Source organism: Arvicola amphibius, chromosome 15, assembly GCF_903992535.2.
Source record: "Arvicola amphibius chromosome 15, mArvAmp1.2, whole genome shotgun sequence".
Lineage (NCBI taxonomy): Eukaryota > Metazoa > Chordata > Mammalia > Rodentia > Cricetidae > Arvicola > Arvicola amphibius.
The window spans coordinates 16,825,531-17,113,888 of record NC_052061.1 but is presented as its reverse complement, the minus strand read 5'-3'; the positions used below and the strand labels follow the sequence as shown (position 1 = coordinate 17,113,888).

The 288,358-nt window shown below is 43.3% G+C and overlaps 2 protein-coding genes across 2 annotated transcripts; one reads left to right on the top strand and one right to left on the bottom strand.

The window, feature by feature from the left end:
- Nucleotides 1-44,726: 44,726 nt before the first annotated feature.
- On the top strand, nucleotides 44,727-45,695 carry Pou4f2 (POU class 4 homeobox 2). The gene has a single exon (XM_038313263.2). It carries the CDS (start codon nucleotides 44,727-44,729, stop codon nucleotides 45,693-45,695), a length of 969 nt encoding a protein of 322 aa, XP_038169191.2.
- Nucleotides 45,696-80,316: 34,621 nt separating this feature from the next.
- On the bottom strand, nucleotides 80,317-276,710 carry Ttc29 (tetratricopeptide repeat domain 29). The gene is made up of 11 exons (XM_038313010.1): nucleotides 276,619-276,710; nucleotides 274,616-274,699; nucleotides 247,704-247,927; nucleotides 241,814-241,999; nucleotides 206,628-206,840; nucleotides 205,320-205,405; nucleotides 174,862-174,953; nucleotides 158,231-158,354; nucleotides 148,613-148,841; nucleotides 81,197-81,263; nucleotides 80,317-80,413 (listed from the first exon to the last, which is right to left on the bottom strand). The coding sequence occupies exons 1-11, from the start codon at nucleotides 276,708-276,710 to the stop codon at nucleotides 80,395-80,397; spliced, it is 1,416 nt and encodes a 471-aa protein (XP_038168938.1). The 3' UTR covers nucleotides 80,317-80,394.
- Between the last annotated feature and the right edge of the window lie 11,648 nt (nucleotides 276,711-288,358).

Below are 288,358 nucleotides of genomic sequence, written 5' to 3'. Positions count from 1 at the left end.
GGTCCGAAAAGCACCATAGAGTGCCCCCCTTGTCTGAAGCTTAAGTTCCAAAGGACAAGATTTCTTTTTCCAAGGATGTTTTGTGTCTAACATCTGCCCCTGATATTGTGACTAAGAGAAGCTCTCATACTGTGCCAACTGATGACACATGACCTTCTGGTTTGTTCTTTGTTTGAATACTATATAATGAAAACATGAATTCAGTAAAATTGCAGCAGCATATTCAACTTTATTGAGTGTGTCTGTCTGTCATTTTCTCGCCGATTCCTGATTTCTCCTAGCCTTCACCCCTGTTCTCCCGCGGTCGGTGGTCTCCACGAGGGGCGGTCCGTGGCATAGGAGTTCCCTGGTAAAGTTTTTGTGGTCACTTATATATACTATTATATCATCTGCAAATAATGAAGTTTGATTTCTTCCTTTCCAAATTGATTTCCCTTGCTCTCCTTTTGTTGTCTTATTGAAAGCCAGAACTTTCAAGAACTATGTTGAAGAGATATGGAGAGAGTGGACAGCCTTGTTTTGCTCCTGATTTTAGTGGAATAGTTTTGAGTTTCTCTCCATTTAATTTTATGTTGACTGTCAACTTGCTGTATATTGCTTATATTGTGCTTAGGTATGTTTCTTGTATCCCTGATATCTCCAAGACCTTTATCATGAAGGGATTTTGGATTTTGTCGAATGCTTTTTCAGCATCTAATGAGATGATAATATGGTTTTTTTTTTCAGATTATTTATATGATGGATTACATTGATGTATTTTCGTATGTTGAGCCATCCCTGCATCTCTGGGATGAAGCTATCTTGGTCATGGTGAATGATTTTTTTAATGTGTTCTTGGATTCGGTTTGCCAGTATTTTACTGAGTATTTTTGCATCTATGTTCATGAGTGAGATTGGTTTGTAATTCTCTTTCTTGGTTGAGTCTTTGTGTGGTTTTGGTATTAGGGTAACTTCAGCCTCATAAAAAAGAGTGTGGCAATGTTCCTTTTGTTTCTATTATGCGGAACACTTTAAGGAATATAGGTATTAGCTTTTCTTGGAAGTTCTGTAGAATTCTGCACTAAAACCATCTGATCCTGGACCTTTTTTGGTTGGGAGATTTCTGATAACAGCTTCTATTTCCTTGCAGTGTATAGGTCTATAGGTTTATAAGTCTATCAAGACCAGGTGTATTTGGTTTTTGGTATATGTTTCTATCTAGAAAGTTGTCCATTTCTTTTACATTTTCCAATTTTGCAGAGTATAGGTTTTTGTTGTATGACCTAATGGATCTCTGAATTTCCTCAGTACATGTTGTTATGTCCCCCTTTTCATTTCTGATTTTGTTAATTTGGATGTTCTCTCTCTGCCTTTTGATTAGTTTGGATAAGCTAGATAAGAAAATCTCATTGATTTTCTTAAAGAACAAACTCTTTGTCTCATTGATTTTTTGTATTGTTTTCTTTGCTTCTATTTTTGTTAATTTCAGCCCTCAATTTGATTATTCCCTGTCTTCTACTCTTCCTGGGTTTATTTGCTTCTTTTTGTTCTAGAGCTTTCAGGTGTGCTGTTAAGTCACTGGTGTGAGCTTTCTCCACTTTCTTTATGTAGACAGTGTTTTGAACTTTCCTCTTAGCACTGCTTTCTTAGTGTCCCATAGGTTTGGATACATTGTGCCTTCATTTTTGTTGAATTCTAGGAAGTCTTTAATTTTTTTATTTCCATCCAGGTGTGGTTCAATAGTTCACTTTTCAATTTCCATGAAGTTTTAGGCTTCCTGTGATTAGTGTTGTTAAATTCTAACTTTAAACCATAATGATCCGATGAGATACAGGGGGTTACTCCAATTTTTTGTATCTGTAGGTTTACTTTGTTACTGAGTATGTGGTCAGTTTTAGAGATGGTTCCATGAGGTGCTGAGAAGAAAGTATATTCTTCTATGTTTGGGTGGAATGTTGTATAGATTTCTGTTAAGTCCATTTAATTCATGACATCTGTTAGTTCCTTATTTCTCTGTTAAGTTTCTGTCTGGTTGACCTGTCCATTGGCAAGAGTGGAGTGTTTAAGGCTCCTACTATTAGTGTGTGGGGTTTTATGTGCGATTTAAGCTTTAGTAATGTTTCTTTTACATATGTGGGTGCTCTTGTATTAGGGGCATAGATGTTCAGGATTGACACTTCATCTTGACGAATTGTTCCTGTTATGAGTATAAAGTGTCCTTCTCCATCTCTTCTGATTGATTTTAGTTTGAAATCTATTTTGTTAGATATTAGGATAACTACACCTGCTGTTTCTTAGGTCCATTTAATTAGAAAACCTTTTCCCACCCCTTTACTCTGAGGTAATGTCTGTCTTTGAGGTTAAGGTTTGTTTCTTGTATACAGCAAAAGGCTGGATCCTATTTTTGTATACATTCTCTTAGCCTGTGTCTTTTTATAGGTGAATTGAGTCTAGAGATATTAATGACCAATGGTTGTTAATTCCTGCTATTTTTTTGGTAGTAGTGTTTGTGTGTTTCCCTTCTTTGGGTTTTACTGGTGGGAGGTTATCGGTTGCTTGTGTTTTTGTGAATGCAGCTTCCTTGGGTTGCAGTTTTCCTTCTAGTACTTTCTGTAGGGCTGGGTTTATGGATACATATTGTTTAAATCTTGTTTTGTCATGGAATATCTTGTTTTCTCCATCAATGGTGATTGAAAGCTTTGCTGGGTACAGTAGTCTGGGCTTGCATCCGTGGTCTCTTAGTGTCTGCAGCACATCTGTCCAGGACCTCTGGCTTTCATGGTTTCCATTGAGAAGTCAGTGTAATTCTGATAAGTCTACCTTTATATGTTACTTAATCTTTTTCCTTTGCAGCTCTTAATATTCTTTTTTTATTCTGTATGTTTTGCATTTTGATTATATGGTGAGGGGACTTTTTTATCCACCATATTTGGTGTTCTGGTGTTACCATGTTGCTTTTTAGGTTGTTGGATGAATTCTTGCATTGGCGCTTACCCATCTCTTCCTTCAAATGAGGCCGGCAGTGTCTTTGCATCTTGGTCCAATCCTTGCAGCAGCTGTCTGAGTCTTTGGGAACTGTTCTTGGTCTGCTCTGTACTGTGTCTCAAGGAGCCACTGAGGTCTCTCTAAGCCTGCTATCTTGGTCTTCTTTTCTGGTTTGCTCGCTTTGTCCTCTTTCTTGGTCCCCTCAGTGTTGTAGCAAGCTTTTGGTCCCCTTAGTATTTTAGCAAGCTATCTTTCAGAGTTCCACCAAGGTTGCAGGAAGATAGGCAAGTTTGGGGTGGGACGGGGCTAGTATCTTACCGGGTCTGGTGGATGAGGGTGGGTCTCAGAGATCCTTAAATACATTCTTGTATGTCAAAAAAAGTCACTAATCCAGCAGTAACAACTAACATGACTTCATGAAAGCACCTCAGAGTGACTCTCCAGCACACACTGCTCCTTGCAGGGAACAAAGGCTGTGAAGTCACTGCTTAGCTACTACAAAGAAAAGGATCTAGATCAACCTCACCATTAAAATAACCTGTTCAACTTTAAAAAGCCAGGCAGTCATATGCCGTGCACCACACAATAGATAAAGTCCAGAGTTGAGTAGTCCTCCCACAATTTAGGGCATAATCCACCTAAAAATATCTCACAGATCCCTTGTGCCATTGCTTTAGCTTCTGACTATATGGTAGATATTTAGGAGAACATCAACAGCAATGAATTCCAGTGCTTTCAAAAGTACTTTTGCTGTCCTTTGTAGGAAATGGTGGAGCCAGGCGGTGTTGATTCCTCACGGTACAAGACACTACCGGTAAGTTATCAGTACCAAAGCACAACTCTCAAGTCGACTTCTTGAGGAAGTGGATTATATTCTGTCTGCTGAAATTCCATAATGTCCACTGGGACTCAGGCGATAACTCAGTCACTAAAGGACTTGCCATTTAAGAATGAGGACCTGAGTTCAGATCCCTGTCACCCATGTAAACGTGGTATTTTGTCTGTAACCTCAGCATTTCAGGGACAGAGATAGGAGGACCACTGGGGCTCTGTGGACAGTTGGTCTAACTGAATCTGTGAGCTCCAGGCCCCATTAGAGACCCTGATTCAAAAATAACATGGGAGAGGGAAATGATATCTGATGTCAATTTCTGGCCTCCGCATGTACATGCACATACATGAACATGCATCTGCATGCACATGGGCGTGTACACACACATATGCCATGCACACATACATATGCATTTGCAGGCACATGCACACAAACATGGGCATGTATACACACATATGCCATGCACACAAACACATGCATGAGAAAGAGAGAAATGTGCTATGGCATTGGCAACAGCCTCAGACTTTTTCTTAGAAAACTAAGAATGTTTCTTGTTTGTGTTCTGTGACCTAACCATGCCACCATTGCCTACTCAGTACTTATGCCTAGTACTCAAGCAATGAGTTTTGAAAACAGTGCATGTGCTAGACAAATCACGCAGAGACAAGTACAAGCCTCAACCTCACCTCACCAAATCAGGACTAAGGGTGTTTATGGGATAAGAAGACAGGGACGTGCAGTAGAGGAGAGTGATTGCAGGTGAGGGAAAATGAACCAAGCCGTGTTGTGTGCCTGCAGAGTCAGACTTCATGGCTTTCCCCAGAACGAATGTTCAGAAAATGGTGACGGACACAGATTCCATTCCCAGCACCCACGTGGCAGCTCACAGCTTCTGTAACTCCAGTTTTAGGGGAGCTGACACCCTCACACAGGCATACATGCAGACAAAGCACCAATGATCATAAAATTTGAAAAAATTAATAGATAAAATAGCAAAGATCTCTGAGAGACATCTTCTCTGGGTCTTATAGGTTAATATTTTAATCTAAAACATTTGACTTAAATTTTCTCTAGAGACAAACATTGTTTCCTCACGTTAAGAATATTTTCCTAATATAGACCCAGAAAGTTGTACTGGCGGTCACAGTGGTAAGCAATGTTTGGCTCATTTATTTCCCTTCTAAAACATATATTTATTTTCTATGTCTTTCAAAGTTCAGGAGTGTGAACAAATTAGCATGCTTTATGAGCTCTGGACACAGGTTTTAGCAAAAACGCTTTATCAGTAGAAAGAGTGACAGAGATTTAAGAACTAAAGAATAGGCTAGTCTCAAAAAGAAAATTGCCCTAACATGAGGGTAAAGTTTAATTAGGGAAGCTCAGCAGTGCCCTGGTTCATAAAACTCATTTTATTAAATTTATGTCCATGTCTTCACCACAGCATATTGCTTTCTGCACTTAAGTCCAGGCATGAGGATATGAAATCATTTTCTGCTTTGCCATTGGCTTCAGGGACAGGGTCCTGATGCCATCAGGGTCTTTGGTCTTCCTGCCCTTTTGTGCCTTATTCAAAAGTTTCAGCAAATTTGACCTCTCAGAAGAGACAATTTCCTGTTAGCCTTATAGTGTGATTTTTCTGTTTGCATGTCAGGGCTCCGTTCAGAGGTAGGATGGTGCAGAACAGGGCGTAGGTGCCAAAGCAATATCAAGCAGAATTTTGCTGCTTGCATATTTTACAACGGGACAATTTCCTCGTTTGAGCATCCAAGTCTTATTTGGGGGTTGAAGTTCCACTTTGAAGTGACTTTCTTATAAAGCACTATCTATGAGTCTACTGTCTGGTTAAGTCTATAAAATGCCTTGGTCTCCTCCATAAAATCATGGTATTGAAGGGGGTGAAGAATGAAATAACAGAAAGAAACAGCGTATTTCAGAAGTCTTAATTACCTTGCAGGCAGGGCAGCTGTCCACACTGATAGCATCCAGGTATATGCTTGCTTCTCCTCCCTTCTATTTGTAGTGGCTCAGCCAGACAGGAAAATAATTATGTCATTCAAATTTATCCTGCTTGAGAATGTTCTCATTTAGGATCTCACCATGGAGTCCTAACTTTTCTGGAACTCACTTTGTAGACCAGGCTGGCCCAGAACCCACAGAGATCCACCTGCCTCTGTTGGGATAAAAGCCTGTGCACCCATGCTGGGCCCCCTCCCACCCTTGTCATCCACCCCCACAAATCCTGTCCCTACAGTCTCTTCTGGTTTGCTTGCTTTGCTTTATTATACATACACGAGACCATCTATATGACCGTGAATTTGAAACTATTCATGGGAGCCTGGTGGGCTCACCAACGGGTATCCAACTACAGACAATGGTAGCTGCACCCTCAATCTATCAGTTCAGGGGAGGGTAGAAACATATAAGGCCTCCAGGTTCATGGCTGTTGACTGGGTCAGTCTTGTGCGAGCCCACTGTGGGTAACCAGAGTGGCCGTGAGTTCGTGATCGTGATGGCTCTGCCATGTCCAGAAGATGGTACTTTTCAGCCCTCCCGCCATCGTCAGGCTCTTAACGTTCTTTCCAACTCTTCTTCCTTGGTGATGTTCCCTGAGCCTTAAAGAGAACTGATGAGAGCCTGTCTTTAGAAGAAGAAGAAAGCCAGGTGGTGGTGGTGCACGCCTTTAATCCCAGGACTTGGGAGGCAGAGGCAGGTGGATCTCTGTGAGTTCGAGGCCAACCTGATCTACAAGAGTTAGTTTCAGGAGAGGCTCCAAAGCTACAGAGAAACCCTGTCTCGAAACCCCACCCCCCAAAAAACGAAGGATATAAATAATCCCCCAGGGATGTGGCGGTATATGGCTTCAATCCCAGAACTAGGGAGGCAGAGGCAGGCGGGTCTCTGAATTTGAGTTCAGTGTGTCTACAAAATGAGTTCCAGCGCTACACAGAGAAACCCTGTCTTGAAACAAAAGAGAAAAGAAGATGGAAAACAAAGGAGATTAGGCTCCAAACACAGGGGATGTAAAAGATGCTTGTGTGTACAGCAGTGTTGGCGGGGTTTGTTGGCAGGGCACAGCTTTAGACAATGCGAAGAGATGCACTGGTTCATTTGCTGTTGACTTGACACGAGCTGGAATGATTGGGATGGGGAGCCTTGACTGGGAACGTACCTCTGTGCCTCCGTGCTTCCATAAGAAGGAAAGCCGGTAAGGAATTTTTTTAATTTGTGATTGATGGGGGAGGGTCTGGCCAATTGTGGGTGGTTCAATTTCTGTTTTGGTGGTCCTAGATTCAATAAAAAAGCAGGCTGAGGAAGCCATGAGGAGCAAACTAGTAAGCGACACAACCTCCATGGCCTCTGCATCAGTTCCTGCCTCCAGGTTCCAGCTCTGCTTGAATTCCTGTCCTGACTTCCTTTGGTAACAAATTGTGATGTTGGAAGTATAAGCCAAATAAACACTTTTCTCCCCGACTTTTTAGCCTTGGTGTGTCATCTCAGCAATAGAAACCCTAACTAAGATAGCATTCCTGTATGGAGTGGGTGGGAGGGCCCTGGAGCCAGAGCACAGTCAGTCAGTGGAGAAGAAAGGAGTCCAGGCTATCGTAGGGACTGTGGGGTGACTCTGAGCCAGGTGAAGCCACAGTGACAGGCTCTTTTGTTGAGACAGGCATGGGCAGGAAATGTAGGAGCGTTATGAGGCTTTGGGATGGTTCGGTCAAGAAACCTAATGGCTTGAAGAAGGTAATAATGGCAGGCTGCTGAGAAGTGGTCTGTACATTTTTTTGGAGTAAGAATAAGCACTATTCACAGATGAACTAGATGTGGTTCTCAGACAAAAGGATCAGAGGGTGATATCCTCTACTTTCACAAACACTCAGGAATGTCAAATTATAAATGACAGGAGTGGGGAACTCAGGAAGCTGGGACGGGGGAGCTACGTGCACACGGATGAGCAAGAATGGGGCAAAGCACATGCACGAAGGGTCATATGTCTGGCATATGACTCACATGAGATGCCCATCATTCCTACGTATGGTGTTAAAGAAGGAAGTTGATCATATGTGTTTAGAGTTCTAAATGGAGGTGTGGAATGTAGATCAACATTTGGAGAATTCACAGGTAGATGGCATTTAAGGTCAAAAATAGAATTAGTTTATCCAGCCGGGTGGTGGTGATGCAAGCCTTTAATCTGAGCACTCAGGAGGCAGAGGCAGGTGGATCTCAGTGAGTTTGAGGCCAGTCTGTTCTACAAAGTGAGTTCCAGGATAACCAGTTATGTAGAGAAACCCTGTCTCAAAAACAAAACAAAACAAACAAAAAAGAATTAGATTATCCATAGAATAAACATATAAAGGAGAGGCCTGAGTACTGAATATGTAAAGGCTGTGGAGTGTGGACATCTGGTATTTTAGGAGGAACTAGCAAGGATACGACAGGATGAAGCCAGGGAGACCGAAAGGAGTCAAGAAAAGGAAGTGTTGCCGGGCGGTGGTGGCGCACGCCTTTAATCCCAGCACTTGGGAGGCAGAGGCAGGCGGATCTCTGTGAGTTCGAGACCAGCCTGGTCTACAAGAGCTAGTTCCAGGACAGGCTCCAAAGCCACAGAGAAACCCTGTCTCGAAAAACCAAAAAAAAAAAAAAAAAATCCCAGCACTCGGGAGGCAGAGGCAGGCGGATCTCTGTGAGTTCGAGGCCAGCCTGGTCTACAAGAGCTAGTTCCAGGACAGGCTCTAAAAAAGCTGCAGAGAAACCCTGTCTCGAAAAACCAAAAAAAAGAAAAAAAAGGAAAAAAGAAAAAAAAAAAAGAAAAGGAAGTGTTTTAAGAAGGTGGGAGTGACCAGTTGAGACCCATGCTGCTGGTAATGGAGGAGATAAGACGTGGATGGTCACCATTAGTGTCCACAGAGGACACAAGCTTCACTGGAACTGATTCTGGTACGCTTGGGGGCAAGGAGTGCAACCCACAACTCTGAAGGTTTTTGTTATGAAAGAAAGCAGAGAAATGGTACAGCACTTAGAAAGTATATGCGGCCAAGTATAGACAGAATGCTCTTGAGTAGATGGGGAGAGGGGAAGACAGGGCTGCTGTATACGTGGAACATCATAGCAAGATTCCATGTCTCCTCAAAGGAGCAGAGAGTTTGTTCAGTGTAACAGTGGAGAAGGAAAGACAAGCGGCAGACCGGGGACTGACTGCATGTTTGCTCAGGGAGGGTGTGGGGGCGCTCTGTCTAAGTGCTTCTGTCTGAGTGAACCCAAGAGTTAGGTCCTTGTGGTGAGACTGAAATGAATTAGAGAGAAGACAAGGACACAGGAGAAGAGGAGCAGGAGGAGGAACAGCAAGAAGAGGAGGAGAAAGAAAGAGAGGGGGGAGAGAGAGGGAGGGAGGGAGGGAGAAAAAGAGGGGGGAGAGGGAGAGAGAGAGGGAGAGAGGGAGGGAGAGAAAAAGAGAGAGGAAGGGAGAGAGAGAGTGAGAGAGAGAGAGAGGGAGAGAGAGAGAGAGAGAGAGAGAGAGAGAGGGAGAGAGAGAGAGAGGAGAGAGAGGTAGAAAATACTTCTGGAAGAGAAGAGAGGAGGAGAGTACCCAGCATAGCACAATCCCCTTTCCATAACCAGGCTCTACTTGTCAGTAAACAAGGGTAGATTTTCTTTCAGCAAATTTCAACAATTCAGGTGCAGATGGGGAGGGATGGGAGTTTTGAAGTAACTGGAAACAACTAAGTTTCAGGGTGGGAGAGAAAGAAATGAGTTGGGAGACATTGCAGTGATCATTGTATCGATCTGCTGAGATTGGATTGCAGAACCTTAACTGTGGGCAGGGGCGGAGGACAGGTTGGTAGGTAAGTGCTCCTCCTATGTGATTAGAGCGAGCTCGAGCCATGGGAGGCAGTGGGAGTGTATGGACCTGAAATTGAAATTATGAAGAAGGTGTGACCATGAATAATGACAAGGCCTAAGGTGTGACTGTAAGAACACGTTAGGATGTCGTGATAAGCAAGATCACAAGAGGAGAGGACATCAGCAGCCTGAGAAGTGAGATTACTGCGAGGATCCTCTCGGTATGCTGAAACCACCAATCATCATCAGCACTGGAGAGACTGACTGCAGACAGGGCTTGGCCATGCAAGGAGTGAGAGGTGACTATGACGTCAGTAGACGGTTGACAGTGGAGGGCAAGCGCCGTGGACAAGCGAGCAAGCACGCTTAGGGAAGAAGGAGCGAGGTGGTGACTGGCAGCGAATAGCACAGCTGTATGTCTGAGTCTCCTTCAGAGAGAAATGGGGCTTGTGAGGATAGGAGAGAGTTCGGGAGTTCACAGTGCGGCATCTGCATGGTGCGGAAAGGTTTGAGACTGGATCAGGTAAAGGACGCAAGATCTGTGTGGGGATGTGACTTAACAGCAAGAGCGGGGACCGCAGCTCCTCTTGGCGTCTGAGATGGAGTAGGAATCTTTTCACTGAGGAGAAATTCCCGAGACAGATTAGTGAATTTTGAGCCTGGAGTGAGAGAACATGGCTTGTGCACAGGCTAAAGCAGCTTTCATGACTTAAAAGAACATGAACAATAGGTGGCGGTATTGACCCAGCACAATTTGGTTGCTGTTTGCTGTTCCAAAGGGGCCAGAGGAGGTCCCAGATTGAGTGGGAGCCAGGGGAGGCCTTCCTCTTGGTAAAAGGGAAATAATAGTGGTAGATTTAAGAGGTATATCTTCTGTTTTTAAAAAAGATTTATTTGGGGACTGGAGAGATGGCTCCGTGGTTAAGAGCACCGCTGCTCTTCCTGAGGTCCTGAGTTCAATTCCCAGCAACCACACGGTGGCTCACAACTATCTGTAGTGAGATCTGGTGCCCTCGTCTGGCGTGCAGACATACGTGCAGGGTGATCACTATATTTAATTTTGTTTTTTTGTGTATGTGTAAGTGACTGTATGTATATATGCCTCATTTATAATCCTGGAGCCCATGAAAGCCAGGTGAGGGCATCCTGTCCCCTGGAACTGGAGTTATAGGCGGTTGTCAGCTGCCGCTTGGGTGGTGAGAACCAAACTTACGTCCTTTACAAGAGCAACAAGTGCTCTCAACCATTGCACTGCCTCTTCAGCACCCCGCCCTTTAGTAAATCTTTTTTAGAATAGCAATCACACAATCTCAGAAAGTTCTGTGATATTTTGAAACAGGGCTTTCCTTTTTATTTTCTTCTTTCTTTCTTTCTTTCTTTCTTTCTTTCTTTCTTTCTTTCTTCCTTCCTTCCTTCCTTCCTTTCTTCTCTCTCGCTCTCTCTCTCTCTCTCTCTCTCTCTCTCTCTCTCTCTCTCTCTCTTTCTTTCTTTCTTTCGTGTATTTTTAAAAGCAGAGACAAGGAGGAAACTATAAGAGAGGACCTGCAGGCTGCTTGGGATGGTCCAGATGCTGAGCTGGTGAAACTGGTTTTATTTGGGTTCGGAAACCACCCTGGGTACAACAGATGAAGACATCAGAGTGAGTGACATGAGCTGGGGAGATGGCTCAGCAGGTAATGGCACCAGGTGCTCTGCAGAAGACCTGGGGCCATCTCCTCAAAATATTTGTTTCTTTATAAACTCCCCTTCAAGTATTATTTTGAGAAATCCTGTATATTCAGGTGTATTTACAGAGGTGAAGAATATTTCAGTACATTTCTAAGAGACAAATGCCTCACTGGGCATGGGTGTCACCATGTTCCAATCAAATAAAAATATCTATCTTACTTGGAAAAGAAATCTTTCATTTCCCAGCATGCTCATGGTGGCTCATAGTCACAACTCTGGTCCAGGGGACCCAGTACCTCTTCAGGCCTTCACGGCACTAGACACATACACATAGGCAGGCAGACACTCATCCACAAATAATAAATGGATCCTTTTAAAGTCACTGACTATATTCTCATCTGAAGGAGCAAACTCTGAAAAGCACGCTTCATTCTGTTTCCTATAAAAACGTGTGAATAAGAGTAAACCTCTCTCTTTTCTGCTGTTTGCTTTAGGATTTGCAAGGCTGAGCTTAAGTGGCTGAAGTCACAGTGGCTTCTTTTCTGGGAGAACCCGATGAAGGATGCGGAGACCTCTTAGACTCCATGAGCTCTGAGCTGTCCATCATCAGAAAAGCAAAGGCAAGGGCATGGGGAAAAACCCAGATAAATGGCTCAACATTTCAATTCTATGTTCTTTACATAGAGCTACCGAGATGATGGATTCCCCTTCACCTCTCAGCAGGAGCATCTCTGGCTCACTGATATTTTAAGTCAAGCTGGTGAATTCCCCTTCACCTCTTGCCGGCTAACATTTTAAGCATCACCCACAAGATTCCAAAGGACTTGTCAGAGAACTGTCATGAGCTCTAGCCACACATAAGAGTGTTTCAGGTGCCATCTTTCTCTCTCTATTCTGTGGGATTAATTGAACTGATTTGCAGCAGTTGTTAAGTGGTTGCTAGTAACAAGTTTAACAAGCAGAATTTTTCATTTTTAAAAGAACCATATACATTCTGACATGCTGGTTTTATTTAGGTGGTTGAAACTTTTCTTTAATATTAGCATAGTTATGCTTTGATTAAACTATCCCGGAGAGATCCCCTGACAACGAAATTGGTTGTATGAAGAAAACACCCTGCACTATCACATGATGTAGACCTGCTTGGTATCGATTTAAACACTTGAAGTAACACACAGTGCTGGACTTGGAGGCACCTGTGTTCACCTCCTTGGAGGATGAAGCAGGAAGAGAGTGAGTTCAAGGACTGTCTGGCATTCAGGGCTAGTTCAAGTCAGCTTGTGGAACTGTGGAAGATCTGTTCACAGAGGAAAGAACACTGGGTCGGATGGCTACAAGACGGACAAAGCCATTGGCTTGGTCACTGTGGTGGACCCTGGAGAGGCATGACTGGAAGCCTGCCCTGGGGAAGCTGCTGAGGGACTCCAAGACTTTGATGTTCTATCTCCTGGGAGGTCTTGGGCAGAGGCTGAAGAGGCTTTGTGTGTGTTAAGTAAGGAAATCAGGGTTCATGCCCCAAACAAGACGAGCATGGTAGGCTCATAGGGCAGTTATTCTTTGGTGGCCTTGAAGCACTTGCCACTTTGGTGCCACTGAGTGTTGGGGATCACTGACCACCAGTTTAGTCAAAACCCAGAAAGCTGTAGGTTCACTGAGAGAACCCATCTTAAGAGAAGCTCGGAGAATGTTAGAGGAGGACCCAATGTCTGGGGAGCACTCTACAAACACACGAGTACACCAGCATGGCAGGGGCACACCGGACTGATGGTGGGGTGACAAACACACAAGACACCAGCATGGCAGGGGCACACGGGACTGACGGTGGGGTGACAAACACGCGAGACACCAGCATGGCAGGGGCACACGGGACTGACGGTGGGGTGACAAAATAGTTGTTGCTTTTTCCTCCAGGAAAACTAAGAACGGAAGTGTCATATCAGCCAGCAGAATTCTGGATATATCCACGGAAAAAGTAAAGCAAGGTCTCAGATATTTGAATATTTATAGATATTCAAGTGTAATAGCATCAACCCAAGTACTTGTCAACAAACGAACAAACAGGATGAAGGATTTATACATCGTGGGGTACAATTAAATACACAATACAGTCTTAAAAAGCAGTGCCATTTGATGCCTGTTACAATATAGCTAAGCCTTAGTGACAGTGTCTAAGTGAAGCATCTATCCAGAGGCACGGGCCACACGCAGTATAATTCCACCCTTAGGAAGTGCTTAGAATTCTGAGACAGAAAATAGAATGGTGCTTACCAAGGGATCAGAGGAGGGGAGAGTGTGAACTTAGCATTCAGCGGGTAGTGGGCATAGAATTTCAGTTCACATGACAAAAACCTTCTAGGTGTAGTCTATGGTAATGACTGAACAGTAGCGTGAAGATGCTTAGTACCACTGAGCTAAGTACCACCAAGCTTAGTACTGCTTCAAAATAATTAAGGTGGAAAGTTGTGTTATATAAATCTTGCCACTAGGGCTGGAGAGATGGCTCAGTGGTTAAGAGCACTGGCTGCTCTTCCAGAGGTCCTGAGTTCAATTCCCAGTAACCACATGGTGGCTCACAATCATCTGTAATGAGATCTGGCGCCCTCCTCTGGCGTGCAGGCATACATGGAGGCAGAATGTTGTATACATAATAAATAAATCTTTTAAAAAAAATCTTGCCACTACATACATACAAACAAACCAACATATAAACATGCACACACACACACACACAGAGAGAGAGAGAGAGAAAGAGAGGGAGAGAGAGAGAGAGAGAGAGAGAGAGAGAGAGAGAGAGAGAGGGAGAGAGAGAGAGAGAGAGAGAGAGAGAGAGAGAGAGAGAGAGAGAGAGAATGACGGTGTCAGTTTTGGTTACTGTAACAAATATCTGAGGCGATCATTCCCTGTGGGCCTGTGGTGACCAGACATCATGATAGGAAGCATAAAACGATGACTTTCTAAATTTCCAGTTTGTATATAATATTGAACTACTCATTTACGCCATAGAACGAGAGATTTGCTAAATAGTTAAACTACAGATTGAAGACAGACTATCATAATTATCATTTGTGAGACAATGGAATTGATGCAGAATTTACTATCCTAGGACAGCAGAAACAGAAAGCAAGAGCTGACACAATAGGAATGTTCGTGACAAGGGTCATCTTCGGGTGCGCAAATTTCCTGGCAGAAAAGAAGGAATAGTAGTGTCAGGAAGGAAAATATAGAAGCAGAACTTTTAGCCACAGGTAGAGATATCCAGGAGGCAGGTGACTAATCTAGACCTTTCGTAAAGCCTTCATCTCTAAACAAACAACTGAGATCTAGGACTTTTCCTTTGCTTTCTTTGTGTATGCAAATGTGTGCATGTTAGTGTGGGTGGAGGCTAATGCGCATGCGTGTGTGTGTGTGTGTGTGTGTGTGTGTGTGTGTGTGTGTAAGCCAGGAGATAACTTAGTGGTATTTCTTAGGGGCTGTCCACCTTGTTTTTAGAGACTGAGCCTTTCATTAGCTACTAGCCAATTTGGTTAGACCAATGGGCCGGTGAGACTAAGGTTCTACCTGTTCAAGTGTCCTGTGCTTTTGAAAATGAATTCTAAGGGTCAAACTTGGGTCCACAGGCTTCAACAGAAAGACCTTTACTACTGAGTGATCCCTGCACCCCAGATCTAGGCCTTTCAGAGAGAGAAACTTCAAGTGTGTTGAATTGCTGACACCTCAAATTTCTGGGGCCATCTCCTCAAAATATTTGTTTCTTTATAAACTCCCCTTCAAGTATTATTTTGAGAAATCCTGTATATTCAGGTGTATTTACAGAGGTGAAGAATATTTCAGTGCATTTCTAAGAGACAAATGTGTGGCCTCTGGCCTCACTGGGCATGGGTGTCACCATGTTCCAATCAAATAAAAATATCTATCTTACTTGGAAAAGAAATCTTTCATTTTAGGCTCTCTGGAAAAGTTTAAAACAGAGAAATATTATTTCCTTAGAAGGACTAATAAATAATTCAGATCAGCTATGAATTGTGATGAAAAAACTTTTTCTTTGTTGGAGAACTGCAGTTCTCTTTCTGTCATGGAATATAGTGGCTCTTTGGCTATTCCACACCTAACCACAGCGCTTTCTGGAAGTGGTCCCAGATCCCCCCTCCCCTCCCTCCCTTTTCCTTCCTTCTCTTCCTTTCCCCACCTCCCTTCTCCTTCTCTTTTCTTCTTTTTCATTTCCCCCCTGATTTCTCTAGACAGGGTTTCTCTGTGTAGCCCTGCCTGTCATAGAACTTGCTCTGTAGACCAGGCTGGCCTTGAACTCAGAGATCCACCTGTCTCTGTCTGCTGAGCACTGGGATTAAAGGTGTGTGCCACCATACCCAGCTCTTCTTTTTCATTTTTAAATCTTTGTAGTGCTGCTTAAATTTAGTCTGCTCTTGGCTCCTAGGGTTAATATGTGACCTAAGTTTGCCCATCGAAAGCATAAAGAATAATGGTTGGGCATATGATCCAAATGAGATGGATTAGATACATTCTCCCCCATACCCTTGTGTGTGTGTGTGTCGGGGGGGTGTATTTCTCTGACTCTCCTTGTACTGGAATTAAATCTAGGGCCTCATATAATTTTTAAGCAAATATTCTACCAGTGAGCTATATCCCTGTATTTTCAAATAAGTTGTCATTATAGGTCCTGGGGTCTAATTCTGCTTTGAAATCCTGGGGAAAAAAAACATAAGACATTCACCTTTGTGTGATCCCACCCGAGGCATGAGGGAACTGACTATATCCTAAGTCACGGAAGGTGACTCACAGGGACAAAGAAATACACTTGGAAGTTGGTCTTGGGTGGAGCCATTGACAACATGAGCTAATCAATGCTGGCCTTAGGGGTCTGAAGAGATGGCACAGCAGTTAACAGCACTGAATGCTCTTCCAGAGGACCCAGGTTCGATTCCCAGCACCAATATGATTATATTTCCAATGGGTCTGACACCCTCTTCTGTCCTCTGTAGGAATCAGGGAAGCATGTATATGGTCTATAAACAAAACACTCATAACACATAAAATAATAAATAATAGTTTTAGTACAGTGTATCTCATTTCATTTTGTAATTGACACTTCAGTTAACACTTGTTACTTATAACATTCGTTCCACAAATGTCCACTATACCATGGACTGTCCTCCTCACTGTGCCAGGTGATGGAAATAGAACAATGCAGAGCTAATTCCATTAGTCAAGGAGCTGACATGAGCAGTCAGGCAGACGTTGTGTGCTGAGGACGGGGGGAGTATTGGCTTCTGAGGTAACGTGAGAGAAATCTAACTCAGAATATGTTTCCCAAGCTCCCGCCTCTGTAGCTTCTTCTTCAGCAGCAGCCAAAGCACGAATGCCAACAATAATAAAGATGATGACAGAGGAGGAAAAGACACGAGATTTTGCACACACACTCTTACGTATTACTAGGCCATACTGTATGCATGCACTATTACATACAAATACATAACTTTCAGCCTGAAAAAAAAAAATAGTTCAGTAGGATGTGCAAGGCTGCGGGTTCAACCCCACCGGCCCAAATAATAGCAATTTTTAAAAATTTATTATGTAGGGGCTGGAGAGATGGCTCAGTGGTTAAGAGCATTGCCTGCTCTTCCAAAGGTCCTGAGTTCAATTCCCAGCAACCACATGGTGGCTCACAACCATCTGTAATGAGGTCTGGTGACCTCTTCTGGCCTGCAGACATACACACAGAGTATTGTATACATAATAAATAAATAAATATTTAAAAAAAATTTATTATGTATACAACATTCTGCCTCCATGTATGCCCACATGCCAGAAGAGGGCACCAGATCTCATTACAGATGGTTGTGAGCCACCACGTGGTTGCTGGGAATTGAACTCAGGACCTCTGGAAGAGCAGCCAGTGCTCTTAACCACGGAGCCATCTCTCCAGCCTGCATTTTTTTTAATTAGGTACCAGACAGTGAGTAGCATTACCAGCTGTTAAGAATGGATATAAAGTGCCTCCCCCCCAAAGACTCATGTGTTGAGAACTTGATCCCCAGTTGGCAGTGCTATCTTGAGACATTCTAGACAGTTTAGTTGGAGACTAGCTGGAGAAAGAACATTGCTGGGAGCATGGCCTTGAGGCCCGCATTACCCCCCACCTCCATCTTTGCTTCATCAGTAGCTGAACAGCTCCCTCTGCTATACCTTCCATAATGTTCTTCTCAAGTCCATGGTCCACACAGCCATGGGTCAGCCTGCGGAACCCGAGCATCAAAGCAAATCCTACTCAAAGGTACCCTCTCAAGTCTTCTCCTGAAGCCACTGCTGTTACACCAAACCACAGTAGATATCTTTGCCCCTGTGAAGTATGGCTAAGCAGACCTGGGACTCAAGTACAGTCAGAGCCAGGAGTGTGTTGGCCATCCACAGGTACCCCACCCTAGCATGCTGGTTTCAGGAGTGTTGCCACCTTCAGGTTTGTAGAAGTGGAAACCCCAGGAGCATGGTTAGGGGCTAAATGTGTCATAGAGTACCAGAAAACAGGGACTATGGCTGCACAGGTCCCCAGCTCCACGGAACTTGCCAAATTTAATTAATTATAGTGAGAGGGATACAGTCACCTGTCATAAGTCAGTAGCACTGACTGATAGGAATTTTCACTAGGTTACCCTTGTAATCTGATTAACTGAACAAGTTAACGTGCATATTAATCTGGTTTTCCTCTTGGAAAGCCTCACAGAGCAGAGCAGTCTCCCTTGGTGAGCTCTCAGGCCTCTGAGGGCCATTTCTTTCTTGGATGACTGCGCTGACTCCTGTCTGCTCGGTCACGTGGTCACGTGCCTCGGGGACCCCTGAGCCCGATTGTTTCCTTAGGGCCAGCAGAGGAAAATTATGCCTCGGGACTTAGAGAGGCAAACAGGACCTAAGTCCACCGGACCCACCGTGAGAAGCATCTGCGAGGCCCTAAATCACATCTCCATTTTATTTTGCTCTAACTGCAAACACATAACCCGTGCAGGTGCGCGCTGCCGCAATGACGTATGGCCGTCAAGCCAACTCAGGGCCGTCTCACTGCTCCTGTCGGAGGCTGCTGTTCACACAGGAGAGCCACGTGCCCACCTCAGGATGTCAGGAATGCTAGCATTTCATGCTATTTGCTTCAGACATTTGTTTTTTTTTTTCTTTCAGATACTGTTCTGTGGAGGTCTTTGTACTTTTCCACAATGGTCCCCTTCTTTTCCCCTTCAAGTTACATTATCTGGTCAACTGTGCTTTAAAAAGAAAAAAAAAAAAAACCAGTTACATTTTTAGGTTTAATATATGATTTTTCACCCATGTTTTTATATTTTGATTATATATTTTTGAATTTTTAAACAACGTAGGATGGTGTCTTAGCGACTGTGCTATTGATGTGGAGAGACACCATGACCAAGGCAACTCTTACAAGAGAAAGCATGTAACCATGGACTTGCTTACAGTTTCAGAGGCAGGGAGCATGCAAGCTGGCTACGTTCTGATCCGTAGACAGAATGGCAGAAAACCTGGACATGGCATGGGCTTTTGAAACCTTATTGCCCAACCCCAGGGACATACTTTCCTCCAACAAGGCCACACCTCATTTCAATAAGACCACATCCCCTAGTGCTTCCAAACACTTCCACTCCCTAGTGACTAAGCATTCAAAAATTTGGGTCTCTGGAGACTGATTCTTCCTCAAATCATTGTAGATGACTTTGTAGATTTTTTTTTTTTATCTTGAGAGTAATAGTATTCTTTATACTGTCCTCCCACCTGCCTGACTGTTTGCTCAATGTTGTTTCCCTGGCTGCTTAGTCAACCACGCAGAGCAGGGCTTACAGTTAAAATCCCAGCTTGCACTCTCAGCTGTGAGTTTTCCAGTGGTCTTCAGCCGGCACTGCTCCTGTCCTCGCCTTCAGTAGCACTCTACTCTGAGAGAAGAACACCTTGGAAGCCCTCTGTCGGGGCTGGGTGTGTTCCTCAGTGGTGGAGCACAGCTTACCTGCACATCACCCTGGGTCCCAGCCCCACTGCCGCAATATTCTTTTAAAGTTGTTTTGTACAAGGTAAGGGATAAAGTCCTGGTTGCGCTCCACTACAGGTGGACATCCCGTGAGGAATACAAAGCGTAGGTCAGCCATGATAAGTTAAATAGAAACAGACCACCCAAAGGAAGTTCTTTACTTCCCACTATTCTCACCTGCCAGAGTAGGACTCAGGCATTGATAACTTTAATGGAGTCTCAGTAGTTTACCCTGAAGCAATACCTGGTTGCAGGAAGAACCGCAAACTGAGATTACCAGAGCACCACCCAAGAACAGACCATCCAAAGGAAATGCTTAACATTCCAACAGCTGTAGATAGGATCACCTGCCAGCACACTCACCAGGACACCCTAGACAAATGTCAGCCAATCAGGAGTCTTGAACCTCAGAAACCTTTCACTTTACTACTATAAAAACCCAACTCTAACTGAGCTCAGGGCTCTCCATTTATTCCAATATGTTGGACATGCAGAAACCAAGTTTGCAAACTTGCATAAAATAAAGGCTCTTTGCTTTTACATACGGGACTCTCCTTCTTGGTTTCTGGGGGGCTTCGCAGACCTGGGCATAACAAGAAGTATGAATGGTCCCGCCCAAGTCTGAATCCTATGAGCTACAAGACCAGCCTGCCAGCCAAGACGTGCCCACCTACACCGTAGTGCCAGCACAACTATTCTCTGGTTGAGTGGGCCCAAGGAAGGAAGCCGTCCTGACCACTGTAAAACTGGTTTAAGACCTCTGTCAGGGGAGGTTATAGACCCCAGGGGAACGGAACACTGTTATCTAGCTAAGATTACAGAGGTTGAGCTGCCTTCTAAATATTTATGTTTATACCCATAGATAAATGTTACCCTCAGCAACAACCAGACAAGCCTCTTTCCAGTGATTATTGGTGAATACAGAGACTCAAGGCTTCACAAGTTGCTAAAAACAAGTGGTAGATGAGTGTTCAGCTCTAAGCGCACATTCCACACCTTCCAAGGTTCAGGCAGCATTACAAAAGAGGTGTGGAAGACAGGAAGATCACCTGGGAAAAGACAGCTCAGGCCACCTGAGGAAACCTGGACTGGGCCTGCATAAGAATGGGCCCCAATGGCTAGCCATGGGGTGGGGGTGAGGCTCAGGGGATCCTACCCTTTGCTGCTCAACTGTTGTGACCTGCCCAGTCCTTCAGACTTCAACAATAATTCCAGTCTGATAGACACACAGCCCAGCTTAATTGAAATGGATTTCAAAACACATTCTTGTCCAGAAGATGTGGTTCTCGCTCAGGCCCTCCCCACCCTCTGGCTCTTAGAATCTTTATGCCTCTGTTGTATAGTTATTTCTACATCAGAGAGGGGAGAGGGTGTGATGTTTATTCTCAGGCAATTCTCTCTCTCTCTCTCTCTCTCTCTCTCTCTGTCTTTCTCTCTTTCTGAGACAGGGTTCTCTGCATAGTCCTAGTTGTCCTAAAACTCAGTCTAGACCAGGCTGGCCTCGAACTCATAGAGATCCGCTTGTCTCTGCCTCCTGAGTGCCAAGGCTAAAGGCAGGTGCCACCACTGCCCTAAAACAGGCAATCCTTTTAAAAGAGATGTGCAGGGTATCTTTCTTTGGGAAGTCTTTTATAAGGAAATCTTCAGCGGACAAAATGTGCTGTCTCTGAAATCTCTCCCAGGCCCCTCTACTGCAGAAGAATCGGAAGCTGCCAGCTGCTGCAAGCCTGCTTGTCTGTTCTCAGAAAGGACGTCTCCAATGGCTTCCTTTCTCCTTTGCATTGCCAGGAAAACTGGGCCAGAAGATAAGAACAGATATTTGGCGAGAGTCTCAAGTTGCCAGAGGAATAAAGAATGACAACAAGGAAAATTAAAATGAATTTACATCTGGGAATCTTAGAGCATCCCTTGGCGAAGGGAAGGAGACTGCAAAGTTGTAATTAAACATCCAGCCCTGACTGGACTCAAACTCTTTCTCTGTGCTCACAAAGTGAACCTGTTCATTGGGTTCCCAGAGCACCTGAGGGAGTCTCAGAGAAGTTCTACTGTGGCTCATTGGGTCCCCAGAGCACCTGAGGGAGTCTCAGAGAAGTTCTACTGTGGCTCAGTGGGTCCCCAGAGCACATGAGGGAGTCTCAGAGAAGTTCTACTATGGTATAAACTAAATTAATAAATTTAAGTGGATAAGCAGTTTCTGTTTTTCTTGTTGTTTTTCTCCGAGACAGGGTGTCACCACTTCCTGGCGATAAGCAATTCTTATTGTGATGCCTTTTTTTGGAGCCATTACTGATCAAAATTATTTAAAATAAAGTACTGGTCCTGGGTGTGGTGGTACACACCTTTAATCCTAGTATGTGAGAGGAAAAGGCAGGTGGATCTTTGTGAGTTTAAGGCTAGCCTGGTCTACAACGTGGGTTCCAGGACAGCCAGGGCTGTTACATAAAGAAACCCTGTATCAAACAAGCAAGCTAAACCAAACCAAAAAAAGTACTTGTACCCATTTAGCAGCTGAAATAGTTTGAGGGAGAAATAATTAAGAACATGGAGTTATTACCAGACACATGTTAATTTTGTTGGGAAAACTGTTTTTATAAAAATCTATATTCAGCCGGGTGGTGGTGGCGCACGCCTTTAATCCCAGCACTCGGGAGGCAGAGGCAGGCGGATCTCTGAGTTCGAGGCCAGCCTGGTCTACAAGAGCTAGTTCCAGGACAGGCTCTAGAAACTACAGGGAAACCCTGTCTCGAAAAACCAAAAAAAAAAAAAAAAAAAAATCTATATTCTAGGACTTTTGACACATTGAATACCTAAGTTATGATTCTAAGATGCTATTCCTCTTAATCCAAAAGAGAGACTACAAAATGCATATCTTACTTTTGACCTCAAATAAAACCCCTTTACATTCTGTTCCCTTCAAAAGGTTCTGGGAGCCACTTTTATGTGTCTGGGTGTTCTGTCAGTGTGTGTGTGTGTGTGTGTGTGTGTGTATGTGTGTGTGTGTGTGTGTCTTTGCACCAAATGTGTGTCTGGTATCCTTGGAGGTCAGAAAAGGGCCTCAGATCACCAAGATCTGAATTATAGACAATTGTGAACTGTCACATGGGTGCTAGAAATTGAACCTATATCCTTTGGATCTAGTGCTCTTAACCATTGAGCTATCTCTTAACTCCATTTCTGTTCTTTTAAAAAAAAATTTTAGGGAGGGGGAGGGAAATGGGAGGTGGGGAGGAGGTGGAAATTTTTAATAATAAAAATAAATAAATAAATAATAAAAATTTAATATATATACTAGTGTTCTGCTTGCACACAGTCATCTGTGTGAGGATGACAGATCCCCTGGAACTGGAGCTACAGATAGCTGTGAGTTGTCATGTGGGTGTTGTGAATGTCCTTATGTATATGTGTTGCTTTTATTGGTTAATGAATAAAGCTGTTTTGGCCAATGGCTTAGCAGAGTAAAGCCAGGTGGGAAATCTGAACAGAGATATATAGAGAAGACAGAGTCAAGAGATGCCAGCCAGTTGCAGAGGAAACAAGACATGTAGAAAATGAGATATCGCCATGACCACGTGGCAATACATAGAATAATAGAAAAGGGTTAATTTAAGATGTAAGATCTAGCTAGAAATACGCCTGAGCCATTGGCCTAACAGTTTCTGTGTGATTATTCAGGTCTGGGTGGCCGGGAAACTAAAGTGTAGTCTCTGGTTACAAATGGCACCTTTGTGTGTTTCTTTGGGACTGAAAGGTTTTGTGACTGGGCAGGACAGAAACTTCTGTTTGCAAACTCTTTCCTCTGGAAGGACAGTCAATACTCTTAACCTCTGAGCTGTCTCTCCAGCTCCTCCAGTTCTGTTTTTGATCCCCTTTGTTTTCATAAACACATAAAAAAATGTCATGAGTAGAAATATATGCTGCACCTTTATGAACTTACAAACTCTTTTCGGGTAATGTTACAATTGATTGCTCCCTATCTGTAAGATTGCTCAAGTGGTGTTAATAGTTGAGTGGACTGTATTAAACCAACTCAGAGCAGTATCATACTTTGACTATAGACTTCTTTTTTTTTTTTTTTTTTTTTTTTTTTGGTTTTTCGAGACAGGGTTTCTCTGTAGCTTTGGAGCCTGTCCTGGAACTAGCTCTTGTAGACCAGGCTGGTCTCGAACTCACAGAGATCCGCCTGCCTCTGCCTCCCGAGTGCTGGGATTAAAGGCGTGCGCCACCACCACCCGGCTGACTATAGACTTCTTATGAACAGACTTTTATGAAGAGTGTGGAAACTTGGACATCATGAAAGAAAATGGGTTCTAAGCTAAAGTGAAATATGGCATGAATTAACAGGCCTAGATTTTGCAATATGAGTGCAGGTAGCCAATAGTTGGTGCTAGAAGCTGAACCTTATTTAGGATATCTCCAGCAGCTGGTTGTCTTGCTGTCTCTCAGATGCACACTTTGGAATTATTTTCCTAGGGACTACCATAGCTACAAATATTACTCAGGAAAGGCTGGCTCTGGGTTCGAGCTGCCTGGTGCTGTGGTCACTTTTAGACTTGAGCAAGCTTCTTCTCTGTCCTAGAGTTCCTCTCTGGTAAGATGACCATTTGACTTATTGCACATTACAGAAATGAAGCTTGGGTGGGTTTATCAAACATGTCTTATAAGCGTTCCTCGTTCATACTGTGTTCTAATGAAGGACTGTCATTATGAGTGTGCTCATCACCACTGTTTAGAGCAGAGGATGGCAAACTGTAGCTCTCAAGTTAAATCTGGTTTATCTGATTTGTACACTATGCAAGAAAAGAATGATATTTATATATTTAATTTTATAAGGAAGAACAAATGACAAATGGCATCAAAGGTACATGTGGCTAACAAGGTAAAAACACTGTCCATTACTGTGTGTTTGCTAGATCCTTGTCCAGAGGGTGGCTTTTAACTGTACCATGCATTCTGCTCATTTCTGGATTTTTCTTTGGTCTTTTAAGGGGTTGGTGCTGGCATCCAGTTTTTAAAGCTATATCAATCATGTGTATTTAAAAGACCCTATCTGACTGGGCATGGTAGCACACTCTTTTGATCCAAGTATTCAGGAGGCAGAGATAGGCAGATCTCTGGAGCTCAAAGTCAGCGTAGTCTGCATAGCAAGCTCTAAGACAGCCAGGACAGCATTGAGATATCCTATCTCAAACAACAACAGCAACAAAACCTGAAAAACAAAAGCCTATATTTTAAATATCTGGGCCACTTATTGTAGTTAATTTATCATCTATTATTGGCCTCCTCCACCTTTTTTGTTGTTGTTGTTATTTGGTCCGATTTCTTGACATGCATGGTACTTTTTTCTTAAGTTCTTCAAGACTTCCGGACACTGTTTTCAATGTTTCCCTCTTCTATCATGGTTATTCCAGGCAGCAAACCACGGATGATACCAGGTCCCTTATTTCAGGAGTCATGTGTTTTGGTGAACCGTCCTTAAAATTTTCTTACTTGTTCTTAAATAACTTGGGGTTAGCCCAAACAAGCAATGAAATGCAGGCAAGGCTTGCTGAACTCGGACCTTGTCTTGCATGAGTCCTAGGTGCCATCAGCACCTTTTTTTCGTTTTCTAGTTCCTCTTGTATTGCTGGCAGGGCTGCCTGAAGAAAGCATCTCCAGTGGTTAAACTTGGCTGTCAACTTGACACTTAGGAGGAGAGAGACTCAAGTGAGAAATTTGTCTGTGCAGCATTTTGTGGGCGGTGCCACCCTTGTGTAGGTGGTCCTGGGCTATGTTTGAAGGCAGCTAAGCAGAAGCTGGCAGAATAAGCGAGTAAAGAGTGTTCTTTCGTAGTCTGTGCTTCAGCTTCTGTTCATGTTCCTGCCTTGAGTTCTTGCCCTGTCTTCCCTGGATGATGAACTGCAACCTGGAGGTTGAAATAAATCCTCTCTTCCCCAAGCTGTTTTCAGGCAATGTTTTATCCCAGAAATAGAGAAGCAAACTGAGATAGTATCAATGTCTACAGCTGGGACCTTTGTAGACCCTGGTCACTGTTACTGACATCATCTTGCTTCCATGCCTATTCCTCTACACATGGTGTTAAACAATTATACCCAAAGCCTCAAGATTTGAGGGTATAGGGTTATGCTAGGTTACTGCAACTGGGCTCTTTTTGTAGAAGATTTGATCATTTCTTCTCACGAGTATATGTCTCTCCCATAACGGTCTAAGACTAGACCACCAGAATGCTGCTGAGACGCTGTCTTTCATTGCACTAGACACAGTAAGTTTGGGGTTGTAACTGTCAGTGCCATTGCAAACTTCTGTCTACATCATAGAGCAGTTGAGGCTAGGGGAGCAGGAGGACTGAATGTTCTTTACTCTTGGCCTTCATCCATCACACCAAATATGGCTGCACAGCCCCCTTTGCAGATTTCACGCATGCCAGGCATCCTGGAAAGCTATGCTTTTGTTCTTAAAGTTTTTGAGATTCCAGGTTGCCAATGGGCTCTCTATCTTCTCTTGCATGAGTACTCAGACAGATACAGTTACGCCATGTTAAATGAGGGATTCCCCCCGCCCCAGTGTGTGTGTGTGTGTGTGTGTGTGTGTGTGTGTGTGTGCAGGGGGTCTAACTTATCCTCTCTACTATTGATGTGTATGTAAGACAGGCATATGCAAACACTGAAAAAAAAATCACAATCCAGGAGGGCACTAATTATGTCCTAAAAAAGTCAAGAAAAAATATCAGGCAGAAAATATGTCATTTGCCTTTATTCTACAAAATTCTGAACAGTAAACTGAATTGTATCAGAAAAAATATAACACATTTTCCTGTATGCTATTGATGTAACTTCCTTTTGACATAATTGTTGACTAAACATGATAACATTTGACAGTGAATGCAAGTCTTTACAGGTAGCAGGATGGGTGACATGTGATTCTAAGCAAGAGGACAAGCAGCATAAATAAGCGGTGCAGTTTAAAAACAAACAAACAAGTAGGCAAACGCCTGCATAGGTCAGAGCATATACACAGTCCCAACCCAAGACAATGATACACAAGCAGCTTTATTCTTACAGTGGGGCATATCAAACTAGTGAGGGTCAGTACACTCAGTCATTTTAAAATAGGAAGACATAGTTCACAAAGAAGACTAGGAGACACTGGTACCACCCTGTGGTAAAGAATAATTACATACACAGCATACATGTGTTTCCTGTACACCATTCTAGAGCCCTGTCAATAAATCATGGTACCTCCCATGGACTTAGGGATTTTATAATAGTACACTTCTTGATCAAGTTGGTTGCACAGACAAAGGCTTGTACAAAACCTTTGCTAGTGGTGTGGTCCCTCTCTCAGAGGCAGTCCCAAGCCCAGGTTTTGGTTGAGTGATCTTAGCAGGCTCCGCTCTCCTAAGTTTTCAGAACTGACCTTTCAGAGACTTGGAATACAGCCTTTGGGTCTTCACCAATGTAAGTTTGGCAAGACTTTGATTCTTAAGGTTATAGGACAGCAGACTTTTTTATTCTGCTCTTCTCAGTCACCAATCCTCCCCCTTTGGCCTTCCCAGTACCCAGGAAACACACCGCTGGGTGGAAAACAAGACAAAGGGAGACAGTGTGAACCACAAAAGTGATTTAGCCTCTATTTAAAGGGTCATTTTGTGGGATGCCTAGCTAAGCATGTGGGAGTCAAGACGGACTCCTTTTATGAGCCAGAGAGCTCTGCATTCCAGAAATGCACTATAAAACCTAGATAGCAAAATGCACTCTGATACCAGTGAAATATCATTCCAATCTATAAGTGATAGTGAGAGTGAGCGAGTTGAGATGATAGGTCGCTCGCTTATTGATAGCACTTGAAATGACCGATGTACGAATCTTACACGAAAATCATGCAGCTTCGGAAAGTTGTGTCTATAGAAACCTCAGCAGGTATTTAGGCCTCGTACTAAGGAGACTAACTAATTTCTCAGATGTGTCATCCATCAACAAACTGAAAAACTACTTTTTACTGTTTCCCATGTTCTGAACAGCAACAACAAAATCTATATTGTTTCTGCTACGTTTATTTCCCCATAAAGCAATTCCCCATATTGTTAAATTTTCTCTGAGAATGCATATAGTGGCTGAATATTCCTTATTAGCATGATAGCAAGATATAATAGGTTATAATCCATTTCTGTATTTTACCTGTGTAGACAGTCTCAAATTTTTGCTATAATAAACATCTTTTTTCTCTTTAGCTTGTCTTTTTATTTTTTGTCTTTTTTCCTTTTATTTTTCTACTTATTTTTCTTTTTGATTTTTTTTTTTTTTTGAGAACAGAATCTCACTCTATAACCAAGACTTCTTGGAATTATTTAGCTCAGGCTGGCCTTAATCTTGTAATTCTTCTGCCTCTGTTTCTGAGTGTTAGGAAGGATCATAGGTATGAGTTACCAAGCTCACCTCTTCAAACAAATAAACAAACAAACAAACCTGCTTTCTTAAGAAGTTCCAGAAAACACTCACAGGGAGAAACCATCTCCTGAGGCAGGCAATGGATTTGGTGGCTTTATTTCCCAGCATTCAGTAGTACATGTCTATTATTGTTTGCAACATGTAATCTCCTCCCAAATCCGTGTGTTGATGACACTCAATAGCTCATGTAATAGCATTAAGGGGTAAGTGGTTAGGCTCACTTAGAAGTGTGCCTGTGAAGCCTGCAAGAGGGTCTGACTTTAATGTCTGCAAAAGGCAGAAAAGTAGGAAAAAGAAAAAGAGATGAGTCCTTTGAGTGGTTAAGATGGTTGAAAGGGGCTAGAGAGCTGGCTCAGTGGTTAAGCGCACTGGCTACTCTTCTAGAGGTCCTGAGTTCAAGTCCCAGCAACCACACAGTGGCTCACAACCACCTATAGTGGGATCTGATGCTCTCTTCTGGCATTCAGGTGTACATGCAACACTCATGACCTTAAACAAACTTTTTAAAAGGTGATTTGAAATCATCACCGACAACCTTTCCTACGTCCCAATTTCTATGCACTGGGGTCTGACGAGCTGAGCCATCACGATGAGATGAGGGATGTCATCAAGACTGGAGGTGGTGCATTCTCTTCTCTTCTTCTATGCAACTAGGGAGGCCAGGCATGCCCTTCCCTGTCAGCTCTTCATCTTGGACTTTCAGCTTCTAGAACTGTGAGCACAAAGTTCCGATCTTTATCAATTATCTGATTATTTTGTTATGGTATTAGGACTGAGACTCTAGGGAGATGAATATATTCTTGAAGGCTTATATGTTACATACATATACCTTTATGTTAGACATACATATACACACAACTGTTTGGTTTATATGTGTGTTAGTGGTATTATATTGTAGAGCTTATTTAGTTTTATTTAATATTTATTTATTTGTTTATTTATTATGTATACAATAATCTGTCTGCGTGTATGCCCGCAGGCCAGAGGAAGGCAACAGACCTCATTACAGATGGTTGTGAGCCACCATGTGGTTGTTGGGAATTGAACTCAGGACCTCTGGAAGAACAGGCAATGCTCTTAACCTCTGAGCCATCTCTCCAGCCCAAGCTTATTTAGTTTTCACTCAGGTTTTCAAGACCGTTCCGCATCACCCTGGGTCATTGCTCCTGTCTGCTGCCTCTATATCTTTTCCATAATGAACAACATTGACCCAAAACACACTGCTCTTCATTTTCTTTGGGATGCAAACTAGCAGAGAAGTTGTCAGGTGCACAGGATCTTCTCACAAACATTCTTACTAAAGACTGTCAGTTTGGTTTTTGCAATGACTATGCCATTGGCTTAGAAATGGTCCAGTATTGGGGCTGGAGAGATGGCTCAGCGGTTAAGAGCATTGCCTGCTCTTCCAAAGGTCCTGAGTTCAATTCCGAGCAACCACATGGTGGCTCTGTAATGAGGTCTGGTGCCCTCTTCTGGCCTGCAGGCATACATGCAGACAGAATATTGTACACAAAATAAATAAATGAATAAATAAATAAATAATAATTTTTTTTAAAAAGAAATGGCCCGATATTATTTTATGGTTTCTCAAGCATACTCTCATAGGCGTTGGCATGGTCTGCCTTCTCAGCTTTAAGAGGAGGCTATTTGGGAAGTGCACATCACTGCTTTATTTGTGTTTGTCAAACTACTTTGTAAGATTTGGAATTTTTCTATCCTATCTAGACCTTGGCCCTGCTGGCTTTTAAACCTACCAAGTCCTTTGTTGGGCATTTCTATTAGATCTTTTCCTATGCTGGTTTTCAAGAATACTTTGTATAATGGGGTCTTTTCTTTATGCTTTGCTTTTATGTCATCTCGTTATTAATTTGGGTCAAACATTAAAAACAACCCAGAACAAGCTTTTGAATGACTTTACGATCCAACATTCCCATCCTTTATCAGAGCAACCACCATTCAGGGGACAGTTACACACCAGATATGTTCCCTACCCCGGACCGAGTGACAGCCTGTTGAGTTCACAAGGAGATGCTAAACACAGATTCTGTCTTCACGTCTTCAAGCATCTCCAGGTTTTACAATACTATGAAAGCATCAGGGAAAAAGAAAACAGAATATATAGACAGACAGACAAACAGATCTCTCATTATATAGGAAGTGAGAAAGTAGCAGAGGAAGGGAGAGAAAGAGGTAGTCTCTCTCTTGGGAGAAGCTAGAGGAAGTAAGCTCAGTTTTAGATACTCAGTGTGGTTTTATTTTTCAGATGTTTTTTATGAAATATCTTAGAAATGATGTGAAACTTGTAAAGAAACCACAAATTTCGGTTTCCTTGAGCAAGATAAAGCAGTTAACTAATAACAGTTAACCCCTCATTCTATGAATACATCTTTGAGTCAATGAATAAATGATGTCTACATTCTCAGTTTGTCTATAGCAGCCTGGAGGAAAGATTACCAGGAAGCTGACCTTATTTGATGGACAAGAGAGTGGGAAGAGAGCACTGGGAAGAGACACAGCCTGTCTTAAAGCACAGCCCCCTGAGGCTGGCCTGTCTTGCCTTTAAAGATCTTATGCTGAGGTGCATGTCAATCTGTTTCAAGAAACTGTTAACCTTCTGTTAATGTGGGTACTGTCTGACAACTCTTACTATGTGCTTAGTGCACACACAACGAAATCTGCCAAACCCTTTGTGTGCAACAGCCATCTATCCCACTTGCTAACTGAGGAAAACTGCAGCACTGACCCTTGTCTTTCACAGAGACAAAATATAATCCAAGTTAAGAAATGGCAGACCTGCCAAGTCAGGCAGTGGTGGCACATGCCTTTAATCCCAACACTTTGGGGAGGCAGAAGCAGGCAGATCTCTGTGAGTTCATCAGCCTGGTCTACAGAACAAGTTCCAGGATAGCTAGAACTGTTACACAGAAAAAAATCCTGTCTTGAAAAACCAAAAAATAAAATAAAATAATATAAAATTGTCAGACCTGCAAGAAAAATCTAATTTGGGGGAGGAAATACCACAGACTTTATAACCTAAAGAGTTATTGATACCCTATAAGAAATCACCATCAGGAGGATGGAGAGTTATTGGTACCCTATGAGAAAGCACCATCAAGAGGATGGATCTAAATGATCATTTAAAGTTCTAAATGATCTTAGCAGAGGTTAAGAAATGATTGTGTTGGGGCTGGAGAGATGGCTCAGAGGTTAAGAGCATTGCCTGCTCTTCCAAAGGTCCTGAGTTCAATTCCCAGCAACCACATGGTGGCTCACAACCATCTGTAATGGGGTTTGGTGCCCTCTTCTGGCCTGAAGGCATACACACAGACAGAATATTGTATACATAATAAATAAATATTTAAAAAAAAGAAATGATTGTGTTAAAAACACAAAAAGAGGGGGCTGGAGAGATGGCTCAGTGGTTGAGAGCACCAGCTGTCCTTTCAGAGGACCTGTGTTCGATTCCCAGTACCCACATGGCAGCTCACAGCTATCTGTAGGTCCAGTTCTGGGGTATATAACATCCTCACACAAATAATATGTGGGCAAAACACCAAAGCACATACAATAAAAATAAATAAGTTACATATTTTAAAAAACACAAAAAGAGGAGAACCGAGTGAGAGAGATGGACTCACAAGCTTCCCAGAGTAGTTTGTCCTGGGCAACCTGGAAGAAGCTAAGGACCCACCTAGTGCCTTGCGATGCGAGGTGGTTGGGTGCTATTACGGCAAGACAATGTATGGAGGGGTATGGGAGGGCGAGAGAGGCAGAGAGTTCACATCCTGTGGAGAGAGGTGGATCTGTAGAGTCGAAGGTGGGAGGAACATTGCCGATGTGGGAGGTCTGCTTACCATCTGGTGAGGTCCGATCCTGGGCTGCCATCTCTGGATCCATGGCCCTGCTGCAGCTGTGGTCTGCGTTGATGCCCATGGCTCCTGTTATGGCCGAAGGCTGTGAGGATGCTCAGGGTTTGCGCGGCCACACGTGTCCTTGCTGGTGTCCAAGGACTGCCCTGTAGCTGGGGTGATGCTGATCTGAGTGGCCATGATGGCATCTGAACCCAAGCTGCTGCGGAGGACCATGTCTGAGTCTGTGATCCTACCAAAGCTGGGGTTTGTGTTGATATTCATGGACTGTGTCACCAACAAAGGTCACGTGGATGTCCCGTTCTGGGCCACCACCTGTAGCCAGGTTAGTGGCTGAGGGAAGAACTGCGGGTGGGGCCGTGGTATCTGAGTGGACGGCACTGCCACCTGTGGCCAGGGTTTTTTTTTTTTTTTTTTTTTTTTTTTTTTTTTTTTTTTGGTTTTTTCGAGACAGGGTTTCTCTGTAGCTTTGGAGCCTGTCCTGGAACTAGCTCTTGTAGACCAGGCTGGTCTCGAACTCACAGAGATCCGCCTGCCTCTGCCTCCCGAGTGCTGGGATTAAAGGCGTGCGCCACCGCCGCCCGGCTGTGGCCAGGGTTTTGACACGTCCTGAGGTGCGGCCAACAGGGGGCCATGTCTGGGTCCATGACCCTACTGCAGCCGGGATCTGTGCTCCGGTACCATTGAAGGCCTTGCAGATGCAGGAGGTCTGGCTGCCACCTGGGGCCATGTTGTTGTCTGAAGGCTACCTTGCAGCCATGGTAAGGCTGATTTGAGAGGCCTGTGCAGTCAGCCAGGGCCATGGTGATACCCAGCTGAGAGGCTGCTGAGGACTGTGTCTGGGTCCTACCATCACCGGGGTCTATGTTGATGTTGAGGGACCGAGTTCCTACAAAGGCCACAAGGATGCTTAGCTTCAGGGTTACCACCTGAGGCCATGTTTGTGCCCTTGGGGCCATGGCCTGAGCTACCACCTGGGGTAGTGATGACCTCCTAGCCTGAGCTGTGGCCATGTCTAGGTCCACTGCCTTATTGCAGCCATGGTCTGTCATGAAGTCTGTGGCTCCTGTTGCCAACAGGGGCCATCTGACCACTCAGGTCTCTCCCTCTACCTAGGACCATGCTTAGTCCTAGGACAAGACTTCAGCTGAGTCCAAGCTGATCTGAAAGGCACACGCTGACACCTGGGTCCATGGTGACATCTGGGCCCAAGATGCTGCTGCTGGTCATGTCATGATCCTGCCGCAGGTGGGGTCTATGTTGATGACCGTTGCCCATGTTATCACAGGGGTATTATGAACCATGTGTTAAACCATGAGTTGAAGTACAAGGGTCTCTCTGAGTTGGCCTGACCTTCACTGGCCCAGGGAGAGCCTCCCCCAGCACCTGAGAGCTGATCCAGTCCCTGGCTGGCTCTGGGATAGCAGACCCCAATGGCCCCCAGCACACAGGAAAACGGACACTGCCCCTAACAGGAGAGTTGTTGGTCTTCACTTGGGAGAGACGGCCCCACCCCTCACCTGAGGGGGGGTCCCAGAGGCTAGGACTGACCAACTCAGCAGCCACCCAGGGCTTTGAGCTGGCACACTCCTACATCTACCTTATCTGTGACCTGCTGGAGTGTGTGAGTGGAGTGGTCCTTCAGAACCATGGCGCCCAACAGTCTACATGACGGGGAAACAGCGGGATATCTATGGAGTTTCTGTGGGGCTCTGGTGTTGATGGTGTGCCAGAAGCCAGAGTCCTTGAATCTGACCAACAACACATCACACAGTGAACATTTGCAAGTAAAGCTGTTCGACAAAAGGGTCTACTGCACGACACACAGCAGCTCCCAGTGCCACCAAGACAGATGAAGAGGTGATGGACAGACAGGAAAGATAGAAAGGTGTTTTTGTTTGTTTGTTTGATTGTTTTTTATTTTTTGTTTTTAATTGAAATTGATATTTAATTGAAATTGATATTTTTATTTATTTATACTTTTATTATTATTTATTATTATTTTCTTCATTTTTAAATCTTTATTTTATTTTTTTATTACTTTTTTATTAGTTTCTGTTGGGGGGCCATTTATAAGGATGAGGAGTGGATACGGAGGGACTGGGTGATGGATGGGATTGGGGTACATGATGTGAAATTACCAATGGCTCAATTAGAAAAAAAAAAAAAACAGAACACAAAAGAGGGCCGGAGAGATGCTCAGTGGATAAATGCACTGGCCTTTCTTGTAGCGATCCCTGGTTTGGTTGCAGAAATCATGAGGAGGCTCCCAAACATTCATAACTCCAGTTTTGGAGGATCTAAAGCCCGTTTCTGGCTTCTGTGGGTGTCAGGCACATAAGTGGTTCACAAACATGTAGACAGGAAAAACACCCGTACACATAAAACAGCAAATTTTAAAGAATAAGAACAACAGCAAAGGAGCAAAGGCAGCTGCTTTTGTCAAAACTAAATGGTAAAAGAAGAGAGGCATTAGAGAGAAGAAATGGAATAAAAGTCGTGATTGGAGAGACTGGAAATGTTTGCACTAGATTCCACATGGAATGGCATGGATGGGTAATTTAGATATGGGCAAAGATGGTGCTAAACTGTTGAGAAACAATGTATGGCCTGGAGTTTCAGTCAAGGGCTGGCTGGGAGCGTGGACACCAGAGAGCCTGGATACAGCTGGATGTCTACAGATCTGTGCAGGGATTGAAGTCCTGGACTGTGGACTGGACATTCGGAACGCCTCCCAGAACTACTTTACAGAACTGGCTTGCTGTGAAGGCTGTGAGTGCTATAGTCAGGAAGGAAGGGAGAAAGGAAGACACCAGGAGACCACAGATTCAAGAATCTGAATCTCAGAAGCGTGCAACTTTTGGCTCCAGAGAGACGACATTCTGCTGAGACGCACAACCACTGGCAATGAGTGAGCCCACATGCCTGGCTCAGCTGTAAGAATTAGAAACATAACAGATGCCAGGCAGTGGTGGTGCACACTTTTAATTCCAGCACTCAGGAGGCAGAGACAGGCTGATCTCTGTGATTTTGTGGCCAGCCTGGTCTACAGAGTGAGTTTCAGGCCAGGCAGGGCTACACAGAGAAATCCTTTCTCAAAAACAACAAACAAAAAAGAAAGAAACATATCCACTAGAAGTCACAGCAGCAGTGTGGTGTGGATGGAAAGTGTAAAGCTATTGTCTTTGTTACATGTATAATATATATAATATATCATATATATGTATATATATATACACATATATACATATGATCTCAGTTCTGAGTGACAGTCCCCTAATCTCTGTGTCCTGCCTAGCAAAATCATCATGCTCTTGAAGAAGTGGAGAAAATGGGTCATTTGACATGGAAGATAGAGAATCAAAGCAATGAAGGCATCTCAGACAGTCTAGCAGTGACTGATGTGTGTTTATAAATGTATATAAACTGTATATAAACAATAACCAAGAGAATCAGTAGTGTAGCATGATAGAAATATGCCAAGTGAGTATAACCTTCACAGCATAAACTTTGTCGCTGAAAGAAGGAATGTAGTGGAGCCAGGACATCACACTCTGAGGAAGAGCATACTGCATGCTTTCATGTACAGCACGTTTGTCAGGGTGCTAGAACAAACCCACACTTTGGATTCCTAGTATGCTAATCAATCAAGGGGCAAAGCAGCTTCACCTGGCAGTCATGCTGTTGACCTCAGCCTTGGGGTCTGCACATGCACATCTGTGGTAGTGAGGAAGGAAGGAAGAAGGACACAACGACACGTTAGGGTACAAACTGTAATTTTGTTTGTTCTATATGCTTAGATGAGATTCACAGGTAAATCATAGGCCATGTATAATACATCAAAAGAAAAGAATGGCCTGGGAAGATGAATCAACCTGTAAAGATGCTTGTCACCACGACTGAGGCCCTCAGTTCAGTCCCTGAGTCGCACATGACAGGACAGAATCAACCACTGAAGGCTGTCTTCCACCCTCCACATGCACAGGAGCAAGTGTGTATCTCTCTGGGCGCGCACACACTAAATAATAATAAGTAAAAATGTAAAAAAATTAAAAAGGAAAAAAATAAATGTTTAAAAGTGAGCTCGTCATTGCTGGTATAAAGTCCTGCATCTGGAAGGGGCAGGAGTCAGAGGGAGAGAGACAGAAGGGGCAGGGGGGCGGGGAGCACTAGAGAGAGAGAGAGAGAGAGAGAGAGAGAGAGAGAGAGAGAGCCTACAAGGAATATAGCATGTTTTATTCACTCAGTTCATATTTATATAGCTAAGAAGTATTTATAATCTTTGCAGTCATCCTATTAGCATTTCTTCTTAGGCTTTTTTGTTTCCTACAAAAGGCATGCTGTTTTGTTTCTAAGCCATCTGGGGACAGGGAAGGAAGGAAGGAAGTTTCACATTCTTCAGATGCCTGAGATTTGACGTGGGCTGTACCTCTTCACTTCCTGGTGGCTTCCCAGCAGATGTCACAGTCATGACTTGTTTCAATTCCTGTTGGTTGTCTGCAAATCTCTCCTTTTGTAAGTTTTCCCTTTATCTCTGGGAAGAGGCAGTGAAGTTTGCTTTATGTCAGGTGGCTTTGATTTCTTCCAGTGCCTGGAACATCAACAGAGCTCTGGGGGCAGTCCCATGTGTCTCTCTAGCAAAATAAAGGAGAATTTGCAGCTAAAAAAAAATCAGAATGGAGTCACTGTGACTCCTTCCCAACACCTTCACAAAGGGTCTAGTGCATAATTAAAGGCTTACAACCTGATTAGCTGTAAAGAAAACCACTCTAAAGACTTAGGATACTGAAAAGTACATATTGGGAATAAAACAAACTTGATACTGGGAACTGAAAAATGCATTCGTACAGAGCAAAACCAGTAAGGCACAAGAAAGAGGCTTCCGTGAATCTGTGGGAAAAAGATCACCACAGGCACAGGGAAGAAACTGTGGCTTTTAAAATGCCACTGTTTTTGTGAAATCCTGGTGGGGTAGGAGTGGGGCTGCCCAACCAAAGTCTGTTAGAAAGCTCTGCATCCCAGGCACCTGTAGGTATGTGTCAGTGAGGACTCTGAGGGACAAGCCGTCTGATGCATGCGTTCCTAAGCTGTTACTGCTCAAGAGATGTCTGTTGTGCAAACTCGGGCCCTCAGTGTATATATTGGTATAAGATGAAGGTCTAGGGTAGAGTATAAAACGATCCAGGTGGGGGAAGAACTTGCGTCCTTTGCCAAATGCACAGTCTTCAATTGACTTCTCCTTGGCAGTCCTGCTCAATCCCATTCCCATTAAGAGTATTCCGTTTTCTTTGTCTAAAGTGTTGAGTGGTGATGAATAGTAAGGATAGACCATCTGTAATTATTTTTTAATTATTAATGGTTTTGTTAGATCCTTTCACTTTTACATTACATTTCTGTTAATGTAAGTTAAATCAAAATGTACTTCAGTTTCCAAGCTGCTCCCCAATGTATTTTTCATTCTTTCATAACATTACTTCAGCCTTCGATGAGTGTCTGTGGAGGAGCCCGCCTCCACAGAGCTACCCTTACTGTGCTAATAGATGCAGGTACTGTCTGCTGATACACATCCACTGAGCTACCCTTACTGTGCTAATAGATGCAGGTACTGTCTGCTGATACACATCCACAGAGCTACCCTTACTGTGCTAATAGATGCAGGTACTGTCTGCTGATACACATCCACTGGCCACCCCATTAGTCATCATCAAATTGTTAAATCCCCAGTGGTGTCCAGTGTCAGAGTCATGGTGTGTGCAAAAGCTATTGGCTTTTAGCCGGCATCTCAAAGGTGTAACCTGGGAGCCTCTATTTTATTTGGAGCCCTAGGTGAAAGATCTTTTAACATTTTATATATACACAGATTTTCACTTACCTAGAAGCTAATTGAGGAGAAAAAAAAAAGTGAGTTTGAAAAGAGCATACATTAGAGGAAGAAACTGGTGTCCAAATGTGATGGTCTGACCAAATGCCTGGCCGAGTAATTTAATCAGAATAAATACTTAGTATGTGGTCATTAGGAAGATAATGATTCTCAAAAGTGTTTGGGGGAAACCTTTCCCTTGAGTGAAGGAAAAAAAAATCCACCATTTAATCAATTTTTCATCATCGGCAGAATGGCTTTTGATGGCACTTCATTCCCTTCGGAGAAGCAACATTGGCCTGTTAGTTACCATGGGACCTGGTATCAGATCTAGCATTAAGCATCTCACACAAATTCAGGTGTGATAGTCCCTGTGAACCAAAAGACAAAGACGAGAGAATGGATGCAATTCTACATTTTATTTAACTCTATACGACATACGGCCTGAAGACTGTACCCCAAGAATAAATGTAGTGACTTGTGGTCAGGATTGGCAGGAGGCAAGAGGACACAGAGGACACCTCTCTGAGGTGGAGGGCAGTAAGCCTCAAGGAACCTTACCTGTAAGGAAGCAGGTAGGGTTCCAAAATTTAATATACAGTGGACCGAACACAAATGCTACTAAAAATGACTGGATGAATTATTCACAGGGATTTCTGGATTTCTTTTACGTAATTAAGTTTCGATTTCTTGCATTTATTTTCCTTCCAAGAAGCACAAGGCACCAAAGACTGCAAAAGTCTTCATTGATTGTTCCAATACTTTCCGTTTGATTTCGAGATTAGACTTAACTTTGAGCAGAGGTAAATACATGGACTGGACCGTGGAACTTCCTCGGGAGGAAAAATAGGGGAGCCTGCAGGAGGTCAGGAAGATTGGCTTGTTCTCTGTCCCTAAGTTTTCCAGGAAGAGTAGGGGAGGACTCTGTGTGTGTGTGTGTGTGTGTGTGTGTGTGTGTGTGTGTGTGTAGGGATGTGTGGATTCCGCTGACTCTCTGGAGAGTTGAGTGAAGAGGAGAACTTGGGTTCTCTTCGCCGGCAAATTTTAGTTTTAAGGCTCCTTGCTTTCGTGTCGTGTTAGAGGGTCCAATCAGCTTTCTTCTCTCTCAAGTTCCTGCCTTCTTGGCCACGGAAAACCAAACAGGGGCAACAGCTGGGACCCCTAGGAACCCCTAGGCCTACCAGCTACCCTCCTCCCCAATACCAGAGAGAGATTTTCTTTGCTCTTCTCACCCGACCAAGAAAAGTGTGTGTGTGTGTGTGTGTATGTGTGTGTGTGTGTGTGTGTCTGTGTGTGTGTTTTCATCTTTTTTTGTACCTCTCTCAGCTCACTCCTCCCCTGCCGGCTTACCGGTGTAAATTGGCTCAGAGTCAAGTCTCCTGCCCACCTGAGAGCCTGAGAGCAGCGCTCTCTCTGATAGCCACGTAGTCTTGACTTTCTCTGCCCAGCGGAACCAGAGGTGGAGGATGGGGGAGGCTGTGGTCACTTTAGAGCCTTCTGGGAGAGATCTTCAGGTTTCTAACCTCCAAGGGGAAAGTTAAACAAAACACAAGCGCGGTGGTGATCAAGGGAAGACGGCTCAGTGAAATCATCCCCCCCCCCTCCCCTTTCAATGCCTAGTTCCAGGAGTCCTTTCCTGATCTTTACATAAACCCTTGACAGGCCCCTGAAGTCTCAACGCCCCCTCCCCCCTCCCCGTTCAGCCAAGGTTCGGGAGTTTTATCACCTTCCCACACCTCAAGTCAGCGTCCGGTGAGAGAGTTCAGGGCTCGCCCTCTGTTCAGAATCTGAAGCAAGCTCGCTGGTCACTTTAAGACCATTCGTCCTCCTCTTTCCCTTACCCAAGCTCATTTAGCTCAGCAGCACTGGTGCACGGAATAGGGTAGCTCTGTCTTTCAGGAAATCATTCTTGTAGTGCCGTCAGTTCTGTTTGAAATACAAAGAAATCATGCTGCCCTTAATGGATTAAATTTTAATAAAACACATTAAGTCCAGTAAAATATAAATGCATTACTTAAAATTTTAATAGTAAATTAGGACCCAGAAACGAGGAGACAGTGGTTTGCCCCCCTGAGAAGGCTTCGAGCAACAGTCAATTTCTGGGTGGGGGGTTTGTAGTACAGAGACCCTGCTGCTGCCGCCAGAAATCCTTGGTGGACTCCTCTTCCCTCTTCGCCCCGAGGGAGGAAGTTCACAGCTGTCTGCACCAGCCAGCCATGGGACAGAGGTTATTGTCAAACAAAGAGGCCGGGTGAGAAGACAGAGAAACCCTTGCTCTAATCACACAATTGATAAACTTCTCAACCTTCTGCTTAAGAATATTTTTACCCCCCCCTCCCCCCGTGGGCTTCTATTTTCTTGAGTAGATGCGGAGATTGGCAGAGGCACGGAGTTTTGGGTAGGAGCATTTGCAGACAGAGATCATCCTAAGTAGGTTTCTAATCTGGTTCTCTTTGCTCCCTCCCCTCCCCTCCAGATTTATTGTCAACTTTCCTGCAGTTTAAATATCCCATGCTAAGGGGGAGGGGGACGGTGGATTTGGAATCTTTTCCCAAGAGCGGCTTCAGCATTCTACACCCACTGAGGTACTTGCAGCAATGCCTGTGGGCAAGATTGAAATGGGTTTTATTGATATCACCGCGAGGAACTTGGTATTCTGGATACCGCCCCCCCCCCCCAGGGAGAGATTGTGAGGCTGCAAGTCCTGCTGATGAAGGGAAGACGTGCATTTCTCTCTACACAGCCGCTGTTGTTCATTTTTCACTTTGAGTAGGAAAAAAAGTCAAACTCTGACTGTCCTTTTAAAAACGTTTGCATTTTGCTAGGAGGGAGGAGACACAGGTAGGTTCCAGGAGGAAGAAAACAGTCTTCTCAATCACACATTAACCTCCACGGGGTAATTAGATAACAGTGGTTATCTTTTTTTTTCTTCTCGTTCGGAATTAGAGATATCACTAAAAAATAATTCAGAGATGAAAATAAGTTATTTAAGGTGAGCTTAATGGGGTATGGAGTTCAATCATCGGGAAAATAGCTTCATGGGGGTTTTCTTGCTCAAAGAAATAGTATCGTCAATAAATTCCACTTCAAACAAAGTTTGTCCAGTCAGTTCGACAGTCCCCTCTCTATTTCATGAATTTATCACACTACCTTATTTACCATATAAAGTGGTGACAAGTGTTTAGCATTTTAGAGATCAGTTGTCAGTTGGTATTAAAATCAAGATTAATTCATATTAACGATATGCATTTCTCAATACTCCCAGGTGACAACATACATTAATACAACTACTGCAAGTGATTAAGTTCAATGAAAGAGGAGGGACAAGAAGAGGTTCAAAACACCCCAAATATTTGATTTTTGCAGTTCCAGTTCAGCAGACTGTTGCCACAACAGTGTTTGGGCAACTCCTCAGGGTTACTTTTTACACCTAATTAGACACCTAATGAAAGAGAAGAATCCTTTCCCCATGTGATTTTCCTCCTTGCTATCTTTGTGCCTTTATTTATACATGGAAACACTCTATTTAGGAGTTGAAATATCACAAACTTTTCTCTGTAATTCACTCCTATAACAGTCTAGGGGAACTAGGTGGATGAAAACATTTGTCTTCCTGTTACTTCCTAGTCTGCTAAAAATTTCTTTGGCCAAGCAGTCCTTACTCACTCAATACTGATAGAAACACACCTACATATTTTAATGGATTTTTATTAGGCTTTAGAGATGCTCAACAGTTTATACTAATTACACCACCCAAAGCCTTTTGAAGATTAAGCAAATTGGACAACCCTTGTTAATTAGAACATAATTTGAAGTTTGAAATTATATCACCGACGAAGTGGTCTAATTAGTATGATGATATGTTAATGGACCAGCGAGACACATTGGCAGTGGAGTTTGGCATGGATCTCTCTAAGGCATACACAAAAATCCTCTCTCCTATACTGACATTAATAAAAGATTTCTATAGACTAGCGCTTCTCCACGATGACATACAATTTATAGTACACACAATGCATCAGGCCACAGAGCTGCTCATTTTTTCACTATTATGAAAACTAATAAATTCGTCAAGCTGAATTAAGCATACAAATCAGATGAGGCATAGCAGATTACACAGTGAAGCTCGGTGTCTCCCGAGCCTAAATGAAATTTCAATCTAATAATTCCTTCCTGGCTGGGTCATAATTTGTTTAGAGATACTGTTCTACTTCTTTCAAAGCGCTATTCGCACTATAATTAAATGATACTCAAGCTTTTACCTTTGATTTATTTCATTTTGCGAAGCTTGAGACAGTGAGAACTGTACAATGCTATTTTTTTTATTTCCTTGAAAATTACCTTGGCTGTTGAGGTAGAAATTAAACACCTAAGCACTTACTTGAGCAGCCTTGCACAGCCCCGTGCCTTCATGTCAGCAACCCTCCCGCCGAACCCCGTGCCCAGGCTTCTTCAGGCTCTCAGTCGAGAACACTGCTCGCAGGAATCCCCTTTGGCTACTGTTTATTATTTTCCTTTTCGCAGAAGAGAAAGGCAGATTCCAGACCGGAGAAGAAAAGCGGCAGAGATTTAAGCACCACGGACAGAGCCCGCCGTGCGCTCAAAACCGAAGGCTTCAGCGGAACTCTGACCACAGCTTTCCCAGCTTGAACCCGCCTGCTCTGGCCAGGATGAGGTCAAGGGAGAACTGGCGGTTCCCTACTCGCTGCTACCACTGCCGCAGGGCTTCCGGGTGCTGACTCCCAGAGGGCTCCCCTTTCCGCGCTTGCCCTCCACTTTGTTTTTGTCCTAGCGCACAGCAGTTCCTCTTAGGCCTGCTGTCTCATCTCGCACCTGCTCGCCATTCTAAGCTTCCAGCTTCTGCACCTGCTTCAGGCCACCCCTGTCCCGGATCCGCCACCGGCTGGTTCTCATCTGTATCTGCACCCAGTGTCTTCCGTGTTTGGTGGTGGTGGTGGGGGGCATGCGAGAGTAGTCCCCCAAACCACAGGAAGCAGAGGAAGGATGGAAACATGAAGGAGAGTAAATAGGTTGTGTTTGGGGGCTGGGGTTGGGGAGGGAGGCGCGTTGTTTGCTTTTGCAACTGAACTCCGAGTGTGTGTTCACTTCTAGGAAAAGTGGTGTGCACTAGTACTAAAGTGCGAGCAAAGTGCAAGCTAAAAATAGTCTGCACGCAGCGGCTGTGGAAATGAAGATAAGTGGGGCTTATGCCAGCCCCTGAGTGTGTGTGTGTGTGTGTGCGCGCGCGCGCTCGTGTGTTGTGGTGGTGGCGGCATTCGGCAGCACATGCGCTCTGTATTTCTGGCCTTTCTCTTCCCGTCAGTTGTTCTTTTTCCTTTGATTGTAGCTAATGAAGAATAATAAATCCAGAATCAGGGTTTGCCAGGGGATCCTCCCAAGTCCCAACTCACCCTGCACTGGACATAGGGAGGAGGTGGAAAAAGAGAAAGGGGTGGGGGTGAGGAATATGTGCGTGTGTTGGAGGGGGTATGCCCATAAAGGGGGGAGTCGCATGCGCACAGACGACCCTAGCGGGCTGCGCGGCTGTCCAATCCGCTGAGAGCAGAGGAAAACCGAGGGAGAGAAAGCCCTGCAGCCCGGCAGATCTACGTCTTTCTGCACTAGGCACCAGCCGAGCTGCGGGGTGCGAAGCTAGGGACTGACCTCAGCACACATCAAGACCGGAGCTCAGAGCAAGGCAAAGGACCCGAGTTAACCGCAGATCCTCAGCAGTGGCCGGCAGCTGGGGAATCAGGGTCACTGGACTGCCGGGAGGGGAGGGTCCCTGAAACTTAGTGGTAAGCAGGGGGCAGGAGAGCAAGTCTCCAGGTAAGGTTCTCCTCACAGTCCAGGGACAGTCGCGTCCAAGGTTGGCTTGGAAGGCAACTTTTGAAGGGGAGTTTCTTTTCCTAGCGAGGTGGAAATCTGGCAGAAGCAGCGGGAGGGGCGGAGACTGGCACTTAGGTGACTGTCACTGCCCGGTGACCGAAGCACGGATCTGCCAGTTGGGTGGGGTTGAACTGGGGTACGATAGGAAGCAAGAGTTGCAGGTGCAGGGGTGGCAACAGCAAAGCACGTGCTGGGGCAGAGAAGGCAGCGGGACCGTGGCGGAGCCAGAGCGGCTGAAGCCAGAGCAACTAAAAGGATCCGAGTCGGAGAGAGCCGAGGGAAAGCCAGGGCAAAGAGAAACCCAGCCAGAGCCAGTGTTTCCTGGCAGGGGAGGGCGGGGGAGAAAAGGAGAGGGGAGGGCGGGTGGGAGGCAGGCGCGGGAACAGGAGACTATAACTCCACGGCCCCTCGACTTTGGGGCGTTGAGGTCTGAAGCCAGCCTCACCCGGAGCAGGGCAACAGCTCCGACAGACCTAGCAGGCGACGCAGGAGCGGAGCTAGCTTCCCGGACTCGGCCAGCAGAGCCGGGAGGCGGTGGCGGCTAAGCACAACTTTGTAGTGCTGTCTTCTCTGTTGCTCTCCCGGAGGGCACTTCTCCGGAGGGTCCGGGTAGCTGGGACCAGTGTGCGCCAGCGACGAGCGCGCCGCGCAAGGGAGGAGGATGATGATGTCCCTGAACAGCAAGCAGGCGTTCAGCATGCCGCACGCGGGCAGCCTGCACGTGGAGCCCAAGTACTCAGCTCTGCACAGCGCCTCCCCGGGCTCCTCTGCGTCCACCGCGCCCTCGGCGAGTTCCCCCAGCAGCTCCAGCAACGCTGGCGGCGGCGGCGGTGGCGGAGGCGGCGGAGGCCGGAGCAGCAGTTCCAGCAGCAGCGGCAGCGGCGGCGGGGGCTCCGAGGCGATGCGGAGAGCTTGTCTTCCAACCCCACCGGTGCGTAGGTCTGCATAATCACCGCTTAAAGGCACATTTTGACAGCCTCCTTTATCTGCTTGATGTTTTTTTCATGTCTGCACAGCAAATCACCCCACACCTCCAACCAATCCCCCATCTCTTAAGTATTCAGCGGGTCTTGCCTTTCATATTAATTTTTATGACCTGTGATGCTGCCTGTGCGCGTGTTGTGTTGTGTTGTCTGCGGTTCACTTTTCTCCCTCTGCACCTAGGCTTCTCGCGGAGGCTTTCCTTCTCTCTTCACTGCCGAGTTTCAGGATCATTGTCGTTATTATTATTTTAACGTTCTGGGAATGTTGTAGGCGCGGTGGCGGTGGCGAGCCCTGGGCCAGCGCTTCCGGAGAGAGCGCGCACAATTCCCAGCTGAGCGTAATGTGTGCCTTCTACTTACAATTGCAGAGCAATATATTCGGCGGGCTGGATGAGAGTCTGCTGGCCCGTGCGGAGGCTTTGGCCGCCGTGGACATCGTCTCCCAGAGTAAGAGCCACCACCACCATCCGCCCCACCACAGTCCCTTCAAGCCGGACGCCACTTACCACACCATGAACACCATCCCGTGCACGTCGGCCGCTTCTTCTTCGTCTGTGCCCATCTCGCACCCATCCGCGCTGGCAGGCACCCACCATCACCATCACCATCACCATCACCACCACCACCAGCCACACCAGGCGCTGGAGGGCGAGCTGCTGGAGCACCTGAGCCCCGGGCTGGCCCTGGGAGCCATGGCGGCCCCCGACGGTACGGTGGTGTCCACTCCAGCTCACGCGTCGCACATGGCCACCATGAACCCCATGCACCAAGCAGCTCTGAGCATGGCTCACGCTCACGGGCTGCCCTCGCACATGGGCTGCATGAGCGACGTGGATGCAGACCCGCGGGACCTGGAGGCGTTCGCCGAGCGCTTCAAGCAGCGACGCATCAAACTGGGAGTGACCCAGGCAGATGTGGGTTCGGCACTAGCCAACCTCAAGATCCCGGGCGTGGGCTCGCTCAGTCAGAGCACCATCTGCAGGTTCGAGTCGCTCACGCTGTCACACAACAACATGATCGCGCTCAAGCCTATCCTGCAGGCGTGGCTGGAGGAGGCTGAGAAATCCCACCGTGAAAAGCTCACCAAGCCAGAGCTCTTCAACGGCGCGGAGAAGAAGCGCAAACGCACGTCCATCGCGGCGCCGGAAAAGCGCTCCCTGGAAGCCTACTTCGCCATCCAGCCAAGGCCCTCCTCCGAGAAGATCGCTGCCATCGCCGAGAAGCTGGATCTCAAGAAAAACGTGGTGCGCGTCTGGTTCTGCAACCAGAGGCAGAAGCAGAAGAGAATGAAATATTCCGCCGGCATTTAGGGACCCTTCTCTAGGGACGGCTCTTTCTCTTCGTCCTCTTTTCTTTCTCCTCTCTCTCTCTCTCTCTCTCTCTCTCTCTCTCTCTCTCTCTCTCTCTCTCTCTCTCTCTCTCTCTCTCTCTCTCTCTCTCTCTCTCTCTCTCTCTCTCTCTGCCTCTTTTCTTTCCACTTTGGCTATCAGAAACAATTCCGGTAAATGTGAACCAGAACAAGCCAGGATCAAGGGAGCGAGCAGCTGAGCCCACTTTAGAGAGAATGTGAACCGGTTCCGCAAAGTGAAGAAAAACAAAAGATGGAATTTGCCAAGTTGTAGCAGACTTGTCCCTTTTAACCGCACCTCGGCGGCTCGGCTTCAGCAAAGGAAGCGGGGAGCTAGCTGTCAGCCGGAAGGCAAAGCGACAAGCTTTTGAAAACCTCGCAAACACGAGCAAGTAAGAGTTGTTTTTATTCTTACAGACGTCACCCTTGTTCACGTTTAAAAGTACATTTTACAGCTATTTTTCAGAAATAGAAATTGATTCAGGACTGACACTCGAAGCTAGAGTTGATGCATAATGTGATATGATAGAGACATCTCTAAAGTATTTTGAATTTAAAAAAATGGCAGATTTTCTGCGTTTACACTGTATATTATATATATATATATATTTTTATTGTGGTTCTTACCGCTTTCTTCCCGATCTGAAGTGTTAATGCTTAAGGAAGGAGTTGCGCCTGCTGTGTTCACTGATCTTGACAGTTATTATTAGATTATTGCCGAACAACCTTCTGTAAATTATTAATTTATCTCTCTGGTAACTTAATTTTGTGCACATCCTAATTAATTAAACTTCTTTAGTCTGAAAAATAAAACCGGGGGATACGTATAGCTGCTGATGCTCAAACAGTTTTTAAAAATGAGTTTACTAGATTTTTCCAGTTTCCCTCTTGGAATGTGTTCCCTTTAGCCTATTTGTATAGTCTCACTTTGAATGAAGGTGGCTTTCCCCCTTTGTTTTAACTGGTAGTGTTCTGATTTGTGAGTTGACACTCGGTAATGGATGTCTTAATTGTGTAGACCTGACTTACTGTCCAAAGTCTTGTTTACTTCCTTACATAGCTAATGGGGATTCCCACACTGTCCCCGTGACACACGCACTCTCTCACTCACACTTACATGCCTACACATAGACACACACGTCCCTAACAGAGGAGAAGAGCAGCTGGAAGCATCCAAGGCATCCTTCTGCAGCCTCAGGTGCATTGTCCACTTTGTGCTTGCTCTGCTGGTTCTGATTTCACCAAGGCATTTCAGTTTTCTAGTTCTCAAATTGCTTTGCTGCTACATTTTGACATAAATAGGAATCCTTCAGTTTTTCCTTTTAGGGGGTTTGCTTGTAGGAAAACAATGAATTTGAACTGTAAGGAAAACAGTGCACTGCTTGTGAATTCACACTGTTTCATAGACTTCCTTTGGAGCACACACACAAATAGGTGCACAGTGACTGGTACCTTATCTATTGTAAATATTTCATTCAAAATAATGCACATATCGATATATTCTTACAAAATTTGCTGTAACTGCTGATCCATTTGAGGCTCTCTAAAGTCCTGAGTTCTGTATATGACCTGGTTTCTTGTTTTGTTAATAGGTTGTATCTTTACTATAGAAATGTATTAAGTTATTTTGGGTGTTGTTTGATTGTCTTTCACTGATGAGAAGATTTTAATGTTTTACTGGCAAAGTATGCTGCTTTTTTTTCATTAAAATATGCTATTAATATTAAATGACTTTTAAAACGTGATGCCGTTTAAATCATTTATGTGGGAATTAGTTTGCCGCTGATTCTTTTAAGAGACAGGAACACAGAGAGTGGCTGTTATTAAAATATAACTTGGGCTTAGCAAGAGGCATTTCCCTGGGAAAGTATAAAAGAACAGGCTTTATAAGATCATGTTAATGGGCAGAGTTCATCTCTGGGCTCTTTGCTGTTTAGCTTAGATGAAATCACAACGTCTGGCTCCAGATACCTCCTTTAGAGTCCCTTCTCCAGACCTGAAATGATTCTGTAAAGAGAATCCTATAAAGTCAAGGTCAGATGGGGACTATTTCATCCATTCCTTCTCATCTCCCATTGGGCAAAGGAAGAAAGGAACTCAGAGCACTTTTCAGTAGCAGTGGGCAGCTGGGTGTGGCAATGGTGGGGGCAGGACTTGGTGAGCAGGGAGAGAAGGTCTTCCCCCTTAGTTCTCAGTTCTTTAGCCTGTCCTGGAGATCAGGGGCCCAAGCTACTGCAGAAAGCACCTGGGTTTCTGGCAGATGAATAAAGTCTGTCTTGGTGTCCTCTGTCTCTGTGTCTTTCTATTCCCCATAATCTCTAAGGAAACTAATATTATTGCAATGGACAGAATATGGCCCCTTTGGTGACTTTTTCTGACATGAGCTGGAGAAAGTCTATTAAACATTGAGTGGACTGTGGAATTCTGCCCATTTGGCTCAGGCATTTACTTTTCTGATCCCATTTTAAGACACTTTCTCTAACATTATAATAATTTTCAGATCTTCCACAATAGGTGAACAATGTTTTGGACTTTCAAAGTTTATTTTTATAATAAGAGCCTGATTTGTATTTTTACATCATCCACAGTGCTTGGAATTAATTGGTATGAGAACACTATGTTAATGTATAGATCAAACAAGGGGGGGGGGAAGCTGGTAATGACCTGTCCTTATACCCTCTGGGGGTAACTCTTCTTTCCCATGTTGGCCTTCTCCATACAAAACTGCTATGAGATGGTTCTTTACTTGGAAGAGGCTAATAAAACAACACAGATTTATGAAAATTGGTATACTGGTTCAAAATAGGATTAAATGCTGCAGGAAGTTGACTACTATTTCCAGACAGAACTAATAGTTGTGAAAGTTATATGGGAAATGAGTGAAGGGGTCATTTCTTCTATAACTGAAACAAATTACATGGCTCAGAAGCAAGATTTAAGTGACCATTTAGATAGAATGATGTGCACTTCACAGGTGTGAAAGAAAACACAGGCATGTGGTGTTTTAAGAGGAGGAACTGTGGATGCAGAGCCAGTGACATTGGTGGTTTGGTTTCATTCCCGTGCTTAGCAGGGCTGATATTTCTGTCTTTCATGTCTTTCCCCATCCTTGGAGGCAGTTTTCCTGAAAGTCTTCCGCAGAAAGCTAGCTTGTCTCAGTGTGGGGGGGAGCAAGTAATTTCAGCACCATGGCCAGTGACCACACGCGGGAGTAGTGTCCTAACAGAGCCATCGAGTTAAAGAACTTTTCACTTGAATGTATGTATGTATGTATGTATGTATGTATGTATGTATGTATGTATTTATTTTTAGACCAGAGATAATCAATTAAATAACTTCAGTGTGTCACACGTCATCCTTTCTGATCTGGAGCAAAAGTGATTTCCATAATTAATAATTTTCCCTTTCCTGAGTGTGGGTTTTTAATAATGAAGGTGGAAGCTTGCACCCCAAGAGTTAGCTGACAGAGGAATGGCTGGTTGCTGCTTAGTGTCTGAGATCATTAAAGAAGTCATCTTTAATTGAAATCACATCAAAGTAGTAAACAGAAATATTTCTGAACAGTCATAAAATTGGTGTTTTTATAATTTTGGTTCATTTTGGAGCACACGGTGCCTTCCATGTATGCTTTCAGAAGAGCTGCTTGTTTCAACATTTCAAACTGAAGTCCTGTGTTTACCTTTAATCTACCAATTCTTTGTATTTTAACTCTTTAGAACTGTATTATACTTTCAGTTCATTTTGTCCATTTTTGCCAGGGCAATCCCCACCCCTTTTTATTTTTAAGATGGAAATGGCTTCATTATTAGAGACTGCTTACATGTGTGTTTTATGGAAGCACTAGACTTTTTAAAAGGTAAATACATTCTGAAAGATTTTTTTTTTATTAATGAGAGTTTCAGAGACATACAAAGCCAAAGATTTGAAGAGAAAAAAGTTGGGTTTAAAAGAAGAAATCAAAGGTAAGAGTATACTGAATTATGGGTAAATTCTTGAGAAATCTCCATTTGGTATTTCAACATACATCAATACACAGAAAAACATTTCTGAAATCTTTATCATGTCAATCAAAACCATCAGCATTCATGACTAATTTTTTATTTTTCCTCAAGTCCACAATTGCTATCTTATTGCAAAGAGATATATTATGGATTGACTTAGCAGTCCACTTCATAAACCTAAATTTTGTTTCAGAATTGTCTAGTTTCTTTTTACTGACTTCTGTTTAGTATGACTATGTAAATTCACACTGAAATGAGATGAATCAACCGCGTGGGACATGGTGGTGCATGCTATAATGCTAGAACTTGGGAGACTCGGGTGGAAAATCAAGAGTTCAAAACCTGACTGACCTACATGGAGAGGTCAAGGTCATCCCAGGCTACTTAGTGAGATCCTGTATCAAAATGCAGAAAGCAAAATAAAATATCATGCACACACTCATTACTATCTAAGTACTCACTGCAGTCAATATTATACTGTCTTGGAAGAATACAGTTGCTAATGGAAATTATCAACTCCACTGACACATTGCTTAGGGAAAAATAAAGAAACTTGAAGAGCTGAATGAAGTAATTAAAATTTAGAAGGCACTCTCTTATTTTTATAGAAAATACATTTGTAAGCAAATCACAGTTATGGTAGCTTGCACTTACCATCTCATCTCTTGGGGAGCTGAGGCAGGTGTGTTGCTGCAAGCCTGAAGCCATCCTGGCTACTTAGTGAATTCCAGATCAGCCTGAGCTATACCAAAAAAACCCTACTTCAAAACAAAATGAAGCAAATCAATAACAAAATTACATTTGAAATAAAAATAAATAATAGTATACAGGTTTTTTCTTTCTTTCTTTCTTTCTTTCTTTCTTTCTTTCTTTCTCTCTCTCTCTCTCTCTCTCTTTCTCTCTCTCTCTCTCTCTCTCTCTCTCTCTCTCTCTCTCTCTCTCTCTCTCTCTCTTTCTTTCTTTTTCTTTTTCTTTTTGGCTGTCAAGTCCAGTTCTTGCAATTTCCTTTTGTCCAGATAGGTGAGCTGGGGTGTGTCAGCTAAAACACCTTACTCCAGACTTCAGGCAAGTCAGTTCATGTTTCCAGATTGGTAAAACTCTTGAGGACAGCGTGAGAACAGCACTGAAGGAGAAACAAAACAAGACAAAAAAACCCACCCTACTTTACAGAGCATCCTGTTTAGAGGGTGGGCCTTCAACTTTTTGGGCAGATCATGATAATAGGTTTAGAAACTTGTTTCTGTAATGATTTGACCCAAGTGATGTCTAACTCTAGGCAAAGAATTCCCATTACAACCCTGCACTTCACTTTGCATTGTAGCCGGCCATGAAGGGAGACAGAAAGTAGAAGGTGGATGGCTGTCCCTGTAGTACAAAAAGGGGGACAGAGCTTTCTGGTTGGTTGTGAAGTCTCTCAACTGCACATTTGTCAGGAGACAGATTTATAGCGTTGAGAAAAATATTGCTAAATTTCCCCTGCTTGGCCCCTTTAAGAGTCATTCCCAGTACTGAAAGTCTATTATGAGCGAATTAATAAATTACACAGCGAATTATTAAATCCAGATAATTACAAGGAATAAGTAAGTAATCATTAGTTATCTCAGCTAATTACTGTGGGTCAGAGCCAGCCAGAATGTGAAATCCTCCCCGGGAATTGAAATTAACTTTGCACGGCAAGTCTCTCTGCTTGACATCCTCACTCCGTAGGCACATGGCAGCTCCCCTGTGAGCCAGTCTTTCTATTTAACTTGGAGAGAATAGAAATAAAATTAAGTGGCGATGTGATAATAGGAAGCTGCTCAGAAAGCAAACTGTGGGTTTTCTGTACTTTCTGTGCCTGGAGACAAAAAGGTTTATTTAGATCAGTTTCAAAATTTTTTTTTTTTTTTTAAAAAAAACATCCTTCTTGAGCCCTGGCTCCTGAAAAACCCTGGCACAAGTGCCTCAGCACCCTCTGACAGATAGATTAGCAGCACAAGAGCACCTCTCTCTCTCTCTCTCTCTCTCTCTCTCTCTCTCTCTCTGAAAGAAAGATAAACTAAAACCCCTACTCTTTGCTTGCACCCCCACAGTGGAAGGTCTGTTTAAAAGTGCAGCTCGGATATAATAATCTGTTTGCTTGTTTGTTTGGGTAACAGTAAGCTTTCTTCTGGCCACAGGAAGATCCTGCAACTGCTGTCTCTCTTCACCAGATACCTCACCAACTGATGTCACTTGTTTTTATTTAGAATCACTTTCTGAATCCGGGCTTTCTTGCTCCCCCCCCCCCCACTTCCCACCAAGCCCCCAGGCCTTCCAAAGGGCAGAAAAGAGGGCGAAGCCTGGTGCCTGTTAGGAAGTAGAAAACGAATCCATGTGATAATGTGATTGTGTGTATCACAGGTCTGGGAGAGCCTGGACATTTGAAGAAAACGGCTGTTAATGTATTTAAATGAGGGGGAAATCTAAGAGTGCTCTCTAGCTCTCTCTAGCTCTCTCTCTTTCTTTATCAATTGCAATTAGATGGACGGTCTTTCCGCTCATTCCCTGCTCTAGTCTGGGATGATAATAAAAATTTAATGAAGCCTGGGACGAGTCGAGAGCTCTGTCGAGGGACCGTGGAATAGAATATTTTAACTGTACATTTATACCAACTGTCTAGCTTCAAAGACGTGACTGCTTTTAATCTCGAATTATAAAACCACAGACTTGAAATTAAATATTAGATACCCTCCGATCCCTTTCCTTTCTGAAATATTGTCACGACTCTGTTTTCCTCCATTGCCCCGGAACACACATTATCTTGGGTCTCCAATTACATTTCCGTGAATAATAGATGGCTTTGATAGGGTGCACTATTCCAGAGCTTTTGTGTGTGTGTGTTTTAAAAAAATAGAGTTGATGCAATATTAATTGGCTGTAGATGTTATAAGAATGCACAGCCGCTTTTGCAGGAACAAATCGATGAGCTAGGGATGTGGGAGAGGATGAAGGCGAAGATTCCCCAAACATGGGTCACTTCTTTGAGAAGGGGACCTCTTAGAGAATCAGTAGATGAAAAGACGCCCTAAGTTCCAGGATCAGCTACTTGAAGCCAGCGAGGTCCACCGTCCAGGACAGAGGTAGAAAAGTGGCGAATAAGAAGCGGGACGCGGGGAACCACCACCAGTCGGAGGCTTTCTTCTCGTTCCAAGGCTATGCTCGGGCGCTGAGGAATCAGTATCCTCGGCTCATCCTGCAGGTCGGACACCTTGAACGGTGTGTACCTGCTGCTTTTGGTTGTCTGCTAGCCCTAACCCATCTCTTTTCGTCGCAGGGTCCCGGGATGCACGGTGACAGGCGGTTGGGAACGGTAGGAGGACAACGAGCAGAACCACCCTCCAGTGGCTAGGGAGCCTTCCCCGGCTCTGGGCAACCCCCTAGAGCCCTGGGTAGCTTTGCCAGGCGCACAGCCAGAAACCAGCAAGAAAAAGACCCGTATCCTTGCTCCCTTGAATTTTACTAATCACGTCTATTTAAATTCTAGCGCGGTCCGCCTTGCACTCCCTGGGAAAGCTCTGGAGAACTGGACCCATCAATTATTCTGGAAAAAAAATCCCAGAGCCTGCGAGGCTTCCAGCCTGCCAGAGGGAGGCGGCGGGAGGGGGTGCCCACCATCGTTCCCACCCCGCTCCTTTCTCTCCGCCCCTTCCAGACGACCCTTGGGTAAACACTTAACTTCTGGGTTCTGGGATCCCATAGGGCTTATGCGTGGTCTCTCGGGGGAGGGGGCTTCGCACTATTGTGGGCAGGGAGGGAAGGTGGTGGGAACAGGTTGAGACCCACCTAGCTCTTTCCCCGCTGCACCGACACCCCACTTTCCCCCTACACCTCCCTCCTATCAATTTTGCCAAGTCCTTCACGCTTCCTTGGTGGTTGAAGACTATTGGGTAAGAACGCACGGACTGGCCTTTGCTTCTCTTCTTCCCTGTACCACTCGGCAAGGACGGTGCCTTGAGGGAGGTACTAGTTCAGAAGTCTTTAAGGAATGTCGGGATAGCGTCCCCAAGCCTGTATCCCACCCCCATTCAGTCTCTGGGATGCCCGGAGGCCGAGCAGCAAAGCAGCAATCCCTGGTGCTCAGCTGGATGCGCAGAAAAGAACTCGGGTCCTTGTAAAGTGTGTGTGTGTGTGTGGGGGGGTGTTGAGCTTGGCTAGTAATTACTGCTCCCCATCCCTGCCCAGCCTCACCCACCCCCACTCCTCACTGGGTCTGCAGCCATTACTCCACCTGTCACTTGGCGAGAATAAGCTCCCTCCCACCTCCCCCCACTCCCCCCCCCCCCCCCCCCCCCCCCGCTTGACTGTAGCTGAGAGAGACAGTGTGTCCCTTCATCCTTCTACAAGGTCTGCATCACATCCTTAACATTTTTTGTCATTATTTTTATCGGTACTATACTTCTCTTTATCCTCTAACTTCCAGTTTTCTGACCCGTGGAATGGACGCAGTCTTATTTGGGTATATGGGTGAGTAGTTTTGTTTGAGCACTACTAGCAAGCGTGTTGGTGTGCTCTTGTCGTTTGCAGGCCTTCCTGAATAATTTGAAGGGAAAGACAATGAGAAATATTGTACTATGAGAACTGATATTTTTTGAAAGAAGCCAACTTGCTCCAGAAACGACTATCAGATGCCAACTCCCCCAAATCCAGGCTTGAAATCAAATGCACTTGTAAATTATTAAATGACTGAAAACTGTAAATGCACACACCCACTGTGGGTTTTTCACAGCACTGTTTTGTTCTTGGAAAATCTTGATGACAAGGGTTGGAAGACTCAATTACTGGGAGAGGAAAGGCTGATACCACCAGGCTTCACCATCCTTTGCTCCTAGTTGGCTATCATAACTGCTTTGAGAACTCGTTGGCCTCGCATGGAGCTAACAGAAGCAGAGGGATCCTTCTGCAATAAAACTGATAGCCTTATGCTCAAATTTCAGCAGCAACCCAGAGCCTGTGATGTAAGGGTAAGTTTTCATGATATTTGTCCAGACTATACATCATTCCTGCTCCAGTCCTGGCTCTTGGCTTTCCTTGCTATCAACCCTGGAGCTCCGATTAACTGTACTGGCCTGGGAATGGAGTGGTTCTTCCATGGTGGTGAGTAGTCAACCCCTACGACCCATACAGCCCTGGGCTGTAAAGGTTCCAAGAGTTTGCTTGAGCCAAATAAATCACTTTACAAGAAGTAAAAGTAGGATGCACATTTTACAGGGTGGAGAAGGGACAGAGTAGAGCAAGCCCATCTTTTGCAGGCTTGGCTTGAACTCATATACTTCTGACATGCCAATCCTAAAAGCCTCTACTTCAGCTCATATTTTCATCCCAAGTGCTCACCTAGGTCACATGACATACACTGGTGTACAAGGATGGAGATTCATGATGTCACACACAGGTATATAGAGAGCACCCCATCCCCACCAACCTGCTCTGTGAAACTTCAAACTTCAGAATTTTTTTCTGACTCTAAAGAAGACACTTGCCTTGGGAATACACTGAAGACTAACAGCTATTGTTATCTTGTTCCCCCTTCCCCCAGTGCACCTGCCAGACTTTGGCCTCTTATTTGTTATAGAGGCCCTTGCTCATGCATCCTGCCCTTGTTCAGAAACCAATGGGTTGCTCAGGTGGCAACACTTTTAACTCCAAAATGCAGAAAACATCCCTACCTCTCTGAATACTGGAACGTGCTGTTGGCAGCTGTCATCGGCCAGAATGAGGAGTCTCAATTAGCTCAAGAGTTCTTTTCAGAGTACTAGTTCAGAACTTCCTGAGCCAGGATCTCTACAACTTTGTATCAAAGGTCAAGGAGGGTAAGCTGGCTAACTTATTGCCTTTGATTGCCTTTCGGACAGCATTCCAGAGGCTTACTAATGGTGTCCAAGGTGAATAACTCCCTTCCTGGTGGGTTCCTGAAGATAAGCCCTTCTTCTCGTCTTCCCAAGCAGGCAAGTGCTTGAACCCTCCACAACAGACTGGAATCTGTGAGGGTAAGAGAAACTGGCTTCTGACTGGTAAGCTAGGACATTTGATTCCATCTGGGAGAAAAACAGTTTGGGAGAAACCCTATGCCAGTGCTCTATAGTAAGACACTCATTTCTATGAAGTAGTCTTCAGAAGTTAGGAGAGTATTGGTTGATAAACTATTTTTTCAACCCTTCTTCACCTTGCAGCCCTGAGAAGTTTTAATAACAACATTGTTGGAGAATCTATTCTCCCTCTTCCTCCTCTCTCTCCTCCTCTCCCTCCTCCTCCTCCTCCTCCTCCTCCTCCCCTCCCTCCCTCTTCCTCCTCCTCCTTCTTTATAACTTTGTTTGAGACTGAGTCTCACTATGTAGTCCTGGAACTCTCCGTAGAGCAGGTTGGCCTTGAACTCACAGAGATCCACATGCTTCTGCCTCCAAAGTGCTGGGATTAAAAGCATGCACCACTATACCAGTTCATTCTTCTATTTCTTAAGTCATTTAGTTGATTTATTCCCTGCACCCTACACCACTCTTCTTATTTCAGTAATTGGTTGTTCCCTTAGGATTCACTCAGAGTACGTGAGGAGGAATGATGGGGGGAGCTCTAGTTTCCCCTAAGGAGTGGGGTAAATACTAAGAATGATCCTTATACCCCCCTCCCTGGCTTCCATATTATAATGCAGATGAACTGCAAGGGAAGAGGATCATAATAAAATGGGCTTCTATCAGTGATCAGAACACTCCCATTTCATCAAGTGTTCTCAGGAGAGGACAAAATGTGTCTCCATAAGTTGCCATTAGTTTTAATAATAAGTGTTGTCTTGCTGTAAAGAAAATAAGAGTATTTCTCAACATGATGGCCTGTTAACAGTAGCTGGTAGGAGGGAACAGAAGCTCCCTGAGTTGAAATGTGGTTAACAACCACTTCTCATTCTGGAAAACTCAGCCACTTTTCTTCTTGAAAGCAGGTGAGACAAGAATTCTATTGTTTTGTTATTCACACTGTGATTTAAATAACCCTTAACTTTCATTTTTCAAAAAAAAAAACAGAGCTTTCCTGTCTGACTTGGACATCAGGATATAAGATGACCCAAGGCAGAGGGGACCTGGAGGCTTCTCCCATTGCTACAGACTTAGGAGTTCAGGAACCTGTGGGTGGAAGAAATGTCCAGATGTTTTCCTTACATTCTTTTGTCAGGAGGAATAGTTGTAATTGAGAAGGGGGGTTGAAAGGGAGAACTGGCAGATTTAATAGAAGCTCAGAGCAATCATAGTTATTGTACTTCAATTTGAAGATTTTTTGTGACTTAGTAATGATAGAAGCATCCTTTCTCCATGCCATTTATTGATTTATTAATTTGAGCATTGGGTCTGTTATTGCAAGACAAAATGATTTAATCAGACTTGGAGAAGTCCCTTTAAGGCCTAATCCCTCACCTTTCCACTCTCTCCCCCAACAGATGAGGAAATCTTAGAAGCCTGTGCCGCTGGTAGAAAACAGCTCACTTACTGAGACAGGATTTCTTCATCAGCTATAGCACCACTTGTGAGCTGCTTAGAAAAAAAACAGTCCCACCCAAGGCCTACAGTGACTCCTGCATTTAGAAGATAGAGAATCCACACGGAGATGCAATACTGTTTGGCTTCCCAGCAGCAGCAAGGTCAAAATTGTGTTTGTAATTCACAATCAACAGGCTGTTGACAAGGCAGGGAAAGGCTTGCTTTTCCAGTTTTGCAAATCCATTTGTCTGAATTGTTTAGTCTTCTCCAGGATAGGACAGTATCCTTGATGCCCCAGCAGCAGCTGGAAGGAGGGAGGTGACACCTTCTTAGGATGCCTTTTCTTCCTAGCTTCCTGTTGACTACCAGAGCTGGAATGGGTTAGGAGGAACTAAGTGCTGAGTCAGGGCTCGCAACCTTTTATTCATGGTGATTCCTTAAGACTTAACTTTTGTAATGTGTGGATGCAGAAGAACACAGCAGGCTGCACGGATTGAGTAAGTCAGAGCTGGGTGTCAGATCCCTTCCAACCTTTCCTGCCTGCTTTGCGTCTGAGGCCTTTCCTTGACCGCTCACGGCTTTGTCTCCAGCTTTCTCCTCTCTCCCCCAATCCGTTCTCCTTTCCAGTACACGTTTACAGAATGTGGATTGCACGGCAAGCTAGGGCATAGGTCTCAAGCAATTTCATAATGAGCTAAATTTCACAGGATCCTAAAAAAATAATGCATGAGGGCTTAGATTCCAGTTTTGAGCGTGGCAGTTGACTGGAAAACATGAGAAGCAGATCTGAGTCTTGGGCATAAGGGAAGAGAGAAGCTGCGTGGCTTTCCTGAGTCTTGGGCATAAGGTATTGGTCACAGAAAGACTGGTCAAGATATTTTCCGTCTGAGAAGCTCTTTAGGTCAGTTGAAGAAGGCATCAAGGATGCTTTTTATGCTTTCCTTTGAAGAAGCACTCTTGGCTGCAGGATTATATTTACTAGTCAAACACCCTGACTTTTAGATGGAAATGCCATCAGTTGTCTCTGCCCAATGCTTTTGTAGATGTATTAATCATAACCACAAGGACTGCTAAAATGGCAAGGCTCTCTTCGCTTTTCAGTTTATACAGAACAGAATCATTTACATAAAGTCCTTAAGGCAAATAACTGTTGGGGCTCTAATTTATATCTGATCGAAAATTAGCCGTCATTATGCGCTCCATTAGCAGCGTCTTTAATGTGCTTCTAAGTACCATTTGTCAAGCGGCTTGTTAATATCCTTCAAGTCTTTAAAGTTGAGAGCTCATTAAAGAGTGTGCTCTGTTATTGATGTAATTTAGATGAGTTTGGAAGAGCAAGCACACCATGCCTTGAATGGGCAACCTCCAGAAACCAGGGCTAAGGGGCATTTGGTGACCAAGTTCACAATGAAAGATTTCCTCTAAGTCTTCCAGCTCCTTCCACAGCAGCTCTCTGCTCTGCCCTGCTCCTGTTTTCCAAGGCCTGCTCCCTGACTTGAGGGCGAGTCACTCCCTCTCCAAGAAGACTCTGGGAGACTCATTTATTCACAATTCATTTGCTGAACTTCCTCAGAAAGAGAAAGAACGTTAAATGGTCCTGGACCCAGTAACGTTTGTGGGAGAACTCACAGTGTAGTTTCTTTCTAGCTCGGCCCCTACTTAGCACCCATTCACTTCTGGAGATCTGCCTCTTTATCCCACCCTGTGTAGGAAGTAAATGCTCACTGAGAAACTCTAGGCCTCAAGACAGAGATGTTGCCCTTGAACCGATTTTGACTGAGGTACAGCAAAGCCGCTTAATTATGTACATGTTATTACATTATCTATCAACACCCCATCAGAAGAGCATAAAGGCCAATAAATTATCTCAGTTATTCATCTAAAAAATCCATATATTTTGTCATTTTCTTTCAGGAGGAGATTATGTTAGTGTAACACAATAAAGAAAACCATTAGTGCAGGCTGAAAATTGCAAGTGAGTGCAACAATAATTTCACTGGCAAGAATAAATAACAGTTGAGAGCAGCATTCCTGCCTTGGATGTTCGGGGGTGGGGGGGGCCGTCTCCGCCTCATTTTCACGCCGGTCTTGACTTTATCAGCGAATCTTACTATTGGGGTTTAGTTACATCTCCCCTCTAACTCTTTCTCTAAAAAAAATTAAACCCCATAATTTCTGAACCCTCTTCTATTCCTACTCTAAATTCAACCCCCTCCTGAGACCTTCCCAGGACTCAGAGATGAATGCAGATAATAGATAATAAAAGACACCAGGGGTTTTCTTCTCCCTTCTAAATTTCTGACATTTCCCCCAGTTTAGAAGGTTGGGTGTGAGGATGGCTCTGCTCTATCAGAGTGGAAATGAAACCAATAGTTTAGGGAGTGGGGGAGGGGCACAGCCCTCCTGGTCTTCCCGCCCCACCTTCTTTCCCTCCCTCTGAAAGAATAATCTTTCTCATCATTTCTGGAACCGCGTCTTTTCTCGCACGTCCACACCTTAAAAGAGTTCATTACACACACAACAGAGAAGGAGAAGGGAGAAAGAAAGATATAATAAGATCAATTTAAGGACATATTGAGGTCATATAACAGCACAAATATTCTCAAGTGCTCTGTATAATGTGCAGTGGGGATTTTGGGCAGTTTTATTGTGTGGTTAGGATCCTCATCTCCGTTGTTTTTTACAGGATTCCTCCAGGCTAAAGTAATAAAGCGAGTAATTAGAATGCTAAAGACAGATGTAAATAACAGGAACGAGACAGCGGTGACAGATGAGCGGCTGGGTCAGGAAAGAGCCCAGTTGGTGGAAATGACAAGGGCTCCACGGCCACCCCCCACCCCCCAGACCCCCTCTCCCGACCCGCGCGCCTTGGGCCTCTGCTCTCTCTGGCCTTGGCCTTAGGCGGCCAGCTGGGGACACAGCGGTCAAAATTGCAATGGGGAGGTGCGGCGCTGGGGGTGGTGTGAGCCAGGGAAGTCAGGGCTAGGTGGCTGCTTCAAAAGGAGGGCAAAGCGCGGGCCTCCCAGTCTTCCCTCTAGGGGTCCCAGGTCGCCGGGTCTCCCCGTCACTGAGGTTCCAGTCCTGAGCTTCTCCCCCGCAGCGCTGCCTTCTGCCTTTTCTCTCCAACCAGCGTTAAGATCCTCCGCAGCACCCCAAGTCCAGCTACCTACCGCCCAAACCCGAGGAAACCACTTCGGTTTCGTCGTTTCCCCACAAGTTACCAGAAGTCACTGGACACCCCTTCCCCTCGCGCCCCAATGGAGCAATCCCTGTGCCCCTTGAGCAAAATAAGTAACCGTGGCTTTTCCAAATCTGACCCAGTGATGACTAAGAAGCAAGTGGAACGAGTCTGAGTGAGTTTCGTTCTTTTCCCGACAGTCTAGGTGGATGAACAGCAGGGGTTCAGCTTTACAGAAATTTTATAAAAAGCCAGAGCTACTTAACCACTTTAGCCTTGGAAATCAGAGGAAGAACGACAATTAGATCCGGTTAAAGCCTGGTGAAGTCCCAGGACAAACCCCCACAGGTCTTGCTCAGAACGGGTGCAGGGAGACTCCCATCCCTTAGGGGATCCTCAGCGTGGACACTGAGGCCGGTTCAGGGTTGCAGCTTCGCCTCGAGGTTAATTCCTGGGATACCGCAGCCCGTGGGAGTGGGCGCAGCTTAAACAGACCGTCTTTTCTGTGAGCTTCATAGCATCAAAGGCCTTCTAATACTCTTTATATGAACATCCTCTCTCACCAACAAACCCCAGAGGGAGCCAGAGTCTAGTAGGAAGCCCGCGGAGCACCCACTGAGAATGTCGGTGCCTGGGCAGGCACAATCCTGCTTGTGGAGCAAGTGTCTGGCACACTACTTCGAAAATCCCTCCATTGTGGTCTCAGTTAAAACATTAGTTATACTCCCTGGAGAAAAAAAAAATTCCCAACATTTCACAGCCCCCCCCCCCCAGCCCCCATTCTTGGGTGGGGGCTACAAATAATGGGTTGGGGTAAAATGAGAGCGTGTAACTTGAGATCCAAAGATGTTTCTGCATTTTAGTTTTACTTTATTTAATCAGTCCATGCAACTTTCTCATTTGCATCCATTAATGTTACTGATGCTTTCCCCAGCCCATTCCCCACCGAACTCAATCAATGAAGATGCTTCATTAGCATCTTGCTCTAGAGGAGCAATTTTACTTTTGACCATCTCTTCTTTGTGGGACCTAACACCCAAATATGAGAGGATATATATATATATATATATATATATATATATATATATATATATATTTGTCTCTCTGTGATTAGTTTAATTCCCATCTTCTCCTTAAACAATGAGAAGCAACGAGCAATGTCTGCAGTTAGCCCATGCAACTGTTGCTGATGGACACTAGTCCACTGAGGATGTTCAGGTGTGCTCACCTCTTGCTAAATTGCTACCTTTCAGATGGGTGTGACTAAGAGGAAAAGTACATTAATCCTTGTGAGCTCAAAGTAGGAACCAAAGTAATATCCATGTGAAATTGTTAGCTTCCCTCAGTGATCATTTTTTCTCTTTATCAAGTAGCATCAGTGGTAGAAAGCTCTTGGCCTTGGAAAAGGACTGGACTTTAATGCTTTGGAAGAGACATTCCAGGTACCCCTCCCGTTAATAAATTTGATTTCTGAGAAAAAAAATTGACCAATTTAAAACCTTAGGGTATTGTCTGAGAACCTAAATTTTGGTGATGATCTAGAAGTCTTGTCGTCTCCGATAGCAATCTCTGTTTATGCTCATATGAGCAAGCTTCAAGCCTGGCATCTAAACTCAGCTGCTGGTGATGGTCCTGGTGGTGGTAGAGGAGGGGACTAAGGCCTTGGGGGAAGTTGGAATGCAAGTAGAGCAGCCAAATAGTAGGTGCAAATTCTGCAGTGTGGCTAGGTTTGAGATGCGGAGCTAGCAGTCAAGGCAGTTTGGACATTGTGATTCCCCCTTTCCTCGGGGGAAGCTATTTCCTGTATGCGGAAATTCTTTTTGCTGTGGAAGTTTCCAGCTCTAGGTTGTGATTCAGTGATAGATGACACACTTTAAAGCTCAGGAAAGGAACAAAGCATGCAGATCTCTTGTCAGAATAAGCTTTTCATCAGGAAGCAGTAGTTTCACTTACGATGTTGTTTTTGTTGGGCTGCTGTGCGAAACACATGTCTTTCTGTGTGTTTTTGGGAAAATGCATACAGACATACTTCAGAAGCAGCGTTCAGGGAGAAGTCTTCCTGGGTCACACCAGACCCTTATGGTTTACCAGTTCTATGTTCCACCTGAAACTTTGTTTTGTGAACCCTGCTTCCCTAACAGGTCCCCTAGATGTCAGTGTCACTAGCGTGTTTTAATATAATATAATATACAATATATAATATAATAATTATATAATATAATATAATATATAATATACACCTCCAAAGGTGTATATTTCGGGCTGTTTGAACACTTCCTGGCCTCCAACTTGGTTATGAGCAAATACATCATCCAAATGTAGATAATTAGTGACATGTTTAACTAAAGTCAGTCCACTGTCAACTCCGATACTGGTTTCTTTAGGGAATCATTGCTCAACCTGTCCTCTGGCCCAACTGTAAACTACTTGTGTCCTGTGTCTCCTATTACTGCCTTTCATTGAAAGCACACACACACACACACACACACACACACACACACACACACACACACACACACCCTCTCAACATGCACCATAAACTGTACCTGGAGATTGAGGTAAGATAATCAGTATGCCATTTGTCCCAAAAGATATAACCTCCACTAACTTACTCCTCCAAAACCTGATCTAGCAATTCAGAGGGCCAGGAAAAGGCAAACACAGTAATTCCTAAGAGATCTTCATTTTCCGTCTTGAAATTTAAATAGCTAAAAAACCTGGTTCTAGTTTGTGCCTGAAAATTACTGAATGGGCAGAGCTGAGCAAGCACTCTAATGTAAGAGAGCGACAGTCAGGTCTGCTGTGCACCTCCAAGTGAACCAGCCCTTCAGGTGCGAAAAATCTCACAGGCAGCATCCGGAACAGCAGTGTCTACGCCCTCCCTCCCTCCCTCCCTCCCTCCCTCCCTCCCTCCCTCCCTCCCTCTCTCCCTCCCTCCCTCTCTCCCTCCCTCCCTCCCTTCCTCCCTCCCTCCTCCTTTCCTCTTTTTCCTCCCTCCTTCCTTTTTTTCAAGACAGAATTTCTCTGTGTAGCCTTGGCTGTCCTGGATCTCACTCTGTAGACCAGGTTGGCCTTGAACTCAGATCCCTCTGCCTCTGACCAGGTGGGATCAAAGGCATGCGCTGCCACACCCAATTGCCAAATGTTTCTTGAACTGGAGGATGAACTTCATTAGAGAAGCCTGACCCCTTGAATTTACCTGTGGCTAACACAGTCCACCACACATGGTGACTCAATAAGAGGTTGTTGTCTGACTGCTAGGCTGGGCCACTTAAAGAACGACCATCTGACCAACAGGATTTTTCCTCCTTGTCAAGAAAGTATTTTGTTTATGAATTCGTGATGGGAAAGGAAGACTTAATCATCAGCTAATCTCGGTTGATTCTGAGTTTAAGGCCAACCTGGGATATCTAGTGAGATTCTATCTTTTTTTTTAAAGATTTATTTATTTATTATGTATACAACATTCCTTCCCTGTATGCTTGCATGCCAGAAGAGGGCACCAGATCTCATTATAGATGGTTGTAAGCCACCATGTGGTTGCTGGGAATTGAACTCAGGACCTCTAGAAGAGCAGTCAGTGCTCTTAACCTCTGAGCCATCTCTCCAGCCCCTTGAGATTCTATCTTTAAAGAACTGAAAAAACAAACACACAAGACCAAACAAAAACAAACAATGGTAGATGAAGGTTCCATGGTGATATGCAAGACAATCATCAGTGTGGCTATAGTAAAGGGCCAGCTCAGGCCCCCTCTCCTCAGCTGCTCAAGGAGCAAGATGGGGACATCTCCTTGGACACCTGGGAACCCCTCCAGAGTCCAATCTCCCGCCCACCCTCAAATGGCTCCCTTAATCAAGACATACACTTCCCTGATTCCACATCCACTCCTCCTCCATCCCAACCGTCCAACTCCCGCAAGCTCTCCCCATCCTCCCCTTCTCACCTCTCTCCCCCTATCTCCCCCCACCTCTACCCCCAAGTCCTCAACCCTTGCCTGGCAATCCTGTCCACCTCCAATATCCAGGAGGATAACTACATGTCTTTCTTTGGGTTCACCTTCCTATCTAGCTTCTCTAGGATCATGAAATATAGGCTCAATTCTATGGCTAGAATCCACTAATGAGTGAGTACATACCATATTCATCTTTTTGGGTCTGGGTTACCTCACTCAGGATGGTGGTTTCTATTTCCATCCATTTGCATGCAAAATTCAAGATGTCATTGTTTTTTACCGCTGAGTAGTACTCTAATGAGTATATATTCCACACTTTATCAATTCTTCCATTGAGGGGCATCTAGGTTGTTTCCAGGATTTGGCTATTACAAATAATGCTGCTATGAATATAGTTGGACAAATGCTTTTGCAGAATGATAGGGCATCTCTTGGGTATATTCCCAGGAGTGGTATTGCTGGATCATGGGGTAGGTTGATCCCGAATTTCCTGAGAAACCGCCACACTGCTTTCCAAAGTGGTTGCACAAGTTTGCATTCCCACCAGCAATGGATGTTCCCCTTACTCCACATCCTCTCCAGCAAAGGCTATCATTGGTGTTTTTGATTTTAGCCATTCTGACAGGTGTAAGATGGTATCTCAAAGTTGGCGTTGGATGGAGATAGAGATGGAGACCCACATTGGAGCACTGGACTGGGCTCTCAAGGTCCAAATGAGGAGCAGAAGGAGGGAGAACATGAGCAAGGAAGTCAGAACCGTGAGGGGCGTGTCCACTCACCGAGACAATGGGACTGATCTAATGGAAGCTCACCAAGGCCAACTGGACTGGGACTGATGGAGCATGTCATCAAACTGGACTCTCTGAACGTGGCTGACAAGGAGGGCTGACTGAGAAGCCAAGGACAACGGCACTGGGTTTTGATTCTACTGTATGTACTGGCTTTGTGGGAGCCTAGTCTGTGTGGATCCTCACCTTCCTGGACCTGGATGGATGGGGGAGGATCTTGGACTTCCCACAGGGCAGGGAACCCTGACTGCTCCTTGGACTGGAGAGGGAGGGGGAGGGGGTGAGAGAGGGGAAGGGAAGTGGGAGGAGGGGAGGAGGTGAAAATTTGTAAAATTATATAATTTAATAAAAAATACAGAATAAAAAAAAAGAAAAAAACAAAAACAATGGAAACCTAACAATTTGAGAAAATTATAAGCATTAGTTTTGTTTTGTTTTTCTAACAACATGCTATTTGGTTCTCCTGTACCTGGTTTTAGAAATAGACCCCTGTAAGAAACACTTAAGGAAAACGGAATTTACTGTAGGAGGTCTGGTTTCTGACCTGCACAGACATTCCTTTGGATGTGTGAGTTCCCTCTATTTCTGGATAAATGGGGAGTTCTTTCTTTTATCAGATAAGCGAGGACGGCAGCCCCTGTGCATCCCTCTTTCTACTTTACCTGAGGTTTAGGTTAAAATGTAATAGCTTTTTTCTCCCGCCATTTGTCTTTTCAAATATTTGCCATGTTATTGTCTAGTGTCTACAATTTGCTTTTAAAATATCGATTCTAAACTGGGCAGTGGTGGTGCACACCTTTAATCCCAGCACTCAGGTGTCAGAGGCAAGAGGGTCTCTATACATTTGAGGCCAGCCTGGTCTACAAGAGCTAGTTCTGGGACAGGCTCCAAAGCTACAGAGAGACCCTGTCTCGAAAAAACAAACAAACATTCTGCATTATTACTTTCTATCCGACTCTTGCACACCTATGAGAGCATTGCCACAGAGGACATGGCATGCAACCTCTTGGAGCTTGCCAACTTGAGTTCAAATACCAGAAAGGTGGGATCTGAAAACTCCCAAGTCATGTGAAGTTGCAGGGACCTCTTTGTGAGTTATTTTATTTTTTTTTGTTGTTCGAGACAAAGTTTCTCTGTATTAAGTCCTGGCTGTCCTGGAACTAGCTTTGTAGACCAGGCTGGCATCAGACTCACAGAGGTCCTCCTGCCTCTGCCTCCTGAGTGCTGGGATTAAAGGCGTCTGCCACCATGCCCAGAAATAAGTACATTTTTTTTTGTACTTAATAAAGAGTAGCTCGTTTCTCGTCCCTGCTGAAAGAAGGTGGGTAGAACTTTGAACAATGAAGTGTTCCAGATGTGATCTTTATTTTCTATAGTTTTGAGAACATGGGAAAGTAATCTTATTTCTCTCGATTCTTTCATCTACAAAATTTAGAGAACGATAATTAACCCACCCTTTCATAAAATTTATTAACACTATCAATGCACATTCATTTTTGGCAATATTCATGTATTACCTAAGAAAGACCTCAAAAAGGCAGATGGGCCTTCTAAGAAAACAGTGGCTCAGCAGGCTGAGCATCATTTCTAGCTTTTGACAATCAGATTTTTGGCAGCAGTGATTTAAATTGTAGAATTTTACTAGTGTTTTAGGCATAAATTCATCATCTATTTCTTGAGGAAATGGAAAATAAAATAATTCACCTTCCCCATTCCGCTAAGTGGTTCTAGTGCATACAGAAAAAATGTGAAATGGATTACTGCACTTTAGCTTCAGGGGCACTGCGCTAAAATATAAATACTGGCTGGCTGAGTGTATAGCTAAGATATAAGTAGTGGCTAGCTGGCGCTGCTTGGGGAGGCACCCAAGCTGCAGGACCAAGCTCCTGAGACCAGCTGAGACTCCAGGTTGCAGAAGATTGGCTCTCTTGGGGGGGGGGGGGGGGAACTGGGTTTTGATATCAGGAAAACAGGAACTGATAATGCACGTGGAATTGTTCAAATCACAATCCCATCACAGGAAAGAAGTGGACAGAGGACTTTCCCCTGGCTACCTTTTGCTTTGTGACTTTATACAGAATCTGACTTTGAAGATGCAGTATGGAAGAAACTGCAGGTTAGAGAATTCTGCGGTTGGATGTTTGAATCGGGGGTGGCATTGTTTTTCCTGTTTAGTGATTTTTTTTCCTACCCAATATTATTTTAGTGAAGGAAGCCCCAACCACATCTATCAACTGTTTTTGGATCTCAGGTAGTCCGAATGCTTATATTAGTGAGGGAAACATTTCAGCTTCGTCCATTGACTTTTATTGGATTTCAGGTATTTTGGAAGATGAAGGGAATGAAAAACACACCTTAATTTTGATACCTGCACACAACAGAAGGAAGCGTGTGTGTCTACAGTCTAAAGAGGTAGAGCAGCCATGTGGAAAAGCCCCTGGACCTGCAGTCCTCCAGCATACACTACAGGCATCGGGAGAATACAAGTTCTCTATATGTCGCCCAGGCTGGTCATGAATACAAGATTCTGCATCATCCTTTCCAGTGCTGAGGTCATAGCCGCTGAGAAATAGATTTCTTCCTTGAGAGCTGGCTTTGTTCAACTCTGACTATTTGTTGAAGTCATCAAACTTTAAATAAAAGTGACCAACAGATACCCAGTGATTCTGTATTTTTTTAAGGTTGGCCTTGAACTTGAGAAGAAAAGATAGTTTGCCTTTTAATTTAGCACATATGTCCCATTTCAATCAATGTATTTTTTGATGTATTAGCTCAAAGACTGTACTCACATTTGTAGCAAATATTCTTAGCTAAAAAGAGAAAAATACTCGATTCTTTATCCTTTACATGAGAATAGATATTTTCCTTTTCCCCCCCTTTGTTTTGGATTTTCGAGACAGGTTTCTCTGTGTAGCTTTGGAATCTGTCCTGTAACTCACTCTGTAGACCAGACAGGCCTCAAACTCACAGAGAGCCACTTGTCTCTGCCTCCCAAGTGCTGGGACTAAAGGCGTGTGCCACCACTGTCTGGCTAAGAATAGATATTTTCTAGCCTTGACTCACAGAAAGCAGACTATTGTAGCTGAGAGGGTGAGGCTCATGATCCAGTATGTAATCTTAGTTACTTGGGATACAGACATAGGAGAATTGCAGTTCAAGACTTGCCTAAGGTGCAGTGAGTTCAAGATCAACTTGGGTGTTTAGTAAGGCCTTGCCTGTAACTGGAGGCATCTCTCCCACCAGCCAGTTACCATATTACCAGGCTTAATATTAATTACAAAATATTTGGCCTATTAGCTCAGGCTTATTATTAACTAGCTCTTACATCTTAAATTAACCCATTTTTAAAAAATTATTCTTTATTTTACCATAGGCTAGTGGCTTTTTACCTCAAATCTTGCTTCTCTGAAGGTTGCTGGCATCTCTCTGACTCCACCTTCTTTCTCTCTGTATCTCTGCTTGGATGAACTGTATGGCTCTATTCTGCCTGAATATAGGCCAAATCAGCTTCTTTATTAACCAATGGTAATAAAATATATCACAACATACAGGGCATCCCTCATCACCTGTCTTAAAATTAAACACACACACACACATACACACACACATACACACACACGGAGGGCTTGAGAAATGGCTCTCTGGTTAAAGGCATGTACTACCACTAGGACTCAAATGCAGTTTCCAGTACCTACACCGGATGGCTCCCAACTGCCTATAACTCTGGTTCCATGGAAATGCCACACCTCTGACCTTTGAGGGCACCCTTACATAGGTGGGCATACCTGTGCACATATCTACACATACAAAATAAAGATTAAACCTTAAAATATAATAAAGAAGTAAAAAGAAGGCCGGAAAAGTCACTCAGTGGTAGAGCAATTGCATATGCCAGGCCTTGAGTCAATCTGTAGTTCAGTGAAAACAAGAAAACAACATGAAAAAGTAGAAGAGAAATGATTTTACTTTCCTTACTTTCTGAAGAGGGTATCATTTCAGTTGAAGATTAAGGCCAGGACTGTGTAGTGGCTGTGTGCAAACTCTTCCACTAAGCTGTACCACACTTTGGGGGAGTTAGTAAGCGTCTAGGCAGGGCTGTGGTTCTCCTTAGTTCTTCTGGTGGAGTTGGGTGATTGCAATTGTTGTCCTGTTACTCCAGAGGTATTTCACATGTGTTGCTTAGAAAAGAGGTCAGTTCAATATTTTGGGGGAAATCCCACATCTGGGAGAGAAACGTCTGCATGCCTTCATCACCGTGGAGGTGAACGCTGGTCATGCATGACGAGAACCTTTACAGCACTGGTGATGTTCAAATGACAGGCACGGCCATCAGTCCCAGAAGCCTATCTCTTTCTGACTTGCTTTTGCAATGAAATAATTTGGACACCGAGTCTGCCCCACATTCTTTAGCCCCTGGGGGCCTGGCTTTGACAGTCAGCTGCCCCTCAGGACTTGGCTGGGGCCAGGCCACTAAAATAGGCAGCACAGAAGTCAAGGAGGGAGAATGAGTCAAGTCTTCAGCTAATTCACACTTTCCTTCAGTAGGGATGTGCAGATATTCACATATCAGTTCAACTTCAGTTGCTCAAGCCCAGCCACATGCCACCAGAGAACGGTAAGTATTAAAGCTGTCTACTGAGCCGTAAGGATGATAAAACTCACACAGAGTGAGACTTTGCAGGGACGGGAGTCTAGGAGCCTGTAACAATTCACATAGAGCTGGAGAGAACAGAGACTCCTCAAGGGGCTGAGTTCTACTCCACCATGTGCAGCTAACTGCCCTGGTGGGCCCAGAAGGCACAGGCTGTTATTACTGAGATAACTGAAAGATTTTCAAACGCGTTCAACTTACCTGTTCGCTCACAGCTGAGCTGATGCATCCAGACACATCCAGCGTATTTATACTTGCAAACTGTTGTTCTTGTGGGACCCTTAGTCCATATAGGCTTTTCATAGAACCACTCCTTATACTTCCTAATTCTCCAAGGCCACAGATGTGTGTGTGTGTGTGTGTGTGTGTGTGTGTGTGTGTTTGTGCTTACCTGTACCTGTCTATGTGGAGAAGGTCAGAGGTCAATACCATCTTCGTCTATTGCTCTCCACCTTGTCTTTTTGAGGCAGGGTCTCTCACTGGGACTCACTGTTTCTGCTAGACTGGCTGCCAGGGGTGGGGTTCAGGAGTGTGTCACTGTTCCAGCTTCTGTGGAATTGATAGGGACCTGAACTTGGGACTCCCATCACAGTCAGGCATGTTGTCCACAGAGCCATCTTTCCTGCTCCTACATTTCCTAATTCTTGTTTTGTTTTCTCAAGACAGGTTCTCACTGTGTAGCTCTATTCTGGAACCCACTCTGTAGACCAGGCTGACCTCAAACTCACAGAAATCCACCTGCCTTTGCCTCCTGAGTGTTATGATTAAAGGTGTGTGCTCATTTCCTAATTCTTATATGCCACCAGTCTCTTAGTTTTCCTTAAATAAAATATTCTATGCTATCACCTAACAAGAACTGCTGAGCGTGGCCATCTCAACTTAGGGAATCTGCATGAAAGCAGCATCTTACTCCCTGAAGAAATAAAGTGGAATAGCTATTGCCTGTGGACAAGATCTACTCGCGAATATGGACCATTTGGGTCTTGGGATTTGCGGTAACTGTAGACCAGCAAAGAGAGGAGGCAGAGGAGTCAAGGACAGGGCTGTAAGGGAAGCATTATTCGATGATATCTGTGTTCTATCGCAAGGTAGCAAAGGGAGCTGAGAAGCCTGAATGTATATGATAAACGTCTTCATTTACTGTCTGGAGGATATATTATGATAAGAAAAATGACACAAAGCTGATTTCTGAGTTTGTCCTTTTCAAATGACAGTCTTAGTGACTTTTTTTTTTTTTGGTGGCTGTAATTTTACTCTGTTGTCCAGGATGGTTCTGAACGCAGATCCTCTTGCCTCAGCCTCCACATGTGTGGAATATATACGAGTGCCACCATGTCTGTTTTGATGATTTCCCTCTGAAGTCCAGTTCCTGTATTGTCTGAAGGTAAACAACCTCCTCAGTATTTCCTTCATTTCTTCCCTCGTTCTCCTCCTAAAATTCCAATGTCTACATCTCATTCTTCACATTGTTTCCCCTTCAGCCCCTTTCACAGTCTCGGCATAGACTTTACCGGAAACGTAATTTATGCTACGCTGTGTCCTTTAATTGCACCTATGTAGCTAAATATTGTTCTGTGAAAATATTAAATGAAAGCGATCCTTTTTGTTTTTAATGCTAGCATTTTGGCTTTATAGTTGAGCCTAAAGAGTTAGTATATATAATAAGCACATGGATAAACTGAAAAATTTCAAATTCCATCATGCAAGAAGGACCCCAGGGAAAGAGATTTAGCAAGCAATAACAAAAGATGGTGGATTTATTGTGCTCTATTTTTTTGAAGTGCATAGCTAAGGCTCGGTAAAAAGACTTCCACAGAGTAACAAAAAGCTGCAGCCAGAAGAAGCTTGAGAGATGATTGACTTAAAAGTTCTGTTACAGGAGCAAAGAAATGGTATCTCAGGTCATGTAGAAAATTAGCTATATAGCAACCCTGGACTTCAGGCAGAATGAACCACTATTTTATTTTATTTTATTTTATTTTATTTTATTTTGGTTTTTCGAGACAGGGTTTCTCTGCAGCTTTTTTTAGAGCCTGTCCTGGAACTAGCTCTTGTAGACCAGGCTGGCCTCGAACTCACAGAGATCCGCCTGCCTCTGCCTCCCGAGTGCTGGGATTAAAGGCGTGCGCCACCACCGCCCGGCTTGAACCACTATTTTATAACAAGTTTATAAAAAACTAGAAAAACATAAAACAAAAATGCATTATCATAAATATCAGCCACCACATCTGCATTTCTATTGGTCAGTTTTGAAGCAGCTTTCCATCTTTTTTTCTGACTCTGAAGCTGAACTCTGAGAGACCATGGTGAGGATACGGTCTGTTTCCAACACCAAGGGGTCGTGTTCAGTTTAGGATAAAGTGTGTGTAGAGTGGAACAGATGAGATCTGCGCACTTTGGGGCCTGAGTCGGGGGGTAGGGCTTTTGATCCAGAGTTAGTCTTATCATGTCATAGGTGATTCCGTCCCATTCTACATGACTTAAATTCACCCTTATAGAAATAGCTGACCTGCTGTGGGCTGTCTAAGGGTCTTGGTCTTCGGGTGTAGTTTGGTGGTAGACTTTCAGGGAAGCATTTGCACAGCATACGTAAGCTCCTGGGCTCAGTATCCTTCCCCATTGTACCTTCACTGTCAAATACTAATTATGTCTACGTGAGTGTTGGCTACGATGCATATCCATACTTAAACTATAACGATATTTTATTTATGTTTTATAAATAAAGCTTGCCGGAGGACCAGAAGGTAAAACTAAGCAACTAGAGGCCAGGCAGTGGTGTCATACACATTTAATCCCAGCACTATAGAGGAATGTAAGGCGGGATGAGACAGGAACTCGCTCTCTTTCAGTCTGAGGATTTCTTAGAGATAAGAACTCTCTAGAGGCTTGGTTGCTTTGCTTTTCTGATCTTTAGGTTGAGCCCCAATATTTGTTACTGGGTTTTTTTTTTTTGTTATTCAAGCTATATAGAACTCCTAAATTGCCTATTGATATTTAGAATCAAGATAAATAATAATAACACAAAAATAATGATAAATTTGTAAATTTTTCTTCTCCAAAGTCTCCAAAATATTTATCCTAGATGCTAGGGTCAGGTTTGTTTGTTTGTTTGTTTTACCCCCGATATTGAGTTTTTGGCTAGATCATAAAAGTAATCTTGTGCTGGGGCTGGGCATGGTGGCACATTCCTTTAATCCCACCACCTGAGAAGAACAGGTAGGTGTAGGTGGCTCTCTGTGAATTCAAGGGCAGCCTGGTTCCACATAGTGATTTTCACACTGACTAGAGCCACAAACAAACAACAAGCAAGTAAATTTAAGTTCCCAAACCCTCAAAACTCTACAACCAACCAACCAACCAAAGTCATTTAAAATCTGTATTAATTTCCTTCTAGAATGTTCTGTGTGTATTTCTTAACTTTATGTGGTGCTTATATTTTGTGTGGGGCTTTGTTTGAAGGTATGCTCTGTTTATTTAAGATTTCCTGGGCTGCTTGATAGGTGTCATTGGTTTGAATGACTCCTAAAAGTTTTCCATTATAGAGTAGACCAAAAGAGGAGTAAAGATAGGGGATTGGGTTAGGGAGGAAAGGGATCCTTGGTTGGATTGAAGGAGTCCCTAATGCTCTTTCAAAGCTAATGTTTAATTAGTTCCCAAAGGACCCAGAAGAGAGTTTTTCAATTTTTTTTCTTTTTAGTTAACATTCCCATTAGTAGTTCATCCGCTGTATGTTCAGTCTCAGACAGAAGCCAATAAATAAGAATCCATCTGCACCCCATTTCACCTTGCTTTGGGATATCAGCACTTGGTTCTGTTAGAGAAGTCTTGATAACCGTTACACACTCATCCAACACTTAGCATCAGTCAGGTGAGACGATAGGGAAGAGCAGGCAAAAAAATGTGAAATGCAAAGGCATGATGGGAAAATGGCAGAAGCCCTGCCACTGGTGCCCCTGTCATAGGGACAAGCAGCGCCCCCGTTCCTTGCTTCCAAGTGTAGGCTCCTAATACTGCTCGTCAAAGAGAATGGAGAGGCGACACAGTTGACTTCAAAACATGGTTACTTTCCTTTTGCTGCTGAGAATGAGCTCCATCATTTCACACACTCAAGTCAAGCACTCTACCACTGAGCTAAACCTCCAGCCTGCTTCTTGTGTTTGTTGTGGAAAAACTTGCTTTAGACAATGGGTTCTATTTTGGTCATGGTCGTCTTGTATTTTCTTAACAGTTCCAGGAGACTTCCAGATTGGCATATGCACTAGGGTGGGGGTTAGCCCGTCATTGAAAGCCCTTTCCTCTGCATTTCTAGGGTCCCAGCCCATCCCTACAGTCCTAGGAAGTCTAGGACGTCTTCTAGAGTAAGATGTTATCTCTCTATTGAATGATGTAGCAGGAAGACCAGGCCACCCCCAGCAGAGAGCCCTTTGGGTACTTCCTGGAGATTTCATGCTGCAATGGTTTAGTGTCCTTTTGGGGGTTGAGCAACTCATGGTTGTTTGGACCTGACTTAAAGCTTCCATTTGCTTTCTTCAGAATCTATAGTTATTAGGTTCTTTGAAAGAGTTTTTTGCTTTGGTCTGACAAAATATTTCTTTGCCAGCAGACTTAGTGGGTGGAAGAGAGGGGGCAGTGAATGAGTGTGAGGGATGACGCATGCGCACGGATGCAAGAGGCTGGCAGGCGTCGTTTGTGCAACACGCTGCCATGGATCTCTTTTTACTTTGCAGCTGAGGTACTGAGACGTGAATTCAGGCACAGTATCTCCTCACAGAGCTGACAGGCGGAACGTCACGCCCTAACGGTGCGTATTTACATAGAACGCCCTTGTTCACTGTTTCCCCTCTGGCTCTTCTTAAACAAGCAATTTATTCTCAGCAGTTTTAAATTTAAAATCAATATTTCTAATAAAGCAGCTTTACACTTTCATCTTTATGTATAGACATGCATTGGAAGAGAATCCAAATGAGTTTAAACTGTAAAGAGGAAATTGTTATAGAAACCATTCTGGGGACTGGATTTAGAGACAGTGAAACTTTCCCTTCATCATCTAGATTTTAAGAGCAAACTTGTTTCTAGGGAAATAAGGCAAAACTGATTACAGTAAAAAAAATGCATTTGGAGGCTAACGAGATGACGCAGGGGGAAAGGTAGGTGCCATCAAGTCTAACCTGAATTCAGTTGCTGGGATCCGCAAAGTGGAGAGAGAGAACAGGCTCCTAAAAGTTGTCCTCTGACCTCCACACAAATGCTGTGGCACTCATCCTCTGTCCCCAATAAATACAATGTAACATAAAATCATTTTCAAAAGATCATGTGGTAGTTTGGAAAGGATTTGAGCAGTTTGCCTGCTGGGGTGTGTGTGTGCACCTAGCGCTCCATACAATCTCAACACCTACTCTGCCACTGTCCAACATCCAACATAGGGCCCCAGCACTGAGGACTCTGTTGATGGCCTGCTTCAGTAGAATACAGGCTGAGATATTTGCTGTGGAGTCCCGCATGTGGGTATCAGCCTTCTTCAAGCTGCTCTGATGCTTCCACTGAGCTGTCAGACAGATTCTTCTCCACTGACTGCAGGAAGCGGCATGGTGAGCTTGTGAAAACACTTAAAATTGTACAGCTTATAAAAGTGATTGTGTGAAGTTCATTGGATGCTTCCATGTGTTACAAAAATATAAAGCACTGACTAAAATAACTGCAAAATATAGCAGCCTACATTTACATCTGTATCTTTTTTATCCCAATCTTCATTTCATCATCGCTTGAATTTGTTGGCTGTGCCTTCTTTGTTTCCTGTACAAATGCAAGCGGTAGGGTCATATGTTCTTTCTGTCTTCTATCACATAGCAGAAGAGAGCATGCAGTCTCAGTTCCTGTGTGCTGCTTCCGATCTGTGTTTATGTGCATGTGTGCAGGTGTCTGCAGAGGCCAGAAAAGAGAGCCCAGGGATCTCCATGAGTTGGAGCTACAGGTTGGGAGCCATCTGATCTGGGTGCTGGAAACCAACTCAAGTCCTCTGGAAGAGCAGTGCACTCTCCGACCTCCAAGCCAGCTAGTTAAAGTAACTGAGACTGCACTATTGAAAGCAATGGATTTCTCATAGCTCTGGGGCTGGAGTCCTAAACTCAGGTTCCGACTAGCAAAGCTTAGTTCCTTGGCTTCAAAGATGGGGGTCTTTTAAAAAAATATTTATTTATTTATTTATTTATTAATTATGTATACAATATTCTGTGTATGTAGACGCCTACAGGCCAGAAGAGGGCACCAGACCTCATTACAGATTGTTGTGAGCCACCATGTGGTTGCTGGGAATTGAACTCAGGACTTTTGGAAGAGCAGGCAATGCTCTTAACTGCTGAGCCATCTCTCCAGCCCCAAAGATGGGGGTCTTACGGTTCTGTTCTTGAGTGATGAGAAGCAGAGAGAAAATAGGGTTATGTCTGAGGCCTCTTACGTAAGACATTAATCCTACCCAGGAGAACATGGTCCTTCTGTCATTGTCACTTGGTAAAGGCCCCACAACTATCATAGTGATGATCAAGCTTATGAGCTTTAAAGAGGTACAAAGCATTGAACAGCACAGACCGTATGCACACTCCTCATGGAACCGTGTATCCCGGAGAGTGAACAGCAGACTGTGTGCACACTCCTCACATGAACTGAGTATCCCAGAGAATGAACAGCAGACTGTGTGCACACTCCTCATGGGAACCATGTATCCCAGAGAATGAACAGCAGACTGTGTGCACATTCCTCACATGAACCGCGTATCCCAGAGAATGAACAGCAGACTGTGTGCACACTCCTCATGGGAACCATGTATCCCAGAGAATGAACAGCAGACTGTGTGCACATTCCTCACATGAACCGCGTATCCCAGAGAATGAACAGCAGACTGTGTGCACACTCCTCACGGGAACCATGTATCCCAGAGAATGAACAGCACAGACTGTGTGCACACTCATTCCGTGAGCTGTGTAGCTTGGAGAATGAACAACACAGACTGTGTGCACACGCCTCACGTGAACCGTGTATCCTGGAGAAGTCTCCAAGTAATTTTGGAAATCGTCTTCATCACTCTCTTCTTGATTCTCTTTCCCTTTGTCCTGTCCCCCCACTTTTGTATACTGTTGTGTGTAAAACTACTACTGCTGAGTCAGCCTATCTTCCCTCAGTGGACACTGGGGCTGCTTCTAAACGCTGAATCTAATTAAAATATTGTAACGAGAACTTGTGTGTCATTTCCCATTTCTTTAGGCATGTCTATAACATACAAACTTGGACTAAAACCAATTCCATGGCCTTTGCATTACAAGTTTTGGAAATAGTAAAACATACCAGTATTTCATGAAAAAGGAAAGAAATAGGAAACTATAGCAAAAACCCACAACTCATAATAAACATATTAATAATAATTATGTATTCCAGAGGTTTTCAAGATGTGTCCTACAGACCTCTAGGCATCTGAAAGGGACTTTCGGGCAATAGGTGGGATCAAGCTTATTTTTATAGCTGTATGAGAATATCGCTAATTTAATTACCGTGTTGTACTTGTAACAGTGGTGGGAAATCTGTGGGCCGAATGCACTAATCCGGGCAGTTACATCCAAGTGCTGGGAGGGCAGTGTGAGCACAGCTGCCTTCCAGGCTGTAGGCAAAACATCTTCCTCTCCCTGAGCTTAAGATAAAGAAACCAGTTACAAGGAAAGCTGAAGAACGCATGGCTCTTTACTGAGTCTCAGCTCTTGAATCCACTTCACAGTGCATGCTGTGTGACAAGTGGGGAGTCTGCACAGAGCCCCTCTGCACTGTGAGGCTAAGCTGTAGGCTTCACTGCCCCCCCATTTTACCTCAAAGAGTGACTAGTAGGATGTGTGTGGCAGACACTTTCTTCAAAATGAACAAAGTGAGCGTGTCACTTCAAGAAAATCAGTTGATACCTTTTTTTGCTAGTAATAATTTGAGTTTTCAAATGAAAAAAAATCAGAATTTTAGAAACATGTTTCTTTCATCTTGAGCTTGCAAGCTTCAAAATACTTTCTGATGAGGGTTGAAGTGATATTATTGAGTGCAGTTAAAAACATTGTATAAAGAAGTTGGTCAACATTTGAAAGAGCTGCTTAACTTTTTGAACAAATATTTTCTAAAGGATTGATGCTTGATGCTATAAAAATCATGTCTGGCCAAAACGACAGCCTACAGAATGGGAAAAGATCTTCACTAACCCCACATCAGACAGATATACAAAGAACTCAAGAAAATGGTCATTAAAAGAACATATAATCTAATAAAAAATTGGAGTACAGACCTAAACAGAGAACTCTCAGCAGAGGAATCTAAAATGTCTAAAAGACACTTAAGGAAATGTTTAATATCCTTAGCCATCAGAGAAATGCAAATCAAAACAACTCTGAGATTCCATCTTACACCTGTAAAAATGGCCAAGATCAAAAACACTGGTGACAACTTATGCTGGAGAGGTTGTGGGGTAAAGGGAACACTTCTGCATTGCTGGTGGGAGTGCAAGCTGGTACAACCCCTTTGGATGTCAGTGTGGCAATTTCTCAGAAAATTAGGAAACAACCTTCCTCAAGACCCAGTAATACCACTTTGGGTATATACCCAAAGGATGCTCAATTGTACCACAAGGACATGTGCTCAACTATGTTCATAGCAGCTTTGTTTGTCATAGCCAGAACCTGGAAACAACATAAATGCCCTCGACTGGAGAATGGGTAAGGAAGATGTGATCTCAACTGCTGAGTCATCTTTCCATCCTGTATGGTTTTAGCATTTCTATTTCTTTCTTCTATGAATCATCTCTTAGGGGTTGTCTCTTTCTATTAGGTTGTATTTCTTGTTTTTCATTTCATCTTTCCTTTTATTAAATTACATATTATTATAAAATTATAAAAACAAAGTACTGTTTGTGTTTTATAAAAACCTATCTTCTTGCTGTTGTAACCTCATCTCCCACTCGGTTGCTGGTCTTTTAATTTCATTTTGTTACAATTATTTACGTTATTTATATCTTTTGAAAGAGGGTCTCACACCAGGTAGTCTGGGCTGGCCTGGAACTTCCTGTGTAGAACAGATTGACCTTGGGCTTAGAGCCAGCTTCTTGCCTGTGTTCCGAGTGCCAGGGTGACAGGTGTGTGTCCCCACGCCAGCTGTTCTACTTAATCAACTTCTCTAATGGAGTTGCATTTGTGGTAGTTGTTAACCCTGTGTCTGGGTTTTTATTATTTATTTAGTTATTTATTTTGACAGGGTCTTACTATGTAGCACTAGCGGGAACTTTCTATGTAGATCTTGCTGGCCTTGAACTCACAGACATTCTCCTGCTTCTACTTCCTGAGTGTTGGCATTAAGGGTGCAAGCTATCACACGTGGCTCACCATCATTTCAAAATGCCTTCCTTATTATGTGTTAAAGATTTTAACATGAATTGCCCCCACCCTGGCCCCGGTTCACCTTGTCTGTCTGTCTGTCAATTCCTGGATAGCAATTTCTTTCAGAAGGGACAAGTAGGACATTTTTGGAGAAAGAAGACCTGATTTCTCAGGCAGCTCTATGGTCAGTGACTGCTAGCTGCACACTCGACACTTCTTCCCTCCTTCAGGTTCCACAGTGGTGTCCGGAGAGTGCCATTTGCCCTGAGGAGGGCAGGCCTGGAGGAGGGCTCACACTCACATTTTAATTCTAATTTTAGGGTAAGAACCAAAAGACTGGGTGCTGTGGAAATTGGCTGACAAGCCACAAGAGCCATTTCCTTTCCTGCGCATTCCCCAGGCTTTCTGGTGTGGGCAGTGGATCATCTTTGTCACATGGTTACTGAACTGATCCACTTCTTGGGTTGATAGTAGGCACACCTGAACACCTCTGACCACTTCCAGGGTTAGTCTCTGCTCTGCAATTGCAAAACAGGACAGGAAGCAGAACTAGGGTAGACCCTGACCGCACTGACAGGGAATACAGTCTTTATTCTTGGTAGTGTACTACCATGATGGGTTCACCCGAGGGGTCCATATGTTTCCAAGGTAACTGTTTCAGCTACCTCCTCTCAGTCACAAGCATGCCAGCAAAGGTTCCTGAGATCAAAGGGTTTCTCTTGCTGTCTCAAATGTACATGTGTACACTAGGTTGTGACCTCTCAGCCAAACCTGCCATCAATCCAAGTTTCCACACACCAAGCAAACTGAGCAGCGCTTAGCCACACTGTTCAAGCACACCTTGGACTGCTTAGGACCCTTTGTGCACTGGGGCATGTCCCTGGAATTTCAGCAAATATTATCATATATTTATTCAGCATGAATGGTTTCTTTAACTTGGAAATCTTTACACAGTCAGGAATAATTGAAATTTGGCTCTTGGATGCCATGACTTCTTGGGAAGTAGCAGGTAAGAGGATACATTTTAGTTTATTTTATGAGTAACTGTTGACCTTCCTAACCCGGTGAGCTAAACTTGCATAGTCACCGGGGCACAAAGTTCAATAAAAGCAACTGTGATCTCCTTTATAACTCTGTATCCCTCCTCGCATGCTCCTCTCAGATGCAGCCCACCTCAATTTCTTCTTGCCTTGATGTTGAGTCACTTAAGCTTCATTTTATTGGTTATCTGGAGATCTGAAATAAAATAAACGATAAGATTAACTTTTGTATTGTGCTACAGAGTTAAAGACAACTTACTTTCAAAGACATTTTTGCTTCCCGTGCTTAAAAACATACCTTGAAGATGAAAATTACTTAAAGTATACACCGTTTCAAAGTGAGTCTGGAGTGTTTAGGGACAGCACATCAGTGTTGGCTCACTGTGACCGGGCGACTGGGCGAGGCGGGTGTCTGGTGTGAGGACTACGACTGTGCTCAGGGACTGCGCAGGCGGCTCAGCACCTGAGAACGCAGCTCAATACCCAGGTTTGGTTCCCAGAATTCACATGGTGGCTCACAACTGTGTGATATTCCAGTTTCAAGGGATCTGATGCCTTTTTCTGGCCTCCTAGGGCATTAGGCATACACATGGTACACATACATACATGCAGATGAAACTTACACTCATAAAGTAAAACAAAAAATAAAAAGAGGGCCGGGCAGCGGTGGCTCACGCCTTTAATCCCAGCACTCGGGAGGCAGAGGCAGGTGGATCTCTGTGAGTTCGAGACCAGCCTGGTCTACAAGAGCTAGTTCCAGGACAGGCTCCAAAGCTACAGAGAAACCCTGTCTCCAAAAACCAAAAAAAAAAAAAAAAAAAAAAAAAAAAAAAAAAAAAAAAAAAAAAAAAAAACAAAAAAACACAAAAAAACACAAAAAAACAAAAAAACAAAACTAAATAAAAAAAAATAAAAAGAGGTTATATTTAGTATCCCAACAAAATTGGTACTTAGTAGAAAGCTTTTATTTGTTTGGTACCTTCTTGTTTCTTCCTGATTATCTGGGTATTGATATATGCTATCTTCTGTGGCTCTTCTAGTCTCTCCTAAAGGAAAAAGAAAAAAAATTCAAAGCTTTTCTTGAATAGTTTATATTTATTGTGAGCTGGTGTTAATCCCATTGAATGAGAGTAAAAACCACCCACCCAAATATTTTTGTTGAATTAAGCAAGTTTTATTTTCTGTCAGACACGGTTATCCCCCTAAAGTGGAGTTTGAGAGAATAGCCCCGCTTTATGGAGAAATGAGTTTTTTATAACTACAAAACTGCAAGGCTAGCGAGCTTCTTCATCTATCTATCTATCTATCTATCTATCTATCTATCTATCTAGCTTTTCTAGATAGGGTTTCTCTGTAGCTTTGGAATCTGTCTTGGAACTAGCTCTTGTAGCCCAGGCTGGGCTCGAACTCACAGAGATCTTCCTGCCTCTGCCTAGGATTAAAGGCATGTTCCATCACCGCCGGGCAAGGCTAGGGAGCTTCTAAGGGATTTTGTTTATGTAGGAACTTGGCAGCACATCTCAAAATTATTTGGCAGAACATCTTACCAGGGTGTAAATCAGTCTATAGGGTGTGGAGCATGTTAGGTTCCAGAAAATGGGTCAAGACTTGGCCAATCCCAGGTTTTACAGAAAACGGGAAGAAAGTTATTTTGAACTTGTAACAAGATAGCTTCTAATTTTAAGACAAGAAGGAGTCAGACTGGTCAGTCATTGCAAATGTCTTCTCAGGGACTGCAGTCTTTAGCACTTAAATACTAAAGGTGCATGTATCCCTAGGGCAGCTTTGGGTGGTTCAAAGATGGCCTCAACCATACCTCCCAGTCCACATTCCTATAGCATGACCTTTTCAGTCTCACACCAAGAGACTTCTTCTCTTGAACTATCCTTCAGGGTTTAAAAATCAACAGTCACATTAGAGGTGGCCATATACATGACTTCAAGTCTAGCTCAGAAGCTCAGAAGTCACCATGTGCATGACTTCCAAGGCTAGCCCAGAAGTCACCATGTGCATGACTTCCAAGGCTAGCCCAGAAGTCACCATGTGCATGACTTCCAAGGCTAGCCCAGAAGTCACCATGTGCATGACTTCCAAGGCTAGCCCAGAAGTCACCATGTGCATGACTTCCAAGGCTAGCCCAGAAGTCACCATGTGCATGACTTCCAAGGCTAGCCCAGAAGTCACCATGTGCATGACTTCCAAGGCTAGCCCAGAAGTCACCATGTGCATGACTTCCAAGGCTAGCCCAGAAGAGGCCTGCCACCTCCCCGCCGGCCTCAGTGCTCCAGTGTGTGAGCAAGCCTGCCTTTGACCTTTCCAACCACCTCGTTTGTCATCTAAGTATGACTCAAGTCACCCAGCTGCTAGCTATCCAAACCCTGCCTGAAATTCTAACTTACAGAATTCTGCGATATGATTAAAATGACACTGGGCAGGCACTGCTGCTGGCAAGATGGACTGTTAAAATGGTGGCTCAGAAACAGAGTTAATTTAGATATAGTATAAACTACCCAAATAGTGAAGTCCAATGTGACAAGTCTGTCTGTATGTCTGCTGCTTATATCAGTCTGCTATGTAACCTTCACGTTCTCTCTTTTGCTTTTGACTGGAGTTCGTCCTTGCCAGCGACAGTTTCCAGGTGGCCTCATTCCCTGTGTTCTGTATTTGAATATGGGAAATACAAAACTTGGTTTTCTATTAGCACCACCTTCTCTGTCACCCCACTTCCTGAAATTCCTTTCGTGTTTCTGTTTGGACAGTCCAGAAGCCCTTTTTGTCCCCTTTTCTTGCTACTGGCTCTGGAGATGGATACTGTCGTCCTTGTAGATCATCTGTCCTTTCTCTTCCCCTTCTTAACACCCTTGTCAGATTATCCAAACAACCATTCATGCTCAGTGCTCTCCAACTCTAAGTAGGATGTTTATTCTCAGTGTGAACTGTCCCACTTTGAGCTCCTGATCCCTTCGCTCTTGCCATACACTCCTTACTCAGCCATCAATTTCCGTGGTCATATGTACAACTGACTATTAGCAGTCAATGCAGTCCCTTCCCAGTCTCCATTTCCTACAGCATCCACTTGGCTGCCATCTTTTTCTTTCTTTCTCTGATACCCTAACTCCAGTAATCCGCCTGTTCTGCCCGTAGCCCCGCCGCCTTGTTCTTGTTCCTTGGCATTTACCATCTTCTTTCCTTCCTTCCTATACTTTAAACTTTAAGGCCACCCCCTTGACCTCTTTAGCTCTTCCCTGGTGTGTCGTGTCATATACCTGACAGATTTTCATCACTAGTCAAATCAAGTTCCCGTCTGTTCCATTCCGTTAATCTATAGCTCCATTCAGCTGGAGAAAGCATGCAGCCAGGCAGAGAAAGCTCACGTTAAGTTTATGGGCACAGCCAGTAGAAGCACTATTCATGCTTTCCTTTAAACAATCTTAGTTTGTTCAGTCTTTGTCTCTACTAGATGGCTTTTTAGCTGCTGTATTTTCTCAGTCTTCCACTTGAATATTCATTCTCATCCAGTGACTTATTTTCCAGTTTCATGTTGGAAATGAATAACGCTAGGAAGGACATTCTACAGATTGTGTTGCGAGGGTGACGCCGGCACGTGTGCTGCGCTCGCTTCTTTCCCTCTTGCTACCGCAGAGGAGCCGCTTGCACTCCTTCCCTACAGCTTTGCATTTCTTGTGCACACAAAACACCACTTCCGCAATTGCTTCTGCTTTTCATTTAGTAGGTTATTCGCTACATGATCCAATGCCTGTTTAGCTGCAGCTTTTGGGTTTCCTTTGGCTGACAATTTAAGAAAGGCTGCAGTTTGTCATGGGTAAAGGCAGGAAGGGGAGGTGATTGTAGTCAGGAAGCAGAGTAGACAGGAAGTGAGGCTGGGCAAAAAAAAAAAAAAACAAACCTTAAGGCTTACCCTTAGTGACTCACTTGCCCCAGCAAGGCTCCTCCTCCTAAAGACTCCATAACCTTTGCAAACAGCACAGCTAAGTCGTGGGGGAAAATGCTCAGACTTTACTCTCAGATCCCAATGCTTTGCTTCCTAGTAAATCTTTCTGTGCATTTGCTTTTTTTTTTAGAGCCTGTCCTGGAACTAGCTCTTGTAGACCAGGCTGGTGCATTTGCTTTTTAACAGAGTTTATGTCTCTAGGTTCCCAGGAACAGATATGCACAGTTATATGCACTGCACACGAGACCTGTGTTAGTCATTGGGCATGGCTTCTCTTTGCCTTTCTCCCTCTCCTCGGTCTCATTCATTCATTCATTCATTCATTGTTTGTTTGTTTAAATGAACTTAAAAGCCTTAGCTGTCCTGAGACTGGCCTTGAACTCACTGCGAACCTCTGGTCTCTGCCTCCCAAGCCCTGGGATTGAAGACACACCCCATGGCACTCAGCCCACCTGTTCCTCAGTCTGGAATGTGAAGTAGTCACTCTGTCATTCAGATTCTGTCTTCGGAGGACTGGCAAGATGCAATAGTTCTCAGCTGTAGGAGGGGTGGCTTTGTTCACCTCTAGGACATTCGGAAATTTCTGGAGATGTTTTTCTTGTTGTAACTGATAGAAGGAAGTGCTATTGGAATTTAGCAAAAAGAGGATCTGATGTGTTTTCCTCTGTGTCCAGCGACACACATGACAGGCAAGCCCTATCCTTAGAGATGATCCCTTTAATAAAGTTGAGAAACCTTGCCCCAGAAGGGGGTGGAGCACAGAGAGCAATAAGACAGAAAATCACCACCTCCAGGTGCCCGTGCTGCTCCGTCATGTGTAAGGAATGCTTGTAAAGTGTGCTCACTGTGAGGGAGAAACGCGTGCCCACATTCTGAAGCCACTGTGCGTCTAGGCTTTCTATGGTAGGAGCATCGCCTTTCTCATAATAATGCTCAGCTGTTCTCTTTGAGACAGTGTCTCACTGTGTACCTGTGTACCCCTGACTGCACCCCTTGAACTCTCTTATGTATTCTAGGCTGGCCTTTAACTCAGAGATCTGTCTGCCTCTGGCTCCCTAGGGCTGGGATTAAAGGTGTGCGCCACTATGCCTGGCTGCCTTGTTTTAGATAAGAGCCCCTTATGACTTTTCAGTTCAATGTTTCCACTGAATATATGGGAATACCCTAGTATCCTTAGACAGGATTTCAAGCAAGGTGAGCGCCACAGAAATGGGGACTCTTGGCCCCATCACTGTCAAAGCACTCGATTTCGGTCCTAATCTAGGGCTATTCTCAAATGTGCTTTGTAGTCAAAGATAGCCTTACATTTCTGATTTCCTGCTTTGACCTCCCAAGTGCTGGGATTGCAGACATGTACCACCACAATGGATGGGTTTATGCAGTGCTGGGTATTGAACCCAGGACCTTGTGTATTCTAGGCGAGCACTCTGCCGACTGAGCTACATCTCCTGCCCATGGGTTTTGCTCTAGTGTCTTAGATTCATCATTCCTTTTAGTGGGATGAATGAAACGTGAGGTAGACTACAGAAGTCTTTGTCGGAGTTGTCAAGTTAGGTTTTAGTCACTTCCCTCTGCTGAAGGAAAATGATGTTTATTCTGGAATATTGTCCATGAAGATTCTCGGAGAATAGCTACATATGTTGCTAATATTCTATCCCAGCTCTAGTGGAACGCAAAGATGTTCCGTGCTGTCTGTGCTAAGAAGTCTTGGTGATGGCTACTTCACATTTGGGAACCCTTCCCCTTCAGGTGTTCTGATCCTCTGTGGAAGTCACTTGAAGCCAGGTGAGCACCACCGGACTGGTGACTCCATCTTTGCTGGGGCACTCATTTTTTGGTCCTCGTCTAGGTTTTGGACTATGGGTCTGACTTAGGGTAGGATTCGAAATGTTTCATCTGCAGGGCTTCAAAGCGGGAAGACCCATAGTCAACAGGAGCTCGTGGAAAGCAATAGAGAGCTCAGGTGTGACATTTGTTCCTGTCCTCTTCCATGTCTGCAGAAATGAGCATTTCTCTTTTGCTAACAGTGAAGACATCCTTAAGCTGCAGATTCTTTCAAGTGGGCAGCGGGAAGACATGGTTCATCCTGTCGTCTGGTTTATCCCGTGACAGATCAAGCCGGCCAGTGTCGAATGGCCGTCAACTTTCTCATCCCTTTGTTTGAAAGCAGTGCTCTATTATCCTCATAGAGCGCAGTGTGGGGGTATAAATGTGCTCTCGAAGATCTGTCTTGCAGATAAGTTGAAATGAAACAGACACTCTCTGGCAGTTTGGTGACTAGATAAGTGAATGAATTTTTAAAAATTTGTCATGCAAAACATTTTAGTGGCCATATCTTAGAAAAGGGTAAATCATAACTCATACGTAAAGGTTGTGCCAGGGTTTATAGACTAGACCCCTGGTAATGGATTCAACCTTTCCACAACAAATCAAAAGTATTGTTGTGTGCTCACATGAATATACAGTGGTCATTACCTTAAATTTAAAACGCACTATAAGCGGCAAACCCAGAGAGCAGGGTGTGAAGGCTGCATTGGACCAGTGTGCTCTGCAGAGAATTTCTTCATGCGGGCTTTGCCTGGCTGAAATATGCGCTGCAGTTCAAAGCTAAAGGGATTACTTTTGAATAGTCACTGCAGAGGTTGATTACATTCGTCTATCATATTTAGCTGGACCCTGCAGGCTATTATTCCATTAGCTGTGCTGGCCCTGCCATTGTCAAAACGTTGATCACCTAATGTTAAAAGACCATGCTTTCTGTTGACCTTATCAAAATGCTTCAAAAAATTTGTTAAAAAAAATAAAACTTCGATTATGCATTATGAAGTTGATTAAGGACAGATACCATGAATAAAATGGTCCTATTTTCTGGAGGGCCTTAGAATTCTGTCATTGTTGAGGATGAGATTTTCTTTTTGCCTTTCAACACATTTTATCTGAAGTCACATACTTAATTTCAGGAGAAATGGCACCTCCCTTTCACTGATACTAATGTCTTGAAAATGGATTTCTCAGGAAAGGGGTCCATTTCTTTCTGAGCATGCATTTAAATCACACAAGATTAACACAGAGAAAATAAACATTGCACCAATGGCAACAGCGTGCCTATGATGCTCTGACCCCAGCACGGCTTCACAATGTGGTTTTCCTGGAGAACAGACTTGCTTTGTTGAGAAATGCATGCAGAAAATGAAAATTTGCCACTCACAATTGGTAACCAGAAAATCCTTTCTAGTAAATGTATAGATATTGAGAAGTAGGGTTTTATTACTTAAAATAACATATATACAGTTTCATCAGGATAACATTATAAAAGCTGTCTCCTAGGAACAAAGATGGTCGAGAAACCAGCCCTTGCACAACGACGCCTTCAATTACGATCTTGGAAATGGTGCTGGCTTGGCACACTCACAGGTGCTCTCTGGCATGGTCTCCCTTAACTGATGGTGTGTGAAACGGCTGGACAGGACACAGGCTGTGATCCTGGAACACAGCCAGGTGCTAATTTTGGCCCCTTAGCACTGTTCGCCTCTCAATAGAACTTCTCAGTATGTGGAAATTACAAATATTTCTTATTCTTGCTTGAGTTTAGCTTCTGACTTGACTTTCACAGTAGAGGAGTGGCAATCAGTCAGAAAGAAAGAGACGGTGTGCTCAGCTGGGCTCAGGTGACCCTTTAATGAAGTGTTAGTAAGAGATAAAGACAGGGCTACCTAAGGATATCAAAGGCCTTAGGTATAAACCAAAGAAAGCTGCCGTCCCATTATGACTTCTAGGGCTAAGATTTAGAAAGAGGATTACCTGATAAAAACAGTTAGAGCTGAGCAAGAGTAGGGAAGTTGGAATAACAGAAATCAGATTTCCTTCTATCTAGAGTTCCCTCCCCTAAGAAACAAAAACAAACCCCACATCTGAATAAGATGTAGAACCTATGACTTTTGAACATTGGCATCAAGAACAAAATCCTAGGTCACCCAAGGGTGGAGAACCGGCAGCGCGAGCCTCAGCTGTCTTGGATTCTTTCTTTGATTACGTTTTCAGGCTTCAACCTGAGGGGCTGGAAACCCAGGAGCCCATCACAGTCCCTGAGTTGAAGTCATAAACGGTCTGGAGAGTCTAGGGATACCCAGCCGACCAGAGCTTATATCGAGTGCTCCAGTGGACTGAAGGTCTGTGTCCCCAGGATGTCTAAGATGAAGCCTATTCACGATGAAGGACCCAGTGGTGTGGCCTTTGGAGGGCAGTTAGATCATGAGGGTGGAACCTCAAGGCTAGGTGAGTTCACTTGTAACTAAAGACAGGAGACAGATGTGAAGTTACAGAGTCCCTTTGCAAAGCCGTGAAGGATGCTCGGCAGAAACTGACCATGCCGGCACTCTGGCCTCAGACTTTCTAAGTTTCAAACTGCAAGAATAAGTTAATTATATTATGTTATATTATATTTTCTTTACTATATTACATTACATGCCTGATGAGACTGAGGGCGTCCGTAACAGAGCAGGCCAAACAGACTGAGAGAAGGCTATCAGCGAGCAAAGAACCCGAGATGAGAAGGCTGGAGATCTGGACAGGTAAATTAAACCTCAAGTATTTACACAAGTACATATCAGGGTCTTTAGTCTGGAGCCAGAGGAAGAAAACACAGAATAAAGTGCACGGTGTCCACAGAAAGCTGCGACTGCTATCTGCTAGTGACAGCCCTATCAGGGTCACTTCATGTGGCACAGGATGTTGGTCTTGCCTCGTTGTGGATAAGAGTTAACCCAACACCAGACCACACTCAGACCCTCTAAAACAGATCATAAAAGTAAGCTCTTTAAGACCAAACTGCTTCCGGGTTACTTTACTGCGTATCAGATCAAAGCTTAAAAATAATTATGGGAATAGAAAACTACATAGCACCAAAAGAGGTTCAAGTTTGTAGTGTCTGATATTCAGGAACAATTTACAAGATATACAGATTAAAAAGGATAATGAAGAGAAAAAAATCAATTATTCAAATTGACACAGTCTTTAGGGTTAAAATGTTTACTATAATTATATTTTAAACATTTAGATTGCTTAAAAATACAGAATGCACAAAAATGAAAATAAAGAATGTGAAGACAGCCGGGCGGCGGTGGCGCACGCCTTTAATCCCAGCACTCGGGAGGCAGAGGCAGGCGGATCTCTGTGAGTTCGAGGCCAGCCTGGTCTACAAGAGCTAGTTCCAGGACAGGCTCCAAAGCCACAGAGAAACCCTGTCTCGAAAAACCAAAAAAAAAAAAAAAATAAAAAAATAAAAAAAAAAATAAAGAATGTGAAGACAGAGTGGTAGAAACTGCTAAGAGTTAAAATAATAACTTACTTTCTAAGCCATAGGACAAGTTCAAACAGCCTAATCGAGCTGTTCGGGGCTGGCTGTCTATCCACGGTAGCTCCCTAACACAAAGAGGGTACGGCCCCCGTATCAGAGTGCCTGGAATGGGTGGGTATCATGTGAGCCTGGGTATGCTGAACAAAGGACGGCATGTATGCCCCACGCAGAATGGAGTGGGGTAGCACCAGACATCACCCCGTCACTCAGAAGACTGCAAAGTCAGAGAATTCCTTATGCTGAAGTTTTTTTTTTCTTTTAGTATTTTTAAATGATGGTTAACCACTGGCAACAGAAAGAACATAAGACAGTAAGTACTGTACACACACTGGTGGAATTTTGGAAGGAGATGGAGGGATAATTAAAAAATATTTTAAGAAATAGTGACTGAAAAATTTTCAAAATAGATGAACTTTATAAATACACAGATCTAAGAAGGTCACCAGCTGGGCGGTAGTGGCCCATACCTTTCTTTAATCTCAGCTCTTGGGAAGCAGAGGCAGGCAGATTTCTGTAGTTTCGAGTGTGAGGCCAGTCTGGTCTAGTCTGGTAAGTGAGTTCCAGGACAGCCAGAAACCCTATGTCAAAAAAAATAGTCACCAAAAATAAAAAAGAGAAAGGAAAGGTAAAAAGAAAAAGAAAAGCCTCATGTATCTTAGAATTCTATCTCTAGTGAGACAAGATCTCCTGAGTAAATCGGAGGCATGAAGAGAGCGTAGAAAGGGAGAGGGGAGGAAGGCAGGGGAGTAGAGAAAAACGTATAGCACAGTAAAAACAATAAAATATTTAAAATAAAAAAGAATTTAATCCCTAGTAAAAACAATAATCTTGCAAACAGTATTTTCAGACAGACAACAGCTGAAGCGATCCATCCCAGCAGACCTGCTGGACTGGAGACAATAAGGTGCACGGGAGAAGGAGCAAGGTGCCAGATGCGAATCTTGGTCTTGGCGGAGAACTGATGAGGAGCAGAAATTCCGAGTATAGGAGAAATTATAAAAGGAGTTCAAAAGTATTAAATAATAACAATAGGGGTTGGGGAAATGGCTCAGTTGGTAAAGTGCAATTCAAGCCCCAGGGGCCTACACCGGGTGCCCAGGACCTATGCAAAAAGCTGTGTTTAGCACTGTGTCCCTATAATCCACTGACGGCGAGGCACAGACAGGTGGACGCCTGGCATCCCCTGATCAGCCAGCCTTACCGAATGTGAGAACTCTAACTTCCGTGAGGGTCCGTGTCTCAAGAGACAGAGGAGGATGGTAGGGGAAGACAACCAGCGTTGACCTCTGGCATGCACGTGAGCGTGCACGAGCGCACGCGCACACACCTGAATATATACATGTGCACACACAAAAAGTACACACACACACACACACACACAGTGTGAGATTCATACACACATGCAAAAGTCAAGAGCAGAGAATAGTAAGTAGTGCGAAGGAGGAGCAAAAGAAACACAAGTTCGACGGCACAAACTGGATCGACCAAAGAGCAAATGTGTGCTTGTTACTACTTTAGTTTTTATGCTTCAGCTTACACATTTTAGTTATTTTGGTTAAAAAGAAAAAAATACAATATTTGCGAATCAACATTTCTTAGATCTGAAGATGAGGAAGCCTGTCTCTAACTGAAAAGCATTGGTCTGAAAATTCCTGTGTTGCCTCTATTTCCTAAAAGTTCACGAATGAGTGAAGGAACGCCAAGCAAGAACTGTTTTATTTTTATTCCTAAAGATTAATTTTCCTTGGACAAATTATGTGAAGTCTGACACACCTAGTATGAAATCAGATATTACTAGGCCCATTTATATATTTTTTTTTGTCTGGTTTCTTTGTGAAATACCAAGGGTGGAAGACACAGAGACTGCACAGCTGTGTTCTTTCACAGGTCGGCTGTTTCAGAATAGAGGATTGTTTAGGAAAGTTTTCCTTAAAGCTACTAATTTGAGTTCTGAATGATTAACACACATTAGATTTACACAGCCTGCAAGTTTGGAAATCAGCATGCATCTGAAACCGTTAGCACAATCTATGCATAAGCACATCTATTGACTAGATGCTATCTTAAATGAATAACCCAGAGATTTCAAAAAAATGAAGTTTTGTAAAAGCTGAATATCCCAATAGGCAGCAAGATTTTCCAAGAAAAGCTACTGCATATATAATTTCTAGTACAAGTATCATAAGCCAAGTAAATATGGATCTCAGCAGCAGCAAAGCGGTTCTTGAAAATGTTGTTTCTTTTGAAAAATGAAACAATTTCTCTACCAAAAAACAGTCAGAATCTTATAGATTCCTCTTTATTTTTATTTATAAGAGTGAATGAGTCTATTTAAAGCAATGCCCATGATTAATTAAATTGTAAAGTAAACCCATTGTCCAGGAAATACATATCACCTGCCCTCTAAAGCGTGGCCTCCAAACAGGTGACCTCTTGTTATTTTATCTGGAGCCTTTTAGCTGCACAGATTCAGACCTGGGGATGTTGCTCAGTTGACAGAGTGTGCTTGCCAGGCATGCACGAAGCTCTGAGCCTCATTTCCACCTCATAGTAACGGCACGGAGGGTGCACCCACAATCTCGGCACTAAGGAGGTGGTGTCAAAAGGAACAGAAATTGAAAGTCATCCACAAATGTTTTTTAGATGTAGCAAATCAGTACAGAATTCTAAGAGAGTGATTGGCTTATACATGTTTGAGAATCATTATTTTACATACATTCGCTCTAATTTATGTCCAACTGCTTAATATTGGGGTAGAATGACATGCTCAGGAAAAGGAGAGAGAGTAGTTGTAGGAGTCCCAGGATGCCTTGAGACCCTAAGTGAAAATGAAATGGGTTTTTCCCGGCCTAGGATGTATCTTGTTCTAGGAATGTGGTTAGCATTTCATTTAAAACCTTCCGGTCCGTGCAGGGTTTGCTTGTTTACAGACAAGGAGCTTGGAAGACCAATGATAAGACTACCTGGCTCAAGTCTCACATCAAAGGCGATAAAAGGCTTGTGGGAAAGTCAAAACTGTGCATGCAACCATTATTCTTCTTACACCAGTGCAGTCTCCAGAGGGAAGGGAGTAGCTACTTAGGTGAGCTGGGTTTATCCAGGTTGATTGATGGGACTTTGTGGCAGGAAAAGCTGCCAACAGCTTATGCAGTTCTTAATTGTTCTTCTGTTAATTGTTTAATTTCTTGTGTTTCAGAGACTAATAAATCACCATGGCAACAACAACAATAGCCAAGTACTCAAGGCACCACCTCCAAAACCATCAATCTACAATACTGGCCAGTTGAGTTTGAGTTTGGGAGACCCTTAATCCTGGGGTTGTGGCATGGAACTTGCCTTTATTTCATCTATTTGAACTCAGGTCCTGATGGATTCAGCGTCATGAAGTCAGAAAAGGAGGGAATGTGGCAATTTATCCATGTTTTTCATCGGAGCTCCACTGCAGACATGAAATTTCTCTAAAAATGCAAATCAGCTGGTGCACACAAGTGTGCCTTGCCAGCTGACGCACGCAGAGAGAAAGGCTGTCCCAGGGCTAATGTTTTTATGCTCTGCGATTGAATAAATCGATTCACTTATTACAGCATCTTCACCTAAATTTTTAGCTTTAAGCCCTAGACGAACACTCAGAAATGAATTATACCTGTTAATTTGGCTTTGAATCCTAGCTATGTCAAAATAAATATCATAAACAAGTGTTGAAGAAATCGATCTAGATCTGTTCCATATCAGAATGATCAGGAAAGGATTTAGCAAAGACTCTCAGACATAAAGCGCTGATGTTCACTCTGAGCCCTTATGTAATAGGACTTGGACGTGCTCAGAGCAAAGCCGACGGAAATGATTTCTGAAGGCAGAAGTGGTGTGCTTCTGTTGCGAACCCCCCCATCCCCCCGAAGGCCCCACCTCCACAAGGCACCGCCGTGAACGCGCAGCTGTGAAGACCTTGCTTTGCCTCCCAGCATTCTTCTTACTTCCTGGGCATCATAGCACGGAGTTTTCTTATGTTACACAAAGCAGTAATTACACACAACAAGTGTAGGGCTAGTCTTTAAATATAGATGAAACAACACTCTTAAAGCCAGGACACCACGAGGCGGAGCGATCCTCCATTCTTTTTCAGAGAAGGTGAGGTTAAGGAGAAATAAAAATCATATACAAAAACTTCCAAAATTCCATTACTGCCATTTTAGACCTGGAGTCTGAGTAGCAAAAGCTAACCATTTTTTTGCCTGAGCCTTTAAAAATGAATTCACTTGTATCACAATAAATAAGACAAGGACTTTCACATTCCAGTACTCCGGAAGGTAGAAGCCACGTTCTCTAAATGTGGCGTGTTTAGGCTGACTAGATTGTCCACAGATGGTCACTGGATGCTCACAATGGTAAACTCCATCCATTCCTCATCCACTCATCAGCTGGTTACTGAGCGCCCATTGGGAGAAAAACGTATTCGGGGCACCGGTGCCAGGGGACAGTTTATGGCACAGCTCCAATTAGACGGATACGGGGTGTGGCCGGTGTGAGTGGAAACAGACTCAACTGCCATCTTTAGATCAGGGCATGGACTTCATGAAAGAAATGAAATTTGTTATGTATTTTAACTTATTAAAATCACTGAATTCAATAGGAGGCCCAGATTTCTAAAATGAAGATTGACTTTTATAGAGTTCGTATAAATGCAGCACAGTCTCATCTCAGGAAGAGCCTGCTGGGCTTGTCACTGGGATTCAAATTCTCTGGCATGATCGGTGGACAAAACCGATCATGTAAAAGTCAGCGTTACTGGTTAGAACACCCAACATTTAACCTATGTATGCTCATGACTCTATCGATGGATACATGAGTAGTGGCCATTTTACAAAGGATTTTTACATAATCTTGAAGTCTGACTATGTGGGCATGTCTGTTCCTGCCTGCATGAACCATCAGCACTGGACTGTAAGCCACTTGTCTTAGCTGCCGTAACCTGGGAAAGCAGTGCAAGCTCTTAATCACTAAACTATCTCTACAGCCCCACTAGAGGTCAGAAAACAAAATAAAACAAAACGTTCAGATGGTAGATGTTTCTCTTCTGAAACTTATATATGGATCTCTCTGCCTACAGTACCTTGCATAATGGGTTCAACTTTTTTTTTCTTTTTTTAGATAGTGTCTGTCTGAGCAGCCCTGGCTGGTCTGAAACTTGCTATACCTACCAGGCTGACCTCAAGTTAATAGTATGTATTTAATTTAAAAATAAAAATGGTTAGTAGTTTATCATTTGTTTTAAAATACATTAAAATATTGAACAGAGCATATAAAAGTCACTAAATGTAGAAAGACAGAATAAATATGTCTATTCTTAAATTTTCAGATAGGAGTAACAAGTTATATGTTAAAAACAAAGCTTTTGAAATCTAGTTTGAACAGGCTCCATATACAGTCTAATAAGAATGTGAGAAGTGGATTTATCTGTGCGTTTCTTCCTTCTTGTTCTTGTTAGAGACTCACTATGCACTCACGCTGACTTCAACTTGCCACCCATCTGCTGTGACCTTCTGATTACGGCACAGCCATCACACTGGGCAGAAGGAGGTTTGGAGAGCTTGTTTTTTTTTTTTTTTTTTTTTTTTTTTTTTTTTTTTTAATGAATACTTTATTGGCTCATCTTACAGGTAGAGTAAGAAAATATATAGTTCTGATTTTCAGAGAAGAAATGATATGTTTCAATGTCCAACTTCTTCAAATAACTTAAAACAATCAAAAAGAAAACTGCCCGTTTAGTTTTGCCTCCTGTTTTAGTGGAATGTTTCACAACCACACTTATACCTGCATTCTCATGGCTCGATTTCTTACAGAATTAGGAGGTAGCCAGGCACCTCTCTACCCTCACTACAGGACCACAAAATTTGTGGGTGTGGGCAGGGAAAAGGAAGGGACACGAGGAGCTGGGAGATTGTAACCCTTCGACAAGCGTGGCTGGCTTTCTTTGGCTGACCTTTTTAGATTTTGTTACATCATAGCTGAGAAAGAAAAGCATCGCATCTTAAAACCAAAAACACTTTATGTAGGAAGATATTGTATAAATTATGGTTTTGGAAATGGGATGGGATTACCAATTATAAAACATGCTGTAAACCGGGTGGTGGTGGCACACGCCTTTAATCCCAGCACTCGGGAGGCAGAGGCAGGCGGATCTCTGTGAGTTTGAGGCTAGCCTGGTCTACAAGAGCTAGTTCCAGGACAGGCTCCAAAGCCACAGAGAAACCCTGTCTCGAAAAACCAAAAAAAAAAAAAAAAAAAAAAAACCCAAAAAACAAAAAACATGCTGTATTCAATGTTGACAGCTGGGGGAAAAGATGACTTTAGGGATAACCTCATGTCAATCTATTAAGTTTGAGAAAAGCCTGACATTATTTTATCCTCAAGAACTTACTTTTATTGATATTTTATCCTTTTCTCACCTTTCATTAAGACGATAACTTACATCATTTTTTACCATTGTCTAATCTAAAAAGCTAGGAATAAAAGCACCAGGGACAGGAGACCAGCAGGTTAAGAGCTATGGCTGCTCTTGCAGAGGATGTGGGTTCAGTTCCCAGCGCCCACACAGCAGCTCACAACCATCTCTAACTCCAGTTCAGGGAATTCACTGTCCTCTTTAGGCCTCCCCAGGCTCCTGCATGTATGTGGTGCACAAAACCAGGCACACAAATAAACACACAAATTAATAAACTAAATAAATTTTAACCCCTAACTAAAAACTCATGTACACTATCTCATTTAAACTTTGGTTAATTTGTTCCCAAATTTGGGAGATTTCATCACACGCACCAGGGAAGAAAGTAAATTGAATGTTTGCTTGAATGGAATGTTTTTCACATCTAAATTATTTTTTTAAAAAATTTCCTGCCAGGCAATAGTATTGTGTGCCTTTAATCCCAACACTCAGGAGGCAGAGGCTGAAGGATCTCTGTGAGCTCAATGCCAGTCTCATTGGCAAAGTGAGTTCCAGGACAGCAAGGACTAAACAGAGAAACCCTGTCTTGAAAAACAAACAAACAAACAAAATTTCCTTTACATGTTCTCTGTTCAGCTGCATTTCTTACTCAGGTTGGCCTGTTCTTTAAAATATATTTATTATATTTAACATGTTTCTATATACATTTTTATGTTTAAATACCATTATAAGATCATTCGCTTCTCTTTGATATTTGCTATCTTGCTCAGGCGTGGGTGGTATTTTTCACTAAGACGACTCATAAATTTATTTGGAATAGTGTTAAGTGCCTACTGCTTTATCCATACCACTGGGGACTCCATGGGACCACGTTTGCCAAACTATATGTCATATAAACAGTAAAGAGCTTTGAACTATGGGAAGAAAATAAATAGAATAGTCCCTCTATATTGAGATTATAGAAAAATCTTACTAAATCTTTTATAAAAGAGTAAACAATGGGTCCCTCGAAATTTGTAATTATCTCTCATACATCATATTCCTTACTGCAGAGGTTAATTATTACTTGTGTAGAGGAGGTATATCCATGATACAATATTTTTAAAGGAAGGCTATTGAAAAATCTCAACTCCTCTATCCTCAGCTTCTTATTTCTTCTCCCCTGGAGGCAACCACTGCTGCTGTTGGTTGGGCATTCTTCTCAGAAGCATTCTATGCATTTTTAAAAAGAGAAAAGAATCCATATGCACATACAATACAGTACATATTTATGCTTTATATTTGCACAGATGTCAGTACACCATATTCCTAGTTCTGTACAGAAGCAGTATATATTGGACATTATGCTCTCTCATCTTAAATACACCAATTTTCTTTAGTCATTTCAGGCTCCAGCAAAGCTGCAGAAACAACTCCTTGTCCCAGCGTCCTTCCATTCGGCGCTTAGGTCGCTGCTTTACCCAGAGACCCGCACTGACGCCTGCCGTCCCAAATCCAGAGTTTAGAGTAGGTTTCCGGTTGCTCCCATGGTCTCACCTTGAAGGATAGATCTGTTACAAGCGCCAGTGTGCAGGCATGTAGGTGGGCGCATGCTTTCAACAGGTGTGCATCTCCATGCCTATTCATAGGAATTTTACCTGAAGAAGAAGTAGGGTATCTGTGTGGTACTTTATATATGTGTGAATACTAGCTGGGGTGCTGCCGAGGCTCAGCAGGGTTTGATTATTTGCTATAGGCCTTGGTTCTTTGCTAGAAGTAGTCTAAGAAGAACATGATTTGTGGAATCTGGTGATTTCCTGGGAATTCTATTTTTTCATTCTCAAGAACCTGAGATTAATTTACTGGGAATTTGGACAAGTAGAAATGTTGGTATCAGAGAACTGAAGGGAACTGGAATGGAGCGAATCAGCTGCCAAGGGTTTGGGGCACTGTGAAGCCACAGACATTGGAAAAGCCTATGGGGAACTAAGTGGGTAAGATGGCAGACCAGCCTGCTGAGGAGTAGACACGGTGGGAGCGATAGAGGCAGAGGTGGAGAATCACCACGGGGACACTGATATTATCCGAATATATCAGCCTTACTGCTGGGGAGAAAGTGAGTCAGGAGCCAGAAGCTGCGAGGATGAGAAGAAGCGGCCAGGTATAAGGTACAATCAGAAAAGCAGGATCACACAGATGTATTGTTTGAGAGTTACGGACCATGTCTTAGATGGCCAGAAGCGGCAATGAGGTAAGGATTACGTCCCACATAGAGGAACTGCTTCTGTGAGGACTGCGGAGAAACGATGACTCTGGAGCCAGCCAGGTTCCAGCTCCCACAGGGAGGGGACACTGGGAGCATGGGAGGATATTACTTTGTCTGGCCAGGAGTTCCTGACAGCTCACTGGAAGCGTTGTCATAGGCAGAGGGTTAGCAGACGAAGTTACAGTCAGGAGAGCACAGGGAGATTAGCATTTGCTGTCCATGTCACATAGGTCGTGCTAATAGGGACCATGAGGCAGCCAGGGTATGGGTAGCGGTGAACCTGGATTCTGAACATTCTAGTTCACTATGGGTTTGATATGCTAGGAAACAACATTATATCTTGACTAATACTTCAATATTTTGATGAAATACGTCTCTTAAATACTTCTGTAAATATGACATATAGGAGCTTTTTTTTTACTTGTTGGTCTTTGCAGAACCTATTACTCAGCTCCCAAATAAACAGAGTCTTCTTCTTACTTATGAATGCCTGGCCTTAGCTTAGCATGTTTCTAGCCAGCTTTTCTTAACTTAAATGATCCCATCTACCTTTCGATCTTTCTCTAGTCTATATTTCTTTCCTTACTTCTTTTTTGTTATTTACATTTTCTTTCTTTTTTAATTAATTTTTTATTGAGTGCTACATTTTTCTCTGCTCCCCTCCCTGCCTCTCTCCTCCCTTTCAACCCTCTTCCAAGGTCTCCATGTTCCCAATTTATTCAGGAGATCTTGTCTTTTTCTACTTCCCATGTAGATTAGATCTATGTAAGTTTCTCTTAGTGTCCTCATTGTTGTCTAGATTCTCTGGGATTGTGATTTGTAGGCTGGTTTTCTTTGCTTTATGTTTAAGAACCATGTATGAGTGAGTACATGTGATAATTGTCTTTCTGGGTCTGGGTTACCTCACTCAAAATGATGTTTACTAGCTCCATCCATTTGCCTGCAAAATTCAAGACGTCATTATTTTTTTCTGCTGTGTAGTACTCCATTGTATAAATGTACCACATTTTCCTTATCCATTCTTTGGTCGAAGGGCATTTAGGTTGTTTCCAGGTTCTGGCTATGACAAACAATGCTGCTATGAACATAGATGAGCACATGTCCTTGTGGCACAATTGAGCATCCTTTGGATATATAGCCAAAAGTGGTATTACTTGGTCTTGAAGAAAGTTGTTTCCTAATTTTCTGAGAAATTGCCACACTGATATCCAAAGGGCTTGTACCAGATTGTACTCCAACCAGCAATGCAGGAGTGTTCCCTTTACCCCAAGACCTTTCCAGAATAAGTTGTCATCAATATTTTTGATCTTGGCCATTCTTACAGGTATAAGGTAGGATCTCAGAGTTGTTTTGATTTGCATTTTTCTGATGACTAAGGATGTTGAACATTTCCTTAAGTGTCTTTCAGCCATTTTAGATTCCTCTGATGAGAGTTCTCTGTTTAGGTCTGTACTCCATTTTTTGTATTGGATTATTTGTTATTTTGATGACCAATTTCTTGAGTTCTTTGTATATGTTGGAGATAAGACCTCTGTCTGATGTGGTGTTGGTGAAGATCTTTTCCCAGTCTGTAGGCTGTCGTTTTGTCTTGTTGACCGTGTCCTTTGCTTTACAGAAGCTTTTCAGTTTCAGAAGGTCCCATTTATTAATTGTTTCAGTGTCTGTGCTGCTGGGGTTCTATTTAGGAAGTAGTCTCCTGTGCCAATGTGTTCAAGTGTACTTCCCACTTTCTCTTCTATGAGGTTCAGTGTGGCTGGCTTTATGTTAAGGTCTTTGATCCATTTTGAACTTGAGTTTTGTGCATGGTGATATATATGGGTCTATTTTCATTCTTCTACATGTTAATATCCAGTTATGCCAGCACCACTTGTTAAACATGCTGTCTTTTTCCCGTTTGATATTTTTTGCTTTTTGTCAAAAATCAAGTGTTCGAAGGTGTGTAGATTAATATCTGGGTCTTCAATTCGGTTCCATTGGTCTTCCTGTCTGCTTTTATGCCAGTACCAGGCTGTTTTCAGTACTGTTACTCTGTAGTAGAGTTTGAGTCAGGGATTGTGATGCCTCCAGAAATTATTTTATTGTACAGGATTGTTTTGGCTATTCTGGATTTTTTGCTTTTCCATATGAAGTTGAGTACTGTTCTTTCGAGGTCTGTGAAGAGTTTTACTAGAACTTTGATGGGCATTGCATTGATCTGTAGATTGCTTTTGGTAAGATTGCCATTTTTACTATATTAATCCTACCTACCCAAGAGCATGGGAGATCTTTTCACTTTCTGGTGTCTTCTTCAGTTTCTTTCTTGAAAGATTTTAAGTTCTTGTCATACAGGTCTTCCACTTGTTTGGTTAGAGTTATTCAGAGATATTTTACGCTATTTGTGGCTATTGTGAAGGGTGATGTGTCTCTGATTTCTTTCTCAGCCCATTTATCATCTGTGTACAAGAGGGCTATTGATTTTGTGAGTTAATCTTGTATCCTGCTATATTACTGAAAGTGTTTATGAGCTGTAGAAGTTTCTTGGTAAATTTTTGGGGTTGCTTATGTAAACTATAATATCATCAGCAAATAGTGAGAGTTTGACTTCTTCTTTTATGATTTGTATCCTCTTGATCTCCTTTTGTTGTCTTATTGCTCTAGCTAGGACCTCAAGAACTATATTGAATAGATGTGGAGAGAGTGGACAGTATTCTCTTGTTCCTGATTTCAGTGGGATCACTGTGAGTTTTTCTCCAGTTAGTTTGATGTTGGTGTTGGCTTGTTGTATATTGCCTTTATTATGTTTAGGTGTGTTCCTTGTATCCCTGATCTCCCCAAGACCTTTATCATGAAGGGATGTTGTGTTTTGTTGAAAGCTTTTTCAGCATCTAATGAGACGATCCTGTGGTTTTTATTTTTCAGTTTGTTTATATGGTGGATTATGTTGACAGATTTTCATATGTTGAACCATCCCTGCATCTCTTGAATGAAGCCGACTTGATCATGATAGATGATGGTTCTGATGTGTTCTTGGATTTGATTTGCCAGTATTTTACTTAGTATTTTTGCATCAATGTTCATGAGTGAGACTGGTCTATAATTCTCTTTCTTAGTAATGTCTTTATGTGTTTTGGGTATCAGGGTAATCTTGTAGAATTTTGAGCTGAAACTATCTGGTCCTGGGCTTTTTTTGGTTAGGACACTTTTGATGACTGTTTCTATTTCTTCAGTAGTTATAGGTCTGTTTGTTTATCTGGTCTTGATTTAATTTTGGTAAGTAATTATCATCCAGAAAGTTATTAATTTCCTTTAAGTTTTCCAGTTTTGTGGAGTACAGGTTTTCAAAATATGACCTGATGATTCTCTGCATTTCCTCCATGTCTGTTGTTATGTCCCCCTTTTCCTTTCTGATTTTGTTAATTTGGATATTCTCTCTCTGCCTTTTGGTTAGTTTGGATAAAGGTTTGCCTATTTTGTTGATTTTCTCAAAGAACCAATTCTTTGTCTCATTGATTCTTTGTATTGTTTTCTTTGTTTCTATTTTGTTGATTTCAGCTCTCAATTAGTTTTTTTTTTTTGCCATCTAGTTCTCTTGGGTGAGTTTGCTTCTTTTTGTTTTAAAGTTTTCAAATGTTCTGTTAATTCACTAGTGTGGGATTTTTCCAGCTTTTTTTATGTAAGCATTTAGTGCTCTGAACTTTCCTCTTAACACTGCTTTCATTGTGTCCTATAAATATGATTATGTTGTGTGGTCATTTTCACTGAATTTTAGAAAGTCTTTAATTTCTCACTTTATTTATTCCTTGACCCACTGATGATTCATGTGAGCAATGTTTAATTTCTACGCATTTGTGGGCTTTCTGGAATTAGTATTGCTGTTGAATTCTAGTTTTAAGCCATGGTTATCTGATAAGATAAATGGGGTTATTCCAATTTTTTTGTATCTGTTGAGGTTTGTTTTGTTACCAAATATGTGATCAATTTTTGAGGTGCTGAGAAGAAGGTATATTCTTTTCTGTTTGGATGGAATATTCTATAGATGTCTTTTAAGTCCATTTGAGTCATAACATGTTAGTTCCCTTATTTCTCTGTTCATTTTTTGTCTGACTGACCTGTCCAGTGGTGAGAGTGGAGTGTTGAAGTCTCCCACTAGTAGTGTGTGGGGTTTAATATATGATTTAAGCTTTAGATGTGCTTTTTTTTACATATGAGCATGCCCTTGTAGATATGAGCATTTCTTCAGTTTCTTTTACATATGAGCGTGCCTTCAGTATTGAGATTTCCTCTTGATGGATTTTTTCTGTGACTAATATGAAATGACCTTCTTTGTCTCCTTTGATTAATTTTAGTTTGAAGTCTATTTTGTTAGATATTAGCATAGCTATACCAGCTTGTTTCTTAGGTCCATTTGATTGGAATTTATTTCCAGTCCTTTACTCTGAGGCGATGTCTGTCTTTGAGGTTGAGGTGTGTTTCTTGTATGCAGCAGAAGGATGGATTCTGTTTTTGTATCCAATCTGCTAGCCTGTGTCTTTTATAGGTGAGTTGAGTCCATTTCTATTAAGGGATGTTAATGACCAGTGATTGTTACCTCCTAGTAATCTCATTTTTGTTGTTGGTGATGTTAACTGGTGTGTTTTTTCCTTCTTTGGGATTTGCTGCTGTGAGATCATCAACTGTTTGTGATTTTGTTGATGTAGCAAACTTCTTTGGGTTGGGGTTTTCTTTCTAGTACTTTGTATAGGGCTTAGTTTGTGGCTAGGTATTGGTTAAATCTGGTTTTGTCACTAAATACCTTGTTTTGTCCTTCTATGGTGATTGAATGTTTTGCTGGGTATAGTAGTCTGGGCTTCCATCCATCATCATGGTCTCTTAATGTTTGCTTTCATTGTCTTCATTCAGAAGTCAGGTGTAATTCTGATAGGTCTGCCTTTATATGTTACTTGCCCTTTTTCCTTTGTAGCTCTTAATATTCTTTCTTTTTTCTGTATGTTTAGTGTTTTGATTATTATGTGGCAAGGGGGCTTTTTTTTTTAAAATCCACTCTATTGGGTGTTCTGTATGCTTCTTGTGTCTTCATAGGCATATCTTTTTTAGGTTGGGAAAGTTTTTTTCTATGATTTTTGTTAAATATATTTTTTCTGTTTTTGAGTTGAGCTTCTTCTCCTTCTTCTATCCCTATTATTCTTAGGTTTGGTCTTTTGATGGTGTCCCATATTTCCTGGATATTTTTGGTTAAACTTTTGTTAGATTTAATGCTTTCTTTGATTGATGAGTCTATTTCCTCTATTGTATCTTCAGTGCTTGAGATTCTCTCTTCCATCTCTTGTATTCTGCTGTTCATGCTTGTGTTTGTGGTTCCTGATCATTTTTCATGATATCTGTTTCTATAATTACCTCTACTTGTGTTTTCTTTATTGTCTATTTAAGTTTTCAAGTCTTGAGTAGTTTCTTTCATATGTTGGATTGCTTTTTCTTGGTTTTATTTAAGGGATTTGCTGATATCTTCCAATTTTTTCTTTGTCTTTTCCTCCATTTCTTTGAGGGAATTTCTTGTTTTTTTTTTTTTTTTTTTTTTGAGTCTCAAACATTATCCTGAAGTTATTTTTTAGGTCATTTTCTTCTGCTTCATCTATATTTGGTTGTTCAAGTCTCCCTGTTGTAGGGTCTCTAGATTTTACCGGTGTCGTGTTGCTCTTTGTGTTGTTGCATGTGTTCTTACCTTGTCTACTAATTTTCTTCTCTAATTGGGGTGGTTGGGGTTGTCTGTGACTCTGATGATTAATCTTCTAGGTGTTACTGGATCAAAGACTCAGATGGTTGTTCCTCAGGGTACAGTCAGTGCAACAGATCTGGTTACCCTGTTGGTCCCCCCTGTTTTCCTGGAGGTCATTCAGCACTCCCCGGGTTTGCTCTGCTCCCATGGAGTTTGCTGTCTCAAGCCTGTTCTGGTTTAGGTTGCCAGCTCAGACCTGTTTCTGTAAATGTCCCTAGTCTAGATCTGTACCTGTAGAGGTCCCTGGCTTGGGGTTGGTCCTTCAAAGGTCTCTGGCTCTGATCTTCTCCCTCGGAGGTCCCAGACTTGGTTTCACCTGGACCTGCAGAGTCCCTGGGTCAGGCCTACTCCCTCAGACGTCCCAGACTCATGCCCAAACCTGCAGGAATCCTTGCTCAGGTCTAGTCCTAGTCCCTTAAAGGTCCCAGATTCATGGCCAGACCCGCAGTGGTCTCTGGATCTGGCCCACTCACTCAGCAGTTGCTCCCATGTACCTGCTTGTGTGGAGTTTTCTGTCTCAGGCCTGTTCTGGCCTAGGTTGCTGGCTCAGTCCTGATTCAGCAAATGTCTCTGGTCTGGATTCACACCTGCTCCCATGGAGTTCACTGTCCCAGGCCCACTCTGGCCCTTTCTTTACTTCTTACTCTGGGGCTGGCTGTGTAGCTGGGTGGCTGGCCCCTGGAGTCCTCTTTTCCTTTCCCTCTCTCCCTCTTCCACCTCTCTTCCCAGTATTCTTCTATTTATTCTCTCTGCCTGTCAGCCCCACCTACCCCACTTCTGCCTAGTTACTGGCTGCTCAGCTCTTTACTAAATGAACCAGGCATTCGTCTAGAACTCAGACAAAGCAGCACAGCTTCACAGAGTTAAACAAATGCAACACAAAAAATGCAACACAACTTTGCATTGTTAAATGAATGTCCCATAGCATAAACGAATGTAAAATGTCTTCAACTAATATTGCACAACAGAGCTTGTATAAAATAGTAGCTGGCATTAGTCTGTTCATCTCTACCTATTCTCCTCAAAAATATGGCAGTGGGACTTCAGTAAGTATATTTAAAACATTATCAGATCTATTACTTAGAGTTCTGCTTACTTTATTTTCAGAGTTTATTTTTTTAAATATTTATTTATTAGGTATATAACATTCTGTCTGTGTGTATGTCTGCAGGCCAGAAGAGGGCACCAGACCTCATTACAGATGGTTGTGAGCCACCATGTGGTTGCCGGGAATTGAACTCAGGACCTTTGGAAGAGCAGGCAGTGCTCTTAACCACTGAGCCATCTCTCGAGCCCCAGAGTTTATTTTTTACAGCAGATGAAAACTATTGTACAGATGCACAGCTGACACAATTGACCAAGATGTGGGGCACTCAGCCCTAAATGACGCATCTACAATACAACCCAAGGCTCAGAGAAATCTGAAGAGGAGCGAGTGGGGAGATCCAAAGAGTCAGAAGATCAGGTGCCTGTCCATAAATCGTGTGCTCTGGAAATGTCTGGGAAACCGCTCCCAAATCCCCGGACAATAGTGTCGTCTGGCCACGACCCCCACAGTAACACCGGTTGACACACCAGTTTGGACCGGAAAAGTTTCACATGGCCCTACCTCTAGACAAGGAGCTACAGGAGGCAAATCAATATCGAGTGCTAACTCACAGCCTGTGACACAGCGGCTAAACGCTGGGGTCCTGATCTGTACCCAGGTGACCCGACTCAGCAGTTGTCACTTTGATTTACTTTGTTGAATGAGCTCTCCATCCACAGAGTTCTCTCCCGTCACTTCTGTCTGTCTTTTCCAAACTCTCCTCAGGGCATCTGAGCATCTAGCTGAGTGGGATATATTTTTCTTCTCTCAGTGAAACAACATTGTGTTTCATGCGTGTTTTAGAAACTTCTAAGAAATGAAGGTCAGTCAATCTGCCTTCCTTTGTCGGGCTGAGAAGTCAGTGAGGGTTCCAGGGTAGCCTTTAGCATAAGGGTGTAAGTGGACACATTGCTCTTGGCAGGTCAGAGTCTGATCAGGGGCACTCCTTGGGACGCAAGCTGCTGCAACTCAACCACGTGGATTTCTCTGTGGCACCAGAAAGCAAAGTGTGTGCATGGAGCAATCACAGAACTGAGAAACAGGGTGCACTGCTAGGGGACGCTCAGACTGGAAAGTGCCCGGTGCACAGGCTCAGGGGCTTGAGTTTGATTCTCAGAATTCATGTAAAAATCCAGGTGTGGGAGTGCACATCTGCGGCACTTCCCAGTGCTTGTTGGTGAGCCATCTGGGGCTTACTGTGAGTTAGCCTAGCCTACCTGGTGAGTCCCAGGTTCAGAGGAGAGACCCTGTCCAAAACACAAGGTGGATAACTCTTAAGACATTGGAGGTTGACTTCTGACTTCCACATGCAACTGCACATGCCCCCCCCCACATGCACACACACACATACACACATACATACATACACACTCACACCCACACACATTCACACTCACACACACATTAGCACACAGACCCACACCAACACAATACACACACAGTTGCACACACCACACACATTCACACACAAACTCTGGGGGATCTTCTCATTCTCTCTTTCAAATTGAGGGCAAGTGACTCTTTCAGGCTGTTAGAGCTAGGATGGTACAGATCAGTGTGTGTAGTGCATATGTCTAACAAAAGCGAAAGACCCTTCAAAACACTGACAAATCTTTCCTCTGGCAGCATGAGCTCATCATCCTTCCTTTCTCTGTTTTCCCTCCATTCCTTATTCCTTCCCTTCCTTTCTCTTTTCCTGTTCCCCTTCCTTTTCTCTTCTTTTCCTCCTTTAACGTAAACTTGTGGACGGTAGTAGAGGGTAGCACCAGTTGTATTAGACAAGGCTCCACCGGCCTGTTCTCACTCAGTGGGATTATTTCTATTTCCTGAGAAATTTTAGTGGAAACATAAAACCAACTAAGATGACAGGGATCATAATGGAAAGCTAGCTTGCCTAGAACTTCAGCTTGCTTCTACCCTGACCTCATGGACAACTTACCCCTCAGACCTCGGCTCTTCAGCCTTCACTGATGTTAGTCACAGACAGCTCCTGGCAATGTCTCTAAATATCACGCGGAAAATATTTCTAGAAACACAGTTAAAAACATAAATGATGAGAGACTATGTCTTCTAGAAATAACAGGGATGCTTCATCCACGAGACCTCAGGCAGTATGGCTGCTTAAACAAGACCTGAACATGTACAACACCAACATGCATGCCTTCCCCGAAGGGGAAAAACACATGGGGTCCCATGCCTAGACAAACAACTACAGGTAAGTAAGAAATGAGCCAATGCCAAGTGGTCAGTCCTGAAATCATATATGTAAAAGCATCACTAAATGGACTGAGCAGGTTGTATTTATATATTTATGCATTTATAAACAAAATATATCAATTAAGAAAAAGAAGCTATGAATTTGAGAGGGCCCATGTTAGGGGACATGGGAAAAGTTGGTGGGAGGAAAGGAGGAAATGATACAATTATATTTTAATTAAAAAATAAAAGCAACTTTTGAAAACGTGTCCTCATTGGTTAGTAGAGTGAGAGCACCCCTCTCTCTACTAGTAGTGCATAATTAATTTTGGGAAGACCGAGCTTTTAGTTGAATGCTTCAAATGCTCTAAAAGGGAGAATTTCCTTCACCTCCGTTACAGATCACTGAGAATAAGAGGCAAACAGATGCCACTCAGGGTTCAGCCATGCCGTTTGCAAGCTCCGAACAGATATTGATTTTCATTTCAAACTCTAATGCCAAAATTAGCAGTGTCAGGTTGAGTTAGAGCTGGATGGTTTGGAGAGTTCAAAAGCAAATTGCCTGCACAGCCGGGCTGCTGCTGCTTGGTGATCTACCCCCTTTCATGCGTTAGAGGCAGCAAAGCATGGGATACAGCGCAGCCCTCGGTTTATTGCACAAAGAAGCATTGAGCTTGGCTCCACTCCTAGGCCTCTAGTACACCGCTCTCCTCCAAGTTCACATTCAGGGGTGAATGCGTCGAGTGTGGGGGTCGGTCTATTGACAGTAACTGTGTTTTATATTACACAGGAAGAAGCTTGCTTATGTCGTTACTGATAGGAGCAATCTCATGTCCTTGGAAACTTCAGGTCTTCTGATACACAGAGACTGCTGCTCTGCCTCCCCTACTGTGCTGCTCATGTTGTAAATCACTGCACAGTCAAGTGTCCACAGCGTGCTGTGTGTGCGAACAACATGGTGTTTGAAGTTACAGTGTGCACGACTCATTATTCAAATGTTAATTCAAATTTGGTTATAGGCATGAAACAGAATTCTGTGCTCCTCTACCTTCAGCTAGAAAGTTCCTCAGATAGGACACTGTCAGCTCACAACGGATTCCTCCTGTTATGTAAAGAATGCCGCAACAGGAGAACCCATTTGCAAAGAGAGACTTTGCTTTCTATACTACAGCTGGGACGCACAGCTAACTCCCTCTGTCTAAACTCCCAGCTCAGCGATTGATGTTGGAGAAAGTTCAGTCTCCTAGAGCGAGCAGTGTAGTTTACAGACTTGCCTTCAGCTTGCAGATCCTCTGTGCCAGCCCTAGGGGGGGACAGATTTTATAAATAAAATATTGGTGAACAGCAGTAGGTCACAACATTTTTTACAAACCTAAAGGAAAATAAAAGATATCAAAGGCTATGGCTACACGAGCCAGCAATGCCAGTACCTGCTTCTCAGACCCAGGCAGGGCTAGAACAGGACGCAGGACTAAATATTCTCGAAAAGGGAGATTCGTTTCAAGCATTAGAGAGGTGGACGATGTCACAGAGGCTAAATAGACTTGGGATTAATTTTCCAGTGGGCTCAACACTCTGCTGTTTGTTAGGTATTGGTGTTTATGAAGCAGTTATGCACTTTGAAGGGTGAGTTCTGAGAATGAAAACAGCTGTGGTCCTGTTTTCAATATGCAGATAGAGTGAAATATTGGCTGATCAGTTAGTTCTGGGTAATTTTTCCTGTAGTGAACGTGTGCTGGGGGTACATCACCCTATCCCCAAGTCCTGGAAGAAGGAGGGGCTAGGTGAATGCTGACGGGACTACCTGCTTCTCTGATTTCACAGTTCAGTGTAAACACTGCATCTTTCAGGAGTGACTAAAAATTTAATTTAGGTCTTACATCACGGGTTGAAATACAGTTCAAAGAATGACCCAGAACCCCATGTCCACTGTCCCAGGAGTGGGTTTTTGTTGGGGAGCTGTCATCCAAAGGGCCTTTGATCTGAAAATGAGCAATGATCTTCAGACTCAGCTTATTGTAGTTGACTGAATTTCAACTCTTGTGTTTAAACAGAGTCAGAACCTGTGCCTTTTCTTAGAAAAGACTTTTTAGTCAGGGTTTGATGCCCATTCTGGTATTTTTATGTGTGAGAAACCCTATCACCTGTGAAGTTCGAAGGATACTATGGGCCAAAACCAGAATAAAACTGTATCTGGAATCCCCCATGACGTTGCACAAAGTGGCTGCAGTTAGACCGAGCAAAGATTCACTGCCTGTGGAGGCAGCGTCAGGACGAAAGGATATCTGCTTTTCCTATTAGGATTAAGACATGGAGCCACAGGCTGGAGAAACGATGCAGTGGTTAAGATTGCTGGTTGCTCTCCCAGCACCCACATGGCCACTCACAGCCACCCGTAATTCAAGACACTGTTTTCTGGCCTCTGATGGCATTGCATGCATATGATGGACAGGCGTCTATGCAGACAAATCACCCATACACACAAGAAAAAGAGAGAGAAACATTGCCTATGGACAAGCCCTTTTAAAAGTCAAAGCTGTCTTGTCCAACAGCCAAGTGCAGGCACGCTTGAGATGGTAGATGGCTACAGAGGATCTTTATCAGGTTTTATGGTCTAGGGAATATCCTCAATTACACAGATTAGAGTAGGTTAATTAAAGAACAGAGGGACAAAGAGACTATTTTCATGTCACATGCATGAAAAACAACTCTTTCTCCCCATTCTTTAACAATTGACCATCTTTCTAGAGCAAATGTATCCACGGAGCTTCCCAAGAACATCTGGTCTACTGCATGTAGTATCAGTGTAGAGCTAAGAACCAATGTCACCGTGGGGTACTGAGTTGGGAGGGCGAAGCTGCTCTGCACATATCCACTCCGCACTGTTTCTAAACAGAATTTATTTTTAGAGTTTGTCTCTGTTGCTCCCCTCTACCGAGTCATTCTTCAGTGTGGTGTAAAATTCATAATTTAAATAACCACGGAGTGTCTCTGCACTTGAAGCTGCCTGCTGGCTTATTTTAGCTAGTTACTGATGAGTCACTAATTTGAGTAGAGCTGATTGTCTTTAGGAACCTGGAAAACTCTGCTAAGAATTCTGATTAAGGCTTTCCAGTGATGACGACCTCCCTAGAGGTTACGACTTCCCTACATGAACATGCTCCTCGCAAAGGCTCTCTTTCATCCCTCTCCAGAAGAGGAGAAGAGGAACACACAGAAAACACGTCTGGTGCAGAGCCCCAGTTCCTACTCTATGGATGTGAAGTGCCCAGGATGCTATAAAACCACCAAGGTCTTTAGCCATGCGCAAACGGAAGTCTCCTGTGTTAGCTGCTCCACTGTCCTCTGTCAGCCTACAGGCGAGAAAGCAAGAGTGACAGAAGGATGCTCCTTCAGGAGGTTTCCTACTTCAGAGTGTGTGTTATGGCTCTTGCTTTTCTTTGCTATTCACGTTGATTTTTCTGCTAAACTTTCTTTCATCTGGGTGTCTTACATGAGACTATTTAAAACCTCCTTTTATAGGATTTTGTCTGTTCAACAAAGAGTGCTGATCTTGAATCCTCAGGCCCCATTCATTTTCTCAAGCATTAACACAGCAGATTCTTTTTAACCAAATTTCTGTTCCAGGGCCTGGATGTATGAATTTAATGGTGACATGTGGAGCAGGAGAGCTGCCATGTTGATGCTGGGAACCGAACCAAGGTCTTCTGGAAGAGCAGGCAGTGTTCTTAACTCCTGACTTATTTCCCCATCTGCTGGTTGGTCCCTCCCTTCCTCCCTCCCTCCCTCCCTCCCTCCCTCCCTCCCTTCATCCCTCCCTCTCTTCCCCTTTCTTTTCTTCTTTCTTTTCCTCTGCTGGTTTCCGTGTCTCTCAGGTAGAAAAGCCTGTAGTCTGTAAAAACTGCTACCATTGGCCGTGATTTGGTTTCCTCTGCTGTTACAGCAAGAGGGAGGTCTCTCCCCAAAGTATGTGGTGGAAAAGTATTGAACATACAATTTGGGTTTACAAGAACAGTGGCTCCACAATTTGTGGTATAGTCTATCTTGATTTCAAGAAACTGTGAAGTAATTCACCTGTGTGCCTGCAAGACTTGGAGTCGAGTATTTTCATGAGCCCACCTCTCTCAACCAAAGTAACAACAGCGAGATGCCTATTGTATTTAGGGTACATATACTTTCGATTTCTTTTGTTTTTTCTGTTCATTAATTCACATATTTCTTTTAAAGAACAAGGCACATTTTACATATATACCTATGACAGTTAAAGGTTTTAACTATTAAAACAGTCATGAAAGAATTCAAGGTTAATATGCAGATGATAAATTTGTCTTCTAGTGGCCACAGTCTTAAAGTTTGCTTGTCTTTTCTAGTATCAAGGCATACAACTGAAGAATAATTTGCCATGTTTTTCTGATTTCTGATACATTTTCAAAATATAGAATACACACACACACACACACACACACACACACACACACATATTATGGTTACAGATATGGCTCAACAGCAGTGAGCTTGCCTAGGCAGCACAAGGCCCTGTGATCACCAGCACTACATATGTGTTACATATTTAGACACACATATACATACTTGCATACACAGACACACAAACGTAACATGTGCTCATCATCTATACCAGTTATCAGGTTTGACAACCAAAACAAAGTGCTGTTTCTAGTTTGAGCTGCAACTGTTTAGTGGGTGATCCTCGTGACTGAGGCTTGTGCCACTTTGCCTGGGCACAGAGTTCTATTGTGGGCCATCTTTGCATCTTCGGCTTTCAGCTCACCTCCTTGGTTGTTGATTTAGGACTCCAGGCACACCGGTTCTTCCCGTCTTGCCTGAGATGCTCTTTGCGTTTGCTCTTTGCTTTTGATGTCTGTCCCTTCCTCAACAATGCCCGTGCTAAGTAAGGGATGAGTTCCTCCAGACTTCGTTATGTTAAAAGTGGCAAAGCCATCTGTTGTTGTATGAAGATTTTCCTGAGCCTCCCCCGTTCCCTTTATTGTCTCCTGTTTTGACCTTAATAAATATAAGGCATTTTTATTTTTAGCACACTGGATCCAAATCTAGCTTATTCCATGGAGGGTTATAGGCCCCAGCTTTTGTTATTTCGTCAGAATAGGGAAAAGGGAAGGGTAATTGTCTAATACCCTTCAGACAGATTTAGCTGAATGACACATTTTAAAAAACATCTAAACTTTTAAAAAAGATATTTTGTGTGTGTGTTTACCTGCATATATGTATGTGCACCATATGTGTTCCTGATGCCTGTAGAGGCCAGAGGAGGGTGCCAGAACCCATGGAGTTGGAGTTATAGATGGGTATGACCTTCCATGTAAGTGCTGGGAACTAAAGTTGGGTCCAAGAGCAGCAAGCGAAGCCATCTTTTCACTTCCTAAAATCATCTCGTTCAGAGACAAGATGAACGAGGCAGAAAGCACAGAACAAGATGACAGACATAGAAGTAGCATTAGATTATCTTGGTCACCGTCTAAAGTAAGTTACAAAAAAGAAAGGGAAGTCATACAGCAGACACTGTGACCCTCCCCCCCCCCCCAGCTTACACTCATGGCCTTTATTAGTGTGCCTCTGATTTCATCTTCACCTATTCCAAGTTCACATATGGAGATCTTGATTTTTACAGGCTAAGCCCATGTAAGTGTTAAACTTTGCTCTAGAGAAAAAAAAATCCCACTCATGATCAGGGCTGATTATTGCTAAGCCACAGGGAAGACAGTGGCGATGCCCAGAAGTACTTAATTCTCTCCTTGTGGCCCTTCTGCTACGATGAAGTGACCCACTGGCCTTTCAAGAGCCCAGAGCAGAGGAAACAGCCCCTAAAGCACCTGCCAGTACATACTCTGAAAGTGTGACAACATACGGATGAGAAATTCCTGGTGATTTCTAACACTCGGAACTAGGGTTTTCAGTAAGTATTCAATCACATTGTGATTGGTTCCATTTCAAGGGTGAGAGAGGGAGAAAATAGACTCCAACCCGCAGTCACTGTCTTGCGCAAGATTCTTATTAAAAACAGCACATTCCTGTAGCCCAGAGGGCTGACAGCTTCTTCCTAAGCAGGCATGCTGCTCTAAGCTAACCTCAAGGGGCTACTCAGAGAGACAGAGATGCAGCCTGCACCTCTGTGGGGGTCTGAGTGGGAGGGGCAGAGAGCAGTCTCAGTCACCCCAATAAACAGTATTTCTTAGGGCTCTGCTGACTCTCAGCTCTATGCTTAATTGGTTCATAAGCGCGTCACTAGGAACAATTGATCCTAAAGGAAAACACCTTAGAGTCAGTGTGCTAGAGCGTACATCCTCCCTATGTTAGGCAGCATTTTCCTGCTTTGTTTATTATCATGTTCAAACATAGGTGTCGTTTACTCCTATTTCATCACTTGGGCTTGACACTCTATCTAAAGATGATCAAAATACAATAAAAGGATTGCTGCCAGACAGAAGCTCTTAACAACGCTGAGTGAAGTAATGCTTGGAGACACTGTGCTGAGGAGCAGGAAGGCGCCGAATAAATTCAGTTCAAACAAGACGCTCATGTCCTCAGGTACCACTAATGCGCCTGTTTTTCCTATTGTCTGCAGAAAGTGACAGCAAGCATGCAGACAGGGTTTGTTCTTTGCTTTTCCACAAAGATCGTCCGTTTCCAGTTTATTGACTTCACCTTTCACGGACAAGATGTTAACTTTGACATCAGCTTTCCTTACACCTTCTTATGTGATGGAATCTCCTCAAAACCTGACGTACCATCTCATCGCGCAACGGGTTGAAACACACAGTACAACTGCATGTGATGATTCCAATGCTCTGGAGGGAGAGGCAGGAAGATTAGGGGTTGAAGGTCATCCCTGGCTACCTGGTAAGGTTGAGGCCAGCCTCAGCTGGTCTTTTGACATCCTATCACAACAACCTAAAAATAAAAAACAAACAACCAAATCAAAACAAAATATTGTTAATTTGGAAGGATTTTGGGTTTATTTATTTAAAATGTATTGGTCTTGGATTGGGGATGAAGCTCCGAGAGACAGACAGACAGACAGAGACAGAGAGAGAGAGAGGAGAGAGAGCGGAGAGAGAGAGAGAGAGAGAGAGAGAGAGAGCGAGAGAGAGAGACAGAGAGAGACAGAGAGCGAGAGAGAGAGAGACAGAGAGAGAGACAGAGAGGAAGAGAGACGGGGGGCTTTGGCTTTGGTGTTATGCAATTCTGGAGACTAATGGATTAACTCCTGGACCTTGCGCATGCTAGACAAATGTGCTACCACTGAGCAACAATAGCCCATTATTTTTGCAAGACAGTTTTGCTATGAATCTCAGGCTGAATTTGAACTTCAGTTTCTCCTGCCTTAACTTTCCAAGTGCAGGGATTATGGCTGCTTCGTGTATATCTTAAAGGCATGTGCATGTTGATATATTTAAAAATCCAATGGTTTTATTTAACTATTTTACAAATGTATAACATTATGCCCTCAAGACAAACAAGATGAGCCAGGTGTGGTGGCACAAAGCCAGGTGTGGAGGCACAAAGCCAGGTGTGGTGGCACAGGTCTTTCATCCCAGCTCTCAGGGACAGAAGCAGATGGCTCCCGCAAGTTCATGACCAGCCAGGACAACATACATAAATGTTTCAGGCTAGCAGGGTTGTAGAGCAAAGACCTGTCTAAAGGAAAAGAAGAGCTGGGTGTGGTGGCACACACCTCTAATCTCAGCACTTGGGAGGCAGAGGCAGGGGGATTTCTGTGAGTTCAACATAGTGAGTTCCAGGTCAGTCAAGGACACATAGTGAGACTCCGTCTCAAAACAAAGGCAACAAAATGACCAAAGAAAGAAAAACTGAGAACACAATTTCACAGAAGTAAATCATAATAAATTCAAATAATAATTTAAGTGCATAATTATTTCTTTAAACGAAACGAGACATCATAAGGAAATGTATAAACAAAATGTGTTAGACAACTTTCCACTACACTAGTCAAACTAAAGAATGGGATAAGTTTGGGAACAGAACTCTAATTTTTAATCTTCTGGAGCTAAGTACACGACTCAGTGAGAAGTAAGTATTGCTCATGCCAACATACTTGCTAGTTTGCACTTCCAGTTGGGTGTGTACATCATGTGGCCCTAAACCAAGAGCATCTGAGACAGACGACTTCCAGAAGAGGGGCGACCTAAGCCTGCACCCATGCTTACTGCTTTCCATGATGATGATACTTGGGGGCAGTGAGGAAAAGGGTGCTTGGTCTAGGGGAGCAAAGGATATAAATCAACCATCACCAATGCGGACCGAAGGGTAAAGCGCCAGCCCTCTAGAGGGCTCTGCTGCTCAGAACTTACGGCCTCTGCCATACACATATGCAGGTCAGGAAACTGCATTCTTGGGGTGCACAGAGACCTCAGGGCAAGGTGAGAATCCTAGGGATAGGGTGAATCTGAGGACCAGAGAGGTCTTGAGTTGCAGTATTATTTACTTAAATTCAGTCTCTTGGCACATCCCTGGCCAGCTAAATGCAAGTAGAGGAAGAAGAAAGAAGGAAAGGAGGAGGAAGAGAAAGAGGAGGGGAAGAATTCTAATGTATCAGTGGGCAAATCTTCATTCAAATGTTTGTATTTAAAAACAATGTCAGTAAACTTACAGACAGACACACCCAGTTGCCAAACCTCCAACAGAAGATTGCTGTTGCATAAGGAGCGCAGGTAGAAATGCATTTGGTCAGGCCAGGTCATTATGCACAAACTGGGTCTCCTTTTTTTTTCCTCTAGACTTAATTTTTATTCATATATCTATGTGTGTATTTGCATGTGTATATGATACATGTAGGTGTCTTTGGAGGTCAGAAGAGGGTATCATATTCCTTGGAAATGAACTTACGGCAGTTGTAAGTCTCCTGATAGAGATTGAAAACCTAACCCTAGTCCTCTGCAGGAGCAATAGAGCTCTTAACTGCCTCGCCATCTCTCGGCCCCTTGAAGCTATTTTATGGTCACCCTTCTTTACTTCTACACCAATCCATATTGCCAAGTAGAAGCTTTCTAATTCCCTAATATCTCTCTGGCATTAATGGGTATGCAAGGGCAGCTTCATTTTGTCAAGAAGGTGGGAAGGGGTAAGTTTTCATAAATGACTATAATTATCTATTTGTTGTACAGACTTCCTGTCTGCTAAAGATTAAAGAGAAAACCTGAATCTGTCTATTTTTTTCATATGGCTTTGTGATAAAACCATTAGTCTCATAATTGTTAAATCCCACTGCAGTGATTTTCTGAATTGGGGTTAATGACCTTGTGGGTAGATAGACCTCAGCATTGCATTTTGTGGGAACATGGTTAAAAGCATGAAATCATAAGGTGTAACAAATGGCCACTTTTTTTCCCCTCACTCTAAAGAAAACTAAAGCCTCTAGTTAGGTTAGAAGAGATCTTACAAGGATTGGGAACCTGGAGGAAGTCAGAGAGAGGGCAGCTTCGTGTCCCTACAGCGAGACACGCGGACGTGATTACGGAAGAGATCAGTGGGGATTCCTTTAGAATCCCTCCCTAGCTCATGCTGCCAATCAAACCCAGAGCCAGGCAGCCAGTCAGCTAGCAGCCAGCCAGCAAGCCATTGTGTAAGGGATACGCCATCACAGAGCTCCTCCGCAGACCCCCTAGGAGTCACCCGGAGCACAGTCACCTCCAGATACTGCCGTCACTTTGGAATGTTCACTCACGACCCTAGAACAAGGACTAGCAGTTAGTCGAGAAGCTGTGAATCTTGGTTTTGGTTCTCTCTGTGTGTATGTGTGTGTCCATATGTGGAGGCCGGAGGCTGATATCAAGTTACTTCCTTATCCTGCTCCACCTTATGTTGAGCAGAGCCTCTTGCTGTCCTTGATGTTGGTCAATGACTGATGGTCAATAAGCCTCTGTCTCCATCTCTCCACACTAAGATCACGAGCATGTGGAACCACACCAAGCTTTTTTATTGGGGTTCTGGGGATCTGAACTCAGGACCTTTGCCCACAGAGCCTCTCCCGGGCCCCAATGGCCTTAGTTATGTCCTGTCCCCCAGTGGCTGGGACACTGGGGGAAGCTTTCACTCACTCACTGCAGTGGGGAGCTCCCATCCTCCACATTCCTCATCCTGCTTGGACAACTCCCCCGAGTCCCTCACAATTCTGTTCTGATTGGCAATGCCTAGATCTTTTTCTACCTTCCTTCTTTCCCAAATGAAAACTGAACACTTTGTCCCATTGCTTCAGGCCAGGTTAATATGTCTGCTTACTGATAATTTGCCTCTCAGACACTAAAATGCCTTAATTTAGTGGAAGCAGACACCCTTCTCAATCATAACCCACACCTGTATAATGAGTTGCAGTTTATACAGTAAAATCTCAGTTAACCCACACAGCACACCTGAGGGAGGATCCTAGTCTACACTCCATGGATGAGAGGTTGTAACGAGCAGGAACATGACGGCTTTCTCAAGGATGCACACATCATTCAGGACCCAAGTTCTAGATGTGCAGCCATTTGTTCTGCTGAGAGGACGTTGAGAAACAGGTGAATTTCCAGACTGGGTGTTCGACACCATGGAAAGCAGCACCGGAGAGATGCTGACTGCCAATCACAGGCAGGTGTGACGAAGGCAAGCTTTGCCAGGCCTCAGTTCCTTTCCCTTTAAAACGGAAGTGATGGACACGGCAGTGCTTTGGGCCCATTTCAGTTTGAGGATAATATGGCTTTATGAACATATAGGCATCACAGTTGCAAGTCTTGATGTCAATTTTCTTTTCACTTTATATCAATTGTACAAGGCGTTTGCAGTGGCCAGAGAATCTAATAGCATTTCAAAACGTTTAATGGTATGCTAAGAAAAAAGCAAAAATACAGAAAACAAGAGTTTGATTGCCAAGATTCAAGCGGGGGGTGCTGGGTTGGCAAGGCAGCACCTCCGGTGGGATTGTGGCGTATCTCAAAGTGCTTGGTTTTAAAATCATATACAGGAGGGGAAATGGTGGCAGCATTTGACCATCCCAGAGGCTGAATTAACTGGAGTTCTCAGTGGTGTCGCCAGCGTGGGATGCCAGCATCCACACACTCATGGGCTACACTGTGAAATGCCACATGGGAAACAAGGTCAAGTAGCCAATACTCATGTCGCTCAAGTTTAAGTACCACTCGCTATTTATTATTATAAACTGTTGGATAAAAGGTAGCCCAAGTTTAGACAACAGGCTAAGAGCAGAATTAAGGGAAGAGATGCTGCTTCGAACCTGCTCCCCAAACACAACGAGGCTGGCCGGGCTCTGAAATTGTGATGGAAATATTTGAGCTGGTGTGTCTGAAAAAAAAAAATGTAGTGATCATTTCCCTCTTCCTGGTTTGAATGCTCCAGGGTTTTGGAGACGAATAGGAGTAATAAGTTCACTTTGCAGGATTAATGCAGCAATTCTTTATCACAAGAGTGGAGCATTACCTCAATCTGATTTTGCTACAAAATGGTTCAAAGTCTATTTTTAATGATGGCCCTAATTTGTTAACACCTTTTACATTATTAATCCCTTTTATATCCAAGTAGTTATTGCATGTCATAACAATGTATCTATGCAGGGAATTTAATAGTGTTTTCTGGATGTCAAGAAAAGGCTTGTTCCGCAAAATGCTATTAAAACTGATAATGAGCTAAATATTTGCCATAGCAAACATTGAAATTACTATATCAATCAGCATTGGGCCCTCTTATTCAATAAACAGAAATTAACCTATTAACTATGCCCAACTTTCAGTCACAAAATGCTGCTTTCCACCTCTGTCCTCTGTTCCCAGTCTGTATTTTTCTCAGGACTGCATTGTCCTAACGTCTCTGAGCTTGGAGTAAAATGCCCAGTGTTAGGGCCGGTAGATCGAGCTCTGGATATGTGAACCCATGTGAGCTTTGCTACAGTGGCTACAAATATTCTTAGCTTCCTTTAAGGTAGGCACCTACTTATATACAAAATTAGATTCGTCCAGATAAAATAGTGACATTCTTACGCTTTTAAATCATGCTTCCAAATCTTTTCCAGATTTCGAGTACTTTAAAATACAGATTTCTTCAGTAATTATAGGCTGCGACTACGGTATCTCTATAAAAGATATAGGAAAGTGGTGGAGAGCCAGCCACTGGTCAACTACGGTTTTCAGACGTTAAAACAGAGACAAAGAGCCTCCTTTTCACAGGCTCGGAAGAAAGCTGCAGATTCAAAGACACAGACGATCAAAACGGGAAGAAAGCCTGGTTCCTACGGTGACTTAAGCAGCCCTGGATGAACGTGTCGGACAACTTCATGGGCTGCCCAGATCCAGTTACCATCCGAGTGACACTTAGTGACACTGGGCTGAAGATCAATGTTGTACAGCAGTGGATGGGACCTGAGTTAGTTCTGACACTATTCTGCTGATACTTAAATAGTCAGAGGCACATGCACATCTTCAGCTGTCTTCATGGTTTCTGACTTTCTGGACAAACTGACACCACACGTTTTATGTCATTTAGAGTCAGGCAAGGCTAACATTTGAATGATGAAGTTAGGGATTGGATGTGTGGCTGTGTGCAAAATATTTTTTGGTTGTGTTCTATACAACAAAGTTCTCAGGGCTTTTTGTTTCTGTTTCCTACAGTCCTTTGGAGCAGGCAGAAGATACATACAGCATCTCTATTGGGGATTTAAAAGAGAGATCTAGAACAGTTAGCTGATTGGTTCAGTCAGTGTGGGTACTAGGGAAAGAGCCTAGGATATAGTTTCCAGGCTTATAATGAAAGAGGTTCTCAGTTCTGGCTACTCCCTGGACTCACTAGGGGAAACTTACACATTGTTGGAATGTCACTCACTTTGATGCCCAATCCCTTGGTGGTCGAATCCCTCCATCAGCTTTTTTTTTTAAACATAAAGATACAAGGTACCTCATCATATTTTGATATATGTATAAATTGTATAATATTAAGTTAGAGTAAACATATTTGCCACCTCAAACATGTATCATTTGTTTGTAATGAAAGCACTCAAATGTCTTTCTTCTGGCTTTAAAAATACATTCATGTTACTCCCATCCTCAACCATCACTATACTATCAACCTCAGTAGTCACTCTCTTGCTTCCAGGAGTTTTAGCGGGTTTGAAAAGTGCATCTAGGGCAGAGGGCCCAGGGATCTTGTTAAAATGCAGACTGTGGTCAGCACATCTGGGGGAACCTGAGAGTCTGACCTGACAGGCAGAGTGCACATGCTCAGTGTCAGATTACTCTTCCTTCACGCCAGGGCCCCAGGGAGATCTCGCCGGTCAAACGATGTCTCTCCAGAGGTTCTTCTGTGTTGAAGGACTTGGATGGAAATATGTCCTTGAATGGGCCTGTAATTTCTTTCACTTCATTGGATTGTATGTGGCTCCATAGAGACATTTACTTCAATCCTAAACTTCAGTCGGTTCCAGGTTCAATAATCTTGTAAAAGATAAGTCTCCAGTTGGAACACTCGGGAATAAGACCAAGAAGGGTTTCACCAGTAGTTCTAAGTATAGATCTATGAACAAGCTTAGGGGCGGATTTCCAGCTCAGTCAGACACCAGTGCATGGCCTCATGCAGCTGAGCCTCCTTCTCTAAGTAAGAAAGGTACAGGAGCCATGTTAGGTACTAAGTACATTAAACCCTGCACTCCAGAGAAGGGAGCAAGGCATCCTACTTGCGACCAGCAGTATCTTTGTAGCAAGAGAGAATGATGCCCGCAAATGGCTTAGTATCCGACTGAACGTGCAAGGGCTCTATAAATCTTAGTCATTATTTTGTATTAGTGCTAAAGTCTTTTCTATTATTATGTCCAATTAGTACACGCTGCCTTGATTTGTTGATAGCCTAATAAGGACAGGAGCCATTGATTAAATATACTAATCATAATCTTGGATGCAGAACAGGCCTTACAGGCACATTATGTGAATGTGCCTAAGAGCAAAGAGCAAAGCCTTCTTGATTAAGAAGTGCTTGGACTTTGGCTGTTAGCTTTATGGTCAGTTTTTGGTCAAAGGCTCCATGTTGTTTCTAAGAAAACAGACAAGCGTGTCTGCCAAAGTGATCTGTAAATATGAGTAATGGCAAGTTGCAAAAAATTTTAAAAATATTCCCTCGAATGCAAAGTTATTAATAAATGCTTTCTAATCACATTCATTCATCATTTTTTGGAAATTGCTAATTTTACTTTTGTATTTTCTTTTAAAAGAGATTTTCTGCTTTTTGCATTTGAAGAGATAATTTTTTTTGTCATTGTTGACTTTTGATACTGAGCTTTGGACCCAGGGCCTCTGACAGAGTAGGCAAATATTCTCCCATTGAGCTATATATACTCTTAGGAGGTCATAAAGTTTTCAACATGTAGAATTTAAAATAAACTTTTCTCATGGGAAAAACTTAAATGTGGAGATGGTAAAAGGAGATGTTTTGTCTAAATAAATGGGAGATATGCACAGGAAAACACAGGATTAAAGTACGAATGCCAGATCTTTCTCATATCATACTTCAAGTCATCCCAGCCATGTCTGTCACAGAGGCTGCAGATTTTGGGCACAGAAAGACCCTTTTCCAACACACGCAATGAAAAATCTACTTTTAGCCATGTGTTTGGTTTGCACTCCATCCTGCATCCTTCCTGGATGGATAAATCACGGGGTGCCATTGCCACCATTTCTGAGCATCCTGGTCTGTGTAAGAAGGTATTTCTGGGGTTACAGAAAGTCTGCTTCCTCCGCACACACGGGGAAACAGGCATGGAGTGTTGGAATTCTTCCATGAGTTCAGTAACTCAGAGTCAGGAACAAGAGACTCAAATTGATGGTCATGTCCCATGCCAATCCTCTTTTTCTTTTCTAATTAGGAAAGAGGTCACACTATTTTTTATTCATGTGTCCTAGACAGTTCTTTTAAAATTATATTTATTTATTTATTAATTTATATTTGTGTGTGTGTGTGTGTGTGTGTGTGTGTGTGAGCACGCCTGTGATCATGTTGCAGTGCACTTGTCGAGGGTCGCAGGACAACCTGTGGGCATAAGTCTTTCTTTCTCTCTGTGGCTCAGGGGGATAAATTCAGATCAACAGACTTTCCAACAGGTGTCTTTACCTGCTGAGTTCCCTTCCCTTTTTTATTTTATTTTATTTTTTTGAGAGCTTATTTGTCAGACCATTTCCTATTTGAGCAGAGAAGTTGTAGACGGGAAAGGAAAACAGATTTGAGTTGCAATGCTCAGGGTGGCTTCTAGAAGCATGGAGGTTGTTCCAGCATCACCTTCTCATGCCCTTTGCTTTGCTTTCCACAGAGCAGTGCTTCCTAGGCCGTCTGTTTCTCAGCTGTAGCTTTTTAAGCCAGACACTGCCACACTCCCGCTATAGTGCCTTTAAAATTTTGTGCTAACCTCAACATGTCTAAAATGCTACCAAAATGTATGACAGAATACTTCCGGATTTTCTCCACTTTAGAAAATACAGTGAACTGCAAAAGTGAATGGGTGAGCCAGTGGGCTTCACTTGCTAACTGGATGTAGGTGTGAGAAGAGAAGAGCAGACACGAATATTACCAAGAGAAGGCTGTGGGGCGAAAATCAGAGAGCCACCATTGGTCTTCAGATGGCTGCGAAGTATCTCAGTGGTGAAGTGAGGTGGGCCACTGGCTGTGCTGACTTGAGCTCAGCGACTCTTAGTCACGCGCATCTAGATTCTGAGCTGTGCACATCTGGACTCTGAGCTGTGCACATCTGGACTCTGAGCTATGCACATCTGGACTCTGAGCTATGCACATCTGGACTCTGAGATATGTGCATCTGGACTCTGTGCTATGCAATATGGACTCTGAACTAGGCACACCTGGACTCTGAGCTATGCACATCTGGGCTCAGCTATGCACATCTGGGTGGCCCCATTACACTTTCCTTTTTATCTTGTTCAGTTTCCTTCTATTTGATCTTTTTCTTGATTTCTCTTTCACTTCCTTTAGAAATGTGCTATTATTCTAATGTAATTTATATATTTAGGTCATTAATTTATGTACTACTTCATTACCAATATATATTCAGCATTTTAATAATCTTTTAAGATTTGCTTTAGTTAACTGTTTTGCTGTTTTGATATTTTAATATCTTTATATGTACACAATTCTAAGAATTTTCTCACTTCCTGTTTGACCTTTTTCAAGGACTTTTATTTACTTATTTTATCAAATAGTTATCTGCTTGAAGCATTTAACTCTATTTTAGTCAGAATCATTTGTATAAATTCTGTTAACAATTATATTCCGGGCACCAGCTTTTCAAAATGTCTTCTGTGTGTTTGCCATCACCACCTAGACGAGTGGGTCTCAGCCTTCCTAATGTGTGACCTCTAGTACAGTCTTGTAACTGTAATTTTGCTGCTGTTATGATTGCAATGTAAATATTTGAGTTTTCCATGGTCTTGGGGACCCACAGGCTGAGACCCACTGACCTACATAGTCTCCACTGTTTTATTGTCATTATTTGTATTTATTGGATTTTAAAAAATAGTTTTTGAAATTATAATACATCATTTCCCTGATGTGGGATTTCTCTCTGTATGCTGTGATTACCATTGATGATAAAGAAACTGCCTTGGCTTGCTGATAGGGCAGAACTTAGGTAGGCGGGGAAAACTAAGCTGAATGCTGGTAGAAAGAAGGGTGGAGTCAGAGAGACACCATGTAGATGCCAGAAATTTAGCTGGTAAGCCACAGCCATGTGGCAATACACAGATGACTAGAAATGGGGTAAATTAATATGTAAGAGTTAGCCAATAAGAAGCTAGAGCTAATGGGCCAAACAGTGATTTAATTAATACAGTTCTGTGTGACTATTTCAGGTCTAAGCTAGCCTGGCAGCTGGGAACAAACAAGCAGCCTCCCTTCTACATTTCCCTCCTTTTCCCCCACCTCCAGCCTCTTCAACATACTCCCCTTGCTCTCTCTCAAATTCATGCCCTTTAGAAAACTGTTGTTACTGCCCCCCCCCACACATACATGCGCATATGCACACAAGCACATACACGGAACACAAGCATGTATTTCTTCTCTGGTACCTGATCTTGGCACTGCCACCACCACATATGGTGCCTTTGAAGTTTCATGGCAACCTCAGCATGTCTAAAAATTTACAAAACTTTTTAATAGTATGCTTGTAGGGTTTCTCCACTTTACGGGAACACAAGTGGCTCAGCCGGTATGCCTGTATGCCACCGTGCCTATGTGAGCTCAGGGCTGACCACTTATTCCTGGAGAAGCCATCAATTCCACCATTAAAAAAAAAAACCTGTCTGACTAGAATTCACAGTTTCTTTGTATAGGAGCATTGGTTGTCTAGATTTCCTTTAGATTTAGCTTTTCCTTTTCCTCACACCCCTCCTTCAGATCTGTCTGCTGCCGCTCCTTTGTCCTTTAGTAAGAACTTCAGAATCTACGTGATGTGGCTCACAGAATGGACCAGTTTGTTTTTTTGCAAATGCCTTTATTCTGCCCTTGGTCTTAAGGTTTTCTGTATTTGCCATCCAAGGATGATCGCGAATTCTCTTCTTAGATGGAGGTTGTGAGGTAGATGTCCTGACTTCCATTCTTGTCATTTGATAGCTTGTCATCTTGACACACGCTCTCTCTTCCTGAAGTTCTGCCATTTTACTTTGAGGTTTCCAAATTGTGCATCCTTTTTTAAACTTCGCTTTGGCTGTGTTGAACTCTCCTCTTTTGGCCCTTCTCAACCACTGGGCTGTTGGATGCTGCCTTTCTCTTATTTTTTAATGGTCCAATGCTCCAATTATTGTATTAAAGGTATTCTAAATTTTTTAAAACAGAATTTGTTTTTATTTGTATCTGCATTTTGCCTGTGTGTATAATGTGCCCCCCGAGTGTGCCTGGTGACCACGGATTTAGAAGAAGTTGTGGGATCCCTTTGAACTGGAGTTAAGCATGGTTGTGAGTGGCCATGTAGGTACTGGAGAGCAAACCCCAAACCTTGGGCCTCTGCAGAAGTAGCAAGTACTTTTCATTGTTGAGCCATCTCTCCATCTCTCCATTATTTGTTTACTCTGTCTTTGATGACAATTGTTGGTCAACAATATATATTTTGTGTACCAACATGCTCCATTTTTTTTATTTTTTGGCATTCATTTTAGTTTATCAGCTTTCCAATTAACTGGATCTCATATGATGCTTAGCACATCCTTGAGGGCTTTATCAAAATTTCTTTCACATTTTATTATTTTTTTTTAAAAAGAAAGCAAACTATCTTTTTTCATTATACATACCAATCCAAGTTCCCACTCCCTCCCCTCTTCCCTCCACATACCCTTCCCACCCAATCTCCCATCTACTCCACAGAGAGGGTAAGGCACATTGCTTTGGGGAAGGTCCAAGGCCCTCCCTAATATATCTAGGCTGAGCAAGGTATCCATCCAAAGAGAATAGTTTCCCAAAGAGCCAGTAAAAGCAGTAGGGGGATAAATCCTGGTGCCACTGCCAGTGGCCCTCAGTCTGCCCCAGCCATGCAACTAGTTCAGAGGAACTAGTCTGATCCTATGCTTGCTTGTTCCTTCCCAGTATGTCTGGAGTTGGTGAGCTCCCATTAGATCAGGTAGACTGTTTCAGTGGGTGTCCCCATCATGGTCTTGACCTCTTTGCTCATATTCTCACTCCTCCCACTCTTCAACTGGACTTTGGGAGCTCAGCTCAGTGCTCCAATGCGGGTCTCTGCCTCTGTCGCCATCAGTTGTTGGATGAAGGTTCTATGCTGATTTAAGATATTCATTAGTCGGACTACAGGGCAATCATGGTTCATTATTTATGATATTTTCTCTTTGGCATTAGCTCTTATTTCCCCTATTGTTTTTTGAATATTAACTTAGTATTCAAAACCTACTTTGGTCTGGACATCTTCACATTTTGGTAGGGAGGAGTCACTTTGGAATAGTCACGTATTGACCCAGCACACACACTCTTTCATTCTAGAAAATAACTGTGTGTTGGCCACAGTTTGGGCTTTGCCTGTTCTTTACAGGCCCGTGGGTTCAAGCCTTGCTTCCCTGAGTGATGCTGCTGGGGAGTGTGGAGCCTTTAGGGGGGCCTTTTGGGGGTCTTTGAGTGATGTAGCAGTCTGTCTGGACCCTTTCTCTCCTGTCTGCTTTCTGGTCATGAGGTGAATCACCACATGCGGTCTCTGCACCCTCCCCACGCCCCCCATGCCGGGCTGGACCCTAACGGCAGTGCATCTGTTTGATTATGGATCGAGCTTTCGGAACTGTGAAGGCAAACCACCCTTTTTTCTTCACAGGCTGAGTGTCTGGAGCATTTGGCATAGCAGCAGAGCACTGATCAACACATTTATTTTGTCCTTGTCTCTAGGTGATGATTTCCCACCACACTATGGAAGCTGGAACGTCCAACCTGTCAACTCACCTAGCTTACCTTGTGCCTGCATTCCCGTGTGAATGGGGATGTGTCCAGGCTCAGGCCCAAAGCTAGTATTGCTATTCTTGCGGCAGGTCCCATTTGTCTTTCCTAAACAGGAACGTTTCTCCTTGCTATTCTCCATTTTACTGGAATCTCTTCCCTCTTCACTGAGTTTTCCACACACCACAAACCACGAGCTTTGAGACCGTTTCTCCTACCACTGGGCTTCTGGCGAGATTTCTCCTGCAAAATCAAGCTGACTCATTTGCTGTTTCGTAAGCATGCAAGCACACTGTGGTTTAGGAGTTTCAGCTAAGCTCCGCATTTTAGAAACTTTGGCAAACATTTACCACATTTCAGTGGAAATAACATGCTCCACGGTGCAATGATTTTTAGGGCGAGCCACCTGCACTCTCCTGCCTTCTCCCACTGCGCCTGCTCCTCAGAGCACAACCCAGACACTCTTCATCTTTTCTGTTTGTACTCTCTCAGGTTTATTTTATGAAGTATCATGGATTCCAATACCAAGCATAGATTTTAACTTTTATTTTTTTCTCTTGAATGTGATCCATCAAAACGTCTTGGTCCTGTGCAGAAACAATGTCTCAACTCTCCCTGTTCCTCTCTGTCATCACCTTGCGGTCACTATTTTGTTGCCAGCCAAATTTTCAGACAGATTCAGTATGCCATTAACCTCCTCCACTTCCACCTCCTCCTCCTCCTCCTCCTCCTCCTCCTCCTCCTCCTCCTCCTCCTCTTCCTCCTCCTCCTCCACCTTTTCCTCCTCCTCCTCCACCTCCTCCTCTCCCTCTCCTCCTCCTCTCCCTCTCCTCCTCCTCTCTCTCCTCCTCCTCTTCCTCCTCCTCCTCTTCTTCCTCTCCTCCTCCTCCTCCTCCTCCTCCTTCTCCTCCTCCTCCTCCACCTCCTCCTCTTCCTCCACCTCCTCCTCTTCCTCCTCCTCCTCCTCCTCCACCCCCTCTTCCTCCACCTTTTCCTCCTCTTCTTCCTCCTCCTCTTCCTCTCCTCCTCCTCTCCCTCTCCTCCTCCTCTCCCTCTCCTCCTCCTCCTCCTCCTCCTCCTCCTCCTCCTCCTCCTCCTCCTCCTCCACCTCCTCCTCTTCCTCCTCTTCTTCCTCCTCCTCCTTCTCCTCCTCATCCTCTTTCTCCTCCTTCTTTCTTCTTCTTCCTCCTCCTCCTTCTTCCTTTCCCCCTTTTCCCCTTCCCCCTCTCCCCCTTTCCATTCAGTTTTCTTTTGGCAGGAATTAGGTTGAAAGATCTCCTTTCCTCTGCATTGGGTTTTGGCAGGCTTCTGTTCTGACTGCTCCAGCGAGGAAGCATCTGTGTCTGCACACGTCACACAGCAGTTCCCAGGTGGAGGCGGAGCTCTACCGTAGAGCACCTGCTTAGCATGTGCAAGGTCCTGGGTTCATCCCCAGAGCCACAAAAACAAAATAAAGAAACCCAAACAGCTACCTTCCATACTGTTAATTTCAATGTAACCGCAGCTGGTGCTTGTACCTTGTTTGTCTGCACGTGGGAGCAAATAAACTATATAATGACTTGGTTTCCCGAAATGAGGAGAAACAATGAGTAACTTCATAGAGAAGCACTTCTGAGAAGCTGTGTCAGACTCCCTGTGGGAAACAGCTTTTAGCAATGAAAGAGGAACGTGGTCCCAGTACCACTTGCTAAGAGTTCATTTAGAGGTACTATATAAAAATGAAATGACTATCTAATTTCATAATTACTTTGTGACAACTTTAGAAAAAGGTTTTGTAATAATTATTTTTGGCACTGTCAATGAAGGTAACCTAGTTACAGTTCGTGGTGTTTCTTTTACAGTTCACTTTCTTCCAACTAGTTTCCAATTTTTTTCTAAATATTTTTTGCTTTTCCCAATGTTTAGGTATAGCTTGAGAACATAACCAAAATCAATACATTTTAAAGGATGTTTGCATGGCTTACAGGCAGCTTTTATGTAATATTATAAATTGAATTCAAACAAGGCATAAGGCATCTTCTTAAATTGGCTCCATTGGTAAAAATCTCAGGTTGTAGCACTGGTTTTAATATTTGGCCAGTTAGCTAAATGACTTTAGGTAAAAGCAGATGACTTGATCATCTGCTTCGTCTTTGTCACAATGGGCTTCTGTAGTCTGGGGCTACAGACCGGGTTCTAATTAAGTAGATTAGGCACTGTGTGGCTGGGCCTGGCCATCACTCTTCTTCATCCTACGGTCACTGGCTCCCAACTACTGGAGAGACTGCCAACGGCTCATTTTACTTCCTTTACATTGGTTCTGAATCTCTACTTAATGGAAGACTAACCTGGAAGCTAGTCAAAAATCAGACTGAATTTATAGGTTTTCATGTAGAATGGAACCACCTGCTATTTCTACTGCTTTTAAAGCCCGTTATAACTAGATGGCTGAGGCCAGAAAGTGAATCTTAAATTCAACACTCCATTCAAACATTCAAACAATCTTCTTGCCTGATAAAATGTTATATCTTACCACCACCAGGGCTAAGTAATGACATTTATAGTTACTTGGGATCCCAGACTTGGACAGATTCTCAAAAATTGGAATGTTTTACAGTTTGAAAGTATTAGACATATTTTTATCTCCCCGTGAAGTGTCAGGGATAGTAAACACAACCCTAATGAAATTTTTAGCCTTAAAAGGAAGCAAAGAACATTTAAGTAAGATAAAAATAGTATCATTTTTTCAGTATAGGAGATAAAAGGAAACTACTGTTTAAAACATGCAATTAGCTACTGCCTTCTGAAATTCTGCTACTTGAAAAATTTTGATATTACAGCGTGTGGTATGTTTTTGCAAATATTTTAATTAAACAATTGTGAAAGGGAAATTTTAAAATTATAGAATTCCCATATTTTCTTCCAAATTTGCTAAAAACCTGCATTTCTCCTCAAACTGAGCTTTGTGGAACTCTTCTTCTCACAGGGCTTCTTGGTGTATGTAAGGGAAGGCCACGGTGTCTCATGGACCTGGGGGTACAGTGGGCTATCGCGGGGGTCTGGGGGATACAGTGGGCTATCGCGGGGGTCTGGGGGATACAGTGGGTTATCGCGGGGGTCTGGGGAATACAGTGGGCTATCGCGGGGGTCTGGGGGATACAGTGGGCTATCGCGGGGGTCTGGCGGATACAGTGGGCTATCGCGGGGGTCTGGGGAATACAGTGGGCTATCGCGGGGGTCTGGGGGATACAATGGGCTATCGCGGGGGTCTGGGGGATACAGTGGGTTATCGCGGGGGTCTGGGGAATGCAGTAGGGTATCGCGGGGGTCTGGGGAATACAGTGGGTTATTGCGGGGGTCTGGGGAATACAGTGGGCTATTGTGGGGGTCTGGGGAATACAGTGGGCTATTGCGGAGACCTGGGGAATACAGTAGGGTATCGTGGGGGTCTGGGGAATACAGTAGGGTATCGCAGGGGTCCGGAGAATGCAGTGGGCTATCGCGGGGGTCTGGGGAATACAGTGGGCTATTGCGGAGACCTGGGGAATACAGTGGGCTATTGCGGAGACCTGGGGAATACAGTGGGCTATTGCGGAGACCTGGGGAATACAGTGGGCTATTGCGGGGGTCTGGGGAATACAGTGGGCTATTTGTCTTCAAGACAGTGTGTGAGCAAATGATGGCACTCTCCAAGCATCACGTTGTGTTTGTTTGCGTGCATCTGTTATGAGAACCTTTGTCTTTTGCATTACAAATATTTATATAGCTTAAATTGTTAAAAATGTTTCACAAACACAAAATGCAAAGTCGCACTTTCCATTGGCTTATTCTAGAAGTTATTCCTTAAATTTGTAAAAAAATATTTATTTACATGTACATAAATTATCAGTGTGTCAGGGTTAACGCTTGCTCCAATGGTTCTCTATTAGTGTGGTTTCTGTTGCTATAATAAAACAATGAACATACACAAAGAAGAACAGACAACTAAGGAATGTGGAGAGCAGAGAAATCCCAGCTGGTTACCCAATGCCAAATAGTCAGCCCTGAAAACATACATACAAGTAGCATTACAGAGACTGAACAGGTCATATTTACATATTTAGGAATATGAATATATATACATACATATACATACATAAACATATATATATATATATATATATAAAACAATTAATGAAAAGAGGCCATGCATTTGAAAGAGAGCAAGGAGGGGTATATGAGAAGGTTTGGAGGAAAGGGGGAAATGATATAATTATTTATATTATAATCTTAATGAATAAATGAAATAATTAAAGATGCCAAGGGCTGGGTTCTTTATCGGAATAATATCTTGGACTCTATTGGTTCAGCCTCTGGTGAGGACCCATTGGGCTGCATCAGATCATGGCAGATGTCGTCACGGTGGGGACACCACGAGAGGGAAAGGCCACACAGTGCGACAGGAAGCCAGAGAGATAAAGGGGCCAAGTTTACTTTATTATTATTTCAAAATAAGAGCTCACTCTCTCTGGAACTAATTGTGGCCTAAGAGAACTAGCTTAATCTCTTCCTCCACCACACTCCACGACCTAATTAGTTCCTACCCTAGCCTCTTATTTCTTAACGGACCCTCCCTTCAACTGCAACACACTCAGGAGCTGACGCGTGGTTGGACTCCCTTCATGTCAATCCATAACCACCCTGTTAATGTGAATGATTTGCTCATGTAACAAATCAGAAAACAAAAACCAGATGTTGGGATTGCTATCAGAAGCCACATCTTCCACGTCTCCATATAGATAATTCTTGTTTCCTCTCCTTGTGAATTTGGGTGAGTCTTATAAGAATCAAAACACCCTAGCAACTTTGTTCAGAAATATACCCTCCACCATAACTCCAGATGGAGAATACATCCACCACCATAACTCCAGAAGAAATATACCTGCCACCAAAACTCCAGAAGAAATATACCCACCACTATATCTCCAGAAGGAATATGCCCACCACCATAACTCCAGAAGGAGTAATGTGCCCACCACTATAACTCCGGAAGGAATAATGTGCCCGCCAACATAACTCCAGAAGGAAGTGTAACATAATAAAAACTGACAACCATGTGTGAGCAGAAGAACCACTATGTTAGATAATCCAGTATTACAAGGCTTGACCCCACTCCAATCAAGACATGCAAAGTTAATACAGATATTCCAGGAACATCATTCTGAAACGAGCTAACTTGAGTATCAAGCATAGAGATTTAGAAAGTTAAGTTAATCACTGAAAGTTCCTTTCAAACAACTTCTGAAGCTAAGAGTTGAAAACAAAACAAAACAAAACAAAAAGGCCTACCCACATATTCCAAAACTGGGTAGACTAAATTAATGTGAAGACTGTGTTATGAAAGATTTATTCAATAGAAGCAAGTACTATATAAGACAAGTTCTCTATATTTGAGGCTTGGTAGAACTTCATTACAAGTGAAGCCAGAAGCATGCTGTTCCACTACTGCGTTATCTCGAGTCATTCACCTGCGTGTAGGACTACTAGAAAATGAAATTTTATCACAGTGGTACTTGGAAATGTTTCACCTTGGAATCTTGAGAAAATGAAATTTAGCCAACTGTGTACCAGGAAATGCTGCAAAAGTCATTTTATGCATGTGAAGACTACTTAAGAAACTCCCCGAGACTCATAGGAAATAGATTTGAGTGGCAAAGCGAACTCAATAAAGATTCCAGCAGTGAAGGAGAAACCTTGAGTTTTAATGTTACAGAACGAAAACATGATACAAAAGCGACAAGAAAACTTCAAGATCTTGTCCAGGGCAATGCCACTTATGCAACTCACTGCACAGATAGAACACGGACTGTGCAGTGACACCATCTTGGGTATAGTGCCTTTATTCATGAGTCTTATTCATGAGGCAATAGTTTGTGACAAATCTAATCTATTTTACTTCTAGAAACTGTTTCTTGCTAGTTCCTCAATGTGCATGGAGGGAGTGTCACTGTCTTCTGCTCTCCTCCTCCTTCCCCATCATCTTTGTCTTCCTTACACCTGTCCTTTCTACCGTGCCTTTATACAGAAAGTCAACTCTCTTTGCTGTATTTTGCCACAGCCTCCCTAGCGTGTGTTCTGAGATGGGCAGCTGCATGAAGCACACATGGGCAGCAGAATTTATGGTCTCAGCCATTCTCCGTAGTTGTCTTTCTCAAAAGTCACAGTGCTAAAGCTCAGGTGGGGGCATCTACCGGCTCCAGGGAGGGGAGGCATGCCCTCTTAGATATATTAACATAGGAACATTTGTGATATTTGTCTTCTGTACTTGTGAAAATAGTACCACATTTTAGGCTATAGCCTGGCAAATGTAACAAATACCTTCATCCTTTTTTCAAGATAAAAGGGGAAAGATGGTTCCACAGGTCAGCGAGAAGTTTAGAGAGCGATTAACTTAGGTCTTTACCGGCACACAATGCTTCAGCCTAGTAACTAAAGGCATGTAATTCTTAACCGTCTTCCAGAGGCAAGGAAAACAGTCTCAACCAAGAGCAGGTGCTGAAGTCAGTCATCCCCACTGAGAAAGGACTGCGATTTCAGTTACAGTACAGCGTAACACAACATAGTATATAAACACACATACTGTAAGCACATACTATATCATACATGATGGGAGTCCTATAGTCACCACACTATTTGCTGAATAACAGAGGGACACTGTATAAACCACGCCAAACACGCGATAACACTGTCTCCCCTTCTTTTCTAGCATCTTCTGAGAAGGCAGATGGTAAACACTTTCAGTAACTTAAATTTACCCTGCTAAGTACCCTAATCAAAATTAAGCAACAACAATGGCACAAGTTGTTGGGAAAGGTAGCAGGTGTGCTCTTGGAAGTGCCCATGAGTCCTGACGTGTCCTCTAGGTGGCCTTGGGCAGGATTTCTGACTCCATTGTTCACATCCTCAGCCACAGGGCTGAAATCCTAACTCTCGGGAGATGGCATTGGGAGTGGGTTCTGGGAGGGTTAGGTTACACGGCCTCAGCAGACGAGGGCAGCAGAAAACCTCATCTTTGCTGAGCTTGTTCTTCCATCTTCCCAGTAAGGGTAGATTAGAAATCAGAGCCTTTAGTATCCTAGACTTCTACACAAGTGGTTCCTTAGATTTTCCTTTAAACAGATGAACTAAACCTGAATTTTCCCGTGTGGTTGAGGGACATCAATAGAAAAGTTGATTGGGTAAGTTAACATGAGGCCATGGAGTTTGCAAGGACTCTAAGTTCATTCCCACAACAAATAGCTCAAGAATTCTAGATTCTTGGATGAACGAGATAGAGATGAGAGAGAGAGAGAGAGAGAGAGAGAGAGAGAGAGAGAGAGAGAGACTTATTGACTGTGTCATTGAGTTTACAAATCATCAAGGAGCAAATATATCTTTGAAAGACTGCAGTTTCCTAAGCAGCAGTAACAACAAGTTGGGCTGGTCGAAGTTGCTTGAAGCCACCAGCATTTGACGGGCGGACAATGAGGGATTTCTACACTCTAATAAACAAAAGATCTCAAACAAACTGCTGTGCTGTAATTACCAGTCTGCTTGCCTCGGTCCCCTCCTCACAGGAGCTGGAGAACAGCTGTTAAAGCACCCTTTCTTAATGATGCCTCTTTGGCCACAGTTCCCGGGTCATTAGAGAACCTTCCTTCCCACAGTCTGAGGAGTCACAGCCTTTGCTCATATGACACATTTTCCAAACGATCAAACTTTCCCATAACAATTCTGAAAATGATTTTTCATGATTTTGTGTATCTTTTGAGCTTTCAATCCCCACCCCCCAAATTGTGGTCAAATAATAAAATCATTACATCTGATTTTATGTAAAGTAATACCAACACTTTTAAAAATGGTTAATCTGAAATCAGGGTTCAAGCATTTAATGAAAGGTCACTAAATTGGTGTACCTGAGGAAATTACATTCTTTCCAGCATCATTAAAGGATAGCTGTATGTATGTACCTCTCACATACCCTCTAATGTGTACATGTATGTATCTCTCAATACCCTCTAATGTGTGCATGTATGTATCTCTAACATACCCTCTAATGTATGCACGTATGTATCTCTCACGTACCCTCTAATGCATGCACGTATGTATTTCTCATGTACCCTCTAATGCATGCATATATGGATCTCTCATGTACCCTCTTATGTGTGCACGTATGTATCTCTCAATACCCTCTAATATGTACACGTATGTATCTCTCAATACCCTCTAAAGTATGCTCGTATGTATCTCACATACCCTCTAATGTGTGCACATATGTATCTCTCACATACCCTCTAATGCATGCATGTATGTATCTCTCACGTACCCTCTAATGCGTGCACGTAGGTATCTTTCAATACCCTCTAATGTATGCATGTATGTATCTCCCACATACTCTCTAAAGTAATAGACTTTGCCTGGGATACAAGAATTTGGTGAGCTGCTTTTGAGGCTTTTGTGCTGATCCTTTGAAGTTAGCTGAGAAGAACCAGGCCATAGTGTTAAAGCAGGATGGCTCCCATCTACTGCACTGCCTTTACAGGCTCCCTTCCCTGGCAGCTATGTGTGAGCAGCAATGCATGAGGGCTTCCTGGTGTGGGAGAATTGTCTGTAATCTGTCAATCATGTTTTAAATAAATGCTGATGGGCCAGGCAGGAAGTATAGGCGGGAAAACCAGACAGGAAGTAGAGGTGATACAATGAGAACAGGAGAATTCTGGGAAGGAGGAAGTTGATTCCTCTCAGTCCAGCCCAGACCACCAAAGAAACAACATGTGACCTGCCCGGCTGTGAAAGGTACCAAGCCATAGATAAGAACAATGGGTTAATATAAGCTACAAGAGCTATTATGTAGTCTGAGCTAATGGGCCAATCAGTTTTATTACTTATGGAGTCCTCTGTGTGATTTTCTTTGGGGCTTGCCAGCTGTGGGGTACCGGGCAGGACAGAAACCCTCAACAAGCCGGCCTTCATGTTACAGCTTCCTATCTGTTTCCCTAGGAAAGCATGGAATTGCTAGGTTATGCTGGACATAATAAGCCTATGTTTGAAATACACACTTTAGATTAACACTGAGTCAGTTAGTAGAATTTAATCCATTCTACGCACACTGGTTAAAAGGTCATTTAGAACAGGGTTCTCAGGGTTGTAACCCCTTTGGGAGTCAAACAACCCTCTCACAGTTGCCTAAGAAAACAGATATTTACATTACAATTCATAACAGTAGCAAAATTACAGTTGTGAAGTAGCTATGAAAATAATTAATGCTTGGGGGGTCAGCACAACATGAGGAACTGTGCTAAAGGGTCGCAGCACTAAGAAGGCTGAGAACCACTGACTTAGTGGGACCAGGGAAATGGCTCAGTCAGCAAGGCTTTGCCACAGAAGCATGGGGACCTCTGCACAGTCCATGGTGAAATGCGGTACCATGAAAAAGATGGCATGGTAGCAGTGCTGGGGTGGTAGAAGTGGGAGGATTTTTGGGGCTCACTGACAAGCCCCAGGTCCCAGTGGGAGACCTTGTCTCAAACAAACAAACAACCGCCTCCCCCAAAATCTCAAAACATAAACAACAAAAAAACCACAGTGACACTCGAGACTGATCCTTGCACAGGTACGTGTGTAACATGAGGGGGCCTGCTTGTTGGGGTTTCTGTCCCGCCCGGTACCCCACAGCCGGCAAGCCCCAAAGAAATAACACAGAGATCTCTATAAGTTATAAAGCGGATTGGCCCATTAGCTCTCGCCTCTTACTGGCTAACTCTCACATTTTGATTAACCCATTTTTCTGATCTATTTTAGTCATGTGGCTCAGTACCTTTTTCAGTGGGGCAGATCACATCCTGCTGCTTAGGTGGTCTGGGCAAGAGTGGAGGAATCTGCTTCCTCCTTCTCAGAATTCTCCTGTTCTCCTTGCATCATTTCTACTTCCTGTTTGGTTTTCATGCCTATACTACCTGCCTGGCCAATCAGCGTTTATTTAAAATATGATTGACAGAATACAGACAATTCTCCCACACCATACGTGCATGCACAAATCTGAACAATATGCTCACTTAGATGTCAGCCTCACTTGTTTTATGGACGGGGATGGAACCACAGCGCCATGCTCTGCTCTGTGACCACCTTCATTTCCAAAATGTTCTCCATACAAATGGTCCTCTGAGCTCTCCAGGGACCTCCCAGAGTACCTGTCCCAAATTCTATTGGTTCCTCAACTCTTCTGGTTATTCTGATGGATCTTCAGAGAAAAATAGCCTTTTGCTTCCAGTCCTTAATCTAATAATAGTAAACATTTGACCAATATTGTGAGATCTTTTCTGGAAAAAGTATAAAAGAATGAATCATTTGAAAAAATCTTCATAAAATGTGGAAGCTGATATGTAAGCTCAGGTAAATATTCTGTCCTAGGTAAGAAGAAAATCAAAGAACTGAGAATTGCATAATAACATTGAGACAGATGCTTTGTTTGCCAATGAAGAACTGGGATACAGTGTGTTTCTGAGCTCTGCCAAGCTTACCTAGCCAGGACTGGGACTTTAAAACAATGTGAAGGTCCATGGATGTGAGCAGTGTCTTACTGCATCAGGTATAACTTAGCAGTTCATCTGAGCTGTCAGAGAATAGGTTCCCAAAAGCCTGAAAGTGAGACTGTACTTAAACATACTGCTCAAAAAATAATGTGAGGTAGTTGTATATTCACCTATTATAATTTTCATATAGTCTTAAAAAGTAGTGTATATGTGTGTGAGTGTGTGTGAGTATGTGTGTGTGTGTTTAGAGTTAGTCTTTAGGTAGTTAAGATAAACAAGGCAAATATAGGAGTCGTTCTCACAAATGTGGGGAAACTGATTCACACAATTGTTTGTTTAGGCTCAAGTCAGTCCAACAGATTAAGGTTTTCTCCTGTGTTTGACAGCTGTCAGTCTGCAGGTCTGACTGCTTTATCTGGGTCTCACCAATGCCACACGAGCATCTTCAGAAAATGGGCCGTGAAAGCTGCCGTTCCACTGTCCCAAATCAATTACTGCATTCTTAAGCTGGCAGGGTGTTCGTTTGCGGGCACAGAGACAGCCGTGGGGGGATCGACTGGAGTATAATGTCAGGCGTAGCAGGGGAGAAAGAAGGGAGTGTTTTCTGCTTAACGGGCTGGCGTTAAGTGGGTGGGAATGGCTTCTAATTAGCCAATCATTGCTGTGTTTTCTACTTTCCCTCCTTCCCTCCTCCCCGTCGGTCACCAGCTGCCAATCTGCCCCCATTTCTGTTTCTTCTTCCTTGAGTTCATTGCTCATTGCAGTGGAAGCCTTTGTTTAGGGAAGAGGGCTCCCAGGGTCTCAGCTGCCTGGGTGCAGCAGCTCGCAGCCTCCCATGAGTAGCAACTGTCAGCTGATTCTATCTCCGCTGAACCCGCCTGAGAGACCTCAGGACTCAGTACCTGACTTAGCCGAACTGTGCAGCCTCTTACTGTGGAGTGAGCCAACTCAGCCCTTCCTGGGATGCAGTCCACCTTAACCCCATGTTGCCCCGGAACATGTGAGAAATCTGGCCCCTTTGTTGCTTCTTTTGATGCACACTCCTAAGAGTCTGAATATTTTGCTTTGGCCAAAGGATAAGGCAAGTGCCTCTGTTATAGCCTTCAGGAACTCCCTGAGGGGAGAGAGCATAGAGTGGAATGCAGTATTATTGTAGCCACAGGAAAAACAGGCAGGAAATTGGACAGCATTTTACAAAATGACTTTATAACATGAGGTATTAAAACTCATTTTTTTACAAACATCCAATGGTGGAGTGGGAGCCTTATTTTGTAGGCATGTGACATATGACATTGTTTCTCTTTATACTTATTTATTTAGTGTGTGTGTCCCTGTGTGTGTGTGTGTGTGTGTGTGTGTGTGTCACAGCACCCATGTGGAGATCAGAGGACAACTCGCAGGAGTTTTTTCCTTTCAACCCATGGGTCCCAGGGATTGAACTCAGGAAGTCAAGCTCGGCACAAGCCCCCAGTCCACTGAGCCGTCTCACCAGCTCTAATGCAGCATCTCTGTGAGGTTTCCTGCGTTTCATTTTACAACCAACTAGATAAAAATCTTCCTGTACAAATCAGTAGTATTTGGAAAATAATTTCCTAAAGAAACCATGGAACCTGTTGTGTCCAGAGCGTATTTAAAGAGAATGAACGGTATGGCAAGGGGATCCTACTTGTGCCACGGGGGAGCATAAAGCACAGTGAAAGCCAGCGGCGTGCCAGGAAATGGGGTGCCCACACTTGGAAGTGTGGTGTGGCAAAGGGCTTACATGTAGGCACAGTCAACACGGCCAGACCAGCTTGTCAGGGAGATAAAGCTGGGTAGAAAAAGTAGGTCATTTTAGGTCAATCAGAACACGGCAAGTAGTGACACAGGGCTGAGACGAGAGACGGCACGTGTTCAGGAAAGCTGGCACCGCAACTGGGTGGGGTCGGAGTGTGAACCAGACGAGATGCCTGAGCCCCTGCCCCGCTGCGGCAGGCAAATGGCGTCCACTCAGTGGCCACCCCTCACACGTGAACCCGCGATCTCTTCCCACGGACCTCATCTCTAGGAAATGGGGAACGGCGCGGCAAAGACAGCACCGAGATGGAAAGAGCTGTCTGCACACATTTGACAGACAGGAGTTTGGAGTCGGTGCATGGGCTTGTGTAGGGACATATAGTCAGGGGAAAACCACTACACACTCAGCTAAAACGCCAAAAGACTGAAGAAATCGAAGACCAGTTCCCGTACATTAGAATCAAGCTTGCACTGAGAGCAGACTCTTGGGTTCTACCATGGGAGGTCTGTATTCATTAGTTCCGAGGGCCCTGGAACACTCATTTACACAACTCTATGCCAGCCTCACAACTTTGGTACAAGTGACCCTTGAATTCCACCTTGAGAAACTGCCTGGAGTGAATGTAAGCTTTAGTTTTCCATAGGTCGCCTTAAAGCACCTGTGTACAGTAGAAACCGCAACAGTGTTCTGATTCACCAAGGGATACTTCAACTCCAGGGCCGTTTGTTTGTTTGTTTGGTTGGTTTTCCTTGTAAGACTCTCCTACCCAAAATAAAAAGACTGGAATGGGGACTATGGGACAGAAGAATGCCAGAGTGCTTCCCGGGTGGTACAAATCGTGTTTGTCAACGTTTTGGCTCAGCTTCTTGTTCTACCCACAGCTCATCTTCACAGAACAGCTGAAATCCAACCAGGGAGGTCTTCTCAGACAGACCTCAGCGGTTAGTTTCTTACGTTTGTAATGAAATCCAAAGCACTCGCTGTGGTTTACGAGAACTATTAACCAGCTGCCCCCAAATCCTTTCCTTCTCCCCCTCTTCCCCCATCTCTCCCCCTCCCTCCTCATTTCCTATCTTTCTTCCTCCCTTCTCTCCCCCTTCCCTTTACCTTCCCTTCTCCCCCGTTCCTCTCCCTCCTCCCTTCTCCCTCCTCCTTCCTCTTTCCCCCTCTCCTCTTCTGCCCCTGTTTCTGCTCCAGTCACATTGTTCATCATGCTGTTTCATGAGGGAGCCTGGATATGCCCGGGGAAGACCTTTTCCAAAAGATTTTGCTGCTTCCTTTTCCAGGCCTGCTGTGAGGGCTTCCATCTGGACCCATCCCACACCGCCGGGTGAGCTCTCTTTTTATGCTGCTTTATTTTCTTATCTTCTTTATCTTCATTGTGCTACCACTATTTCTAGGGACTGCCTGCCAGCATCTTAACCTGCTTCTTTGCTGACAGGATTCCCAACTTTATAAACTCAGGTAGGAGGTAGAGACGTGTGCTCACCGTCTATGTTAAAAGGGGACTCATTTTGCTGCTTTGCCTCACAGATGGTGGGAAGCTTGTGAGCCAGGGTTAGCCTATCATCTTCGTGCCTGCTGTTGGGAGCCAGAGGCAGTGATCCAAGGCTATCCAGAACCCAATCCAGCAAGGGATGGCACCAGGCATGGTTTTTACTGTAAAGCATTCTTAATATTTTCCATGGCAATAGATCAGCCCGCCAAAATATATACATTCTGTAGCAGCCTTAGTTTTCCTGGAACTCGTGATCAGGCTGGCCTCAAACTCACAAAGATCCACCTGCCTCTGCCTCCTGAGTGCTGGGATTAAAGATGTGCGCCACTACCGCCCGGCTAAGGATTTTCTCACTGTTATCAAATCTTGGATTTGCTACATATAAACCTGAAAGATTTGCTACCTGCATTTTGATTTGGGAGTCACCGTCTTGTATCCCGGCTGCTCAGTTTGTGCGCATGTTTATGCAGACCTAGGTTCCCCAAAGTGTGATTATAATCCTATCTAATTGTTTAGTTACTTCTTCAATTTGATTTATTCATGAATGCAGGTTTCATTCACAGGTATCTTTAATTTCTGTAGTTAGCTTTATTATTATTATTTTCGTTATTTTTTCTTTCTTCAAATAGGTTTGCAAAAGAGGCAAAAGGGAATCTTGAAGAGAGATGGTTTCTGCCTAGCTTTCATGAATTATATTTTACTGAGAAGGCTCCTCAATGGAAGCAAAAGTTAAAAAAAATTCTGTGTTAGATATAGAGAGTGACAAAATTATGCATAATTATCTATGCAATTACACTTGCCCCGGCTTGAAGATTTTTAGCCAGGAAAGCTTAATAACATTTGCATGGCTAAATGAGACAGCAGGAACAATGGGAAGGGCCTCGGGGCATGGTCGTCGACTTAAGCATCCACTTGGATTTTCAGCATAATTAGTCATATAATTGTGTGCCTAAACTTAGTGGATCCATGTAAGTAATTATCAATTATTAAAAAGTAGAGCTTGCAATGTTTTTCTCTCTGCTTCCTGCCAATCAAATTACCAAGGAACATACTATGTTCATGTTTTATCACATAAATTTTCAAGTAAAATTAACTGTGAGGCCTTAGGTGAAGGCAGATGAGCAATGAATCTGTGAACTCACTCAGATGTCGGTAGCTAAGTCAGCCGCTTGGACATCTGTGTTTTTAGGGAGTATTCTTTTCTTTTAAATATTTATTTATTTATTTATTTATTTATTTATTTATTTATTTATTTATTATGTATACAATATTCTGTCTGTGTGTATGCCTGCACGCCAGAAGAGGGCACCAGACCCCATTAGAGATGGTTGTGAGCTACCATGTGGTTGCTGGGAATCGAACTCAGGACCTTTGGAAGAGCAGGCAATGCTCTTAACCTCTGAGCCATCTCTCCAACCCCCTTTAGGGAGTATTCTTGCATCCAATCTCAACATCATTGAAGGATCTGACCATAGCAAATATTACCACAGTACTTCTGAGAGTTCAGGAAGCAAGTATATTCAAGTATGTTCATGGTGACTTCAAAATGTAGTTCAGAAGCACTGGCGCTGCTCAGGCTGGCCTGGGGGCTAAAAGGTAGAGACAGACATTGCATTTCTTCTCTAGGTCCTGGCCCAGTGTTTCCCATATGGTTTATATTGTGCTTAGACCCAGGAGGCTACCTTATCCAGGAGGAGTTAGAAGTATGTTCATGGGTTACTATTCTAGTCACTGTAAGCAATTTCTAGAGGAGAAATTGCCATGAGAAATGTGCAGTTTTCTGGTAATTATGTCAAAGTAGCCGACCTACACGGCTTTCACTCGTGTCTGAGAGTTAAAACAGTCTTCCCCTGGAGAGTGCATGCCAACCAATCAATGCTGAAAACATATACACAAATAACTCACACATACTGGGCAGGTTGTGCTTATGAGTTTGGGAATAATGTACGCGTGCACACACACACACTCACTTGTGCACACACACATACACACACACATGCATGTCACAACAGTTAATGAAAAAAGGGCACAAATTTGAAAGAGCAAAGATGCGAATGTGGGAGGGTTTGGAGGAAGAAAAGGGAAGGAGGAAATGATGTCATTATATTATAATGTAAGAAATAAAAAAAATAAAAAACCATGCCCCAGGAGGTAGAATAACGTAATTATATTATAATTTAAAAATAAAAATATTGTAAAACCTTTAAAAACTAAGTTAAAAAAACACAAGGGTCATCAAATAAGAAAATTTCTAGAAGATTAAATTCTGGAACCAGGTTATAATTTTAAAGAGGAATTCCCAATTGGGGAAGGTTTAGGAAGAATTAAAATTGATGTCTCCATTGCTCATGCTTCAAGCACCAACAGTGTGCCACCTCTTTCTTTAGAAGAATAATTTAAATGAGACAGCACAGAATTGTCCTAACAGAAATTTACCAAAGATGGGTGACAAGTACCTAGGGGAGGGTCCTTGTGTCCCCCAACTCTGGCAGTGGTAGAAGGAGGGAGCTACATTCATAGTGTGTCAGACTCATGCCACAAGTCAAGGGTTACACTGGATGGAGGAGACAGACTTCTCAGGCAGGGAGACAAATATGACCCGGTGAGCACGGGTTCACCCAGCCCTACAAATGCAAAGCTCTTGCTGGCACAGTTCTGGCATTAACCTTGGTTTTGCATGGTTTAAATAATCCAAAGTCTGTTCATGGGCTTCTCAAATTATCAATAAAAACAAAATGTCAACAGCAGAGTAGGAGAGCCTAGTTCCATTTTTCTTAGGAGAGGTGCGCTCACTGCGGTTTGGAAAGTTAAGCCCGGATGCACCACCAACTAGCAAGCATTGTGAGCAGAATCTAAAGAAGGGCTATTTTTCTGCTGGAGCAATCAAGAATTCTCTTTTATTGAACCAAGGCAGCAGAGAGAGAAGGAGATTCTCAGAGTGGGGGAAGAAACAAAACAAAAAGCAAATCTCTCAACCTGAGGGAACTGGAGTCATAGTATTAGTTTCCAATGAAACTAGTTTTAGCTTTGAAAAGACTACTTTATTCTGTAGGAAGTCACTTGTCACCGTGCTGCACAAAATAGACGAAGGGTGGTGGTGTGTATTTGAACGAGGAGATTGAAAATCCACACACAAATTCTTCCCTTTTCTTTTAGAATTGGTTGCAGCTAAGTACTGTTTCTCTTTTCAGACATTTTGGTGTCATGCTCGTTTTGGATAAGTTGTGGAAGGCACTGGATGCTTTCCCTGGTGTCTGTGAGGACCTGATTCACACGATCACTTTAAGTAAGGCTGACAGTGAGGTGCACACTGGTTTTCTTCTTCTGACATGAGTATGGAACACATAAAGAATGTATTTTAATGCTTTTATCCCATTTGTCTCATCCAACGTCTTTGCTGTGACTAAAAATGGGAGTTTAATGCAGCATTGAAAGGGTTTCTACCTTTGTTTTTTTTTTTGGTTTTTTTCTACCTTTTTAAAACATCACAGGCAGACCGGAGAATATAAATGCAAATTGTCCTACAGAGAGACAGCTGCCCCAAGCCTGTCACCAGCACCCTTACTGCTTCGGTTCTGGATATTGAAAAGGGTCCTGGGGCTTCTGGAGTCAAGAGTAGACTAAGCAATATGGAAACCTATATGGAGATGGAGACTGAGATCCTATATGTCTTCTCCTAGAAGCCATAGGTTATCAGGCAAAGATCCCAGGGCTGGGTGTAAGGTGCCTCTTTATGAGCCCTGGTACGGCAAGTTCACGAGATTACCCAACAAGTCCTGTCACTTGTACTTTCTCACCAGAACTAGGTGATAAGGCCCCATTGGTGAAGGTACCACATCTCTTGATCAGAGGACAGAGCGACCAAGCTGGAACCGCACAGGAAGTTTCCGCACTGAGGACTAGTTTCCATGGTGTTGCAAGGCACTATGTAGGCTGCTTGGGGAGAAATGGTATCAACTGTTTCACCCAGGGGTGAATCCTAGAAACCACAATATCATCCAGTCAGACAAGATGTGCCTACTGAAGCAATCATGGCATGACTGTTATAGGAACAGCCAAATGCTCTTTGAGTAGATATGAGGCTTGACCCTAGTAGGGAATCCTTGCCTGATAATGTAAATGCAGTAAAAAAAAAATCAAATAAGCAAACAAACAAAAAACAAAACTCATGGTTGATGAGGTCTTCAATGCTACTGCGGGACTTCTGACTGTTTAAATCTCTTCTTTAGTTTATTGTAACATCAAACTGCCTTCTGAGCATCTATGTTTATGCCCATATACAAGTGCTAACTCAGCCTTAATCAGAGATGCTTCTCTTTGTAATGAGTGATGGACGGTGAATACAGACAAGCCTGGCTGCTCCAGATGCTGAGAATGAGAGACCGTTGAATGCTTAGCCTTAAACAAGACATTTATACCACTGCCACACTGGTTTAGAGAACGTGGCAGAAGAGGGGGTAGAAGAAAATGTAGGAACAGGAAAACAGGAAGAGGGGCTGTGAAATGCTAGCTTCTGGCATGGCGATCATGATCCCACAGGAGCTTTGCCTGAGTGCACTGGGCCCGTCATCAGGTACACGGATTCAGTAGGGCTTGGGAAGGTCCTATCTCCCCCTCCTGAACTACTGGTTACTGATGGACTCTGTGGCGAGGGGAAGACATCATTGCAGTTAGTTAGCCATTGATAAGTCCACTGGGCTCCAGTAGTTGTCCCAAACCCATCATCACAGAGAAGGCCCTAGTTAAAATCAGTGGGTCACAAAACAAAAAGTCACTAAAGGGGAGAAGGACTTGTAGGCAAGAGAGGCAAAAAGGGGCTAGGTAGGAATTCAGAGAGGGTGGGGGTAACAATAATCAGGATATACCATGTACATGTACAAAACTGTCAAAAAAGCAAATTCAATAAAAGTTTTTGTATTTCTTAAACTTTGCTTGCTAGCCTGTTGGATAATTTCATTATTGTCTCTTCATATTTATGGTTATTAAGCTATAGAAAAGGTATCCAGTCACAGCAGAATATGAGGGCTTGGTTATGAAGATGAACTTCTCATTTCTTTAAAAGGGTGAGGTAAGCTCATGACTGAGAAATGCAAGCAAAGTCTCCAGTAGCAACGGCTTGATACTAAACTATGTGTGCAACGTGAAGCCAACGTAAAGGCAAAACTGTGAGACCAAGTCATGGCACTTCTTGGAGAATATTGCAGGAGCCATAAAATCAAGATGATGATTTTTCCATCCTTGTAAGCCTTCACATAACATCTCACTGAGAACTGTGTCCTCGCATTCCAACTGGCTGGTATGCTCAATCTGTTTTCTTTCTCTGATGTAATTTGCTTTTGGCCTCAATGAGAAAGTGGATAGAGATCTTGCTGCTGAAACAGTTCTCACCAGCGATGGAGCTTATGACATTGCCATTTAAATGGGCATAACTGCATGCCTGGATTAACACCGCTGTTAATATGAATGGGCTTAACTGCATGCCTAGATTAACACTGCTGTTAATATGAATGATGAAAGCATTTGTCTCTATGTTGCTGTGTCTGTGGTTACAATGTGAATTACATTTTTTTTATAAAAACACACATTTCCTTGATTGGGAAGATGTCTTGGGTTTGGGAAGTAAACAATATTCTGGAGAATTCAGGAGAAGGTCATAGGCCCCTGACCATAGGTCCAGAACCAAACAATTGGAGTTGCTTCAGAATCGAGTTGTTTTGGTGAGGTGTAATAAACTTGATTTTTTCCCCCCTCAACTTTTAAATTTGGGAGACTCAATGTCGGAAGGGGAGGGCAGGCTGTGTGAGTCATTCCCACTATCTCCTGGTATTAGAAGAGTCTGAAGGTGTCTGTTCTTGTGTGTTCCCTCCGAGGGGAACAAAGATGACCGTGGGCTGCTGGTGAGTCACTGTTGCATTTCATCTGGGGACCTTAGTGCTCTCGCTGCTCAGTTCCCTTCGGGGCCAAGCTCTCTGCTTACAAGAATATTGGCAGTTCTTTGAGCTAACGATTTGTTTGGAGGGTGGAAGTCTCCGAGGTGCCAATAACACACACATAGCTTTAATAATATACTTTTTGATCTTTGATCTGTTTTTTTTTTTTTTCTGAATACAGGGGACCCTCAATAGCAAGATTAAAGATGCCTCATCCTACAAGGAAGGTGGGAGCTGAAAACTTAAAAGCTCAGATTTCCAAATAATATTTTTGTACTTTTCCATTTTGTTAACATCGTGTTTGGTGAGCACCATCCTTCATTCATGTGATAATTGGATGGTAATCCAAATAGCGTAGTATCATATGCTTCCCAAGGACACATTGCGCACAAGCTTAAAACGTGGTTAGTGCAAACTAGCTTGTGGTCGGGCTTACATACTCATCTTGGATTCTGTTTGATTTAAGCATTTACTTGGCAACTTGTAGATGTCAAATATCACATCTTCCTTCTTAGAAAATACCAAGAGTTCATAATGTGTCTGAGAGACCCACGCTCTCAACTGAGCAGCTAAGGCGATTAAAAAGATGGTTGTGGTAGAAAATGAAATAGCTTGTGGAGAAATAAATGACAGCCACTGAGATCAGAGAAGAGAGCATTGTCAAGTGGTAGGGGCCTCAGGCATCCTGTCTAAAGACCTGGCTGAACTGAGCTGGGAGGAAGGAGGTCATCTGGACAGCCATGTGGGCAGGGCTGGGTGGAGTGTGTATAGGGGAGCAGTCGGGAAAGAATCGGGTCAGGAAGGCCAAGAAGCCCAAAGAAGAGCCAGGGAGTTTTGCGCAGAGTGAAAAACGGGGCAGATTTTAGTGCACTTTGACCTACGAATGCATGTGTGTAAACGGTCACACGCGTTAAACAGTTTCCTGTGGGTTTTAGTCCCAAGAAGAAAAGGTACAGTGTGAACTGTGTCAGCAGAATGAGAACTCAGTACTTACTCACACTTGCACACTGGTCTACGTTTTACTTCTGCAGGGAAGATGCTCGTCCCTGCAGAGCTGTCACGTGAGATGAAGCAGTGCTAGTTGCGACTTCTCCAGCACTCCACGCCTGTGCAGACCATGAGCGTTAGTGTCTGAGGCACGGAGGAAAATGGATGATTGTTCCCAAGCCCTTCAGAAGAAAATTCAGCTCTCGAGAAACCAAAGAGCCACAAATGTAAGTGGTCCGGATGAACCCAAGCGGAAGGGTTTTCAGAAGCTGCACACTAGACACCGAGAGACACACCTGGATCCCATCAGAACATGGCTTTTCCGGCCTTTCTCCCCGCAAGAGAGTTTTCCCCACAGTATCATAGGATGATGAGAGTTTATTCAAGACAAACTGAGACACTGAACTGTAGGCTGACCCTTTTCAGTGTAAGACAGCTGACATGGGCCATTTCCTGGTATTCTGGGCAGAAAACATGAAAATCTAAGACGTAGGTAATTCCAAGATGTGGAATGAGCTCTCAAGGATCTAACAATGAGTAAAAACGAGTTTGGTATTCAGGGTGGGCAAGATGGCTCAGTGGGTAAATGTGCTCGCCACCAAGCTTGCTGACCTGAAGTTCATCCCTAGAGTCGAATGAAGCTAAAACACAAAGCTGGCCCTTACACTAACCTGGTTGTTTATATAATAAAATAATATAATTATTCATGAGAAAAAGTAGTTTAAGAGGCATTGGTATAAAATATTTCCAAATTCAAAACAATAAAAGTAACATTAACCACTATCAGTGAAGCGCATCATCTAAGCAGCGTGTCTGCGGTTGCTCTCATCTGTGCGCCGTACGACCGGATACTACTAGAAAGCACAAGCTGATTTCACGTGCCTTACTCCTTGTAAATTGTTCCTTACCACTGGTCGGTACAGAGTGTGGCCTCGAAGATTACTAGGAAGTTCCTGCTCAAGAGTGGAGAATGATTGGCAGACACATCATTCCCGCTGTTTTGTGCTTCTCTTAAACACTGCCAGTAAGATCCAGCAGGAGAGGGCACCCAGCTTCCAACGTAGTAACCAAAGAACAAGAACAAAATTACCAAGCAAATTCAAGTCAGTAACGTGCGAATAAACATTTCCAACACAAATACCTTGGCTACTAAGAATGATACAAAATCTAAAAGCCAAAGCCTTACCCAGAACTGGGTCATATTTGATTTGCGTTCTGCTTTCCTTCCAGGCCAGCAGGCAGTTGAGGCTGTCCATATCTGCCGCCTCTATGTAACCCGTCATGGTCAGCATCAGCTGGTGGGCTCTGGCTATGCCATAGTGAACTTTGGTTTCATCCATCAGCGCCGTTTTCATGAGCTCCACAGTGGTGCTGAAAGCTTGCTGGAAGTACTCGGAAGCCTTGCTGTACTGCCCCTAGCGAGAAAGAGAGAACGAGAGAGTTCTTACCTCGCCCATCTCACAGACTTGCTCACCTCACCCCTGCACACCCGTTTCCTTCGTCAGAAAAAGCCTGTCTTCCGTAAGCAGAGCTCACGTGATGGTCAGAACCTTGAGATTAATTTGGTTAAAAAGCTGCATCTATGGCTGAAACAGGGGAAGGAAGTGGACACAATTTCAACACAGTCTTACTAATTATACCATTGTGTTTATCCAGTGAAATATTTTTAATTGTCTTTTGTTTTCATTTGTAGCCGGAAGGCCCTTGGCGCCAAGCTAGTGGCCACAACTAACAGACACATCTCTCTGCCAGCTCTGGTCACTGCTTCTCTTCTCTTAGGTGCACCTGCTGCCGTTTAGCTAAGGACACGGGAGAGTCTAGATTTAAAACGTGACTGTAACACAGGGCTAGAATAAAGCAAAGGTGAGAGGGGTTGAGCAAGACACATGACTTCAACCTCTCATCTCTACATGCTTCTGCAGATACACGCTTGTCTACCCACACAGCTGTGCCCCCTACATTTGAGCACTCAGACACACGCAGATAAAACAGATATTTAAAACATTGTTGAATACTCCTTTCAAAAGAAACTTTCACAGGAGAGGAATTTTTTTTGCAATAAAATTTTTAGCCATATTCCCACACCTTGTCAAAAGAAGTGGGAGTTCAAATCACTATGGATACATCTCTATGCTGCACACATGCACAGACGGGGTAAACACACCTGCACAGATTGGGTGAGCACACCTGCACAGATGGGGTGAGCACGCCTGCACACATGGGGTGAGCACGCCTGCACACATGGGGTGAGCACGCCTGCAGATGGGGCGAGCACACCTTACAGATGGGGTGAGCACACCTGCACAGACGGGGTGAGCACACCTGCACAGACGGGGTGAGCACGCCTGCACACATGGGGTGAGCATGCCTGCACAGATGGGGTTAGCACGCCTGTGCAAACGGGGTGAGCACACCTGCACAGATGGGGTGAGCACACCTGCACAGACGAGGTGAGCACACCTTACAGATGGGGTAAGCACACCTTACAGATGGGGTGAGCACACCTGCACAGACGGGGTAAGCACACCTGCACAGACGGGGTGAGCACACCTTACAGATGGGGTAAGCACACCTTACAGATGGGATGAGCACACCTGCACAGACGGGGTGAGCACACCTGCACAGACGGGGTGAGCACACCTGCACAGACGGGGTGAGCACACCTGCACAGACGGGGTGAGCACACCTTACAGATGGGGCGAGCACTCCTTACAGATGGGGTGAGCACACCTGCACAGACAGGGTGAGCACACCTGCACAGATGGGTGAAGCATCAGCTCCAAGGCCCTCTGTGCAGTGGAGCAGCTGGATGAGTGGTCACACTGATTGAATAAGAGACACCTGACAGCGGGATGAGCGGTTCCTCTCCCATGCAGCAATGCAACACTGTATGTCCTGTCCATAGGGCAGTCTATGTGCACTCCCTAGTCAAAGAATTCCTTCTATCAAACTTGCTCATTGATGGGAAGCGCCTTCATATTGTATAAGTAATAGTTATTATTTGATGCTGTAAGCAATTCTTTTTTAATCATAAAAAAGGTTTATAATGAGAAAAGATTATTTAATTAAAACAAATGAAAGGTGGTATCTGTTCCAATTATATATGATTGAGAACTATGACATGTATTAAAGATAATGAAAATACAGACATCCTTAATAGATACCAATGAGAAAGGAAAACTACCCACAAAAAAGCACAATTTGGTCAAGGATAGCCTTGTTTAATAAAACAGAGATTGAAGCATCTAATTGCTCCTGTTATATTTCTGAGTTTTGGGCTGTTTATTGATTAGGTTGGGAGTTTGAATCTGGTAAATCAAGGGCTATAAACAAATGGGCACATATTTAAATTTCCAAGATGATTTACAGGTATAGGTTAAGATGAACCGTCATTCGTCTGCTGAGCCGTGAGGCAGCTGCTATGTGTGAGCTGCACAGCACCAGTGAACTCAGCAGCAAGAGAAGGAGGGACAGGCGGCTTGATTTTAGAGGACGCAGAACCGCCTAAAATGGTGACTGGGTGTAGTGAGAAGCGGAACATAGACAGATAACTCTCCTCCATCAACTGGGCCTTATTGAAGCCAAGTGCTTTTTCTGCCTAAACCAGGAATATCATCAGGTGGTTGTCTTCCCCTCAAACTAACCACAAACAACTGTCATAAACTACAATGAAGATGTCTCTAACACACAGTCAAGTAAACACAATAGTTGTTCTTTTCAGATACTATCTTTTTTTTTACATACCTTTTGGGAATGAGTTTTCCTTAGTATCTATCGTATTTCCACATTCTTAATCCTTAAAAAAAGTTTACTATGTAAATGTAATCGCTACTCAAATTCCTTATAACCTTCTAAAGTTCATCTTTGTTTCCAAGTCATCTCTATTATAAATTTCTAATTATTCTAGCAATCGGTTCTGACAATCTTAAATATAAACTTGAAGCTGTGCAGCAAATTATATATTCATTAATCTATCCACGAGAAGGCAACCCCAACCAGTGCTCTGAAATCTCTGATGGTTTCCAGGGTACGAGCTCAGTGACATCATAGATAATGAAACAAAGCTCATAATAGAATTTTCATGTGTATTCTTTTTCTTACAGTTCTAACAAGGAAAGTAAAAAAAAAATGGGTGTTTTCTAAGGGTAAATACTCTCTCTCTCTCTCTCTCTCTATCTATCTCTCTCTCTCTCTTTGTGTGTGTGTGTGTGTGCGTGCCCATGTGTGATGTGCTTGTGTGTGAGTGTGGGCTTGCACATGCCATGGCACACTTGGGGAGGTCAGCGGACGATATTCAAGAATCAGTTTTCCTCTCCCATGGGTTTGGGGGATCACACCCATGTCACCAGGCTGTGTGGCAGGTGCTCTGATCCACAGAGCCATCTCATGGCCTTTTCCTGCTATTTTGACATAAGAATGACCATATTTTGAACTGTGATTATTTTTGATCTTAACAGGGAATGATAAATCTCAGAAAAGGCAGATCTCTCTTAAAACACTGCCCTTTGGTCACTTTGTAGTAATTATATATTTTCAATTAATGTTCTATCAAAAGATCACATCTAGAGAGTGGCATGGGCCATCCCTTCCTCCAGATTTTATAATGAAAGCCTAACTAAGATAAAGACTATTTTTAAGATGCACTAATTTAAATAATAAAAGCACTACCGGAATCACAGAATATGCCAATTCCAGTATTTTTCAAAATGATAATTTTGCCTTGTAACTTCTGTCTCACAATGTTCTACTTTGAAACTTGTTGCGGACAATGCCATCAACACAGGCGGCCCAAGCTGCAGGAAGGAGGCGATATGGCAGCTGGTAGGGAGCTGTCCTTCTTGTGGCTATTGCTCTGATGAAACGCCATGACCAAAACGACTTGGGGAGGAAAGCATTTATTTCCCCTTACAGCTTACAGTTTATCATGAAGGGAAGCCAGGGTGGGAACTCCAGGCAGGAACTGAAGCAGAGGACAGGAAGGAACTCTTATTTGCCGTTGCTCATGTCTCACTGAGCCTACCCAGGGGTAGCCCCATCCACGGACGGGTGGGCTCCCCCACACCAACCACACAGACTCACTTACACACCAATCTGAGGAGAAATTAAGGTTCCCTCTTCCCAGATGGCCCTAGCTGTGTCAAACTGACAAAAAACAGCACAAGGGTCTCACAGGTGCAAGACTGATGCGTGGCAGCGGCGTCTGATTTGCTTTTAAGGATTCGGGACAAGTTTTCTAAGTGATAGAATACTTTAGGAAGCTGAAAGGGAAGTGTGGGGTCTCAGAAGTGACAGTGCTTTCTCAAGTGATGTGACACTGGCTCCCAAGTGAGGTCAGAGGTCAGTGGACCGACGCCCTTCTGCTTCCGAAGTGTGTCCGGCTCATTTCTTAGACAGGAACTGCAGACAGGGTCTCAGCTCTCACAAAAGTTATGTTCTAGCCAACAGAACACAACAGCAAGAAAACAGGGCAGGCAAGGAAACCACACAACAAACACAGCAGGGACTACTAAAATACGGCACTGATGACGTTTCCCAGTGGTCACTTTTGTTTTGACCACCAAGGGTAGATAGATACCAGCAGGACATAGAACTACACCGAGTTCCAAATGGCAAGAATGTAAAATTGGGACTAGAGAACAGTCCAAGGAGAACCTTCCAGCTGAGGCTCCCACGCTCAGTCAGAACTAGCCTTGACTGTGTGAGAACTACTGAGAAGTCTGGCTATGGTGGAGTTGGTGAAGGAGAGATCAGGGAGTGCTGAGGTCAGAGGTCAGGTGGGGCCGACTCATCGTTCAGGACAGGGCGAGGACGTAGTTTATGTCTTCTGTCGCGGACAGGCTTATTGGAGGGCAGATTTAGGATGGGCGAAAATGGCTGGCAGTCTTTGAACAACGGGGACGATGGATAAAGTGGTGTTTACTATTGTGTTAGGTTTGCTGTGTCTACTAGGGATCTGGTTGCGGGGGCAAAGTGAACAGATGAATGGATGCTCACGGCTAGAAGCTAAGGGGGCGTGGATTTGGGGTTGCGAATTTGACAGAGAAGCAGAATTTAAGGGAGAGAAGATTAATTGGCTTAGCAGTAATCGTTTATATCTAAGGAGATCGGGGTGAGTATGTCAAACAGCCAAGGGGCTGTGAATCTGGGCTTGAGGAGGAGAGAGACGCTTGATATATCAAGGAGCAGAGAGTGATTGTGTGCTCAGTGTGCAATAGGAACCCTATCAGGCGCTCCATGCTTATCTTATGATGCCCAATCCAGTGTGTGTGCGTGTGTATGTGTGTGTGTGTGTGTGTCTGTGTGTGGGGTGGATGTGGATGTGTGGAACTGCATATGAATGCAGATCCCAGAGGCACTGGATCTCCCTGGAGTTGGAGTTACAGGTGTTTGCTAGTTGGCTATGGGAAACTAATTCATGTTCTCTGGAAGAGCCAACGTGTGTGCTCCTCCACTAAGCCACCTCTCCACCCCTCATCCACCCTCTTACATTCTCTGAATATCGACCACACTCTGGTTACTCAATGCATATGCCAACATTGAATGAAACATTTAATCACTTAGCATCTTAAGGTCTGTATGAAAATTCAAAATTTTAAAACATTTCAATTCAAGTATAATAAGTTATCCTAACATTTTAAGTACTGTTTTCTAATAGCTGTCTTAAATACGTAGAACATCACATATTAGGGCTGCTGAGATGTCATAGCAGGTATAGGTGCTTGCTTCTAGTGTTAAGTTTTCTTGTTACTGCCAACTAGGTGAGGGAACTGAGAACGAACTCACCCAATGTCTTAATAATTATCAGCTGGGCACATTTCAAAATCAGGTGGACAAAACCCAGGGTGGTTCCTCTTTGCCTTGCTATAACCTCCTTCCAGGAAGGCATTAATTCCTACTTTCACAAATAACCTATGGAATTATTCAGCTGTGCAACTAGTATAGCAATACTTAAAATAATTGTGAACTGTCCGCAGGCACCAAGTACAGAGGTATTAAGTTATGTATTGTCAATGTTTTCTTAGAAAGAGATTTTGCAGAATTTAGAGAAAATTAAAATAGCAGCCATCACTCAGTTCTAATTCATTCTTTTGATAGAACTACTACCTTTCAAATGGCACTGAGAAGTATCACTGCTGAGAAGGAATCATGGGACAATTCAGGTTAGCCTGAGCCATCGCCAGCAGGACGCTTTGAAATGACGACAGTGTGAGGAGGGGCGATGGGAAAAGATCAAATGTAGCTTGAACAATTTGAGAAGCAGATCAAGCTTTGTTTTGAAGTGCACGTGTTTATAAAATTCTGTGCTAAGTGTTACATTATTTGTCATTGTCATAAGACTCTTTACTACTGGACTCACCAAAGTCCTGTATCAACTTGTGTATCTGAACCATCTGTCTGTGTCTGTCTGTCTTTCGCTGGTGGTTTGGATGAGAATGCCCCAGCACTGGCTCAGGATGCTTAGTTCCTTGGTGCTTTGGTGCTGCTCTTTAGGAGGCTTGGGAAGTGTGGCCTGATGGAGGGACCACATCACCACGGGTGGGTTTGGAGTGTTCACGGACTCAGTTTGCTGAGTCTTTACTCAGATACAATTCTCAGTTTGCTTTGTGCTTCCTGCTTTTGGTCTCGTACATGAGCTCTCAACTTTCTGATCTAGCTGCCACATAAATCTGCTGTCATGCCTCCCCACCATGATGCCAATGGACTCATATACCTCTGGAACCGTAACCCCAAATAAACCCTTCCTTCTATAATCTACCTTGGTAATGGCGTTTACCACAGCAGCAGAAAAGTAATTAATATAGCGTCTATCTGTCTGTCTGTCTACCTACTTATCTATCTATCTATCCATCCGTCCACCACCCACCCATCATCTGTCTGTCTGTCTGTCTGGCTGTCTCTTTCTTTCTCTGAATAAGCTATATACATACATATATATAAAACATATATATGTATACATATATAAAAAGATGAAATGAATGTCCAGAATCTTCCAAATTTTGTAATGAGAATAAATGGGCAAAAATTAACTTTTAGTTGTTGACACAGTGTTTGCAAGTCAAACTGTTCAAGAACCAAACACCAGAGAATAAATCACACTAGTGATATTAAAAGCACTTGACCAAACTTGAGAAAATGAAAGTATAAAGTTAGTATTTCTGTTTGTCTCATTTTTCTTATCTTTCAGTCATGAAGGAAACAGGTGGACACTGGGCATTGCTGTCATGTAGAATATAGGTATTCAATGTGTTGTTTGGTAGGATAGGAAAGCCGTAGCAATGTGTGCTTTGTTGTATTTCTAAAGAAATACAACAAACTTTTAAGAAGTCAATTGTCAATTCATCTATTGTGGGGTGCAGTCCCCTCTTTGACTGCAAGCTTCTCTAGAACAAGTAGAGCAAGTCTTGCCATGGCTGTGCACTACCACTTTATTCTGAAAATTAAACAAAACCCCATTTTGGGAACCAACTGAGCAGAAGTGATCCAGAAGGTAGAGGCGGCAGGTGAAGCATCAGAGAAGAAGGTCCTGGGCACGGATATGGAAGGCAGAAAAAGGAGAAACGGAGTGGGAGTCAGCCAAGGTGGGGACAAGGATGGAGGCCTGGATGGAGAAGGCAGGAAAGCAGGGGAGAGGTGAAGGAGGTGCAGGGGAGAGGTGAACGAGGTGAGGTGGGAAAGCAAGGGGACAGGAGGCCTTGAGACTGTGAGCCCCTTCCCCAGGGTCTCAACAGCTGTCTCCGAGCAAGGAAAGAAATGACGTCACTGTCAGCACATCGACTAGTCCTGGTGGCTTTGTGCTTTGAGAAACCCATTATAAATACCCTCTAGAGTCACTTCCGCGATGGTGGCTTCTTCTCCTGAGTGGAGCAAAGGAGCTAGGGGAGCCACAGGCAGCTGAGAGGAATGGGAGGCCAGGACTTGTTTGCAGAAATTTTCCTCAGAGCAGAAACAAGACAAAACATTACTTTCATTAATTTGAATTCATTTGAAACTCATTTTACTAAATATTAAGGTTAAGAGTGTGGATTGGACTGTTACAGCCACTTTGAATCTGGGAAGCTTGGAGTGAGACAGACTCCCAGAGGCTCTGGAACAGAAGACTGCAGACGGAGGAGCAGAGTCGTAGCCACGCTAACTAATCCTGTGTCCCCGAGACCCAGGGTTAGCCCAAGGTGCTGCCCTTACTAAGTCAACTCCTTTTCTCCTCAGTATTTACGTTGCATGTAGTGCATGTTTGTGTTCATATGGATTGTGTACCTGCTCATGTATGTATACATGCTTGTGCACCTACATATGTGCACAATGTAGCTTCTCCCTTGAGTGCTTTCTGTGTTTTTTTTTTTTTTTTTTTTTTTTTTTTTTTTTTTTTGAGACAGGGCCTCTCTCATTGAGCCTGGGCTTGCTGACTTGGCTAGCATGGCTGGCCATTGCGCTCCATTGGTCCACTGGCCCTGCCCTCGTATCCCTGGCGTTATAAGCACGCGCTACACACTGTTTTCCCACACAGGTGCTGGGGATCTGAAATCAGGTCTCCGTGCTTGCAAAACAGATACTTTAATGACATGGCCATTTCCCCAGTCCTGTCCAGTATTTATTTATTTATTTATTTACCGTGTGTGTGTGTGTGTGTGTGTGTGTGTGTGTGTGTCTGTGTGTGTGTGTGTGTGTGTGTAACTACCTGAGTTTATGTGTATCTCCTGCATGTATGTGCCCACATAGGTCAGAAGATGGTGTCAGGCCCCATGGAGCTGGAGTTGTAGGTAGTTGTGAGCTGCCAGGTCTGTGCTTGGAAGCAAAAGTCTTCTTCAAGAGTGGCAAGGACTCTTAATCATTGAGCCTGCTCTCAAGTTCCCTGGGGTTGATTTTTTTTTTAAATTAACGTTTTAGTTGGTCTATAAATCCTGGGTTTCCTTATGACACCTTCATATGCATATACCATGGCATCCTGTTCATGACTACTGTCCCCTCCACGGCCCTCCTTCCCCACCCTCTCAGGGTTCTTTCTTCCAGAGTTGCCCATCTGCTTTCATGCCACTTAATTTAATTCTTACAATAACCCCACGAGATGCGAAAGTCAAAGCACCTAGAAGTGTAAATAACTTGTCGCAGGTCCCAGATCTTACGAGTGAAGGAGCTGGGCTTGTCACCCGAACAGTGCGCTCCACGGTAGTGCTTTCAATCACCGAGCACTCAGATTAGCACAGAGTGTATGAACACAGTTGGAAAATATAATTACCCCAAAAAATGATGGATCTGATTCATGATCAAAGCAGCAATTATAACCAGGGAAACAGGCTTCTTCCATATAATTTCTAACGGAGACCCTGGGCAGCCGAAGGCAGTAAAACTGGGATTACAACTGTGCATTTACTAATCTCGGCTCCTGGGATGCTGTGAAAGCCACACTCTAAATTCCCTGCGGAGTCATTCTTAGGATTTTCATTTCTTTGCCTAGTAGGCCTCCCAACTGGATTAAAAAGAAATAAGAATTTGGACCAAGAGAGGAATGTCAGAGTAAGCCAGTAAGAGTCAATAGTTATCACAAAGTGCCTTTGCATTTAAATCTTTACCTTGTTCCCTACATTCAGTTACCTTGAATACTGAATGGCAGTTGTTGCTGATGTGGGGTGTCTCCCCCCCCAGATGAGTAGGAAAGAGACATTTCAAGTTCTGCCCTTGCCCGTATCTGTGCCACATCTTGCAATCACAGCCATTTTCCACACTGACTAGTGAGTCAGCAAGCATAAAGCGAGAAGAGATTTCCAATTCTGCACGCTTTTCCACAAAAAAAGGGCACACAACTCACTTTTTCATTGTAGATGTCGCCTAGCATCGTGCTTGCTCGTATCACGTCGAGGCTTTGAAAGTTGTTCCTTGCAATTTTCACAACCTTTTCCAGGTATTTAATTGCTTCTGTCATCTGTCCTTGGCTGGAATAAAATGGAAAACCATTAGTGTACATTTCATCATTGTGAAAAGAAGGAATTTTGCATCTTTGCTGTAAAAACTGTGGGGTGTTGGTCAGATGGTTAGACCTACAGCACACACCGTGCATTAGCAGACACATGGCTCAGGATGTAGACTTATAACACACAGTGCATTAGCAGACACGTGGCTCAGGATGTCAGACTTACAACACACAGTGCATGACCAGGCATAGCTTATCTCTGTCAGGTATACAATGAATTAAAACTCAAAACAAGTTACTATTTTTTTTTTAAATTCTATATACCATATCTACCCTATCCTTCTCTACTCCAACTACTTTCATGTCCCCTCCACTCTCTCCCAAATTTATAACCTCTTCCTCCTTAATAACATTTTGCACACACACACACACACACACACACACACACACACACACACGTTCATGCACACAATGCACACACATACATGCATACATAGCCTGTTAGGTCCATCTAATATTGCTCATCTGCATATTTTTAGGGATGACCACTTAGGATTGGGTAACCTATCTGGGTCTTGACTCTAGGGAGACTGAACCCCCATTTCTCAGCTATTAATAGCTCTTCACATAGGGTGGGGACTTAGGAGAGTTTCCCATCCACAGCAGCATGCCAGCTGGTGGTATAGGAGTCCCTTCTGTTTGTGTGTTGCTTTTGTTGGTTAATGAATAAAGAAACTGCCTTGGCCTTTGGATAGGGCAGAACTTAGTAGGCCAGAAAGACAGAACTGAATGCTGGGAGGAAGAAAGGCAGAGTAGGAGAGTCGCCATGAAGCCGCCAGAGTCAGACATGCTGAATCTTTCCTGGTAAGTCACTGCCATGTGGTGATACACAGATTAATAGAAATGGATTAAACTGAGATGTAAGAGTTAGTCAATAAGAAGTTAGGGTGAATGAGCCAAGCTGTGTTTCAATTAATATAGTTTCTGTGTGGTTGTTTCGGGGATAAACTATCCAGGCAGCCAGGATGAACAAGTAGACCCTCCTCCAACAATTGGCACTAATGTGATGGACTAAATCCACTTAAAACCCTGAGAGAGCTTAATTTTAAACACAAAAATACAGTTTAACACAGCTTTTTGCTGTTTACTGGCTCCTTTAAAAGAGATTTTCCTGACTCAGCCACAGCAGAAAAACAGTGGCAGTTTTAAAATGCCGGCTTTCTGGGCTATGCTGCTAGTGTGACCTCTGTCTCTTGCGGGAGACAGAGCATTTGGATGGGGTTTGTGAGTAAAGTGCTATGGTTTGCTTGATGGAAACGTGGACTCTCTGTGTGCCTGGAAGTGGGGCAATGCATGTGGCTCAAAGGCACAAGAGGCTCCACCATGCTGAACTGTGCAGAGGCTGAGCAGGAACTACCGTATTTATCATAATAATAGCACAGAAAAGTTTTAGACTGGGTAGGCAAACAGGTGGTGCTGTATTACCCCTACTAATGGCACAACTTAAGTTTTTAAGAAGTGCTTAGCATTTTAAGAAGTGCTCCTGGACAGTAAAGAATTACCAATTCCGATAGGACAGATTCAGACATAAAAGACCTCTAAATGGGTCACAGTGTTGGATAAATGTATGTAGGCTTGAAAGAGAGAAGGAAAAGAATACAGTGAGTCAAAAAATAAAGTTAATGCTTAAAAAATGTAAATTCTTTAAAGAGACAAAGTATAGATAGTCATAGATTAAAAGGAGTAAAGAAAAAAATGCCATGTAAAGATGGAGTATACACAGAGAGTCTGGATTATGTATATTATTGTATTTTCTTTGAATTTTTTGACTGTGAAGAAGCTAAGTACAGAGAGACATTTCATTGTATGGGCTCCTAAGCTAAATCAGCATGTATATTATAAAGGTATTATGACTTCAGAATTTGGGTCTAAGGATATGGTGCATTGGAAAAGAGGTTCTTCTTTAGTTTTCACAGAAGATGAGAACCTGTGGATTGCTTCTAGACAAATATGGTTTGATAGACTATGTCCCTCTGAAAGGTCACTGTGAACACCCTCAAAAAATTACTTCACCCAACTGCTGATTGAGATGAACCTAGCCTGCAGGATACATCATTAAAGACCTGATTAACAGCTCCCCAAACAGCAGTAAACAGTAGGACAGAACTACACCCACATTCCCAAATATTGTTTATAAATGTTCTTTTACATTTAAAGGGGGATATGCTATAGAGATTTACACTGATGTGGATCTTGGCTTATTAATACAAATTTAAAGTCAATTTTGTTATATGTATATGTAGTTCTGATCTTGATTAAGGTATTATGATTGTGTAGCTCATTTAAAAATGTAATGTATAATTAAGAAATATAGGTTAATAGAGAGTCATCTTTAATAGTCAAGCTTGTATTCATGTTAGTTAGATTTTCTAGATGTATAGAGATATATTTCAGCTAGTTAGTTATTCTTCAAATCTTTCAGAGCCCTTCAAAATATGGCATTTAAATGTTGTAAAAATTTAGGACTTTTCATGACAATGAGACACGTCTGCTCCTGGCAATACCAAGCTACTTTGAGAGGAAGATGGGCATTGAAGATGCTCCTTAGCCATTTGGGCAATAAACTGCTCTTGCCAGGACTGCTTCACTGAACATACATGACCTGCAGAGAAATGATTGCTGAACATGCCTATAGGTGAGATGATCCTTCGGGATTCCTGCTTCAAGAAAGAGTCTGTGAGACATTCTGCAGGATATAGGAGAAAATGACTGAACTGTCTTTGAAATTTTCTGCTTCATGGAAAAGTCTGCTGGATGCTATGGGCCTATAGGCTGAAGATCAATGCCCCATTGGTACAGAAGAACTTTGGGTGACTATCCAGGCAGCAAGATGTCTCTGTCAATTCTAGAATTTTGGAAGTTGCTTACAATGCACTTCCTGTTTACTTAGGTAATATTATACCCTTCTGGGGTCTTTGATGGAATTGAAGAATTTATAATAATAGTTATAGTTTTCCTTTGTTATGATAAAAGATAAAGTAGATATAAATATTGCAACTGTAATTCTTGCTAGAATTTTACTATGTTAAAGCCTTCCTTATTGTTTAAATGGAAAAGGGGAAACTATGTAGGAGGTCCTTATGTTTATGTGTTGCTTTCATTGGTTAATGAATAAAGAAACTGCCTTGGCCTTTGGATAGGGCAGAACTTAGGTAGGCAGGGAAGACAGAACTGAATTCTGGGAGTCAGGGAAAGACACCATGGAGCCGCCAGAGTCAGACATGCCATGTGACAATACACAGATTAATAGAAATGGGTTAAACTGAGATCCTACATCTTAGCCAATAAGAAGTTAGGGCTATTGGACCAAGCAGTGTTTGAATTAATACAGTTTCTGTGTAGTTATTTCAGGGCTGAGCTAGCTGGGTGCCTAAGGTGAATAAACAGCCCTTCCTCCAACAAGCTGGTGATGTCATTATTCAGATCTTTCTTAGGTGACTACAGCTGGGATGACATGGGTGAAGCTTTCCTGTTGTATGTTGAAGACAGACCTCACTCTGGATGTGCTGGTCCTCTGGCTTTAGCAGTCTTCACACCCCCTCTTCTGAGATGCCATCTGAGCCTTAGGTGCAGATGTGTTGAAAGCTCAAACTTGTAAAGCCTCATTGATTGTTGGTGTGGATGTGAACTGGTCCCACTGCTTTAGAAAACAAAGTTCTTCAAAGGCTGTAGCACAGAGTGAACGTGTGGTCCTGAAATTTGACTACAAGATATGCAGCAAAGAGAAACAATTGCATCTCCACACACACACAAAGCCAAACATTAATGTTAGAGCAGCCTTATGAATAATAGCCAAAGACTCAACTACTGAAATGTTTATCAGTTCAGGGATGACACAGAATGTGGTATGTTCATTCAAGGGAGTAGTATTTTGCCATAAAAGTGAAATTCTGCTGGGTGGTGGTGATGCATGCCTTTAATTCCAGCACTCGGGAGGCAGAGGTAGACAGATCTCTGTAAGTTAGAGACCAGCCTGGTCTATAGAACAAGTTCCAGGACAGGCTCCAAAGCTACACAGAGAAACCCTGTCTATAAAAACAAAAAACAGAACAACAACAACAAAAAAATGAAGTACTGATACCTGAAAGACATAGACAAAACTAAAAAAAATAGTAGGTGAGCAAACCAACAGCCAACATCAAACTAAATGGAGAGAAACTCAAAGTGATCCCATTGAAACAAAGAACAAGACAAGGTTGTCCACTCTCTCCATATCTTTTCAATATAGTTCTTGAGGTTATAGCTAGCTATAGCAATAAGACAACAAAAGGAGATCAAGGGAATACAAACTGGAAAAGAAGTCAGATTATCACTATTTGTTGACATGATAGTATACATAAGTGACCCCAAAAATTCTATCAGGGAACTCCTACTGATAAACACCATCAGTAGTGTAGAAGAATACAAGATTAACTAAAAAAATCAGTAGCCTTCCTATATACAGATGATAAATGGATTGAGAAAGAAATCAGAGAAACATCATCCTTACAATTTATGCTGGAGAGAATGTGGGGTAAAGGGAACACTCCTCCATTGCTGGTGGGAATGTAAACTGGTACAGCTGCTTTGGATATCAGTATGGCGATTTCTCAGAACATTAGGAAATAACCTACCTCAAGAACCAATAATTCCATTTTTGGGTATATACCCAAAGGATGCCCAATTGTGTCACAAGGACATGTGCTCAGCTATGTTCATAGCAGCATTGTTTGTCATAGCCAGAACCTGGAAACAACCGAAATGCCTCTCAACCGAAGAATGGATAACAAAAATGTGGGACATTTACACAGTGGAGTACCACACAGCAGAAAAAAATAGTGACATCTCAAAATTTGCAGTCAAATGGATGGAGCTAGGAAACATTATTTTGAGTGAGGTAACCCAGACACAGAAAGACAATTATCACATGTACTCACCCATAAGTGGCTTTTAAGCATAAAGCAAAGAAAACCAGCCTACAAACCACAATCCCAGAGAACTTAGACAACAATGAGGACACTAAGAAAGAAAAACTTACATAGATCTAGCCTACATGGGAAGTAGAAAAAGACAAGAGCTCCTGAGTAAATTGGGAGCATGAGAACCTTGGGGAAGGGTTGAAAGGGAGGGGAGAGGCAGGGAAGGGAGCAGAGAAAAATGTAGAGGTCAAAAAAATCAATTAAAAAAAACAGACAGGAGGACCATGGAACTGAATCAAAGACCCAGATATCAATCCACATACTTATGAACACCTGATTTTTGACAAAGAAGCCAAAAATATCAAATGGAAAAAATAAAGCATATTCAAAAATGGTGCTGCCATATTGGATATTGACATGGAAAGGAAAGCAAATAGATTTGTGTCTATTTCCATGCACAAAACAAGTCCAAATGATCAAAGACCTCAATGTAAAGCCAACTACAGTGAACCTCATAGAAGAGAAAGTGGGAAATACACTTGAACTCATTGGCACAGGAGACCGTTTCCTAAATATATGTCCAATATCCTGAATCAGAGCAGATTCTTTAAAGCAAAGGACATAGATAAAAAACAAAATGCAGCCTACAGAATAGGAAAGGATCTTCACCAATCCCACATCTGACTGAAGTTTGATCTCCAAAATATACAAAGAACTCAAGAAATTGGTTATCAAAAGAACAAATAATCCAATTTAAAAAATGGAGTACAGACCTAAACAGAGATCCATATCTATCACCATGCACAAAACTCAAGTCCAAATGGATCAAAAGCCTCAACATAAAGCCAGCCACACTGAACCTCATAGAAGAAAAAGTGGGAAGCACACTTGAATGCATTGGCACAAGAGACCACTTCCAAAATATAACCCCAGTAGCACAGACACTGAGAGAAACAATTAATAAATGAGAACTCCTGAAACTGAAAAGCTTCTGTAAAGCAAAGGACATAGTCAACAAGACAAAACGACAGCCTACAGAATGGGAAAAGATCTTCACCAACCCCACATCAGACAGAGGTCTGATCTCCAAAATATACAAAGAACTCAAGAAATTGGTTATCAAAAGAACAAATAATCCAATTTAAAAAAATGGAGTACAGACCTAAACAGAGATCAATAGAGGAATCTAAAATGGCTGAAAGACACTTAAGGAAATGTTCATCATCCTTAGCCATCAAGGAAATGCAAATTAAATTGACTCTGAGATACCATCTTACACCAGTTAGAATGACTAAGATCAAAAACACCAATGACAGCCTATGTTGGATAGGATGTAGAGTAACTGGAACATTCCTCCATTGTTGGTGGGAATGCAAACTTTTACAACCACTCTGGAAATCGGTATGGTGGTTTCTCAGAAAACTGGGAATCAACTTACCTCAGGTTCCAGCAATACCAGTCTTGGGCATATGCCCAAAGGATGTTCAATCATACTACAAGGACATCTGCTCAACTGTGTTCATAGCAACATTATTTGTAATAGTCAGAACTTAGAAACAACATAGATGCCCCTCAACTGAAGAATAAATAAGGAAAATGTGGCACATTTACACAATGGAGTACTACTCAGCAGTAAAAAAAATAATGATATCTTAAAATTTGCAGGCAAATGGATGGAACTAGAAAAAAAACCATACTGAGCAAGGTAACCCAGATCCAGAAAGAGAAATATAATATGTATCTACTCATAACTGACTTTTAGACATAAAGCAGAGAAAAACACCCTATAGTCTGCAACTCCAGAGAACCTAGACAACAAAGAAGACCCGAAGAGAGACATGCATGGATTTGCCAGAAAGGAGAAAAAGACAAGATCTCCTGAGTAAATTGGGAGCATGGGGGGGGGGGTAGGAAGGAAGGAGAGTGGGGAAAATGTATATAGCTCAATTAAAAACAATGAAGTCTATAAAAACGTAAATGGCAGGTGAAAAAATTAGACATGAAGTTATATATTGTGTATTCATTTTATACTGTTTATACAAATCAACAAAGACAAAGTAGGCTAGTGGTTGCTAGAGGCTGAGAGAGCAGGAGGAAGGGTCATTCGTGATTCATACAGGAGTTCTTTAAGGGATAATGGAAAGTTCTTAATATCAGAAGGTAATCGTGGGCACATCATTCTGTGAAGGTATTAAAAATCACCACGCTGTGGAATTTCAAGGGAGAATTTGTATATCATTTTATGAATTGTCCCAATAAATCTCTTTAAAAACTCGTAAAAAGTGTATCACAAGTAAAGATGCTAGATGGGCGGAGTACTCATTTTAATCCCAGAACTTGGGACGATCTGAGTGTGAGGCTAGCCAGAGTTACATAGTGAGCAAGCAAGCGAGCGGGCCAAGTGAGCGAGTGAACCAGTCAGCTCCTCCCACCTCTCTCACCTGCATACACACAAGTGAGTACTTTCCTTGTGTCTCTCAGCAGTGAAACTGCAGGTCTCACTAACGTTGCACGTATAAGTGGTGTATATCCTAGCAAAATGCCCAAAGAGTTGTGCACTTTCCAGCAGAGTGCACAGCGTGTGCTGGTCACCCACGTACTTTAGAAGGAAGGCACGAATGGAAGCTGGATAGAGTAAAGATGCAGGTCCACATGAGCTGAGCATCAAGGAAACCGAGGGAGCCTCAGCCACATGGGTATTTGCAGTCCATGTCTTTTCAGTAACATTGGGGTGCTTAATGAGAAGGGAACACAGCTGAGCTGGAAGGGTGTGTGCCTGGTCAGCACAAGTCCCGGGTTTGATCTCCAGCACCTCATGACCTGTGTGTGTCATCCTAGTACTGGAGGTAGAGGTGGTGGCATCAGATGTTCAAGCTCATCCTTGTCAGTTCCAGGCCAGATTGAGATGCATGAAACCGTGTCTCAAAACAAACAGGCAAGCAAGCCTAGTGGGCATCCTGCCATCAGAATTCACTGTTAGTTGCGTAAGATAGGAGTAGAAATCACTCCGCAGATAGAACTGTGGTAGCCACTGCCATGGCACACGGTTGCTAACACCCTGGAGCACATTCATCTGACAGTCGGTGTAAGAGAAAGGCTGGTGTGTGAAGAGGAAGTGTGGTCTTAAAAGGCAGTTCAAAGGAACTTAAGATCAAACCTCATGAGCACAATACTTGACTACCTTGAAGCTCCCACAGAGGTTAGATAAGCTGTAACACACACAGGCGGCCACCCTCGTGTTGTGAACTACAGGTAACCTTTAGTACAATTTTCAGACCATAGACCACCACTTCCTCCTTCCCCTCACCTAGGCCAACACTAGTTGAGGCTAGTGAGGCTAGTTGAGGCTAGTTGAGGCTAGTGAGGCTAGAGGCCTCACTGTGAATGAGCCACTGTGAATGAGCCCCAGCTTCTTCCTCCAAATGTCTGTCCTTCCGTGTTCTGCACATCCCCATATCTGCTCTCTGCATTCATCCGTGTCTTACTCTGTCCCTGGATCTCACTCTGAAATTGAGCCCTGGGTTCTCTCTCTCTGGATTTCCCTTCAGTGATAAAGGGTTTCCCTCTGACACTGTGAATACCATTCGTTAATAAAGAAACTGTCGTGGGCCTGCACAGGGTACAGAGGTAGGCAGGGAAAACTAAACTGAATGCTGGGAGAAAGGAGGCAGGGTAAGAGAGAAGTCATATAGCCCTTCCAGACACAGATGCTAGAACTTTACCTGGTCAGCCACAGCCATGTGGAGATACACAGATTACTAGGTATGGGTTAAATTAATATGTAAGAGTTAGTCAATAAGAAATTAGAGCTAATGAGCCAAACAGTGATTTAATTAGTCCAGTTTCTGTGTGGTTATTTCGGGGCTGAGCTGCCGACAGCCGGGGGAAAAACAAATAGCCTCCTCCAACACTTCAGTGTCTTGCTCTGCCTTGCAAAGAATGGTTACCCTGAGCGTGTCTCATACGTCACTTGGTTTGACCTGCTCTGTTCACATGTTTGGCAAATCTCTCTTGTGGGGTACTCTGGTTTTCCTCTGAACTGCAGATCTGCCTTTCCTGTTCCCAGCTCCTCTTAGCATATGAAGGAGGGCAGTTCCCTTCAAGTGGTCAGTCTCAGGGGCAGCACCTGCTGACTCTGTCACAGCAATGGTGGTGAAAATAAGTTCCTGAACTTTGTCCTGAACTAGGACTCAGTGTAGAGATTTTCCCTTTCTGTTCGTCCTTCCTTCTTACTCTCTTCCTTCCTTTCCTTTTTTCCTTTTATTTTGTTCTATGTCTTTCACTTCTTTTCTTCCTTAAAAGCTGTTTTCTAAGGCTGGAGGTGGAGTGGCATATGCCTTTAATCCCAGCACTCGGGAGGCAGAGGCAGGCAGATCTCTGTGAGTTCAAGGCCAGCCTGGTCTACAGAGCAAGCTCCAGGACAGGGCTACACAGAGAAACCTTGTATCCACAAACAAACAAACAAACAAACAAAAACAAAACAACCACCACAACAAATTATTTTCTAAGTGTGACTCTAATTTTTTTTTTTTACTCTTTCAAATGAGTAAATATACGTTCAAATCCTCAATGATGTGCCACGATTGGCTGGTTCAAAAGAATATGAAACAAGCGTGTGTCAAAGGCTTGCTTATGGGCACGTGCTCGAAACAGGTTACGGGACGGAAAGGCCATCTATCATCTTGCATGGGGTCTCTAGCTCTGGATGGTGACGTTCATGTTATCAACTGGTTTGTTCTTAAAGCTGGTAGGTGGTGGACCCTGGGAGGAGTCAGGTCACACACATAGCTGGGTATCCTCCTTTTGTTCCTCTTCTGTTCTCGTGGACGGATAACACTGATAATATTAAAGTCATATAGACTTAGAGAAAACTCCCATTTCTTCATTTTTTAACAAGATTATAATTAGCTCTGAGGTGAAAGCTGTGAAAATGAGATGGGGGAACATGGCAGGGATTCAACAGTGACGTCAGGGAAGTGACAGGAGACAGCGCCCACGACTCTGTTAGAGACCGTCTAACATGAGAGACAAACTCAGTGCAGCCAAGCATCCGCTGTGAAAACCCCCACCGTGTAGTGCGCTGATTACTCTGCCCAGACACACACGAAGCCCTGGTTACCAGAGCTTAGTGGATCCATTCTTTCTTCCTTTCTTGTTGGTAAATTAATACTATACAGAACAAAAATAAAATGGAATTTCATGTTTCCCAAAGCTGGTGTTTGTTTGTTTGTTTGTTTGATTGTTTGTAGTTTGTTTTTTTGAGACAGAGTTTCTCTATGCAACAGCCCTAGCTGTCCTGGAGCTTGCTCTATAGGCCAGGCTGGTCTTGAACTCACAAAGATCCGCCTGTCTCTGCCTCCTGAGTGCTAGAATTAAAGGCGTGTGCCACCACTGCTAGTGTTCCCCAGTGCTGTGATTACTACCTTTCATAATTCCATATGCATCGTTTTCTGCCCAAATCATGACTTCCAGAGTGAGGTGTAGGTCAATTCTCTGGAAAAGTTATGCCGCATATGGAGCCACTAACTATTTTAACTTAAATATTGTCTGTATGTATATATTTTCAGGGAAGATCACCTGGTATTAGATAATCAATTGGTGTGCTTTTCCCCGAGGAAGAGCATTTCTCCAGCTCTTAGCATTTCTTAGTTACCTGTATGTCTTAGTCTGGGATTGCTAACACAAACTGAGCAGGTTGTATTTATGCATTTAAGGGTATATATCTACACATACACATATATATGTAACAACAATTACAAAAGGAGGCTATGAACATGAAAGAGCGAGGGGCTTGGTGCTACATGAGAAGGTTTAGGAGGAGGAAAAAAAAAAGATTAAGTTATGTAATTATACCAGGCAGAGGTGGTGCATGCTTTCAATCCCAGCACTCAGGAGGCAGAGGCCGGAAGATCTCTTCGAGGTCAGCCTAGTCTACAGAACAAGTTCCAGGACAAACTCCAAAGCTACACAGAGAAATCCTGTCTCAAAAAACAAACAAAAAAGTAATTATATTATAATTTCAAAAAATATAAAAGTAATCAAATTTGCTGAGCATTAAATATTAATAATAAAATGAACATAAACAAAACATATAAGTCAATAACTAAAATACTAATAAATAAAAGTGAAGTATAAAATATAATAATATTTTTAGGGCTGAGAATATTTTGTCAAACTGATTTTAACTTTTCAAGCTCTTTTCTGTACACTAATATCCCAGAAAAAAAAGGAGACATCTTTACATACCACTTTAAAACCACAGAGAAAATTCATCTCGGTATTTAGCTATTTTAGCCTCCCCAGAGCTTATGTGTGTTTACCGCTCTTCCAAAAGTGTGCATGTTTTGGGCAGAGGTGCAGTTTACATTAGGTTTGGCCTGCTGAGGATAGGTAATTCATAGCATACTCTAGCAGCAGTACAAAAAGAAGTTTGGTAGAAAAAAAACCAAAATGGTGTAAATACAGTGAATACAGGATGGTTTGAACTTCTCTCCAGCCCCCGACATGCGACAGATTTCCCTATTCAGGACTTCTCTAAAGAAATGCTCGAGAAAGCCGTCTCATCGTAAGTGATACGCTCCGCTCCTACCTGCAATCTACGCTATCAGTGCAGCGGCTGGAATAGAAACAATACAGGGTGGAAGGAGCTCCCAAATGTGGAAGGCAGCAACAGATTTAGAAGCTAGTTCGTCCTTGGGAGGGGGAAAAACAAATTTTTTTCTAGAGAAAGGCTACCGATTACTTATATTAGTTCAAGGACAAGGTTAAATGTTAGACAAATATTAATTCCAGTTTTCCTATACGCAGTGCACAGGTGCAACCTCAACATCAGATTATAGGGTATAATCATTAAATTCACTCAGCCAGACCTCAGAGACTTAAAGACATATATCCTGAGGACCAGGGCTCCTCGGTCCAGAGAATGAGAATGAAACAGGGGCAGAATATTTGTGTATCAAGGTGATGCCCGTTTCCAGCTGGGAAAACAGGACTGTTAACGCCCATGTCCCCTGACAACTGTTCAATTATGTAGATCACACTCGGCCTAGTGTTTGCTGGAGAAGTAATCAATAAAGGATGTGGTTGAGTGAACATAGATTTTGGCTGAACCAATGCATGAAAACTTAATCATTTACTCAGAGAGGAGAAATCAAATAGAGCAGAGACGAGACAGCCACTGAGGGGTTTGCTGATTGTGCCACCAAGTTTGGGGGCCACCGATGAAAGTATTAAGGCAAATGGGATCAGTGGCAGGAGAAAATGTAAAAAGCTATTCTTAATTCCATGAATTAATAGAAACGTTTCTGGTGGTCTTTTTTTTTTTTTTTTTTTTTTTTTTTTTTTTTGCCGTTTTTCGCAAATTTCACATGGAAGCCTGGATGTTCCATTTTAGAGAATCTATGAAAATTACTAGGGCGTGTCATTTCTCTCACGCAAGAGGAAATTAATCTTTGGCTCTAACAGAAAGGTAATTTTCACACGGGAAACTTGGCTAGTATTGATCTGAAGGTCTTCATCGTGGAAAGTTTCCAGGAAATCATTTAACTTGAGCGTGTGAGGAAATTTACAATGGGCACAAACCAAGCCCGGAAGTGGGAGAGTTGTGGCCAATGTAGCTTTTTTTTTTTTTTTTCTGGGTTCTTTTAAGTAGTTTTCCATATTATGTTGAAGAGCTGTGCATTTCAGTAAGTGAATTCATAAATGAGAATATACGAACACGCATACTTCATCAGGAAAGCGCATGCACTTGACCCACCTCAACCATCTCTCCCCAGACCGTCAGCATAATAACAGAATATTTACTTGGTACTCGCCCAGCTCGCTTTCCCCCTATGAATCCCAGCTGACTTTTGTATAGTGTCTCATAGCGTCACGCGGCTCTTTCGCAACGGATTCTTCTCTTCAGTGCTGTTTCAAGTAGGGAAGAGATGGCAATGTAAATGCGTATACAGCCACAGGCAGCGTGTGTTGTTTGCCCTGACAGAAAATAGGTCGTCCGCTGCTAGACCTCTCTGACTATGTCACGCCAGCTCTGGCTCGAGCAACACCACTCGAGCAACACCAAATCTGAGATAATGTGGCGTACTTCCCAGAGAAGGCGTAGTATAAATTCCTGTAAGGATTTTAGGAGCTTCCAGCTTATACAGCTCTCATACACGGTCGGCTGACGGCCTTAGACACCCACTTACCCTAGACATGGCGATCCCCTTCCATTTCCTTTAAAGAGATAAAATATGTTTATAGACTTCGGGCTGCCATTAGTGAAACTGGCGCCATCACGCAGGTTAGGAAGAAGAGATTTAGGGGGGATGCTAAGATTCACACACAACCTGATTTATTCCTCAGCCACCACTGCCACAGTTTTTCTGTTTTGCCTGTGTTGCCTTTTGTGTGACGCCTGCTGAGACAGGAGGACAGTTGTGGACGGAGAGTGGGGTTGTCATGTATATACTGGTGTGTGTTTGCACATGTGTGGGCACTCTTAGTAAAGGTAATAGATCACCCTCCCAGAGTAACATTATCCTAAAAATTACCACAAAACAAGCAAGGTTTCGACAGCTTAGTAGACTTGATTTACGTTAAAGCTTTCTAAAAAGCCAGTGCTATTGTTGTTCAGAGTGTTTTGTCCACAGAGTCTATCTGTGGCCAGGGCCATGTTCCCTGAATGCTCCCATGAACCAGGGCTGCAACATGGTAGCTCCACGTTGGGAAGGTCATGGCCCGGGGTATTTTCTCCTCCGCTTCAGAAGAAGCACTTCTGTACTCTCCTACACACTGTATAGTGTATGTGGCATTACAGAATTAAGGACTCTTGTCTGCCATATGCACAAATCACTGAAGGCTTTACTATACTTTAGTAGAAGGCAATTTCTATGTGGGATTATCAGTTTTATTTGGTATAAAAGTAAAATGTGTATCTGCTTTTCTGTGTCTCTCTCTGTCTCTCTCTGTGTGTCTGTGTGTCTGTGTATGTGCCAGAGGATTATATTACGAGTCTTTCTTGATTCTCTCCACACATTTTTTTCTTTGAGCTAGTGTTCCTTTGTGTAGCCCTGGCTGTCCGGGAACTAGCATTGTAGATTGGCTCCAAACTCACAGAGCCCCGCCTGTCTCTGCCTCGCGGGTGCTGGGATTAAAGGTGTGTGCCACCATTGCTGGCATCTCTACACTATTCTCTTATGAGACAGGGTCTCTTACAGAGCCTGGAACTCATCTTAGACTAGCTCTCCAGCAAGCCCCAGGGGCAGATGCCTGTCTTGACCTCTGAAGCTCCGGGGTTAGAGCAGGTACGACTATGTCTGGCCTTTATGTGGATGCTGGAGATCTGAACATGGGTCTCTATGCTTTCCCAACAAGCACTTTCCCAACGGGGCCATTCCTTGGGCTCTGTCTGCGGCGTTGCTGAGAATATAAGAAGAGTATTATCCCCGTTCATTAAAACTTGCTACCTGGCCTGTCATGTATACTGCAGGCTTCCCACCGTGGACACGCTAGAGACTCTGTGTCAGAGTTAGCAGATCACCACTCAACTTTCCCCCAAGCATTGACTGGACAGATCCAGAACTCAGATTCTGAGGTACAGACCGGAAATCTCCAGATGACACGCACAGCAAACCTGTGCAGATAACTTGAAGCCAGCGTCGAGTGCCCCATGGTACAGCAAATGCTCAGAAAAGGTTTTAAGGGAAACTAATCCCTCAGGAGTTTAACCTCTTTAGCTGTACGGGAGGCAGTCGGACTCTCCCTCTGTAAGAATAACTTTATAACCACGTGAAGGACACTTTAATATTCCTGTGTGAACTTAGACCAGGCTTGTCATACAAAGTGATATGAGGAATTCGACTATTCTCTAGAAGAGGGAGGGGTGGCTCAGCAGGTAGAGCACTGACTGCTAGCCTAGAGCAGGTTCAATTCCCAGCATCCACTTGATGGCTGTCAACCACCTCTAATGTTAGTCCCAGGGAATCTGATCTCTTCCTATTCTGGCTCCTGTGGACTCCAGGCATGCATATGTTCCACAGGAACAGGCATACACACAAACATATAAAACATGCCTACAGGGCCGGGCGGTGGTGGCACACGCCTTTAATCCCAGCACTCGGGAGGCAGAGGCAGGTGGATCTCTGAGTTCGAGCCCAGCCTGGTCTACAAGAGCTAGTTCCAGGACAGGCTCTAGAAACTACAGGGAAACCCTGTCTCGAAAAACCAAAAAAAAAAAAAAAAAACCCAAAACATGCCTACATAATAAATAATAAAACAAAAAGGAAATAAAAACAAAACCACCACCCACCAACAACAAGCCCCCCCCTCAGAAAACTCAACTGTTTTCTACTGATTTGCAGCGATGATGATACCGGAGGCGAGTAGTTTAGCAGTTGAGATGAACTTGACAAAGAAGGGCACAGGGTCCAGAAGCCTAAACAGATATTAATTTGAACTCTAACCAGTCACATCTTAGCTGCTACTTAGAGACTAGAGCTTTCGTGAGTCGGCCGGTTGGTCTCCTGGGGACTGGTCACCATGTGTATTTGCTTGCTGTCCTTAGGTGTGACTGGCTGGCCCCGTCTTTCTCCAATGAGCACCCACACCCTCATCTGTACACCTTTTTCTTAGACCTTTGCCCAATAGTGACCAGGTTTTAGCGAGTATTTTATAGAACGCCTTCCGTTCCATTGGTATCAGCATTTTAAGCGTTGTTTCCTATATTAGTAATATTTATGCAATGATCCTACTTTTAGTTCATGCAGCATTTAAGCCTTAAATGTCTTTCAATAACACCCCCCCCCACCTTTTCAGGCTGCCCTATATATATTTACAATGGAAGATAAATACAAAGATGTTACAATGTAGCACATTTTATACCTGCTATGATGATGATGGTGGTGGTGGTGGTGGTGAACAGGCTATATTTTGGCTCTAGGCTAATATACTGATAACCAAGACTGTGTTCGATGACTTTTGGTATAGTGAGTGGCTTACACACAATGGTGAACTAGATCACACAGTGGCTGCAATACCATAAGTGAGGGGCAACCACCAAGTTTTCCACCAAAGGCCGTATCTTATAAAGCTCTTCTCAGAGACTTTTATGAACTTTTCTGTTTCAGGTAAAATGTTGGGAACGCTGGTTTGCACCCAACTGTTAACCCAGGTTTGCTTAATGAAAGAGGTGTGGCAGAAGTGTAAATGGAAACACTTCCTGAAGAATTCGGGAAGGGCTAGCAGGTCACAGCATCCAGGCACAGTGCCTGGTACAGGCTCTCTGCATCCCTGACTATGAGAGATGTGACCTGATTTTTTTCCCTTCTCGGGTTCATTCAAGGTCATCACTAAACTCACAGAAAACAAAGGGAGCTAACCCAACGGAGGGACAGACAAAGACGACTTTGGATGCGTCTTTTTAAAACACCACACTGGCTTACTGTAACTTACCATGAAAGGGTCACTTAAGAAGGGCACTGCTTAAAATTTAAGCAGGCAGTAATGGAAAGCGACAGACCTCAAACAATTTAAGTCTTTCACAGCTGGGTGAATCCACAGTGACAGCAGGAAGAGGCTGTGCTAACTTACCTCTGCAGGACCTTGGCGATCGCCTCGTAGGCTTTCCCCAGGTTCAGATCATCATCCATGCTGGTAGCAATCTCGCTGTACCTGCGCAGCACCTATGGGGTGAGGAACACGCTGAGCAGGAAGCCGGTCCACATCCACATCACAGAGAAGATGAAAATTCATCATTTTAATCATCTAATTTTTTTGTTTGTTAAAGATTCACCCTGGCTTGGTTTATTTTTATCTGTGCTGTGGCTTGTTTCATGGCCATCTCTTTGAGCCATGACAGTGAAGTCTTAGTCTTGTAATTTGTTTTTTTTATCAGACCGTCTCAATTCTCCAAACCCTTCCATTTACATAATGGAGATGTGAATAAATAATTGAATGGTTTACAGCATTATTTTAAAATATGGAGATTATTATCTAAGGTAATATAAGGCAGATTAGAATGTTCTGCTATAGTAGTTCAAGCATCATGGTTCTTTCTATACATAGCTCTTTGGAAAGGATGAATTTAGGTGAGGGCCTTCTCTGAATCTGTCATCTAGGAGAGGCTTGTCTTACATGCTATGTGCACAGAGCACACTAAAAATACTCCTTACAAATGTGCCTCATTGCCAGCAATCTCCCTGATAATCAAAAGATTACAGCTGCCACAGCCAAACACATGATCTTAATTTCATTTAGCACTGACATCACTGGCGTGCTGTCATTTTCATGTCTTTAATTCCCCACTCCACTCCCTGGTCAGAGGAGGGAAACACAGAAACCAGCGTCCCCTCTTTTTCTTCTCCCTTGATTGTTATGTGACCCAACCTATTACACACATGAGGACACAGGAAGTCTCCAAAGACCTCCATGAAAATCCTTTTTGCACATTTTCTAGAAAAGAATTAGAGAAGTCACTTTATGGCATTTGAGAGAGTGAGCCGGTGGGGGTGGGGCACGCCTCTGCCTGGTGCGCTCTGTCTCAGTTAGACAGCTCCAAGGGTTTGCGCACTAAGTCGGGGTTGATGTCCCTTTCTTTTTCTTGTTTCTTTTCTACACCCACACACTACCCTGCCTTGAACCCCTCTCTCATTTGCTCGTCTCGTTCCTCCCTGAGACAGTCCCTTCCCCAGCTGCTCTCATGCCCCATTCATCATTATTTCTGCAAAGTTAACATTCGGGAAATAACTCCACGAGGCCATGGTGATCCCTCACTAGAAGCAGCTCTCCTGTGGTTTACAAGAGATTGCTCATGTCGAGACCTTTCTATGGTATTTTGATTCTTGTTAAGTCCACAAAGTTCTAAATTTTGAAAATACTTTCAATAGTTTTAATTGACAAGTAATGATTGCATTTAGTTATAAGATACAGTGTTGTGCTTTGTCCTGTGTATAATTGGGGGGCGGTCCACTCACCAACCTCCCAACTTGTTATTGTTTTATGGAAATAATGTTCAAAAAGCATGTAAACAAAAAGAATGTAACAATATATTTTCATCAATTTTTAAAATTTTTGTGTGTGCGTTCATGTGTGTGAATGTGGGTACACGTATGTCATGGCACATGTGTGAGGCCAGAGAACGACCTCAGGTTTCCGACTTCACCGTTCACCTTTTCGGAACAGGGCTTTTGTTCTCACTGTGTAACACTGGCCCACACGTTCCCACAAAGTTCTCCAACCCCTGTTTTGCTGTAGAAAATCTGCACTTACACACGCGCCATCACGTCTAGCTTTGCACAGGTGCTGGTGATCTAAACCCAGGTCCCACACTTGCGCAGCAAGCTTTCTACCCATGAACCTTGTCTCTAACCTGCCCTTAGCAGTTTTGGAATATATAACACGCCTTGATCCTTATTTTTAGGCTTCCTAATGAAGCTCTGCAGAAACCTGAGGCTATTCTTCCCACCCTGTCTTCACAGCTGACAACTCACGGTTTAACCTGAGGTGACTCCGCAGAGCCTCTTCTGAGGCGTGACACAGAACCTCTGAATTTTTTTTAAAGTTTAAAATAAGGGAACCTTGTTGAACTGATGTACAAAATGCATAGAAAGAGACTCTATGGGACTTTATTTTGGCCCACATATTTTTAGATGACATTCTAGAATCTCAGATTAAAGACTAGCTATTAATATATTTTGTGCCCCAGCTAGTCCATTTGCTCTCTTTGAGTAGAAGCTGTCACGGTGACTCCAGCACTATTTTAAAGCTTAGGGAATCTGTCAATGGAGACTTGCTTGCGACACTGAGGACATTTATAGATTACCCACTAGTCCAGGCTTTGTACTGATGTGACTGTGTAAATCAGCAATGATCCGAGGCAGGATTCTCTGGGGCACAAGCGGCATACACCCCGAAACTCGCTCATGTTCCTAGTTGCCCTATGGCTTCTTCATAGTGTGAATGTGGTCTCCTGAGTGAGCAACTAATCCCAGTGTTCCCTCTTTCTCTTGCTCATTATCACCTCTTCTGTGAGAAGGGATCTCGCTCTGATCCCCAAGCTGGCCTCATACTCTGGGGTCAAGCATCCTTGCCTTAGCCTCTTGAGCCGCTGGAACTAGAGGCACATACCCAGCCTCAAAGGCAGAATAAGATTATTGAGATGCAGGCCTTATTTCTTCCATGTCTGTTCCATATTCCAACATGCAGGCCAGGAGAGCTCTTTGTATTTAATTTCCTCACTACGGAAGATAGCCAGAAGCTGTTATTTGGTTCCCGGGATTCCACCCATCATGCCATGTAGTGTCCACACTAGATAAGAGTTCTTGCTCTCCTTACCAGCCTTCAGGAGTACTCCTGGCAGGAGTTCCCTCCCCAAAGTGAAGACAACCAATTTTAGGTGTGGCTTGGGAGAATTTGGTATTTGTTTAAAAAGTAGCACCAGAACCAGGAGCCCCATAGGCAGTTGGAAAGATATGGTTCCTTTTTTTTGCCAAAGAGGGAAGCGTTGACGTACTCGAGAATTTACTGGGCATCTTATGGAGAATTTGCTCTCAGAGGGATTTCTCTGCCCCAGGAACACAAGCTCAAGAGAAGACAAATATATGTGGGAGACTCTAAGGAGATGCAGGATGGAGGGTGTAAGGAGTTCTTATCAAAGTAAATAGAAAAAAAATAGGACTTTAAGTAGAAAAATATCATGGAATTGCAAATTCTGTGGGAGATAGAAGTGTCTATACTGATTGTGACAAGTTACTGTGGTGGTCAATCTTGTCACCTTGACCCCATGAAGAGGTGTGGCCCCAGGTGTGAGGGGCATCTCTGGAGAGGGAGGACTAGCAGGGACTGACCAACCTTGAACACAGCTGGCACCGTTTCACAGACTAAGTAAGGCCTGTGATGGAATTAAAGGGGAGAAAGGGAAAGCCCTTTAGTGCAGGCTTTCTTTCGTTCTTTCCTGGCCTCCATGATGTGGACTTCTCTGCTCTGACCACTCTCCCTCCCCTTCAAGGATGTGATGTGGGATGCGCCTCTGTATTCTGTGAATGTGTTTTTATTATCATTGGATAATAAAGAAGACACTTTGGCCTGTGGCAGAGCCGAATATACCTAGGCACGAGAGCCAAATAGAATACAGGGAGAAAGAAGATGGAGTCAGAAGGAGCCATAGGCCACATAAACTAATAGAAATGGATTAACTTAAGATGTAAGAGCTAGTTAATAATAAGCCTGAGCCATGGGTCAACCTTTTATAATTAATATTAAGCCTGGAGAAAGAAAGAGTTTTGCCAGGGAATGAAGATGCAACAATATCCAGCAGGAACATCTGCTTCCAAGCTTATCTAGTAATAAAGAATGAGTAATCCTAGTTTTAACTGATAATATTAAGTGAAAACTCAAATTACGCTGGGTGATAGAGGCACATGCTTTCATCCCAGCACTCAGGGAGGCAGATGCAGGCAGATAGATCTCTGTGAGTTTGAGGCCAGCCTGGTTCTACAGAGCTAGTTCCAGGACAGCCAGGCCTACACAAAGAAACCCTGTCTCAAAAATCAAAACAAAACAAAAAAAAAATCAAAAACCCTCAAATTACAGCTTATCAGTTTGATTATGATTTATTTGTTGCTGGGGAAACCAGGCAGGCCGTTCACTGCAGCTTTTCACCCTGTTCCATGAAGGAATGCTAACACGGCACTTTATGAGCAGCTATAATGTTTGTCTCTCTTCTCAGGGCAGCTTGAGGAACTTGGCCAAAGTCCCCACATTCATGGTCATGCCGGAGCCCGTGCATGTCCAGTCATGTTCCTGTGTCTAGGGCAAAGGCACAGAATGTGTTTCGTTTCTCTCTTCATGTATCACTGAGCGCAGGACAGCTCACATCAGTGCTACAAGGTCTCCCAGGCAACGGCCTGAGATTTAAATCAGCCCCTGGTCCTGCTGGTGACCCTGACTACCACTGTTTCTACAAGGAGACAACTCAAAGCAAGCATCAAAAAACGTCTAGAGTGTAGCTCACATGAAATGGGACGCCTATGTCAATGGATGTTAATTCTTATTTTTATAAACGTGTGTATGTTGTATATGTATATGGGGGTTTATGCATGTGGAGACCAGAGGCAACCCCAAGAATTCTATCTACCCTGTATGAGACAAGGCCTCTCATTGGCCTGTAGCTCACCAATTAGGCGAACCCAATTGGACAGTGACCGTGAGCTTCTCCTTCATCGCCTCCCGGACTGGGACTACACGTGCATGGCCAAGCAGGGTAGCTTTGCATGGGTTCTGGGGCTTGAACTCAGGTCCACATACTTTTGAGGCAAGAGTTTTACTGAATAAGCCACCCCTAGATCACCAATTCTTTCCAAAATTCACATTTGGGGGTATTTAAAAGTATTTTTTCTGTCACCATTTGCCACCCTCCTCACCCACTCTTTCTTCCTGAGCTGGCAGAAATACTCTTCCTCAGGAGGCACAGACCAGGCCATGAAGAGACCCCGTGCAAGCATTAATAAGGCCATGGAGGGGGCTCATGCAAGCATTAATCGAATTTCCCTCTGAGTATTCAGATTTCCTCTGAATACCAAAGGCGACGGCAGGTCTACTAAGGAACTGAATGTCACCTGTCAAGTAGCTTCATCTCCCTGAACTTATTTCCTTAGGTGGAATGGAAACAAAGTCTACCCTGAAGGAGTGTTAGAAGGGTCCTGTGTGGTGTGGTATTTGAAGTATTTATCAAGGGTTTGAATGAAGCAACACCCTGGCTTTTTTCTCATCCTCATCTAACCTAGCCTGTCTCAAGCGGAGGGACATCTTTCAACATCTGGAAATATCTCTGGTTGTTAGTATTAGGGGAGGGTTGCTAGGACACACCTCTGCAGTACACACCACTCACCCCCATAGCAAAGAATTGCCTGGTCTGACATGTCAGTAAGAGCCACTGCTGAGAAACTCTGACCCAGCCTCCACTTAAACAGCTTTCCTGACTGGAAACTATTCCCTTGGGAAGTTAGCCACTTGCTCACCAGAGAGCTTCATAAACAAACTATAGGTTGATTTGAGGTAAGATCTGTAGCTCTGGCCTGCTAAGCCAAGATTGTGCCTTGTGGGGCAACAAGGTGAATTTGTCTGTCTCTATATAACAATTTCTAATCCTGAGGCATGGCTGTGTTCCCCACCCAGCTCCTCAGTAAATTTGGAGTCCTTTGGAGACAAGGAAGAACAAGTTCGCTACCATTTAGCCACATTTAAATGCTTCCTCCTGGTCCTCCCCCCCACCCCCCACAAATCTTAGAGGACAAGAAAGTCAAAATAAGCCCACTTAGATGCACCATCATCTGTGAAGCTATGAAGGACATCCAGCAGATACGTCTGTAAAGAAGTTACGAGCGACTTCCCGGGGCACAGTTTTTAACTTCTTCCCCACCTTGATCACTATAAAAAGGTAGTACACCTAAATTTTTGCTATACACACCCTAAAGAAGCCCCAGATGGTGCCATTTCATAACAAAAGTTTGGCATTAGTTCCAGCTCACTGCTTGTTTTGAAGAAAAAAAAATACTGATTTTTACTAGCATAATAATAAACACAGAAAACTTGAAAAGTCAGGTTCGCCACCGTGAGCTTAAAACCATTGTCAAGTCTTATTGGAAATACATTTATTCTGATTTCTGGCACGCTTGCCCCTTTAGCATCTCACAGTTGGCGAGCAGAGAGGCTGCTTCTGCGTCATTTGCAGCATCTGAGCCCGATGCAGACAGTCAGCTGCAACATTAGTCAAAGAAATCAGTGGCTAATGACTTCTGACAGGCACCGCAGCAGCAGGCTGTGGACAGCCAGGGAAGCTCCAGCTTCCAGGGCTATCTTCCTGGAGATGGAGAGAGGCATTGTAGGAAATGCTGAGAACGGGGTAGGGCTCGCATGTCCTTTCGGGGAAGCCCCGGCTGCTGTGCCATAAACAACAACAACACTTTCTTACAGCTATGCTGCCCTGAGCAGACCACCTGAGTGCGCGACTTGGGAATCTTTGCAGAAGTAGCTTCCCTCGTCTTTTCTGAAATTCTCTCCTTCAGTTGGAGGTGGTCGACTTTCCGGCCCCTAACTCTGCATTCTTTGTCCTTGAAAGCCATTACTCATCCTTGAGCCCATCTACCACACATTGATGACTTGTGGGCAGAAAGGACTGAGTGTGAGAAACGTGTGTTCTGGTTTCTCCTGACTGACCAGATCTGTGTGCTCTTAGACAAGAAGTGTCGTCCTGTGGATTTTATTTCCCAGTTCTGCAATATGAAGGCAGTGGAGTAAACAGCCTAGAATTCTCCCTTCTAGAAATATGATTTGGAGTTTGGGACTCTAGGCTGATGTGTTTAGTCATTTAAGGCATATTCTACTTGTTTTCAATAATTTAGTGTTAGCTTAGAATTTCTGATCAGGGAGCAAGATGATTCAGAGGTTAAAAGAGCATTCAGCTCTCCAGAGGACCCAAATTTGGTTCTCAGCACCCACAACAGGTGGCCTATAACTCCAGCTGTAGGGACTCCAGCATCATCTTCTGGTCTCTCTAGGTTCCTACACACACACATACACATATGCACACACACACGCACACACACGCACACACACACATGCACACACGCAACACACGCACACACATGCACACACACATGCACACATGTACACACACATGCACACACACAGGCACACATGCACACACACATATGCACACACATGCACACGCACACGCACACACACATGTTCCTGATCAGGGACTGAAATGGTGGCTCAGTGCTTCAGAGCACTTGTTGGGCAGTCATGAGGACTAGAACTTGAATTCCAGAACCCGAGTAACAGTCTGGGCACCCTGAAAACACCAGTAACTCTAGCTCCAAGGAACCCAAGATCCTTCTCTGGCTTTTAGGTGGGCATAGGCACACACATGTGTGTATACACTCATATAAACACAGACAAAAATAAATAAAGTAAAGCTTACGAAATATCCCTGATGGAATTATTTTATTCTCTTTTAAAGTTTAAAGAAATAAAACAGTGAAGCGTTTCAATTCAGTTGAAATCTTTACACTGTCTTCTCACTAGAGCGTGCTGAAACCCCTGGAACTGACTGTTTTAATTGTCACTGCTGGAGAAGAGCAGCAAGTGAGAGGCAGCTTTACGTTGGTAACCGGCTCGTCTTAAGAGGTAATCAGTACAGACTCATTGTTCTTCAGGCACAGCAAGCATTTGCTTTCCAGCTGGAAGAACTTGATGAAAACTCATGGTCATCCTTGGGGTTCACACCCCGCCAGTGCTGGATAATCCTGAATGTGCCGTAGATTGACACCACACCTTCCACAGCCTTTGAAGGATAGAAACATATCCCCAGAAAATTTCAGTCTCTACCTAAAACTCCCCCTCTGCACATCTAAGTTGCAGATGAAGCTCAGTCTCCAGATAGATAAAATTCCACACACGAGTGGAAAACAAAACTTTCCTTAGTCCTGAATTGAAATATATTGCTCTAGATTGTTACTTCCAAAGCTGCTCATCTCAGTTTTGTACTACAGTGACAATAATACCACATCTGAAGACTCTTACTGTGATTCTCACTCGTCACTCTAGATCAGAGGCCAGAAAGCACAGGGCCTTCCAGCAGGTGCAGGCCAATCTTAGCGTGAGTAATATTTGCAGCTCCTCAGATGAAAATGTCTCCTTGCCCTTGCCCTCCCGCAGAGGAGACTCACTGGAGGCTTTGCTTTATACTTTGTTCAGAGGCCCTGGCCGAAGGGGAGTCAGTTTCCAGGAAACTGGCTCTCAGTGCGGTGCTGATGTCACTTCCTGCTTGGTGGAGGATTAGAGCACCACCAGAGCATAACTTAGTTCAATTGTGTCTTCGTGGGACACTCAGACTGTTGAGCGGTGAGGCTGGCAGAGGGAGGGGTGTTCAAGGCAGACACAGCGAAAGGAGGAGGAACTGGCTGTGGTGGCTGAGGGATAACATGAGAGCTAAGCCTCCTTTCCCAGGAGTCTCCCCGTCTCAGTGTTGACTCCTCTTGGGATTCCTGGAGCTGTGGTCTGAGCAGAGCTGCAGGCATCTTATGTTCTCCTCTGCTACTTGATGTAACGAACGGATCTCTTTCTTGAAATAAAACTGAGAAATACTTTGAGACAAAATAGTCGTCGAGAGCTGGTGTGACAGGTTAATAATTTTAGCCTTTCCCCTTTTCGTTTGTCTATGGGAAGATTCTTGCCCTGGTGAGAGACACGGAGTGGAAGACACGGGTGATTTCATTAATGGGATGAGACAGAGATGTAAAAGGTTGAGGGGCTTTGTCCCACGTATTGCTTTAATTAAGAAACCCCAACTCCAGGAGGAAGAAGAGTATGACAGATGATCGCACTGCATCTGTGATGACATCGGAAACAACACCCGTTCTCTGTTATTTGCGAACACTGGGGATGGTTGTGACAAGCTGAATCATATTTAGTGCCAGTCAGATCTAATCAGATTAGATGCACCTTGCTACTCACTTTCCTCATGCAGGAATGACAGCATTTGCAAGTTGCTAGGGTAGGCTGGACCGCAGGCCCTTAATCTCCAACCATGCAGGCATCTGGATGCATCTTGACCCCAGTTCCCTCAGCCTTTAGACTTCGGAACCTTCAACATTCTGAGCCTGCACTGTTCTGTCTTGCTTTTCTCTTGATTTTTCCAGAGCTTTCTGACAGGGAAATGCCTTTGTCTTTGTCCTAGCTGAGCTCTACCCACAGTGCCCTGTGCATCTAATTATTACCACTGTGAGTTGGTATGGACAGAAACCCTTTCTCTTGTTCTCCATTGGGCTCTTATTTCCTAGTCATGATAGCATTGAGTGTTCTTGAATAGATGTGGTAGAACCCGAGCAAGCTGTCAAGAGTGAAGTCCTACTGAGACTCTGTTGTAACTGTGATAAGATGCGGTATGTATTTTTGCCTTAGATCCCCGGAAATAAAGAAGAAGCATGGCACCTCATACCTAGGCCAAACGGAACGGGTGCATGGCCTGCCTGGAGAGCTGAAGCATCCACAAGTAGGTTTAACGGGACATAGATGAATTTCAGAACAACTTGAGACTTCCCTGTCTGTGTGATTGCTTTGTCCAGACATGGTCTCAAACCAACAGGTGTTTTCCCATCAGGCCCCGGGATGCTAAGGGCCAGCAAGTCAGGCGGGAGCGATTCGAGAACAACGGGAACAATCTGGCCCTATCTGTGGAATGAACGCCAGGCATTTCCTCCTTCATTTTCCTTATGAACAATGAGAGACAAGCTTTGCACTCTTTTCGTGGGTGTGTGCGCAGAGAACAGGTGCCGAGCAAGCAGCCCAGTGGGCCTCACCTCTCGTTAGCAGCTCATTCACGTTCCTCCGTCTGGACGCCTTCTATGGACCTGTGTCTGGCTCGCAGGCAAGGTTCTGAATGGCTCTACATTTGTCAGAAGGCATTAACAAGCACAAAGACCACAGAGGTTTTCATATTCTTGCATGAACCTATTACCAGGAGATTTCTCTCTCCTCTGGCAGGAAGTCATCATCTATCCATAATCCCTCGCGCTAGAGTTCCCTTCTCACGGAAGGCAAAATTCAATAAAAATTCATTCTCATTTCCCATTCTGAGAAATCCCCAGAAGTCTTGCAAAGCATTTTGAGTGTGTGCTCTGCGGACAGTGCAATGTCCCTTTAACCAGAAGGCATTCTTCTGGTAAACTCTGTAAACCCTAATTTATGTTTGCAATGTCATGCTTCCCTGTCAGAATGTGAGAACCCAATCCTTTCAAATAAAACATGGTAGAAAATCATCTGATTGCTTCCACACCAAGGAGGCTTTGTCTACGACCCTTCCTCGGTGGCCGAAAAGACAAGGAAACAATTTATGAGCCATTTCCATTCTGATGGGAAAGGAGAAGTCACCAAGAGCTTTTATCAAGTAGGTTACAGTGACTCGTGCTAAGTGTAAATAATAAATGCCTGGACTCCTAGGAGACACGGTGGCGATAGCAAGCCGTTTCGGGTACTGCTGACGGGGTGCTAGTAGTCTGGAATTCCCTGGCTCCTTGGTAGTTTCACCAGACAATAAACAACAGTTTAGTACTTTATCTTATCTTAGCCAGGAGGGGACTGCGGCAGCAAGGTTTGGCAGATGTTCACATCCAATAATCTATCCATAATTGATGCAACAGGGAGGTCAGATGTAATGGCTGCTACTATCCCAGCAACAAATAAACAGTTATTGACAACACAAGCCAGTGTGGGGCAGAGCGCTGAGCGATGACAGGCAGGGGATGGCACCGAGGCAGAGGCAGGGGGACCACCGGGCTCCTCATTGGCGGAATTCCTCTGCAGCTAGCGGAGCAAGGACTGCGCTAACACAAGCAGCAGCAGGAGGAGGAGGAGGCTGTTGGAGTACAAAGAAAGATGAAGGCAGCAGAGATGGAGAAAAGGAAGAGGGAGCCTGAGACAAGGTGGGTGAGTGGCCGGGGCTGTGGCTGGGTAAGTGCAAACGCATGAACAGCTCAGAAAGGCCTTGGGATGCTCGCACTGTGATCCAGAGGCCTGAGCAGCTCAGAAAGGCCTTGGGATGCTCGCACTGTGATCCAGAGGTCTGAGCAGCTCAGAAATGCCTTGGGATGCTCGCACTGTGTTCCAGAGGTCTGAGCAGCTCAGAAACGCCTTGGGATGCTCGCACTGTGATCCAGAGGTCTGAGCAGCTCAGAAATGTCTTGGAATGCTCGCACTGTGTTCCAGAGGTCTGAGCAGCTCAGAAACGCCTTGGGATGCTCACTCTGTGATCCAGAGGTCTGAGCAGCTCAGAAATGTCTTGGAATGCTCGCACTGTGTTCCAGAGGTTAAGCAGCTCAGAAATGCCTTGGGATGCTCACACTGTGATCCAGAGGTCTGAGTTGTCTTTATCACACACCGTGTCTTCTCTCATCTGCCTGACTGTCACATTGAGCAGACCCGGTAAATCCAAGTCAGAGCAGATGATGTATGGGACATTTGGGGATCCAAGACCTTCTGCTGCTAAGGGGCATTTATGGATAATATTCCATTTACACTGTGCCTCTCCACTACATTTTTAAAAAAATCTATGAAAATTAACTTTTGCTATTTTAGAAATGTTCTCGGATAAGCTCAAGGCACCAAATCATGAAGTTAGAAAACTCGCTTGAAACTGGAAGGAACCTGAAATACACGTTGCTCAAAATCAAATTCACTGCAAAGGAATGAATGTGAGGCGAGGAGTTTTTAAAAAATAATAAAAGCCAAACACAATATTTTTTTCACCTCAACTATGCAAAGAGAATAATAAAGCCTTAATTGAGTATACTTTTATCGACTGAATAAAATTCAAGATATTTAAACATAAACAAGCGGCCGCACTCTGAGACTTCCATTCCAAAGCAAAAGAATAAGTTTGCACACAGTTTATTGTGCAATATTATAAAATGAAGAATGGTGGGATGAAACGATGGTTATTATTGCCATAGTTGGTCATAAAGATGCATCGGACACACAAGTTTTAAATATTAATATTCTCCCAAATTACTTAAATCAATTTAACACCTTTTAGTGGTTTGTTTCGAAGTGCGATTTATCCTTTCTAACCAATGCCTTTGATGAGCTCTGGAATAACATTCAAGCTGAAAACAATGGGAAACAGGAAACAAGCAACCCGTCAGCATCAGCTTTGAGCTTGCAGCCTGCGCTAAGAGCCACCATCGTAGCTGGCATTTCTGAGTTGCTCATCAATACATAAACATTGAGAAGCAGCACTCTCTGAGGGATCCTGCAATCTCCACTGCAGTATTTGTTATTAGCCCTTTCTCTATCCTCCAGCCAAGCCCTCAATCTTGACTTTGAACCTTCTTGGAGAAGCTTGGCATTGCCACAGCTTGCCACAGACCATATTCAGAGATCTACAGCCTGTGTGAAGGAGTCTCACCCCTGGGCCCCATGCCCCATGTGGCTCCGTGGCTGCCACTCGCTGTCGACAGTTGCTGCCACAGATTGAAGCCTACCTGTGCAATATTTTTCTGTTAATTGTGTGTTTGATCTTCACAAAGCCTTGAAATAAGTATTAAGATTCCCAATGTGTAATCAGGAGAGACAAAGTACAGAGACACCAAGTGTCTCTCTGTGAGATGCACAGTGAGCAGGGAGGGGGAGGGGTTTGAGCGGATGTGTTGGACAGCGGAGCCAGCGTTTAAAGCCTAGCACTATGCTTGCTGCTGGGCCATGCTGAACAGTGCTGTGCTGACTGCCACTGTCACTGAAAACGGTTGCCTAAAGCCCTTCTCCAGCTGCTGACAGAGACAGTCACTGCAGCCCCAACCTTCTGATACTCTAAATGTTCGCTTCCTGCTTCTGGTCATTGTTTGGCCTCCACCTGCTGCCATTTTATTAACATTGTTTACTTATCACCAAGAAAAGCCAACCCCAAGAACTTTCATGTTTTTCATTCTCGTGCAGCCAACATCTTTCATTTTTATCACTTATTATTAATACATTATGTCTTTTTTTATAGAAGATTGGTTATCATGTATCCCAGACTTGAATTGGACTCTCTATGTAGCTGAGGACAACCTTGAAGTTCTGATTATCCTGCATCCATCTCCTGAGTTTGTATACCACCACACTTGAGTTTTTATGTTGCTGGGGGTCGAACCCAGGGCGTCATACATTCTAGTCAAGATCTCTACCAACTGAACTGTATTGCCAGTCCCAGGGTCCTCTCTGTACCCATTCTTCACCTTTCTGATCACCTCCTCTGTTCCTCCTTTGACTTTCACGTGGCCCCCTTAGCACCAAGCTGCTAGCAGTATTGCCACCCGGGACTTGGAGCTGCCCATTCCTCCTGCCTGGTGTGTTCAGCCCACAGTGACTCCATGGTTGACCCTTAACTGCTCCTAGTCACTATTCATGTGCCAGTTTCTCCATCACCTGTTTAAAATTCCCTCTGTTCAGCTGCTCTCCCAGTACACAAGCATCATGCCTTTGAACGGTGGGCATCTCCCACTCTCTTCTTTTTAGGACTTACCATTGTCTAAGAAGGAGAACTTGCTTATTCTGCTAAATCTTCCTTATCTCTTTCCCCATGGAATAGAAACTCCATGAGAATAAAGATTTCTTTCCTTTTTTCTTGCTACTATATCCCATGCTCCCAAATAGTGTGGCCACAGGCATTCAGAACCATGTGCCATATGAAGAACTCAGACTTTGTCAAGCCAACACATTAGCTAGTTCATAATTACCAGCTCTTTAATGTGGGGACACTGAGGAAAGCAGAGATGAAGCTACTGAGCTATCTCATGCCACTGAACCGTGGTCATGCGGAAGGAGGGATCTTTTAGCTTAGAGTGGAAAAAGCTGAAGCACAGTAGGAAATTCTCAGACAAAGGTTTAGTTTCCGCTCTAACTGCAGAAAGCTGGCATGCATCGAGAGAGACGGCAGGACTGGAAGACAGCCCATCTGGTGAGAGCTAGTGAGGTCAGGGCGAGGGACACCTAGGGCTGGCTGGCCAGACAGTCTACCCGAATTGGTGAGCTCCAGTTTCAGTGAGAGACCCTATATCTCAAAACTAAGGTGGAAAGTGAGTGGGAAAGTTGCCTGGAGTTGACCTCTGCCCTCCACAAACAAACACACACACCTCGGCACACATATGCACACACAAAACTTGTATACACACACACACACACGAGAGAAGAGAGAGAGAGGAGGAGGAGGAGGATGAGGAGGATGAGGAGGAGGAGTAGGAGGAGAGATATTAGGCTTGTCCATAAACAAAAATAGAAATAGGCCTTTTATCAGGTCACTGTGGTAGGCCAGCATTTAGTAAGTTTCCAATGGTCATTTATATGACATGGTCATTTATATGACATTTTCCAAGACATTTCTTCCTAGATACAGAGTGGTAACCAGTTTGTCCTTGGAGATACTATGATGTCACCATAGACATCATGATGCATCTGGGTCTAACAGTGTGAGAACTGTGTCAGGAAAGACTCAGTGTGTTCTCTTTAAAAAGGAAGAACAGAGAAGGAACCCCTGCCCATCCGGGAAGGGATACCTGCCTATCCTACCTGCCTATCCATTTAATGGACAGCAGGTTGTGGATTAAAGTCCAAGAATTCATGCGTCTCTTGCTTGATGGTGGTCACTCCTCATGGAAGTGATGACCACACTCAACGGCATTCCCGTCCAGCACTTTCTCCCACCTTCCTGCCAAGATGGTGCCTAATGCTGCTACCATGGAGGCTAGATTCAGGCTTCTAGACCTTTCTGACACAATCTGTCTTGCTGTCAGCCAATCAAGATTTTAACAATGGTGTCAGGCAACAGTGTCATTTAGGGGACAGAATAGAATCTAGGCCAAAGAGCTTCATGACAAAGCAGAACTAGAATCCCGGATGGCTGATCCCCAATTTGCAAGTTTTTCTGTTACTTTAAAAACCAATTTTGAAGAGGCAATGACGCAGAGATGGCACAATCCTATTCCCATGTCATCTATTACAGTAAACAATTAAAAAGTAATTTTAGCTTTGAAATCTTGTGACAAATATTAATGTTTATTTACATAATGTTTTTAAAGGAAAACATTGATTTTTTAATATCTATGGTATTATAAACATATAAAATGTACATAATAAACACCCGCTCTGCTGTAAGCTAATATAAGCTCATAGGGAAAATGAATATGTTTAATTAAATTTGGGAAAAACGTATAGTTAAATCATTTGTGCTACAATAATAACGACCAATAAACCATTATCTCCTTACTGTTCCATTGGAATTTCATCAACACACTATATTAATAAATACCATGTTCATTTTTACAAAGCAGGGAGCTGAGAAAGTCTCCCAGGATCTCAGAAGTCAGCAGAAGCAGGAACACCACACTGCATGCTGACCCAGCAAGGTGGTCCTTGTGCTGCGGCCCAGCGCTAGGGGCGCTCAGCACTCCACAATGCCTCCTGCTCCTCACTTCACCACTTCCAGGTGAGTCAGGCATTCATGCTGCAGAAGGGGAAACTGAGGCATAAGGGAGGTTTAGAAGTGGTAGGACCAGCATTTCAAGTACTTCAACTCCAGGGACCAACCTCTGAACAGATACCTCCTTCTGTGATAACGGCTGAGCTGGCAAACGAGGAAAATAAGATCTACGTAAGTCAAGGACATGTTCCTGTCCTATTTCTGTTTATTGAAAATTCCAAACTTTGTCTTCTCCCAGAGAGCTTTTCAGCTGCAAGTCTAAACAACTCGTAGTTTTTAGTACCTCTATCCATTATATTTGATGAGCTGCTTTGCTTCCAAAGCAAGGATTGCCAGCTAGGGCTGCAGCAATATGCTGAAGACATTACTTCTGAGACAGACTTCTCTGTTTTAGATTTGTATTGACCCAAAGGCACACAGAGGCATTGACAATAACAACAAAACAATAACAACAAAAAACCCTGAAAAGAAGCCAAAACAGATGAGCTGAAGGAGAACTCCACTGGAGCCCTTTCTCCTCGGTGGAGAGGAAAAGGGAGTGGAGGCAAGAAACAGGAAGCAAGCATGCCTGACTCTTTCTGGAGAGGCTACAGTGTAGGGAGGGATCCATGGCTGGCCTGATGGGAGGACTCATCTGCTTCCTGTGTCCTTTCTCACGCTTCCCTAATCTGTGTATTGATTCTCGGCAGGCTCACCCTACTGCACTGGGGTTTCTGTTTTAAGTTTCAAGTGTTATTGGATAATAATTCCTCCTGGGCAATAATAACAAGATGTTATTCACACCAGTAAATCGTTCAGTAAGGAGAACAGATGAGGATTTTATTAAAAATTTATATGGGGTCTAGAGAGATGGCTCAGCGGTTAAGAGCACTGGCTACTCTTCTGGGGAACTTGGGTCTGGTTCCCAGCATCCATGTGGTAACTCACAACCATCTGTAACTCCAGTTCAAGGGGGTCTGATGTCCTCTTTTGACCTCTTTGGTCACCAGGCATGCCCATGGTGCACAGACACACATACATGCAATCTCATGTACACATAAAATAAAATAAATCTAAACAATCTGTGTGCAATTTGTGATGAGACTCAACAAATGGGTTTAGAGATCAAGCTAGTGCCCCCTCGCCAGTGCGGTGGGAGCAGCGTACACCAGCTGGAGGCAGAGGCTGCTGGCCACTGTGTACTTGTTGACCCTGACTGCATGGGCGGGGGGCTCAGCTTTCCTCTCCTTAGTCTCTCTCCAGCAGCCCCTCCCCCCAAATAGCCCCACTTCTCTGACATTCTAGCTCTAACCTGAAATCATCTTCAGATTCCTTTTATTACCGGCTAAGCACTTAATAATTTCCTTTAATGCTTTGGACTGAGATGAGGCGTTCCAACGACTTAGAGATGTGACCCGTGGTACAGGAAGACTCTTACTACAGGCAGTCTACATAAACCTATTGAAAGCATCAGCTAAGACCGTTGCATTTCAGTGGAGCACAAAGGCATAATAGCTTACTTTTTATATAGCTTTTTGTTTTTTAAAATATAAAATCAATATGTTAATTGTGTAAAATGTGGAGAATATGCATCTCATTGTCTTTACCAATAGAAAATTAAAGTCATTTGTTATTTCTACTTCCACCAATTATCACAGAAAACAACTTGATGTTTCTAGTATTTTCTATATATTTATGGAGTATGTATATATATATGTTTGCATATATACATATGTAAATAGGATTGTAATGTACAGTGTTTTATAACCTAATTCTTTATCTCCATATATCAATAATGTTTCTATTGTTATAAACGTTTATTGTTTAATTCCTGTTGTCTGTTCAGGATGCTCAGCAGTGCTTTGAACAATTTTTTCTTGTTTTACATTTATTTTGTTTATGGATTTTCCATCATGACAAATAGTGCTTATAAAATTGTATATAAAGGTCACAGCTCAATCTCTGTGCATATTAGCTATGCAGATAATATTGTGGATAAATATTTGTATGCTTTAACACGTATTTTCTTCAGATAAATTCTAAAATCAATATTCCTGAGTCAAAAGATAAACAAATTTGAACACCTTTTTGCAAAAGCTAGTATTTACTGTTTACTAGGTGATAGAAGCATAATATCTTTAGTTTGGTTAGTCATGAGGTAACTGTCTCTCCATTTTACAGGTATGAGGAACGTATGTAGCCTAGAACTCCAGCATCTGTGTTCCTGTCAGTGTCCCCTCTCAGAATCTCCATAGCCCTGGCTGCTCTGATTGATCTGCAGGCTTACCCTATCTCATGACAGGGGTCGTAGCAACCTGGAATCCCAGAGGTGACTGCCAAAGCTGCTACTCAGTGACTTGTGAACACTAACTGGTGGGGAAGAACACCAACTTCCTCATCTCCCTGGGCTTCCTTTGTGCGTGGTGGCAAGTGTGTGGAAAATCTTTATGTTCTCTTCTGTCTTGTGCCAAATTATTATTAAACCACTTATACTCAGATCTGTGTCTCAAGGCTGGCTCCCAGGGAAACTCAAACCTCAGCCTATAGTTGCTAGTTTCATAGTGAAGAAATGTTCTTGCCTACCAAGGCCCACAGTTAACACAGAAACACAAACCATGCCCTGTTACAATTCACAAAATATGTAAAAATACATATTTGAGTAAGAATGATCAGACACATTCAGGTTGCAGTTGAAAGTAGTCCTGATTAAGCTGTTTTTGTTCTTATTGTGAGGAGTCATGTTGAGTTAGCCACAGTTTAAATGCCCATCTTTTGTCTGTCCCTTAATGCTCATCGTTCCTCCCCGTTCCTTTTCCTCTCACTGCCCCACTGGCCTCATGTCCCCAAGAATCTTTCTGGGAAGACATACCCAGGGATGGTTCCACCAGCATAGGAGGAATGGCATGCAGAACACCCCTTCCACCATTCTCAGAATATGGGTACCAGCAGACACCCCTAACTGTTCCCTGCTCTCTCAGATCCTCACCAGCCTCTGATTCTACTTGAATTCTGCTTTTGTGCCTCTAAGTCACGATTTTATGCAAAATAATATTAAGTTCCTTCCTTGAAATCCTCACAAGTGAAAGTTACAATATATGCCTGAACGACCAGCTCTCTGCCATTCAGGAACAGGACACTGTTTTGTGATTGAATGCGTTCATTACTTTCTTCTTTTCTGACTATCCCTGACTGTTATCATGCACGTGCGCACATGCACACACACACACACACACACACACACACACACACACAACAATAAGATGTTTTGGAGAAAAATGAAAGCTCTGTCTTAAACAAGAATTAGTTATTACATAAAGCTAAGGATTTATGAATGTAGAAAGTCTAAGTTATGTATAAAATGAATTTTTACAAATTTATGAATTGAGTACTAGGAGTATAGGAATGGATGTTCCATTCTAATCTTAATGTAAATTATTTTTATTGAGCACTAATTATTCTGTATATCTAAACTCAATATTGCTATTAAGTGGAAAGCAACCAATTTCCCATGTTCAGATACATTTGAGAATACTTCCCATATTTTCCTTGTGTGGCGAATCAGATTTAGATCTCATGAGGGCTAGACAGGTGATTTGCCCCTGAGCTTCACCTCTAATGCTGGATAACTGTTGACACTGGAGGACTGGGAGTCTGAGGCCAGACTGGCTAAAGGCCAGTTCCAAGCTAGTCTCTTCTACACAGCAAGACCCTGAATTAAAAGAAATGTTCAGCTGCTTTTCTCTGTTACAACTCCTTATCTTGAGGAAACATACACGATCTGACTAACTTTCTAATGGTGAAGCATGAACCATTATCTCTCCTCAGCCCTCTTAATCAGGCAAGCATCCCCGGTTCTCTGGGCGTGGTGCCTCTTCCCTTGCAGCCCTAGATCCGAGTGCGCCGCGCCAACAGCTGCGTCTCTGCCGCACCTTTGCCTGGTGACGAGCCGTGCAGGCCGCGCTCTTGCTGCAAAGGACGTTTGCGTGTGCCAGCCCTTGAGCTTTACGGAGTTGCACACGCACCACACATGGTCCACATGGCACTGCTCGGAACAGGTGGCTGGAGATTTCAAGTCCTTTGCTTTTTTTTTTTTTTCTTTTTGAAGAGACAAATAAAAACTATTATCCATATATTCATCTGCTCTTGAAATTAATATCAGAAACTTTTTGTACTATTTGATAAAGTCAGAATGACTGGAAGCTGAAAACTCAGCAAGTCTGTAAAGACCCTGTAGCAGCAATTTAAAAAAAAAAATGAATATGTTAGACAATCACAAAGTATTGGCTAAAGTGATATTCAGATATCCAGGGAATCTAAAACTAGGTTTATCCTAAAAACACAATATATGTTATTACCAGGAAATTGGTTTTTATTGTAATTTAGGCCATAAACATTTTCTGACATAAAACTTTCATAATTTTGATAAAAATTTGAGTTTTCAGTATACTAATTCCGATATCAAAAGTTCAGTTTCTCAGAGTGCGGATGGACTGGACTTTAGGACCCAGCACACAAGGGAAAAGGCAGCCATGGAAGCACTGGCTGTAAGCTGGGTGTTTCAGGGCCAAGACAGGCAGACCCAAGGGCTTGCTGGCTGGCTAGCCTAGTAGACTTCGGAGAGCCAGGCTCAGGGAAAGCCCGTCTCTCCAAAAACTAAGTTGCTATAGAGAAAGACACTAAACACCAGCTTCTAGCCTCCGTAAGCACACACACACACACACACACACACACACACACACACACAAATAAATACTTTATAAATTATACAAATTTTCATTTTCCCCTTGGAGCTTCTGAATTGATGTGTTTACATAGCATTTTCATCGTTTATTTTACAGATATGGCCTTTTATGTATTGCTCAGTTTAGAAGAAGACAAATATAGCAGGCTGAGGCAAGAGGATTGTCGATGGGATTGTTACAAGTTCCAGGCCAGGCAAGTCTGGGATAGGGTGAGAACTTACCCCCTTTTAGGTCTCAAGCCCAGTCTCCCTCAGTACCTGTGGCTCCTCCCTGTACTCTTCATCCCACCCCTACCTTAGACCCCTCCCTCCCAGGGGCGTGGCTTCCCCTTGGCTTCCCTTAGCATAACCCCTATGTAACTCAGCCATATTGGTTACACCTGTCCCTTGGCCTCTTGCACGGGGTCTCCACCCCCCCACTTATGGTCTGGCTTAGTGTTCTGCCTGGCCTCTTCCCTCGGCCAGCTTTCTCCCTTACATCTACACTAAAAATCTCCCTTCTACTTTAGGAGCAATCCTGTCCTCCTTTTATTTCTTTGTCGTTATTCACCGCCAAAAACATCAAATAAAAGCCAAGAAAAAGAAAACACAAAATGCACAAATTATTTTCTAAAACTATACCAGTGTCGAAAACCACCTAAGAATTTCACTCAAGTAAGAAAAGGTTCCTAGGCTCATATAGCTCATTAATTGGGAAACTAAAAATCCTATGATATGATTTATTCTTCTATGCTACATAAACTTCAGTAATTGCTATAAAGCTACCTGGTTCAATGTTTCAGGAAGGTTATAACTTAACGACAAAGCCAAATAAAAAGTTATTCATAAAACAATTGCTTTTCCATTCTCCAAATCATTAAGACAAATTTTCCTGTACTCCTTACACAGCCGCTTTCCACATAGGATCACCGCGAAGTAACTGTGAACCACATTCTTTCCATGTGGTTGGAAAATGAATCCATTTTTTTTAAATGAGGAAGTTTCACTACTTTCTTTTTAAACTTCTTTCAGCAAGTCCTTTCTTAGGCTTGTTTGATTCTGGGTATTCTGGACATTTTTCTTCTTGGCACCACGTAGGAAGTGAAAGTGAAGTACTGTTTGCATGCTGGCAGGTGTGCTTCTGTATGTGTGTGCGCGCGCGTGTGTGTGCGTGCATGCATGCGTGCATGTGTGTGCCTCTGTATGTGTGTGCGCATGTGTGTGCACGCACGCGTGTGCGTGCGTGGATGCATGCGTGCGTGTGTGTGCCTCTGTGTGTGTGTGCGTGCATGTGCATGTGTGTGCGTTCCAGCAGGTGTGCTGCCAAACTAAGGAATGAACAGCAATGAGTGGTGGACCCGGGGTCTGCACGAGCAGCTCCTTATAGAGTTCTCAAGGGGACGGTCTGAGGCTGGAGCAGGGAGAGAGAATTCAGCAGAGGAATACAGTGTGCGGAAAAACTTCCATGCCAAGTGAGAGGATGGCTGCCGAGACCCAAGCTCACAGGCACAGCCTCAACTGCAAGGGGAGCCCGAGTTCACATGTTCCTCAGGCTGTAGGAAAGGATTCCTAATGATAATTAAAGACATTCTGTTTCATGGGTAGTGAAAGATGTTATATTTCATTAAAACATGGCTCAAATCATTTTGGGGGGATGCCTTTTCTCTTCCTCAAAGAAAAATGATGCAAGCAGTTTCCCACAAAATGTTGCCTTATTTTCATTATAAAAATGAATATCAATTAAAAGACACATTTAAGTATTGTGTAAATACATACGTGGGAAGATTAGTAAATGGTAGTTAAGAGACAAAGTAAGAATAGGCCTGGTGTGATAGCTCAGTGTGTTAAGAACACTTCCACTGAGCTTAGGTTGCTCATCATCTCTTAGGGGTTCCAGGACCCACATAGTGGAAGGAGCAAACTCACTCCTTCAAGTTGTTCTTTGACCTCCACACTCATGCAGTGTACACACACACACACACACACACACACACACACACACACACACACCACATGGGGGTGGAGGGAGAGTACTTTTTTTTTTTTTTTAAAGAAAGCAGTTTCCATGACTGGTAATGACATTTACAAAGTGCTACCCAAAGGAAAGGAACTCTGTTCTATGTATGCTGCTCCAGAACCTGCCAGGGTATGCACGTCAGCTAGGTTGACAGGAGCTCACTACTCTACGTTGAAGGGAGCTGTATACAGGAAGAAACTAAAAAGGAACAATTACTAAGCGTTATCTCGTCACCCCGACTTTCTATCAGTGAAGTGCTCTGGAGAGATTAGGCCACTCTCGGCGAGGAATGACTTTTATCTTGCATCTGTTAGGTTGAAAGGATAAAATTTCACTGCAGTTACTTAATGAGACCTTCAGAATGCTTTATAAATATGATTAATATGCTCCGTTATCGGTGGATATGTATCAAGCAAGTTGTATGTTGCCAGAATGTTTATGTCAGTATTTTTTTTCTGACATATAGCATGTACTCGTATTCTTCCTATGTAATGCTACCGGGCAATGACAGAGATATAGCTCAGGCATGCATACAAGTTAACAATTGTACTGGAAGCTTTCTACGGTGTCATAAAGATGCTGACATATTAACCGTGGAAATAGCTACATTGAGCATGTGGAATAATTAAATAATAGTACATTGAATCTTGTTCTATAAAAGCAAAGGAAATCCCAGTTCAATGAATTTTTGCTTTTATCATAAACATTTTAAAAGAACTTTATTTTACTGTATTTATATGTGTGCTTGTGTCCGTGTGTGTGTATGTGTGTGTGTGTATGTGTGTATTTGTGCATGTGAGTATAGTACTTGCAGAGGCTAGAATAAGATGTCTTGTCCCCTGGAGCTGGAGCTACAAGTGGTTGTGAGCCACCCAATGTGGGTGTTGGGAGCCAAACTCTGGTCCCCTAGAAGAACAACAAGAATTCTCAACCGCTGAGCTATCCCTCTAGCCCCTGGTACAAGTCCTGATTAAACTTAATCACTGGAATAATGGAAAACAGATGGCTCACAGGACAAACAACTGAGTGAAGTTGGTTTCTGGAAGTTTGAAGGAGAATGAGTTGTTAGGAAGGAGGGAACCTGCGCAGCCAGCAAGACTGAGGGAGGCTCTTTCTTTGGGGCTGCAATATGAGTGGGACTTCTTACTGAACTATAACGTGATGCAGAGCCCTACACTGTAAGGCAGAGCAGACATGCTACCTGGAGTATCCCCTCTTGTACTAGCGCTCTGCCATCATGGGGACCCCACCCCACCCTCCTGACTTCATGTCGGTCTAACTGACTCCTAAAGCCCTCACCAAATACTGTCGGCATATGACTCTGGGGATTAAATCACTAACAAATGAATTATAGGAACATACCTAAACCCCAACAGCCAGCAAGGGGTTGATCATTAAGCTTTTATTCTTATTCTTGCAGACACATTCTTTTGTTAAATATATTAGTAATTTATTATTAATAAAAGACTTTAAATAGAGGCACATTAACACAAATTTAAAATGCCTCTTTCTGATGAACAGAACTATTGAGTAGGAATGTTTCTTCAAAAAGACATAATAGAATTATTAAATGGATGACAAGTGTTATTGGAAGGGAAAAAGCATGAGAGGTCAAGGTTGAGTTTAGAGGAAAAATATTGAAAATTTGATGATATCTTAGTTTATGTGTTAAAATACAACTGACTGGATAAAAGCCAAAGGCTTTAATAGCATCAACTAACAATAGACATCTCCTAGGGGTTCCAAGGTGGCACAGCAGATAGGCGTAGTCTCACTCCTCTCTACAGTCACACAGGGTGGACACACTGACATATTGAGATGACATATTGAGATGTTATTGATGACACTGGCAGCATATGATGAGAAGTGGCTTTGAGGAGAGAACAGAGGCAAATGCTGCCCGTTTCTTTCATGTAAATGGAGCCCTGCTCTCAATCATCTATCTATCTATCTATCTATCTATCTATCTATCTATCTATCATCTATCTATCTATCTATCTATCTATCATCTATCTATCTATCTATCTATCTATCTATCTATCTATCTATCTATCTATCATCAATCTATCATCTATCTATCTATCTATCAATCATCTATCTATCTATCTATCATCAATCTATCATCTATCTATCTATCTATCTATCTATCTATCTATCTATCTATCACCTACCTGTCATTATCATCTATTATCAGTCATCCATCTATCTGTCTACCAATGGCGTGAAGGAATCAGGGAACAATTTCAGAGGAAGGGAACCAGTCGGAATGGGGTGAGTAACTAGAACCACAAGCCGAATACAGTGATGGATGTGTATGGCAATGCCATCGTTGAGCCCATAGTTTTCTATGCTAACTGTGCTGGGGAGTTTTCACTGTCAGCTTGACTCAACCTAGGCTCACTTGGGAAGAGAGTCTTGAAGAGGGAAGAGCCAGATCAGATTGGCTTGTGGGTATGTCTGTGGGGATTGTCTTGATCATCCTGGAGGTGGAGAGACCCAGGTGGTGGCAGTACCTTTTCACAGGCTGGGCCCTGGACCGGGCAGGACTGTCTAAGAGAAACCAAAGTTAGGGAGCTCTCTGAGAGCAAGCAGATATGATGGAGATGTAATTCCCTCTCCTCGGCTCTTGTCTGTGGATGTGACTCTCAAGTCCCTGTCTGAACTCCCTTTCAGTGATGAACTGTAAGCTGGATTTGCAGCCCTTTCTCCCCTGCGCCACTTTTCCTCAGGATATTTTATGATCGTATCAGCAATGAAACTGTAATTCTAAGAATTTAAAACAAGAATCAAAAAGCATTTAAAAATATTCTTTGCATTTGCTTTGTGATTACATGACTAGTTATATCTCCAATCAATTAGGGAATCACCTAGCATATTTAATTTTATCCAGTCATTGTGTCTCTAGTGTACCCAGTAAATATAGAAGATACTCTCCTGTTACAGACTTTCTAGCAGACCAGGCAGATACTCTTTCAGAACTTTATATTAAAAAAGCTTTTTCTTGGAGCTGACATGAAGAAGTTTATCCTTTCGAAGCTTAGAAGAGAAGAACTTTGAAATCTGGTATTGGGCAGCATTATGACCCTCTGATAGCTCTGAGAGGGTTGCTTGCCTGCTGCTTACCCCCAGGTGTTTTTGGACTTGGATTTACATTGCTGCCTGTAGGAGGAGGGCCTGCTTGTTCATCCCAGCCAAACGGCTAGCTTAGCCCCAAAGTAACCACATAGAAATTGTATTAATTAAAGTGATGAGTGGAGGGCTGTGTTCCTGCCGCCCAGCTCCCAGCCGCCTGGGTAGCTTATGCCCTAGAATAACAACACACAAACTGTATTCATTTAAACACTGCCTAGCCCATTAGCTCTGGCCTCTTACTGGCTAACTCTCTCTTACTTTAACCCATATTTAGTAATGTGTGTTGCACCACAAGGTGGTGTCTTACCAGGAAGATTCTAGCCTGCATCCATCATGGAGAGGAGAGTCATGGCAACTGCCTGAGGCATCTGCCTCACTTCCCTTCTTCCCAGCATTCTGTTCTGTCTACTCCACCTATCTAAATCCTGCCCTATCAAAAAGCCAAGGCAGCTTCTTTATTAACCAATGAGAGTCCTCCATCAGCTTAGCCCATTAGCTCTAGCCTCTTATTGGCTAACTCTCACATCTTGATTTAACCCATTTCTATTACTCTGTATATCGCCACGTGGCAGTGGCTTACCAGCAAAGATGCAGCATGTCTGACTCTGGCACGGGCTCCATAGCGTCTCTTTCCTACTCCACCCCTCTTCCTCCCAGCATTCAGTTCTGTCTTCCCCGCCTACCTAAGTTCTGCTTTATCAACTAGGCCAAGGCAGTTTCTTTATTCATTAACCAATGAAAGCAGCACACAAACAGGACCTCCTACACCAGCTGTCCTCTCCTCCTTCACCCTCACATGGTCCTTCTCTCTCTGTGCTGTCTTTTGTTTTTCTGTTTGTTTCACAGCCTCCTCTGCCCTTTTCTTAGAACGATGTTTGACGTTGGAATTGGAGCCCACCCCAATCAATCCAGGACAACCATCTCATCTCCAGGTCTTTAAGATGATCATATCTGTATTCACCAGTTCCAGGGATGAAGACGTGGTTGGGGCGGCACCATGTAACCTATTGCACTCAGCGGAGCCAGCCTACTTATACTCCCGCAAGGGATGTGAAGCAATTGAGATGATGAGCTCGAGGAACTGGCCCGAGGTTTTCCAGATGACAAGCAGTGAACATGAGATTCATATTCCAGAAAATAACACCATCTTAAAAGAGCAGAAGTTTCCAGGATTTTCCATCTGGATGTCAAAGATAATTTCTGTGATCCATTTTTACTAGACTATCTTATACCACTGACATCATAGGGTACACTAGAATCCCCCAGCTCCACACAGTCATTCTATAGGAAATTAGTCACGTCTGATCAGCCTGTTTGCTGCCCATGGTGTTAGTTAGCATTTTTTCATGACTGTGACAAAATGCCTGAGGAAAACAAACCAGGGAAGAAGGGTGTCTTTGGATCATGGGTTCAGAGATCTCAGTCTATGGCACTTGGCACCATTGTTTCTGGGATTGTGCATGGAGAGGCAGAGATCTCAGCCTATGGCATTGGCACCATTGTTTCTGGGGTTGTGCACGGAGAGGCAGAGCACCATAGTAGAGGAACTGTGGCAAAGTGACTCACTTCATCTCAACAGTAGGCAGAGACTGAGATGGAGCCCAGGACACAACAAAGCAGGAAATGGGCTTGAAGAACGCACTGCTACATCTTAAGACACCTACTTCTTTTTTTTAAAAGTTTCTCACACTATTTTAATATTACAAGAAATCATTGAGATTAAAACTTAAAGTTGATCTCCTTACCTATTCACAAAGGAAATGCTAAAGAATGATAGAGCTGCCCTTTCCAAAACCAAATCCTTAATTTATCTGGTATCAAAGGGCATAAGAGATAAGTAGGCACCTACTTCTGTGTCATATATAGTCATATATATATGCATATATATGTACACTATGTCCATATGTGTGGGTACATGTGCCAGAGCACACATGTGAAACTCAAAGGACAACTTGTGGAAGACAGTTTTTTCCTACTCTGTGAATTTTAGGGTCTTCAGGTTTAACAGCGGCAAGTGCCTTTGCCAATCAAGGCATCTTGTTGGTCCCTAGTTGTTGTTGTTGTTAAGGTTTTCTTTTTTCCTTTGATGATGTTTTGAAATAAGGCCTTACTTTGTAATCCAGGCTGGCCTGGAACTCATGGCAATCTCCGGCCTTAGAATTTCAAGTATAGGCATTAAAAGGGTGAGAACTTCAAGTATTAGCATTACAAGGGTTAGTCTCTTACTTAGGGTTGTTGTTGCTATGATGAAACACCATGACCAAAAGCAACTTTGGGAGGAAAGGATTTATTTGGCTCACACTTCCGTTAGTACTGTCCATCACTGAAGGACGTCAGGAAAGGAACTTAAGCAGGTAGGGAACCAGGAAGCAGAAGCTGATGCAGAAGCCATGGAAGGTGCTTGTAACTGGCTTGCTTTACATGACTTGCTCAGCCTGCTTTTTTATAGAACCCAGGATGACCAGTCCAAGGGTGGCCCCACTCACAATGGCCTGGGCTCTTCCACATCAATCACTAATTACAAAAATGTCCTACAGGCTTGCCTACAGCCAGATTTTATGGAGGCATGTTCTCAACTGAGGTTTCCTCCTCTGAGATGACTTTTGCTTGTGTCAAGTTGACATAAAGCTATACAGCACGATGAGCCACCGTGGCTCATTCAATCTGTTTCATCGCAGTTCCTATCTGTAAAGTTACTGCTTGTTAGCATTCACGCATTACGCTGGCCCACCCTTGGGGTCTTCAACTGCAGTCACTAAGAGCACTCTTTGTGCATATGCACTGGAGTCCCTAAGGGTCCTGATAGAATACGTCATCAAGCCACGTGCGCATGCACCAAAGCCCTTTATAAAAAGCCGGCCCTTCCTGTGTCTCCCTCTCTTTTCCACCGCTTCCATTCCAGAGGTCTCTTCTGTCACTCTCTCCCTTCCCTTCCCCTCCCCCCCCCGACCTGAACAAACCTCCCATGTGAGTCCTGTTGTGTGGTGTAACTTTCCTTCTCACTACCGCGCCACACTGCAAAACAGCGCTGCTACCTCCCGAGTCTGCCACCAGATCATCAACTCCATAACGAGACTTAGTCTGTCAGTGGAGGAAGTCGCTTCATGGCCCCTTCACATACTAAAGCCTCATCTCAGAACACTGCACTGGGGACCAAAGCATAGGAGTCTTTTAAGGGGTTGGTTCATATTCAAACCATGACACACATAATTTATAATAAAAATTTATTGAAAATAACCTTAGTGTCCTCCTATAGGATGTTAAAGCATTCATGGTCCAGCCCTTTTCAAATGCAGCGTATCTATAATTACATATGAAATTTCTAAGAGAGTAGATCTTGAGTCTTCTCAGAAAATAAGGCAAGTTATGAAATGATAGGCTCATGGCAATCACTTTCCAGCCTACTTGCATTTCAAAATGGCATGTAGCAGGTTTGCCTCCTAAATACACACATTTATCTGTTACCCATCCCGTGGTGAACCTGTAAAAATGAAGACTACAGTGAAGGTCGCCTGAGGTAGTGTGAAAGAAGCTCACTGACGGCACGGAGCTGTGTGTGGAAAATGCCCGTCTTCAAACATAACCAAAGGAAAGGCATCTACACCCCCTTATCTGTGTCGCATACACTGAGGGTTCTAGAAAGGTAAGTCCTAAATTTGTAACTGTATTTGAGGAAAAGAATTGTGGAGCTAAGTGTGGGGATGGAAGGGAGCTTTCTGTTGTAAACGCTACTGTGTTACTTGACGTTACCTTGCTACAGACATGGAGCAAAGGGGTGGGTGGGGGAGGGATAAAGAGGGAGGGGAATGAGAATCTATGAGCTAGTTTTCACCTAATTTAATTTTTATTCTACTTTTCTTCCCCTCCTTTTTTTTTTCTTTTTTGAGACAGTCTTGCTGTGTAACTCAGGCTGCTCCCTCCCAATGCAAATAATCCTACTTCATTTTCTTGAGACTGGCCTGTACCATCTTGCTTTACAGTTTTTAGCTTCATCTCTTAATACATTTGTCTTCCCTCAAACAATTCATTGCTTCCCAAATAAAGCCCACCTCTGTGCGTGTGTGTGTGTGTGTGTGTGTGACTGTATTTATGTGTATTGTTCCATCATCGCCTTTGTGTGTTTTCTACATATAGAACCCCCCCCCCCCGTGCCACTGTTCTCCTGTGTAACCTCCCGGTTTTCTGGGTTGGAAACCACCTCCCCTTCTGCCTTTATGAAGCAGCTCTAAGCTTATGCTCTGAACTGTGGCCCTGCTTCTCGGTTGGCCACATTGCATTAGCTCCTGCAGAAATGAATGCGTCTTCTCGGCTGGCCACATTGCATTAGCTTCTGCAGGAATGAATGCGTCTTGGTGGTTTGTCTGCTCTCCAAGCACCAGATCAGAGCTTTGCCAAACACTTGTCACTAACCACAAAATTTGAACGGAAGAGTCGTCTAGGAAAAGCTGTGCTTTCTATGATGACCAGTTTCAAGGGAGCTAGAAAATGACATATGACCCAAATACAAGAATCCTGCTTAACATAAATATCAAAAGGAGTCAATGAGATTCCAAAGCTCTGCATTAAACCCGTACTATACAAAGTAAGGTAAGTGCGTGGGATGTAAATTTTTAAAAAGTTACATTTGATAAGCATTGCAGATAGCACGAGGAAAGAAACCTGACTTAATTAAAATAAAGAAAGCACGGCTCTTGCTGTCTGTGACCCATCCAAACACAGCAGGCCCAGGGATGAACTCTACAAGCAGTAGTTCTGTCATGGAGTAAAGTGTGTTGAAGACTGGGACTATCAGCCTCTTGCTGATGCGTCCCCAGGCCCAGATCAGTGCAAATATCACTCCTGTTTAGCAGGCACATATGCTCAAAATGAATTGTCCCAAATCACCTTATAAAACCACTGCACCTTCACTACTCCATCTTCTTTCATCTGAAACCACTTTCCCTTGCTCTGGACGGAGAGGAGTAGAGGGTCATACTACTCAGTGCAGTGACTTCCCATACCTTACAGTGTTTCATAGTAGTTGACCCTAACTCACCTTGGAAGACCAATAGATCCCACTTTTTCATCCCTCTAAGAGACTGATATTCGGTTTGGATCTCCATAAATAGGTGCGCTGATGTCAGCCCCAACCCATCTCTTCTGACCTTATGATAACGTCAGGTTATAAAATGATTTCCACTTTGACTTACTGTGAGTGCGGTTTCATATTCTCCAGCAGACATGTAGGCTGAGCCCAGGTAGAGAGCAGCTTCTCCTTCCATGGTCCTGTCACTTCCTGAAGTGAGGAGGTCAAGAAGTCACCATGGTATTTGGGGACAGAGTTACCACACAGACCCAAACCCTCATCAGTCAATACAACAGACAGTCACTCTTTTAAAAGCATACACACATGGGCTGGAGAGATGACTCCATGGTTGAGTCCTCTGGCTGCTCTTCCAGAGGTCCGGAGTTCAATTCCCAGCAACCACATGGTGGCTCACAACCATTTATAGTGGGATCTTCTCACATAAAGTTGTAATGCAGATAGAACGCTCGTATACAATAAATAAATAATAATAAATAAATAAATCTTTAAAAAAAAACTTGCACCCAAATAAGTCATCAGCTACTTAACAAATGAATTTGTGAAATACATCCATGAATCAATAAACTTTAGTTCAAGACTGTAACTTCTTTTTCTCCTTCATGGGAAAAACTAGTCTATTAGAAAATTACTGTGTGGTGACATAGTAATGAAAGGGGCATTTTTCTCTGCATGTTATGAATTAAAAGTTTATAAGAAAATGCTTCATTTTCATTATGCTTATACAAATAAAGATGCTATAAGATATTAAGGTTGTAAGCAACTTTCCTGAAAGCATTCTTACTGTTCAGAGTGTGAATGAGAATCATGTGGGCAGCCTGGCAGCCTGCAGATGCTGATGCTGCCAGTCTGGGGTGGGGCAGAGTGTGACTTTTATAGCATGCCTCCTGGTGATGTTGATAACGCTAATCCAAAGGCCGAGCTTTGAGAGGGGCAAAGGTCTAAAGATATTACAGTGTTATTTCCCTGTTACTGCTAACTAAATATTTACCACACTTTCCCAAGGATCTGACTATAGGGAATTTCTAAACAATAAAAGGTTTCTCAGATTGAAAAAAAAATACACAACCTATACACACCCACCCCACCCCCACCAACACCCACCCCTCCCCCATGCACACACATTTACAGATGACCTTATCTCCTCTTTGTGAATTCCTTGTTTTACAACAGTACCCCCAGTGAATTGTAATTTTGGAAATAAAGCTTTCAAGAAACTAATGGATATCTCATTGTCAGCATTAAGGGCTCTCCTTCTGCCTTACAGCAAAATCTGAAAGCATATTGATGGCATTTGTCTTTGCATTTCATAGGAAATAATTACTCTAACACTTGACAATTTTTACTCCTCTCTTGGGAGAACCAGTGTCTGTCCATTAAAGAAATCAGTGTGAGAGCAGGCTCTCCCACCCACCTTCTTTGGCTATTTCAGAAGCTTTTATTAGAATTTTGATGGCCTGTTTATATTCTTTGTTTTCCAGCATTTTGTCTGAGAGCAGTCTGTAGGTCCTCACGAGGCTTTCACAGGCGAGCAAGTTGAGATAGTGGCCTGCCTCATCCTTCCATATCCGGCCCTGTGTCAATTCATGGAATGCTTCATAGTGCTGGGCCGCTTCCAGTAGCTCACCTGAAGAATAAGAGCCGTTCATAAATAGAAAGCACAGGCCAGAAACTTGTTTTCAAAATTTTACACGCGTGTTCGAATCACTCATACATGGGGAGACACCGGGGAGGCACGTGCCGACACTGCTCGTAAAGGGTAGGGAGATATGCAGGGGAATGCGGTTCAAAGGAGTTGAAGTGGGAAACAATCTAACGGGGCCTCTCACATTTCAGCACTGAACTCTGGTGAGACATCTTCAAGGGGGGTGACCTCGGCCGGTAGAAATGACGGCCATTGTGCAAGCCCTGAGACAGCCTGAAGATCCATCAGCGGTTACAGCCTCATTAAGTTGACTAGTGTCTCAGGAACTGCGTGCATTCTCCATTTTACTGCAGTGTGATGGCGTGGAATTCGCTTGGCTCCGTTTTACAGAAGGGAGAGGAGAGGCTCAGCTCAACATTGGCTGTCTAGAGGGAGTAGAACTGTGAAGGCTTCTCCAGAGCCTGTGCTTGCCACCATTATCCTTATTGCTTCCTGGAGGTGGCGTCTGACTCACTCTTAGGGAGCATTTAAGCAACGTGAGAGGCGTGCACCTGTTACACACTTCAGACGACACAGTGGCTTTTAAGCCTGCACCTCCGTTGTCTGCCTCGATCTGGAGGATGTTGTTCCAGATACAATCCTACCAGTCACTCCCGAATGTCTCTTCTCAAACCCCAAACTCTAAATTAGCCTTAAACCATTTCATTCCTTAAAATCTGAGAAAGTCTGTTTCTGGGAGAGCGCTCTGCAGGCCACACTGCAGACTGTACTTTACGTGATAATTCTCTTCAGGCATACTCCTGCACCACGAAGCACCAGCAGCTGTGGCAGCATCAGCAGCTGTGGCAGCATCAGCTGACACACAGCACCGCTCTAAGCTAGGCCAACCCAGCCGTGCATCTCAACTGCAGCAGCGGAAAGGAACAAAGGTTCTTAACTCAGTTTTACTCCTTTTTTGGTTTGTTTGTTTGTTTGGTTAGGCTAATTACTACCAAACTCCATCCCTTAGTTTACTATTCTGTCAAACAGGCATGTAGTCAAGCTATTCAGAATTAATTAAAGCACATTTAGTGTATTACGGGTTAGTGTGTAAAATAAGCATAGACGTGTTAACAGTTGGCATAGTAATTGCATTGCTACAATAACTAACACTCAGTTGCAATATAGTCACTATAGTTATACTTTAATTCAGCTTATCCTGCACAATAGAAGAATTAGTCTTTCTAACAACACTACCATGACAGTTTAAATTAACCCTCACGGTTCCTACTAGGAACACTGCATTTTCTCAAGTTACTTCACTGCGTGGTATACAGGCAGGCACGGTGCTGCCTTGACTAATTATATGACCTGCCAACATTTGTTATACTGACTTTGATATTCAGACTCTTAGCGAATACACAGACAAACTCGGAGTGTTGGCACACACCTGGATAACCCCAGCACACACCTGGATAACCCCAGCACACACCTGGATAACCCCAGCACACACCTGGATAACCCCAGCACACACCTAGATAACCCCGGCGCTCGGGAAACTGCTGTGTGAGAACCAGATTATAATAGGAGACAATCGTAGGCTGCATTAAGACAGGGTCTCAAAAAATAAGAGTGACATTTCCAAAGAAAGGTGAAACAAGTGGAGATTCCTTAGCGATTAAGTGGCAGCAGAATACAGTAAAATCAGCCAGAAAGAGTCCTTACCTTCTGGGCTGGGGTGGGGACAAAGCAGAGGGCAAGGAGTCCTGCAGAGCTGTTTGGAAACCTATCATAAAGCTGCGGAGAAAGGAGAGCACACAGCTGCAAACTGTATTGCCAAAGAATACTTCATTTCATAGGCTTCACAACGAACGAAGAAACCCGAGGATGGAAATGGTCAGAATGGGCTGAGGTCCTGTCTCTGCCTTCCCTGTGAGCCACTCTTCCCTCCTTGCTCCTGAGTTTTGAAGGTTGTTAGGTTTCTGGACAACTCACATGTGTAAGGAGGAATAATTTGGGGGTACTGGTCACTATGAAAGACCATCTTGGGGTAATCAGAAAGAATCTTTTTGTGTGAAATTAAGGTTTTCTAGAGCTTTGGGGTAAGCATCAAGAGACTGCCTAGTTCAAGACTGTCTGGGAGTCAGGTCTCAGAAGTGTGGGGTTGTGACCTCCACAGAAAAGGGCCTAAGACACTTGGATGAAAGAACCAGGAAGTGCCCTTTCTTGGTGGAGTAAGGCATTGATAACAAAGGCTTTCTTCCTCATGTATTATCCTTTAAATGTCCCCAGACTGGCAAAGATGTAATCTCTAAGTTTTCACTGATGAGGAAACAGAGGCTCATAAAGAGTAAATGACTGAAATCTGTAAACCACATTTAAAACGTTTTTCTGATTAGAGGTTGATTCCTGGTTACCAAAGCCCTGTATAACCAGTTCTACCACATTAGCTCTGGCTTCACATACCATCAGGAACCTAAATTGTCTCCCTTGAAACTGCACCCTGCATCTCCATGAATAAAGCAATGCTTGAGTTAATGTTCCCGGTCTCTTCTAGACCCCTAATGAGTTCGCTCAAGCCAGACCAGTCGTCCCTGTAACCGGTACCAAAACAGGAAGTGGCAATCCATCACGCCTTTCTGAATACCCAGATTTATAATCGGCACCATTTAAATTCTCTGTTTTCTCCTCAACCGTGTGGGGATACCTTAGGGACACTTTGAAGTCTTTGGAAGTCCCACATGTTGTGACTTCAGCCAACCAGTGATGGCTTCAGTCCCACCTGTCACTGCTTTGGTGCTGCTGAGCTGGGTCCCTGGGGTTCTGGTCAGCACTGCTTCCAGCAGAAGGGTTTGCACAGTAGGAGTCCTCCCAGGGAAGGTTTCAGTCCTTACGTTTCTTAATGGAAGCAAATAAGGCAGTGAAGTTTTGGTTCAAAGGACCGCAAGCTCACAATGGCTAAAGGCTGGTCAGAACTTGAAAGCACTCTTTATAATACGGTATATACTTGACTTAAAATATTAAAAGATATGCCTAAGGCATGATAAGAGTATAGTAACTTAAATGTAGTTACTCCCTTGAAGTAGGATCAGCAATGGTATGATTTCTGTCCAATCTATCTCCAATGGCAACAAAGGCCATAGTAATTATTTAATGTTATAACTAAGTGTTCTGATGCCAGTCGAATAGGTATCTATTGAAATATAATGCCTACTGCTTTTATCTGAAAACTTACGCAATGTTACTAAAGTTTTGGAAAAGGCCGTAAACAAAATTCCTTTTGACCAAGCTAAGTGCAAACAGCAGTGAAGACGGCAAACGGCGCCTTAGTTCCTTTTCTTTGCTGTGGTAAGTGCCATGACCTTGGCAATTTAGCTAAGAAAGGGTTCATCTGGGATTGTAGGTCCAGAGGGCAGGAGTCCATTATGGTGGAGTGGAGGCAGCCAGGGGTAGGCATGGTGGCTGGAGCAACTCTTCCAATGACATACTTCTTCCAACAAACCTACACTGCCCCAGAGCTCCCCAACAGCACCATTAATTGGGGACCAAGTGGAGGATATCTCATTGAAACCGCTACAGCTAAATTTTCAAATCTGGCTCATAACATTCTTTATAACTCCCTTGAAGTGTTCATATATAACCCACCATTCGTTTCCAAATAAAATTTAGCATATAGGGACCTGGAGAGATCTTTCTAGACCCCACCATCAGTCTTAGAATAGTGAGAGTGAGCGGGTGCTGCAAGTGTCAGAAGTGGTCAAGCGTGGGCATTATTTTCCATGGAGAAACAGGAACAGAGGGAGGGAGACTCCCGTATCACAAAATAAGGCTCAGTAGAAACCTTATATCTGTTAAACGTCTCCCGAGGGAGGGGAGTTTTGATCACATGGGCAGTAGGATCGTTAGCAAATCTTCAGCACTGTAGCATCAGGGTAGCAGTCAAGAGCACTGCTGAGCTGTGTGCCTGCAGGCCATCGTTCTACGTCATGCAGCAACGGGCCACACTCAGGGGAGAAAACGGCCGAACTGTCATTGGAGGGAGGAAAGGCAGCCACCATAGACACTGCCAGTGTCCATTTATTTCCAAACCACAAAGTAGACTGCAAATCACATCTTAGGAGAGCCTTGTGAACAACGGTGTGGGACAGCAATATCTAGATAGAGACAGAAGGTGGTCCACGCTTCGATTTTATTTCATTTTGCTTTCAACAATTATATGACATCTACATAAGCAGTAAAGACTTTGGCATGCATTTATAGTTTTTCACCTCAAGCAAAGCATGCTCTTAAAACAATCACACTCATTGTATCTAAGACTCTCACACACAAGAAATCCACACACTTATTTAAAAACACAAACAAAAGCCAAACAACGCTGCCGTAAACTGCAAAATGCTTGGTAGGATGTTAAGACAAACACAATGTGGAGAAAATACAATTTTATATATTTGGATATTACCCAAATTGTGGCTTTCCCTTCTCTGCACACCATCTCTGGAAGTTTATAGATATTTGTTGTCTCACAGCCGATGTCTAGAACAAATATTAAGTAAAGGGAAATGTATATGATCTCCCCCATTTTAGTTTTTTTTTAAAGTAGGAAGATTGACTAGATATTAACACAAATGGGTTTAAATGTGAAGCTGCCATAAAGGCAGGAACATAAATGTAATTCTCCCAGCCGCTATTTTGATGCACATTTTTGATTCCATGAATATTTTATGAAATGGCCCAAACTAAAGCCATATAACATTCCTGCATTACTGATGCCTGCGCCCGTAAGCTACGAACATTAGAGGCATGATTGAATGCATTAAAATGAACTCATTCAGCAGTGCATTGATTACTTGAAGGGGGAGGGAAGCAAGGGAAAGAAAGAAGAAAAAAGAAAGAAAGAAAAAGAAGTTGTTCCACTTCAGGAAAACGGCAGACACTTTGGAGTCTGAAACACAGGGGTGTGAGGCAAGTATGAATACAATAACATTTAATAAAGTGTTACTCATGCTAGCCCTGACATTAATTAGGCAATGTGTTAATTATGTCCAAAGATGGCTGCCGGTATTGTTCAAGTAATTTGAAATGTCACAGCCCTAAGATTCAGAGGCCTGTCCTGCTTTAGCTCCATACATCAGCAAGTCTGAGAGTAACTATTTTTTTTTCTATCAACTTGTACATTTGCCAGTAAAAACAACACTGCAAAAACAATTGCACAGAAATAATTTGACAGGTCCACGAGGCCCATTTCCTCAGCGACTTGGGCATATATTGTAAGCGTATTTAGTTCTAAATTGTGTGCGTTTGTTGGAGACTTTAGGGAAATATTCCACTTTAGTTTAAAACAACAACCTAAGGAACAATAAAGCTTTATGTATATTGTGTTGTATTTCAATCTGGAACCACTGGGCCATCTTTGGCATACGTTACTGTCCGTACGACGTAGACTTAGAATGTGCTAGAAGCAATAGTGAACAGTAGCAAAAAGAGAAAAATGCTACCGCCCCGACGTAAGAACAAAAGACATTGCTTTCCATTTTGGCTTAACTGCAAAAGCACTTTACATCATCTTTCCATATTTACGTTCAATTATAATGATTATAACGGTGCTACACATGCCGGCATAGCTGAGGCTCACCATCCTGCCAATGGGAAAGACGGAATTCCATTGTTTATCGCCTGTTGGGGGAGATTTGCTGTTTACTCTAATCCAGCATATACCATGGCAAAATGGATGGCCAACGACAAATGTTTGCGTCCACACTCAGTAACACCCCTAACAAACAGGACAGAGAATGTGACACTGTAAGATGTAGGGAGGAAACTTAGCGAGCTGTTTCTTTTCAACAGATTTCAGTGGGCTCGTGTGTGTGACTGTGCATGCGTGTTTGTGTCTGTGTGTGTTTCTCTATGTGTGTGTGTGTTTCTCTAAGTGTGTGTGCATCTCTGTGTGTCTATATGTGTGTCTCTCTGTGTGTGTCCGTGTGTCTCTCTGTGTGTGCATGTCTCTGTATGTGTGTATGTATGTCTCTCTCTCTCTGTGTATGTGCATCTCTGTGTGTATTTGTGCCTCTCTGTGTGTTCCATGTGTGTATCTGTTTCTATGTGTGTGTGGGGGTGTGTGTTGGAGTCAGAGGGGAGACTCACAAGGCCTTTATTATGACGATGGCCACACCGGATCAGGGTAAAGCCTGCCTTGACCTTCAGAGACCCTGGAGGAGGTGTTTGTTGTTAACAGTTGCTGTTTTGATATTTAGATAGCTCAGGTTTGCTCAGTGCACACATGTCGCTGCCAAATGTCAACAATTGCTGTCTGAGTTTGGGGATAGATACAAAGTGCCTCACCCCAAAGGTTTGCTTATTAGCTGCTGGCTTTGGGGAAAGAGACTCCTTGGGATTTGTCCTATTCAAAGGATTGATCCCTTGGCAGATGCAAACTGTAATAGTATTATTTGGAAGTGGTGTCTGATTGGAGGAAGAGGCCCCAGGGTCCTGGACAGACTCATCTTGCCATTGGTTCTATTGTTTTTCTCTCTGTTTCCTGGCTTCAATGCAGTGAGCAGCTCAGCTCCTTGCAGCTCTCTCTAACATGAGGTCCTATCTCACTTCCGGCCCAAAGCAGAGAAACTTCTGTAACCACGACCCAAGACAAGCCATTACCCTTTAAACTGTTTCTCCCAGTATGTGTCACAGCTGTAATAAGTCTGACTGATACATTTTCTTTGCTCTTAAAAAATGCATAAACAAGCCGAGCAGCGGTGGCGCACGCCTTTAATCCCAGCACTCGGGAGGCAGAGGCAGGTGGATCTCTGTGAGTTCGAGGCCAGCCTGGTCTACAGAGCAAGTTCCAGGACACACAGAAAAACCTTGTCTTGAAATACACACACACACACACACACACACACACACACACACACACACACAGAGAGAGAGAGAGAGAGAGAGAGAGAGAGAGAGTGAGAGCATGAGCATAAACTGAAGTTATCAGATTGTCTCAAAATTAAAACAAACAAAACCCACCAAATCCAGATGTGATGGTACACAGCTGTAGTCCAGCTTTCGGAAGGTGGAGGCACAAGGATCAGGAATTCAAGGTCAGCCATAGCTACATATTGAATTTGGGGCTACCCTGGGTTACATGAGACTCCATCTCAAAGGCAAAGGTAAAACACTTGTAGAATTTGTACACGTGGAATCAGTATTTCTCATGAAGAAACCTATGAAACATCCAGTTCATGGTTTTACCTTATTTGAAAATTCCTATTATAGTTTTAAAGTCTTCTTAAAATATCAAGCAATAACAACAGAAAAGCCCTAGAAATTTAATGCAGTAATTTGTGCACACGAGGCCAGTGCTCGGGCACTCACACATGTCCTTAGGCACACAAGCCTGCAGATCAAGGTCCCAGACTGACTTTAGCACTAATGAGGGACATTTCATTAGTTGTAGTAGTATTGTTCTTACCTACAATCCACGCTGCTCATGATTTTAAATAAACTACATTCAGCCTGCTTTGAATACATTTCTATAAGTAAAGAGAAAGAAGTAGGAGACTATCTGTCAGACTCTGTCAGCATGTGAGTGTGAGCAAGGGGAGTGGGCAGAGGCAGGCAGCGAGGGGCCGGGGAGCAAGCTGTTCTCCACATCTTCATTGGGTGGATAACGAACATGCTATTTGGGATACTGCAAAGGGAAAATCAATGGAAAGGCTGAAAATGTTTGATTTAGGTGAGTGTGAGGGAGATAAACCACATAGTTGGCCACTTACTTGCCAGGCACACTAGTAAATGATTCTCATGACAGGTTTTCTCCTTCTCTCCTCCCTTCCTTCTTCCCCCTCCCTCCCTCCCTCCCTGTCTTCTCATTTGACCCAGAGGATTAGCATCTATGTGTCCACACCTTAGGTCTATAGTAACAGCCTTGGTGACTGTCTTCTTGCTGTTGATGCTAGCGATGGCTGCTGATGGTGCCGAAGAGAGAAGGCAGGCCTTGGTTTCAGATTTGAGCTCCAGCATCAGGACCCAACCCGCCTTTCACAGAGTCTGCCAAGCTCTCCCTCTGAAACCTGACACCAGCTCGGCTCAGTTTAGCCACAGCTCTTGTGGAAAAGATGGTGTCAACCCCATGTTGATACCTGTACTTCACAGACTCAGGGACTTTTGCTACAAGGTTGTTTGTGTTTTAATTTAGTTGTCTATTGTCTGTTCTCCTCTTCCCTTTCCTCCCTTTCCCTTGCCCCCCTCTACTCCTCGCCCCCCCCCCCTTCTTTTCTCTTTTCCTTTCTTTGATATGGAAGAGCGTTCCTCAACCCATTGACTGCTACTGAAGATTCTAATTGGAAAGCATTTGCTCTCCTCTGGACCTTGGTGGGAATGCCTCTCTGCAGAAGCAGTTTGGAGCAGTGCTTCTCAGCGGCAGAGGAAACGCAGGCCCAGAGCAGTCACCTGCCGCAGAGATGGCTGCAGGCTCGGTGCAGTCAGTCAAGGCCCCTTCCAAAGCCTTCAAACAGAAAACCCTGCTGCAGAGGCAGCTGCACCTCTGAACCAGGCGGGGCTTCCTCTCTGTGCTACTCGTTAAGCAGTAAATAATTAAAACACCCTGAAAAAGACAGGTAAAATACAAGCCACAATGTCAGGAACACAGACATGAAAGAGAAAGGGGAAGAAAATGAACTAAAAAAAAGCCATGAAATAATTCATTTGAAGCTTTAATAAAGTTTCATTGCAGTCTTGTTTAAAGATATATCAGACTTCAGGGATGTAACCTAATTACATTTTTATTCTAAGTTCCATTCAAAGATCTCGGACTTTGATTCTTTTACACAGATCAAACATGGTATAATTTTCTCCTGGATATCAATACTTAAAAAGAATCTCTTCATTAAATCCTGTAAGGTCTTCCGCGTGTGTACACAGCGCAGATGGGTGATAAACTGACAGAGCCCAAAAGGGGACAATTACTCTGTGCAGAAACAGCAGCGTGAGCCCATGCGGTGTCCTCAGAAAAGTTTGAGTGGAGAGCTCTGAGGTGCCTCAGTCCAACAGTATCTGATCACGTGATCTCAGAAAATGTATGGTAGGAGTCACACCCAAAACTAACTCCTGGAGTTTTTGGCAAAAGCGAAGTATGTGATGAAAGAGCTGGCAGTTGTGAGTCTGTCAATGACACAGCCGCCGCAGGGAGGGTTTCTGGACAGTCCTGCTGTTGTCTGTGCAATCCCCCTCCCCCACTCCGTCCTCTCCCCTCCGTGTGCTCTGGGTCTCTGGTGTTTGCATGGCTTTGTGACTTCTCCCTCCTCCTCACTAGCAAACAGAGACACTTCTGGGGGCACTGTCCTCCAAAAGATGTTTAAGATGCAGTTTCAAAAGCAATTTATAGGCAGATGTCTGGGTTTGCTTATTTTACCTATCTGGAGGCTGGGCTTGAACCCAGGGCTTCATGCTTCAAGCACTCTGACAACTGAACTACTTCCTGAGTCCTAGGGTTTACTTTTAACTATGAGACAGGAAGGAAAACTCTCCAGGAACTAGCTTAGTTGTACAACAGGTGTGGCTAGAACTCGGCTACACTATTAGGAAAACCCACAAAGAGCTTTGCAAGATGTCCTGGGAGATTGCTTTGTTTCTACTTTTTCCCCTCCTTCAGATACCTGAAGTGCCCACAGATACATTTATGTTTTTAAGACTAATGCTTTTGAACATAGTAAAAATGACAATCCTGCCAGGAGTAATCTATAGATTTGATGCAATTGCAATCCTCAACAAAATTCCAAGACAATTCCTCACAGACTTGAAAGAATAATCCACAGTCTCATATGGAAAAACAAAACACGCAGGATAGCAAAAGCAATCCTAAACAATAAAAGAACTTCCAGAGGCATCAGTATCCCTGATTTCAAGCTGTAGCCCAGAGCTAAGGTGATAAAAACTGCATGGTGTTGTCAAAAAAGAGGCAGGTGTCAAAAAAGAGTAAAAATAGAATTGAAGACCCAGATGTAAATCCACACACTTATGGATACTTGAGTTTTGATAAAGAAGCCAGAAGTACACAATGGGAATAAAAGAAAGCATTGTCAACAAGCAATGGCTAAAAAGGAAAGCATCTTCAACTAACGGTCCTGACATAACTGCGTGTCTGCATGTGGAAGAATGCAAATAGATCCATATTTATCACCCTCCACAAAACCCAAGTCCAAGTGGATTAAAGACCTCAACATAAAGCCAGATACACTAAACCTGATAGAAGAGAAAGCAGGAAATAGCCTTGAGCGCACTGGCAGAGGAGACAACTTTCTGAACAGCACACCAATGACAGAGACTCTAAGATCAACAATTAAAAATGGGATCTCATGAAACTGAGACGCTTTGGTAAGGTAAAGAACAAAATGACAAAATGGTAGCCTACAGAATGGGAAAAGTTATTTGCCCTCCCCATGTCTGTCAGAGAGCTAATTTCTGATATAAAGAACTCTAGTTCCCAGCACTCGGGAGGCAGAGGCAGACGGATCTCTGTGAGTTCGAGGCCAGCCTGGTCTACAATAATCCAATTTTAAAATGGGGTACAGTTTTAAACAGAGATTTCTCAACAGAAGAATCTCAAATGACTGAGAAACACTTTAAGGAGATGTTCAGCATCCTTAGCCATCAGGGAAACGCAAATCAAAGCGATTCTGAGATTCCATTTTACACCTGTCAGAATGGCCAAGATCAATAACACAAGTGACAACTCATATAGGAGAGGAAGTAGTGTTAAGGGGAATCCTCTTCCATTGCTGGTGGGAGTGCAGATGTGTACACTATTGAAATCTCTGTAGCTGTCCCTCAGAAAGATGGGAATCTATCTACCCCAAGATCCACCTACAAAGGAGGCTCCACCACACCACAAGAACACTTGCACAACTACATTCACAACAGTTTTATTCATGATACCCAGAAACCACAAACAACCTTGATGTCCCCCAACTGAAGAATGGATAAAGAAAATGTGGTACATTAACACAGTTGGAGTATTACTCAGCTGTTAAAATCAACAACATCAGAAAATTTGCAAGCAAATAGATGAAACTAGAAAAAAAAATCATCCTAAGAGAGGTATCCCAGATACAGATTGATATGTACTTACTTGTAAGTGGATATTAGCTGTTAAGCAAAGGATAACCATTCTGCAATCTATAGACTCATAAAGGTTAAGTAACAAGGGAGGCAGAGTGGGGATTGGAGGTAGGGGAGTGGAGCAGCGTGGGTCTCCCAGGAAAGGGAAAATAGAATAGATTTTGTGGGTGGACTGGGGTGGGTGGGAAAGGGAACAGGAAGGATGGAGTCAGAGAGAGAGAGATGGAGATACAGAGGGAGAGCATATATGAGAGACGATTGTAATTCGGGCCATTTGTGTGTGTATGTGTGTGTGTTTGTGTGATGTGGAAACCTAGTTCAGTGGAAACTTCCTGGACCCTCTGAGGGTGACCCTAGCGAGGACTCCTACTAATGGAGGATACAGAAACTGAACAGCATCTTCTGTAACCAGGCAGTTCCAGTGGTGGAACTGAGACACCAACCCAGCAACAAAACCTTCAGTCTACAACCTGTCCTGCCTGTGAGATGTGTAATGGTCACTCAGAAATTGTGGGAATAACTGGTCTAACTTGAGGCTCACATGACAAGTGGGAGCCCATGACTAACATTGCCTGGCTAGCCAGGAACTGGAAGCTGGGTGGCCCAGAGACCTAGGGTAGAACCAAACATGACTGGAAAAAGAATCAATGAGAATGATTCCTAATGATAGTCTGCTATACTCAGATGAATGCCTACTCCAACAGTGATCAGAGAGGCTTCCTCCAGTAACAGATAAGAACAGATACAGACACCCACAGACAAGTATTTGGCAGATCTTGGGCAACCGCACAAAAGAAGGTGAGGAAGGATTGTAAGAGCCAGAGGGTCAAGGACACCAGGAGAACATAGCCTACAGAATCAACTAAGTAAGGCCCATAGGGGCTCACAGAGACTGAAGCAGAAGTCATGGAGCCTGCCTGGGTCTTCAGTAGGTGATCTGTATATACACTGTGGTTGTTCAGCTTGGGGTTTTTGTGGGATTCCTAACAGTGGGAGTGGAGGTGTCTCTGACTCTTTTGCCTCCTCTTGGGACCCTTTTCCTCCTATTGGGTCACCTCATCCAGCCTTGATATAGGGTTTGTGCCGTGTATTACTAGTCATGCCATGCTCGGTTGATATCCCTGGGAGGACTCCTCTTTTCTGAAAGGAAACAGAGGAGGAGTGGACCTGGAGCAGAGGGGAGGTGGAATGGGGGCTGAGAGCAGTGGAAGGATGGGAGGCTCTGGTCAAGATGTGTGGTATGGGAGAATAATGAAGGGTGGCCTGATGCTTTGGCCAGAAGGCTATGCCATTCTAAGTGCCGTTTTCTCTCGCATGCAAGTAAGGTTTCACTGCAATAAATTTTAAAATTGATGGCTATTTGGATGGAGAATAAAGTCTTTCAAAGCCCCAAATACTCCTGCAATGCTTGTCAACAATCTAGCAGAAAATAATACAGACACTGTTTCTCTCACTACTGTTGGCACATGAATAAAATGCTAGGGTTTAGAGATATGTATCATCCTACTTAGAGTGACCAATTCAGGCAAGTTTACCAGTAACTTGCCTGATTTTAACCCCAAAAGCCTTGAGTCCCAGAGACTCTGTGTGTTCTGGGGAATCTTAGATGGGGCCAATTGTCCTATCTGCGACCCACGATACAAATGAACTTTGAAACTAGAACTCAACAAAACAGAAAAGTGGCTTCTAGCAAGACACATGCATGTAAAAACATCAGCAGCAAGACACATGAGTGCAAAAACAGCAGCAGCAGCAAGACACATGTGTGCAAAAAAACATCAGCAGCAAGACACATGCATGCAAAAACATCAGCAGCAAGACACATGTGTGCAAAAACACCAGCAGTAAGACACATGTGTGCAAAACAGCAGCAGCAGCAACACACATGTATGCAAAAGCATCAACATCAAGACACATGTGTGCAAAAACAGCAGCAGCAAGACACATGAGTGCAAAAAACATCAACAGCAAAGACACATGCACACAAAAACATCAGCAGCAAGACACATGCGTGCAAAAACATCAGCAGCAAGACCTGGTGAAGGAGAAAGGCCTGCTTATTTGTCCCCTCCACCTGGCTAGCTTACACCCAAAATAACCATACAGAAACTGTATTAATTAAAACACTGCTTGGCCATTAGCTCTAACTTCTTATTGGCTAACTCTTACATATTAGTTTAACCCATCTCCATTAATCTGTGTATCAGCACGTGGCAGTGGGTTACCAGAGATTCTAACTGGCGTCTGTCTCAGGCAGAGGATCCATGGCGTCTCCTTGATTCTGCTTTCTTCCTCCCAGCATTCAGTTCTGTTTTTTCCACCTACCTAAGTTCCACCCTATCAACAGGCCAAGGCAGTTTCTTTATTCATTAACCAATAAAAGCAACACACAAGCAGAAGGACCTCCTACACCAAAGACCCATGTGTGCAAAAACAGCAGCAGCAAGATACATGTATGCAAAAGCAGCAGCAGCAAGACATATGTGTGCAAAAACAGCAGCAGTCAAGCTGAAACTACTGGGGAAAAAAAATCTTAAAATATTGCTAGCAACAACATCATTCATCATCAAAATTGACTTATTTTGCTCAAGTTTTATGCTAATCTTTTCTATGCCCATTCATATTTTTTACACAGTTGTAAAGAATGATGTAGTTTTCTTCTGATTCTTATTTTATAAGGATTCCTTTCCATGCTGTGTGTTTTCAAAACAGCATCCTAAAATCATGTATATTACATTCCAAAACCATTTCAGCGAGTCACAATACCACCACCAATACACACCGGTAGTACCTCAGTGAATCACAGTTACGTTTTCTTTTTCTTTTTTAAATTTTAGGAAATATTTAATGGAACCTCACAATTATTCCAGTGAGTTTTTAAGCTACTGATTCTCCTGTTAGCCTGCTCTATTTCTTCTTCAGCTATTAGCCTTTCCTATGAAGTTAAACCATCAGAAAATTTTCTTGGGTGATATACTTTCACATGGAATACATCTGCCCTCTCTTCCTCACGTTTATGTATGATATACGTATACAAATATAAAGTTTGTATTTATATGCAAAGGTAAAGTTTCATGGATTTCCCCTCCTTGCTGACCTCTGTTTTCCCATGAGGTGTCCTTTGCATTTATCCAGTTAACACAGCACATTCCAAGGCCGTGCATCTCTCTCCACCCCAGACTAGTTCCCCCTGTCCTGAGTTACTCTGTCCACAGTGAGTAAGCAGCCTCATTTCCACTGTGTTCCAGAGCAGGACAGGAAACTTTGTCTTCTATAGGAGACAGCCAAGCCCTCTTGTTCCCACTGACCGGCTTTCCTAGTCTTTCTCCTCTCCCACTTGTTGTTCTCCATCCCTGTAAGGGCTCTGTGCCGTACTAATTTTCAGAGGGCTAGCTTTTGTCCAAAATATGTTTTTAAAAAATTCAGATTGATTTATCTTATTTTGACGTGTAGAAGTGTTTTCCAGTATACATGTCTCTGTACCACATGAATGCAGTGCCTGCAGAGGTCAAAGGAGGCACCAATCAATATCTTAGAACTGGAGTCGTAGATGGTTTAAACCACAAGATGGGTGCCGGGAACCAAATCCAGGTCCTCTGCAAGATCAGTAACTGTTTCTGACACGGAGCTATCTCTTGAGTCTTTTAAAAACCACATTTCTAATGTGCCATCTGGATAGTCTGGAGGGTGGCATGCACTGAGGAACGAGAGGGTTTAGCACTGGTGTCTACTGTGCCGTGACATATTTGTGAACACTACACTGGATTCCTGGGCTGGGGTAGGGCTGAGCACAGAAGCAAGAAGACCAACTGTTTGACTGGTCAACAAATGAAAGATGACTTGAGAAGTGAGACAGAACATTCATATTCTTGCTGGGCAGTGGCGGCACACACCTTCAATCCCAGCACTGGGGAGGCAGAGGGCAGTAAGTTTCTGTGAGCTCAAGGCCAGCCTGGTCTGCAGAGCAAGTTCCAGAACGGCCAGGGCTACACAGAGAAACCCTGTTTTGAAAAAACAAAAACAAACAATAACAACAACCCCCCCAAACATTTACATTCTTAATTTTATCTGAGACTTCCTTTTTCAAAAATTATTATAATTTTTATAAGTGTAGATCAAGGACAAAATAATACCAAAGGGAACCTTGCAAGGTGATTGTTGACCACCTGCACTGGGAGGCGGTGGAGGCAGGGGACACTGAGCCTCCTGGTGCTGACAGCTCCAGTTGTCAGCTAAGATTATTCAAGCTTAAAATTGAAGGCAACCTTGAGTATGTGGCATGGAGGAACCTTGAGGACATCATCCTGTGGGATGATGAACATCAGTCACAGAAAAGCAGAAGCTGCAATTCTGTGTACATAAGGAACCAAACTAAACAAATTCCTGGAAGAAAGAGCAGAATACGGCTGGGGGCAGGACCCAGGGGGTCACCAACCAAGACAACCAAGACAAAGTCTCAGTTCTGGACACTCTGTAGGGCATTGTGCCTACAGCTTACATGTTATTTTATGAACTTGTCTGTTAATAAACTAGGCCTTATATTTGGTATCAGCTGCAATAAGATAACACTGCAAATACATTTTTGAAAAGGAAAACCTCAAATTCTTGCTATCCTGGTTTATGCATCTTTACAGTGGGAATGGTAGCACCTACCTTGTAAGTGAGGGAAACATGGATATTTACATACCAGTGTCCTTGTTTCTCTCATTTTGTGTATTGATGATACATTTGACTTATTCTGTTGTTTCAAATCTATTCTTTTTTTATTAGCCCAGTATTTTTATGGGTTATCTGAGAATGCATCTTAGTCACCCTTACTTCCCAGTCCTCCCAAGTCTGCTCTGCACCCTTCTGGCCTCCCACCAGGAAAAGATTTTTTTTTTTTTTAAAAAAAAATGCAAGTCCAATTTATACTGTTTATATAGTCTCTGGAGCATGGTCAAATTCCCAGAAAAGTGAGTCCTTCCCACTCCCCACCCTACCAGTATGCTTCTACTGTAGAGAGGTTCTCTTCATTGTCCTTACCACAAACTTTAAGAGTTCTCTTTAATGGCTTTCTGTCTAGGTTGTTACTTTTTGGGTGGGAGTGGGGTATGTCACAGAAGCTTTCTACATCTCTCTTTCCCAACTGAGAGTTTGCCATCATTCGTATCAGAGCAGAAGCAGCTTCCTTGTCTTTTTTTTTTTTTTTTTTTTTTTTAAGTTTTTAAAGATCTTTTTATTTTTTTTTTTTTTCCTCATGGTTTATTTTTTTTATATTTAAAAATTTCCATCTCCTCCCCTCCTCCTCCCCCTTCCCTCCCCTCCTCCTCCCCCTTCCCTCCCCTCCTTCTCCCCCTTCCCTCCCCTCCCCTCCACCCATACCTCCCCTCCCTCCCTCTCAAGTCCAAGGAGCCATCAGGGTTCCCCACTCTATGCTAAGACCAAGGTCCTCCCAACTCCCACCAGGTCCAGGAAGGTGATCGGCCAAGCTGAGAAGGCTCCCACAGAGCCCGTCCATGCAGAAGAATCAGAGCCCAGAGCCATTGTCCTTTGCTTCTCAGTCAGCCCCCGCTGTTGGCCACATTCAGAAGGACGGGTTTGGTCGCATGATCCATCAGTCCCATTCCAACTGGAGTTGGTGATCTCCCATTAGTTCTGTCCCACCGTCTCCATGAGTGAACGCACCCCTCACGGTCCTGACTTTCTTTCTCATGTTCTCTCTCCTTCTGCTCCTCATCAGGACCTTGGGAGCTCAGTTCAGTGCTCCAATGTGGGGCTCTGTCATTTTCTTCATCTATCGTCAGGTGGAGGTTCTTCAAATACGTGGCACAATCAGTAGGAACTCTGTCAACAAATGATGCTGATGCTGAGATTCACCAATAGCCTGGTGCCTTCACAATGAACACGACTGGGGTGAACCTGACAATTCCAGTAGTTAAGACACTGGCAACTTGGTCGTGTGCACAGACTCCTGGGAAATTCAGCAACATTCTCAACCTTCCAATAGCCAAGTGAAATCTCGTTGGCTTCATTGCTTCTTCTTCTTTCCCCTCTCGTTCCTGACTTTCTCCCTCATGTTCTCGCTCCTTCTGCTCCTCATCAGGACCTTGGGAGCTCAGTCCAGTGCGCCAGTGTGGGGCTCAGTCACCTTCCCCATCTGTCGCCAGATGGAGGTTCCCTCACGGTCCTGACTTTCTTTCTCATGTTCTCTCTCCTTCTGCTCCTCATCCGGACCTTGGGGGCTCAGTCCGGTGACCCTAGAGGGGATCCCAGGTTTCCAGGGAGACGCCCCCAGCTAGTTCCTTGGGCAGCTGAGGAGAGGGAGCCTGAAAAGGCCAGTTCCTATAGCCATACTGATGAATTTCTTGCATATCACCATTGGAGCTTCCTTGTCTTTTATAATCAGCAGGAACAAAGTTCATGGACTTCCACATGGTATCTGGCCACAGCATGAACTATGGACATCCACCTGGCATCAGGCATCAACACATGCCACAGACCTCAGCATGGTCTCTGGTGGCACAAAAGGCCACAGACACCAATGCAGTCCCTGGTGGCAGCCAAGCCTATTGATATCAACATGGCTTCAGGCAGCAGCACAGGCCACAGGCATCCATGTAGCCTTTGGTTCCTTGGGTCTGGTTGGCTGGAAAATGTATAAGTAATCTCCACTTACAAAATGGCATCCACCATTGGGGTATGGATTTACATAAAACCTAAAAAAAAGAGGGTTTCTAGAACCACAAAAACAGGAGCCAAGCATAGCTTCTTGGTAGCCACATTTCTTCAGATAGGTTCTGTTTCCTGGCCACAAGGAGAGGTGCAGCTCCTTTTAGAGAAGGCTTCCTGATTCAGTGTTTGCAGCAAGTCTGCATGACTCCTTTAATAGCCATCCTCCTGGTTCATGCTGGTCCTGTTATGGGAACGCTTAAATGGGGTTTGTGAGCAGCATGCTACTAGTTGCTTAATGGTGATATAGACCCGCTGTGCCCCTGGAGCTGGGGTTGTGAGCGTGACTAGCAGAGGCAGTGAACATATCTTAACCATGGTGGACTTGGCAGAGCCAACAGGCAGAACTGTGGAGTTGGTCCTAGGCATGCCCACTTAGCTTTTTTTTTTTTTTAAAGCACTTCAGGTCAGAAAATAATTACAGATATGCAATAAAAACATATTCAGACAAAAATAAACTCCTGAATGAGTCACAATGTGTTAAAAATGTATGTAGACTTGGAAGAGAAGAAAAAAGAGAAAAGTAATAGAAATGAGTACAACCTTAGATTAAAGGGGTAAAGAAAAATAAGCCACTTAAAGATGGAAAATACACAGAGAGTATGGATAATGTATATTATTGTGTCTTCTTTGAAATTTTTGACTATAAATAAGCTATATACAGAGAGGCATTTCATTGTACAGTCTGCTAAGCTAAACCAACATATATATTTTAAAGGTATCTTGACTTCAATTTGAGTCTAAGGACATGTTACTTTGAAAAAGAAGTTCTGCTTTTGTTTCTACAGAGGACTGAGGATTGAAACCTGTGGATTCCTTCCAGGCTAATGTGGTTTGGTGGAACAAGACTCCCCCAAAAGGTCTCTATGAACCTAAAAATACTTTCCCCAACAAACAGCAGGAGAAAACAAACAGTTTGGAGAAAACTCACCCAAATTCCCAAAATGACTGCTTATAAATGTTTGTTTTCATTTAAAGTAGGTTGATTATAAATTGTTAGTGGTCACAATTAATGTATTTCTGAATAAAAAATGGATATGTTATAGAAATGAATACTTTGCATTGGTATGGATTTTCGTCTATTGATACAAATTTAAGGTAAATTTTGTTATGTACTACACACACACATATATGTGCATATATATTTCTTCTCTTGTTTAAAGTATTATGTTTCTAAAGCTCATTTAAAAATGTAATGTATAATTAAAACTACAGATTAACAAGTAGTCATTTATGATAGTCAAACTTATAGTCACGTTAGTTAGGTTTTCTAGATATACAGAGATATATTTCGTTAGATATATAATCTTCAACACTTCAAAGACATATAGAATATGGCACTTAAAATGTTTTAAGAACTTAGTCTTTTCTTGACAGTGAGCCATATCTGCTTTTGGAATCACCAATTACTTCAGAGAGGTTGATGGGCATCTAAGAAACTTATGGAGTTTGCCTTCAGTGTGACAAGGCTATCCATTTGGGCAAGAAACTACTCTTTCCCAAACTGCTTGATGGCATGCTGTATGAACTATATATGCAGGACTCACAGAAAAATGACTGCTGAACTTACCTAAAGAAGGTAAGACAGTCCTTCAGGGTTTCTGCTTCATGAAAGAGTCTGCCAGACATTCTGCAGGACCCAGAAGAAAGTGACTGAAAAACTGCTAATAACGGCAAAACAGTTTTTCAAATTTCCTGCTTCGTGGAAAAGTCTCCCGGATACTATGGGACTGTAGGCTGAAGATGGATGCCCCAATGTTACAGAAGAACTTTGAGTGACTGTCTAGGCAGCAAGATGTCTCTGTCAATTCTAGAGTTTTGGAAGTTCCTTACAATGTACTTCCTGTTTGCTTAGGTAATATTATATCCTTCTGTGGTCTTTGAAGAGTTGAAAATAGATAGTTACAGTTTTCCTTAGTTATGATAAAGGATAAATTAGATATAAAACTTTAGACTCACAGAGATAGGATAGACAATAGAATATTTTCCTTAATTTGTCAAATGTAACTATAATTCTTGCTTGATAACTGTTATGTATATGTAATTTTACTATGGTAAAGTTAAAACCTTCCTTTTTATTTAGATAGAAAAGGGCAGATGATGTAGGATTCCCCTCTATATGCTGTGAATATGTTTTATTATTATTGGTTAATAAAGAAGCTGCTTCAGAAGAATATAGCCAGACTGGAAGAGATCTAGAGAGAGAGTAGGCAGAGTCAAGGAGATGCCGTGTAGCTGCCGAAGGAGAGAGACACCCAGAACCTTTACTGGTAAGCCAGAGCCTTGTGATGATACACAGAAATTGGTGAATTTAAGAAAAAAGCTAGCTAGGAAAACACCTAAGTCATTGGCCAAACAGTGTTGTACTTAATATAATTTCTATGTTTTTTTGGGTCTGGGCAGCTGGGAAATGTATGAGCAGTCTCCACTTATAAACATGGGCCAGGGACATCAACACAGTCCCTGGATGCAGCAGAACCACAGACCAAGACTCCGTCCCCTTTGGCAACATGGACTATAGGTATCAATGTGGTCTCAGGTGACAACATATCTTCATGGCCTCCAGCAGCATCACAGCCCATGGGCACATGGCCTCATGGATTGGTGGCAAAAACCAAGGCATCAGTGTGGCCTTCGGTAGTAACATGGGCCCAGTGTGGCATATGGACATCAACATGCCCTCCAGAGGCAGATCAGGCCTTGGGCGTTGACATGGTTCAATCTCTCCACAGAGTAAACACTGCTCTCTTCCTCCATCACAGATTCGTTAGTCACAGTGGCATTGGAGACTGCAGTGGGTCACTCAGTAGATTTTTTTTTGCTCACGCAGTTCTACATGCAAATACTCATTGCCTGAAGTCTCAAGGCCTCTGGTCTCTGAAGCTTCATATAAACTTCATTGATCATAGCCATGCTTCAGGTTTTTATGTTCAGTGACAATGACTTGATCCCAGATATGGTTCCAGAGCACTGGCTCCTCCTTGTGGTCTAGCAGCAGGTAGGTGGAGTAGGTGTTGGGGTTGATTGACATGCCTAATGGCAGCTGAGTTGATCAGGCTGCCCTGGGCAGCAGGCTGTCCTGGGTAGGCACCCTGGGGACCCAATTTCCATTCTATTCTCTCTTTTTTCTTTCTTTCTTTCTTTCTTTTTTTTTTTTGAGACAGGGTTTCTCTGTGTAGCTTTGGAGCCTGTCCTGAAACTCACTCTGTAGACCAGACTGGCCTTGAACTCGCAGAGATCTGCCTGTGTCTGCCTCCCGAGTGCTTGGATTAAAGGAGTACACCACCAACGCCCAGCCTCAAATTCTATTCTTAAATCCCTCGGAAGAAGCAGTGTGTGTCTAGCTATACTGAGTATAACACAGAGAAAGAGAATAAAGAATTCTGGATTCAAGCTGGTGACCAGCTACTTACCAACCACATGGTGGTGACCAAATTGTTCACTTATTCCTTGGTGTCAAGTTCACTAGATTGCTGTGAAAGATTCGGCATGGCACTGAGACTCCTTTATCTAAAGGGACTCACAGTTATTTCCTAGCTTAGTTTAAGCGAATGGATGCCACCTACAGCTCACTACATTCGTCTCATTGCTCCTCTCTAGGAAGCAGGTCTCCGGACCCCTCTACTCATATCATGCCTCTTCTCGGACATCAGCTCTTAGTAATCCCAACTCGTGAGAAGTAGCAGTCGTAAAGAGTTTTTGCTTCTCCCACGCTGACCCAAGGACTGCTCTTGCACGTGTTGACCCATTTGCAAGCAATGGCAAAGTGGGACTAGAGGGAGCTGCGGGACTAGAGGGACCTGTGGGACTAGAGGGACCTGCAGGAAAGGCAGCAAACTCCCGAGAGGGAGACAACTGCTCTCTGTGCCTCCTGCCACAGGATCCCGTTAATGCAGCACGGCCACCTTGTTCCATGTGTCTGTGATGTTTCCAAGGAAAGATAAGACCATCTTGAATACAAAGTGAAGCAGATTTTTGTGTCTTCGTGGAAGATATAAGCTCCCAAAAGTGGCTCCTGAAGTTATTTTCTATAACTTTCTACATTTCTTCATGTGGATGAACACTGTCTATGTAGACCTACAGGGGGCACTTGGAGCACTTGACGACAAGGCCCATGTGAGGACAGAGATGGAATATCAGGAGATACCACGGGCAAGTACGGCAGTGTCCACAATGGAGAACGGGGTCCCTGCAGACACCTTATCCTGCTGCTGCCCCGACATCTACTCGGTTTCTCTGAAGACTTTCTCAAATTCCAAATGCATTCCCTAGAGCTGGGGTTTGCGAGCTTGATACTGACGTACCCTAGCACCACGCATCCTTCACAGCCACATTTCATGAGAGGGCACAGAAATCAGCTTACAAATGGCCACGTGATGAGCAGAGCACCAGACTCCTCACAATCCTGTTTACTCTCGAAATGACATTCCTAACAGTTATTTTTGACAAGCAAGAAGAGATGAAGAGGGTCTACAATTAAGAGTAAGTTCTGCTCTTCCAGGAGATTCGAGTCCCGTTTCCCACCCCCCACATCAGGGGGCTGGCAACCCCTCCACCTCTAGTGCCAGGAGGTCCAATGCCTACCTCTCACCACACACACACACGCACATGATGAACAACCATGAGTCTTACAAAGATTATTTGCACAAACATCAGAACTGATCCGCTTCTGCATCTCTACTGCTGAACAACTTAACTTCCCCTGCTAGCCCCACCCCTGAAGCTTCCACCACGTCCCAGTAGCATCACAGGCTGATAACACATGCTTTCCAAGGATGCTGTGGGGTTGAGAGCTCACCCCTCAGCAGCTGTGAATACGACTGCATGGGTGAGGGTCTTTGTCCAGTCCTGAGGGGACATCGTGGCAGCCTGTATCAACACGATGGGGAGGTGAAGAGTGGACGTTGTGTACAAACCAAGGAGCTCCTGGGCCACCAGAGGCTGGAGAGAACCTGAAACAGGCTTTCTTCACAGATCCCAGAAGAAACCAAACTCTGAGATCATCTTGATTTTAGACTCCAAGTTTCCAAAATCATGAGTCCACACATTCCTGCTGTTTAGCTCACCCCATTAGCAGTATTTTGCTGTGGAAGCCCCAGAAAACCAATATAGTCCAGTGACAAAGATTTCTTTGAGGAAAGATATTACTTCAGGGAAAAACAGTCTGTCAAGGATCTCCTAAGTGCACATGAAGAATGAGAGGCTCATTTTAGGCATGCCAAATAGCACAGTCATGTGGAGAGTGATCCATTGACCAGAATCTGAAACAACAGAAAATGACTTTCAAAAACTCTTTAGTGTCTCCTATAAATAATCCCTTCCTAGCATTTTGGCTTTTTATTTTATTACATATTCTGTTATAAATGTAATTTTATTTTTATTCTTTAGCATTTAAAGTGAAGTTGATTATCATGGTATTCAGTACTGAAAAAGGTAAAAAATATAATCATTTAATATAACCAAAGATGTCACACCAAAATTGATAGAAATTTTATTGTAATTTCTTATTTGTCATGGGATAACATTTGCCAGTTTATTAGAAAAACAACCTTAATAACTAAAAGACATGCAAAGGATATATCAGTTTTTAGTGTGGTATTTTATTTTCTCTTTCATTTTATTAAAAATTAATAGAGATGTAAGCGCTGTTGAGAGGATTTAAAGCCCTTCAGATGTACAAGATCTCAACTGGGGAGGCCTCTAGAGAAGGGTATTGAAGCAGAATAATGGAGCTCACTTTGCAGGGTGAGCCTTTTTGTAGTGTTAGAACTGATCTCTCTCTCTCTCTCTCTCTCTCTCTCTCTCTCTCTGTGTGTGTGTGTGTGTGTGTGTGTGTGTGTGTGTGTTCTTTTTCAGTTAGAGCAAAACTAGCCAGTAGAAACCTCACAGAGGCACTATAAAAAGGACAGAAGGTTTAAGGGATAACGATGGAGCCTGAAGAACCAGAGGTCCAGACTCAGGATCTCGGAGTGGGAAAATGTGAAACCTGGGTACCAGAAACATGAATTCCATTATAATTCAAATGATCATCACATAGCAAAGGAAGACTGCTTTTGAGAGATCTTAAATATCAGATGAGGATTTGAAATAAAAATAGCAATTGGAGGGGCATGTGAGCTGGATCAGCAGGTCAAGCACATGCCTGATGACCTGAATTCAGTCCATTTGAACTGTGGGCTCGTGTGTAAGAAGGGAAGAACCAACTCTTCTAAGTTGGTCCCTGACCACCACTCACATGCTATGACATGTGTATATTCACACAAATGCACAGCATAGATGTTTATAAAATCAATGAAATCCTGCAGATTCATACATAGAGGTTTAATGTAATGGTAGCTGACAGGCATTGAGCCAATGTCACATTGGTTCTATGCTTACATGGCATCAAACTAAACAGTGGAGAAGCTGATAGGGGCTTTAAGTTGACCACACCGAGATTCCTATACCCACTTACCAACTCTGGAAGGTGGGTAAGTTGTCTCGCCACTGAGCGCTAGCTTCCTCGTCTCTAAAGGGGAGGTTGGAGCACACAGTATCTACCTGAACTCGTCTTCTGATTTCTGTGGATACGTGTGCCACCTTATTTACTTATTGGGGTGAAAATAATTTTTTACGAGAAGTGGAGAAGGAGCTTTCAATTAACTTCTTTATGCTTCTCATAGTTTTGACCTTTTAAGATTTTAAAATTTTTAAGATTTTATTTACATGTGTGTGTGTCTTTGTGGACATAAGTCACGTGTGTGCACGTGTGTGCATGTGTGTGCAGGTGTCAGCGGAGGCCAGAAGAGAGCACAGAATACAACCTTGAATACTCAATCATCTCTCCAGGCCCACAATTGTTTTTATAACATACCACAAAAGTTTTTGAGTGATTTACTTTTTAAAATATACCATGTTGGGGCTGGAGAGATGGCTCAGTGGTTAAGCATGTACTCTTGCAAATAACCCAATTGTGGTTCCCAGCAGCCATGTCGAATGCTTGTGAGTACAGCTGTAAGGTGTTCAACACTGCTTGCCTCTGTGGGCATGTGTGCTCGTGAGGAAAATAAACTCTCACACAGACACACACACACACATACAAACCTAAAGAAACTAAAAAAAAATATGCATTAGCGTTGGTCTGTTCCTTGTTTCTTATCTGATTAAATTAAATTATTTTCTTTCAACTATTTATTCTCTTAGTTCCAGTTCCTATTTAGTGGCTTTTCTCACCAATTTGTAAATGTCCTTTACCTAAGAATATTAATTAATCCATGGTTATGAGTGTTTAAAATAGTTTCTACTTTTGTTTAATGTACTTGAATTGGGTCTTTAAAAACCAATTTTGAAAACTGCACTTCAAATTTCTCAACTTTGATTCTGATAGAAAGCTCTCTACTCCCACCTCTGACCTCAGGGACTTTTCCCTCTCTCTGCTTCTGCACAGAGACAGGCCTGCTTGGGGGAACTCTGAACTTGGTACGCTCTGGCTTCCATCTCCAGGAAGGGAAGTCTCTGAACTTTGTGTGGAGGCACACAGAGAGGGAGGGCTGTTCTGAGCAGGGCTGTCTGGAGGGACTGGAGGTTAGGATGAATCTCTGGGAGGCTGCAGAGGTGGTTCACCCTTTAGGAGCCCTTGCAGCTCTGTGGAGGAGCCAGCATCCACATGGTGACTCACAGCCATCTCTAGCTCTAGTTCCCTGGGATTCTATGGGCACCAGTAATGCATATGGTACATATACATACAAAAAGGCAAACACAGACATGTAAAATAAAATAAATCTATTTTTAAAAATAAAAAACAAGACTAATTCCCAAGAAGACAGAGAAATGTGTTATAATAGGGGCGGGCTGTGTCCCGCCACCCGGCTAGCTTTACACCTGAAATAATTACATGGAAACTGTATTCATTTAAACACTGCTTGGCCCATTAGCTCTTATTGGCTAATTCTCATATCTTGCTTTAACCCATATTTAGTAATCTGTGTAGCACCACGAGGTGGTGTCTTACCTGGAAGGATCTTAGCCTGCATCCATTTCAAGAGGAGAGCTATGGCGTCTGCCTGAGGAGTCTGCCTCACTTCCCTTCTTCCCAACATTCTGTTCTGTCTACTCCACCCACCTATGTTCTGACCTATCAGGCCAAGCAGTTTCTTTATTAATTAACCAATGAAAGCAACACATAGACAAATGACCCTCCTCCATCAGAAATGAACACATTTCCATTGTCCAAGGACAGTCTGAGGTATCTTGTCCTTTGATTCACGCTATACTTGGCTCTAGAGGGGCATAATCAATAAAGGCTTTCCTCATCATTTTGTCTTGTTTGGTTTTTGTTTCAAAGGTTTTCCTCATGGAAAACAGTAAATATGCAGCCATATAGCCTACCTGTTCCTTACAGTTCATTTAAGAAATGTTTCTCATGCAATCATATCTTAAAATAAGCTACATATGATGCAATCTGAGAACGTGTGTCCAACGACTCAGGTTCCTTTTGTCTGTGATATTTAGGATAAACTCATTTTTGGTGTGTATGGGTTGATGTGTGTGTGTGTGTGTGTGTGTGTGTGTGTGTGCGTGTGTGCTATGTGCACATGCTGTGTGGGCACATGTGTGCACGTGGAGGTCAGAGCTTGACACTAGGTTACTTGCTTGACCCTTTGATCGTCCTCCATCTTGGATTCCGAGAGTCTCTCACTGAACCTGAAGCTCATCAGTCCAGCTGTGCTGGCTGACCACGCACTCCAAGCACCCACATGTATCCTCCTGCCCCCGTGCCAGTGCAGGGCTTGCAAACTCATGCTTCCATGACCAGCTTTTGCATGAGTGCTGGGGATCCGAACTCAGGTCCCCATGCATGTACTACAGGCACCTTACCCACTGAGCCACTAACTCTGCCCAGTTAAACTGATCTTCACATAACTGCTGGCAATGGACCTTTAAAATATACGTGTGATTCTCTGTGAGGGAGAGCTTCTGAAGTCTCCCTGGTACCTGAGGAACTATCAGCAGCAGCTGGCTGCTGGTGAGGGACAGTCAGTTTTCTCTGAGGCATAAGCACCAGTCTGTCACCCCATACCCACACATATAAGGCAACATTAAATGAATTCATGGGTTATTTAGAAAGGGATAGAAGGCCATGATGTTGGGAAGGAGACACGTTGGCTGCAATCTGGGATCAAAACACATTTTACATGTATGAAATTCTCAAAGAATAAATAAAATTTTATTAAAATGACTCATTTCATTTCAGTAACAGTCGAAGGTTTTCTGTTTTATTTGCTAGACTAATACAGGGTTAGAACAAATTAGGAAAATCTAGCTAATGTTTACATTTCCCATTTGTACTTTATTTATAGTCTCTTTTTCATAGATGTTGTTTAAAAAGATTTAAAAATCATTTTGCACTCTGGTAAGGACAATAATAAGTATGTCTTGTAAGAGTTAAAAATAAAAGAAGCTAAAGGAGTAATCAACACTACTTCTAAATGTTTGGTAAATATGGAAAAGCATAAAGAGAAAATTAAAATTATTTTATTTTATTATATGTAATTTTATGTATCATCTACTAAAACCATTTAATTTCTTTTTAGTAAACACAGCTTTGCAGACACTTGGGTTGAATCTTCATGGCTGGTTCTTTTGCACGAGGCTTACCTTACCCTGAATTTCTCATTTGACCAGTTTGGCTCTAGACTACAGTACATATGGAAACTATGTTCAAGGTGCCTTTTTAGGACAGCTGGACTGGGTCTGATGGAGCGTGTGATCAAACCGGAGTCTCTGAACGTGGCTTACATGGAGGGCTGACTGAGAAGCCAAGGACAATGGCACTGGGTTTTGATTCTACGCCATGTACTGGCGTTATGGGAACCCAGTCTGTTTGGATGCTCACCTTCCTAGACCTGAATGGAGCGGGGAGGACCTTGGACTTCCCACAGGGCAGGGAACCCTGACTGCTCTTTGGGCTGGAGAGGGAGGGGAAGGAGGAATGGGAGGAGGGGAAGGGAAATGGGAGGAGGTGAAAATTTGTAATAATAATAATAATAAAAATTAAAAAATAAATAAAATTTATTTTATGTATGAGTGTTCTATCTGCACATATGCTCTTATGGCAGAAGAGGGCATCAGATCCCTCTGAGATGGTTGTGAGCCACCATGTGGGTGCTAGGAATCGAACTCAGGACTTCTGGAAGAGTAGATAGTGTTCTTAATGGCTCCAGCCTGTTTTTTTTTTTTTTTTTTTTTTTTTTTTTTTCCGAGACAGGGTTTCTCTGCAGCTTTTTTTTTTTTTTTTTTTTTTTTTTAAGAGCCTGTCCTGGAACTAGCTCTTGTAGACCAGGCTGGCCTCGAACTCACAGAGATCCGTCTGCCTCTGCCTCCCGAGTGCTGGGATTAAAGGCGTGCGCCACCACCGCCCGGCTTTGTTAATGGTGCTTTTAAAGCAGTGATCGCTAAGCATGCTTTCCGGTGGCTTTGTGGGAGAACCAGGATGTAGACTGTATATTCTCCTCAGGCCCCCAGCGTCCCCGTCTCTTCCTCCCACTAGACTCTTCTGTCCTCTGGTGTTTGTTGCTGAGATGAGCAGAGGGAGCCTTGTTTGCCTCCTGTCTCAAGGCAGCCTGGTTTCTCTTCCATGTAGGTAGACATCGTTCTTCATGAAGTATTCAAAAGACTTTCAAGCAGGCTTCAAAATATGGACCTCTGTTTATGAACATTCACTGGAGGAGAAAAGCTATTTTAATCTTAAGACATTTTAGGGTCAACAAAACTTTCTTGAGATAATTCTGGTTATTGCTTTCTTTCCAGTTAGGTGTGTTCTTCCCCTCGATAACTCCTTATTTACCATTGTCTCGTTGTTTTTATCTCTTATTTTTCCTTTTGTGGTTTGAGGCATTTGTTCCAGTGTTTTGTAGATATCACAGATGAATGTTTACATTGGGCCAACTACTCTCTTTAAGGAGAGCAGTCCTTATGCAGCATTCCCAGATCTAGGATGAAAAGCTCCCTACAGGCTAGTTTCTCAGAAGCTCCATGGAAACCCATTAGGTGGGAGCTAGAGGCAACCTGATCTTGCTGACCCTGCCGTCCTTTCATGGCGAGGAGAGGTTGACGTGTTTTCCAAATTCTGAAAGCCTCTGTAGCTACGCGTGCTATGTAGATGCCATCCTCTAAGACTGAGTGCAAGCCTCTGCTCCAGCCCTTTCCCCCACCCTCCTGCCCCCTCCAGTCCTGCAGGGGAGAGGAAGATGCACAAATCCTTTATGCTCAGCTGGCTTGCATCAAGGCTCTTCCATGTCAGCTACTGTACTGGGTCCTAACCATACCAGGAGGGTAATGACACTTCCTGAGCCATCCTGAGCATGTAGAACAGAGGGGCCCATGCTTGCTCTGTTCTTCCTGCCTTTGTGAGTCTTCTATCTGAGGGCAGCAGTATTAGGAAGGCGGTGCCAGATTAGTTTGCCGTAGTCTCTTGTTAGCATGACAGCTGTCCCAACAAACTAATCACCTACACAGGACACACAACATGCTTCTCAAGTAAGTCCAAACTAGCATCAGCTCAATAGCCCAAACTGGAGTGACAAGTGTCCACTTAGAGTATGACTTCAAGAGTCAATGATTCTTAGCAGGAATCAGCAGGAGGTTAAGGCTCTTAGCATGGAATTCTTTGTACATGACAGAAGGGGAGGGAGGGAGAAGAATAAGGAAAGAGAAGGAGGGAGAGAGAAAGAGAGAGGAAGTGGGAGAGGAGAAGAAGGAGGGAGAGAGATAAACAGACAGAGACACACACAGACAGAGACAGAGTCAGACAAGAGACTGACTGGCTAAAGGAAGTTACCTCTAACTAAAGTTACCTCTAGCTAACGTGAGATACTTCAATGACAGGAAGTTTAGCCACATTGCCCTTAATAAAATTCATGATAAAAAAATCACAGTTGGGGACATATTCCTCATGATCATTAATGGAGATGGAAGTTTCTGTCATGCCCAATCCTATGGCCTTTTAATCCCAAAGGAACACACAGAGGCTTATATTAATTATAAACTGCTTGGCCTATTAGCTCAGGCTTATTATTAACTAGCTCTTATGACTTAAATTTACCCATAATTCTTATCTATGTTTAGCCATATGACTTGGTACCTGTTCTCAGTAAGGCAGTCTCATCTTTCTTTTTCTATGCTTGACTGATGACTGTGTCTCTCTTTTCCATTTCCTAGAATTCTCTTAGTCTGATGGCCCCACCTATACTTCCTGACTGGTTACTGGCCAATCATCATTTTCTTAAACCAATATGAGCAACAAATCTTTACAGTGCACAACTGTATTATTGCGCAGCACATTAAGGACTAGGAGTCTAAAAGATGGCTTATCAGTAAAGTGTTTGCACACAAGCATGAGGACTTGACTACAATCCCCAGAACCCAAGTAAAAAAGTTGGTTATGGGTTTGGGAGAGATAGTTCGGTGGGTACACTGATTGCCACCCAAATGGAAGATAAAAGTTAGGATTCCCAGCATTCGTGAAAATATCAGGCAGCCTTTGCAGAGACAGTGTCCTTGTGGTAAGATGGCTAACTAGAATAGCTGAGTTATGTGAGTTCTGGCTTTAAGAATAATCAAGATGAATACTCAGGAAAAAATGCATGTGTGCATACACACAAGCCCTCCCCACATAAACATGCACACAGACCTCACACACATACACATGAAAAAAACTAAAAGCTGAGTATAGTGGTATATGCTTACAATCTCAACACTGTGGATCCAGAGACAGGTGGATCTCAGTTCGACTACCTAGTCAGTGTAGCTTAATGAGCAAGTTCCAGGTCAGTGAGAGACACTGTCTCCAAAACTCAAGAATAGAGAATCTGAGGAATGACACTGAGGGTTGACCTCTGACCTCCACATGCCCCCCAAACACATGCATTAATTTAAAAAGATGGATAGAGGAGATAGGGGAAGATGTCTGATCTCTCATCATCAGTATACAAGGAAAAGAGAGAGCAGACATTCTATCTCTTCTCAATGAAATCAAAATAATAAAGACAGTCCCTTAGTGGTGTGTCCTCCTCTACCATTATCTCCAGAACTGCCTTCCACTCCTGGAAGAGACAGGAATGAGCTGGTGGTCACCCTAGTGTGTTCTCACAATGGTCCTGGAGACATCTGGCCTCCAGGTAATCTGTACTGAGACATTATCTATTATCTATCCAGTGCACTGACAGCTAGCAATCAATTCCAGGACTTGAACTGAGGTAAGCCAAGCATGAAGGCTCTCTCTTTCTTCCAAAGTTTCCCAGTCAGCCTGGCGGTGGTGGCGCATGCCTTTAATCCCAGCACTCAGGAGGCAGAGGCAGGCGGATCTCTGTGAGTTCGAGACCAGCCTGGTCTACAAGAGCTAGCTCCAGGACAGGCTCCAAAGCTACAGAGAAACCCTGTCTCCAAAAAACCAAAAAAAAAAAAAAAAATCCTACAAAGTTTCCCAATCACCGAAAGAATTTAGGGTCTATGTTGTAAAGACCAATTAACCTTAACACTGTCTCTCTACTAATATTGTGGTGGCGGGCTCTCTGGACTGGAAAATATGCCCTTCTTAAGCTCTTCTTCCAAGAGTTCCCCTGCCTATCTCTGTACATGCTCTGCCCTGAACATTTATCACTCAGGAGAACATGCGGCTGCCTTTCTCACCTCTACAGCAGCTAGATGCAGTCTGGGGTGAAGTGGAATGGACTGCTGAGTGCAGGAACTGGTCCTCGGAAGCCACACACTGGAACGGAGAAGAGAAGGAGCAGGACTCGGGAAGGTAAGGTGGACTGAAGTGAAGGGCCAAGTTGACCATGCTGACCCTTCCAACCTAGTCCATCCAAAACCAGACTGGCCTCCACACAGCTCTATGGAAACAAGCAAGTCTCCTTGCTTCCGTCTAGTAGGCAAAAAGCAAGGTTTGGTTCAGGTACTGTCGGTACTGTCACTGAAGGTGGAAGGAGGAAGGGCTGCTGTTTCCTCCACCAACGATGTGGCTTTGCATCTCTCCCACTCCCTCTATTCAACAATAATTCTATTGCAACTGCAAGTGGGGCCAGCCCTCTTATGATGACAGGAAAGGGACCCTGTCCTCTTATGATGACAGGAAAGGGACACAGCCCTCTTGTGATGATAGAGGACAGGGACCCAGCCCTCTTATGGTGACAGAAAAGGGACCCTCTGTGATGACAAAGGAAAGGCTGGTGTTGTCAGTCTGGGGGGGATCTTAATGTGTCACGCCATCTTGCTATGTGTCTTGGCCTCGGCTCATCTAAAGGGAGGAGATGGCACTTCCCTCTGGTCGCACGTTCTCCCTGGTCTGACTGGTGGCTCTTCTGCCCCTCCAAGATCTGCTCCAGAATTGATGAGCACATCTCCTATTGCTCCAATATCTGGGTACTGTCTGCAATGGCCCTCAGATACAGTGTGAGTGCTGGCCGCATGATACAGTCCTTACAGATAAGACCATGACTCTAAAGGAGGGTACAGCCAGTGAGTTACTGCAAGACTTAGTCAGCACTGGGTGCTCCGTGTCTACTACTCTGCCATAAGTCACAGATGTTCGCACTGAAGAAAGCCTGCCTGCCTTTGAGACGGGAGCCTGGACTGACTAGGTGTTTCACCCATCCTTAGCAGCAGCAGGGATGTGAGTCTCTGTTATAGCTGGCTTGGCCGAGAAGCTCTGGATGAGAACCAGTTACATTTGTGCCTGTGGGCTGCACATTACCCCGACTGTAGCCATGTGCCCGGTCTCTGACAATGGCATCTGCTTGTGTCCCTCATTTACTCTACGGTTCCCTGGGGGAGCTGGAGCCCTGCCCCGAGCCATAGCCTGCTAGCTCGGGCCCTGACAACCTGCCCGTTGCCATCTGCTGGCTAGCATCCTCTTTAAACCTGAAGGGGGGCACCCACGGAATCAGGAAGCTGCCACCTGCCCCGGAGCACAGCTGTTGACTGGATGCTGCTGTGGGGCCTCCATTCGCCTGTCTGGACCAATCAGGTCAGATGAGTGGAAGGGACAGCACCGTGGCCTCAGCAGGAACCCTACAGCAGGTGGGCCCTTGCGTCTAGCTGCATGTACCAATACTCTGTGAGTTCCCCCAGGCTGCAGTATCTGCACAGACAGTCCTCGTCACCAAGCACGCAACCTCTAGACTCGCAGCCAACACTGGCTTGGCTGTTTGTTCATGCCACAATGCAAATGGGGTTCTAGAGCCTAGTACTGTTCAGGGGCATAGATAGCCCAGTTTTACAGCCGACACAAAGCAGTTCTAGAGTAAACCAACAGACTCCAACTTTAACATAGCTTTGAAGGCAAAGTCTTCAAAAATGTTTCTAAGACAAACACTAACTTTAGTATACACACTAGCATATTTTATCACGATATAAGGGTGGGGCATCTAAGTGTGAGCAGGGCAAACACCCGCAAGTGTTACCTTGCAGCAGTCCCCAGGGATCAAAGTTCCCACACCCATCTCAGCCCAGCTCCTGTGTATGCCATCAAACGAGATGACCAACCACAGAGCGAGGGCTAAGGGGCACTCCCAAGAGTTGTGGGATGAATGAACAAATGACCAAATGAGACAGCGAAGACGGTGATGCGTAAATATGGTCATCAAAACGTGCTCAGAGATTCTAAAACTACGGAGGAGGGAGATGGGCCCAGAGTATCCATTTGGCAAGGTGAAGGGCTGGAGATTGGTCACTCAGTAATGTGAATTTACTCAGCACACTTGGCTACACGTTTAGAAACAGCTGGGTTCCTTGTGGACCAGGGCTTGGTCTCGTTCACCCTGGCACTATGCTCGAAACCAGTATTTGATAAATGCGCTGGAAACACTGAATACGGAAGGAATCTTGCTCAGTTGTAAGTTCATGACCACATGGTAGTCGGTGGCACAGAACTGCTTATTTAGACATCGCAATCCGGAATTGTGATGGGATGGCATAATTCACCCTTTCAGATACCTCTTCTCTGTTTCTTCCGAGTTACACATTCGTGGCAGCCTTTCATTCACACCCCCTCCTCTTTCGCTTCCCCCGTGGTTGGCATCGCAGGTTCCCTTGAAAGACCTGGTATTCCTTGTGGGAACGTGTAGAGGCTCACCTTCAAACTACAGATGCTGCCTTTCCTGCCTGGCCTTTCCACTGTGATGCCCACTGAAAGCAGGGAGTTCCCGCTGCCTCCCGCAGCCGTGTTTCCTCTTTCAGAGCATGGCACTAAATCCCAGCAACCTCCAAGTTCTATCAATACCTCCCAGGTTGAGTCCAGCCGGCTGGATCTCTCACCGCAGCTGATGTTTCCAACATCACCTGTGCTGTTCACATTGCACGGTCCCTGGTCACTTTGTAGTGTCCTCTGTGCTCTAGGGTGCAGCCAACTTAGCCACAACTTCCCAGAGCACAGAAGCAGAGTCCCACATCACCCTAGCCACAAATTACATATTACACATATTTTTTATCACATATAAGATATATAATATTATGTAGAATCAGTGTGACCACCTCCCCCAGAGAACCGTAGCATTAAAACAGCAGCTTCAAAAACTATTTTCATCCCCCTACATACTTTGTGCATATTATCTGCATTCACCCTTTCATGCGTTTCTTAACATTCGATATGAAATCAGTCATCATTCTACAGCTTCCTGACTGTTTTGCTATTTGTTTTTGATACTGGTTTGGCTTTATTATAACATTAAATACAAAGTTTTTTTTTTTTTTTAAGAAGCATTTCCTTCAGCAATTACTGTAAAATCTCAAGGTAGAATCTGATTTCTATAGTTTTTATACTTTGATCCGGGCAAGAGGAGGAGGAACGCTAAGAAATTCACAAAGGAACCTTTTGTGTTTCCTAACAGTTATGTAACCAGACAAAAACAAACCACCACAAACACACAAAGGCTGCAGCATGGGACCCAAGAAAGGCGCTAGGGGATGCAGAAAAGGTGTGGGAATGATTCAGGAAGAAAAGCTAGCTGTTCTAGGTCAGCTGCTCCTGCCGGGACAGCAAGCAATCGCTCAAGGACTGTTCTCTGGAAGAACACTGACGCGGACTCGTCATTCCCACGCTTTTGCTGTTTAACTTCACAGTGGTTTTTGTCTCAGGATCCACCCCTCCGCCCCCGCATCTTCCCCAGAGAATGCCCACTCACCCTCTTCCTCGAACAGAAGGCCCATGTGCGCCTGCGCCTCTGCTTCTTTCTTCCCACCATCAATTTTGATCAGCTGAGCAACATTAAAACACCGTTCATAGAAGTGATTCCGCACCCACTTGTCTTCAGAATTATCGAAGTAACAGGCCAGAGCGTATAAGTTGTTATACACTTCTTCATAGTATTCTATACAAAGAGGAAAAGCCAGACTGCATCAGAAACACTGCTCAGGACACATAGAATACCGCAAATTACTTCCATAATGTTCTTAAATCCATGGCCAACTGTCTTGAAAACTAAAACTGATGCAAAACATCATTTAACTGTTAAAATAATCACATTAATCAAAGGATGTAGGCATGAGACAAGCAATAGGCAGGCGTCTTTCCAAAAATGCAGACATACTAGAAATTGAGACATATTTAATTGTAAAAGGACTTATTTATATAACAGAACTGGACAATACCTGTTAGGAATGTGCTTCTCTTGGAGGAGGATAGTGGGGCCAGTGGTCTCATACACACACACACACACGCACACATGGGAGCAGGTCAGAGGGAAGGGGGCAGGAGGGGACTGTTCCATATCCCAGTGACGGGTCTAAAGGCATGCATCACTAAACCTGGAGAAATCAATGTTTCCAAACCATGGCAAAATAAAATCAAATGCAAAAGGAGAAAAGGAAGTGGAAGCCCAAGATACTTTTCCCCCAAAGGGGATAATATGATTGATTTGTACAAGAGACGTAGGGCAGGATGATATACGTGTGTCTCCATTTTCTGCCAATCGTTCTAGAAATATGTGTGTGGTGAGGTTAAAAAAGTAGACTTCTGTGCTTCTGTTTGGGATACTTTTTTTTTAATTAAAAATGTGAGCATACTAGTCATTCCTTTTACTGAAACTTCTGGTAATTTGTTACATGCATCTTCGACTTTTTTTTTCCTAAAGTAACATCTGTATTTATGTGTGTGACCACATGTATTTGTGTAATCTGTTTCACGAACGCTGCTACAATAGTGAACTTGAGCAAAGATGTTTGTGTGGTAACAAAGTGTGCCTTGATCCTGTAAACCTAATGGCCCACACTCACCCCAAACACACAACAATCTTCCTGCCGCTGTGTAACCAAGGACTGACATCACGGGAGTGGGAGTGAGTCACTGCAGCCTTGACGAAATGACCTTTAACCAGCAGTCATTGTGCCCAGGAGTCAATAGGGGGTGAAACTTAGGGGGTGTGGCTTTGTTGAGGTGGGCTTGGCCTTGTTAGTGGAAGTGTACCACCATGGGGGCAGGCTTTGAGGATTCTTATGGTCAGGATACTGCCCAGTGAGTCAGTTGACTTCCTGCTGCCTGCAAGATGTAGGACTCTCAGTTCCTTCTCCAGCACCATGTCTGCCTGCACACTGCCATGCTCCCACCACGATGATAATGGACTGAAACTCTAAGTGAGCCACCTCAATTAAATGTTTTCCTTATAAGAGTTTCCATGGTAATGGTGTCTCTTCACAACAATAGAAGAAACCCTAATTAGGATAGAAATTGGCACCAGGGCCTGGAGTATTGTTGTGCTGGGCCTGACCCTGTTTTTGTTTGGAGAAACTTGGACTTTTTACTTTGGGTTAGGAAGGCAGTGGAATGCTTTAAGCACTGTTTAATGGGCCAAACTAGTAGGAGCATGGAAGACAGTGGTGCTAAGAGTTATTTGAACTCTGGGGGCTTACTCAAAAGGTTTCAGAGGAACAGAATTTTAGTATGTTGCTTAGATATTGTTCTTGTGATATTTTGGTGAAGAAAGTGGTTGTCTTTTGCCTTTGTCCAAGGAGTCTGTCTGAGGCTAAAGTTAAGAACTTTGGATTAATTCTGTTGGCAGAAGAAACCTCCAAATAGCCTAGTATAGACTCTGTTGTGTGGTATTTAGTGGTAACTCTAATGAAGATTTATAATGAAAAGGAGCAAGCTGAGCAGGGGAAATTACAGAATGAAAATTTTGAGGAGAAAAGAGCACCAGAAGTGGAATGGAGCTAAATCCTGTGCTCGGTGAGGTAACTGGATTAAGAAATGGAGTAAAGGGAGCCATGACCTCAGGGCAAAATCCCATGCAACTAATTTTCCAACTTGTGAAAACGGACTAAAGCAAAGCTTAGAGCCCAGGTATGTTGTTGGGGCATACCTTTAATTCCAACACCAGGAAGGCAGAGGTTGGGGATCTCAGAAATTGAGGCCACCCTGGTCTACAGAGAAAGTTTCAGGACAGACAAACTGAGGCAGTGAAAGAGGGAATCCAGGAAGACAAAGAATAAGGGGTCCTTACAGGTCTAGTCACGTGGTTCTGGATTTAGAGTTGAAGACAGAAGAAAGGAGCTATGGAATAAAGTCACTGAGGCCAGGGATGTGTCAGGGGTGTCCCTAGGAGAGAGGCCATGTGTGAAGCTGTGAAGGTGAAGCCTGGATTGCTTTGGAGACGCCAAGATGTTAGAGATCCCAGAGTCATGGGATCCCTGCAAAAGAGAGCAGCTAACAGGGAGTGGAAGCAGTCCAAGAGAAAGAAGTGTTCTGCACTCGACAAAGCCGAATGGAATTGGAGATCTGAAGAGCGCTTTAGATGCACCAGACATAGAGATGCTGTTTGGAGTTTGCCCAGCTGGTTTTTGGTCTTGCTTTGGTTCAGTATTTCCTATGTTCCCTTCCCTGTGTTTTGGAACTGTAATGTATATATTATGCCATTATTTGTTGGTAATATGTGATCTGTATTTTGATTTTGGTTTTATAGGCGACTACAGACACTGTATGACTCAGAAGAGACTTTGAACTCTGAACTTTTAAACAGGGCTGAGACTGTGGTAGACCATGGGGACTTTAGAAGTTTGAATGGATGCATTTTGCGTTATGATATTGTTGGAAAATTATAGAGGCCAGAGAGCTACTCTTGCTAATTTTCCTTACTAGTGAAATAGCACCACACACAAAAGTGTACGCAGCGCTCTGGTTCTGATGACTGTGGAAAGTTACGCCTAGCCCAGCGTTAATTAACCCAGAGTTGCTCCAACTTCCTTCACTGGACAATGTTTCCCTACCTTTTCTACTTTGCATCATGGGAAAGTCCACTTGGATACAACAGATTTTGTGTGTACTAAACAAATGTTGCCAACAAGCAAAGAAACTACTCAATCCTCGACCAAAATTTACAAGTCAAATGTAAGGCGCTTTTGAGTTGTCTCTACCTTCAGTCTGCAGCTATCATTCTCACAATTTCTTCCTCAGCTTCTTGGGGCTCGTGAAGAATAATGTTACAAGTGGCACAGAGAGAGTTCACACTGGAGAATGTGAGCATTGTGCCATAGACGGCACTTTAACCAAGGAAGACAACCCAAAAAAAGGAATGGCTAGATTGCTTTCAAAACAACTTTGCTATAAAGCAGCAAGCGGTGTTTGGTGACTTAAATAACTCAGGTTACTGCTGTGCACGTCTGCAGAGGCTGGACTGACACTTCCTGCCACGGACAACACCGTTCCTGCCACGGATGACACCATTCCTGCCACGGACAACACCGTTCCTGCCACGGATGACACCATTCCTTCCATAGACAACATCGTTCCTGCCACCGATGACACCGTTTCTGCCATGGATAACACCATTTCTGCCACAGATGACCCCTTTCCTGCCACAAACGACAAAGTTCCTGCCACGAATAACACCGTTCCTGCCACGGATGACATCATTCCTGCCACAGCTTTGATGAAATGAACTTCACTATAAGCCTAGAATGGATGGTCTTTCTGAGAAAGCAAAGAAAACATTCAGAGACACATTATTTCAGGGTCACTATCTCGCAGTCTGAGATGACACTCGATGGGACCTCGAAGCCCCAAGACAGATCTCTGCATTTAGATGCACATGTAAACATTTAAAACATACACATGTGTTTTCAGATTTAGGATTCATTCAAGGTAATCATAGCAAGCATGCAGATTTCATTTTTCCGGGGCAAGTTTTATTCAGATCACAAGTTTTCTCTGATAAACTTTATGTGTGAAGGGTGAAAAAATTGTACAAAGTTCTCAGTAGTGATTGTATAAATGCTTATGTGATACTTTCTGCAGTAATTCTAATTTTCTATATTTCAGCAAGGCAAAAGCCATACCATCTTATAGGGGATAACCCTATGTGTGTTTTGAGCACAGGTAACTTTGTCCTATTAATAACTGCACCTTTATTTCTCACACACGCGAATGAGACTTTAGCTGTTACAAAGCTGGGGCATTGTCATTTGGTTTTGACATTAGAGAAGTACTTTCCTTTAGCCTGAGCATCTTCCGGTCCATCATCCTGCAGATGCTCCATGACGGACTGGGTGTTGACAACACATCGCGGCAAGGCAGATACCTGCCTCACATTCATGCTGCTCAAACGAAAGCCTCCAATTTAAGCTGATGATGAAATTGAACTTTATAAAATAAATAATGGGCGGACTTTATCTTGGCTAATTCCATTTCTGGAGTAAGGATCAATTCAGGATTTTTGTTCGGATAGTAGAATTTGGGACTTGGATTTTGTTTGTTTTGTAACAACATGGCATATTTATTTATAATAGTTAATTTCTTATCTTTAAATTGTATTTTTAAAGTTCATCAAAAGACTGTTTCATATCAATTCTGCAGTTTAAAATATTTTCCACAATATAGATAACCCTCTCTTACTAAATCCTCCTAGTCCGTGTTTAGTGTACCCGTTCCTCCATTTTACAGTCTGGTGCTTCAAGCTCATGGTGCTGAGGATCAGGCTGCCCCTCTGTCCTCTTTCTCTCTTCATGGTACACAGCAGCTGGGGGTAGACAGAACGGCCTACTGACTGTGTAAAGGCCAAGTGAAAGACCATGCTGTCACATACAGCGCTGGCTTTTCTTCTCCTTAAGAAGGCTTTTGTGTTTTCAGTGAGAATGTTGAGGGAAAAAAAATAATGTGGAATGTCAAATTCTAGAATTTTCTTTTACTTTTCCAATAAAAACAAAATCCTAATGCAGACCCCAAAATGTTAAATGACAAAGTCCATACACAACAGAGATTAAGTACTTAGTTCTTAAATACTTCAAAGTATTAGATAGTTTAAAGTATTAATACTTTAAACATAAAATACTAGCTTCATGAAAAATATTAAAATATGGCAAAGAAATACACTAAAATTATTTTGTAGAAAACAGGAAATTAACTATTGAAATTACAAGCGTGTATTGTGGATTATTTCCCCCTTGCTTCTGAGAAAGTGTCCCTCATTATAGCTGAGACAAACCACAAGTTCACACTGAGTCTTTGTCACCTAAGCGCCAGGAGTGCAGCCTACCAGTCCCCTGGAAACTAAAGGCTTTTCATGTCTTTGTTTTGTTTTTTGTTTTTTTTTCGAGACAGGTTTTCTCTGTGTAACAGCCCTAGCTGTCCTGGAACTCGCTCTTGTAGACCAGGCTGGCCTCGAACCCGCAGAGCCTGCCTATGTCTTTTAACTAATATCATTTTGTGTTCCAAACCAACAGAATCTCATGACAAAATTTTCAAAACTTGCTATATAAATGCTAAGATAAAACAAACTATATCAGTGTGGATTTCAAGCGACAGTGCCTTAAAACCTCCTTGGTTTTCAAATCTGTTGGGGACCTCTGAAGATGTTTGGTTGTCTATGCTGTCTTCCCAGGCTTGCACGACATCGCCAGGATGTCTTTGTAGCTAGCGAGCCTGATACCTAGTCATTTACTCCTTAAAGCCACTCAGTGGGCCAGCTTGAATTGTACAATTTGTCTTAATGTATCAAATTCACAAGGCAACAGTTTGGAATCTTTCCTGGGGTACACTCCCCCGACTCCGTGCACCCCACCCACTCCACCAATCCTGGCACCTACCCTGCCTCTCCGCGGCCTCGGCCCTGGTCAGGTAGTAGTAGAAATTGTCCAGCTTGTCCGGCTGCTCCTCGAGCGGCCTCTGCATCCAGAAGAGGGACCGCACCTCAGCGGCGTGCCGCAGCGCGTCCCACTGCTCCATCAGGGTGAAGAGCTCGGTGAAGGACTTGTGGTAGCCGTCACGCAGCATGTCCACACAGATGCTCTTCTTGTATGAGTTCCTGTGGCTGGGAACATGAACAGAACACAGGCCGCTTTAGAGCTCCGAAAACCAGAGCAGGTTTTCTTACATGTCAAGACAACTTTGCAGCAAATGAAGCAACTTCAGTTGAATGGCGGATGCCTGGTGCTTACCTAGCATAGTTATGTTATGTTTGAAAAGGAAAAATAAGCCACTCGACTCTTCAAAAGTTCTCCATACATCACCCCAGATCCATGCCAACTTAGTCAATCATGCTTCTTAATTGAATGTTTTAAAAATCACACTGAATATCTACATAATCTTTTACAGGTAAGACCAAATTCATGGCTTGATAATGCAATTCGTAATAAGTAGATAAGCAAATAGCAATTCACTTTCTAGCTCTGCACTGGAAAGCTATGGAAGGAGGATTACTCCTTTAAGTTCAGCCTGGGCAACACAGTATGAGCCTGTCTCAAAACACAAAAGCCAATTAAAACCTCCCCAGACCTACTTCATGATTCATCTGCAGGGATAAAGAAGCAGATGATTTTCTCATGTGTTTATTCAGCAAATCCCCATCCGTTTCTTATGATGAACTATTTCCTTCTTTCCATTGTCTTGTGTGGGTATAATGTGCATGTGTGTATGCATGTGTACTGTTTGCATGTGTAGGCACAAATTCACGTGTGTGCCTGAGGTTGATGTCAGGAGTTATCCGTGATTCTTTTGAGCCCAGGCCTCACAGATGTGGCCCATTTGTTCTGGAGACTCTGAGCCAGAATGAAAGGCTGGCTGATACACTCACCTGGCATGCGTGTGTTTCTGGTGACCTGAACTTCAGTCTCCACAATTTAACACTGAGCCCAAGAAATGAGCCATCTCCACAGCCCCTGATTCGCTCTCCTCCCCCCCATCAGACTATTCTAGACTAAATTGATTCAGTGCCCTTGTCACATCTGTGTATCTTCTCGGGGGAAGATAAAGACAACAGCTAAGTAGATACACAGCAATAGTTGAAAATGTTTATTTAAGAAATACATGGGCTTCCAGGCAGTGGTGGCACAGGCCTTTAATCCCAGCTGTCAGGAGGCAGAGGCAGGTGGATCTCTCTGTGTTAGAGGCTAGCCTGATCTACATAATGAGTTCCAGGCCAGCTAGAGCTGTGTAGAGAGACCCTGACTCAACGAAAAAGAAAGAAAAGGAAAGGAAAAAGATAGGAACATGCTTATGGAGAACAGCTACGTGGTGGTCATTGTTAAAGCAAAGAATAACTAGGTTCTGAAGGACACAGTTTGATGTTAATTACTTTATATCCTTTCTTTAAAGGGAGATGTTTTTAGACTGCAAAACAGATCTAAGTGACAGTGGATCTGTCTGATCTCTCAGAATCAGAAGTCCTGAGGTGGAGCCCAGCATGACGTGACTTCTTTGTGTCCCATTTCCTTCCCTGTGTAAAAAGTCAGTACTAACCATATTGCAGGGCTCCTCTAGGACCTGTGGGATGAAGCATGTACAAACATGTGGGAAACAAAAACCCAGAATGCTTGGCTCTCGCCTCTTAGCTATGCCTCGGATTCACCTGTGGAGGTTCAAAAACAAAACACAGTGCAACCCACCAAGAGCGCAAACTGTGGAGGAGCCTGGCTCCAGGCTGTGCTAACAAGGGTAACTGCAGAGTGTTGTTATTATTGCTGTGCTGGGTGTGGAATGTGGAGTACTAGTGAGTGTGCTAGGCAAGCACTTTACCACTGAGCTCCACCCCGTACACACGACTGCATTTGAGAAGTGAAGGCATAAGTCACAAACAATCCCACACCAGTTTGGAATTATGATTAATAGAATGGTTATTTATTTAAAGGGGGAAAACTTACAGATCACCGTCCCAGACAACAGCCCTCTACACAATCAGGAAGGGAGCCTAGTCGCTGGAAGCGGAGCCGGAAGCTAGAGAGCGAGCGGAGGGAAGTGGTTGCTTTTTTAAAGAGAGAGACCACGCCCCAATGGGCTGGTATCTCAGCGGCTATTGGCTGAAGGAGCAGAAGGAGCTCCCACAACAGAGGAGTGTCTAGGACCATCCCAGATGAGCTTGAACTTTGATACTTCCATCTGACAACCAGACTACTATAGAGTTTGCTGATATAGAGAATGCAGAAACCATCTTTCTAAGCCAAAAGATCAAGAGCCACCATGTGATAGGAGATTAAGATACTCAGCATGCGGCAGAGAAGAGCAGCACGGTATTTCTTTTTCCTGTCCTGTCCTCTGATCCAGTGAGAAGGACATGGGATGGAAGGGTTAACGGTGAGGCTGTGAATGGGCCAGGCCCTCCTTCCCTCCCCTTTCTCCCTCAAACAGTCGACTGGAAATGGAATTCAACTTTCTGCAACATCCAGCTGACCAAGGTGGGGGCAACCATACCCATCTCTCTCCTGGGATGCTTGAAGGTACAAAGCTGACCACAGTCCCCTTGTCCCCCTCAACCCCCCAGGACAGTGCATGGGGAAATGACCAACCATCAAGGACATTGGCCATCAGCAGAAGGCAGCTGGCCCTTTAATTTCTCAAGGATCTAGACTAATATGGGAGGAGTGCCGTATCATTCCGGAAGCTCTGTGTACCATCCCTTACTCAGTTCCCGGAAAGAGAGGGCCACCATTCCTGCCACCATACTTTCAAATGGTGGCAAGGGCTGTGTGTATGCAGAAAGACTTTAGGCATACAAACCATATAGGCTGCTCACAGGGACAGCCATGGCACAGGAAGCACTGGAGAGGTCTGGTGGCTCAGGTTAGCTCATCTGAAGAGCGGACAGAGCAAAACTTGGTCAGGTGCATCAGAGATGGTCATCTCTGCAGGAACCCCAGTTTAGGAATACATTCAGTAAGAGAATTTACTTCCTAGGGTCTTAAAAAAAAACAAAGCTCCTAATTGCTGCTAATGCCACACAGCCAAAGGTCTTCTTGAGAGGCCTGGTGGATTCAAGGTGAAATCTCTAGGATTCTCTTGTTTGTCCCCAGCTGAGCACTCTCAGGCTGCCACAAGCCCAGCCATCCTGGTCGCTGTTACTTTATCAAAGAGCAGAAAGGAGAATGTGGCATGACTGTGCCTTTCCTTACCGGGAAAACAAAAACATTCCTGAGAAGAGCAAATCCCCGTTTGCGTCTCATTGGTCAGAACTGTGTCAAATGCTACCCTGCCAAAATGCAGGAAGTCTGCCTCAACTTGGGCATCCTGCTAGAGCAAGGAAAAGTGGGGACTGGGTAGTTAAATCCAGCAATAGGTGCAAGCCTCCCCCGCCACAACAAGGCCTGGAAGCATATGCTGTCACAGCCTGCCGCTCACTTGCCCAGGTTGCCAGATAAGATCCAGTTCAAATTGAATGCCAGAGAAACAATAAATGATTTTTTAAAAGTATTAGAATGTCCTAGATATCACATCAGATATATTTAGACTGAAAGGTAACTTTCTGACTTACCTTTTATATAAAACTTAACTTTCATATACTTATGCTTGCTGGATCCAGTAATTCTATTCCCTTTGGAACTTCACAGTGCAATGTTTTTTTTTTTTTCCATTATGGGGGCATGGAATTGGGGGGGGGTGACTTTTGTACTTTTGTACAATCTGTGAGATCACTGGACTGGTCTGGCTTCTTCTGAGTGACAAGATTTAACACCAGGGAGGATTAAGTCTCAGGGCCAGAAATTAAAATGAGATTATAAAAATATAAAGACTTTCAATGTAGTAGTCCCAAGAAGGGGTGGAGGAGGCTAAGCCTGGAAGCAGAGGTGGGAGGAAGATTGCTGGTCAGGAGCAAGGAAGGCTGTGGGGCTGGAACCTGAGTGGTGGTGGGCGGTCGGGAGGAATTGTTGGCTCCAAAACATACTCAGGTGGTAAAATTTGGGTGGCTTGGTGACTGGACATTACGGGGAAGGAGGAGATACGGCGATGACCAGGCATTTAGAGGGACGATGGGTCATTTTCTAAAGAGGGAAAACAAATGGCTGGAGAGACTTTCAACATGGTTAACATTAAACATGGAGTTTGGGGAACCTGAGGGCACATGTAATTGGTGATCTAGAAGGCAGTACTAGGGAGGCCTCCCAAGAGGTGAAGGCAGGAGACTGGAACTCTCGCAATAAGAGCTGACACCTTCGTGCATTGGTGGCTGTCACCATGGGAGGGAAGAAGTCCTCCTGTCAAGAATAAAGAAGAGCAAAATACTGCCTTTAAATACTAGGTGGGGCATTTGGGAAGGCAGTTCATCTAAGGTCAGGTGAGACTCAAATGCCAGTCCATCATCCTGGCCACTTTTGTTAGCCCTGATAGATGGAGGCTCATTTGCCGATGTGAACTGTATGTCAGTGAGCTCCCTTCTAGGCCAGCAGTGAGCCCCCTCCACAGCTGGCAGTGAGCCCCCTCCACAGCTGGCAGTGAGCCCCCTCCACGGCTGGCAGTGAGCCCCCTCCACGGCTGGCAGTGAGCCCCCTCCACAGCTGGCAGTAAGCCTCCTCCACAGCTGGTAGTGAGCTCCCTCCACGGCTAGCAGCATTTTAAAGTATGTGGGAAATAGCTAGTCACACTGAGGTAAAATCTTTGTGGGTCAAGAATTCAGGGACTTTTTAGCAAAGTGGTGACCTACAGATATTCTTCAAAAAACTCAGAGTGTAAACAGCATTGGGACTCAATCAATGTGGCAGTGGCTTCTCAGAAAGACTGCTTGCTGTTCTTGCTCTCCAAAGTCTGTTTAAGGGTCTCTAACTTGGCCTTTCCAAGTTAGACCAGGTTCTCTCCTAATTTCCACCTAATTAGTTACTGTAGGACCCAGCCACGACAAGCTCAATAGAGGCTCCAGTCTCAGTAGTCTTCACTAAGGCAATACCTGGTTCCAAGAAAGACCGCAAACTGAGACCACTCAGGCATCACCAGGAACAGACTACCTAAAGGAAATTCCTAATGTTCCAGCCTTTGTAGACAGGATCACCTGCCAGCACACACCCATCGCTTTTCCCTGGTACACCCTAGACAAATGTCAGCCAATCAGGGGTCCTGAACCTTAGAAATCCTTCACCCCTACCAGTGCTAGTATAAAAACCCCAACCCCAACTGAGCTCGGAGCTCTCCATCACTCAGAGAGTCCTAGTTTGCAAACTTGTATAAGAAAAAGGCTTTTTGATTTTATAGAAAGGATTTGATCCCCTAGTTGGTTTGGGGGGAACTTCGTGATCTGTGCATAACAGTTACCAAAATCCTTCCAATATGGTCTTTTCTGCTTAATTTAGTCAAGATGAGTGGCTGCTCCCTCTGAGCCCAAACCATGAAAGCTTCAGAAGGCTGGACTGAGGTTGCTTCAGCTCTCAGTCTCCAAACACCCACAATATAGAATTAATATCCATTTCAAAAACGTCGATTGTTTAAATTTCCATTCTTAACAAAGACATTTCAAAAGGCAATATTTCAATATGTTTATATTGAATATATCTATGCTTACATCATTTCTATTTTGTGCATTTTTTTCATCTGTGCATACATATGATACATACATGAAATAAGCCTTATTATTAATACTTAAGATAAAGAAAAAATAGGAATGCCAACTTACTAAATAGACCCCTATTCAAACTTTCATAGCTGATGTAAGTTATTTACCTGCCCCAAATCTTTATTTACTAAAATGATTTGGCTGCCTGAAAGTAAAAATGTATGTCAGTTCTCATCTGTATATTTGAAATTTCCAGGTTTCCTTTTTCTTTTCTTTCTTTCTTTTTTTTTTTGTTTTTTGTTTTTGTTTATTTGTTTGTTTCCAAGACAGGGTTTCTCTGTGTAGCCCTGACTGTCCAGGAATTAGCTCTGTAGACCAGGCTGGTCTGGAACTCACAGAGATCTGCCTGCCTTTGCTGGGATTAAAGGAGTGTCCACCACCATGCTGAGGTTTTTTGTTTCTTATTAGAGAACTGTAGGCAAAGTTCACTTCTTTTATGGAAATGTTTTTTTTTTAATATAAAGACAATAGAATTTTGTCATTTTAATCATTTTTTCTTTGGACCTATATGTTTTACCCCTTAAATTCAGTGACACACAAAATAATCAAAAATATTGCTCTAAATTAAAATATGCTACTTCCAGGCACGAGAAGAACACTTTTTGCAGGAGAAATGAGGAGTCCTGGAGTTGTCATGAAGGTGTGTCATTTTTCCATCAGCGCAGCTGCTGCAACCCAATCTACTGCTGTTTCAGCCAGAACCTGTAATTGCGGCTCCACAGTTACTGGCCAGCTTCTTAGGCAGCGGCCCAGCAAAGTCCTGCTGCACCCTCCTCCCACCAATGCCACCAAATGTAGTTTTTAATTAAATCTCTATCATTCCATTTATGAATAAGACTCGGGAGTCAGTGGCTGGGGTGAAAACCTACGAGCTCACCGAGGTCGAGGAGCAAGCAGCTGACCTTCCCTCTTCACAAGCATCTCTGAGAAAGAGCCTCCCTTCTGCTCCACCAAACCAAAAATGACTGCCACACTCAAAGTCCCTCCTCCTACTTCCTGTGTGTTTCTCTGTCTTCCAGACTCCCTCTGACTTCTTTATGATTACTTTCTGCCAACTAGTTGCTGGTTCTGCCTTCTGTTCCAAGGTTGATTTTATTTAATTAACACAAACAACAAACCATGGGTTCACAGTGTGATGAAATATCCCGCAACATAGGGATGTAATATCATGGAATTTGAGGCGAATTGCTCACAGAAAACAAATGTCATGGAAGTAAAAGTGGGGACATTCATGAACACATCAACCATCTATATAAAATCTGGGGCGCTATCACCGCAGGTACACGAGACTTCCAGGGCATATGGGCTAGTATTTATACCAAGTGGGCAAAAGCTAGAGAGTCATCTGAGAGGAGGGAACCTCAAGGGAGAAAATGCCTCCATAACGTGGGGCTATAGGCAAACCTGTAGGGCGTCTTCTTAATTAGCAATTAATGTAGGAGGGTCCAGCCCATTATGGTTGCTGGTGGGCTTGGAAAGCAAGCTAAACAAGCCATGGAGAGCAAGCCAGTAAGCAGCACACCTCCACGGTTTCTGCTTCAGTCCCTGCCTCCAGGTTCCCCCCACTCCCATTTGAGTTTCTGCCTTCAATGATGAAATGTGATGTGGGAGAGAAAGACAAATAAACCCTTCTTACCTAGGTTGCTTTTGGTCATGATGTTTTCTCATAGCAATAGAAACCCTGACTAAGATACCGGGTGGGGGCTGCAGATGGAGAATGGATTTTAAAACAATTGAATCCAGTTTTATCTACATGGGATCTACTGCCATTTAAAGGTCACACTCAATGGCAGTCTGGTGAACTATTCTAATTTACAGAAAGAATCCTTTAAAATCTCTATGCTGCCCAAAGTCTCAGAAGCCTGTAGGTGGAAGAGCTGAGATTCGCACACACTTCCGTTTACCAATTCATAACTTTTCCCACTTCCCCACGGTGCTGACAATTACACAAATTATTCTATTTCCTTCCTCTTCTCTACAGTGTTCTGCATACTGCACTGTTTATTTAAGAACGGCATAACCTGACAGCTCTGACGCAATCTCCAGTGTGAATGATGCTCTCTCTATCGAAGCTAATCTGTGTTCATGCTGGGCCAGGGAAAGTGACCAGGAGTCATTCTGTGACTCTCCAGAGGCTCCTTCTTAAAATGAGGGGCTGGCAGGCGATAGTACCCATGACAAATGGATGTGATAGCTGTGAGTCTCATTAGAGCGTATAAAGGCGGCACACAGGCAAACAGTTAGAAAGAATGAACACCGCACCCTTCTACACATGGAAAAGGTCAAGGGACGAAACAGACAGACTTGGTAACCTCCTTTCTTCTCTGTGCATGTGAGCATGCGTCACCCGCAGGTGTGCTTTCAAAATCTAAGCATTATCGCCTCTCTAAATATATGGGGAATAAATGTAATGCATTTCTGTAAGGGGTGGACCAGAATTTACACGATCAGAGTAAACCTTCACATTCAAAGATTTCAAACACAGATTTTTTTTTCTAAAAAAAAAAATACTTTAAAACAAGACCATAATATTTTATTTAATCTGACAAAGATAAACTCGAAATATCTGTTAGTGCTCATCAAAAGTCAGGATAATACTTTTATTCCATTAAGCTAATATTTATAAGCCACTGGTGGGTTATCAGTGTCAGCTTTAACACTTTTACACTCATATCGGAGGGATAAATGTTACTGGAATCACCTGCAGGATAATTATGTTACTTAATGAATACTGAAACAGCTTCAGTTAATATAATTTTTATGAAATAAAGTGAAACACTATTCTTGCTTCTGCTTTTCAATGTAGGTAAATATCACACACGATCAAAATGAAAAAAAAAAAGAAGTTATTTCCCTGGCATAGACACGCTGATAGCAATTGCAGAAGTGCTTCGGGTCTGTTCAAATACTATTTTTTTTTTCAAAAATTTCTCCAAAGCTAAAACAAACAACCAAACAAAAACACTGTGAAGAATTTCTCTATAAACACACAAAGTTATAGAAAAGAGACAAAAAAATCCCACAGCACTTAGAATGACTTTATTTTAAAAATATATGGAATTTCCGTGAACAATGAAGGCTTTCATTATATAAACGTCAGTGTTTAATACTCCTTAGTCCCAGGGGTGACTAATGAGGACCGAGAACATCCTCTCTGTATAATCTACGCCAGAGAGTGACACACGAAGGTACTTAACACTTTCAGTACTTTTATTTTATTTCCAATGCATTTCCAAATATAATCAGAAATAGAGTTTTAACATTAAAAAGAAGAAAAACAAAATCCCTTCCTTTCTCAAGTGCAAGCACTCCAGATGAGTTGACTGGTCTCTGGGGGCATCTACTGGAAATTTAGCAAACTGCAGTCACATAAACCTGATGACTTTGATTCTCCATCTTAATACAAAAATTATTTTAATTGAACTGCAAACAAGGCGTCACACAAATAATATAACTGTAAAGTTATGCAGGGCGTTCTACCTCACCCAGCTGACGAGAACAAAGCCCGAAGCTGTCTGTGGGATCAGTGAACAATACTGCATTGCTTCAGACATACAATGCTGAGGTGGCACCTCACGTCATTCTGTCCCAAACTTTCCGCTCTCATCGGGGAAGAATTAGGGTGCTGAACCAGTCATAAACACCCCACACTTAATAAGGATTTTCTATTCATATAAGAAAAATGGAAACACTTTCCAACTGTGATGGTCTCCCTGAAACTAACATTGCGTATCAGGACATCCACTAATTACAGATAACCAATACTGTTTATTTTCTATACGATTAAATTTGGTTGTTTTATGTTAAAACTCTTTATTATGACTGGACATTACAGTTAGAATTACTCATTAAGATTAACACGGCTCATTTGTCCAGACATTTCAACACCCGGAGAGCTGTGCACATGTGATGCACAGGATGTAATCAATCACAGAGCTTACGGATATTTTACACAAACGCTTCAAAAAGAAATTTTCATATTGTTTTACTTATTAATAATCATATGATAATAATTTTCGTGGTATAATCATGATCACCATCTTGATTCGTTATGAATTTAAGGGTATATAGTTAAAAGAAAGTTTTCAAAATAATTTTGGATGTACAGGTATTATGCTATACATTGTAGCATTATAGATTATATATGATGTTATAATATTGTGTAAAGTGCTCCTTATAAAATCTCATTAGACTCACCACCCAAGTAAGTATGTAAGCTTTAAAAAATGAAAATAAAAATATAGACAACAGCTAGACTGTACATATTAATATAATAGGATATTCCATTTCCATTTAGATTTAGATTTAATTAAGTATCTAGATTAACTTCTTAATTTAAAAGTAAAGTCTACTATATGACTGAATAAAATTGTTATTAAATTGTCCTAACAGCTATAAATTTATTAATCTGAATCTTTGAGAAAACTATTATTATACATGCAGGTTTTGCTCTATAATTTTGGAAAATACAAATTTATATCTATTAACAAAGCACAAAGTACAAACTTTTCAATATTTTTATAGCACTCATACAAATTTGAAAATATTTGAAAAAATTTATTTAACCTAAGCACAACTTTTCATTTTTTTCAAGATACCTAGTAATAATAGTAGCTCACTGTGGGGCATTACTAATGCAATTCTTTTGATGGATAGTACAACATCTTAAACATGGTCAACAAAGAATTCTCTCAACAAGAATTCATTCAAGATGAGTGACTTCATTTTAGAATACATAAAATATTTCTGTTTGTGAAACAAAAGTTAAGTCACATATTCAACTGTTGGAACCGATGTTTGGCTCTCAATGCAGTGACTCTTGCAAGACCAATGATGTTTATCAGTCCAACAGTATCCTGCTGGCCGCAATTACTGGAAATTACAAGATTTGGGATTTGTTTGATTTAGCGGGCAGCCTAGGACCTCAGCCTTTGAATGGCTTTAAATAGGTCTCTTAATAATATAAATGCATTTTAATGTATAGATCATGTTAAACGTGATTCCATTCAGTCAAGTCGCTGCACCGCGGTGTATTATTTGGGTACGAATCAACAGCGCATCCATCGGTGTAACACAGCATCAACTAGCCATTCACAAAGCTGTCACGCACAATTTTAGCAGCATACAGCTTTGCTGAAAGATCCTCAAACTTAGCCACATTTAAAAAAAAGTGTCTTTGGGAATTTTGATTTAAAAAACGAAAAGAAAACTCATTCTGCGAGCTTCCAGTTGTATGTGGTCTAACTAGTTGCCGCACTTCCTGGGAAAGTCACACTACCTTGCAGAAGAGCCGTGATCGGAATGCCGTCTGTAAGAATCTTCCAGGAAAAGAGGTTCAAGTCAGAAAGAAACGGAAGTCTGAACACGTTTGGGTAGGGGGGGAGCCACGTGGATTCCTGTTCTTTTTGTCCACATTACACTGTACTTTTCAAGAGGAAATTTGAGTAGTAGTCTAAATTTATTATATTATGTCCTAATAAAACATTGAATATGAATTAAAAATTAGTTTTATATGCTGCGACTGTGAACACACAGAAGTATTAACATTGCTGCAGCAGCTGACTATTTTTGTGTAAATTAATACTGTAATTTGGGTTAGCACAACCTCCACAGGATAGTGGAGCCATGCCTTTCTTAAAATGTAATTTGTTGTGTCTACCACAATTTTGAAATCATATTATTTGGGATTGTTTGTCTCAAAACAAATTAACAGAAACCACCCACTTTCTTTATCCTGGTTCTCATCTTTATAAATAAAACAATTAATTTTTCACATAAATTGAGTGAACTATGAAATAACAGACACAGAAAGCTGGAGAACACCCTGACTGATCTTAGGGAGCGACGTTTGCCTCAGGACGAGGGCGGGCTTGCCTCGCTGTTTGCAAGAGTCTCCCTCGCTGTTTGCAAGAGTCTCACACTTGCTTGTGCCAGAGTGTGCTGAGTTCTGCAAGTAAAATTCTGTTTCTTGCACTCTTGCTGGGAGTCATGAGAGTCTGCAGTTTGCACCTTCCCATTAAAAATGTATTGTATTTTTTTGAAATTATTCACCCCGCCTTTTATCCAGATCAACTCTTTGAAAGGAGGAAGTAGATACTAAATGGAATAATTCATGATTTCCCATTAAATATGAAACTTTCTTTTGCAGAGTTTAGAAAATGAAGTTCTACATAATGTACAAAAGTTGATTAGAACTTTTTCAACTTTTGTTTTTTTTTTTTTAAACCTTTCACAGAAAACAACTACACAAGTGGGTTTTTTTTTTTTTGAAAAGTAAACCATTCGATTCGTTACACCTACAGTTTTGTGCCAGCTGTTCTCATGTTGCTGCCTCCAAACAGACACGCATACACACTACTCAAACACACGTGTACACACTCACACACACTCTCTCGCACACGCGCGTGCGCGCGCGCACACACACACACATCTATTTCTTTAGGCTATTTAAAAAGCATTAAAATGTTGACAGGAAATGTCATGTAAATGAAGTTATAAGGCATGACAAGTACTGAAGAGAAACGCAACACCCTTGAAACACAAAAGGAAAACTACACAATTTAAAATGAAAACAAAACATTACTTATGTTTTTAAATATAAAATAAATAGCAAACTGAGAATTTTGATTTCTCATATTTTGACAGTTCTGGTGAGGTGATGGCATTTGTCATGAAAACAAAAAACATCAGCTCTTCCCTCTCCTCTCAATCCCCTCCCTGCCTTCTACCGTACTCCTTAGCCACACCATTGCTCCCTCCATTATTTTCCTTTTCCTTTTTAAAACTTAAGTTAATTTAAAAAAGAAAGAAAGCCTGTGGTGAATTGCACCCAAGGGCAGCAGCTGAACTTGTTTTCCCTGCTTCTAACGTTCCTACCACAGCAATGGCCCAGCTCTCCAGTAAGAGCTCTTTAACTTTCTCCCACATAAAAATCAAGTTGAGAATCTGTTTTCCCTGTCCCACTTGAGATAAGTACAAAATTATAAGGCATATGAAGAAACCTTTCATATTTCACGCTTTTTAGTTATCATTACAAAGAGACGGGCACCACACAGATGAATAGAGAAACGAAGATTTCTCACAGACTGGCTGTGTGCATGGAGGATCAAACTTTAAAAAATGGTAAAAACTACACTAATAAAAATAATATAATCTGATCATTCTGATGCTTTGGAAAGATATTTTAGGAATAAATAGCTCATCTAAGCATCATATTGTCCCTATCGCAGCTATCATAAACATTTTGGAAAATCACAGTTAGGATGAGCAATGTTTAAAATCAAATAATGCACTAATAAGACTACTGTAAAACAAGAAGGTGGTATTTTTGAGAATACAAAACAGTACCGAATTCAACCTTTAAAAAAGCCACATAAAATAGATAGGTGCCGGGCAGAAAGTGTGCATCTCTTTTTCTCGGTTCCCCCACAACAGTGAGAATGCCAACAGGAGGAAAGCTTGCAGCATCTGCAGCATTTACAGCATTCCCGGCATCTGCAGCATTTGTGGCATTCACAAGATTTGCAGTATTTGCAGCATGTGCGGCATCTGCAGCATTTGCTGTGTTATCAATAGCACACAAAACAGAATTCAAGCAGAAAAATACTCAGAGAGTTATAAATACATTGATTATCGAGTAATGCAGAAGCTAGAAAAAAATGCACCCGATGCCATAGCTTCCAAGAGTAGAACATCAACAGCAATGCATTCTCTCTTAGAAACTTACAGATGAGGTTAACAGGAAGGTTCCATGGCTGACACACGTCTGGGCTGATGGCAACAGCAGACTCAAGCTGGCAGCCAGACCCCAATTGCAAATATAGAATGTGTGTTAATTTCTCAAATGTACAAGAATTTTTCATAAAAATCGGCCAAGTACTAGCTACACTGGGAATTTTATAAATGGATATTGTGCACAGCATATCTTGTAAGCCAAGCCTCCCTCCTCAACCCCTTATTCCCACTGAATGTAAGAGGAAGAAAGCAAACACCAACATCCATTCACCCGCAAATGCAGAACTGTAACTCTAATTTATTCACTGCTTCAAAGTCAAACACTTTATGTAAATTTAAAATATTTTGGATCTTAAAGATACGCAAACATCACATCCCTGAGAAGGCAGCGTCCTCCCGAAGAGACAGTCGGGAGCAGCTGTTCTGAGTGAGGAAGGAGCTCTCGGCTCAGGATGACAGGGGAAACCCTGATGAAATAGACACAGTGATATACACCTAAAGAAAGAGCAAGGGAGAAAACACCAGAAGTAAAATGGAAGCTAATAAAAGAGCGGGAGGCATAGGGGTCTCACAAAACAAACAACCGCTTACAGAAAAAGACAAAGACATCCTTCACGTCTTATCGAGAACGAAACCATAGCAGGAGCACAGCAGCAACACAATCCTGATTACAGGAACAGCTAGTGTTTATTGTGTGCTCAGATGACACTCACAACACTTGCCATAGAATTATCTGATTTACCTATAAAACCGTAGGGCAGGAAAAGGAAGATTGCAGGTTAACATGATTTAGATGAAAATGCACACATGCGTGCACACACGCACACGCACACTCTCTCTCTCACACACACACACACACACAGAGAGAAAGCAAATTAAACATACACCATGTAAGTAAGGTTTACCCAGAATTGAAGGATATAGTTCAGTATTTAAAAACCTAGTAACTTCATAATTACTTCAGCAAAATTTATGATCATCTCAGAAAAAAAACTGATGAGCAAGCAAACACACACACACACACACACACACACACAAGACTACCAGGAAATTATTTAGTAATATTAAAAACCCATAATGTTTAACAAAAGTAGAAATTAAGGAAATTTTTGTTGGCAATATGTATCTATAAAAATACGCAGAAAAACCCTAGACAATTTGCAGTCCATCAGAATATTTTCGCCAGGTTCGCAACGGCACGCTGCTGTTACTGTCTCCACTTAACACAGCACAAAAGCAGAGTTCTTATTAGTGTGGGGGCTCAAGATTTTAATGATAACATTTAAATTTGGTGAAGTCCTCACTGGAAACCCAATGAGATTGTCCTGACTCTTGACAAGGTAACTTTAAAATCCATACAAAATAGCCATATTCAGGAAAAGCATTTAGAACAAAGAAGTGCACTGTCTGCAACCATACCGACGAAGAGGGCTGTGCCATTGCTCCCAGGAAAGGCAAGCAAATTAGTAGCACAGAACGCATATGCTCACGGATGTGGGAGGCATAAGAATGTAAACGTGGGAACTTGACATTTAATGGAAGAGACATTACAGTTTGGGGAAAGACTTGGGGACAATTGATTCATTTGCAGATTTTGAAGCCTATTTCTTAACAGTCTTGTACATATATGCAACATACATTGCATATGTTGTATTACCACTCTGCATTTTACTTCAGACATGAAATCTGCTTTCTAATCATCTTTCTGTCGCTATGATACGTGATAGGTTTGGAGCAATGCCATCCCCATATCTTTTAGTACGTGAGCCTAGCTCTTCCGACAGTAACCCTAATGACATGTACTCTGAACTTCTGTATTTGGAATTGTTTCTTGGCTCGAATAGTCATCTTTTCCTTGAATTCTGTATCCCTCCCCCCCATTCTACTAGTATGCCCGTTTATGAAGAAGAGGTGTATCTAGAAAGAATATGTGTGTGTAGCTGTGTGTGTGTCTGCCTATGTGTGCATGTGTGCATGTGTGTAAGTATGTCTCTCTGTGTGTGCATGCATGTATATCTGTGTGCATGTGTGCATCTGTGTGTGTCTTTGTGTGTGCATGCATGTATATCTGTGTGCATGTGTGTCTATTTGTGTGTGTGTCTGTGTGTGTCTCTGTGTGTGCATGCATATGTGTGTCTCTCTGTGTGTCTGGGTATGTTTGTGTGTGCATTCATGCATGTGCTGTGTGTGTGCATGTGCATATGTGTCTCTGTGTGTGTGTCTGTGAGCATGTGCATGTATGCTGTCAGCTTTTGCATTACATGTGAACGTTCTGATGTTGCCTGGCTATAGCATCCTGCAATCCGGAAAACTCCTTTCTTGTTCTTAACTCAGACTCTTTTGTAGATGAAAACGGGAATCTGATCTTGGTGTTAGCTCCTTCCCCTGCTCGGTAGGGAAAGCCTATCCTCTTTACATGTAATATTCTGCAATTTCATGAGGACATATTTAAGTGATTTTTTAAAAGCACATTTTCCTTTCCTTTCTCATTGCTTTGATACCATGTTTCAGTTTAAATATGTGTCCACATTCTCAAGTCTAAGTCAAACCAAAAAAAAAACCCAAGACTTGAAAGTTGGCTTATAGTATTTTCTATTTTTTCTTAATAGTCTGATTAAAGATTCATCTTTTTTCTTCTTCTTTACAAAAAAAGCCAAAAATTCCATTTATTTTTTCAATGATCTTCTGCTCTTGTTTTAATATTTCTTTCCCGTGTTAGTACTGAATCTATTTTTTATTTTTATAAAAAGGGAGTTTAGAGTTTTCACCTCAGAAGACAAAATAACAAAGCATTTCAGAAAACACAGCAAACAAAAGAAAAGGAAAAGACGGCATTTCAAGATGTACATAACATAGCTGATGTGGCGCTTAAAGGGAAATCCATAGCACTGGAATGCTCGTGTATAAAACATATAAATACATAAAAGGAGAGGAGCAAAGGGAGGAAGGGAGGGAGAAAGGAATGCAGAAAGGTGGGTAGGTGGGTGCAGCGTCTAGTGCCATTTTGCGGATTCTGGAGGGGTCTGGAATCTGGCCTAATTCGATTCATCCATTTTCTCCCCAGCTTAGCTCCCCTTGCCTTTTTCATGCTTGCTTGTTGCCGAGTTTTTCCCTGTGCATGTACACACAGTGCCCATTGCTGAGTGTCTCCGTGTACATGCACATACAGTGCCCATTGTCTCCGTGTACATGTACATACAGTGCCCATTGCCGAGTGTCTCCGTGTACATGTACATACAGTGCCCATTGCCGAGTGTCTCCGTGTACATGCACATACAGTGCCCATTGTCTCAGTGTACATGTACATACAGTGCCCATTGCCGAGTGTCTCCATGTACATGCATATACAGTGCCTATTGTCTCCGTGTACATGCACATACAGTGCCCATTGTCTCCATGTGTACATGCACATATAGTGCATATAGATACTTAAAAGAAGAGTTTAAAAACCCTGCTACACACAGTATTTCATTCTTCCTTTGATAAATCATACCACAATCCTTATAGACATCATGAGACCCTTTCTATCACTCTACCTATTTTTCCACATGAAGAGGCTGAGTTAGAGAAGATTAAGTGAGTTATCCAAATCCAGCCAGTTCTTTGTGGGTGTAGAGCCGGAAGTTAGTCCTCTGTTTCAGTGAGCCTCTCACTGATCACACACACTTTCCTATTCTATTTTACGAACTCTCGGTTTAGTTTTAAAATGCTAGCAGTGGTCCCCAAACTAATGGGTCACAATCTATAGTTTATTAAATAGTAAACACTCAGGGAAATAAAGTCCATGTTTTTGATGGTCCACAGCTATTCAGAGAGCAGCAACGAGAGCTTGGAGTTCTACTGTGTGGGTGGGAGCAGGGACAAAGGAGGCCTCCCAGTGAGACACCAGTTGACCAAGGTCCGAGGAGGAAAAGAAAGAGCTTCTCAGGTAATGAGACCTGAGAGGAAACGGAAGGTGGTCCAGGTACAGAGTCCCCACCGCCTGTGAGCTGGGGCTGTCGTCAGCCCCATAGGTGCACAAATCAACAAAGCGTGGCCTCCATCCTGACTGAGCGTGGTGGAGGAAGCAGAAGGGTAGCGACGCCGCATTGCAAGTGCTGCAATGGGAGGAGGGCACAGACGAGCAGCACGTTCACCTGATGCCACCGAGCCACTCAGTGACACAGAGGGACCGTGATGCAGTCTAGGGCAAGTATGGCAGTGCCCTCCGGATGGAAGACGGAAAGGATGAGCATTTAGTAAAGACCTGGGTAGCTTCGGAGTCAGGGTGGCATCAGGGAGCAAAGGTGGGTCACAGAGCTGGAACCAGGATTTAAGTTCGGCTCCGGTCCTTATTACCTGGGTGACCTTGGTCAAGTAACTTCATACTTTTATTCTTGGTTATAGTCGGAACTGACAGACGTTTTTCCTAGGACCAAAAGGATGAGGACAGACGACACAGGTGAAACAGACCCAAATGTTCCAGGTGCTCACTACAGCTCTTCTTTCACAGCAAGGACTTCAGAGTGGGAATGGGAGGGCTTAACTGGAAGGGGCAGGATGTGCTTGGGGAAGAGCAGGCTGACGTAAAGGGGGTTTATTAAGGGTCTACTGTGTGCTGCACATTGTTGGAGGAACGGGGACTTGGCTGGGAAGAAGACATTGCCCTGCTGCTCAGGTGCGGTCAGCAGAGTCATTATCTCTTTCTGCCTTTCCTCACCCCTGCATCCATCTTCCCACAATCTCCCATCAGCTCATCATCTGTTTCTCCTCTGTTCACCCCTGCATCCATCCTCCCATTTCTCCTCTATTCACCCCTGCATCCATCCTCCCATTTCTCCTCTATTCACCCCTGCATCCATCCTCCCACAATCTCCCACCAGCTCATCATCTGTTTCTCCTCTGTTCACCCCTGCATCCATCCTCCCATCAGCTCATCATCTGTTTCTCCTCTATTCACCCCTGCATCCATCCTCCCATTTCTCCTCTATTCACCCCTGCATCCATCCTCCCACAATCTCCCATCACCTCATCATCTGTTTCTCCTCCATTCACCCCTGCATCCATCCTCCCATAATCTCCCATCAGCTCATCATCTGTTTCTCCTCCATTCACCCCTGCATCCATCCTCCCATTTCTCCTCCATTCACCCCTGCATCCATCCTCCCACAATCTCCCATCAGCTCACCATCTGTTTCTCCTCCATTCACCCCTGCATCCATCCTCCCATCAGCTCACCATCTGTTTCTCCTCCATTCACCCCTGCATCCATCCTCCCGTATTCTAAATTAGACCACCTTTTATAATTTCCTTTAACCCACCCTGCTCAGGCCACCCTCAGCTCTTACCTGGGACCACTCCCCCAGAAAGACATGTGCAGAGCAGAGCGGTCTTGAGCTCACACTAACATGAGGCCACCTTGCGTCACCTCCGTGTAGAAAATATACCAAAAATTTCCTAACAGATTTAGAATAAAAGTTAGTCTCCTCAGTAATTATTCTGAGGAACATCTGATCCCTCAAGAACAGTCTGAATGGAATGAAAAAAAAAAACTACACAAAAGAAATTTGAAAAAATTCTTTCTCATTGATCACCTAAGAATTTTGGAAGATACTTTGGTGATTAATTAGTCAATTAATAAATGACTAGATGCATATATAATTCATTAGTTTTAATTAATTCAAGAACATTTTATTAGATGTAATTAATTTAGGGGCTGGGTATCAACATTGGTTCATTTCCAAACAATAAAAGTCTTACATACCAAAAGTTAAAGCAGAACAAATACTAATAAGTGAAAGTATGAATGTAGTCTTCCTGAAATGTGGCACCTTTCCTGTCCCGGGGACCGGAAGGTGAGCAAAGCGGTGCACAGCTACTGACTCTTGATTTCATGAGCATTGGACGCGAGGAGGCTGGAGGAGACTCTGGTGTCCCGCCCTTTCCCGCCTCCCTTGCAGTGGGGGCTAATCCCTCGGGTGGGTTCTGTGAATTGATATCTCAATATTTAGCTTCTTTCTCATTGGCTTTGATCATTTAACTGGAAAAAACAGGTTTCTGCAAAAAATAACAACAAACAAGTCTATTCAATTAAAACCCCTCTAATTTCAAGTAATTTCTGAGCTGACTGCCTTGGCCCAATAACAGATTTGCACTCTTCCTGATGGTGACATACATGAGTCTTTTCTTGATTTTAAAGGATGTTGGTTAGCCTAACTCCCATGCCTGAATTAGTGGGGTATCCCTGTCAGCCTTACAAGAAAAGTACTGCTGAATTTTGCCAGGGTGTGTGGCTTTTAAAGAAGAAAAGGATGTCTTTTTCTATTTCTGGCTTTCCTGGATGTGTTTCATTTTAAGATATTTGTTAACCTGAAGAAATGGTCAAAATTTATTGTATGATTTTTGAGTGATATACAGAAAATTAATATTATCAGCTAAACACAAGTCTGAAGATACATACTTATGTAGAGACCAATATACACATATTTACAAACATGTACTACACATGTGTGTATCTTGATAATTATCTTCCAGATGAAGGGAAGTTGGACATTCTAATAATATATATATTCTAAATAATATAATTATATATTATTAGAATATATATTATATATATATAATTATATATAATATAGAATAATATAATATATATTCTAATAATATATTCTAAATAATATAATTAAAAACCAAAGAAAACATATTGCCTTATTTTTTCTTTTCATCATTCCTCATAGTTAGAAATCAGACTTTTTTAACAAAAAGAATAATATACTTTTTAAATGGACAGACAGAGACAGACAGAGACAGACAGGCAGGCAGGCAGGCAGACAGACAGACAGACAGACACACACACACACACACACAATTGCACTGGCTAGGAAAGACCCTCTTGTAGCCATTTCTGTGGAGACTGAGTACACAGAAGCATCCTTGAGAGCCGACAGTCTGTGTTGCCTTAAGCCCTGAGAAGTGCCACGCTTGTTCTAATAACATCCCCGCTTTCCAACATAAAAAAAAAAAAACCAGTGGGGCGAATGTGTGGGCCAGGATAATGATATTTTTATAAACACTGCGATGTCGATATTTTAGGGATTGTTTTTCAACCACGATGGAAATCTAAAATGTTCTGAATAGTTTTGAGTCTTCCCTGTTTTAATACTGACAGAATACAATATCAAAGACAAGCCCTGCTTAACACCATCATATCACCATTTACTCGGCAACTGACTTCTTTAGAAGTTTTAATTTGCCAACTGCCTTAGAGATCCTATTATCTTACAGAAGAGCAGTGCTTTAAAGGAAAACAAACTGATTTCACAAAAGAAATGAACAGGGCAGAGGATGAGCACACTTGGAGGAGTTGAAGCTCCCGCCGTATGCTCTGAACTGTTAAATCCGGACTAAGCATCATCTAGTTCACATCTGGTCATTAAGCAAACCCCGGACCTGATTGGTGGGTAACTGGCAAACCTGGAAAGCCTATCTAGATGGCTCTGAGATCCAGACGAAAGCCACTCAGTGAAAGGTTAATTTATTTGGAACCAACAGGAATCACACAGCTCTGAATGAAGCAGGAGGCAGCTTTAAAACAATGTTTACACTCCCCCTCATTGAGCCTGGAGTTTACCAGTTGATCTGGGCTGGCTGTCTAGGGAGCTCCAGGGATTCTCCCCTGCTGGGATTGCAGGTGCTTAGTGCCACATCTGGCTTTATCTGGGTGCTGGGGTTGCAAACTCAGGATCTCATGCTTGTGCACCAAGCTCCTTACCAACCGAGCTTCCACCACAAACCTGCTGGCTATAGAAATGGACGTCCTCGCCGCCTTTCCTCCTGCTCACAAATCCCTCGCTAACGAGGCTCAGAGTCAGACACTCCCAAAGAAAGCAGCAGCTCAGAGAAGCACAATGGTCTAAATCTACCTTCTTTGTCCACATGCTAGGGTTTGGGATTTGAAACAGAAAATAATAGGGAGCATATTAACATTATCTGTCCTCAAATGATTTTTGTTCATTTGTATCTTTACATACAATGTTACAAAAACTGCCCCCAGAGATTTTTATTTGTATCTATAGATGGCATTTTATTACTTAGCTTCATGGGGAAATTAAGACATGATAATAAGTGATATTTTAAGTGTTTTTAGAAAAGCCATACTGCATTTTGATAATATACATCAATAAAAATCCAAAGTGCGCCAAGGATTCTGAGTCACCCATTGTCAGCTGTTAAAAGATCAATATCAGCAAACATATCACGCAGACCTACGTAATAAGGCTGAGTTGCTGTCAAGTGCAAATGTGGAGTAGATTATTTTGAATAATGTAATATCTAAGATATAGCCAAAAAGGCACACTTAACAATTACTAAAGTAGAGGCTGGGGCAACAGCTCCGTGGTCAGAGTGCTGGCTGCTCTTGTAGAAAGTCCAGGTTCAGCTCCCAGTACCCACAACCCACAATGGGTGGCTCACAGCCACCTGCACCTCCAGTGTCAGGGGTCCAAAGCCACAGGCTCTCTTTGGGTCTCTACAGGTATCTGCCAACACATACTCATCGGTATACTCACACACAGATATACACAAATTAAAAAGCAGGAAGCTGGGTATGACGGTGTGTGTGCCTTCAGAAATGGAGGCAGACAAGTCAAGTGTTCAAAGCCATCCTCAGCTTCAGAGTGTGTTCAAGGCCAGCTGGACTATGAAAGGCCCTGCCTCAAGAGCTAGCATCCTGTCACTGAAGATATGACACACCTTGCTTGCAAGGTATAAAGGAACCCAGTAGGAACTGATCTGGAAGCTTCCTCCCTGCCTTTATAATGCTGGAAGGTGCTATACAGGCTGATGGGGAAGAAGGGCATCAGTGATCTTGTCCAGCTGGGAACCCTATGATTTACATCAACCCATCAAGCAAAATGAGTGGAATAGGGGTAACCAACCACTGTCTGACTGGTGGTGTGGTCTGTTCCTCAAGAGAGAATGTATTCCTGGCACTGCAAACCTAATTAAAAACCCATGGCTGAGGATACCTTAGGCCCTCGGGGTAAGCGCAATACTGTTGATTACCTAGATTGTCATGGTCCCAAACTACCTACCTTCTAAATAGTTACAATTATCCCCATAGACCAATGCCACTTTAATCGGAAAGGCTTCTCTTTGCACTAAATAGCGGTGAATGCAGGGGCTCCTGGCTGCTCAAGGTGCTGCGGATAGGTAACAGCTGAATGAGCAGCACTACAAATCATTGATGCTCTCGCTAAAGCCCAGCACCTTGAGATGGCAGATGATGGGGTAGAACAAGCATAAGAGCCAGAAGATAGGAAAGGCCATGACATTGTGTCTTCTAGACAAGGCAAAGTTAGTCAAGGCAGTCATGACTCCACAGAAGCTGTGCTGGCTTGCAGTGGACCAACACAGGGCCGGACCCATCAACAGTCACTCAGGAAGAGTTTAAAGGAGTCTATCCTTTACCCATGGACTACTGGCCATTGGTGACTTCTGGGGAAAGGGATGTCACTGTCTTCAGTTGTGTGCCCACTGAGAAGCCACTAGGCTCCAGATATAGTTCCAGAGCCACGGCCACACATGATCCTGGGTAAACTCAGTAATTCTCAAAGAAAACAACAAAGCCAAGAGAATAAGAAGGAGACTTTTAGGAATGAGGGAAAGGGTGAAAACGAGGGAGGGAGAGTAGAGAGGGTTATAATATTTAGAATGCACATTATACATGTATGGCTTTGTCAAAGAGCAAGCTCAATAAAGATTTAGAAAAGCACACTGCAATTCCTTCTGTATGTATAGGTTAGATAAAGCCTGGAGTCCTTGCTTTTGAACCATTCTACCCATTCCAAAGCAAAATATGATTTCCCTAGTGACGATTGTTCAAGTACTCTGCTTGAGGACTTGTTTATAAACCACATTAGGGAATGGGGAAGAGATCATAAGCATGGGCACATTCAAAGTGACACGCCACATGGTAAGAAAAAGCATACGCAATAAAGCCACACCAGAAGGACAGACGAGGCCAAACCAGGGCCCTACAGTCAGAGAGGCCAGCAAAGCCACAGCCGCACACAGCTTCAGACCTGCTGAGTTTAAATGAATCACAGAACTAATGGAACGCTCTCTAGAAAATTTTAGAGAGAGGAGTGTCTTGATCAATTTTTTTAAGTTTCACTAGGTTTGGGAGAGTAGGAAGAGAAACTAGAAGATTGTGCTAGAGACCTTGGCGAGGTGGGCGGTGAGATAACGGGGAGAAGTGCTGGGGCGTAGGTATTTTTTACCTTGCTGCTGATGGGACGTACTGCACATGGACATGGGGCATGGTAAAGGCTGCCTTGCGGGACAACTGTAGGAGACTCCCAGAGTGGACTGTGGGAGAGCAGTGTAAGAGAACCAAGCCCCTAGTTTCAAGTTGCTCTAACCATGTGATACGTATTTTGTGTCTCCAGTAGACACACCAAGGAGGCATCTGAGTGTAAGACTGGAGCCTGGAGAGCTCGGTGCTGGGAGCTACGACTTTGCTGCTAGTGTTTACAGGTAATACTGGAGCCCGTTGAGATGATAGCTGGAGGAGCGGGCCTAAGGCAGAGCCCTCAGCTTCAGAGATGCAGTCATCAGAGGAGGCTGAGGTGATGTTGTCGGGAGGAATATCATCCAACAAGAGTTACCAAAAGCTGCAAGAACGAAACGAGTGCCCTCTGTTGAACGCAGGGAAGGCAGCACTCAAGATGAGGACAGAACTGTCAGATGTGGCAGAGAGGAATAATACTAGAGGAAAAGGAGAGCCACTACAAATGCATTGAAAAAATATTATTATGATGCTTTTGCTTGCTGCAAAAGCTAGGGAGGGGGATGTGTGAAAGCACTTGCGGGCATATAAAGACCGGAAATTACTAATGGAGGTTTGAACACTAGTGCCGTAGATTCAATGGAGAGGGAGAACTTGATGGTGTACACTGAAGGAGGAGTGGGAGGGAGGGGGACAGATAGAAGGATCAAGAAGTACTTAGAACAAGAGTGGGACCTCCCCACCCACCACAACCAGAAGAGCCACCGCGTACGCATTTAGATGCACGTAAGCTGCTGCATTTGGGGGCATGTGCAAGAGGTCATCTGGAAACAAGACAACATAGCATATTAGGAAATACTAAATCTAGTGTGTATCGAGTGAGTAGACACAAATGTTTTAGCATTCTAGTGAAGAATAAGGCCGTAGAGGGAATTTGAGGTATGCTTTACATGGTGTTCTACCTGCTGCCACCGTGCTGGTTACCCATACCTTATCGGTCCGATCACTGTGCTATTCCTTGATAAGTTTCCTCCGGCCATCTCTATCATTTCTGCTTTATCCTTGGTCTCTAGGCTGTACTTCCCAGCGTACCGGCACTCACCCGTAACGTATCTGTCTATTACACATAGGCCTTAATATCTCAAATGCACGTTAAGACTTTGGGATAGGGTCAAGTATCTTACAGTAAAATGTCACTGTCTCTCCCAATGTGAAAAATCTCATATTAGATATGAGGTTAAGTATTTAGTACCTGCTTGTTGACCAATTTATCTTCTTGGAGTGGAATGGCTAATAAAACGTTTTATGTGGCAATTCCTTAGCTAATAGAATATGCACAATTCTTCTCGGCACCTGCTGGGCATTTCTGGGAGATGCTGCAATCATTCATCAATTTTCTCTCCTTTATATGTTATTCAATTAGTTTGTCTAGGGTGCAGCCTAGAAGGAGTATCAATCAAGAGCGTAGCTGCGAGTTGTGTGCAAGCTCTCTGCCCACTAATGGTCTGCATCTAGTTCTCTCAGGAAAGGATTCTGTGACTCACATGCGGGCTCAGCTTTGAGGGGGATGCAATAGGAGAGACTTAGGATTGCCCAGCGCTACTGTCTTCAGTAACACAGTGATGAATTTGAAATCGATTTGGTGACGTACTTAGTGAAAGAGTAATAGCATTACTATAATTAGCCAAGAGTCATAAACATAGTCTACCTTGGACTCTCTTGGGTTGAACGGGTCTGCAGAGTGTTCATGCGTACATGTTGACTTTTACAAAATATGTATTTAATTTTTATTTTAATTCTTAACACTTAGGCACAACTAAGCTATCTGGACATAATTATACTTAAATAAATATGCATTACTATATATATTTATTTCTTAAAGTTAGTGACCACGCTATCATACAATAATGACCTTTAATTTTGTTCAACAGGTTACCAAGGCAAGCTAATGAGTTATCAATCCAAGTAACAATCAAACATCCCAATTCCACACAACACTCTTTAGAATAGCTTTGTTAATTATTGTAATTTTTAAAGTTATTTTTAGACAGAGTCTCAAGGCAGTCCAGGCAATCCTCCAATTCTCTAAATAGTTAAGGATAGACTTGAATTCCTGATCCTCCTGCCTTTGACTCCTTAGTCCCACCATGCCTGGTTCATGTTGGCTGGGAACTGAACCCAGAGCATCACGCTGGCTAGGCAAGCACTCTATCAACTGAGCCATTCCCCCCAGACCAATTATTATCAAATTTTGTCATTCTATGCTGGAGTTATTGACAAGATGAGCTATTTTGTTTGTTTATGTAATACTCATGTTGGCAAAAATCAAATCAAACATAATGGAATATATTAAGAGACAAAATTTTGCATTGTATGCAACCTATGACAGAAACATTAGTAGGCATATTTTTGATTGAATTAGTATTAAGCAATACACTGGGAGAATCTTTTAAAGACATTTTCATTAAGCATTACAGAAGAAATCTAGTGAATTCAGTGTGATGCATATAACCCTTTGGAGATGCCAATCTTCAGTCCTTGTGCCTAATGGCTAAACCTGGACATGAGCAACCTTAAGGCTGTCCACCTGTTCCTTAAGATTTCTATCTATCCCTCTAACATACATGGATTTTTTTATACTACTATTCCTCCCATAGATTGGATTCTGGCTAGTGATAAAATAGCAGTGTTTATACTGTTCATTAAAAGAATAAATCCAGACAATTTAAAAGAACGTTTACATTTAAAAACAAACTGCTATCCACTGACACTTTTGAGGGGTCTTGGACAGAGGAAACAAAATGTACCACTAAGAGTTCTTTTTTACCTTTTAAATCACCAATAAAAAATATACATCTTTCTCTGAAAACTCTTTTCTTCCCCACAAAGGCAACATACCCTAAAATGGAGATTAATAAGCAATTAATGGCTCATACTTAACTCAATATTGCAAATGTGCTGGTATAATATCTTGCTAAATATAAGAATTTTGAGAGCCCCCAAATTAAAGACTTTGATGTGTGTAAGATCAATAGACGTAACTTATCACTATTTAATATCAGTTTTAATTTTTAAAAGCCATGTTCCAGTGGAAAAAAAGTTTACTGCACAGGAAAATTGAAATTCCAAGAAAGAATTCAGACAAAAGAAACAAACTTTATATTAAAGCCCCGTTAAGAGGTCAGACTTACGCAGCAACCTCTTCCTTCGACAGGCCTTTGAAATTCTGCTCCAGGTAATGATCTATGTCGTCTTTCTCTTTGATCAATCGAGCCCTAAGTGATATGGGAAAAAAATAAAATAAAATATCGGCTGACCAAGTTGAAAAGCTTCCAAAGGCACAAAACAGTACCGGAAGGGAAGCTGCTTTCGGCAGACAAGGCGTCGGCAGTGAACGCTCTGCCGCAGCTATAACCTAAAGTTGTTAGGATCATTTCCAAAACCTTGACGGTAAGAAGTTAGGGAAGAGTAGATCCAGCGGGTAGAGGGAGACGCGTCAACATAGCGACAGGTCACGTGCTCGAGTAGCGGTGTTTTCTCTCAAAGCTTGCACGGTCTTCCATCTCGCTCATGGATTTTGCTGTACAACCCTCTCGCTGTTTTCTTTGGTTAAGGACCTTGAGTCAAGAACTACTTACTGCTGATGCAAATGTGTTAAATGTGTGTGTCCCGAATATTAGCAAAGTTCTCGCTGAAATGCTCTTTGAAAAGGCCATTTTCTCCACTTGTTCTGTTTGGGTGGTTTTTTTTTTTTTTTTTTTTTTTTTTTTTTTTTTTTTTTTTTTTTTTTTTTTTTTTGTTGTTGTTGTTGTTGCTTTTCAGACAGCTCTCACTGGGCACCCAGTCCTCGTCAACCGGCTGCCTCAGCCTCCAGGAACAGATCAAATCCAAGTGTGCCCCATCATGCGCTACTAAGAATTTGCTTGTGTTTTTTTTCCCTTTAAATCACACATACATTTCTAACTATTGAGGTTCAAAGAGACTTCATTAAAAAAATGTGTTCATTATTAGCACCTATATTTGTTAAAACAAAAGCTCAGTAAATCCCCAGAACCTGTGTGGATGGTGCTAAATGTCCCCAGACAGTCATGATTTACTTACAGAATTTTTATTAAAGAATGTTTGTAAAACCTTTTTCCTAAATAGTAACCATGAAAATATTTTCTTTAATTAAGATTCTTTGCAAAAATCCATCTTATTTTTAGGAAGTGAGATTAGTTGTGTGTATTGCTCACTTAGAAAATAGTATGTATCTGTAACTTAATCAATAAAAAGTAAGCAAGACAACAAGTTTTTCGAATTTTGTAAATATTTCAAAAATTAAACATACAAAAGTATGTCTACATGCATTATTGAAAGATTTCCTACCTTGGTAAAGCCAACTATTTGACTGACAGTTTTAAAAGAATATTTGTGTTGGTTTGGTTATGAATTTGCTTTGGTTCAGGGGCTTTGGTCTTTCTAGGAGATACTAAAAATGAGATATGATAACAAAGAAATCTTGCAATAAATACTTCGCAGGAATTGACACAATGCACAAAAAGAAAATGGCAAAGGGTACATCTACAAGGTCTTTCTAGTTATTAGCACTGTGTGCATGTCTAAAAGTCAATACCCTGACAAATGGCAACTTTGAAGTATCGCAGTATCTGTTAATAGCCGTAAATATGAAAACGGAACCAATTTCTTCTTCTGCATTTTGTGACAGCTCCCGCAGCTTGGGAGCCGTCCTCAGCAGCAGCAGTAGGGGTGCATTTTCAAATTCCATTGTCATTTCTCGAGCTAAATCCTGCCTGCCAGTGTAGCCTACTCAGAAGCAAATTCCTGTTGAAATAACTCCCCCAAATAAAAGTCAGCCCATAAGACTCTGTGAGCTAAGATGTCTCCATCTTAAAGCTTCTGCTTTAGTCCCTTTGTGCCTATATCAAAAAGAAAACATCTTGAAATTCTGTAGGAAACATAAAATAATTTCATAGGAAATAAAATTATTAAATGACCACCAGCCTGGTAAACACTGGTTATATTTGAGCGAAAATCATTACAATGAATTCAAAACAATGAATTTGAACATTTGACTATATAATATATTATCTCTTTTCCTTATGCAATTGCAGTTTTTGAGATGCGCTATTGACATCCGTGATTGCAGAAACTGTACTCTGTAGGATGAGAGAGGAGAAGCTGGGACGCATACCTTGGAATTTTTCCTGGAGAGCATGGCAGTTTCTGCCTGGCCAAGACTGTGAGCCTTGTACGCGCCACAGGAACTGGGGGGAAGGTGGTCATTGGGGACTGCAAAATGTAAGCAGAAATGGTGGTTTAAATTAAAGAATCCACGAAGACAAGATATCATTAGTAATGAATTAGGTGTTGTCTGAGGTGAGGATGCCTCTCTACGTCGAGCTACTGCTTTTGTTAGGCAGGAAAGCTACTGAGAGAGTGGGTTCCGCAGGCTGCGCCTCTCATCCCCCATCTTTTGAACAATCATCTGTATCTCTACCCCAAAGTGGCTTAGGAGAAAATCCATCAATGCATTGATGACTTAGCTTTGTAGATAGTTCTGTTAAGGAACATGGTCACAACGCAAGAATGATGTCACTGGGTTCCGTGATTCATGCTTTACTTTCCTGTCACAGTCAATGATGGAGATTAGGTCAGATTTTGCTATTTTCTAAAAAACCTCAACACTCACAAATACACGTTTACCTTTAACGTGACAGATGCTAAGACTGGTCCCCAGGAAGGAGGCAGCTTCCCTGAGGAGGCAGATAGCTAAACCACGTAATCATCTCAAAATGCATTGGCTTAAAAGTTTAAAACCACTTTCTCTCTCACACTTGAAATGTGTCCAGAAATTAGAGTGTAGCTTCTCTTTGACCCTAAATTACTGGAATCTCTTCTGTATGTTAGACGCTCAAGTAACCCAATTAAGGACAAGGCTCATCTCCACTCATTTCTCTGGTGGTAAGGGCCACCAGCGGGGACCCCAAACAGAACTGTCCTCCAGAGCACATACATGTAGTGTGGTCATACATTTTAGGGTTTTCTCATTGCATAGCAGCCTCAGGATTTCTTAGGGACAAAACAGGGCTCCAAAGGCAAGTGCCCCAATCAACTAAAGCCGAGTCTCTCTTAGGTTGGGCCCATCATCCTCACAGCATCTCTTCCAGTAGTGACAAGCCTGTCCAGACACAGGTCATGTGAATGCAGAACCATTCACCTGAGGGAGACTGTCACTCATACTTAAAGAAGAGAATGGGGTGGAGAGAAAGAGATGGCAGCCTTTTCCTGAAGTGCATTATGCCGTAGTTGCAAGCATTGAGAAAGGAACGTCAATCAAGTTATTGAAACTTTGTCCCCAGAGAAAGCAAGGTAGATCATGCTGTGGTGGTGCACATCTTTAGTTCCAGCATTTGGGAGGGAAAGGAAGACAGATCTCTGAGTTTGAGGCCAGCCTGGTCTACAAAGTGAGTTCCAGGACAGCCATGGCTACACAGAGAAAACCCTGCTTTGAAGAAGAGGAAGGAAAGCAAGCAAGGCGGGTCCTGGTGTCTGGAGGACCTACAGTAGAGAATGTCCATTGTGACAAGGGTCTCAGCCACAGAGTCTACCCTCTACTTAAATAGAGAGACATTAAAAAGTCCAGATGCTCCTCGTGCCATAACTACCATGGGCACCAGCTTTGACTCCTCCCATCACCAGCTACCTGGAAGACTGCATCAGAGCTTCAAATCGCTTGTCACCAGCATTGTATACCTGTGTGATCTGTAGTAAAACTATCAAGTTAGGCCTTGAATGTTCAACAGATTATCCACGGAGCCACTATTGTGGGACAGGCACTGTCCTAGGTACTGAAGACATAACAGCCAGCAAAAAGACAAAGATCTCTGATCTCATGGAATTTCCATTATGGAAATGGATATTGAGAAAAGCAGACATCAGTCACATAAGCAAAATAGGCCACGGCATGGCAATAAAAAGACTTCATGGGAAAATTACAAAGCAAATGTTAAGCAATAGCGGAGGGTAAATAAGATGAGAAGGCAATGAAGTCAAAATTTAGGGAGGCAGAGTGCTAAGTCGCTATAGGAACTCTCGTGTTTTCCTGACTGACATAAGAATTGAGTTGGGTGCTCTTCCTGCTGTATGTCCTCCAGATGCCAGGATCCACCTGCTTCTGGTGGGACGACACAATCTCAAGTTCACTTTGAAAAGTTTACCCTGGCTTCTACCGAGGTCATAGGGAAACAAATGCTGGGAAAGGAACAGGTGCCGTGGAGGCTGCTGTTAATCTGGCAGGAGAGGTTGGGAGGGAGAAGCAAAACTGAGAGATGTGGTCAGACCTGAGAGACAGACATCCACACAGTGGAGTGCTGTAGTATCATGACACTCTAGGGCTGGGGTATGGGGAAGAAATTCTAAAATCTGAGGGGAAATCTTGTGAAAGTCAATATTAATAGTGCTGGTCTCAAGTTCCTAAAAAAGGTTATTACATTGGGCTAAAATATTTTTACATAATTAAAGAGAAAATTTAAATACAGATTAGTGTTTTATTTTTGATACACTAGAATTCTATTACCTTGTTTATGCAGACTTGATTAACTGCATGAATCAAAAGGCAACTTTTTCTACACATTTGTAGCCTGCGCATAATAAGCAGTTAAAACACAGTCTAAACACAAAGTATTGTTTTTTTTTCTGCAGAATAGGCACCAGAATATTATTACAAAGGATAACTTTTTAATATAATGACCTACCTCTCTTGTAACTTAAAAAGATCTGATTTTTTTCTGATCAAATGTTATACCAATAAGTTGGTTTATCTGGATGCCCAGAATTTATTCAATCAAAGTCTCAGACATACATGTGTTAAGTCTCAGACATACATGTGTTAAGGAGTTTTGACTAGCATAGGAAAACTCTCATGCATGTGTTTGAATGAACACACAAAGGCTCCTCAAACCCGATTTCCAGAAACTTACTCCAGAATCTATGAAGCCTTTTTTCCAGAGTATTCAGTATTACAGAATAAACAGGTATGTACTTTGTCTTGATCCCCATTGATGCCCAGTGTATTTCTAAGAGAGACAACAACTAGCCCTTCCTTTGTTCAGAGTCCCTCATCCCGTGAGTGAATACACCCTGAGGCCCCATCCTGCTTTCCAGAACGTTATAGGATGGGCACTAGAGCCTCGGGGTCTTCACAGTTGCAGAATCCTTTAAAGGATTCACTGAGGAGCTTCTCAAATGCTGGAAAGACTCAGCCCTGTGCAGGCAGATGGAGCAGCCTTCAGAAGCTCCAGTATGGCCAGCATATATCCTCGCCACCCCTCAAAGTACGTCCTTCCAGTAGATTATACAAAACCAAGGGGGTTAGCTGAATTTTGCAGGGCAATATAAGCTTATAATGAAACCAAATGCAAATGATATACATGGAAAGGAATGTGTCTTCTTTGTCACACAGATCAACTACGATTTTTTTTCCCCTTCAAATTCTAAGTCAACGTTTCCCACCATTAAAGTTTCAGCTGCCAGTTCCTTCATTTTGCTCTCCTCTGATCTGAGAACATGAGCAGCGGGAAACACCTTTACTCTTAAATTTAGTTTAATGTAAGTATTGCAAGCCCTGCTGGCAAGCCTCAAGGCACAAACTCTGAATGAGGGGTGGTCAGAGCTGAATTATAAAGTGGGGGAAAAAGTTATTAACTGCATGTTGGAAAAATGGTGCTCAACCCATCTGTCCTGGAAAGTTGAAGCTAAGCATTAGGGTGGATGCCTAGCAGCCTCTCTCCTTGTTCTGAGCCCATACCCTACTTTGCTTATGGTTTAGGCAAAGGTGCTTTGTTTACTATAATGTGTGGTCACTACTGTATTTATTTATGCAACAAATAGTGTGCAGCTTGAACCACATCTTCATGCGGGATTGGAAATATAGTCAATATTCAGTGTGATCCTGGGCCAAATTATCTTCCTAGGTTACTGTCCTCCCTTTCATGCCTCATAAGTTTGGGCTTATTTATGCTGACATTTATTAAAGCAGGAAGTAGCTCTACTGTCATAAGGAATGGGGGCTGAGGAGACCCGAAGTCGTGGGGGAAATGCCAGTATGCCAGGGAGCCCTCATACATAACCCCACACAAATAGGTGGTGTTTTGTTTGTAGAATGACAAAGGTGTCTTGTTCACTGTGAACATGACGAGTCATTTCCCATCATTCCCAGCCTTTGGCATTCTAACCTCAACTCAGTACTGAGGAATTTAGTCCACACCTGCTGTGCACCACCTGCCTAGGTCAGCAGCGGAGACGGAAGTCATCCCCAACCCCTTGGCCATGGTCTACCCCAATCCGTGCCCACAGAAGAAAGCTGCAAGAAGGGCAGTGGCTCAGGAAAGGGGGAAGGAAGTGACCAAGATGTGCTGAGCCCCTGGAAGCCAGCTCAAGCAGTGCATGAGGAGGACCCAGGGGCACCGCCCCTCCCTCCAGTGCCAGCGAAGGGGCAGGGTTATATGTGGCACCACAGGGGCTGAGACAAAGATCAAAAGGCCGCCTGAAGCCATTCCACAGTTGGTATTCAGAAAAGATTTGGCACATTCTTTGATCTGCTGGTTGGCGCTCACAGCAGCCGCGGTTACAGCCTCCACGTTCGGCCCCACATACAAAGACAAATGAGAATGGGGAAGCAGAGGATGAATGGCCCGAGAGCCTGGGTCGGGCCGAATGTGTCCCACGGTGTGAGTGGCAGTGTCTGGACCCAAGTGAAACTTCAAAGGGTAACCCTCCTGCCCTCTCCCCCTTGACCTGTCCCCACAGGAGCCACAAAGGAGGGCAGGTGACTGCATCCACAGAGGCTGTTTAGAGAAGGGCTATGTGTGGATGGCAAGACCTCCAGGTCCAATCGCAGTACAGAGAAAACCGAGGTGTGAGAAGCAAAGGCGACAACTCCAGCAAGCTAGTTTATTGTGTACCACCGAGAAAACGCAAAATATATGATTCTCCCACCAAGGACACTGTACCATTCTTAAGATCCGGAACATTTTATATAACAGTTCTCTTGCTACAAAAGATTAAAGAAACTGCAGGATACGTTTAATAGCTTATACCTCCCTCGAGAGTGAAAAACAAGTTCACATACATAAGTTTACAACTTTTGGACACTCTTAGCACCTTGTGGTGGACAATTGGATAGGTTGTGAAATATGTAGCTATCACACATTTCCCACCGCCTGACATTTATTAGTGACTCATTCAAAGCATCCAGCAAAAAGTAGGACATATTCATCCAACTTACATTTGCAGATAACGGTTCTCTCTGGGCCCTCAGGTGCCAGTCTGCAAGATCAATAAGCAAAGGAAAAAGAAAAAAAAATTACTCAGTAAAATAATTCCTCTGTACTCCCCAAGTCAAGAAACAAAACTCACCCAGATGGGTGAAAAAGAAAATTAGTAAAAGTACTCAGTATGTATTTAGAACTAAAAAGTGAAATGTCCCAGTCAGTCGCTATGAAACTAATCACTAACTCAACAAAACGCCCCCAAACAGCAGAAATGCGTGTGTTTTGACACAGATCCACTCAAACGTAGTTTAGGATAGCAGGCGCTTTCTTTTGACTACAACCGGGCACGGAGCATGCCTTCAGCTCTGCTTCCGCCCGCCTCTGAACAGGCAGGTGTGCCTGGTTCCACATCTGTTTGTCTTTTCTTAGCGGGCCAGGTGGTCTCGCTCCTCTAGGGAGAGGGTTGAGTCTGCAGGTGGATCTCCGGAAACTGCAGGCCCAGTAATGGAGGAATGGGCCCTGGGAAGAAAGAGCATCTCGCTCTTGACCAGGTCCTGTCCCCAGCCTTGTCCCACAAACCTCAGAACACTGGTCTCTGGGGACAACTGAGTCTCTGTGTCCCCTGACGAAACTCCTGCAGGCTGGGGTGCAGGGCACCCCCTTGGCCTCTCTTCCCAGGTTTAGTGACCTGGCTGAGTGCAGCCGCGGGACGCGCGGAGAGCGTCTCCGGGGCAACGGAGGGGCGCGGCGGGATGGGAGGGGGCGGAGTTAGGCTAAAATGGCCTTTGGGATTGGGCAGCTCCCAGACTCTTTGAGCACAGGGGTGATGCGTGGAGGGGGAGGTTTGTTGATGGCTGGGCGTGGCCTGCAGAAAGAGCTCGGTCTTTAAGTGGACCCAACAGAGAAACCTTCACAATCCAAGGACCTTGAGTTTGAGAATGCCCCTAAGCTGCTTCCTTCAGGGCACTTCTTTTTCTCAATATTTTTCAGTATTTCTCCTTTGTCCACGAGATTGGTGGAAAACCACAGATTGGCATCCAACATCCCCATTAACCTCATGACACTATCTGTCGAAATAAAAGAGCCATCGTCCTCTTCCTCAGCCTCCACAGAAATGACTTAGCCAAGCCTGTCTCTAGAACGATAACCCGACTTTGAGTTGTGGTTAACTAAGAAGTCGAAGGTCTCTTGGAATTACTCTGTCCTTATTTGTTCTCATTTCTAAACTTAAGAGTTTAATTTTTCCCTAACGGGGCGTCTTGTTTAACTCCTTTTGCTCATAGATGTCTTTACTCTATGAGGTCCATCTTCCCTGAGAGTGTGAGATCCGTGTCGATGTGGGCTTTAATCTTTTCCTTTTCTTGTCTAATTTCCTGTAGTAGCACAGAGGATGGGGTTTGTGGTGTGATACACGTTGACACAGGTTTTGAATGACCTGGGTGAATGACAGGATAGGCGGAAGTTCCTCCAGTTGACTCCTGTTCCGCATGTAGAAGTCCAAGGGGAATAGGGGCAGATACAAATTGCCGTTTGAAGCTGTCAGTGACCTGCTACACCCAGAGTGCCTTCTGATCTTTGCTGCAGAGACAGGTGTTTAGGATATGCCACACTCTCCCCAGTGCCAACGCCACTGCTCCAGTGATGTCACCACATCCTAGCCACCCCAGAACAGCTCTCAGTGTGGTTTTGACACCTTACCCATCAATTCCGATAGGAACACTTTCCAGAATCCCTCTTGTTTGCCTTGTGCGTCCCCGTGCAACACTGAAAAAAGAATATTTTAGACAATTTCAATCCTTTCAGGGTTGCATTGTCCTTTGGCTAAGGGTCTGTGGCACTCAGAAAGTACCCTCTTACCTTGCCTAGTCCGGTGCTCATGGGGAGAACTCTGAAGCTCATTTCCTTGTCCTTCTTTCCTACGTGACCCCCTAAGAAGTTCTATGTTGTCCACTGCAGTCCTCAGTGGTTTAAAACATCAAAGTCATTTCTGAATTACACTATGAGCTGTCACAAGGCAGCCTTGGGTTTTGCTCCATGCTACTGCCACAGGAGAACTGGGCTGAGAGGACCGTCACCTGCAACACGACTTACCTGTGACAGAGAGATGATAATGGAAGAAAATGGTCCATTGGCTTCAAAGGCCTGCTCTACTGTCAGAAAAGAGGAAATAGGAAACACCTATGAATGACGGCCACAGTGACTTTTTCCGATGAAGCCTTGTGTAGCTGAGGCTGGCCCTGAGTGCCCCTATCCTCCTGAGTACTGTATGTGTAGGTGTGTCTCACCAGACCTGGTTAATTCTTCTTTATACTTTTTTGCTTAGACATTTCATTAGGTTCTTGAGGCAGAGCCTTGCAGTCAGTTTCCTGTATCCTTCTTCACATTCCGATAGCTGTGAGCTATTGCTTTAAAAGTAGTTTCCCTTTTGAATGTTTTCTTCTTTGATTCTGTTTATTAATGTTGAGCTCCTGCTTTGAGTTTTTAACCCTGACAAATATGGTGTTTCATTTTTATTGTTGTTAACCATTTTGTTATGTTATCTGTAACATTTAAAAATATCATTTGTTAGTCCCTTATTGATGCTTTTGCATGTGGAAAGAAACATATGTCTAGTATTTAGGAGCTCTCTTGTATTGCTCCTTTAGACTTGTTTGGTTTTTCAAGGCAGGTTTTTACTCTGTAGCCTTGGCTGCCCTGGAACTCGTTCTATAGACCAGGTTGGCCTCGAGCTCACAGAGATCTGCCTGCCTCTGCCTTCTGAGTGCTGGAATTAAATATGTGTGCCACTGCTGCCTGCCTGGCTTAGAATTTTTTAATTGTGTGTGTGTGTGTGTGTGTGTCCGCGTGTAAGGTCAGAGAACAACCTGGGTGAGTTAGTTCTTTCTTGTTCCGTTCTGTGTGGCCCAAGGATCAAATTAAGTTTCCGGGGATTACAGACAAGTGCCTGCACCTTGCTATCTTGCTGATTTAGAATAGCCTTCTAGTTGGAGGTGCTGGAAACCAGACCCAGCCCCCCACCCCTGTACATGCTAAGTGTTTACTTTACCTCTGAGCTCTGCTGCCACCATTTTTAATAGATTCTTTGTCATGAACAGAGTCTCTTCTCAGTTATCAGATTTTTAAGGCTGTATTTTTTTTCTATAAATTATATTTGCCTGCAGGAAAGTTTTTCCTTGCTTAATGTTGACATTTTTGCATAGCCTATTATTCTTGGCTGCTATAGTGATTATCAGTAGGTTCAGCTTCCAGGAGCAGAAACCAACAATAGTCCTAGCCTCTGATTTACAGCTTAACTGGGTATGGAGTCCCTTCTTAAGACAGTCTCTGCAATGCAGCCACAGCATCTGCATTTTATCTGAGGATGCACACAAAGAAGAATAATGGCATGCTCGGCATACTCATGCCAAGACGAACAAACTGCTGCTTTAGCCCACCAGCAAGGGCTTGGGCATGTGACCAAGCAGGCAGGAAAATGTCAGCTATATTTTCAATATCTACATGCTATGTCTTAGAATTTGAAGTTTGAGTAGCAAAACAAAAAAAATCTAATAATATTCGTCATTTATTCCATATAATCGGTGGCCTCCTTAGAAGGCAATTACTTCCAAAAAAGTCATTGTTTTGACTCTGGTCATCTTAATCTCAGATTCTACTTCAGTCCTTGGAGTTCCCAGGCCCAGCCTTTCAGGTTCTTATCTCTCTCCCTTAGGCAGACTCAACTACCGTGTATTTTATGAGCTGGAGCTGTTTGGAAAACCATATGTTGGTCCACAGACTACATTGTGGATCCTATGTATTATTTTAGGTAAGTCTGTTTACTGCTCCTCTCTGTCTCTCTGTCTGTCTCTGTCTCTGTCTGTCTATCTCTCTCTTCCTACCCCTTACCCTGGGACACACACAACCATGGTGGCTCAGCTCAGCACACGGATAGGCATTTAAAAAACCAAAAGAGTAAGAAATAGCTGGTGTCCTCCGTGCACACTGTGATGCAGTAATCTTTCATCTCAGTGGCATTTGTTAAGGGGTGATCTCTAATGGTTGGATAATGCAAGGTGGAGTTCAATTTCTCACAGTTTTTTCATCTGACCAAATGCTTGCCTATTTTTGATGTTGTTGGATTTATCTTTGCCTATCCTTTAAAAAGGGCTTGCATTTGTGTTGTTTATGTATATGAGGGTCAGTCTCTTTCTACCATGTGGGTCCCAGAACCTGACCTCAGGTCACTGGCCTGGCAGCAATCCCTTTAACCTGCAGAGTCATCTTACCAGCCCTACTGCCTGCTTTTTACCTCCGGTGGCCTGATACGAATTATGGTCTCTCGCCATCTTTATAGCTCACCCTACCGTGAGAAAATTATGGTTCTTGTTTAGGATCTGCCTTGAGCTGCGTCTGGCTTCAAAGTGATTCAGCAAGCAATCCCACAATACCATGCACTCCGATGAATCTCTTGGGAAGAGAGATCGAATGAGGAATGGTCTAGAGAAGGTTGACCTGCGCTGTGCCTCTCCGGGATTTTCTTAACTGGGATCACAGGTGTAGGAAGGCCCACCCTGGGTGAGAATGGCCTATTTCAAGGGCTGGTCCTAGATGGTATATAAAGGAAGGATCCGGCTGAGCGCTGGCAAGCCTGCACACACACATTCTCTCTCTGCCTTTGACTGTGAATGTGGCTGGATGCTCAAGTTCCTTTTGCTTCAACTTCTCTACAGTGATGTACCTGGGCTTGTGAGCTGAAGGAAGCCCTTCCTGCCCTGGATCACTTTGGTCAGCTTACTATATCACAGTAAAGGAAAGGTAACTAGGACATCAGCTCAAACAGACTTTTTGTTTATTATAAAGGGTACTATTTAATATAAATTAAGAAACCATTAAATACTATATTTGTATTAAATAATGCAAATGCAATAAATTTAATTTAGCCACACATGCTTGTATGTCTTAGTTACATATATTTGCTCACAATAAGCATTTTATAGTATTGTATTTCATCTAAAGTAAAACTCGAAACCTTGCAATTTATTTGAGAAATGGCAAGAAAGAATCTACATAATAATTGCATTTATTTCCTATTGGTACTCAGAGATTTAGTAACACTAGTTTTGAAAAGTTAAGGCTGAAGTATTTTATTTATATTGTACCATATCTTGGGATGTTATTGATCAGACTGAAAATATCGTGAAATATTTGAGGTTCAAACATTTTGGATCTGTATGCTAAATCAGATGGAGAAGTCTAGTCGATATTTATTGATCTACCATAAACAGTGCAATGAAGCAGTTATTTAAAGGTAAAACAAGTAATTTGCTTATTGATGTTTGAAAGTAATTTTTGCACTAAACACAGAATGTAAAGGCCTTTATAGGTTTTACTGGTGTGTGCAGTTCTTTTGTAATTGTCATAAGTGCTTTGCGGTTAAAAGAACTTATGAAACATCACTTGAGATCTAATCAAACACAATCAGCAGACACTCCCCAGCTGTCCCATTGCTCAGTGGGTCTTTAACAAGGAGAAAAGAGTGGGCCCAGCAGAGCAGCAGGTTGGTGGCACGGTGCTCACATCAGTGATACGAGAGGGCACATTTGAAGTTTGAGGGCCTCGAAAATGATGTCCTTAGAACTGTCTCAACATAAGGTGCCCTGGGAACTCTTCAGGACTTTGGCATCTACTTTAGCATCTTGTTTGGTATCTAGTCTGTACACCTTGGTTTGAGGTCGAGCTACAGGTACTTTCTCTTCAAAATGTATCAAGTATACAAAGAAACTGTCACCTTTTACCATGTGAGTCCCACTTGGCATTACAGTAATTTATTGTACATGCTTTGGCGTCTTCACACTTCTGGTTCTGTCCGGGTGCAGTTCTCTTTCCTCGATGTGATAAATCTGCTAATTTAAAAAGAATACCATTTGAACTTGAACAGGGAAATGTGCTTTCTTGAAAATTTACTTATACCTCTGTGCCCTTACACAATGGGTACAATTACAATAAGAATGTTTTCTCCAAGTGGAGATTAATCTCCACAAAATAACGTTTGAATACTCGTCCAAATCTCTTTAAACTTTAGTTACGTGTGTACATTCATGGGAGCCAGCTTTCTTCTGTTATGAATGGTGCCTGAGATAAATAAACTTACGAAGAGAAAGATTTGCTTTGGCTCATGATTTCAAGGGTGTTAGTTCATTGACACTCGGCTCATCACTTTGGTCTTGCTTGACACAGCACATCATGATAGAAGTGCTTTGTAGAGAGACTTTGTTTACATCACGGCATTCGAGAAGCAAAGAGAGAGATGGGAGGAGGCTGGTCTCCGGTGTTCTACTCAAGGGCGTGTCCCCAGTGACAGACCTTCCTTCCATTAGGTCCCGAATACTAAAGGCTCTACAACCTCCCAAAGTGTCACAGGATGGACACCAAGCTCTCAGCCTCCAGGCCTTTGGAGGACACTCAAGAGCTGCCCTACCACAGCCCAATGATCAACACGTGTAAAGTTCTATCCAGCACTCACACACCCATGAGCACCAGACAGAAGTATTAGGAAACAAAGTTAGTATTTCCCTGATGTAATGCAAAATTGCAGCCTCTTATTTCCTAACGACAAACATCTGTAACTGTGTGTGCGAGGGGAACTCTAAATTCAGAACAGACGTAGAATGCAATGATATT

What these genes read in the sequence shown, in the direction of transcription:
- Ttc29 (XM_038313010.1), bottom strand. Translation starts at nt 276,710, where the DNA reads ATGACCACCTTCCCCCCAGTTCCTGTGGCGCGTACAAGGCTCACAGTC. An exon ending in TCGAAGGAAGAGGTTGCTGC is followed by an intron (nt 247,928 to 274,615) that starts GTAAGTCTGACC and finishes TCATGTTCCCAG; the next exon opens with CCACAGGAACTCATACAAGA. An exon ending in ATCGCCAAGGTCCTGCAGAG is followed by an intron (nt 158,355 to 174,861) that starts GTAAGTTAGCAC and finishes ATTTTATTCCAG; the next exon opens with CCAAGGACAGATGACAGAAG.
- Pou4f2 (XM_038313263.2), top strand. Translation starts at nt 44,727, where the DNA reads ATGTGTGCCTTCTACTTACAATTGCAGAGCAATATATTCGGCGGGCTG.